General features: G+C 38.2%; 6 protein-coding genes across 12 annotated transcripts; 5 read left to right on the forward strand and 1 right to left on the reverse strand.

The window, feature by feature from the left end:
• The first annotated feature begins 7,092 nt into the window (after positions 1-7,092).
• Positions 7,093-17,749, forward strand: LOC121636713 (angiotensin II receptor-associated protein). Of its 2 annotated transcripts, XR_006009758.1 has the most exons (6): positions 7,093-7,569; positions 8,538-8,572; positions 8,764-8,872; positions 10,438-10,648; positions 15,032-15,174; positions 16,773-16,858. XR_006009758.1 is itself a non-coding variant. In XM_041980463.1 (5 exons), the coding sequence occupies exons 1-5, from the start codon at positions 7,543-7,545 to the stop codon at positions 16,895-16,897; spliced, it is 507 nt and encodes a 168-aa protein (XP_041836397.1). In that variant the 5' UTR covers positions 7,093-7,542; the 3' UTR covers positions 16,898-17,749. The 2 variants fall into 2 exon arrangements, 1 of the variants encoding a protein (XP_041836397.1); XM_041980463.1 differs by lacking the exon at positions 15,032-15,174 and having other exon boundaries at positions 16,773-17,749.
• A 4,848-nt stretch (positions 17,750-22,597) lies between these two features.
• On the reverse strand, positions 22,598-44,585 carry rnf207a (ring finger protein 207a). Its single transcript, XM_041980947.1, has 17 exons — positions 44,380-44,585; positions 39,697-39,829; positions 38,526-38,670; positions 38,112-38,193; positions 37,953-38,028; positions 37,640-37,765; positions 37,059-37,105; positions 35,816-35,888; positions 34,612-34,680; positions 33,934-34,002; positions 32,779-32,885; positions 29,323-29,500; positions 28,247-28,432; positions 27,993-28,044; positions 27,790-27,907; positions 26,991-27,083; positions 22,598-26,665 (listed from the first exon to the last, which is right to left on the reverse strand). Exons 1-17 carry the CDS (start codon positions 44,568-44,570, stop codon positions 26,515-26,517), a joined length of 1,896 nt encoding a protein of 631 aa, XP_041836881.1. The 5' UTR covers positions 44,571-44,585; the 3' UTR covers positions 22,598-26,514.
• Positions 40,968-42,715, forward strand: zpr1 (ZPR1 zinc finger). Its single transcript, XM_041980948.1, has one exon. The coding sequence runs from the start codon at positions 41,109-41,111 to the stop codon at positions 42,438-42,440; it is 1,332 nt and encodes a 443-aa protein (XP_041836882.1). The 5' UTR covers positions 40,968-41,108; the 3' UTR covers positions 42,441-42,715.
• A 1,081-nt stretch (positions 44,586-45,666) lies between the features above and the next one.
• rpl22 (ribosomal protein L22) lies at positions 45,667-50,792 on the forward strand. The gene is made up of 4 exons (XM_041981474.1): positions 45,667-45,762; positions 46,149-46,259; positions 47,288-47,412; positions 50,604-50,792. Exons 1-4 carry the CDS (start codon positions 45,751-45,753, stop codon positions 50,746-50,748), a joined length of 393 nt encoding a protein of 130 aa, XP_041837408.1. The 5' UTR covers positions 45,667-45,750; the 3' UTR covers positions 50,749-50,792.
• Positions 50,793-51,623: 831 nt separating this feature from the next.
• Positions 51,624-94,328, forward strand: chd5 (chromodomain helicase DNA binding protein 5). Of its 3 annotated transcripts, none has more exons than XM_041981209.1 (40): positions 51,624-51,963; positions 60,156-60,307; positions 65,085-65,303; positions 66,552-66,670; positions 67,238-67,479; positions 67,572-67,684; positions 67,867-67,993; positions 68,240-68,406; positions 72,196-72,414; positions 72,769-72,975; positions 73,289-73,500; positions 73,814-73,945; positions 74,147-74,255; positions 74,469-74,660; positions 74,865-75,065; positions 75,150-75,287; positions 75,409-75,530; positions 75,691-75,864; positions 76,026-76,167; positions 76,360-76,491; positions 76,631-76,748; positions 76,880-77,004; positions 77,132-77,378; positions 78,300-78,472; positions 79,123-79,297; positions 81,163-81,249; positions 81,409-81,497; positions 81,826-81,959; positions 83,045-83,189; positions 84,673-84,832; positions 84,961-85,040; positions 85,231-85,429; positions 85,524-85,613; positions 85,738-85,881; positions 86,261-86,369; positions 86,585-86,717; positions 86,859-87,054; positions 87,860-88,023; positions 91,128-91,254; positions 92,342-94,328. In XM_041981209.1, the coding sequence occupies exons 1-40, from the start codon at positions 51,897-51,899 to the stop codon at positions 92,467-92,469; spliced, it is 6,009 nt and encodes a 2,002-aa protein (XP_041837143.1). In that variant the 5' UTR covers positions 51,624-51,896; the 3' UTR covers positions 92,470-94,328. The 3 variants fall into 3 exon arrangements, with proteins under 3 accessions (XP_041837143.1, XP_041837145.1, XP_041837144.1); XM_041981211.1 differs by having other exon boundaries at positions 91,128-91,247; XM_041981210.1 differs by having other exon boundaries at positions 85,234-85,429.
• A 3,370-nt stretch (positions 94,329-97,698) lies between these two features.
• arhgef10la (Rho guanine nucleotide exchange factor (GEF) 10-like a) lies at positions 97,699-224,565 on the forward strand. Of its 4 annotated transcripts, none has more exons than XM_041980749.1 (27): positions 97,699-98,096; positions 112,727-113,023; positions 116,215-116,242; positions 122,780-122,940; positions 125,027-125,122; positions 125,217-125,347; positions 126,559-126,654; positions 127,369-127,477; positions 128,454-128,554; positions 130,193-130,270; positions 130,991-131,170; positions 133,507-133,623; positions 140,530-140,622; positions 142,773-142,943; positions 144,779-144,924; positions 145,741-145,913; positions 150,255-150,370; positions 153,235-153,362; positions 165,809-165,909; positions 180,493-180,614; positions 201,147-201,233; positions 205,249-205,463; positions 206,288-206,445; positions 209,601-209,743; positions 216,447-216,618; positions 222,870-222,992; positions 223,534-224,565. In XM_041980749.1, the coding sequence occupies exons 2-27, from the start codon at positions 112,732-112,734 to the stop codon at positions 224,082-224,084; spliced, it is 3,888 nt and encodes a 1,295-aa protein (XP_041836683.1). In that variant the 5' UTR covers positions 97,699-98,096; positions 112,727-112,731; the 3' UTR covers positions 224,085-224,565. The 4 variants fall into 4 exon arrangements, with proteins under 4 accessions (XP_041836683.1, XP_041836685.1, XP_041836684.1 ...); XM_041980751.1 differs by having other exon boundaries at positions 142,824-142,943; XM_041980750.1 differs by having other exon boundaries at positions 125,220-125,347.
• Positions 224,566-288,358: the final 63,793 nt, after the last annotated feature.

The raw sequence follows: 288,358 nt of genomic DNA on the forward strand, positions 1-288,358 counted from the left end.
ATTTAGTGTATAGTCTCTGGACACTGGATTTGGTGTGGAACCCTTCATGCATGGTGAACAGCTTCCATGTTTTAACATTTGTGGTCTGAGCTCCCTTTTTTGGCCAGCTTATTATCCCAGCAGGGTATCGGATCACTGGCAGGTTATAGCTGTTAATTGCCTAGATTTTGTTCTTGCCATTGAGTCTGACTTCTCAGGACTTGTCACACTCGTTGCAGATATTTGGCTGTGGTAGCCTTCCTTGTGGCTTCTTTGTGGTTGCCATTTGCTTGTGTTATCCTCAACATCTGCCCTCTGAGAGTGCAATGCCATCTGTATGGACTACCTTCCCTCTCTTTGTTACCATTTGGCCACATTTCTCCAGTCTGAATGACATTCCGATGTCCCTGCTGTAGATCCTGGTGGTGTGGATCAGTGAGTCAATGTCTTGCTCACTCTTAGCATACAGCTTGATGTCATCATGTAGAGGAGGTGAATGATGGTGGGCCTGAGTCGGTAGTTATAGCCAGTGTTGTTGATCTTGTATGGCTTCAGGCATTCCAGGATCCATGTATGTGGCATTGAGTCATAAGCTTTCTGGTAATCAATCCAGGCAGTGCACAGGTTTTGCAGGTCCAGGCGACTATCTATCAGCCAGCAGCTGGTGTTTTGCTCCTCTGGTACCTTTACCAATGCCTTTCTGTGTCTCTGTCATGTATTGATCCATGTGCCCACTTATCTTAGCTGCTATGATACACAACATGAGCTACCATATTGTGGAGAGACAACATGACCTCCCTTCGTCAGTCATTCAGGGTGGGTTAGGGTTAGGTAGTTGGTTCTTTTGTGCCACAAGGTGCTTATGGAGTGAAGTTAGCATCTTTAACCAGTAGGTGTGGATCATGTCTGGGCCAGGTGCTGACCAGTTCTTCACACCTGAGAGTCTTTGTTGGATATCTGCCACCGTGATGGTTACTGGACTTTGATCAGGGAAGGTGCTGTTTCCACTATTAGTTGTTTTAACCACTCTACTTAACTGTTATGTGATGCCTCCTTCTCCCATATGTTTTTTCCAGTATTGTTCAGTCTCCAGCCATAGTGGGTTAGCTTGTGTGGTATTACCCTGCCACTTTAGCTGGGTTAGTGGAGAGCAGCCATTTTGCTTTCCTGGCATCTATTTCTCATGTGTATTTCCTCAGTTGTGCAGCCAATGCTTGAGTCTTTGCTTGGCAGTTTCCAGAGCCTCAGGTATGGGCGTCTGGCTTTACCTCTTGGATACCCCTTTTGTGGTTGGACTGTTCTAGAGTTCTGACAGTTGACTAATTTCCGTCCGAGTTGCATTGATTTTGGCTTCCAACCTCCTCCTCCATGGTGCCTCTTTCTTGCCCTTAATATTGATGTTATGTTGGCCAAGCAACTCCAGGATCACTGCTGCCATGCTGTATATCAACTCACTGGTTTCAGTGATTGTCGCTGTAGGGACTGTTCTTAGTGCTGTGTTCACATCAGCTAGAAGACTTTCTGGTGGTACTTCACTCATTCTTGCTTGTCAGTGTCAGGGTTGACATGCTCTTATCTTAGCCATGATCTTATCCCTCAGGTCAGTTGCTCTCTAATTCATCTTATTCATCATCATTGGGGCTGGGTACCCAATCTCTGGGAGGGAGTTGATGTTAACTCCCCCTTCTGACCAATCATAATGGCTCCCCCATACCGTAACATTAGCTTGTTCCATCTCTTCAGTCTCTAACTGTAATAGGAGTTCCTGTTTGTGGACACACACACATACACACACATGTATATATATATATATGTGTGTGTGTGCGTGTGTGTGTGTACATATATATATATATATATATATATATAGATAGATATGTATGTGTGTGTATATATGTGTATATATATATATATGTGTGTGTGTGTGTGTAATACGGATGGGAACTTTGTGTGATTTTTGAAGTCAACTAGTTAGGCCTTTCAAAACTGATTAGTTATCATGACATCATCAACAATGAAATGAAAAAATACTTTGATATACTTTGACATTTTTTACACTTCGTAGGTATTCTATAAGATGCCAAAAGGCAAACAAACAGTGTATAGAATACACTTACCAATGGTGTCTGGGTGTGGGTCAAGTTTCTCCTTTGTCAAAGCAAGTGTGATTGCTGTGTCACAACAGAGACTGTCCCATATTGTGCAACAGGTAAGTTATGACAGTTCTGATTTTCCTGTTCTCCCAGTGAGAATACCCAGTTCTTTTATTTAGTATTTCTTCTTTCATTTTCAATAACGTTATTTGTATTTTCAGATATTTGCATGAATTCTTGAACATTAACTTTAGTGTTAAGCCATCAAACCAGATGTAGCCAGACTCAGTACAAGCGTGAATTATTTGTAATGTGTTATTGCTTGTTAAAATATGAATTGAAAAAAAAAAAAACAATGATTGCTGAACCAAAAATTATTTACAGATGACCTCATTATTTCATTAATTTGTTTGGGTTGACAAAGGTAAGGATTTTCACCCAAATGAAAAAACATCTCCCAACATTTGTGTTCTAAAGACTTGTCCAATGAGTACATTTCACACTTTGCCTAAATCACACTTGTTATTCTTCATAATTATTTATGCAATACCTAGGAAAAGTATGGGACACCTCACATGTTTCATACCAGCTCTAAAAACATTCAATATTCTATACAATGCATAGGCATCATATAAAATACCATGGGCATATAAATTAACAGCATGTCATACAGTGATTTAACTTACACAGTAAAAATCTGAAATGTGACACCAGCTATGGACCAGGCCTAAGAAGAAACACTAAATTGAAAAATTTATTTATTATAGCGTGGTACAAAAAGAGAGAAGGTACAATGACCTCAAAGTGCACAAACACGACATGTGTGGAGACTGAAAGAGAGTTGTTGTTTTAAATGGTGGGAAAAGGGTTTATGGCTTGTCTGATCTTCATTGTCAGCTTATTTCGGTGAAAGAGTTATTTAAAGAGAACATAAACAAACCAACAAAAAATTATGCTTGGTGGTGGTCGGAGGGGCCATTGACACACATTGGCTGCTACGTTTCCGTCAGTCTGCCCCAGAGCAGCTGTGGCTATGTAGCTAACCATCACCAAGTATCAATGTAGCACATCAACGTGATGTGAATAAATAATGAATTCAATGTGAAGTGCTTTGAGGGCATTGAAAAGGGCTATAAATATCTAATCCATTAATATTATTGAATCTTCTCTTAAAAGTCTTTTAAAACCTGAAGGTCCCCAATTGGGTAACTTTAAGAACAGATGGTGCCAAACTGTGCCAAAATGGCCATTTTGCAGACCTCGACTGAACAGTCTGTACCAAAACCTAACTAATTTTGTTATGTTTGTTTTATCAGAGTTGACCTTTGCAGATATAATGTTCCAATATTGTATTATGATTTTATAGTGGTTTAAATTGATAATTTCATTCTTGGTTTCTTTCTTAGTAACAAATACTAATATTTACACACCTTCAAAAATTTCTTTCTTTGCTTTATTAATTTATTTCGAATACAACTTAAAACAGACATAAAACAAAACAAAAGGGACAAGACACTGGACAAGAAGGAGTTGGAAGCAGAAATGATTCTAGGGTCTCTTAGGGCCGCAGGCAAAATTTCACAAGGGGCCCTACAACCAGCATTCTTTGCCCTTTTATAATGGTATTGTATACTTATAACAGTTAGAAAACATGTTAATATTATCTTTAAATGCCTTGTTGTTATAGCATTAACTTCCTCATATGCAACTTGTGGACATTCTTTGGCATAGCTTTCACTATTAATCTACTTAGATATACTTCATTAGTTACTATTGTCATTTAATTAAACAATACAATTTAGCATGGGTCTAATACAGAAGAAAAAACTATGTGCTGAAGCCTACATCATGACTTTTTAGGATTAAATTTACATCATAATACAACAAACAAATAAATATATAAAAAACAAATAAATACAGTTTTTACAAGCATATAGTACTGGATACAAATAGAAAAGAAAATATAAACACAACTTGTACATAATGCACAGTAACTTCCATCCATGCACCTTAGTAGTGCGTTATCAAATTTCTTGCATATAAATTCTATAACTAAACATTATTAGCTTGACAGTTAAGCTTAACTGAACACAGCTATCATTTGACATGCACCAAGTTAGCTGGTTTTATTTTCAGTCTCACGACATTCAGATACCCTTCGCAGAGTTCTGTGCCCATCGACTACTGTCATTTCAAACTCTTCACATTGTCACTGCTCTGTAGGAGTTCAAACTTGGTCAGCCCTCAGGAGCACCCTTCTGGATTGGGGGCCCTTTGCCTGGTATGCCTGTTAGCAGACATGTCCTCTGGGTGGAAGTAAAGAAACAAATTTTCCCTTCCTCTTTTAAACAATTACAATCAACTATGACCTCTCTTTACTACATTCTTATTTACAATTCTGATTGTACCATCTGTTGCAAAAGCACTTCATGACCTCTCACCTTCTGGGTTACTAGACACACACCTCTCTGCCACCCAACGGTTACCATTCCATGTGTACCCAAACAATTAGTTCTCCACCAGTATTTTCAAAACTTTTCTTTTTTGTATTGCTTTGTCAATTTATTTGTGCTTTGCTTTAATTCTTCATCCAATCCATTCTATGAATCCACCCCACAAATTGATAAACACACACTCTTATATGTGTTACGAACACAATGTTTTATTAAATTTTAGCTGACCTCTCAGAATCATAACCCCCTTGCCTGTCTTTAAACATTTTTTAATGTTTCTTGGTAGTAAATTGCTTTTTGCTTTGAAAGTCTTTTAAAAATCCTCAGTTTGTGTGCTCTCCAGGACCCACTTTGTATTCTGTTCTGAATGCTTTCTTATGTAGTACATATAATGGTTTCAGGTTGCTTTTGTTTGTTGCTCCCAGTCTTCCACATCAGAACTCAGATACAGTAATACTATAGATCGATACAAAAGTGTCACTCCAAGAAACTTTATTTCTCACAAATATTCCCTTTGATAACAAAAGTATTCACGTAGACCTTGTGGTTGCTGAGATATTTCATTATGCATATGCAATTTTTTAAACAAAGGCCTAAATAAGCACAGGGCTCAGGCTAAAAAATAATGATGTTTGAAGCAATATTAAGTGAACTGCCATCTATCTTCATAATGATCCTCTAACTACCCTGAACTGTCAAAACGTTTTAACACAAAGCTTACAACACATTACAGAAAGTGCAAGCAATAACATTCAGCACATCTCTGGCCTGAACACACAAGGCCTCTGAAAATCAATCTATATGAATATTTGATTAGACAGAGAAACTAAGACTCATTTTTTCTCTCCTAAGCAGCAGCAGCATAGTCAAACTAAGACTGTGCCATTTAGATTTACAGCCACAGAATAAAAGCAGTGCTGATATATTTTTAATATTTACCCCTGACAGAGCTGAACAGAGCAGAGTTGGAGCACCCTGATGAAACCTGGCCAACAGCCAGCAAAGTGATAGATTACACACAACTACATCCTGGCAAGGCTGCAGCCGCAACACTTATACCTTTCTTAAGGCTTTCTTAAAGAAATTAATTACCAAGCCACTGCTATCTTTGGCCAGTTTTTTCTTTCTATTCAGGGTGCTCTAAAAAGTGCACATGGGTAAAACGGTGTCAAGAACTTGTTCAAATAAACAAAAGAGCATAAATAAATAATTTTTTGGGAACATATGAAAAGCAAAAAAGGTTTGTTGCAGTTTTTTCCACCAGTTTCTTGAATTTAGGCTCTGTTACTTGTCTGTCACAGCAGGTCAGAATTTAGAAAGAGATATCCAAAAAAAATTCTCTTGCAATTGCTTTGTTTGTTGAGATGAAAGACATTACAACTCAAAATTAAATAACATGTCCTCCATTTGTTTCAATACCGTCGCATTAGTTTTCACATTACATGTCCAGCACAACCTTTTAAGATAGCTAAATTTAGTTGTTAGCATGAACACTGCAGTCAGAGAGGAAAATCTTGAGTCATGGGTTTTCACAGTCAGAAGGTCAGATGTGGTTTAGGGCTCAGGGTCACACTGTGGATAGTGAAGTGGCCATCTGCCATGCTTGAGGCATACAATGGGTCATCTCTGTCCAAAGGAAAATGGGCCAGGCACTGAGGATTGAGACAGACATAAGTGGACGTTACATTAGCATTTTAAAGGTTTGACTGCTGTACTCGTCCATATGATTTATGTCCAGGGTTAAAGGTTGGCCATTTCCAACAATCAGCTGGGAAAGATAAGCATTAGTGATAGAATACTGAGGGAACAAATGTTTCAGGATTTTAGTTATTTAGAAAGGTGAGACCTCAAAGAATGAAATGCATGTTTATTATTAGCATAACAATGTGCAACTTTTTAGTTCCAGATCACAGCAATGATAGTCACATAAATTCATTTTAAGCAACTACAAATATCGACATCTTCCATCTGATCATCCTTATCAGCAAAGAAGTTTGACTAGTTGTAGTGAAGACATGTCAGATGCTTTCGTTTTCTCAAATAACGTCTGACTTTGAACTTCATGTAAACATGGGAAATATGCTTATTGTCTGACAACCTTCTTCAAATTTGTGATCCATTTTTCTCAAATACCTTTGACTTTGAACTTGAAGTTCAAAGTCAGCAACTGGTACCATCTGAAATGTTTCATCATACCAGTGAAGAGCTATGTACTGACTTGTAGTGTCCCATCCTTCAAAGGTTACAGGTGAATTTAAACCAAATCATATCAAAGGAACCTTATCTCTTTATTTCTGGGCTCAGGGGTTCAGAGTTGTCTTTTTGTTTATTAAAATATTAAATTCGTAGACTCTTATTCTGTTGCTCCAGTTGTGGATTCTCATGATATGTCCTCTCTGGGTTTTATTCAATAGCATCATGGTGTTCATGAAAATGTCTCAACACCTACTGAATGTTAAATAAATAATAATAAAAATAATAAATATAAGTGCAACATATCTGACTGTTAGCATTGTTGTTGTGAAGCTGTCTAACAACAGAAGAACTGATTTTTTTTAAAAAGTCCACCAACATCTTTTCCACCTGTTACAGATGCTGGCACGTGTTGTGTGTTATTCTTTTTAATTCAGCTGACCAAAAAACACTTAACTAAATTATGCAAATACCAAATATAACTTATATTTTCTATTTACCAGCTTAACTGAGAAACAGGGCAGACATTTTTCAAACAGAAGCGCTACATTCCTGATCTTGCATGGTAAACCTCTGAGAGGGACAGCAAGTCAAGCTGTGACTGGTGCTGAGCCTCCTTAGGATTGTAGTGCGAGCAGTGAGGGGAGGAGAGGGAGGGAGTCACATGGGAAGTAGTCAGGCTGCTGTCACATGGCTTGTGTTTGCAGGGGTTGTGCACAGAAGTTTGTGTAAGAGGAACAACTGCGGCATTTTTTTCATGTGGGCCTTCAACAAGTTGAAACACTGAATTGGATCAAGGAGGAGCTGCTCTCATCAAACAACCTATTATGGAAATCCCTGCCATAAACTTAAAGGTAGGGTTGCAGCTTATTCTTAATGTTGTGTTTATGGTGTTTGTACGAGGTATAACACAAACTGACATTAAAATTACATGTTAATGTCACTGTAGTTCTTTGTATTCTCACTGGTTGTTCCGTTGTGTTGCACCTTCCTTCCTCTGATTGAGAGATAGATAACAGTGAGCAAGTATTTTTGTTAAGTAAGGGTAGTTGAAAGCGACTGAGGACATACAGAACATAAACTATATATATGTATGTATATGTATATATACATACATACATATATATATATATATATATATATATATATATATATATATATATATGGCTAGTAAATGTTATTAAATATTGTGGTATGTGGTATTTCTACTGGAAACATACCATAATTGTGCTTTACCTTCCATAACCACATGCCATAACCTTAATACCGGCCTTTGTTTTGTCTACAAAGACTGCCAGTCTTCAAAGATTAGAATTAAAAAAAAAAAAAAAAAAAAAAAAAAAAAACTTGTTGATGTGCTGAGTAAGATGCTGGCATTCACAGTCTTTTTTATTATTATTCCTTTTGTTGCTTTGAGTTGAAACATGTCATAGTGACGGTATCTGTGAGAGCATCTAGACAATGCTAATCACATGTTTCCTTTAAAGTCATGTAGTTTCTGGTTTGATGTTAGTTAGCTCACACTAAATGATATAAATCTGCATCTTATAATGGTTTCCATTAGTAATTACCTTAGTGAAGGTTTCTATAGCCAATTAATATTAGTTAGATTCCATAAAATGTTAAGAAATGATGGAATTGCCAAGTTTAAATTTGACACTGTTTGTCTGACCACCCCCCAAAACCACAGATTATTTAACATGAAATTAGATTAAAAAGAGATACTTAAGCGATTTTTTTTTTTTTTCTGTAAACAAACTGGAACCATTTTACAGATTTTTTTATATGTCATTGATTTCTTCTTTGTCTTCTCATCTCTTAGGCCATAGTATTGGTACATTGGCTGCTTACTGTATGGTGAGTGTGAGAAGTTTTTTTCTTTCACAAACCTGAGGAATTTCACTTGTCTTTTGGCACACTTACACAGACTCACACTCTGGAGTCAGGCTTACTCTTTCACCTGCACGTACCCTACTTTGTGAAATCAAACACCCACTCCTGTAGAGTGAGTGAGAATCTGTCTTTTGTAATTTTTGTCTTTCCTTTAGGGGTTGCATGGCATGGCTGCCTGTGTCCTTTGGATGGGGGAACTTCAGTGTTTTAGCAGTTGGAGTGTGGGCGATTGCACAGAGGGACTCGATAGATGCTGTTCTCATGGTGAGTCTTTGCCTTCATTCTCTTCCTCAAGCAGTTTCAACACTATGTTTCACATACCAGAGTTTAACAGGAGCAGCGCTGCATATCCAAGCTAACCTAATTGTCTGTTAAATCTAGGCCAATCTATGAGCATCCGTTTAATAAAGATACTCTCTCCCGAGAGTTCAGAAGCTTTGACTCTTAGTTTAAAACACTAGGACCTGATTTTCCAACCCCAGCTTTAAATGGTGTGAGACCATTTGAATTTAGCTTTTGAATTAATCTGTCAGTCTCTTTTTTTCTTTAAGTCTGACAGGTTTTCAAACCATTGCCCTGACCTCATGACTCATGTTCCTGCTGTAACAACTAGTGTCATCTGCTGCCTGATGTCAATAAGGATGTGACTCATGATTCGTTGTTTTCTAATACTGTTAGTGAGCCAGCAATGAGCAGGGAAAGAGAATTTGTTGAGTGTAATAATCAGATTTTAATGTATGGCAGTGAGGATATCATTAGTAGTTTACTTTTGTCAAACAAAACTCAATATATTGGCGAGTAGGCAGAAGCACTGTAGGCAATTTCTCATTTTTCTTGCAGTATTTAAAATATTTCAAAAAGAAAACTATAAAGAAAAGAAAATCCAGGATCCTGCTTTAAATAGTAAGGAAGTAGATTTCACTGTATGAATCTGAATAAAACCTTGAGGTCTTAAAACTTAGATTTTTCAAAGCTACAGCTGAAGTCTATTTATGGGAGCATTTAGGGTTTTAAGAAAAGAAATTCAACTCGGGTAAAAACTGTCACTGTACAGTTTCCTCCCCAGTGACAGTTCTGACAGTGAGGGACGGTTCCTGGATTGAACTTTTGCAAGTTGATAAGCCACTGGGACAAAACCACAGGGGAGTGTTTTACCTCGTGTGCATTCAAATCTGGTGTCACAGCCACTGAAGAGTGACTAAAGCAGGATTCTTGACCGTGACTTGATTCTCTGAAGTCAAACTAAGTGCTGACATTGAAGACTAACTGCCTAGCTCGTTGCTGGCTGGCTGGATACTTTATATGTTTTCAGCAGCATTTACTACTGGCATCATTTTCTTAAGCACCTACAATGAGTTGTGGGTTTTAAAGTACCAACTAATCACATTTTTAAATCATATTCCCCTGTTACTTTATCTTTTTGAGAAATATTTCTCTTTTCAAATTATGAATGTTGACTGCCTCAGCTGAAAAAGACAAATTAAAAAAGTTCTTAATTGGGTGTTTTCTCTGTTTATTTTTCTCCCTTGCTATTTGCATTTTTCATCATGGTGCATTTTTCATTTGTGTGTATTTACAGTTTTTACCATATTTCTCTTTTTTCATTCTTCTTAGCCGTAGAAATGCTTTTCTTTTCTTTTTTTAAACCACATATTGTATAATATAAGCAACCGTTCCCCGTGGCATTATTACAGGTGTGTATGTTGGCACATCTCAGCATAAAAAAAGAGAAACTTTCCATACTCATCCACACTCCATACTTTCCACAGTCTCAAAGCCTATCACAGTGTGCACCCATTAACATGCTATACTCTGTTTTGCCTCTGTAGTTTCTTGTGGGGATGGTTTTGACAATTTTGACTGACATCATCCATTTCGGGATCTATTACCCACTGAGTGACTTTGCAGCAGAAAGGGGACGTGATGTGTTTCGATTCAGTGCAGGAATGGCCATCCTCAACCTGCTGCTCAAACCTGTGTCCTGCTTTTTTGTCTACCAAATGTACCGAGAACGAGGAGGAGAGTACAACGTCAACTTTGGTAAGTGCTTCCGGATGAGTGACATGCAGTAACAACAGAAGTGGTCAGACCTTTGTTTATGTAATAAATTAAAGCAAGTTTTCAATGCATCCATCAAGAAAACACTCTTCCTGCAGGATACTAATTCCACTGGATTTCCAAAACTCAACCCCAGTTTGGCTGATCCCATTTTAACCAAGAGAAACATGGCATTATATGACATCATTCGCTTATAAAAAAACATGTTTGCGTCAATAATCAGCATCTGTCTCATCTGAGATTACCAGCAGAAATCATCTTCAGTCCTCAGTGTGAGCACAACTGTAGTGTGGTTCATGTGTCCAGGAGCACTCTTAGGGCTCATTTATGTTACATATGCATACAGTACATACACACACGGACATACACACATACATAAATGAGAAGAGCCTTTTTTGACTTCTATGCATTCACTTTTGTGCATATCTGTGTATTTACAGAGAGATTGCAGATGCATAGCCAAACACAAATAGAGCAGTATCTTCAGAAATAGTTTTACACTCACTTCACATACATAAGTCAGTACATCCATTTCAAATATTGTCAAACATCACTGTCCACTGTCATTAGACAATGCATCCGGAAGAGAGAAGTGCAGAGTTCAGAGTTCTTTCCAAGTTCTGATGTCTGTTTCAATAGCAATAAACAACAGCAAACATGACAATGGTGGAGGAGAACGTGATAAGGCACAAAAGACATACAAAGAAGCCGCACAGTAGACAATGATGGTTGTGGGGCCATGAAATACATTGCAACTTCTTCTTCTTCTTTTTTGGGACTACTCCATTTGCTTTGTTTGGCTAAGTATCTACAAGCTGTCCGAAACCTACTGAAATATGTACAAAGTGCAGAGGTGCAGAGTGGAGAGGAGGACAGAATGAGGAGAAGATGGACAGAATGCTATGCTCGTATGCAGACATATTATTTTTATATATTAACATTAAGCATAAATGAACCCTAGCTCCCTTATTAATTGTATTAATGCATTTGGCATGAAAAACTTACCAAATGAAGCACTAACTGGGTAGAATCTGTACTAAACTACTGGCAGATGATTCCACCGTCTCACTAATTAGTTTCAGTCACAAGATTTTTATGCAGTTGAATGTTTGAGCTGCAGTTTGGCTAAGCAAAGAAACCTTTTTTCTTCCACGAGTCTGTTCATACCGTTTGTAAGATATCCTAGTGACCAGATTATACTGCATGGAGGAACATGTTAAAGCCATGCAGACTGTAAAAATAATCTGCTTTGAAAAAGCAAAAATAGCTTTGAAGAAGTAAAAATAGCACAGGAAATATGTGGGGGAAAAAAGCAGAGAAGAAGCTACTGCTGAAGAACACAGGAAAAAAATGTTTGTCATTATTTATTATTGAGTCTCTAGCTTTCTTTTTATGAACAAACAACTGATTACTGCATGCAGGACACACTCAAGATCTTGACTTCCAATCAACCATGTTTGGCCATTCTTGCGGACTCAAGCTTGTTCAGCTAACAGTTTTTCTGTTCGAAAATCCCACTGAGCGGTGATGCCTGCTGGGCTCTCAAACCCTTAAACATGGCTTAATCTTAATGGATTCAACCATACGTTGTTGTATTAATCTTGTTTTGTGTGTAAGATTTGATGGTGAGAATAATTTCATTGAATGACATTGAGTTTTTTTTTCTTTGACCTGCTTGGTGTTTGCCTTTATGAAAAGAAGAATGAAGAAGAAATACAAGACTAAACCAAGAAGTTGGGCATGTGAAGTTGTTTTCTTACACCACTAAACCTAGTGTAATATCACCAGCCAAAATTGTAATTTATCCTACTCACTCTAAGAAATAATGAAATTGTATTGTATTGTATTATAAGCTAAAACTGCAGCTGACAAACTGTATCCTGTGAGTGGAGGATAATTGAATATTGATGAATCCACTCTCTTTATGGTTTTACGTTGCACAATAGGAACACCCATTAGACTGATGAAAGGAGCTAATGTGACTTTCAGGCTGTTTGTATTTTAATTGCAGTCTGATTGCGTTGCTGGCCCCACTGAGCACTCTGGGAAGCAGGCAATCAGGTACACACTACTGAACTGTTGATTCATATATTAAGCACTCCCTCAATTTTGATTGGCTGTCACATAGTGATTTAAGTTACAGTATAATATTTTAGAGCCATGCTCTTATATATTCATACTTTCTCTAGGCTAGTTTTTAATTTCCTGCTGAAGGTCTTCGTTTGTGATGTTACCTTGGATGGTGGCATTGCTGTTTTGCTCCTTGGCTTTGTTTAAATTTCCTGCCTGCTTTCCTCACACCTGTATTACTCAGTCAGTATCAGCCTTGAGTGGCCACATAGTCTTTGTGGTGTTAAGGTTTCTTATTGTATTAATATTTTGATTAGATTTTTATGCTTTTTGGTTGTTTCCTAGTAATTTTTTATCATTTTAGACTGTATTTAATTTTTGCCTACTGCTGCTCCCTGCTTAGCGTTAATGGCTTGTTTGCGTGTTGTGGATTTTTGAGTGGTTGAGTGCCTGGTGAGTGGTTAAGCTCATTCTACATCAGAAATCTTTTCATAGTTGATATAACTATTGATGGAAATGCCTTGTGTCTTGGTGTGCACCTCAGAAATGGAGAATGATCCTAGTGCATGCAGTCTTATACAAATGAACCATCCAACAGTGGACCTAGAGTTGAATAAGTCTATAAACAACTAAGAGATTCCAACCTGACCATCAACATCATTAAATTCCCATTGAAAGTGTTTTGTCTGAAAGCACTTTATAGTGTCCTGTGTTTGGGTATTTTTCTAATCACAGATAGTAGAATATGATGCTTGAAACTTGTATATTTCATTGATTATTAGTGATCCTGTCATATTTGGGCAAGTTACAGATGTGCTAATGCAGCTACTTTATCATAGATCGTGACTCTTGAACTAAGACCTGACAAAAGAAGCTGGATGATCTCTTCCACCTAATGGATATTCCATCCATCTTTTTCAAAATGAATCTCCATTTTGGATACATTAGATTAAAGGACAGTTTTTGACTTAATCTCAGAACATTAAAACACGAGAAATGAGCCAACCTGGAAATTCCAGGAGCATTTCAGGAACCTGTTTACATGCATTTTGAAAATGTGCAATTCTGCCTGGATGAAAGTTTATCGCTATATTTTTGAGAAAGAGATGAATGCTTCCCATCAATTATTTGGAAGTCTTTCTGAGATGATCTCTTTTTTTAACCAGCAGCAGTCTGTTACCAGCCTTATTTGATAGATCATTCATTTGGCATCTGTTTATTTGTATAGTGTTTTAACGATTAACATTATTGTGTTCCGCCATACTTAACTTTTTGTTCAGTGTGTTGCTGGCATCAATAAATGTGCATTTTAATGGGCTTAAATAGCTTGCAAATTAATATATGTTGTTTTAATTTGCATTTTGTTTATTTTAAATCATGTCATATACTATGATAGCAAAGCCGTATTATATCAAAATAGTGTTTTCAAGTGTTTCCTCATCATATAGTACTTATCATTCCATGAAATCCACATGTTCCAAAAATCACATGGTGAAGTGTCCTTGGACGAGAAGCTGAATGCCATATTATTTCCACTTCATTCATCTGTGTATGAATGCATGTATGTATATGTTAAAAAAAAAAAAAACACTGCATCCTTTGTTAAAATCATGGCTGCTATAGACACAGTGGTGTGAAAGTCTTTGTGTGAATTGTGAATGTAGTTTGAAGTGTAAAAACGCTTTAAGTGCTCAAAAAGGCAAGAAAGGGGCTTTATAAACCAGTTTATTTTACCACTTAGATCCTATACTGCCCTGATCTAAAAGCTTTTTAGGTCTTTCTGATTAATTAAAGTAATCAAAATAATTAAAGTTTTTAGTATGAAAAGATGTTAGCTTTAGATGTTGAAGTTTGCCTGAAGCTGGCTTACTTATTACTAGCTTATGGAATTAACTTTAGCAAGCTAGCTTATTTCAGCTGCTTAAAATACCCTCTTTTTTCTGTTGAGTTTGTTTGTTTGTTTTCAGTGATAAAAATCTGCCACAGCAATCATTATGCACTTTAACAGTTAGTTATCAGACAGGGCTTAGAAAATAGCTAATTGTTGTCAGCTAATCAACATGTGGAGATGCACTTTATTATGCACAAGTCTAAATGTAAATGAGCAGAATTTCTTTGCTTTGTTCTTGCATTTTGTCAGTTCTTCGTCTCGTGTCTCTGTCAACTTTCTTCTTTTTGAAACCTGTGTTGTCTGTCATTTCTGTCATGTTTTGATCATTTTCTCCTCTTCTCTTCTCTTCTCTTCACTTCTCTTCTCTTCTCTTCTTTTCTCAATGCTGATCTTTAAACTTTCAGACTTAGAGACATCTGTGGACAGTCGCTGCACTACGGACAGTGCTGACAGTGCCTTTTTTGGGCGCCGCTATTGATTCCTGGCTTCTTCCTTTTTACCATTTCTCTTCCCCAATCATCCTCTTCCATCCACTTCCACCCAGGAAGTAAGATTACTAATCAGATTGCAGGTCATAGCAAATAAATTGATTTTTCCTTCTTATATTATTGTGTCAATGTCATCTTCCATCCTTTAGATCTTAATCACGCTTATTTTTTGTGCTTTCCAACCTGATCCCACATAAAAATGAGAATAAATAAAACCACTTTACAGTAATACTATAATCGTGCTAGAGGGCATGCTAGCATCAGGAAAAATTGCCAATGAAAAGATAATAATTAGCTTTCTCTTGGTGGAGGGAGAAACCATTTCTGCCTTTACTTAATATATTCCCACATTTGTTTGCAGATAGTTGGATTCATTTTAGGTACATACTGTAACTCTCATTGTCACTTACAGTCAGTGTTGGTTAAACAATGATTTGAATGTGGTGCAAAGAAGCCATGTTTATTTAACACATTTCTATGGGGCCAGCCTATTTTTTCCCATCTTCAGCAGTCCTCATTACCTTCCCATTCTTGCCTGTATTCCTGTTTGTCTGCACAATGTGTTTTCGTGGCTAGTGTATTATTTGTGTTCATATGTCTTAGCAAGTTTGCCTATGCTGTATATTTTATTCAGATTCTGTCTCCAGACACCTCATTTGTTTTTGTGCACTCTATTTTTCATGTATTTAAAGCTAAGCTGCATGAGGGTGCAGATTCTAAAAATTGGCCTAATAAAATCTAACATAATGTTGACTCATAATTGAATATGAGGTTGCATGGACGCACTTTTAGTTTGTTTAGCATAAGGTGGTGCTATCATTTGGTTATTTGAATGTAATGTTCTCACAGTTGCATTTGTTAAATCATAGAGATATTTCTGTTTGGAAAACCCTTTGCGATGAAAGCAACTGCTTTGCTAGTTTGGTATTTATATCTACATTTGTGTCACAGTAGGAGAACTGTGGATCATGTTGGGGTAAGAGTGTGCTAAGATTTGATCTTCAAAAAGCATGTTATTGGTTTCCTGAGCATGAAAGAGTCAGTGTATGTTGCTGAGCATTACACAAAATCCTCACCTTCCTAGAATGTATTGTAAATCATGTTTACATCTAGTACAAAAGCACCCAGAAACTTGCTCACACTGGAAACTGGGTTATGTGTCTGACTGCTCAGAGACAGGCTGCTGAAGATTTTTCATGCCAAATCTCAGACATTTGCTAGTTCCAGTGGCCACTCTTAAAATAGCCACAGTACAAGGAGTTAATCAGACAGAAGTGGAAGTAAAAATCTCTGATGATGAAAGGGAAGGAATTTCTGCACCACTCAAAGAAGGATTCTGAATAAAATTATTTGGTTTAGTGTTCATCAGAGACAGGCTGTGCTCTACATGTTGGCAAAGACAGTCTCCAACAGTTTAATCTGTTTTATCCAGAGGCAGCAAGAGGCCTGAGTCAAGAGAAAGTATCAGTGCAAAGTGTGAGGAATCTGTTTAAGGGAGAAATGAGTGTGAAAAGCTATGGAAAGCTCTGAGCAAACAGCTTTAATAAGAAGACCAACACAAACCTAAGCCTCAAAGGGACATGATTAGAAGTGATTAAAAATTTTTACAAATGCATGGTGGGTGTTGGTTTTACATTGTTTTGACATGTTTCTACAGGTTTTCCGTCTGTTTCACGAAACAGAGATGCCTACCAGTCCATCGACCAGCAGGATGAGTCTTCCAGCCCAGCAAATCCCTTCAGTCAAGCCCAAGACAGCAAACCAGGAGTCCGTACATACTGAGAGAAGAAGGGGTTAAACAGTTCCTCTGACTTTATGCTGCAGACAAATGTTACACTCTCATTTTACATTTACTTCATTACTGTGCTGGATTTTTCTCTGCTAAACAATTTGTTTATGTTTTAGAGAGATGGGGCCAAATTGAAGCCCTTTTTAAATTTTTTTTTTTTTGTGTGTGTGTTCAGAGATGATGTTTTGTGACACTGCTGCGTATAACCAGAGGAAAATCTTTCAGCCCACTCTCATGCTGTGTGGATTTTGTAACCACCTGCTATGTTTAGTTGAAAGGTGTTGAATGGAGCCATTATGTTGGGTAATTTTTTCTTAAATGTGGCACTTACATATAATAAGAGTTGACTTTTCCCTTTTTTCTAAATTATGGTCTCTTTCTACAATATTTTATACATACATAGTATTTTCACATTTTCTTTGTGTTACAGCACAACAGTTTAGAAAACATTTGATTGACTGGAACACAAGAAAACTGAAATGACTGTTAATGCTGAGCCTCAGAAGTTACTTTTTCTTTTTTAGCTGAAAAAGCAAAAGTTTTTCAGAAGCTAATGCTGCTGCCACAGAGCCTGTGTAGACACACTACACTATAATGATACCTTTTGCTCAGTCCACCCCACATAAGTCACAAAACCAAATTTACCTTCAGGAATTTTGCTGTTATCATATTTGAAGTGAAGACTCTCATATGTGAAACCCATTCAAATGAAAAATGCTTGTCACGTCACAAATAATAAATAAGATGTTATAAAACTTGTAGTATTCGCTCAGTGAAAATGTGTAAAATCATGCTTGACTGTAAGAGCATTTTGTGTACTCTTTAAAAAGAAAAGCTGAAAAAAACTTTTAAAGTAAATCAAGTTGCTCCAAGGCTTTGTTTTGTTTTGTTATGAGTCATTTCAACTGATGGTCTGTGTATTGTGTTAGCTGACATTTAGATGGTTAGTCAATGTGTAATCTTACGTTTGTCAAACATAAAATTTTTCAGTCTATTTAGATTTACTCGTGGATTCCAGTAAAAGTATTTTATTAATGAGTTGGCTGGGTCAGCACAAATTCATCTATTAGTTTTTTTAAATCATAAATGTTCATGTTGCCAAGACTGGAAATCAAATCACTGATCTTTTGTTGCAAAAACAGTAGTATCACTATGCCAACTTATATAGTTTTATGTATACACATACAAATTTTTCAGAGACCAGACCATCAAATTGTACAGGATTATAATACATTATGTTCTACACACACAAGTTTGTGTTGCTTCTCTTGAAACACAAGCGAAGAGGTTTAAATCTGTTATTTATGATGAATTTCCAGGAACCTCTAAATAAACATTAAAGATCTTTTTTTTCCCTAATTATATTTAATTAAAACCATTTTAAGCATACATTATTTTTACTTAAATCCATGAGTAGAACTGAATTATATCCTAAATTTAACTAACTTCAGTCTACATAATGGCTGATACCCTAAATTGAGTTTACCCAAAATAACTTTGAAGATGGTTACCATACTTATCTTTCTTGTGTTTTTTTATTTGTTTGTTTGTTTTATGTGTGTGTGGTTGGGATGAGGAATAGCACTCAGTTTTAGTGTGCAGGTTGCACAACAGTAAGAAGTCTGAAGTTCCTGTTTTGAAATCACGATGATGATGTAAATAACTGCTGGGTCACATTATGAGTAAGTGTAATTATCCCTGCTGTAGAAACGTGACTTAAAAACTAACTTTGAGGCCTCTCACATGCTTAGTGTAATGTGTAATTCTTCATTTGAGGTCAAAATTCTACACTAACTTTGGTCCAAATTTTTCCAGATGGTCCCCTAAAGACTGATAAAACTGTATTTGCTACATTTTGTTTTTGGTTGTCCAACATGAGAATGTTTGCTGTTGAGTTTCCATTAAAGTTTTTCTTTTTTTTCTAAAAATAAAATTATAATATCGTAGGATTAAGCTTTGTATTTGCATTTATTGTGTGATTTACATCTGTAAACAGTAAAATTAACCATTTTCAAACCGCAGTCCTATTCATACAAGTGTTTCGATATTTATTTACATCCTTTTAGTCTTGTGATATAACATGAAATAGCTACAGTACATTGGTACACAGTAATAATCGTTGCAGTTTTGGAATAAAGTCTAAAAAGTTGTAAAAATAATAAATTTTCCTTATTCTGTTTCCAATACAAATGCAGCTTAAGTCACAGTTTGTTGGCTTGTTAACGTGCTACACATGCATCCTCTTAGAATTTCTTCTCCCATTTAATGTCAGACAGTTTCCAGACAGTTTCAGCCATTGACTTTGCAGAAAATTAGCTACTTAGTGTTTGGCCCATGCATGAAGCAGCCTGCCTTTCTTAGTTTACATCCACTTCCCTTGTCTTGCTAGAGTTGGCCTCAAAGGCTTATATGGAAGTGTAAGAGAACAGTGCTATGTGGTAAAAGTGTAGGTTACAGTTACGGTAAGGTCTTCATGTTAGAAAATGCATGGTTATACCATTACAAAATTGTGCATGGTTACAGTTTAAACTCTGATCATGGGCATGTTGAAATGTATGTCATGTCACATGAATGCTGTCATTACATTACCATGGTATTGGACATGTGGTCAAATGTATATACATTTTCTGGTAGAACCGGACTGATTCTTCTCTCATGTAATTCAAAATCTCCATCACATACCCCTGTTTACTCCTTGCTCCTCAAATATTTTGATCGCATCAGGCTTTTTTTTTACTGCCAAACAATGTACTTATCCCCTTGCTTTCCTTGCAAGACACTAAACATTATATATCTCTATTGTGCATTCTTCCAGAGCCATAGTACTTTCAGTTTCAAACCTACCTTCTATCACCAAGCTAGGTTGAAGCTCAGCTCAGCCTCTATATACAGTTACCCCAAAAATGTAGAAGTATTAAAATTATTTATGAGAATAAAAAATATATTTTCTACTCCTTGTCCTGTTGGAAATATAACAAGAGTAATGTGTTTTCATATTTATCCACACCTTTAGGGGAAGCAAGAGTTCCTCAGTAGATTGCATGATTTAGAACACAGATTGCATATTTGCATTCAAGGTTGTTTTATTTATTTATTTTTTTCCCCTCAGTGGCTTTTATTATCATGAGATCTTGTAACTCTGGTTTGTGTTTGAGATAAGAGCCTTGTCATCCATTTCTAAGTTGTGCTGCCTTGTAGTCCTCTTGAGAAAGCATCAGTGGAAGTTCTGTTACTGCAGCCGCAGTCTTCTACACTTTTATATGCATCACACACACACACACTAATGATCTCATCACAGCCACATTTTCAACAGTACATTGAGACTACAGCTCATGTTTAGTTACTTTGATATTTACAGTCAATGTTTTTTTTTTTTTAACTGTCAGCAGCTGAAAAACATACAGAATAATGTCACTACAAATGCTGGTGAGAGGTTATGACAGGATCTCTGGTGAACTGTCTGAAAGCAAAAGTGTTTCCACGTTCTCTCAAAAGCTGCTTTAAAGTGTGCAAGTAGTGATTTGAAACATTTTAATTTAATGTTATAAAAGTCATTATAATAATGCTTGCAATCTATTCATAAATCGCTTTTAATGGATAAGGACTGAAAATAATAATGAAAAAGGAAGATTATACATGTTAAGTTGCAGTGACTTGGATGTTAACAATTATAACATAAAACATAAATAAATACAGCTTTTTCATTCTGTTCTGTAAACGAAACACATATGATAATATTAAGTAGAAGGGACTGTTTCTGTTAACAGTGTATCGATGTAAAGATTTGTACATTTTATGTTTCTCACCATCTAGCTGCCTTTTCGCTTTTCATTATGTTCAATATTTTTCTAAATTTATGCATGCACACTATCTTTCTACACTCTACACTTACATTATGAATGCAATCATCTGACTTAGATAAAAAAAAAAAAAAAAACAATAAATATATTTAAGAAGATTTATTTCTGCATGGCAAAATCTTCTCAACCCATTCACAGAACCATTTCAGAAATGTGCAGATTCATGCACATTTTTTTTCATATTACTTATATTTATGTATTATTTATGCAACACTTAAATGTGGCAAAATGTCTCCTTGGACTCTTTGAATTAAATCAAAGAACTTTCCATTTCCATTCTAAAACCTGAATCCTATCCAGGAAACTGCTCCCTGAATTTAAATACTCTCCTGCATGAATCGTTTTATAAACATGTACTCTGAAGATGCATGAAAATGTCTTTGGATTCATAATATAGGACAGCTAAGCTAGCTACATCATTGTTTATCATTTTTAAAGAAACAAAGGAATCAGATTTCTATAAAAGTCATGATCTGTGAGTTTTTGTTCTTGTTCTGTTGTTGTCTATTCATTTAGTTTTCTGGTCGTTTGTCATTTTTTAATTCTGTCTGGTTTCAGGTTTTATTTTGCAACATTTGTAAAGTCTCTGAGTCCTTCTACCTTGTCTCCTGCATCCAGTCCATGACAATAAAGGAGTCAAACTCCCAAACAAACAAAGATGACGGCATAGTAAAATTGAACTGATGTCATATCATCCACAGATTGCTAGCCTACGTACTGTGTGCCAACCACAAGGATGTCAGAAAACAGCAGGTTGTATATCTGATGGCATGGTTCATATGTTGCAATGTGTTTATTCTAACCCAGCCAAAAGCAAATGAGAACAATCACCTGTCAAAATATTAACAATAATCATTGTATTATCTTTTAACCAGTACTGAGCATAGCTAGTGCGACATTTAATTAAAAGGTAACCTGTGTTAATAATTTATTTATGCTGAGCTGCTGCTCAGAGATGGATACTGTGGCTCTAAAAAAAAAATAAAGGGATGGAGGAGGAAGATGGGGGGATGAAGGTGAGCTGCACAGAAGGAGTTGGGGGAGGAGGGCATGGCCAGCAGCTCAACAAGCTGTTGATTAATAAGGAGCTGCTGGGCTGCCTCTCTGGAGTCTTGCATGCATGCAGCTTTGACACATCCTCAGGCTCACACCTGTGATTCCTCTGAGTCAAGGACACGCTTACTGGCTGCCACTGTGGCTCGATGCAGTAAAAGGAACTCAATTTGTCAGCTCTGTTATTGCATTAGTGACAACCCCCAGAGAGGTCTGAGAGAATAAATGCGTGGGCTTCAGATGTGCGTGCTTCCAAACACAATAAGAAATGTCTTATTTTCAGCGTAAAGCTTACCAATAAATCTGGAATTAAATTTATTTTTCCTTCAGTGAGTAATGTTGTCGACCAAATAGAAAAGTCTTTAGTCCTTTATCATTTTTATACAGAAAATCTGCTGTGCACTGAAAGACTTGGCTGTGGTGCTCACAATGAATAATTGTTCAAATAGCATCAAGACCTACAGCCTGCTGCAAGTTTCTTGTAGTACCCTATCTCTTTATCTTGTCAAACTTCAAAATGATCAGAACAAGAATCACAGTCCCACAGCCTTAATTCACAATTTATGGTCCCCACTCCCTCTTCCACAGTCTTCTATGTTGTCTTTCTTGATTTTCAAAGAGAAACAGCTCAGTAAAAAAAAAAACACAACCAACTTTCACATAAAACATGCCCCCAAGATATCTTTGCATATTTAAATACTATGAATTAATGATTATTAAGAAAAATGCAAATAGAATGCTTTCTTTTTTTTACTTATTTCCAAATACCAGAGAGGATGAGGGTAAAAACGTGACCTTCAGAGCGACTCCAGGGTCAATTATAAGCTTTGCGGCGTGGGTGAGACAGAATATTGACATTTTTCAGATTATATGTGTCTGAATGCACCTGGAGAATCATCTATGGCTCTGACCTCAAGATCTTGGACACGAAAGTGATGAATTGACACTCACTTTATTCTGAACAACTTTATTAACACTTAGTGACAAACACTGGGGAAACTACAGGAAGCAGATGTGCTTAGAAACAGAGATTAGAATAGTGTTTATGTAAGAAATTGATTTAGGAACAACATTTTTATGCCTCAAGCATCTTGAGTCCCTAGGGAGGACGCTCTCAATGCTTGACCTTTTCATACTGAGGCCTCATGCATCTGTCACCAGCGATAATGGCATCAAAATTGATTCCAACTGCCCTCAAGTCTGCATTGACCAGCAGAGATCAGGTCAACAAACCTCCTGCTCTTTGGGAAGGACTGGTTTTATCTGATGGAAAAATATCAAACAAAGTAAAACACCATTTTAAAAAAAGTAGATTTCTTGTCTCTTGAGTGTTCTCTTGAAAGAGTCAAAGCAAAGATAGACTGGGCCTCACAGTCACATTCATTCTGCAAAGCTATATTAGTTTGATTATGATAATTAGGAAACATTTGTGTGATTTGAGTTCAGAGACCTTGTTGTTAACGAAAGAGCTGATTCCGAAAACCAAAGAAAATAACTTAAATAATTACAAATAACAGCTGAAAGGAAATGGCGTGACATAATTAAATGCTGTGAAATTCTGATGTCAAACAGCCACAAGAGAAAGATAAAATGTAAATTATAAAATATGAGGTCCAGAAAATAAGGTGGAGACCTTATCTGAAATGTTTGTACTGATATCTCTCTAATTGAGGTTTGCTTCACTTTACAGAGTCAGAGCAACAGCTGCATCATTCCAAACGGGAATTCACATTCATCCTGAAAGTGTTTTTCCTTTTAGGTGGACTTTTTTCATTTAAGCTTTGTACTACCTTCATTACGTCTTCACCAGTAACACATACTGTATGCTGATATTTATACATCTTAATTAAACTCACAAATCTTTACCATGACTCCAAAAGTATTCAAATAGGCCTTGTGGTTGCAGAGATATACTTACTTCATTATGGGTGCAATTTTCAAGCCAAGACCAAAAACCAAAGAACAAACAAAAGAAAAAAAAAAAAACTAAAAAGTCCATTGAAACAAAAATTAACTTAAATAAATAAAAACAAAATAAACAAAACAGAGAACAGATAATAATCGGGAATAATAATGAAAGATTAGTACCACTTCATGGTTGCTATCATACTGTGATGTAGCACCACCTCAATGACAGGTTTTATCTGCTTATCTGGCACAACAACCACCCAAAAAAAGGTTATTAGGAAGGGCTTTGACTCTGTGGGGATGTGGTCTCCTTAAGCATGCAGAAAAAGTCAGAAATTTACAAACTGTCTTCTCATATTATAGAGCAAAACATATAGGGTCTTCTTGTGATCATGGTAGCATTGTGAATAAATATGTGTGTTCACAAGCCATAGTATAATTTTCAATTTGTCCTGGAACAAGTCACTGTAATCAAATCAACCTACTATGACAAGTGCATCAGTTACTAAACAGATTCAGAAGCAAAGTCATTCTTGCATTTTGCTTCAATATATTGAGTTTAATTGTTAAATTCTTTGTGGAATAAGAATGTTCTCCTATGATTTTATAGCCGACTTTTATTATTAAATATTAGCTATTTAGAACATTTAGTTTAACATGATTAACCTGGTAATGCATCTTTAGCCAGTCAATCTTCAAAGCGAATTGAATTTCTTTTGCTATAAAAGTGTAGTTTAGTATGCAGCATAATTAAGACTTAAGTGCATTTCTAGTCTTATTATATATTCCTTTGCAGTTTCATCATTAATGTGCTCTTATTTGCTTTAATTGCATTTATCCTAATGCCATATTTTTCTCAAGTGGCCTAATTTTTCTATTAGATCATTAAACTTTCATTCAGTTGTATCTTTGTCTTTCTTTTCCAGCTTTTTTTTCTTTTCTTTTTTCAGTTGCATGACAATTAGGCTTTGTTCCTCTTGCAGCCTATCAAGTGTCTCGCCTGCTACCTGCTGGAAAATGGATGGAGCAAAGGTGTTTCTGACTGTTAAAGAAATGGGAACCGTGTGTCATTAACGCTTAAAATAAATTTTTTCAAGAAGAGATATAGCTTTTACTGTTTTTATACCCCCTCCTGCACACAGTGGGTGAGGAAACACAGCAGATAGTCAGAAAAAAAGAGAATAATGAACACCAAGCAGTAGTTCGATGAGCGCAGATGATGAATGACCATGGGGAGGGGATACAGGACCCAGAGCACAGGCACAGCTATTTGTTACTCTGCTGTCACAAATGTATTTTTAATGAATCTACACCTCTGACTCCTCTGCAGAGTCAGAATGTTCCTTAAGGCCACTGTGACCCCAATATTTCCTGTGAAGTGGCGGCTCTGAAGAAACCCACTTTAACTCTGGTTGTGCAATGTAAATAACCTCCTCCTTCTGTTTGCCGAGGCCATCAGTCTACCTCTTCATTATTATTCGTACTTGTGCCAAGAATAGGGGCCACCCTCGTTTCTGCCCTGGTAGCAGGTGGGGAGGCTTCACCTTGATTCACTGTTCTGTACAAAGTTGTGTTGCACAGACATGCAGTTTTTCCCTGCAGAAGAAGAAGTCCTTTAAAAATTATTTTCACTCAGCAAGCACTTACTCTAATGATTTAAAATTCTATGTTTTCCTGATATTGTTTTACACACCTTTGTGGTAAAAAGTAAAGACCTTTATGTGCCACCTCCTGTCGGGTTAAAAAAACAAAAACTGTTTAAATGACTACCGTTTAACTAAGATGCATAGGAAGGAAACCAGGGAAAGGGGAGAGTGAAAGTAAGTTTCCTACCACTTTCTAACAGTGCAAACACCCAAAAGAAGACTAAAGAAGGCATCTAAAACTTCAGTATGAGAAAACAGAGAGCTAGACCAAGAGCTATATATTTCACACTGCAGGACATGGCGCCTTGTACAGCAGGAAGGATGAGAATTATGTCTAAAATGTACTAGCAGGAGCTCCAGGTTAAAGCAGCTGGGTGTGTTCAGGCTTTTACACACATCTGCAATCCTACCTTCTACATGTAGATGTAGAAACTGCAGGGAAAACTGACCACAGACACCCCACTGCCTTATTTAAAAAGGACACTGATGCATGAAATGATACACATAACAGGTATCAACATGCAATTTCTGCTGACACCAAGAAAGACACACACATCATTGCATTTGAGTGTTTCATACGTGCTGTCACACCGGTTCAACAATCTTCTGGGGAATCAAACATGGGCCATCATCCATCATCCACCCCCAGCATCCACAAATGTTTTATGCAAAGAATAGAATGTGCAAAAAGTAATTCTATGCACACTTAAAAAAGAAAGAATGATAATTCACACTAAGCAATGTAGTCATATTAACACAAAAAAGAAAATAAAGAAACAATCCAGTGAGGTCATAGTCTTCACCCTACTCTTTCATTAAGACCATCCTTGGTTCTTCAATAACACCAAAATAATTTGCCATGATTCTGTTATCCTAGCCCCCATTAAACAAGGAGGTTGTCAGCGTCATGCTTTGACAGCTGTGAGTCTTTGGCCTTCATGTACATCCAGTTAGTGTCAATCCAAGGGCTCACCTTGGAGCTGTTGACAGCTCCCAGCTGATGAGAAAATGTCATGTGTTGTATTGTATGAGGACAGCCGGGGAAGTCACATTCCACACTGGGATTGTTATGGCTGAATTAAGGCACAATGTTCCACTGCAGCAGAGAGTGGGGGAGTGGTCAGAAATCAAATGATGTGGTGTTTATGAAGCAATTTCATTATTGTTGGCCATCTCCACAGGGCCCCTCTGCCTGCCTGCACGATTATTCTTGACAGAACTCTCCCTGGACTCCAGCATCAGTGGGCGACTGTTCTTGTCTCTGTCTTGGTCTTTGATACAACCCTGGTTGTTGCTGTCAATGAAAATAAATGGGGAGCTTCACTCCAAAGCCCAACGCAAACAAACATCTAAAGAACATCGCCATTTTCATGCTTAAAACTAAAAAATCTTGACCATTTTGTACATCCAACAATTAGGGTAAATATAAAGAAATGTTCACTGGTTGGTTTTTATTATACTTATTATAATGGACCATTATATATTATCATATTATTGTTAATTTGCATAAATTACTTCTTCATGCTTACTAAATCAAATAAAGTAGAAAAACAAAGTTTTTTTGTCCTGTGGTGGTTCCTTAAAGTAACATGTCACTCGAAAAGAGCACACAATAATACCTGTCTCCATTCTCCTTTGTTATTGTGCTGTCTTCGTAGATTTTCAGCATTATTTCTGTGCGGTCATCTAGATGCTCTTTCGGCTCCTGAAACCTAAAAGGATTATCAATCATCATAAAAGCATTTTTTTTTCCTCTCTTCTTTTTTACATAGGTTATCAATGCACATTTCTATACAGTCGGAACCTTTATATTTTAGGAAAAATAAAGCTGCACTCTGCCTTCCAGCAAGAAGTGACAGTTTGTATCCAGACCGGGAATGATAACAGGATGACAGGTTAAAGTAGCCTCGTGTTGTTGTGAGAGGTTGTTAATCCCTTAAGTGGAGTATGTGAACTTCCTATATAAATGTAAAATGAAGGATAATGTTGAAATACATTTCCTGTATATGGCTGATCTGTCTTATTATTTACCTTGTTTGGCTCCTTGCATTATTTCAAAGAAAGTCACTGTGAACTCTGTCTGTCATGACTAGTTTCTGTGCCATGACTGAGTGAGCTTACTCATTTACCAATGCAGTAGTGATGTTATATTTTTGAATAAAAGTGACAAGTCATGCTATTCAGGGAGTATTTTTATTTTAGTTTTATGTTAAGCTGGTCTGTTGAATATGAACTGCAAAAGGAAAGTGTAGGCAGGTGTAAAGTAAAATAAAGACATTTACTGTGTCAACAGTCATGATAATGAACACCACAATATACAATATACACACCCTACCCTATGCTTCATGAAACTTTAGAATCAACAAATAGAGCTGAAGATGGACTGGATGGTGGTTATGGAGTTTGAGAATACCGCACCTGGGTTCAAGCCTCTCTTTGACTTTGGCAATGGACAGGATGTAGGGACTGATCTGTCTGGTGATAGTAGTTAGATACGAGTTCTCCTGCTTCAGCTGCATCAGGTCATGAAGCTGGGCTGGAGTCAGTGAGCAAAGACAATTATGTTACACAAAAACATGAGAAGCGAATGTGAATTTGTGCTGTTAGCGTTGAAAACAAACCTTCATAGATTTCCTGCTCATTAGTGACTCTCTGAAAAGTTTCATCCCAGATCTGTGAAGGAAATTTATAAAGTGAGCTGATGAAGCAAACCTACAAATCGGTTTACTGAGGACATTTTTCCACTTTTTGTTGTCCTTTTCTCTGTTTGTATCCAGTCTAAACTGGCTCATTAGAGATATCAGTAAATCCAATATAAATGACATAATATTTTGTTCTAAGGTTCAAAGTAAAGGTCAGGCACCAGCTGACACACCTCCTCAAACATGACTCTCATTGTTTCCACAGTGGAGTACTGAGTGGCTATCTGACTGTCAATGTGCAGCGATCTGTCCAAGATCTCTCCCATCTTGTCTGTGTTGATGATGGAATGGTGTTTGGTCAGATCTCTGTGCAGCTCCTGGACCTGGTCTTTCAGATTCTGAATCTCTGTCTGGAGACTCTGTAAACACACACACACACACACACAAAAAGACATTTCCTTTAAGATGATGGGTCGGCAGATGCCTGGTGAAATGCATCAGAGCACCAAAAAACTTGCTTCTCTCGATAGGTTAAAAGTGAGCTCCTGGAGGAATTTCTGTTGCTGCATTTTTACTGCTTTACTATTTATCTACTGCAGCAGATCACATGAAAAGAAGCAGCTGCTGCTGTTTAACCAACGCGCAGCCAAATTCAAGTTTATAAATAGTAAAACATTTAGAAAATACTTCCATAATTATGCAAAGTGTATCCCAATAGATGACAATCCCTCCCTTTAACAGACTTAACAGTCATAATCTTTAACATTTCTTTGTTCTTATTGGTTTGTTGAACAGGAATTTTAAATAGAAGTAAAAAAAATACTAAAATGCTAACACTGCTGTTTTAAATTTAAATGGTCTAGTCAAGACATGGGAAGCAGGAGGAGGTTTTCAACTCCTGTAACTTAAAAGGAAAAGAAAATGTTGCTGACAACATCTGCAAGGAGATTAGTAAAAGTCTAAATAAGCTTAGATGACAGTGATTAATACTTTCACACAAAATAAGTTAGTAGACTTTATTAAGTATGATTGTTTTGTTGTTTGGTTGCTCTGCATCTGTCTTATAGTTCTGACCTTTTTGTACGTCATCATGATATAAAACTCTCTGTTAGCCCCAAGACAAGAAGCTGCTGCAATAAAGAATATCTTACTAAACTAAAATAAGCTGTAGTTCTGTCTTCTGATCTTACAGGTTCACATTATTTTCCATCTCACAGATAAAGAAAATTAAAATTAGACTTGCTCCTTTATTTATTGGGAAAATTTTCTATTTTTTTTATTGTGGTTTTGGGTTACACCCTTCACTCACCCTGTAGGTGTTCTCATAGTTACGGCAGTGCTCAGTGAATGGTGTCTCCTTGCCTTCAGCCAAAAGGACCTTGGTGCAGATGTTACGGTGAGACGTGGGCCTTCGCCCAAATGCTGAACCCAGTGGCATCTCACTGAGACAAGGGGAGCGGCAAGTTACAGACAGAGGGGATTGGAGCCTGAACAGAAGGGACAATATTTATGACTTTATCTCTCCTCTCACTTAGACATCACTTTGAACATTTACATGCTCCTCCCTTTCTGCTTTGTGTTTGCTTTAGATACATTACTTCCTACAGATAACACGAACCAGTTCCATTTTTATTTTCTTTTTCTGAAACGAAAAAGGAAGCATGCTTAAGCCAAGAGTGACCGGGCTCGCAGTTTATCTCGTCATCTCGAGAAAGGTGGGGATGAGAGAGAGAGCTTAGCCATTATTTTCTTCTCTCCCAATACCTCAACTGGTGGATCAAAAGGGTATCCCAGTTCAGAGCTGTTCTGTACTGGGATGCCTCAGTACATCAATGGAGGCAAGCTGACGTCAGATTGAGCAACATCCATCACTGATCAGTACATCAGATTTTACTTCTATCAAGTCCTACAAAGGCTGAAATTGCCTCTTGTCTGACTGTTAAATTTTACCAATCACTCATTTACACAATTAAACATCTACACCATGACTGTAGCCCCTCCCATCAGCTGTCATGGGGTTTGTTTTGATCTGTTGTCTCACACTTTTGAGCACACTTCAATTTTCTTGTTATCTCGAGAAACTCAGTAAATTGACTCATTATCTCGAGATTAAACAAATAAATAAAGAATAGCCGATAATGGCCGCTCTTAGCTTCCGTAGAAGCTTGCTTTTAAGCTGGGTACAAAAAAAGTAATTTGTGTTAATTATGATAAATAATGTAATTCAAGCCACATTTTGTGATGCTGATAAAATACCACAATGGGATAAATATATATATATATATACACACGTATGCTAGTACAGCTGTATGTACTGTACTAGCATATATGATATATATAGTTCATATATTGGAAAATAATGTCAAGTCAAAAAGCAGACGTGAAATAAGCTGATAATCATCATGACTTCTTGCTATCATTAAGAATTCTAACATCACTTCAGAGAGTTTCTGAATCAGTTCAACAAGTAACAGATCAAATTTGGATTTAAGTAGGAATGTAGTCTTGGCTTCACGCCTTACACAGCAGTTTATAACTTGCAGAAAGCTGTTATTTAGTGGCTGAGGTGTGCTGCATCCATCTCACGTTTCCATACAAACATCCACTGAGCATCCACACTGTATCCCAACACAGCAAGCTAAAGACATTGACGGTGCTAAAGCGGCCTCATTTATACTAGAGACAATACAACTCCAGTCCTAAAAGTTTGACGCTGGCTTCCTGTTTTTCAAAGAATTGACTTCATGCCAAAATCATCCTGCTAATTTACAGAACACTGAATGGGTTAGGGCCAAAATACATTCAGGATCTTCTGGTTCGTTATAGACCAACCAGATCCTCATCAGGGTAAAGTCTATTTTCTGTTCCCAGAGTCTGAACTAAACATGGAGAGGCACTGTTCAGTTTTTATGCTCCTCACATGTGGAACAAACTCCTAGAAACTGCAGGTCTGCTGAAACTCTCATCAGTTTTAAATCAGGGTTAAAAACTTCTATTTGCTGCTTTTTATCAAAACAAATGTTCATCCCTCACACTTGTGTTTTATCTGATTCTATTTTAGCTTTTTTGTCCATATTTAATTTCTTTTCATTTATTTTTTTTATTTATTTTTGTTTTTAATGCAATTTTTAATCTTTCTTCTGCACCTTTGCAAAAATGCTTTTTATGTTTTATGTAAAGCTTTTTGAATTGTCTTGTACTTGAGACGTGCTACTCAAATAAACTTACCATGCCTAAAAAAAACATGTCTGTAGCTCCTCACTTATCTTCTCTTTTGTTAAATCATGATAAGAACAGGACAAGGCAGCTGGCTGTCCACTGATCTTAGCCTGATTTGCATCCTACATTAATGCCTGCAGGGACAATGCTTTCAGACACCCACTGAGGAAGCATCAGAGGAAAGCAATAAGCTGCAGGGTGGTACTCCTAACTATCAAGCACTAATGACAAACCATTTCCTTTTTTCATTTGTGAACTAAGTAGGAACAATTGTAGAGTCAAACACATGTTTACCACTGTCATCTCACAATGTTTGATGATTTAATAGAAATTTAAGGAAATGGAGTTGAAAGCCAGGATAACACTGTCTCTGATCCAATTCAGTCCACAAAACGCTGTTAAACAACTCAGTTTTCATCTAGCTGGATGTGATGAATGGAATTTTAGGTTACTTTTTTACCTTATTCTTTATTCTGAGGTTATAAAACACATTTCTGCTGCTCCTAATCAACAAAATTGCAGTTATCCAAACAATAGTAATGAAATAAACATAAATTTACCTCAGATCTGATAGACTTTTGCTCCTCCTGCCTTTCTGTCCAGAGTTGACACAACAGTAGACCCATCTAAAACATATATCCTTCTCACTCCATCATATGCGTCATCCTCCGCACAACTAGCGTCTGTCCTGACAGCAGTGATGCCAATTAAAGACTTTACCCCTGCTAACGCAGTGACATCAGTGGCCAGGAACAAAACAGCCCAACCACTCCCATGTGCCAACTTACAGCTGAATCCTGGAGAGTTCTATGAAATTACGATAAAAATAGTGCCAGGCGGCCCCCTTTGCATCTTGCACTGACAGGGTGTTAAACATGTTGGAAAGAAGAGTTGTCAGTACACTGGCATTAGTTTTCAGGCTTAAAGAAAAAATGTGGAAAAACATTAGTCTGGGCAGTTTGTTGAGAACTAAAACAAGGGTAGTGCAATGTTTTACTAAACAGCATGTATTTACTATAGATTTGATCAAATTTAACTCAAGAGACTAACAGTATATCCTGAAACTATTTCTGCTAATGCGACACATTAAATAAAACTGAAAATAATACAGAAAATGTGGCCACATGGAAGAACTCATCCATTTATCACTTAAACGTTATCTGGCTACACCAGCACCAGGGCTTTCTAAATCGGGATGGCCTGCATCCCCCCTCTTCACACCCCCTGCAACAAGGTGAATTACGTAAACATATCAGAGTACAAAGCTCCAGACAGACCAAATAACTGACATAGTGGGATTCAGCATGGCGCCTCCTTTCCTCTCCATCTGTACTCGCAAACCATTTGGGGATTTTATGTTTGGATGCTTAACAAGTGTGACATTTTCTGTCCAGACTTTTGGCTTTCTGTAATAAATCCAAAAGATGCCGCTGACATATTCAGGCAGCAAAACGTGCATTGGAAAACAAAACTCTGGTGGAAGAAATCACTTATTGACTGCACTCATTTGCAGCAGGGGCAGGGATGCAAAGGTAAATGATCTTACCTTGTTACGACATTTGTGGAACCAGTGACAGAAGGAGGGCGCCGCGGTCCTATCTGCAGCAGAGGCTCTAGACAGCGAGCAAACTCGCTTCTATACTCTGTGTTGATCTAACAGAGATAAAGTCATTTTAGTCGTACACCAAATCACAATGAATATCTCATCATTAAAAGTAAAAAGGACAAAGAAAATACTGAAAAATTACATAAAGTAATGTGAATTTCTAATGTTTGAATACTGCTTGGTGCAGGGCTTCTGGTGCAGATGCAAATTGCAAAATACACTAAGATCAAGTTATAACCATGGAGATGCACAAAGTTTTAAAAGGTCTAGGTTAGAGTGACAGAAAACTCTTTAATCCCTATATCTCAAGCCAAATGATCATGGAGAATTCTGGTGCAAAATGACAGATCAAAACCATCACACAGCAAATGTGTAAATATCTTTTGGTAGAGCTTGAAGAATTTGAAGACTCCATGTCAAGAAGCCCCAAAGCTGTCCTGGTGGCATGTGGTTGACAGTTTAGCCATGATATGTTATGATTTATACTCCATTTATCATCTAACTCCACGTTTCTCTCATTCATATGTATATGAATTCATATTCATATGTGGTGACAGTGTTGCCAAGAGCATTTGATTACCGTAACTGAAATTTACAAGTTAAGAACATTAGCCTACAAGAAAATTTAATTTCAAGACTACTATTTGTTCTGTTGGCTGCTAGGAATTTATTTTTTCTTCTCAAAAACACTAAGGTTATCCTAACATTAGGCCTGCTGACAAGACAAGAGATTTTGAGTCATTTGTTGTTGCTGCAAAATCATCACAGTGCTTTCACTAAAGGGTCAGTTTCAGAATTTCATGGAGCATTTTGAATAGTTTATTATAGGTTACAATAAGCTTATATTACAACATGCAAATACATCATTATTACCTTCCTTAGCTGTCTTTTTATTCGCTTACCTCTGTTAAAAAGCATCATGTCTGTCTTTTTATATTATATATAGAAAAGGGCTATATAATTCAAACTATGTTTGATGTATCCTGTAATCTTTAGTTTAATATGGATCCTGTGTTTTTATACAGAGAAAGGAAGTGAATGAAACTGCATTGAATGGGTTCTTGTTCAGCTCTGCATGAACGCTGCTCTGCTCACTTTGCTGCTCTGCACTGGCCGCAGTCGATGAGGGAGCTTTACAATCCTCTTCAGCCTCTCCATGAGTTGCTGTGTAAGCAAGAACATCCGGGTGTGATTTAGTGACCTCAGTGAGACATGATGGACAGCTTCCATTTAGAAACCAATTCACTTCAGCAAACAACAGTAACTTTTCTTTCAGCAAGGAAAAACTTCCCCAGAAAACAAAGAGCTCTCTGTGTACTCATGGTTGTTTGGAAAAGAATCAAAGTGTGTATACATCATGATATCTCATGGTATGTCATCTTCTGCTCAATCCATTCATTCTTGTTTGTCCAGCTAATCACTGGTTTTTTGGGTCTATTCTGTTCATTCATATTTCTCCTTACCCATTCATTTACTCCTAACTAGCACTGCCATGTTCCTACACTTTAGTATATCATAAAGCAGGGGTGGCCAGCTCTGGTCCTCATGGGCCACAATCCTGCAGGTTTTCAATGTGTCCCTGCTCCAAAACCACCTGACTCAAAGTGATGAGACATTGTGCAAAACTTAATAGGCTGTTGGATCTATTTCATTTGAGTCAGGTGTGTTGAAGCAGGAAACACTGGAAAATCTGCAGGACAGTGGCCCTCGAGGACCGGGTTTGGGCACCTCTGTCATAAAGATATCATTTATGCTTTATGTCGCTGTACTTACATAGCCCATATCCAAAAACTCATACTTGTTGGCAGAGCTCAGGAAGGCTGAACAAGTGACCAGGTGGACCTAAAAACATCAGGTTAAATGTTAGAGTTCAGACGTTTAATGTAAACCTCCTGGGCTAAAAATAAACAAATGAAGGCATCACTGAAGTGCAAAAAGTGCAACTACTTTGCATGTTTAAATGCCCACTTTTACAGTAGAAATACACTTAGATAAACATGACTTACCACCATTTTGTTTTCTTTATTTATTTATTTTTTTATTCTCTATAGGCTGCAAAAACCCTTTCTCTAGAACAGAAAAAACTGTGGTACATTCAGCAATTCTTTCCTGTTCCAAAGGATAGAACCACTTACATCCAGGACATGACACAGGACTTTAAAAACCACCCAGATAAACAAAAATGTTGTGACCACACTATTTATCAATCTAAAAGGCAATGCAGTGTTTAGTCTGCTTAATTAAAATAAACTGAGCTGGATATGAAACTGAAAGAGAAGAGGCAATTATAAACTAAGTCTTCCCCTGTTTTTTTCTTGCTGTTTGATGTTTTAGCATCACCAGCTGCAGCTGTGAATGCTACCCAATGCCTTGTATTGAGGGCCATTCAGAATCACCATGTGCAGCTGAATTTATAAAAAGTGTTTGCAGCTACAATAATTAATCTTGTCTTTTGTTTTAATAAAGTCAGCTGACGTTCAAAGATCCCCATGAAACAGCAAACTGGCCAGTTTCAGAAAGATCCTCAGTGACTGGAGGTGAGGAAATAATACATTAGTCATCAAAAGAGCTCTTTGTGATGAACTCAGATACATTAGTTCTGGGAAATCTAAATGCTTTTTATGAATCCAAAAGCTAATGAATATCTGAGGGTGAACCATTTATAAATTAAGTCTAGTCTTGATATGTCAAACAATAATGTGTTATCTTAGCTCAAATGTAGAGTGCATAAGGGAGGTAAACTAAAAAGTTGGAGCGAGTGTGGTTTCTATTTTCCAACAAGCTATATACCCACACTTTTTCACATCTGTTTAATCAGTATTGTAATACTTTTTATTAAACTGTGATGTATTTACATTGCTGTATCTATACTTTAACTTAAGGCTGAGCCCTGTCTCTCATGATAAAACAGTTCATGATATATCCGCAGCAAATGTGGTATTATAAATGGTGTGTTTTATCTGTTATCTGCTTTTACCTGGAGTGTTGGTAGGAGGGCGGTAAGGTGTGACAATTGTTCCTTTAGCGCTTTCTCCTTCTCCTCATGTTGACTGCACACACACACACACACACACACACACACACACACACACACACACACACACACACACACACACACACACACACACACACACACACACACACACACACACACACACACACACACACACACACACACACACACACACACAAACAAATAGGTAAGACAACACATTCATTCCATAATACACAGAGGATTCAGCTCAGGAAGTGCAACCATAAAGATACTCAGTATTTCCAGGAGCTAATCTATCTGTCTTCTCTTGTAACAAACACACAGACAGAGACTGGAGGGACAGACACACAAAGCATGACATAAATAGCCTTTAACATCCTTCTGGGAACCCAGCCACTGGATGCCTTCCAGGCAATGAAGAGACAGGCAGACAGAGATGGAGGACACTGGTCACAAAAAATCGCATAAAGATCTCAACCACACAAAATTGCTCTCATTCAGTTGCACACAGGCATGCATAAAGCAGACAATGAATGAGGAAAGTATAATTGTCTTAATTATCTTTAGATTATTTTATTGCACCAGTGGCTGGCTACTTACTGGATGCTTTTGCAACCTGGTTTGCCAGGTAACTTTTAAATGCTAAACACTATATCGCCGTATCTCTGCAAGAGCAAACCTCTACTGATTAGGTGAGATTTTGCAAGGTTGCTATGAAGAAGGAATTGTATTCTCAAGGCTGTGTACTGTTTGAAAAACATTTCATGGCTACATAAAGCTTTTACGTTTCCGTCCAACAGATGCGGTTGAGTAACTCTATAACTTGCATATGATACACAGCAGCACATTTCAATTAGCTTTAATTGATCCTTGCACATGCTGGAAAACATTGGTTTGGAAACTGTAATCCTTCTTTTGAGTGGAGTTCTTTTCTTTTTTTTTTTTTTTTTTTTTTTTTTGATCCAGCACAACACTTGGTAAAAAATAAAAATCCTTAATGTGTTCAGTGCAGATAGAGATTGTTCCACAGTGAACAGGGCACTATTCAGCACTATTCATCACCTCTGAACAGACTACAACACAATATGGTACAATGAAAAAAGGTTTCAAGTCAAATGGTGACAGCAGAATAATACCTCTGTGACCCAAACATTGTTACAAAAAAAAGGAAAAAAAAAGTATATTGTCATCTAGTAACTGTCAATCCTAATGGATTTCATTTTACCTCTGAGCTGCTTTCAGCAGAATCTTCTTCCTCTCTGCTAGTTTTTCCTGTTGAATAAAAAAAAGAAAGCACCCCGTTTTATTTCTCACGCTTTTGTAAAGATGGCCTTGAGCTCTTCTAATGCCTGATGAGTTTTCAAGATTGTGAAAAAGTGGGGTGTCTTCTGCTCTCTTGTTTATTGTGCCAAGGAAACGCACTCTTTTCTCACAATTAGATTAACAGAGACATCCAGTGGCCGAACAGCGCTAATGGTGCCAGATAGAGGGCACAGCAACTGTGTGCATGGCTGAGAACTGGGAACATTCAAATCTTACTTTGTTTGGTTAGACGAGTGAGATGTGCCATTCCGATTAAACACTCATGGAAAATGTTTTAACTTAATCTAAAACAGGTTTGGAGCAGAAAACATTTAAGTTACCCCAGATTATTAGACCAAAGACTAACATCCTAAGAAGTAGAGAAAACGTGAATATTAGCTTGTTGGTATGTCTGCAGATGTGTCTTGACTACTTAAGATTAAATTGCATTTATTGCAGAATATATTTCGGCCCATGATTATGGAAAAAGAATACCCATATAACCTGCAAACTGTTGAACAGACTACAAATCGCAGTCTCTTCTTCCTCCACATTGAGACCCACTTCTCCGATCATTGCCCTCAGCAGATGGATTGCTTCTCCAGTTGATGTCTGTAGCTCCTTCACCACCTACAGCACAGAGGCTTATTGCTAGTTACAGTTATATGTAATCTTAGCTGAAGCTACTTGCATATAACTGTACAAATAAACCCAGTAAAGCTCACCTAGATTGTGTCACTGGTACATTTTCAGTACTGTGCACCATTTTTGCCTTGTATGTCATAAAAATAGAGATAAACAGACAAGAGTGTCTTACCAGCACAGCCTGATCCAACATCTCACACCCTTGTGCGTAAGCTGTTTCAATATCAATGCAATGAGCCCGACTCTCTCTGTGGAAGGAAAAAAAAAAAAAAAAACGTATTTATTACAGAGGAAGAAGGATAATCTGACAATCATATTTTATGTTGCTTACACTTTCATGTCTCTGAAACATTTGATGCACAGCATAGACTTATTCTCCGTTGAGAAAAGAATGTAGGGCTCCTCGTGAAGAGCTGTGGAGATAAAGATGCTTTTTAACTTCAGCCCACAGATGTGTCAGGGTTAAAGCACCCTGTTATTCCAATTAGCATGCTTGAGACAAATAAAAAGCTCCAGACAAGTGGGAACACAGGTGGGAAGATAAAACTGGGAGCTTTCTCTCAGACAAAAGTTTAAAAACTACACTATGTCTGACTATTTTCAAAAAATACCAGTCACTTTGTAAATATGTTTAAGATAAAGCAAAGAAAATTTTAGTAGAGGAGGAGGAGGAACAAGAACTTCTCATAAGAACCATCCTTGTTAGCATATCATTCTTCTGGAGTAAATTGCAGGTGGTGCTCACAGCATTTCCTGTGTTTGGCTTTGGTGCGTTTGGCCAGCGATACGATCTCATGGTGGGAAAACATTCTGGCCTTGTGTGTCAGCTCTCTGCAGGTGGCACAGAGTGGTTGGCTGCAAGTGTTACAGTAGTACATCACCCCTGTGTCCTGAACACAAGCAGATAAAAAGAAAGTTGATGCTTTTGTATGCTTAAAACATACAAAAAACTGTATTTAATTCAAATATTACATGTCTGTGATGAATTTAAAAATTTGGACTTTGATCATTTAAAAACTGACACTTTCATCAATGTGGATTGAGAAGATTAAATTAAAATTCTTCATTTTCACTGGGATGACTTAACCCTATAATGCTGTATGTATCATATACACAGTTTCAGACAAGTTTTGCATCATTTTATGGTAAAAACTTGACTCAAAACCCTGTTGTACGAAATCTTATACTTGACTTCTGCCCCCTGGTGGATACAATAATGTACTACAATAATTTTAACATCTCACAAAGGTTAAATATTCAAAAAATGGCTGGACAGCTCACTTGGCAAAGCATCTGTCTCCCACGCGGGAGACCAGAGTTTGAGTCCCGCAGGGGACGGATATAAACACCTTCTAGCTGGGTCCTTATGCCCTTAGCAGTACTGTCTAACCACTTTTGAAAAAAATGTCTGCTAAATGACAGTCATGTAAATATTTGTTAGTTATTTTTTACATTTTTTTTAAAGTCCCAAATAAAGATTTCAGACATTAAAAATGTACTTGTTTTCCCCTCTTTTTTCTTGGGTCGAGCTTTAAAGGGTTCATTAGACAGATTAAATTTGTGCTCAGTATCAGATGAATTGTCACCTAATTACACTCATTTCCATTAACCAACTCATTGGACTAGACAGATTCTGAGGTTCATAAACCCTCCCTTTCAGAAATATTTAATGGTTCACAAAAATAGCTCCCCTGTTTAACCCTTTATTTCTCTTTTATGCCCCACACAGCAGCACAGGACTTATTTTATGGGGCAGTAGTTTGCTTTCCCTTCCTCCTTATTGGGAATCTGTTGTCATCAAGACTTCCAGCTAAGATTTAATATATATTATTTGACAGAAGTTGTTGAAATTGCCAAATAAATTTCTGGATGTCCTCTTCAGCAACAATTGAAATTTAATGCCTGTTAATTTGTACCTTTTTGTTACCTTCCTGGTCACAGTTCGCACATTGCACTTTCTCCTCAGCATCTGCATTATTGTCAACAAGGAACTTCAGCAGACGATCCTCAGGTGGGAGGGTGTGATTTCCTTTTACTACTGAATGGTAACTATGACAAAGAAAGACAATGAAACACTGAATAGGTTTAGCGAAACCATCAAATACATTATAAAAAGGTAGTTTAACTAGCAAATATCTTATCTTAATATGCTCATTCTAAGTCTGAAAGCTCTGAGTAATAATTTAAACTGTATGAATTTATAAACGAAAGTGACCTAAAAAACCTTTGTTCTGTACAAATGTCCTTTCTCTAGTTCCACACCTTTTATATTTGCAAATTATGTACTGAGTTTTGCACTAATGTTTATTTTACCTTTAAACTCCCACAGAAGACAAGTTTTGTGTTTTTTGTTCTAAAATTGAGATTATGATTTGCACATGTGCATAACTTACCACGAGCACAAACAGTTTAAAGAATAAGATGACATGTAAATTACACAAGTGTATAGGAAATTAAACCGACTAATATCTTAATTTTGAAGATAAATAAAAAATATAAAATTTTGTAGTTTGATTTTTTTTTTTTTTTTACTTTTTGTTTCTTTTAGTTCCTTTTCTTGTAGAGAAATGTGGTCAGAAGGGATCTGAGAGATTTTAGTTTATTGTTATGTATGGGCCTGTTTCACTGAATAAAAGATGAAGTCACATTAAAAATCATAACAGACTGCAAGATCGATATAGGGTTAAAAAAAATAGAAAGATAAAATCAGAGAACAATGTAGAAAAAAAATGTATAACTTTGTAAACCTAACAGCAATTATATACAATATATACCACTAATAAATATAATTAAAAATAAAAAAGATAAACAGGTCTGTGATCCAGTAGCTTTGAAAATGAATATTTCACTGGTAAAATGAGTAATGAAAACAAAAACTAAAAGTGAATTCCAAAATTTTTCTGAACTATGATTTGGGTGCAAAGAAAATAAAAAGAAAATAATTTGAAGATCACAGTATTAAAAAGGGTAACATATTTGACAGTATTTTTTATTTAAAAATATTATATTAAAAGAATTTTTAAAAAATGGGAAAACGTAAAAATTAAAAAATGTTTCTCATCAGATATTTCAGAACCAAAAATGCTAAATAATTTTGGTGTAGTGTTGCTACAAACCTGACGGGGGCAGCAGAGATCTTAATACCGCCTTCATCGAAGAAGAAGAAGACCCGGAAGCGTCTGTCAGACACGGTGAAACAAGCGTGTGGTGTCGGTAGAGCTTGGCAGTCTGTTATCTAGAAAGTTCTCGGAAGTGCTATATCTTCTCATTAAACAGGGCATGTAAGCTGACTTTTTCCTCATTTCAAGAGTAATATTATTCGCAAAAAATGTCCGTTATTTCTGAGGAAAATGTTCGGGGAGGCAACGTTTTCAAGGATATTAGTGCCGACGATGAAGACTGGCAGCCCAGTGAGATCGAGAGCCTGTGTATGAACTGCTACCAAAACGGTACGACACGTATGTTACTGACCAAGATACCATTCTTCAAAGAGATAATCGTCAGCTCTTTCAGTTGCGCTAACTGCGGCTGGTCAAATACTGAAATCCAGTCCGCGGGCCGGATTCAAGATCAGGGTGTTTGCTACACCCTGAAAGTCAAATCTAAACAGGACTTGAACCGAGAGGTTGTGAAAGCAGACAGTGCGACCACCAGAATCCCTGAGCTGGATTTTGAAATCCCTCCTTTTACTCAGAAAGGGTCACTTTCTACCATCGAGGGTCTTTTAGACCGGGCAGTTTCAGGACTGGAGCAGGACCAGGCTGTTAGGCGAGCAGCAGACCCTGAGGTGGCTGACAAAATAGATGAATTCATCTTGAAGCTGAAGAAGCTAAAAGAAGTTGAGAATGAATTCACACTGGTGATTGACGATCCATCTGGAAACAGTTTTGTGGAAAATCCAGTGGCCCCTCAAAAGGATGAGGCTCTCACCGTGTCCCAGTTCAAGAGGACGATCCAGCAGGATATGCAGCTTGGTTTACGAGCTGATGATGACCTGAATGAAGAATCGGCAGGTAATGACTTGGAGACCATGAGAAATGAGGTTTTGGTCTTCAACACAAACTGCCCCGAATGCAACGCGCCAGCTTCCACCAACATGAAACTTGTCCAGATCCCCCACTTTAAGGAGGTCGTCATCATGGCCACTAATTGTGACAGCTGTGGCCACCGGACCAATGAGGTGAAATCAGGTGGAGCCACCGAGGAGCTCGGCACCAAAATCACCCTGCATGTCACAGACCCTTCGGACATGACTCGAGACTTGCTCAAGTCTGAGACGTGTTCTGTCATCATCCCTGAGCTGGAGTTTGAGCTGGGGATGGCAGCTCTGGGTGGGAAGTTCACTACCTTGGAGGGCCTGCTGAAAGACATTAAAGACCTGACCGTCTCTAAAAATCCCTTTGTCTGCGGTGACAGCAGCGACACAGACCGGGTGCAGAAGCTGAACGAGTTTGGTGAAAAGATAGACAAGATTATCTCTGCAGGGATGAGTGTCCACGTCATTCTGGATGATCCAGCAGGAAACAGTTACTTGCAAAATGTATATGCCCCTGAACCAGATCCTGAGATGACTGTGGAGAAGTACACTCGCTCATTTGAACAGAATGACGAGCTTGGTCTGAATGATATGAAGACTGAAGGATACCAAGAGGAAAACTGAACAGAACAAAGCAACTAAAATGACTATATGAGTTCAAAATGAAAAATATCTTGGCATAAACCCAGTATAGTTGCAATGCTCCATATTTTGTGCCATTTTTAGAGTTTGTTTTTAAGTTAAAAACTGGGTAATTTTTTTACTTCCAAAGGGCCTCACATCTATAGCAGTGAGAGGAATTCTAAGTTGTCTAAACGCATAGTGAAAATAAGCATTGAATAAAAGTAGCTTAATTTGTGTATTAATGTGGATTCTGTGTTAAATAAAAATAAATTAAACTAAATTAATTGCATTTTTTGTGGTTTCCAGAAGATGGCGCTGTTATCACTGGTTAGAGAAGACCACACTGAAAATATTAAGCTTATAGTATCAAAATAGTGTTGCCTTTATTGACAGTATAGCTCTTATCTAAATTTGTCAGCTCTGGTTTTATATAATTGTCTTAATTTGTTTCTGATAACAAGCATTTACTGTATTCTGAACTTAATTTTGTTGATTCAATTAAAAAGTGTTGAAAATGACTACACAAGCATGTATCTGCTAAACTCTGCTGCGGTAGATTAAAATATTCCATAACAGACCTCATTTTGATTTGAGTTGCTGGGATGGTCTCTCCAGCAGCACTAGATGTATTATTTAGTATTCATAGCAGCTGGATTCTACTGTGTTCTACTAATAGCCGAGTAGTGAATTCCTAGATTAAATAGCTGTTGAGTGAGCAGCTGTTAGCAAGATGCAGATGAAAATAGAAGTTACAGTATCAGGCAGTGGCTTCCACTATTCTGAACCCATACAATAAAGCACAGAAACTCAGTGCCTCTGGTGTTATTTCCATAAAATGATATTTTCTAGGTTTTTCTGAATTGTTCCAGTACCATATTGTTTGGATAACAACCCTGCATTGCTATGACTTTGACATATACTGCTGGCTTTTAAACACAACTTACCACAAACCAGGTAAATATCAAATATCTGTGAATCAGATATAAATTGAAACTGTTTAAAGTTCAGCCATTTTTTTATATAAAGATTCACCACAACTTTAAAACATGTCAGTTAAAGTAAAAAACATATTTTCTTGTTAGAATGTGATGTTCTGCAGGGGCACTGTATATGTTGTTACACTGGCAGACCTAACAGCTATTCAGATGACATTTGCAACCTCACATCAAGTGCAAAAACTGCACAAGCAGAGTAGAGGAACACAAAGAGCCCAAGGTCAGCACAAACCCAATCCTTAGATCTTCCAAACCATCACTGCCAGATACTAGACCCCACAGGGTATACCAGAGGACCTAGTCCTAATAGTTCAAATGTAATAAAGACCTGCTCAACAAGGTGGTTTTAATGTTTTGGCTCATCAGTGTATGCAGTTATTATAGCTCTGATATAGCAGTCAGAATGATGTGGGTTTTAAAGTGCTTCATCATGTGGAACTTTAAAGAGGGTTATGGAAGGTAAGCTAACCTCTTCTATACATCCTGGCTTGAATGATGGAAAGTTGATATTGTAGACCTGAAGGTGACTGTGGATCTCAAGTTCTTCCTTAACAAGGGATGAAATGGATTGGTATTATGTGACTGCTTTTGATTACCCTAAGCTGCTGGCACTGCTACCAAATACCAGTATGCTTTGTTTGCTATATGACTGGGCTTAATGGAACTTGCAGCCCTCTTTCCGTGTTGATGCCAAATATTAAATAAAAGAGTGGGAGGACCCTGCAGCTGCTCTAGTCACTCAGACCTGCCCCACCCACACCTTGTTACCACTAAAACAACAACTGAAGAGCCTGATGGGGTTTTTATAAAATCTGATGTCCAAACTATATAAATCTAGAAATTAGCTTCAACAAATCCCGCTAAAGAGTGCTGTAGAAAAACACATAACCTATGTGAGCTTATCCTTAAATGAGTTTGACTAGCCACAAAATGCTATGTCTTACCCACAGAGGGGGCAGCTGAGACGGCTGTCATTGGTCCGACCTCGCAGGCAGCGGGCACAGAAGATGTGGTAGCAGTCCAATAAACATGGAGATTTGTACTGCTCGTGGCACAGGTGACACACCAGGGGGTGGACATTAGCACAATCCACATCACACAGATTACCCAAATTGGAGAAGATTCCTCCTGCCATCTGAGAACAGACAGTGTGAATGATGACAAATTGTGAATGTACTGCTGATAGTTTCTAAAGCCCACATCATCACATCACTTGACAAAAAAGAAGAATGAGTTGTGGTGTTGAATTACAGTCCAAATATTCCAGCCATTTTAAGAGAGGCTAAGCCGGCAGAGAAGAAGCACTTATATTAAAAGTGTGAGATATTGATTTAAATAAACAGAAGATTTTCTTATCTTACCTTGTCAGGTATTAAATAAGAACCTGTAGATTCAGTTACCACACACAGTCCACAGATCACAATACACAACATCAACTTCACTGTCAACGCTTTCACATTACATCTTGCTAAACTAAACTTACTTTAAATGTAGTAGGCCAGTCTGCAGAAAGGACAGGAAGCCACTGCCTTACCTTTCGGTGGTGCTATCAGCTACCCCCAGCAGGAATGACAGCAATGCAGAAACTCTTCAATACTAGGCCGATGGGTTCTGTCCACCAGGCAGCTGACAGCACACACTTCATGCCAGCCCCCAAGTGTTGCCAGAGTTCAAATGGGACATTTAATATTGCTGCTGCAAACAGACTAGAAATACTGTTGTCCTATCTCTAATGTCATGCTGTCATTAGACCTTGGACTCTACAGAAGAGAATATTAAATTAGCTGGAAATTATAGCTGTTCCCACCACTGGATCTGCAACAGGAGAAATAGGAAAACTTTTATTTTTATTTATGCTCTATGTGAAAATATTAACTAGCTTTTTATAATATTTGTTTTATTGTAATTTATATAAAGATTTACTAGAGTGTATATCTGGTATAAGAAATCGACAAGCAGCCCACTGTATATCTCTGAGTTATCTTATTCTTATAAAGGGGATATTCCTAGCCAAAACACTAAGAAGCTCATTGACATAAATTTGGCATGTTTATAAAAAGTAATAATCATTGTTCATTTCGGGGGGGGGGGGGTAATGTATAATGTGTTTGAACTCGTTTTACAGACCTCATACTTTCCCTTTTTGAGCACAGACGAGAAAACCAGTTAAACAACTACTAATAATTTAGGCGCATGTAAATATTAGGTCAGCCTGCTTAATCAACATCAGATAGCTCGATTCGATCGATTTAGCTGGCGGGTATTTGACTTCCTGCGCAGGCTTTGCCTCTTCCTTTTTGTTGAATGTGTCAGCCATGGCCCCGATTGTAAGTAGTGGAACGATCAAATAAAGTGCATTTTCACTACACATCTTTGCTTGTCTGTTTCTACCCACGGCTGTATATATAAGTGGGACACAGAAATAGTGGGATCACTCATGTTTTATTGTTTTTATTAGCCCCAGTTACTGTATCGGCAAAAACCCACGTTGGGCTAATAGGTGGTGCTAATCTGAGCTAAGAGTGGTGGGGACGTTTCTTAGCTAATATATTGTTAGTCCCTTTAAGCAGTGGTACATACAGTCAGGGACACATAACCTACTTAGAATAGTTTGACATTGTTGGCAAATCAGTACTTTCTTTGCTCTTTTAGTTACATGAACAGTTATGATTATTTGCACACGTTTGAGCAGCCTTCTTTACTTGTGTCTTAGAAGAAGCAGGTGTTCAGGAAACCTGGAGGGAAGAAGAAGAAGCAGCTCCTGAAGTTCACCTTGGATTGTACTCACCCTGTAGAAGATGGCATCATGGATGCTGCCAACTTTGTGAGTTGATCACTTCAAATGGCATACTGCCTGCAGCAGCTATTTGCTGCTTTTGAATCAGTGCGGTCCCCTTATGATGATCAGTCCCATTTTATATGAAATGAATGAATATTTTATTTAAATGTTATACACTTGCCTGCCCAGCCCACATAGGCTTATATGACACTGTTAACTTTCAAAACAAGAAGATGACCAACATACATGTACAAACTAATCCCAATAACAACTACAGAGATCAAGGTCCTTATAGTTCAGGATACAGAGACCTTTGTCTAAGTTTCCAAGTCTTTGGAAGTTTTGACTTTTGCCAAACTTTTTATGTCATATTTCAAATAACCAACTCAAAATATCCTCATCAGTCATCCAGAACAAATCCGGCTTTTTATATTGTATTTTCTCAAACATAACAGTTCTGACATCTTGATATAAAGGACAATGGATAAAAAAAAAAAACGCCATGCATCTTCAACAACCTGTCCTCTTCTGGGACACCTTATAGCACCCTACCTCCACCTGCAGAGGCAGAACCCCTGCGCTGAACTGGTCACACAGAAACCTCTGTGTTCTTTTTACATTACATAAATTATAACTCGTAAAGTAACTCCTTTTTTAACACCTGCCATTTCCATTGCTCTTCATAAGAGTCAAAAAGAGTCTGTCTGATCTGAGATATTTTACCCTGTAAAAATTTCATAAGAGAATATTTCCAGGACCTCCTTTGAACAGGGATATTCGTGAGCTTTATCACAATAAAAAAAATTACACAGCAAGTCTATCTTCTGGTAAACAAATTAGATGATTCCATAGTCTAATCACTTATAGAAGTTACATTCATTTGAGAAGTTTAAAAAACAATAAAGATTTGTTGTGCTTTTCGTTGGAGCCGTATATATATATATATATATATATATATATATATAAAACACAGCAGATCTCCTGTCTCCTGTGCTTTCAAGAAACACGTACATTTCTATTTCACAGTCTGTAGTGAGGGTTATGTGTACTAACCTTTTGTCTTGTACTTGCAGGAGCAGTACCTGCAGGAGCGCATCAAGGTGAATGGCAAAGCTGGAAACCTCGGCGGTGGTGTGGTGTCCATTGAAAGGAGCAAGAGTAAAATAGCGGTGAATTCAGAAGTTCCCTTCTCCAAGAGGTACTGCAATGTAACACTGACATTTTGTATAAAATTGTTAATGATAGTCCCTAGCACATCAGGGATTCTCAACAACCTCCTAATGAAGCTCTTCCTACCAGACGTACCAGATTCTATACGTCTCACTTTAGTTCTGCCTGTGGAATATGGTCGTAGTCCATCTGAAATGTTTGTCTGAATAATCTTCTGCATCCTCTCTGGCTGCAGAAAATATGTGGTTTACAGTTAGTTGGACCTCAAATTGTATACTCAGACTCTGTCACCACTACCAAGTTTTAAACTATGTTAAATCAGCAGTTTGCCAATATGGAGAAAACCGGTAACTGAGATGAAAGAGGGCAGATATCTTGCTCTTGGTTAAACAGTAAATGTGTTTCTTATTACATCTTCCCCACGTCTGTGATGTTATGTATACTCATCAAAGACGTGAGGAAGTAACCTTAAAATAAATTATGTCGTTTGCAGTTTTGTATTTATATATGAACAGGGAGGGGTGTACAATTCAGCTCGACGAGTTCAGCAGCCTTCAGCCAATGTTCTGTTTTTTTACAGAAAGTTTCTCTGATAAAACACAACTCAGCATGAGGTCAATGCCTTTTTTTTGCCAGTGTCCAGTGGGCTGTAGACAAAACAGCCTTTAGTTTGAGATAAATGGTCTTGTTTATTTATTTTTATTGTTGCAGTATTATTTACGATTTAAACTTATTTTGCTAAAGGACAACTGAAGGTCAAAGCTAGCTAGTGTTTTTAAATACTCAGTTTCAATATAAATGTTCAAAGACATTTTTATAATGTAGTTGACAGAAAGAAGCCTCCCGGGTCCAGGTAGAGGTCCTGTAGCCTTGTTTTATTTGTCCAAACAGGTCTCTCTTGTAAATGAGACTGTCTCTCTCAACGGAGCTACCTGTATAAATAAAAGTTAAATAGAAAAAAATAAATTAAAAAAAGGCTTTTTATCTGTTTTCTCTGCGAGAAATAGAGTTAATATGTGTTATTTATTTATTGTTTACAAAGCAGAGATGATTTTGTTGGAAGTGGACTTTGTGGTTAGTTTATGGTTACTTTACTTTGTTTCTATATTACTTTAAGTTGGAATCAAAATATAAGAAAAATAAATAAAACTTAAAAGGAGCATTCATGTGATTTTAAACATATATAGTCTTGTGAAATTAACACTTAAAAATCATGATAATAGTAAAATCAGGATTATTTCTTTGACAAGGAAAGGCTGTTTTAATTTATACCTTAAGTTTTAAATTGAATTCATACCTTGAAGTAATTTTATTTTAAGTTACTTTATTTATCGATAGATAGTTGCCTTGAAGAGAAAGTTTTCTTCAAAAACTGTCTTAATGTGACGCTTCACTGCACTGGCAAGTTTTTTTTGTTTGTCTTTTTTGTACCTGCAAGTCAACATTTCAGTTTGTTGCACTTCCAGAAAAGAAACCAATCAGTAGTTCATGTTAAGAGACCTGTGTTTTTGTCTTATTGTTCTTTAATAAGGTTTGTATAATTGTATAATCAATAACTGATTAGTGTTGCAGCCCTAAAGTCGTCCTCTTAAACACTGATGGTGTGTCCGTATCACTGCTGGTAGTGTTAGAATAATGTACTTCTTCATACACATCAGACGCCACCCACTTGACCACAAAAGTTTAACATGGGAAAATTACCTTTTTTTCTCGCATCTTCCTGTGTTTAAAATACCAATATTTGTTCTTTACAGATTGTTTGACACTAATTTAAAATTGACAGATAGCAAAACATTGTTGAAAATGACTCATTATTTAAAACTGAAATAATCTTCTTGCTTTTATGGTGAGTGTAAAGGCCAAAAAAAAAAAAAAAGCTACAGTTGTGTACCAGTGCAAATTCCAGGTATCTGTTCAGACATGGACTATACACAATCCCAGTTATCAGTTAATTTAGAACCTCTTTGAACCTTATTTCCCTATTTGCATCCAGCACTCACGTGACGTACTAGTGAACGAGTACATAGTACAAGTTCATAACTCCCCATTCTTTAGCTAGTACTAGTATTTTTATTAATCCAGTAATTCAACCATCAAGCACTTTTTTAAGATTTATTTTTGCCTGGGTTGTGAGCTTCTACAATTTATGTCCTGTACGTTAAAGAATAAGAAATAAGCCTTAAAGGTGCATGGTGGAAAAAATGTATACATCATTAGATTGACTAAAATAACTGTTGTCTTTATTCTCTTAGAATGAGCCATTTATATTTACTTGCTGTGGGTCCACATACATGGCAGCGGCCATGTTTGTTTTTACCATGGTGTCTCTGAATGGACAAAAAACTGTGTCCGAAGTGAAACTCCAGTACTGGCTTTGTTTGTTAGGTGCTAGAGCACCATTTATGATATGTAATGCTTTAAAAAGCTTATCACAGATGAAGATGACACTAAACACTATCAGTGTACAAGAAAAGTCAGAGCAGACTTTACCTGAGAAGACTGGGGTCTTGGAATACAGGAGGCACTTCTGAAGACTTTTCATGACACTAAGGGGGCATTAGCCATTTTATTAAGCTGTTTGCTGGAGCAACAGTGTATTAGTTGTGGACAGGAAGAAAATGGACCAGGATGACTCTTGGACCGAATTGAGGTCAGGGGAGATAAAATAATTATGGCAAAGTTGTTATCCATGTAGAAGAACAGCTTCCATCCCCCTCCACAGAACTGCAGAGCTCCTTCAGCAACCGACTCCTTCACCTGAAGTGTAAAGGAGCTCTATCACAGGTCCTTCTTTCCTCCAGTAAACCACACACATGCACATTAGAAAGGCAATATATTGTGGTTACACATAAATTATTGCAGCATTTATTAGTCATGAGTTTTCTAAAACCATCAAGAACAAATAACACCAGCAGAATGCTGCCACCAGGGGGCATCTGTATCATTTTAGGTTTCAATAAGAAGACTTAATATAGTCTCTTCCAGAAGTCACTTGAATGTTGTCACCAGCCATGATGCAAGCTACATGTCATCATCACTCAAACTGAATTTAATTAAATGAAAAGTGCATTTGCAACTCATGTTTGTTCCAGCATATTTAAAATAAATGATGAGTTCATTGGATGCTGGGTGAATCTTCACAATTCAAAGATCAGAAAGACTGAAACCAAACTGATGTGCACTGTCTCCCTCCCTCTCGTTCGTCTTTGTTTTTTTCAGGTATTTGAAATATCTTACAAAGAAGTATCTGAAAAAGAACAACCTCAGGGACTGGTTGAGGGTCGTAGCCAACACCAAGGAGAGCTATGAGCTGCGCTACTTCCAGATCAACCAGGATGAGGAGGAGGAAGAGGACGAGGATTAAACCTTATGCCTATCTTAATAAAACATCACAAGAGGAAACAAAAATGTTGTCCTTTCGTTCTTTGTTGGCCGGACATTTCATACAGTACAGTTTCATGCAATGTGTTAAAGAAAATAATGTTTCTTTTGCTATTTAGATCCATCATTTTAAAGATTTTTATATTTCACATGCTCCTTTATTAGAATTAAAATACAAAAACTTTGTTCTAGGAGATCCAACAAGGTGACAAGGAAAATGGTGAAAATCTGTTGCAGCAGTCACATTTGAAACACCTCCAGCTAATAAGTGAATTTTGATACCTGAAGTAAAGCTGAAATTTGTGCTCTCTATGGGGCATCCTGTCTTACAGCTTTGGTAACCTTGACAACAGATCACTGACAGTCAGGACTCCTCACCACATGCAGCATTCAAGCTGCAGCTACTGGGACCTGTTAGTTTTACGTGGGGTTTTGGTCATTTAAAAGTCTAATTTAGACCACAAATGTTTTATTACGTCAGTGTTTGCCTTTAAGGAGAATCGCCCCTCAGGTTACATTTTCCATTTAGAAGAAAAGGTGGATGGAATGTGCGGCAGCTGTGCCAGAAGTAAGAAGTTTCTGTCTCAATTCTTCCGACTTCCTAACAGAAATGTGCCGGGGACAGGCGCGAGAGTGTAGCCGCCTATTAGCTGCGCGAGGAGATGCCGCGCGACTCTCTTTTTTTCTTTTTTCTTTTAAAACACCACTAGTTAAAGTGGTAACTAGGAGAGTATGACTAACTAGTTGTGGAGAAATTATGGGATGCATCGTCATGGCAACAGACCAGACGTCACAATCTGGGCATGTGTGTTCCATTTTTGTCTTTCTTATTTTTCAGACTGGAAGACCTGGATAGAGATCAGTGGAACAATTATAAATGTAGTATTTTTAAATTTATTTTTCTAAAAAACAAACAAAAAACTAAACAAAAAACAAAGCAAAACCGGAATGAAAGCCCCAAATTCACAGCGAAAAATAAAAAAAATTAAAAAATTGAACAGAGCGACGAACAAAATTTTTTTTTTTTTTTTTTTTTTTTTTTTGTGAAGAAAGAGACTCGGCTGCGGCGTCTGGAGGGTTAACTTTCTGTATTCCCAGCCTAAAAAGAGGTTTGGGGGCTATGAGATAAAGATGCCGGGGTCGCTGAGTAATGAAGACGAGGGACAAGACGACATGGATTTTGAAGACGATATGCCAGGTGAGGGAAAGAGGGGGGAGGCGGGGTGTCCTTCAGATTATTTTGCGCCGCTACGCCTTGAATGCGGGGAAAAGGGCTTGTCCTGCGTTCCTGAGACCAAAGAGGAAGAGGAGGAGGAGGGGTGGGGTGCAATAAGCAGAGTCATGACATTTTTTTTCTCCCTCTGTACGACCTGGTGTCTTAAAGGTGGAAACGTGTTTTTGGATTTACCCCCGGCTCTCGTCACATTCAGCCTGCTTTAGGGACATGATGGAAACCCTGCCGCATGGTTTCTGTGGGCTGGTTTTTTTCACAGGCTGAATGCGTGTACAAGTGAAATGCCTTAGGCTACGCCAAGTAAAGAAAAAAAGCACAAGTTATCAATAGAAATGTTATAATTGTGGCAGTTTTGCGTTGCAGTAGCAGTATATGCATTGTTGTGGCGTTTATTTAAAAAAACAGGCTACATGAACAGCATCTCTGTTCATTTAGTAAAATATGCGCTTTGCCTGCTGTTGTTGTGATGAAGGATCTTCTCAAACTTTCATCTTTTTTTTCCCAACACTGTATGGCCGCAGAGGTGTGAAAGCCACGTGTGGGCTACAGTAAAAACTGAATTTTGTTTTATTCACTTGCGCACGAATAAAAGTCGTTAGAATTACCAGCATCCTTTCAGCTTTAGGTCGTGCATTAACCGAAATTTCATCCAACCCATATTCTTGACACGCAGCTCATTCCAGTCACATGATGGCTACATGCAAGCCAAAAATGTAAGGTAATTAGTGACTGCTAAAATCTAACTATTGGCCACTGCAGCACTGAAGCAACTGTGTTCTACATGTCATTGTCTCTTCTTAAAAGGGTCAGTATGTAATTAAGTCAGTTATATTTTGTAATTAACAGACTTATATAGAAAGCTAAATTTTGACCTTTGTGATTTCCTGAGATTTACATGTTTGTAATATTTGTGGTAGGTATTGATCACAAATCTCCTGATTAGTTCGGGAAATGCCTTTTCCAATTTTACTTCTATCCATGATCTGCATTATATGCAGCTACAAGCCTTATTACAACAAAATCATCATTGTCTGTCCAACCAAACACTAAACAACTAAATATCTTTCTTCTGGCATGGTGTGTTAGGGGATAAGGTGATGAAGTGACCTGTTGTTGCATCCTGCTGGGCAGCAGAACAGCCAGGCATCGTTTGTACAGATCAGCCAATGAACTCACTCCTGCAGCTTGTTCTGAAAATCAGATGGTTTGATGTCAGGGGCAAGACTTTAATAATGCAGCATCACAGTGTGCAGAAGTTCTGTCACTGTGGATTGAGACAGTAAGAGCCCAATGTGAAAAGTTTTTTTTATTTTTTATTGTTGAATGGTTAAATATTACTAGCTTAAGGGGTTTCTTGGTTGGGCTATACTAATATATAACACTGGTTTAACTGTCTAAATCTTACTAATGTTTGCATGGAGCGCTAGGATTAATAAATTTGATTAATTCCTGTATGTGAAGATGTACATTAGTGAGGGAAAAAGCCAGAGAGAAAGAAGGGGAGAAACAGAGGGATGCTGAAGCATCACCTGTGACTGCCAGGCATAGCCTGAGGGAGAACGCAGTCACTAATGTGTGTCCCAAATAACAAGTTGTTGGTTATTTGTGCATGCAAAAGGAAATATTATTGTTTATGGTAGGTGTTTAAAAGAGTAACATTTTCATTAGTCATTGAAAGTTCTTAAAAATTTAAAGATAAAACCAGTGACATTATAATCTATGTTGACCTAATATGGGATAAGCGAATGGAAAAATAGTGTTTGGTTTTTTTGTTTGTTCTGTTTTTTTCTTTTTGTCTCACTGAAGCTTCACACCATTGTATGTATATGGACATGTTATTCAGACATATAATTGGTTTTTAGCATGTTTATTCAATCTTACCACATATTTGATCATGGTATAATGTCAGAAATATCCTTATTGTAATGCTGGTACTGGAAATTGTTAATAGATAGTTAACTTCCATCAACAAATAGCAAAGTTACAGACAATATCAAGGATCCAGGTCAGAATTTTCCCAGCATCAAGAACCCTATATGGAGTTAAAACACAACAGTGTGAAAGTACAGCCCCTAGGACTTCAGACCCCTGAATGCTGTGTTTTCACAGCCTTTGATTTTTATGGTACATGGAGTGACCTAAGCTTACACTGTCAGATTTTCCGTTATGTTTTCTGTTTTAATTGCTTTGTTCTTCCCTAAAATTGAAAGATTATCATGGGCTTTTGTGTGCCTGCAAATGTTATCCCCAATTGGAAAAGGTTCTATTTTTGGATCCCTCACTGTGAAAGATGACACAATTTTTTTTTCTCCTGCGTGTGCACATAGCCTGAGCATCAACGATGCTTTCTTGTGTGTGTATTTCCAGATCATGTATTTTCTGGCCTTAACCAGATCCATCATGAACCAATAAGAGACATGATTCTAATTATTCGACTTTGGTCTTGACCTTTTATCCCTTTGATTATTTAATTTTCTGATAACATCTTGTGGCCGTCTCTGTCTCAAGGTATTTAAAGCCAGCACTTATTCATAAGGAAAGTATTTTCCTGCTTCTTGTGAGAGAAAGGGTTGACAACATTTAGTGTACATTTTTACTCAGGGGCCAACAGAGAAAGGATCAGTGTGCTTTCTGGTACACTTGAGCTTCCTCACATGGGAATTTCTTGAGAATCTCTCTTCGAATGGGTCAGTCTGTTGGCCAAGCCCCTGCAGGAAGGTCAGAAATATGCATGTCATCCCACCACATATTATAAATGACTTGTTTGCCAAGTGGGGCTTTTGTCATCTGGTGCCAGACCTCCCTTTGCCACATGACTGAGCTAGCTTCCCTCCTTCCAACACCTGGCACAGCCAGGTCCACTCACCAAGCAGAAATCACTTCCCAGATGGCTTTCCCTACTGAGACTTCACAGGCCATTTACTGTAAGCAGGGTTTATATTATACAAGTATCTAGGTGTTGAAGCATAATATCCCCCCAACCTATCTCCGCCCTAATGAACTGCATGCTTTAAAATGCTCCTAAAGCATTTGTTCACTATAGATTTTTTAAAATAACTACACCTCTGTGACTTCTAGAAATAGTAATTCTTTTAACCAGATCTTTCACAATTATTTTGCTATCTTAGCTAAGTGTTAGCATACCAAGTGCCGACATTTGTCAGTGAGCACAGAAGAAAATACAGTAGCTGTTCAGAATATTTCTACATTCTGTATAAAATTATTACAGAAAATTAAATACTTTACCAAATTACAGTACATGTACACACAGGGCACAGCTAATTCTTACAACTTTATTCATACTGTAATTAATAATAATAATCATGCAATTGCGACTATTTGAGCTGATTAATGTAATTTGCATAACTGACTTAATAAGTGGACAAAACCAAGAGATTTGGCAAGCAAATGTGATTTTTTTATTTATATTTTATGTTAATTGTAAATAACTCTCACTGCCAGTTGGACTTACACAGTGTCTGAACCATGAATGGAGCACTAAATGTTCTGATTCAATTCCAGCTTTCATCTAAACAGTCCTCTTCATCATCCTGTTCGCATTAGGACATCATCAGACCAAGACAACACCAAACACACGACAATGAGATGTTGACATTTTTATGATGTGGTATATCCACCACTGTTGTTAGTTTTTGTTTAAATAAATAGTCTGAAAAGAAGAAATAACTTCTACTTAGATCTTTTACATTCATGATAAAATTTCAGTGTAGCATCAACTTTTTACATTTTCTGTATATTCCACCTGAAAGTTGAATATCCTTAACTTTATGTGAGTAGTGTACTTGTATAACAATCAGTTGTAAACTAAGTTTCCTAATCATGGTAACCCTATATGCATTGTAAATGCACATAGCTTATTAAATCCTATAGCTGTCCTGCCAGTTGTATAAATTCCTTGAAAAATTGTGGCTCTTAAGTAAAAGACAGGAAATCCTCAGCAGGATTTATCATCTAGGGTTATTAATCTATATACAAAGTTTAATTGTAGTTTATTTAGTTAGCTTTTTATCTTGTATTTTTTAGTATAATCTCATGTATTTGAAATTTGCACAATCATGCACTTTATACAATTATTACTGCAACTGGTTTGCACTTTGTTTTTTATTGTCTGTACCTTGTTGCTGTGTATCGTTGTAACCTGCCCAGGGACAATCAGATACAAATTGGCTGCAAGGCTAACTGTCACACATTTACATTTGTGTGTTTGTGTGCAGTATTGTCCTTTGTTGAATAAATAAATAAGTTAATAGGTGTTTAATATTTTCATTCTGCACTGTAGAGGTTAAACAACTAATAACAAGTCAACCAAAATGACCATCCTTCGAGCCTCAGCACTGGTGTGCTTAAAAACAACTTTGTCTAATCAGCTCTGAATAATCAGGTGCTTTTAACTGAAACATTTAAACCTTACACCAGCAACACTGCGTCACCACTGCCAAGTATGAGTGATTTATTGTACAGGAAGCAGAACAAGGAACACACACTCAGGCATCATCTGGTGTATCTAATCAGTGATGTGTGGTCAGCCTGTCATTCATCATTCTCTCATAGAAAACAAAAATGGTCTGCAGAGCGATCGACTGGGTTTTCTGTGTAATCCAAAGCTGTCGTCTTGCTGCATCTGAGCCATGTCATCATCTGTGCATCTAAGAAAGATGTAAGGCATGCTGTGTTGCCATCATGTCTTGCCTGGCAGGCAGCGAACACACATCTGAGACATAAAAGAGCTCCTTGTTTGAGATACTGAATACATAAACTCCAGGCTTTATTTAGAGTGAGAAAAATAATAAGTGGATAGAACCATGTGGGTCTGTCAGAGGAAGAAAGAATGAGTATACAGGGTTTTAGACATACTAGGTAGGTCTGTAAGTAATTAATGCCATTTTTTTGTCCAGGAGCACTTTTAATCAGACTATATTGGTCACATAAAGTACAAGTCATCCCCAGTTAGCGCCATAGATGTAATGACACATTCCATCCAGTAGCCAGGGGTAACAAATGAGCTTGACACTGCCGCTGATTAAAGCTTTAAAATTACAGTACTGTATGTGTGTGCATTTAGTACCTCCTGCTAGCGCTGCTAAGTAGCAGATAAGTGGCTGGTGAGGTTTGTGTGTCTACTACAGGAATCCCTCCTCCCCAGTCTCTCACTCCAGCTTCCCAGGGGAGAGGTAGACTGCAGGGCTGGTGTTGGCTGATTGACTCTGATACATGTGCTGCATATTTCATGTCCTCCTGTCTGTCAGCATGAGACACAGAGAACAGAGAGACCGGAAGAGACAGAAAGACACATAGTGCAAATGAGACCAGATTACCCTTCGTGGGCCAGCTACATCACATGTGTCTCACTCAGTGGGTCTCCTGTGATGTGTTGTTTGGGGCTGTCTGTCCTCCTTACTTACTACTCTGTGACCCACTGTGGCATCAGTAAAGTCTGTGGCGCTCAGCAGTCAGCACGTTTGTTCACAGCAGCTGTGAGACTGTACAGCTGACAAGCAGCAGCCGGTCGCTTTAGTCCCAGCAAGCAGTAAAGGCAGAAGATATGCACTATGCACCTCTGTGGTCCTCCAGGGAGGTGCCATTTAACGGCAGGACAGGCACTTCATTTATTTGTGTTTTGACAATTAAAGTTGATCCACACTCAGTGAAGTGTGATTATGTGGTTTATTGCACCAAGTGCTCCTGCTGGTCTGATATTGATTTTTTTTTTCGTGGTTATTTCCAAAACAAGCTAACTGACATTTCACTGCACCATGTTTTCACAGTGTACAATTTTCTTCATTTAATAAAGGACTTAAATGAATTGTTTTCACTTTTTCTTTGTGGTTTGCTTCTGCACTTAATTGAAAAAAGTAAGAATAAAATTTATGTTGGAAAGAAGAATTTCTTAAAAAAAAAAAAAAAAACAACAAAAAAAAAAACATGGGTTAATTTTTAATTTGATGATCTAAATGTTTTTAAAATGTTTGGACAGGTATAGCAAAAGACAAAAATATTGTGTCATTATAGAAATGCTAAAAACAATCAACAAAAAAACCCCACCCTGACTTAACATTAGATTTATTAGAATCTAATTAGATTTATTAAAAACAAACCAGTAACATGATAAGGTATAAATAAAGAAAAAAATAATTAAATGCTGAATATCTCAGGAGTAAATTTGGGGAAGGGTACACTAAAAGACTGCAAAATGAGGAGAAATTCTGCTTTAGTAAGTGATTAAACAATTTGAGAACTATTCTAAACACATGACCTCAAGGCTAAAAACTAGCATTGGCTGCATTGTATTAAAACATGCAGGTTTAGAGAAGAAATCGCTGCATATAGGCCCAAGGACACTGAAAGCCTTCATGAATGAAGCTAGTTTGGTGCTGATTCCACACAAGTTAAAACTACCATACAAAGAAAACAGATAAGGTCCAGAAATGCACATTGCTCCTCTACAAGCATCTTGAGCTCATTTAAAATAAGATGAGTTGAAGTGGAAAACTGTCGTATTGTCTAACAAATCAAAAACTAAAATTATTTTTGACATCATGGACTCCTCATCCTTTATGCTAAAGAGACATGGGAACATCTGGCATGTCATTAATGTACAATTCAAAGGCCAGCATGTGATGCTACTCACACATCTGTCAGTGTACATTTTTAATACTAAACTATAAAGATTTTAGAGCAGCATGCTGACAGACAAATAAGTTACTTTACTGGGAAGGTTTTGCTTAATTAGAAACACAATACCAAACCATTTTCTCTATGTACTACAAACTATTGGAGCACAATATTTTCCTCACTCCTTACCCTTTCTACCTCAGTTTTACTCATGATTCCTCACTTTTCTACTTAAAACCCTGCAAAATTATGATTAGGAATCTAATATACATGTGTAGAGGTTAATGAATATACACTCACCAGACATGTAGGTACACCTTGGACCCATTTTTACCTTCAGAACTATATTAATCCTTGGTGACATAGATTCAACAAGGTGTTGAAAACATTCCTCAGACGTTTTGCTCCATATTGACTGGACAGCATCACACAGTTGCTGCAGATTTGTCTGCTTCACATCCACGATGAGAATCTCCCATTCCACCACACCCCAAAGATTTTCTGTTGGATTAAGATCTGTACAGGCCATTAGAGTACACAGAACCCATTGTCATGTTTAAAGAATCCAGTTTGAGATGATTTGAGTTTGGAGACACGGTACATTATCCTGCTGGAAGTAGCCATCAGAAGATGGTACACTGTGGTCATAAAGGGATGGACATGCTCAGCAATAATACTTAGATAGGCATGCTCTGTTGGTACAAAGGGGTCCAAAGTGAGCGGAGAAAATATCCCACACACTATTACACCACCAGCCTGAATTGTTGACAAAAGGCAGGCTGGATACATGCTTTTATGTTGTTTACTCCAACTTCATGTTGGAGACTCATCAGACCAGGCGATATTTTTTCCAATTTTCTGTTGTCTAGCTTTGAGTAGTCTGTGTGAATTGTAGCTTCAGTTTCATGTTCTTAGCTGATGGAAGTGGCACTCAGTGTGGTCTTCTGCTCCTTTAGCCCATCTGTTTAGGGTCCGATGTGTTATGTGTTTACCTGTCAGTGGTTTTAATGTTGGACAATTTGCAAATACATGAGTTCTGTATCTATTTGCTCTGTCAGCAGCCTTAAAAACCTTTTCCTTTCTTAACTAATGTCAGGGTTGAGTCACATAAAATTATCCTCGGAACCATAAAGAAAGATTCTGATATCCGTTTACCAGAGCCCCACGACATGTTGTCATTGCATGTTTTCTTTAACCAATAATAAAACCTGGCTAATTAACAGTTACGCAAAGGTCAGCAAAATATGCAAATTCTCTCATTTTACATGCTGTTACAATTACAATAAACGTGTATATTATTTAACAAAATAGAATCAAAATATCAAATAAAATTTTAGTTATGTCCATATGTGTGTTTCATTTGTGTTTCAGTATACCTATATTGTCTATAGAGTCTACAAATCCTTCATCTAAATATTCTTAATAATTTTGATCATTACTTGTTCAGTGTGTTCCACTCATGTGTTTATTACTATGTATATTCCTTTCCTAAGCAGATAAAGGGCTTCTTTTTGTGTCTCCAGATGAGGATGACGAAGGTGAGCGCCACACTGTTCCCCTCTCTTCACTCGCCAGCTTCTTCTCTGATGATGATTCCCTCAAACAGCAAAAGAAAAAGAAGCCCAAAAAGATAAAAGAGGGGAAAATACCCAAGGTTAAAAGGAGGAAAAAAGAGGTAAGCTGTAATTCATATTCAGACCCATCTGTCATGACCTGGGATTCTACAGCCTGGCAGGAATTTTGGCTCAAGCTGTACCCCGCATGCTCTGTTTCGTACACCGTTGCTCTTTTGATGTCTTTGCAATTGGATCAAAGGTGTGCTTTGGCTGCTGGACTGCCTCTGTAATCTAAATGAGAAGCAGTGGACTGTCTCAGGCCTAAGGGAGGCTGGCAGCGGAGTGTCTGTTACTGCCAGTATAAGCTGTGGGCACCAAATGCCAGTTTAGAGTGTGGATTTGTGCCTGTGGTGCTGGTGCTGATGGCAGGGACTGTGGGTCACAGGCACAGTGTTTTAGCCAAGCAAACAGTGGGAAGTTTGAACAGAGCAGAACTTCTCTGGTCTTTAGTCTTCAAAATTGGTTTTAGGTAAATTTGCTCTAGGCTGTAACATCAATGTCATGTTGATGTTTTTACTTTTAACTTTTAAAGTTAAAAAGATTTAAAATGACCTTTTAAACACCTAATTCTGAATGAAATGGCCATTCTGAATTAAACTTAAATATGAAGTAAGTGGCTGGTTTATTCTGATTTTACATCTGAATTGAATCATTCCTCTATCATGTATACGTTCATTCTGCTTTAGATGAATCCTGGTCCTTCTTCGTAAGCTCGTTCCCCGATAATAACGGTACTCTAGCTCCCTTCTCCTCCTCAGCTGACAAAAGTGAAGTAGTATGCTGGTGTTGAGCTGCTTCTTCAAAACCATAATCAAAATCAAAGTGAAAATGGTTCTTATTATGTGGTCTTCCATGTTGTAGCCAAAAAGAAAAGAAGCAGGACCTAGAGTTTTCAATCAGAAAATCATCTCAATCATCATTTCAATCATCTTAAGTTGAATTGAGTAATGGCAATTAAATGTGTTTTCCAAGTCTACATCAATTGGGAATTACTATTTCCATGTAAATGCAAAGGAGATTACTTCAATTCCGAGTCATTTTATTCTGAAAGATTAATTCCGAATTTAAAAACATCATGTAACCGTGGCCATTATTGGTTTGGATCTCACCTTACTGGTTACAGGTTATGTGACAAGGATGCATATGCATTGCATCTTAACAGCAGTGCCCTAAAGCTTCATGCTGGGACCACTTGTCTTTATGTAACTTCCTTGGACCTGGGTTCTTGTTTTACTGTTAAGCAGAGTAGACAACATCAGCTGCTCTTGTCATTCTTCCTAGTTGTCTCCATGGTTTCTGCATGAATTTCTGCCTAACTCTCTTGAATATTTACTTGGATAAAAGATTGCCACTTTCAGTTAAACCTTTCTCAGACTGATCTGCTGGTCATCCCAGCCAATCAGTCCACCCAACATAATATCACCATAAAAAAACTCTTCAACCATCTCCCAAAAATAAGCTTCAAAATTAATGTCTGAAAAATCTCTGACAGTATTATCTGTCTGTCAGTCTTTACACTTAAGAAAAAACAGTCAGTACAAATATAGGCCATGGTTATTGCCTACCTCGTTCACTCTTCTAGCAGGTGTCCCAGCAAAATTTCACTGGCTGCCCAAATCAATTACAAATTTCTAATTCTCTCCTTTAGAGTGACTGCTGGATTTTAACCAAGTTATCTGAATACAGGCCTTTGCTCCTTCCAGACCACTGTGTTTCTCCTAGTCATATCGAAGACACTGAGAGTCTCAATCCAGACAATGGTGGAATGAGCTATTTCTTGCTTTCTGAGCAGGAATGTCCCTCTTTATTGTCAATAATCTCTTTGAGACTCATTTCTCCTGAGATCCACCTCCTGTCTTTAGACCTCAACCACGTGAACAGGCCCAAATTTTTCACGCATTTGTAATTCTTCACTGTGTACTCTTTTATTTAGATGAATTTGGTGTTTGCTAATACATAATGTTTATTCCAGGACTTTTGAATGTGCTAAAGCTTGAATGTTGTTTGAAGACTCTGTTTGTCACTGAACACTGTGTGCATGCATGTGACCCGTCATTAATGGGGATAGAGTGCAGTATTTTTATTAAACATCATTTAAAAAGTCAGTCTTTCATAAAAGCATTTGATCTAACTTAATTTTCCCATCACACAAGCTTAGTAATTACAGGAATGTTGTGTATTGCCAGCAATTTCTCTTTCTGTGTTGGCAGTGGCTTTAACTGTGTCAGTGAAATGGCCAGAATGTTCCCCACTGCTGGTTGGAGCTGCCAGCAGTGCTGCGAGGAGCTTGACTGGTCAGGCTGCCACCCAGCCCTTCGGCTGCTTGTGGTAAACACTGAGCTCTGTTGGGTCTCTCTGAGCTAATGAGGTGGGGGGACTCCCTCCGATGCTCTTCTCTCCTCTCCGTCAAACAGTCTCTCTGTATTCTCCTTTTTCTTTTCTCTTGTTTTGTCTCTCACATGCATCATCTCATCACTTTCTGTGATCTTTTCTGTGATCTTTTCTTTTCTTTCTTTCTTTCTTTCTTTCTTTCTTTCTTTCTTTGCTCTAAGCTGCTTCTGTAATTCACTTCCAATCGCTCCCCAAAGGTTGCTGTCAGACAGGGTTCAAAAGTCAATTGGTGTCAGAAACTGTCAGCGGCACATCCCAGTCTGAGGTCAAAGCTGCTGGCAGGAAGATTGGTAGCCAAGGAAGATTGAATTATATTTTCTTTCCGTTTTCTCCTCTCATCAAAGAAAGCTACTACTAAAGAATAGAGGTTTATGGGAAAACAGTTGATTTTACTTGTAAAAAAAAGAAGATTCTGCAGTTTGGCCACAGTAAATCCTTCATCTATCTGAGAGAAAGCTGACTGTAAAGTGCTAACGTTTTACTCAGATACAGTCGGGTGAAGATGAGCCTCCTTCTTGTTTTTATAACTTCACTATTCTCCTTGGGATTGTGAGTCAACAGAGCTGTTTCTGATTCAGAGAAAAAGAAAGAACCGCTGTTTTACAGTAGCATTTTTTTCCCCCGTTGAGCTACATTTTATTGAAAATCCACTTCTTCATTCATTTGATATTTTCTGTGGCATCCACTGCAATCTCCCTAAGGCAGAGACATTATGGGGAAGCCTCTAATTTGATTACCTGATCAGTGCTTATCTGATTTTCTTCCCTCTGGAAAGTACAAGCATCATCTATGCTTCTGTGCTGCTGTATCCTCTTTTCTTCAATGATATGTGTTTAACATTGAACTCTGGGCCACCATGAGGTTGTTGCACAGTTCTACCTTGTCCTTGTGGCAGTTCTGCTTCTTTGCTTTTCCCTCCTCCATCTCCACCCCCATTCCACAATCTTCAATTTACTCTCTTTCTCTCTCTTCTTCTTCTTATGCATAAATGAGATTTGTCTAGACGGGCGCTGGAGCACCGACTCTGCAACCACAGGCCTCTGCATAACAAGCTCGTTATGCAAACGTGCCTGATTGGATGGCGCCGTTCCATTGGTTGCCACTGTGATAGAGTGTGTGTGTTGTGTGTGTGTGTGTGTGTGTGGGGGGGTGTGTGTGGCATGATAGAAAGAAAGAGTGAGAGAGGAAAAAGAAAGTGGGAGAAGTTTAGAGATAGACTGAGAGAAAATAATGTGTTGGAGGGGTGAGGGAGGGGAGCTATGAGATGTGAAGGAAAGAAAGTGAGAGGAGGATGAGGAGGGGGGATGAAAACTAGAAAGAGAGAAAGAGAGAGAGAGACAGAGAGAGAGCCAGACACTGCTCAGATTTGGTCACCATGGCAACACAGCCAGGCTGCTGGTAGGGTTGGCGGGCGCTGCGGCAACGTGAGCCTTTCCTCTGCGCTACAGAGCAAAACGCCTGCAAGTCTCTCCATGCAGCCACACAGGCCTTCCGAGCAACAGGCAGCGAGCTGAGCACAAAGCCACTGTGCACTCACTTCACCCCACTGCATGTGCACACACATGTATGGGCTTAATTACATACTATACACATACTTTAAAACATGTAAAAGGACACAAAAAGAGTATTAAAAACAAACATTAACAAAAGAATATTCACACATATACAGGCACATGCACCGACATGAACACATGAAATGTTACAACAGTGAACTTTAAGGGGAGCTGCACACCCATTCAGAAACACATCCACAAATTAAAAATGCCATGCACATGTGCATACACCTACTAGAAACTAAAGCACAAGCAATTAGCTGTGAGGTGGATGAGGAAAGAAACAGCTTTCACTTCTATGTTACTCGCACGCACAATATAAGCAACCTCCACTGAATTTGTTAATGTGTAGCACTCCTGATCACACAAACAACACCTGTTAGCTGTTAAATCCATACAATCCTCCAGATGTCCCATATTAAACAGGCAGAATGCAGCTCAATCTGTGATTGGCTGCTCTGACTGAGGTAGTCTGTTTCTTGGTTTTCGTTTATTGACAGCACATTAAAAGGCGCATCATCTATTCACCCTGACTCCACATTAGCTCACTGCTGACAGTCAACTGGAATTAATTCATTTAACACATGAAATGAAAAACATGAAAAATGATTATATTGGTAAAGCTTTAACACTTTGTCATGATGTTATTTAATTTATGTAAATTCCATCAAGTAAAGTACTTTCCACTGACAGCACCTGATTTTTTGTGTTGGTCCTCTGTAAAATATCTAATCCCCAACACTTACTAAAATTCCTGCTTATTTGGCTTATTTACTTCATATTTTAATCATACAGTTCTTTTTTTCTTTATGTTTTTATTTTTGGAAGTACTTGCTTGACATGGGAATCTTCGGGTCCTTTTTTTTTTATGTGTCCCTGTCAAATATCAAAGGGAGGACTCCAGGCAAGAGTGGACAGTGACCTGGAGGAGACATCAGAGGTGGAGGAGGAACAGGAATGTCCGGAAATAGGTTCTGAGAGTGAGAGCAGTGCATACGGGCCCACCAAAAAGAAGAAAAAGAAACCCAGGGAGAAGAAAGAAAAAAAGCCCAGAAAAAAAAAGAGAGATGAGGAGGAGGAGGATGATGACGATGATGATGGAAACATGAAAGTAAGTCTGTGGTCATGACGAAGACATTGATTATGTTGTTGTCTTCTTGGATTTTACATTTAGATTAAGAGTTTTTTTTTTAGGTGCGCATAAAACTACAGAATAAAGATCAGATTATAAAATATTTTTCAGTATCATTTTCCATTGTGTAACATCACTTATAAGCTAAGTGGGTAAAGATAATTTTAAAGTGTTTTATTCTTTTTACAACACTGAAGACAACTTAAACAAAGATCAAATGACAAAAAAATAAAAAAAACTTAAGCAGAACTTGGTAGACTTGAGAAAAAGTTGAAATTAGATAAAAATTTGAAAGAATACAACCTTTACCTCCCTCTCTGGCATTAAATCAAACTTACCAAGTTCTGTAATAATGAACAAATCTGAGCTTCTTTACAGTAAACGTATACTCACTTGACTGTAAGGAAGATTAGGTCTTTGCAATCAAATGTTTGATAAATTTGTACATGTATCCTAATTCTCTCTTCTCTGTTACATGCTGATGCTAACTTGTTCAAGCTGTCAGCACTTCAAAAACTTGTTTTGTAGAATGATCAAGAAGCTGTGTGTACAAAAACATGTCATTTTAACCTGATTGTCTCTTACCCAATCAATTTTGCAGTTCAGTAGAAGCCACAAAGCATTCCACTGTTTTTAGATGACATGCAGCTGTAGCAGAATTAGAGCCTCTTTCTCAGAATTGCTGTTCTGCTATGCCGACCTCTCTGTTAAACACATGCATTGATTTAGCTTTGTGACTGCTTCTGATTCATAGGACCTACAGCTTTACTCCAGTTCAGCATATGTACTTGACAAACAACACAGTAGTGCAAAATATTCAGGTGAAGCATCCCTTTAAATGTTAGAGTAGTGAATGCTTAAAATGAATACTGCACAATATTAAAATGGTATTGATATCACAATACAAATGTGCATGAAGACTCTTTGAACTGCTGTAAATGGGAGGCTATAGAGGTTTCTTGGTAGACATTTTGACTTAAAATACTGGAATAGTAAAAGTACATTTGCTGGACAAAGGCAGGTGTATTAATGAGAGGTGCATTGAATGAAGTACACCTGAGCTTAATACCATACACTGAAGTATTTTTTCCCATATAATGTCATCACAATATTCAACAACATTATTGAATTTAATATTTAGAGGTCCTGCAGAATTATGTTAAAATATTTATTTATAATCATCATGTAAAATATAGGTATTGTTCTCTCTTGTCTGTACACCCATAGGAACCCAAATCATCCAGTCAACTGATGCATGAATGGGGTCTTGAGGATGTTCAGTATGGCTTCACAGAGGATGACTATAAAACCATCACCAACTACAAGGCTTTCAGCCAGTTCCTCAGGCAAGCAGCTTATTTTGTTTGCATTATCTTTCTATGTTAAACAGCTTTGTTGTGTTTCAATTTCTGTGGACTGTTGGAGTTCCCAGCTGAGAGTCTTCCAGCAAGACTTCACAGTGAGACTAGAGTGTAGTGTGACAAGCAAACACTGCTCTTTTTGTTTGAGCTAGAAAGCTCGGCTGTTGGGATAAAGAGTCTGTCTCACCTGGGGCTGTCTGGATCGGCTAAGCCTCTGCTCTGACAAAGTGGAGCATGAGCTCCTGCAGTGCCCCCTGTGTGTAGTCAGCTGCTTGCTGGATGCCTGTGACAGCCGGGAGGCTCTGGGACTCAGTGCTCTGACCCACTATCTTTCACAGGCCAGTGTGCCAAACCTCAAGCTGCTGCCTGACAAATCACAAACATGACATACACAGAGCAAAGCGAGGAAAACAAAACTGAAGGGACAGTGGAGTGTCAGCAAATCAGGACCCAGTTCCCTCCAGTGCCGAGGGAAGTATGAATTACACAAACAGGAATGAAGTGTGACATAATAAAGCTGCTGTTGTCTCCCCTTCCACTGGTTTAACTCAGGCCTCTCATTGCCAAGAAGAACCCGAAGATTCCCATGTCAAAGATGATGACAGTGTTAGGGGCCAAGTGGCGTGAGTTCAGTGCCAACAACCCGTTCAAAGGCGCATCTGCCACTGCTGTGGCTGCTGCTGTGGCTGCCGCCGTGGAAACGGTTACTGTGGCTCAGCCAACGTCTGTCAGCAGCAGCCAGCTGGGCTCTCAGCTAGGGCCAATCAAAAAAGCCAAAACCAAAGAAGGAAAGGGTAAGGCCTGCTGAACTGTGACAGAACTCATGTTTTTTCAAGTAATATTAGCCAGAAATATCATGTGGTTAATACATCCGACCTTATCTCAGGACCAGGAGTTAGGAAGAAAAGCAAGTCTGTGAAAGAAGTGAAGAAGAAACCCAAACCGAAGAAGACCAAAACAAAGTCTGGCCAAAGTGGGAAGAAAAAGAAAGTATCCTCGGTATGTGTTGTTATTTTGCAGAACTCTTTGCCTTCAGCTTATTTATTTTCATAGCTTCTCAGACCCTTATTTTTAGTTAAATGAAGTTGACCAAACAGTTTACTGTGCTGACTGTTGGAGCCAGTTAATTCAAATCCTTTGTGTAGCTTGGAGCTCTTCAGCTTGTGTGTTTGCTTTTCCAGAGTGAGGAGGACTTCCTGGAGGAGTCAGACTTTGATGACATCAGTATCCACAGTGCCTCTGTGCTTTCTGATACCTTGGGGGCTGCCACCAAGAAAAAGTCCCGACGTGGGCGGAAAAAAAGGAAAAGTATGTTTATAGTTTAATCTATCCATGCTCTGTGGTTTGTTTGTTTTTCCCTCCAAAATCCCACTGAAATCCTTCAGAACCAGAATGTTTGATTATGAGTAATGAAGAGCTTCTTCTTTTTCTTTTCTTTTTTTTTAAATTGGGGGGGGGGTGCATATCATGTGTGAACTACTAAATACTGTACCATTAATGTGTTTCTGTGTGTTGGAACTACACTATGTTAATTTATTCTCTTACCCTCTCCAGAGGAGGATGGTGATGGTTATGAGACAGACCATCAGGACTATTGTGAGGTTTGCCAGCAGGGTGGAGAAATTATCCTGTGTGACACTTGTCCTAGAGCTTACCACCTGGTTTGTCTTGACCCTGAGCTGGAGAAGGCACCTGAAGGAAAATGGAGCTGTCCACACTGTGTAAGCTGATTTCTTTTAATCATAATTTTGACTTAAAAAGCTGAGGTTTCAATCAATCAATCGTAATGCTCCTAATTTTTGATGTAACAGGTTCTAACTTCACTATGGTAAAGCTTGATTCCAGCCCACTAGAATTCTTTAACATTGTTTGTGTGTCATTCAGTGGTGTTGAGTTGCTATCCAACTCATTTGAGCATCATTCATTCATTTTCTGTACCAGCTTAATCCAGATCTGGGTCGAAGGAAGGGAGGGGGTGGAGCATACCCTGGCTGCTATCAAGTGAGAAGCAGGATAGACCCTGGATGGGTTGCTAGTAGAGGTGTGCAATATGGTATTGTTTGCGATAATACTAGTAGATTTTTTGACACCAGTAGAAAATGTGATATTGTCATGTCATTTTAATATCATGACATTTAACTGCACCTCAACCCATGCAACACAGTGGAGCTCAGCTGAATGAGTGAACAAGAACTGTGACAGAGCATAGCAGAGTGCAGCTGTGCAATATTTAGAATGTTGATTTTGGCTTTAAACAATAAAAAAAACTGTGATATCAACAAAAAACTGCTTATTAAAGAAATGTTGCCGTAATATGCTCTGCTATGTGTTCCTAAAGACCGCCTCTTCCAAAGTTAAATCCAGGCAAATACCATAAGTAGACCCCCCACCTTTGCTACCTAAAGGTGTCAACTTAGCAATTCTGTTGCTATATTTAGCAATTATTCAGACGCATCTAGCGACCCTATTTTAAAAAATAAATAAAACAATTAGCAACAAATGACTTTTCAGCTCTTATTGCAGACTTATAAAGACTGACATATTGTTCTTACTCTTATTTGATGAGAAGCAGTGCTGGCCAAAGACATCAATGTTGTCTGCGGGATCTTTTTGAGATATTTTAGAAAAAGGATTGTGATGTAATGTTCTTTTGTCCTTTTCAGGCTCACCCCCCTGGTAGCCAGGCCATCACAGGGCCAATACAGAAAGAAGCAACCATTCATACTCTCTCTAAGTTCCATTTAGATTCATTAACTAACCTAACAGATATGTTTTTCAAGTGTGGGAAGAAGCTGTATATAGAGAACCCGTGCACGTATAGAGAGATCATACACTGCATAAATGGCCTAATCAAGTCTTCTAATTATATATCTAGTCAAAAAGTCTTTTTGAGCTTGTTTTTCAAGCAAGAGCAGAATGAGTAAAATTTTTTTCTTACATAGTTAATAAATCCTAAAATTGGTAATTCTACACACATTTTAAGTTCAAGAATCTTACCGAGACACTGTTTTAGATTACAATGTGTTTTTCACAGTGAATTTTAGCTGTGTAAACCTGTTTCAAGTAATGTGCACACAGTACCCTTAGTGGCAGTGGCTCTGGTTGTAGAGCAGGTATCCATTAACTGGAAGGTTGGTTGTACGTAGGATGAATCTTCCCAAGTCAAACGGTCTTTGTGTAGGAATTACTGCCATCTAACGTTGGAATCGTGTATTGCATTCTAACATATAGTGCCTTCTAGCGTCTCTCCAAACATGTATTGCACTGTATCTCAAGAAGCCTTGTCAACACCAATGAAAGCATGCCATCTGATAGTTAATAGAGCGTTTACTCTGTTACACACAAAAAACTCACTTGTGTTCACTCACTTCCGCTGCCATGTTCACAACAACGTAGTTCACCTACTTCCGTTTACTTCACAATACCAGCAACCAGACCTGAAGGTGTCGTGTCAAGAAGCAAGATGGAACAGCCTCCACCTTCCGGTTAGAGGGTTCAACACCTGCAGTTTTTCTGCACAAACATTTGTAACGCTCTAAACGCTTTCTGGACCTCTCTGTGTCTGCGAATTGTGGTTGTTGTGAATCTTTTTTTTTTTCTTAACTTGTCCTGTCCAGCATGGTGGCAAGGCAGAATGCTGGTCTGGCTGCTGTGTTTTGCCGAAAAAATTTGCTTTGCCAAGGGAAGCTTTATGGGTACAAGGCTCCTTTTGATAATAAGATTTTATTTTTAATCTTATTTGTTTATTTTGAATTATGGATGTTACATAATCTTGCTGGATTTGACTAGAATGGACAGAAATAAAGTAGAACAGTGAACAGACGTAAAAAGGAAAGTAGAAAAAAAGGAAGAGGAGACAAAGACACAACAGATAGAAGCAATGACCCTTTAATCCAAACTAACACCAGACAACCAACTGCTACACTTGTACAGAAACACAACAGAGAAATTCCTACAGCTTTACGGGAAAACTAAGCCAGTTATCAAGAGTTTCTAAAGAAAATAACCAAGACAGCAACAACATGTATCACAACAACAACGAAAGTACTAGAAACACACAAAAAGAAACCTAAACTAAAGTCGCTCTAAGTGTATAAACCCACTGGACAACCCAGTGACTGTGTCATACAGAGTATGAGGAATGAGGAGTGATCAGGGATGTGGAGTGGTGAGTGAGATCATGCAAATGCAACCATGCTTTTAAAGATTCTAGAGGCAGACTAGGGTGGCCCAGAAACACGGGCGATCAGCAGCAATCCTGGAGCACAAACCCAAGCCACCACGAAGACCACCCCCGATTCACCCAGAGGGCGGCAGAGGAAGGCCCCAACGAGAGCCCCTTGCAGCCATGGGCCAAAAGGCCTCGACAGGCCAAGATCGGCAGCTGCCGAACCCGCCAGGCACCAGCCATCCAAGGCAGCCAAAGTGCAGGGCCCAGGGCCCCAAGAGCCCGGAATTAAATTGACACAGAGACCACAGCGAAAGGGGGTGAAATTTAAGAACTTGAGTGGGCTGGCCCACTGTTAGTTAGGCCACTGATCTAGCTACTGAGTTTTATGGACCAACCAGACCAAAACTGTGTCTGCTCAAAAAACACATCGCCCCACTGGGGAAAATGCCTTGTATGCCAGATGACCAGTCCTTTTCTGATAAGATTGTCTTTTACTGGCTTGATAGAGCTCACAGAACAGGTAGAATGCAAGATGGATGCTGAATTAGCCATCGATAGGGACACATCACTGAGAAAATTGCAAAAGTTCTGTAGTGCATCTTTAAATTTAATTAAGCCTTTTAAGATTTGTACTTAATGCTTTATTTTACTTATATGTAAGCAACTGACCCAAAACAAACTTTGTTCTAGACCTGTCTAGGTCTAACTCAAATATTTTAAAAATATAAAATTATTATTATTATTATTATTATTATTATTATTATTATTATTATTATTATTATTATCATTATCTTATATAACTAATATATTATATAAAAAATTATATAAAAAAAGACAAAAGTCAACATTTCCTTGTTTGCCCACTTATCACTACCAGTCAGATTGTAAGGCATACAATGCATCATCTTGTGCATGTAGAGTATCTTTGGTGGGACGACTGGAGCTGACCAATCAGAGCAGACTGAGATTGTTTTTCCCCTAGCTTCTGTTTTTATAAGACGCATGCAGATATGCAGACGTAGAAAGTACTCCACTGGTAGTGTCATTGGATCTTTAACCCTTGACTAAAACTACTTTTCTGCTTCAGGGAAACCTTTTTGTGCAGCGTTCTTAAAGTCAGCTAAGATGGTGCTCAAGAATGTCTTGAATAATTTGTACAGAGCTACACTGCATGATTGATAAATAAGTTAAGATATCTGACAGCAAAGATGGGTTCATGCAGCATTTCTGTGTCTCTGTCTTCATAAGAAGATAAACAATATAAACCAGTCAGTTATTATCGGCAATAAGGTGGCTTATCTTTACTACCTAACATGCTCACACCAGCTGTGTTCCTCAGGAAAAAGAGGGAATCCAGTGGGAGGCCAAAGATGAGGAAGAAGATGAGGAGGATCCTGCAGGTGAGGAAGAGGATGACCACATGGAGTTTTGTCGAGTATGTAAAGACGGAGGAGAGCTTCTGTGTTGTGACACCTGCCCGTCGTCCTACCACATCCACTGCCTCAACCCACCTCTGCCTGAGATCCCAAACGGAGAGTGGCTATGTCCGCGCTGCATGGTGAGCTTTTCTCATGTCCAGTGGGATTCTACATTCATTTTTTACTGCTTTGCTCAGACAGTGATGCAATGTGGGTGCAAAAATGTGAAAATAGATATAATAACCATATGACAAGCATCCTTTACATATTCACCTTTTTCTAAGTGTGTGTTGAGTTTGAACCTTTTGTTACCTAATTCTATAGAAACATCATGCTTATAGTTAAAATACTAATAAGTGTAATTTAGTTCCTCAGTGGTACGTATAAATCTTGTTTATTTATTTATTTTATTGAAATGTACACTTAACTTGTAGAAATTAATCTAAAATGTATCTATGATAGCTTCTCTGTGTTTTTTTTTTTTTTTTCTGTAGTGCCCTCCTCTCAAAGGTAAAGTGCAAAAGATTCTGCACTGGACGTGGGGAGAACCCCCGCTGCCGGCTGAACTGCCTCCAGGCCCTGATGGAAAGCCAGCTGATCCACTGACCAAGCCACCACTCAAGGGCCACCCAGAGAGGGAGTTCTTTGTAAAGTGGGCTGGCCTTTCATACTGGCACTGCTCCTGGGCCAGCGAGCTGCAGGTGAGATGCCAGAAAAAGAGCCTATCACTGATCAGCATTTGCCCAGAATACCTAAGTGCTCATTTTGTTTCCTGCGGAACACACAAAGTTTGTCAGAAGACTATTTTAGTAGATTACTAACATCAGATTTAGTTGTAAACGATTCTTGATTTATTTTGCAGCAATTATCTCCATATTGAATTTATTCTGCAACTTGAGCAGTTATGCTCTAGATGAATCATGTGATTTGGAGGAAGAATATCTTTTACCAGAGCTGATTCTTGAGTTGAAACCAACCATACTTGCCTTTTGTGTTTGGCCTATGGTTGTGCAGTTGGAGCTGTATCACACAGTCATGTATCGGAACTACCAGCGGAAGAACGACATGGATGAACCTCCACCGTATGATTATGGTTCTGGAGAGGAGGAGCTCAACAATGAGAAAAGGAAGAGCAAAGACCCTCAGTATGCTGTGATGGAGGAGCGCTTTTACCGCTATGGCATTAAACCAGAGTGGATGGTTATCCATCGGATAGTCAATCACAGGTGGCTGTTTACTGTTGCACAAACTCTCACAACACTGATGTGATTAAAAAGCCAGATATATGCAACATAGCTGTGAAGCTACTAGCTGAGTTCATTCTTGCTGTCATCTTGCATTTACTTTCTCTTTATAATTTGATAGAAATGGAGGTTTTCCTGCATTGAACAGCACATGTGTGACATACTTGGTTTTTTTTTGTTGTTGTTTTTTGTTTGTTTTGTTTTTTTAATCACAAGAAATTTTTACTTAAATTAATATTATAAAATTATTTATGAATCAGTGTGAATATACCTTGGAAATGTTTATATATTGCAGTTTTGACAAGGATGGTGATGTGCATTACCTGATCAAGTGGAGAGACCTACCATATGACCAGTGCACCTGGGAGGTGGATGATTTCGACGTTCCAGAGTATGACAGTCATAAAGCTTCATACTGGGACCACAGGTTGGTTAAAAGCTTTTTGCCACCTTTTCATAATTGTGTGACGATATCAGTAAAAAAGAAACACACACACACTCACACACACACACACACACACACACACACACAATACAGGCCCATTCACAGACAAACAAAGACATACCTCTATGATGCCTCTGAGACATTTGTCAGTAACGGAAATTAACATGGCAATCTTTTTTTCAGGGAGCAAATTTTAGGAGAGGATCAGCGCCCCCTTGTGGTGAGGAAAGGAAAGAAGCCCAAAGAGGACCATCCAAAGAGAGAAGTCCCTCCTGATGCTCCTATCATTGATGTAAGCTGATATATGTTTTTAATGGGAAATAGAGAGCTGATATCATAAAAGTTAAAACTGTGATACCAACATGGTCTAAAATGATAAATGCCCCGTTCCTTTCTTAAAGACTGTGTTTATAAATCCACCTCACACTGGCCTAAATGCTACTAAGTATGTTGACTTTAACATCTGCATTCGCTACAAGTCATGACTGTATTTTCTCACTACTAGCCAACCATCAAATTTGAGCACCAGCCCTGGTACATCAATGCCACTGGAGGAACTCTGCACCCATATCAACTGGAAGGCCTGAATTGGTTGAGATTTTCCTGGGCACAGGGCACAGATACCATCCTGGCTGATGAAATGGGCCTAGGAAAGACTGTACAGACTATAGTTTTTCTCTACTCACTGTATAAAGAGGTAAGGCCGGATGAATTACTTCTTTTATCGTATTACAATCAAATGTAAAACGTATGCATATATGCAGCCCTATTGCATAAATGGTAATGTGGCTTCATATTAAATCGCTTTACACCCTCAGAAAAGGATATGATGAAAACAGTCTCTTTTTTTGTCTGTGATGTACTGCAGGAGTGGCTTAGTCATGTCTTCACTCTCTGTTAGGGTCATTCTAAGGGGCCTTTCTTGGTGAGTGCACCTCTGTCCACTATCATCAACTGGGAGAGAGAATTTGAGATGTGGGCTCCAGATTTCTATGTGGTCACTTACACTGGAGACAAAGACAGCAGAGCAATTATCAGGGAGAATGAGTTCACATTTGAAGACAGTGCGGTAAAATCTGGACGCAAAGTTTTTCGTATGAAGGTACTGCACCTCATCTTTATTTTGTGCTGACTATAAACTATTATAGTTGCTATTGTATGTAATATTTGATTTCTACCACTGTAGAAAGATACCCCTATCAAGTTCCATGTACTGCTGACATCTTATGAGCTGATTACTATTGATCAAGCCATCCTGGGCTCCATCACCTGGGCCTGTCTGGTTGTAGATGAGGCACACAGACTGAAGAACAACCAATCAAAGGTGAAGCAACATTTTTAATCCACCTGTTAGCAAATAGATGCCTTCTTTTACTTGTTCTAATAAAAGAAACTAAAAATAGCGTACAAAAATTTTGGTGGACAATAATATATGTCCTGCTCAGTTTTTCAGAATTCTCAATGGGTATAAGATCTACTACAAGCTGCTGCTCACTGGTACGCCTCTACAGAACAACCTAGAGGAGCTGTTCCATCTGCTTAACTTCCTCACCCCAGAGCGCTTCAAGTCAGTCCTGCCTCTTTTCAGTCATTTTAATTCCACCTCCCCAGTAGCTGTTAGCCGACACATGTTTGGTTTAAATGTTTAGCTTGAATTGGATATATTAGATCAATCAAGAAAAATCCAGTCTTACTTAATTCTTCTTGACCTGATTTATTCGTTACAGTAACCTGGAAGGCTTTTTGGAGGAATTTGCAGATATCTCTAAAGAAGACCAGATCAAGAAACTCCATGACCTGCTCGGACCTCACATGCTCAGGAGGCTCAAAGCTGATGTCTTTAAGAACATGCCTGCAAAGACAGAACTGATTGTCAGAGTAGAACTCAGTCCCATGCAAAAGTATGTCTGTTTGTAACAAGAATCTTATTTTCAGAGTAGGAATTTAACGCTACATTTCTAATGTCTAAATGAAACCAGATTATTTGACAAAAGTGAGAGGAATTTTGATTTTCACTTGAATCTCTTCTGCCCAAATCTTCATCATCCCTGATCTGCTGCAGGAAATATTACAAATTTATTTTGACACGAAACTTTGAGGCTCTGAACTCTAAAGGTGGAGGGAACCAAGTGTCTCTACTCAACATTATGATGGACCTGAAGAAGTGCTGCAACCACCCCTACCTGTTCCCTGTGGCTGCAGTGGTAAGCCATAAAAACACAAACAAAATAAAACAGATAAATGAAACACTGTGATTGCTGCAGGAGCAGTTGTTTAAAGAAGTGACACATCAGAGAATGTTGCCCTCATGTGCTACTTGGTTTCACACCAGCAATAAAAACTACTCCAGGAAGTACTTCTGTATTTGATGCCTGGAATTTATTGCTATCTTGAAGGAGGCTCCTGTTTTACCCAACGGCTCTTATGACGGCAACCTGCTGGTGAAGTCCTCAGGAAAATTGACGCTGCTTCAGAAAATGCTTAAGAAACTCAAAGATGAAGGCCACAGAGTTCTTATTTTCTCTCAGGTAATAGTCAGATTCATACTGTGTCCTAGCTGGAAACCATAGCCAATAAAAGTGACCATGAAATTATAGGTTGTAAATGATCTGATATTCTGAATCTTTTTTTATATGAAATTCTGAGTTTATACCATCTTGTTCACAGATGACAAAGATGCTGGATCTGCTTGAGGATTTTCTAGAGTTTGAGGGTTATAAATATGAACGTATTGATGGGGGGATTACTGGAGGCCTGAGGCAGGAGGCCATTGACCGTTTCAATGGTGAGTTTTTCTCAGACTCTTTTAGTGTAAGTTTAGATTGGTTTCACATTTTCCCCAGGCTTGCTGTCACTTTATCACATTCTCTCGCACACAAAGCAATACTCTTTGTTTTTTGTTGTTTTGTGTCACAGCTCCGGGCGCGCAGCAGTTCTGCTTCTTGCTTTCAACACGAGCTGGAGGTCTGGGCATCAATCTGGCTAGTGCAGACACTGTCATCATCTATGACTCTGACTGGAATCCACACAATGACATCCAAGTACTGATTTCTCACAGAAAGTATAATAAAGTCTTGCATGCATTTGCTACAGTTTGATACTTAAATACTGTAGGTTTCAGTTGTTTACTGTTCTCTGTTCTTACAATTCATCTCTCACTTCTCACAGGCTTTTAGCAGAGCCCACCGTATAGGTCAAAACAAGAAGGTGATGATCTACCGGTTTGTGACTCGAGGTTCTGTGGAGGAGAGAATTACTCAGGTGGCGAAGAGGAAAATGATGCTGACTCACTTGGTGGTACGACCTGGCCTCGGCTCCAAAACTGGCTCCATGTCCAAACAAGAACTGGATGACATCCTCAAATTTGGAACTGAGGAGCTTTTTAAAGATGAAATGGAGGCAGCACGAACCATGGGTATGTATCCATAACCTGCCTTAAGATGACTTTTTAAATGTAAATGACACTGAAGTAGAAGTTGAACGGATTTTAAATGTAAACTAGAATTTATTTATTAAAAAGTCAATTTGAATTCAAAATGATAATTTTTTACTTTTTTTTTTTAAATTGGATTTTCTGTTCAGATGTCATTATTGAAAAATTATAATAACAAAAAAACAAAACAAACAAGAAATTATTTAATTTATGTAATTTTCATTCCAAATAAAAAAAATAATAAAAATGAACTACAAAGCATTTTTTTACTGTTAAAATGAAATTTGCAAAAAAATGAAACGTTTTCAGAAAAAAAGTTTTCAGAACAAAAAATAAAATCACCAAAATACACACAAAAAAAACACACAAACACAAAACAAATTTTGCTGCACAACCAACAAAACAACAAACAACAACAAAATTAGGCACAGAGTGTTTTCAGCTGTGTTCAAATATGTCAGTTGTTGAGTCTGCAGTGACAGTTACCATGAAATTGTCAAAAATACAAGTTTTACTTGGCAAGAATGTAATAGTTTCTCATATAGTTTGTTTTCTAGTATGCATCATGCTCTACCAATATTAATAATTAAATAGTGCTATATGACTGATAAGGCACAATTATTATTAATTCATCCAATGATGTTTTGATACATTTTTATTTTTCCTGTCACTTTTAAATCCAAATCTAAGTATAATACCAACTAAATGCTCCCTTTTATAGGGCAGACAGCAAACCTGCAGATCAAAATGTATGCATAAATCAGCAACTACCACATTAAGACTCAGCGGATATTCCCTAACAAGTTTTCTTTTTATGCTCAAAACCTTTTATATCATCCAAAGTCTACATGCTTTTTGTCTACTTTAAAATGCTTCCTGTAACTAAGAGCGTCTCATCAACAGGGGATAACAAAGATGGTGAGGAGGGCAGCGTGATTCACTATGATGATGATGCCATTTCAAAGCTGCTCGATCGCAGCCAGGATGCCACTGAAGACACCGAGATACAGAACATGAACGAGTACCTGAGCTCCTTTAAGGTGGCTCAGTATGTGGTGAAAGAAGAAGATGGTGAGGTAAGAGTTTAACAAGATTCTTCAGCTTAACAATACATTCAAAAAGAGATCACAGGCTGGCTGTAAACACGGTTTGGTTATGTTTTTTCTTTATGCTTAATTATGCAAATTTAAAAACAGAGACGATTCAGTTCAAAACAGGATATTCTGTTACTTTTCCCTGCAAGTCAGCCGATAAAGCTTTTTTCCTTTCACTACAAAGACATTCCTCTATTGTTGCTGTGCAACATTTTTCAAACACATGCACAGGGCCACGCACATATGAACAAGTCATACATCCATTGATTGACTCAAGAGACTTTTGGCTCTGATGTTTTCATGCACTAAAAATAGTATCAACATTTTACAACAGAAAGGTCTAAATGGTGCTGAATTCTGTAGGAGAAGCTTTCAAAGTCCTCATACAGAAAAACAAAAAATGTGGAAACTCAGATAATATTTATGTCACAACTGATTCAGATTTTATATTAAGGAATCATGCAGCATGTACTGAAAGCCAGTTAACTTTTTATTCGTAGCAATATCAATATGAGAAATCTGAAAACATATTTACATAATTATATTGAGATTAAAATGTATATGAACTATTAGCATTAAGACTTCTTTTTTTCTCAATAACACGTACTTATGATGTTTGTTTTTGAATTTAGGAGGAGGTGGAGCGGGAGATAATCAAGCAAGAGGAGAACGTGGACCCCGACTACTGGGAAAAGCTTCTCCGTCATCACTATGAGCAGCAGCAGGAGGATCTGGCCAGAAACCTGGGCAAAGGCAAACGCATCCGGAAGCAGGTCAACTACAACGATACGACCCAGGAGGACCAAGGTACGCGGAAACACAGACCTGGTCAGTCAGGAGCTACATGTTTGGCTTTGTTCTGCTACCATAAACTTCCTCCAAGAAATGCTAATTGTTAAGACTGTCATAGAAAATATTCCATGGCAGCATTAGATAAAACAACTGCCATGTACAAGAGCTGGGATTTGGCATTTTTGCCATATTTGAAAAAAAGAATGAGCACCCTGGAAGAGGAAACAGAAAAAAATGGGTTTTCTGGCTTGTTAGCTACCAGCTTACCAGCTGGCTTGCACACATAAAGCAGAGGAAACAGTTTTGTAAATAAATGAGGGCTCATGTTTAGGATTTAAGTGAATGTGTTTCATATCTTCCTAGTAGATATTGAACAATGTCTTTTGAATTGACATACACTGTATGAAATAGATGGATATAGTCAATGATGGTTGGTTGAGCTCAGCAGGATGGCCCCACCACATGCATTCCCAACTTAAATGTCTATTTTACCTCATATGGGAAAGAAGATAACAAAATATCCATCATGCTCAGTTAAAACTTAATGACAGTAGACACTGAAAATCAAAAAATGGAGTTTACGTATCAAATAATAGCTCTGAAATAATTTGTTTCATCATTACATGTACAGTACAGGTCAACCTTATTTTTAATGGTTAACTGTAGAGTTAGCAGCACTTGACAGATACAGTACTGTTGATTTCTTTTGGTTGTCCTCCAGCTGAGGCTTCTAATGAGCTCTGCAGTGCTATACATTGAGTATGGAAGCACTGCAGAACACTGATTGATCAGAGTCATCACTTTTTTGGTACAGACAACAATGTCTCTGCAGCGGCGCACACCAGCACACTATCTGTTAGATGAAGTTGCTGTAAAGTCTACACAAGTGGCAAAATAATTATAGATGTCTCATGTTTTTTTTATGTAGATTTTATGTAGTGTCCATAACTTAAATTCACGTGAGTATGGATATACAGATCAAGCTTTTTTTTCTGATGGTGAGAATTGAGCTTTGTAGCCCTCAGTTTCTATCCATTCATTTTCTATATCCATTTAATCCAATGCAAGGGAGGCTAGAGCCTAGAAGCAGGAACAGCCTCACTCAGTTCAATAACCACTCTCTACACCTGTAGTCCTCACCTGCAAGTTGCTTTGGATAACAGCATGTTAGATTGGTGTAATGTAATAAACACACACTCAAGGAATTTCTCTTCATGTAGCCACGGCTTCAGTCATGTTGAGCTGAACCATACTGTACTGTAATGATTTCCATGCTATTTGACCCCTTTTCTTTCCTTTGCTCCCATTAAAATCGCCTCCTGCTGGCCATTACATAAAATACAGTTTAAATCACATCTGCATTGTCTTAATTTGTTTTAGACTGGAGGCTGCATCCATCTATTTTCATACAGTCTAATTATCTGGTAAACAGATCATCTTGAAGGTTAAGACGTGTATACGTTTGTGTTGTTATTCTTACCAAGAGCATTTGGCCTCTATGAGACTTACCAATGTGTGTGCGAGTATAAAAGCCTAAAGCTTTTGGACCATATGCATTTATTAAATGTACTCAACAGCATTCAGAGCACATCTTTTCAATAGTTCATCAACTTCTCTGTCTATTGCATTTGTCCTGTAGTTGATCTTTTAAGAGTAAAGTTTTCAAAGCCCATTGCAGCTTGGAGTACACTCTAAGTTAAAGTGAGTGTCTGCTGTAGTTGTCTGCTCTCACCTCACTTCCCGAGGACACAAGTGGTGCATAGTGTGCATGCCCAGCAGTTCTGTAGTGGTCTGTAGTAATCTGCAGTGCCATGGCGCCCTCAGGTGGCCACCAACAGAAGCGAATGCAATGTACTGTTTCTCTTTGATGTGTGGCTCAGAATGGCAGGATGATCTTTCAGACAATCAGTCGGAGTACTCTGTGGGGTCCGAGGATGAGGACGAAGATTTTGAAGAGAGGCCTGAAGGTACAATCATTTGATCTTTTTTTTTCTTATTGTATTTACGGCCCCCAGAAATACTAAATCACACAGATTTAGACAGACTGACAGAACTGTCAGTCAGGCTTGTATGTAAAAGTTGTATTTGCCATGTTTCTGTTTAAGGTTTGGTCTGCTCTTTGGCAGGTGGACGCAGACAGTCTCGCCGGCAGCTCAAGAGTGAGAAGGACAAACCCCTGCCACCCTTACTGGCACGTGTTGGAGGCAGCATTGAGGTGTGAATTCTAAGATATTTAAATGTATTTTTGTAAGATTTCTGTAAAAACAACAATCTGTTTGCAGCAATTAGAATATTGAGTATTTGTATGGTCCTAATAATTCTGTAAACTCTGCTTAAAAAGATAAAGAATTTGGATGCTCTGCATCCCACCTGCCTTGAGCTTCACTTCCTTGTATATCAGGCAAACAATGACACGATGAGGATCACAGTGTTTACAGTCTAGTTTTCATATGTATAAAAATATACTGTATTTGTTTCTGAGGCTGCTTTGTTTGCTCTCTTATTCAAATATGTTTACACTTTCTTCTCTTCTTCATCACAAGGTCCTGGGGTTCAATGCTCGACAGAGGAAAGCCTTTCTCAATGCCATCATGCGCTGGGGCATGCCTCCTCAGGATGCATTTAACTCACATTGGCTGGTTAGGGACCTGAGAGGGAAGAGCGAGCGAGAGTTCAGGTGATGCCCTACATCAGTTTTAGATTTTACTGTAATGCACCAAGTATGGTCTTTTACCTAAACCCTGACTTAGTTTTCAAGCAGCAGAGGACTCTAAATGATAATAATCAAAGGAAAGTTTGGGCATTTTTCTCAACTTTGACTTCATGTATGTTAGCTCAGTGCAAACCTCCAGAGGGCTCATATTTTGTTGTTGAGTTGTTGGTGTTGGCACAACCAATACAACTTGTGCTTTTGTTGTTATTACTGATATCTCTACTTATTATTATCTCTTATAGAGAGTAAAAGCTAAATGAAATGATAAGCAGAATATAATTACTTATTTGAGGACTGTTCTAATTTACCATTCTCACTTGTAGCTGCTGAATTATATCAGCTATCAGCTAAATGTTATTTTAAAGCCCTCTCCAAACCTTTAGAAACAGACATCTGAGTTACTGAATCCTTCTTAAATCCTATACTTTCTTTTCTCAAATATAAAAAATATAAATATATAAGCTTTTGGATAACTCATAATTTGTCAGTAGATAAAAAAAAACTAGAATGCAAACTCTCCCAAGTTTATAAAATCACCATGTTCCCTGACTATTAGAAGCTGCTGCTATTGCTCGTTCTGCTGATAATATCAAATAATTTCTCCAGCCACTATCGCAGCTATAGTTCAAAAAACACAGTAAAGATTACGATTTAACTATTTGAATGAACTTCTATTAATGTAGCTTCTCAAGCTTGATATAGAAGTCAGATAAGAACTTTTTTGGAAGTTATTGGTATATTATCAGATTTGTTTACTTATTTTTCTCACTATTTTTAACTGTTTGCCTTCCTTTTTTGATTTCTTGCATAAGTCTAGTTTATCTAACTAGGTGATATTAGATGTGGTTCATTCTCATCCTAACATGACTACAACTACTGCTACTTCTGCTCTGCTATGTCAGCTTTGCTAACCACTGCTGCTTCTGAACCTGCCTTTATCAGTATTACTGCCAGGTCATTGTTAACAATTTGAACATGTGACATAAGGGCAGTTCACCTCACAGGAAATTCTTTTGCTACTGTATGTCTAAACTATCCTTGTTTACCAGGGCCTATGTGTCTCTGTTCATGAGACATTTATGTGAGCCAGGGGCCGATGGAGCAGAGACCTTTGCTGATGGAGTCCCCCGTGAGGGCTTGTCTCGTCAGCATGTTCTCACCAGGATCGGAGTCATGTCACTTGTCAGGAAAAAGGTAGTGCTTATTCAACCAGAGACATCTTTTACACACAACACTAAGTCTTGAGCTAGAACACTGAGAGATTAGAAAAAGTAGGTCAGCATGTCTGGGCACAAGCAAACGCAGAGGGAAAGAAAGAGAAAGAAAAATGTTTACTGAGGTATAAACTCTTCTCTGCTTAAATATAAACTACCAAAAATTTCTTTTAAAGGTTTTGTGAGATTTGTTTGCTGTGTTTACGTGTATGTAAGTGTATGTAAACAGTCAGCCATCTTTCAGTCAGGTTGCATTATTACACTTCACAAATATCTGTGGTACCACCCAGTCATCATGAGTTAACTATGTTCATAATAAATCACTATATCATCATGTGTCTACCTGTCTGAGGCTGCAGAGGCTGTCTGGAACAATACAGCTCTTCATGCTTGAGATTTATGTTCTATAATAAGACTAATGCTTCCCAAACACATTTTAAGTTTCTTGTGCTGTACAAGATGTCTGGTATGTAAAAGCAATAAGTACAACATTAACATTTTAACTCAGCTGCCCAGTAAGTAATAATATCAATGCCTAGTTGAAATCTGGGTAATCTTTTATCTGAATGTCTGAGACATCTTTTTATTCTCTTTTCAACCAGCTAATGTGTATTTATAAGATCAGAAAAACATAATCTGTTTTGTTATCACGCTCATTTGATTAGTTATAAGTTAATAGATGATACTTGTTAGTTTGAGGGTATTACTTAAACAATATTGCATTTGCAAACAAATTGTAGTCAGTAGGAGGGTATAATTCTAAGACACTATATGCTTTATACTACATAACATTAATACGGAACACTTTACAACGTGTGCTTCGAGTGGTCCAGAAGCTGCCTGGATTTTGTAATCTAAGTAGCTGCATGCATGAATGTTAAATAAATTGTGGATATTGATGTAAAGCATATGTACAGCATATGTACAGCAAATGAAATATTACAGCTCTGACTGTTCTGAAAGCACAATGTGCCACTTGCCTTTCCAAATGAATTTGCGTTTGTAAATGAATATGAATGTACAGGTATGTGTGAGTATATGCACGTGTATATGAGTATGCAAAAATGCAAATGTATACGTAGGCGCATGTTTGAGTACATGCATTGGTCTATGTATATGTGCTAAAAATATATGTGCATATGCAGGTATGAGAGTATAAACATATAGATAGGTATATGGCTACTACATACACATCAATATTTATTTATTTAAAAAAAATTGTTGAAATCAAATCAAATATCAGCAATACAAGCTTAGTAAACATGTGAGTAAATATGTGCGTTATAAGCTCATCAGATAGAAACATGGATTTGAAATAGCAATCTTTTCACCAATAACAAAGGTTTTTTCAATGTCTTTCAGTTTGAACTTAGTTGGCCCATCTGGGTACAGGCAAATTTAAAACTATTGATTCAGTAGTTATTTGAATTGATTGACCGTTAAAGCAGTCTCTTTTCCTGCAGGTGCAAGAGTTTGAGCACGTAAACGGGAAACTGAGCTCTCCAGATCTTATTCCCATTGGCATGGAGCTGAAAAAACTCACTGAGAGTGTATCTTCTGAACCCAACACCCCTGTGCCAGCCAGTCCTGTTGCTACCCAGCCTGGCACCCCCATCCCACCAGGTCAGAACAGAGTATTTGCACTGGTCATATTTTATTTTTTTCTGAAAGTGAAAGTAATGTTCATGTTCAGAACCAAAACAATGAAAAAATAAAAAAGGAGGGCTAAGTTGTTGTTTTCTGGGCTGTAGAAAAGACTGAGTCTTTGGTTGGTTCTGCTGAGGACAAGGAGACCACAGAACAAGATGGAAAGAAACTGTCAGAGCAGGAAGTGAGCCTGTTTTTCTTCTACTACCCATCATTTTATCCTTTTCATTTTTATGCTCATGTCCATCTTCTCATGAGTCATCACATTGAAACATAACTCCTTTTTAAACCTTCAGGCTGCCAATCTCAGACACCTTTTAAGTTGTGCTTCTCCTTTTCCTCCTCCTGTTGCCCTGTCTATTTTTACGTCCCAGCAGGCTTCCAGTGCAGAAGCAGCACCTGGACCTGAGAAGGCCGCTGACAGTGAGGAGAGCAAGGCCAGCTCAGTGGAGAAAACTGGAGATGAGCGGAACAGAACCGAATCCCCCTCCACAAAGTCTGAGCTATCTGCTAACCCGAAAGAGTCTCCTTTCAAACAGACAGATATACCATTTAGTCATTCCTCACCTAAGAGTGAGTTGTGCATGAGTCATGTGCTGCAAAATTATTCACCTGCAAGCTTGTGCATTGTATATGTAACTTTTTTGTTTGTTTCTGTTATCCTCAGTGGACCCCTGCAAAGAAAACGAGAAGTTCTCAGAAAAAGGAGACGCTGGTTGTCCTCTAGAAAAAACTGAAGACAAAGAAAATAAGTCAGGTATGCAGTGCATGACATGAATAATGCAACACTAAGTGAAAATGGCAAAACAGCTGTGCACCTCTAGGAGACAACTTGTCAAAGGTAGTTTGAGAAATCATCCCGCTTTATGTACTTATTGCAGATGATGTGAAGAGTGAAGATGCATTAGAGGGTCGATTAAATGGAGACAAAGACACTTTGGATGAGATGGATGAGGGCAGAAAGGAAGACAAAAATGGATTCAAAGCCAAGTTCATGTTTAATATCGCTGATGGCGGCTTTACAGGTAAGAATACATCTTAATGGGACAAGCACAGATTAAAAAACTGCCTCATTCCTCCCGTACATAAATGTCCAAGTCTGTGAATATAATCTGATGTAGTGAATCAGACCATTAATTGAAATGTATTAATCAGTCATTTAAAACTCAAAGCCATTGTATTGTGCCATTGTATTGCTTCTGCATCTCTCAATTTTAGAGATGCAGAAGCAAGACTGAGTGTAGTGTGGCATGTTTGTCAGTAGAGTGCACTTATCATTACTCCAAAAGAAAAATTACATAGAATTTATATTTAAGGTTATTTGTGACTTCTCAACATTTGAACATGTAAATATTTGGAATATTTGTTTGGGTTTTTACAAACACTGTCTTGTTTCACTGTCAGAGTTGCACACCCTCTGGCAAACCGAGGAGCGAGCGGCACTGTCTTCTGGAAAAATGCATGACATCTGGCACCGTCGCCATGACTATTGGCTTCTGGCTGGCATTGTAACGTATCCTTTCCCATGTCAGAGCAAAAAGCTCAGCATTTCACACAGTGATGTAATTATTTATGACAGGAAGGAGCTGTAGAGGAATAGCTGATTTTTTCAAAATGTGAGGAGTGATTTACAACTATGCTTTCCACAAACCTATGCCTTCGTATTTGAAGGATTTTTACAGGCTACTTTGTTCCCATTTCTTTCCCTTGATTAGAAAACTATCTCAGACATGGCTATGCTCGCTGGCAAGACATTCAGAATGATCCCCGTTACGCAATTCTGAACGAGCCATTCAAAACTGAGATGCATAAAGGAAACTACCTAGAGATGAAGAACAAGTTCCTGGCTCGTCGCTTTAAGGCAGTTTGAAGTCTTTGTTTCTAAATAGAACAACTGAACAGAGAATTTTTAAGCTTTCGGTCCAAATGTAGCTAACTGCTATTGCCTCTGACTATGGTGCTTGTGTTACATTCATTTTATTTTTCATCTGTCTCTCTGTAGTTGCTAGAGCAGGCTCTGGTGATTGAGGAGCAGCTACGCAGGGCAGCTTACCTCAACATGACCCAGGATCCCAGTCACCCGGCCATGGCTCTCAACACCCGCTTTGCTGAGGTGGAATGTTTGGCCGAGTCTCATCAACACCTGTCCAAAGAGTCTCTGGCTGGGAACAAGCCTGCCAATGCCGTGCTGCACAAAGGTCTGTTATCCAGTTCCAAAACTAACAACATCTTAGTTGTTCTCACTCAACGGCCAAAACTGGTATAGAGGGAAAATAATCCCATCAAAATGGAATTTTTAATGAGGAAAATTGTGACTTTTTTGTGCTTGCTGTATGAGCACATTAGTGAGGTGTAATTTTGAGTTGTATCTCCTTAAAAGGATTCTAAGGATATTTTACCATGACTGGAGTTAAAAAACAAATTTTATCACCATTTTATTTATTTATTTATTCATTCATTCATTCATTCATTCATATAGTATATTGTTTATTCACACATCCAGGGTGGAGAGGAAGTGCACACAGATGTTTCCATATGAAGAGCCTCCAACAGACACTGAGTGAAGATCTTGTTTCATACAGTGGCCTCGTTTCATGTGAATTTGAGTCACTATCAAAAACAAACAAACAAACAAACAAAAAAAACCTTGCAGTAATTTGCGGGATGAAAGATTGGGAAGAGTCAAAGACTTAATGAAACTAAGGCACTAAAAACCATGCTGTCTCCAACCCTCGTGGATTTATCTGCCAGTGAAAAATGTTATGGCATTTAGTTCTTGGCAGTTTGTAAATTCAAATCCTAGTTCATGCAGTTAATTAGCTTTTTGAGTGATTTAGGAATTGAAGTATTTCTGAATTCAATTTTACAAAAGTTTTCAGGCACTTTCTTTGGGCTTTGCCTCACTTTTTATTCCTCTGGATGCTCAGGAATTGACTGCGTTTACAAAAGTGATACACAGTTGTCACTCTGATTGGCTTAGTGTGTGTTCTTGTGCTCCTACAGTGCTGAACCAGCTGGAGGAGCTTCTGAGTGACATGAAAGCAGATGTGACGCGACTACCCAACATGTTGTCCAGGATCCCACCGGTGTCGGCCCGCCTGCAGATGTCTGAGAGGAGCATCCTGAGCCGTCTCACCAGCCGAGGCAGCGAACCTCCACCACAGCAGGTAAAATTAGATGTGGCGTCAGGAAGGTTGGACGGCTTCAAACAAATCTCTTGACAAATATCTCATGTGTTGCAATGCAGGAAATTTTAGGACTTGGGAATGGGAATAGTTACTGTTAGTTCCTGTTCAATACCGAAATTTTCTAACCAAAGCCAATGCAAACTTTTTAGGGATTATATATGTTATGATACTTGTTCTTCTTTTCTGTTTAGATCACTTATAACAATCTCAGGAAGGTTTGATAATTAGTTTCCCAGTTGAGTTTAACCTGTTGGTACCAGATGTCCCATGGGTGGGACACAATAAATAAATATGTATTTTACTCAGTCTCCTCCCAAGTACCTACACATGTTCTACACCATTGAAAAGCTAAGATTCCTGAGACCTGAATGGTGTTTACCATTCAGGACTACAGTCACAACTGTAGATTCAGCAAACACTTATTTCTGGCCAGTCACAAATGGAATTTATCTTTGAAGCCATACTGTACTTAAGTAGCAGATGATGCTGCAACAAAAACTGTCCTGTTACATCAACAATGGTCCAGTAAAATAGTTGGTTCACAACAAGTCTTTTCTTACCCATAAAAATGAATTTTAGGCAAAAATTTAAGGAATTTAAGGGGCTTATTAAAGGGAAACAACATAGGGAGGTTGTTCCACATTAATAAGCAAGTCACAGTTTCCATGCAGTATGGGTAAAAAGAAGGATCGTTCTGCAAATGAAAAGCATGAGAAAGTGTAATACCTTGTGAAACAAATTAAAATAACTGGATATTTCACAAAAACTTAATGGTGCAGTGTGTAACAAAATCAAAGCTCAAATAAACAAAAGTAATATATCATTAAAATTTGTGTTTCTACATGTATTTAATCACTTAACTACAATCTTTTAGAATGAGCCGTTTATATCTTCTTGCCATTGGTCCGCATACATGGAGGCTGCCATATTTGTGCCACCTTTTTTTTATAATGTTTCTAAATAGGCAAACAACTGTGTGTGTGAAGTGAGAACCCTTTGAACTTTAAGACTGGAGTGCCGGCTTTTTTTGATATGTGCTAGAGCACCGTTTGGGATGAGTAACCCCTTAAAAAGGCACACAGAAGACATGCACACAGCTTTGAAGTAGTTACCTGTAGTGCAGTCATTGCTGCACATGAGGCCACTGGATCTACTCACAGATGAAAACGTGTTTATGTCTGGAAGAATTTTTGCCACTGACGGCCACCATGTGTTCAAAACTTAGCTTGGTGTTTGAAGTCATTTCTTTGCCCCTTTTTACCACTAGATGTCAGCAATTCTTACACACTCTACCTTTAAGCTACAACAATCATATTGTTGAAAAAATTGTGTGTCATTCAGAAATAAAACAGGTTCATTCAGATGAAGGCATAGCAAGGAAAGTCTCCAACAGACACACATTTTGTACTAATTGAGCAGCTTTTAAAAAGCCACTGATGAGCAGTGTGCCTGCATTTGAAGCTGCAATCCCAAGAACCCCTCCATGCAGGATACTCCAGAGGCTTGCAGTCGTGCATAAAGGTGTATTTGGGCCACCCTTAACCAATGCTCACAAAGATAAGCATTTGCAGTGGGCTCAGAAATACATTAAGACCAAATTTCTAACAGTTTTAGTCACTGAGGAATGCTGTGCTACACTGCGTTGTCCAAATAGATGCAGTTCTGGGCGGTTGTTGGTGGCCACCATGTTTAAACAACACTGCAACATCAGCGAGGTGGTGATGGACTGATGTTTTGCGCTGGAATAATGGGAACTGAGATGATAGCCCCCCCTTTAGGGTGCTTAAGGGATGACCTCTGCAAAATACTTGCAGTCTCCAGTTGATCTTATAATGGTATAAAAGGAAGGACTGTGCCTACTGCTGTAAAATTATTTTCATGCAAGACAATTCTCCATCCCATGCTGCAAAAAATACCATTGAGTCTTTGGAGAAAAGAAGAAAATTAACTATTTGACCACAATCATCCTATTGAGAACCTGTGGCACATCATTAAAAAGATCTATGCAGGTGTGGGGAGGGTGAGGAGGGAATACATTCATACAGCACACTTGAGAGGCAATTCTTGTATTCTCAGCTGAGATACATGCAAAAATGATCCATAAACTTACAAGTTCAAAAGATGAGAGACTTTTTTAGGTAATATTAAATACTGGCTCCTATGCTACATGGAACATTTTAAAATGATCTTCTACGTAATGCAAAAAATATGACAGGAACTTCTTATTTTGAGTGATTGGCACAAAAATACTGTTTTCTACATTGATAGTTTTTTTTTCAGTATAATCCAGATAATTTTAAACAAATAGAAAATTGCATTCACTGTCATTTTCATTGATTACTTTTGAGAATAAAACAAAAACAGCATATGTATAATAATTTGGAAAACAGTGAAGAGATATCACCCAGTAACTGCATTTAGAATATTAGTTATCTATAAAAAGGAAAATGATGGGGTCATTGCTTTTTAATTTGTACAGTGTGGTCTAAGCTGCTCATAACACGGAGCACACAAGGCTTGATAAAATAATCAATACTGGGAAGATATTTTTAAAATAAAAAGCTTTGGTCCAAAACCATTGAAGTTCATGGTAATCAAAACTGAAAAGCTTCATTATTCTGATAGAAAAAAAGTGGAAAATCAAACTTGCTATTCCCAATGGTAAAGTTTCCTCCAGCGATATGTACCAAAAAAAAACAAAAAAAACTTCTTTAAGCTGTTTACTTTCACTAGCGTGCTCCACATTTTGCTCCCAATGGATTAAACAAAAATTGAGTTGTTTAATTTTTTCTTCTCGTTTTATCTTTTATATATAGTATAATCTTAGTCAAGCCATGGCAGCTAATAAATAATTTGTGGTCTGTGTTTAAAATGTTCTCCTTTTTTGCTGTAAATAAAAACTTCATTGAAAAATCAACTCAAATCTGTTAATGTTGTTTAAAGACATAAATTCACATTGTACAGCAACTCTTTTGATAAAATTAAACAGAGAGGATTGCCATCACATTTTTTCTCCCTATAAATCAGTCATATGACCATATGCCATACGGAAGGATAATTCATCTTTCTTGCTTGTTTTACAGCCTTTTAGCCAGGGTGGCTTTAGCTGCTCCCAGATGTACAGCAGCAGTTTTGGAGGGGGATTCAGAGGACCAGGTGGACAGCCCATGGTCAACTACAGTCACATGCCCCTAGGACCTTACGTCAGCGGTAACAATCGACACTTGCGATAAATTGTGGGTGACATGAAACTAGTTGGAAGGTTGCAACAGAGAAAACTAATTTACATAAGCAAATATTGTCAACATGTTTTAAAAAGATAAGAAAATTCCATAAATGCACAATAAGCATTGTCAGTATTATTAATCAGTAACAATTTATTGTCATTTCCTGCATCAGTTCTTCGTATATACGTATATTAGTAATAATCTATACATCTACCATTATAATTGCATAGTGTAAGAGTAAAGCAGCAAAACCTAACATGCTGTCTGAAGGCAGTTCAGTCACTCATGTGACTGTTTATAAAATAACTGACGTTTGGCATCAGACACCGATCCCATGACTCATTATGCACACATTTCCACAATTTGATATTCATGATGAGAAACCACCCCCTGCTCCCCTCGGAGCCTACAGGGGGATGCATGGGTGGTGGAGGGGCAGAAAAGTGAGCAGCATACTGTTTGAGGAGCAGCAGTGATAAAATGACATGAAAAGCAGACAGTTTACCCTGTTTGAGATGGCAGCAAGTATTAGGCAGAAAACAAGACAGGAAGTGTGCAGCTAAAGTAGGCCACCAGATGGGGAGGGCATGTTTGATAGGTAGCATAGAGAATATGAGGTGGATCACATGAGAAACAGCAGAGGAGCTCATGGCTGCCAGAACTACCTCGAAAGTTGTCACTATATTACTCTGAGGCAACTTCATCAATAAAACAATCATACAGATCTTAAACAATTTCTCCCTTTAGCCAAACTTATTTGTTCCAGTAAAACAAAGGTCAGCAATGAACTTATTACCCACATGCTGTAAACATGCTCACTACTTGCAGACCTCTATTAAGAGATGCAGCTGAGCTTTGTAGCCTTTTTTCCTCAGCTGCACACATTTTGAACATGCTGACTTTCAGATTATAAATTAGGTTTAAGATGCAGTTTGCTGTGCTTGTATTGTTTTAAAACACATAACAGCGCAAAATACAACTAAATACTTTCACTGTACTCTGCTTGAACTATATCAGTGTTCACATCTACATTCTCATAGCTAAAAACTAAAAATCTCTCCCCTCCTTAGTTTCTTCTAACGGCCCCCCACCTCCCACAAGCCATCTGGACAAGAAATCACTGGACTCCTTGAGAGATGTGGCTACGCCTGACCTCAAGTCAGGCAAACCCAGTGATGTCATCTGTATTGAAGACTAGACCAGCTCTGTATCAATGACCTGAGGTCAGAAACTCCCAGGGATGGAATCTGTGTGGATGACTGCTGCCCTTCTTTTACGCTACATCCTCCTCTTTCTCCTGCTCCTTCCTTTCTCATAATCTACTAAATCAAGCTCTCTGCTGTGTGTGGATAAGGCAATTAACTTTTTTGATTCATGCAGATGTATCTATCTTAACAATTGCACTTTTAATCTTTCAAGGATCCTATAGAAGTATTTCAGTAGGTTTTTGTTTTGTTTATCTGTGATGGAGAACTGCAGATCAGGAGGGAAATGAAGCAACTTCCTTGGAAGAGGACTTTATGAGCCCTGCACTACATCATGAAACTCAAGCAAGTTGAGTTTCTGATGATCTTGATTGGGCCTCATTTTATTCATGGAATGTGAATTTTGTTTGTGCAAGTTGAAACTTTTCCATCCCGTGTGCGCCCTCTTGCTTTTATCCATTTGCCAATGCACTGTACACTGTGACTGTGCTGCTCTGGAGCTTTTCCCTATGGAGAGAAGAGTAGAGAAGAGAAGAGAAGAGAAGAGAAGAGAAGAGAAGAGAAGAGAAGAGAAGAGAAGAGAAGAGAAGAGACACTGAGGACATTTTCAGTCATAGTTTGATATGAGATTGTTTATGAAGGCCAATATCTTTAAAGTTACTTTACATATCATTAACCTCATAGCATAATTGCCTAAGTCATATTTTAAGGTTTTCAGTATTGATAATGCACAGTAAATCAGCAGTGTTCGGAGTGTAGAATTAGATGTCATAATTTGGGCAAACTATGACCTAGGCAATTATGCTCTGAAGCTAACAATATGTGTTTTTTATCATTCTTGTTGTAACCAGTGGGAAAAGATATTGATTTTAAAGCATCAAAAACTATAATGTATGCAGTAGCAGGACATTGGCTGAATCTTTTACAGACTGCCACCTGCTGGTAACTTGGAGAAAGTAGCTCCGGGTACAGCTGCAGATACACCTGACTGCAGCAGCTGTGAAGGCTGGCCTCTTGTACTGTATATATACTCACAGACAGCTGTTTATTTTTACCTCATGTAGGTCTAATAGTAGTAAAAATATGTACACCTATATGGATGAGGTAAGAGGCTTGGCTTGGCGTACATGAAAATCAAGCAGAGCAGAAAACTTTACCAAGAAGGCATTTTCATGCATTTTAGAGAAGACTCAGTTTTACTGTGTACGGTACTTTGTGATTCTTTCTTTACTCCAATGTTAGTATTAGCTGTGGAGCTTAATCCTGGGGCCATGAACGGGAGTGCATCTGGTCCACAAACAGGGCTTTAGTGTTCAGGCTAACTCAAATCCCTGAATGCAGGGTTGTATTTTTTCCTTCTCTTGTATCCCAGGAACTTTCTGGGTTCCATTTTAATTGTTATGATATATTAGGAGCATATGTGCTTATGATACAATGTCACATTCAGTTTAGTATAATAACCAAGATTTTGTTTCCCTCTTTATGTGGTAGAACGGGACATAGTTGGTCACCTGGTGCCGTTATAAATTCAGAATGATTTGTTCCTTGATGCAGTGTATTCCTCCACAGAGGCAGAGCCTGTGAATTGATGGTGCCACAGTTGGAGCATTCATCTGAAGGAATGTTCTCTATTTGTCAACCTTTACGGACCAATATTGCACAGCATTATTTTCAGATTATATGTTCGCCTACAGTTCTCTCAGTCAGTCTTTGTTTCTTTTCAAATCTGTTGAAAGCATGTTAGTATTACAGCTTTTACTATTTCTGTGCTAAACTGACTTCATTAAATGTAACAATGTTCTTTTTTTCTTTTTTATCAGTAAATTTCCAAAACTGTTGGGTCAATGTTAAAAAAAAGCTAAACAAACAGAAAAAAACTGAACGATTTGCAAATTGTTTTAATTCTAAATTTATTCAAAATAAAATAAAATGATATTCTAACTTATATTAACTTTGGGTTTGATGCCAGCAGTACATTTCAAAATGGGAAAAAATTTAACTGAATTGCATCACAACTTCTTTAACAACTAAAACTCTGTGAGCATTTGGAAACCAAAGATACCCAGAGTTTTTGTAACAGTTCCTGCTTGACCTAGTTACAGCCTAGGATCCCCTCACTCGTCTCTTACATATCTTAATTTTTTTTTATAATCCAAATATTAATCTTATATAAATTGCAGACAGGTCCATTTAACAGCTGAACTCTTTACTTCTAGAGTCGTTTTGTTATTATATATACTCAGTGTGGAATGACATCTTCTTGCTGAAAGAAACAAGATCTTGTAGACATCATGTAGATGTCAGCATGCTGCCCTAAAACAAAGTCAATTAGTGTTAATAGTGCCTTTTGCTGATATGCAAATTAACACAGCCCCATACTGCAAGATATGATAGCCTTTAAACTGTATACTGCCAACAAGCTGGGTGGTTCCTCTAATGTTAAGCCTGAAGACAAATCATCCACGTTTTCTCTAATGTGACCTTAGGCCCAGTGGATTTTCATAAATTTTGTGTGTATGACTTTTATTCTTTTAGAAGGTTGAGTTTGAAGTTTTGTGCTCGCTGTGAGGAAATGGATTCAGTGGTGAATCGAAGGTTTTCCAAACATTTTCCCACTAACATCTATCAGAGTCAAGTTTGTATTTTATACAGTGGCATCTAAGCTCCATTTTTTATTCATTTATTTATTTATGGTATAGTTGGCCGCAGAGATTTTTTAGACTTTCTAAATCATTTTTCTTCTTTTTCTTTTTTGCATGTTTTGAACATTGTTTTAATTTTTGTATTAAGAAATCCCAATCTGTTGATCCATTCCTCCAGTTTTATCTGGAATGCTGTTCATTTGGTATTTAAAATATGTCCACTATGTGGTTTTATGCATCATCACATAACTTCTGGAAACTTTTTTTTTACTGTCCAAGCATTTTGAAATGTGTTGTTGGCATCAAATTCAAAACAAAGGAGAAAAAATAATGTGCAGAGTTTTGATTATTTTAAACCGAATACAGGATTTCAGTGTTATGAAGTGCATTGCTTTCTGTTTATACAACTTCCCAGCTTTTTTTGGAAGAAGATCTGTGAATTCAACTGGTGATGGTGAAATATTTAGACACATATTGACACATATTTGACCCCCCCCTTCCTTTCAGTTTAATTCTCTGGTTTTATCATCATTCCTTACAAAAATCATTTATTTGACTTTCATTGAATGACAGTTGTGGTTGACTTTTTTAAAGTAAGAAGGCTGTGTTGTAAAAAAAAAAACAAAACAAACAAAAAAAAAGGTGTGTTTTCTACTATTTTTTTTTTTTTTTTTGCAGATTTAAATGATTGCCCTCAGGCTCTCGGTTACCATTCACAAAGATTGTGTCAGTTTAACCTCCTCACCTATGATCTATTAACATGTTTTGACATAAAACTCTAATTCAGTTTAAAAACACAACTATATGGACAAAACTATGAGATGAACCTTGAAGTGCATCATACCACTTTTTGTGCTATTCTTTGTTTGTAATGTGCTTAAAGTTGTTGGTTGTGTTTCAGTTGATGCCATCAAATACTTGATCATAACATGTATTAGGTTGCTTGACAGACTGGACCTCAGAAACATGTAAATACTTGAACGATTTTTCAGAGATAAGTTTGTGTCATATAGTTTTTGTTTTTTGTATTAAGCTGAAAAAAGATGAATGTCCACTGAGTGGTGTTACCATAGAACTGCTATGTGCACAATGTGTGCTCATCAATCAGAATCATGTCTTTTCCCTGTGGAGTGATAACATCACAAACACAGTACTCCAATAAAATGCAATCAAACTGAAGTCAGTATGAATGTAATGTCTGTTGAAAAGGCTTCAGTCTAATATAAATATGTTAACAATGTATGTACTTGCTTATTAACATGGCTTCAAAAGCTACTAAAAGACCCTGATTAAAGGCACCTTTGTTGCAGTGAATGCACAGCATGTGAAACGTTTGACGGTTCACTTACAGGAGGTGGAAGTGTATCTAGCATTTACAGACAATGAGCTCCAAGCAGTGTTATGGTTCAGATATCTGTGTTGTATGGCAATTGAATGAAAAAGTGAATTGTCATCTTTTTATTTGTATTCTGTGTATTTGTTCAACGTGTTTTAATAAATCTTCTGGACAACAGTGACAATATGTGGTAGTTTCTTGCCTTGTAATCATTTTGCCGGAAAAATTAAGATGCTCACATGAGAATTATTGAGCTAAGTGGAGGAGGACGTCTTATTCAATTAAAGCAAAATTCCTGACACATTTTGGCACGTTACTTTGTGCTCATGGTGCAGTGTTGGTACACTTTGCACAAACCCACAATTTTGCAAATGAAATTAACAACAAGAACAGACACAGTAAGAGAAAAAGGATCAGGCAGAAGCCATTTACAATAATAGCCGAGCTCAAAGACTATTAGATCACACAGTCTCACACAATCATAACTAACTGACATGTTTTTAATGTTAACTTGGGTAGTTTTAATGTTTTGTTGCTCTGCACATTCACTAAATTTCAGAGGCTGTTACTGTATTTTAATTATTTTTGATTTTTTCTAGTTATTTGACATGTAAAATAATTCCAAATTGTTTTGCTATGTCATTTTTTAAATTTATTTTGTTAAAATATACAATGGTTAATTAATGCTTTTACATGTTTATAAATGAAACCAACTGACCAACAGGAAAGTTTAAACAATGATAAAATGTTTCTTAAATGTTAATTAAGGAGTAGTAGCTTTGGTGTTCTGTATAGAATTATATCACTGAGCATATTTTGCAGATAATAACTATGATGGGTGCTTTTGCAATATTATCAAAGCCCACCACAGCTTTGTAGCAATTTAATATAATTAAATAATTGTCTATGTTCAATTTGAAATAATGAGTTCGCAATCTTTTTCATCTAAATAAATTCAAATAAAAACCCAGTCATGAGCAAGAAACTCCAAGCTGACCCGTGTGCTGTGCTTCAGCAGCCACCTTTATCCCACACAGGAAGTTCTGTGATGGCCCCTAATTCCTTTTGTCCCGCCCACTTGTCCAGAACATCTCCATTGATTGGTTAAAACGCCAGCCTCTAGGCTCATTGGCCCAAAGCTCGACTTTGTCAGTCTCCTATTGGCCGGTTGAGCCTGAAAACCCTTACCCTGCTTTCTGCCGCGGTGTGGACAGCAGCAGGGGTAGAGTGGGAGGAGGAAGAAAACTGAAGAAAGGACAGATTGAGAATGGATGGGCTGAGGGGTTGGGGTTGGGGGGCATCTAAAAACATAGAGGGACAGAGATATAGAGGGAGATAGAGGGAGGAACAGGAGCAGACAGGCGAGAGAGGTTGAGAGAGAAAGGGAGGGAGCAAAGAGGGTTACCTCATTTAGAGCTGCTAGTGCACACGGTGCCCGGGAGAAGTTGTGGGAAAGTAAACAGGACAGGAGATTTCCAGTCTGTGTTCAGCCACTTGCAGCCCTCACGGGGAACTATAAAGATGAGTGTGCTGGACCCGGCAGTGTGGTAAAACCTGAGAGTCTATGGGAGGTTACCAGGATTAAAGGGTCACCAGGGAGTGTCTGAATCTTCTTGGAGGACATACTATTAAGGACAAGAAGGTGAGATGTGTATATATTTATTGCCCTCAAATCACTCTTTCTTCCTTTATTCTATCCTTCCCCTTTCTCATACCCCTCTCTCAGCCTGTTTAGCATGTTGCAAAGACAGCAGCTTTGTCCAAAGGGGGGCATTGATGGAGTGCAGTTGGGGGTGGGTGTGCTGGTTTGTGCCTCTGTCTCAGTCTGACAGCTATAAGGGCAGCTGAGAGGACAAGAAAGTGTGGAGGAGGAGAGCAGAAGATGGGAATGACAGATAAACATGTGGCCCTTTGGTAGAGTAAACACCATCATGGACAATTAAACCTGAGCCTGCCTGTGAATGCAAGTAGGGATACAGAGGCCTTGTTATGACAGCAGCAGTTCCTGATCCAGACATCAGGAAGGATGAGTGAGGGATTGGTGGCTCATCCCAGGTCCACACCTTTGGCGTTTCAGCAGAAACTGCTACGGCTCTTCCAGTCCCTCAGGCTATAAAAAGAGATTCTCTGGCCTGGGCCTGGCCTCCACCATTCCAGTTTGACGGTTGCTTCCCAGGGTACAATAGCCCCTCCCAGGATGGATTTCACACTGCCTCTGTACTCTCAGCAGAACAGGGAGGGGACATGGGGAGGAGAGGGGTGAGAGAGGGGGAGCAAGGGGACCTCTGACACAGTCTATGCTCTGACTAAGTCATTTGCATTTTATGCTAGGGCACTGTTTCTGCCTCACTTGCCGGATGTCCAAGAGCTTTTCTTTTTTAAAGAAGCTCCATGGACTCAGTGTATCAGTTTTTTCCCCCTTAGTCACAGTCCAGCACTTCCAGCAGACATTCATAGTCTGTGCATGCAAACTACCACAAAGACTTTACTATACAAATGGGAGCCTTTGTCTGCAAGGACAAGAAACTTTGTACTCACGCCATCATTTGCACACTTGTAAGGCCTTAGTGCTCACTTTACAGCAAGTTATTTCATAGTAATGACACGCCTGCCAGATGCCCACTGGTATATTGTATGACACACTGACTACAGTCATGTGAGAATGTTAGATAATTAACTCGTAGAAGCAATTCAGGGTTGTTTGTAGGTTGACACTTATCTTTATTTTTTTGTAATGCTCGCATGCCCAAACATAACTTCTCTTATTTCCTGTAAATGCTTTCTGATAACAGTCACTAGGCATCACTTTATATCCTCTGCAGCCTTAATTTAAACTGAGTTGTAGGAAGAATTAATTGGCATAATATGAAAAAAAAAAAAACATTACATGCTCTTTCCTGAAGACCAACTAAACACTTTCACTATAGCATATTTTTATATGTAATATCTGATTTGACTGGCACATCAAAGGAGCAGCCACCCATGTTTTGCTCTGATAGCGGTAGTTTGTTACCTTAAGCTACACAATAGCAAGCATCAAATAAACATGGTGTCAGAACTGATGCCAGAGGCAGCAGCAGACTGTGGAAACCCAGAACTTTGTCACAGCAGATGGAATTGGGTTTAGTTTTAATTTGTCAGATGTACCGAACTTTAGTTTTTGTAATCACAGTTTTTTTTTTTGTTTTTTTTTTATAAACATGTTGCAGCTCTTATAGAAAACATCTTGGAGCAAGAGCAGGCTGGATTTGGTAGAAGAGGCTTACAGTGTAGTTGTACACACTATAACTATATTTTTTTTTCCTCTTTTCTTTTTTAAAAGCTTATTGATCTGGCTGCATACATAACCAACCTGCACAGATACAGTGTGGAGGAAATCTTTCATTATTACCATGTATAGCCTTAGTGAATGAGCCTCAAGTCAAACTGACTGGGTTTTATTATGAAACTGATCGATCAGAGGGCGTAATTAACAGAAAGAAGTATACAAGCTCAAAGAATTTTCCCTCTGTCACATCATTTATACCACAAGAAGTGAAGGTCTCATTTTCTCCTTTTTTTATAGCTTATTGATCTAGCTGCATACATAATCCGCATGCAGATACAGTTACACATTTTTTAGGCAGATAACAAACAGACCTTCTGCAGAGGCTATTTAAGGGTAAGCCAGTCACAGGCAGAGTAGAACAGATCAAGTCTCATTCAAGTCATGATAATTCAACAAAACATGCCGTTGTTATAATTTATTAAGTAAATGAATCAGAAAGTTTAACAGTCTAACCAACCAAACAATAAACTGTCTTTTAGAATAAAAACATGTTGCTTGCAGTTGCACACTCTTGTATACTGTTGGGCTGCCTTTGTCCTATTCATTGCAGGATCGACTTTTTTTAAAAAAATATTTTAACTTTTTTGCAAAGCAGTGAAAACAAAATAGCACAGGACAGTGCACAGAATACGAATATATATCATTTTTTTAAAAAATAAAAATAAATCCCAATAATAGCAGTAAGAAGAAAGACAAGACTAACAATACAAAAATAATAATACAAAAATCAATTCATAAATACAGTCTAGAAAGTCAGAGTCTGGGAGTTCCAGCCTCAATGATTGAAAAACTCTGTGTTTTTTTCTGCTTTTCTAGTTATCAAGCTGCCCAAGGCTAATTTCACCATTTCTAGATTTCTTCTAAGTTCATCTAAAGAAGATAATTTGAATGTCGTCTCAAGCTCATAAACTTGAATGCAGATCAAGCTTTCTTTGCTCAGCTCTACTTTTCTTTTTAAGCCCAGAGGTATACGATATTTTAAGGCCATGAACATAAGTTTTCATAGTATCCCACAATACACCTGGAGCAACATCAGGAGACTTATGTGTTTCAAAGACAAATGATAGTTGTGCATTTAATTTTCTTATTTGGGTGGCAATTCAAAAAGGTGTTATACCTCTTATTGTGGGATCATTCTGACAAGTGCATGAAATGCCTGAACATTTATTTTCAGAGATTCATTACTTCCTGTTAAAATTTTGTATTGATGATGGAGTTGATTCTCAGTGGGTTGAGGTGTGGTGGTCAAAATGATGTCTCATGCTCCTTGAGCCCCTCATTCACTGTTATTTACTGTACTCAGGAGGCCAGCTGCCCACAGTTTTTAGCACATACTGCTGCTGAACCTGGATTTGTGTGGACACTTATATTAGCCATTACTTGTGTGTTTATCACTCTTCAACAGAGTAAGAATTAACCACATTACTTCTTTCCATTACTCAAGAGTCAAATCCTTATGCTTCCTTGCTAATCACATTCTTCTTCTTCTTCTTTTTTTATTATTAGTCCCACTGATAACTCATTTTCTTAAGGCTACAAAATGTGTAGTTTCTGTAACTTGGGGTTTTTGCATTATGCTTGTGAAAATGCGCTAATAAATGTTTTCCTTTAACCAAACTTTACCAAACATTTAAGTTAGCTATGAACATAATTGAAAAAGTTCTTATGCCCACATTTATCCCTATATGGTAACTTGCAGGTTTTAATAATGCATTAGATAATTCTTAACTGAGTTGTAGTTATTTCAAAGATTTCCCATGTTTTGTTTACTTGATGCAAAGCAATCATTTAACCCTTCTGAATCAGAGAAAAAGTAATGACCACTGGCCGTCTTCCATCATGGATGATTAAAAAAATGAAAAGCTACTTACTCCATCAATTAGGGTTTAATGACTTTTTGCCAGCTGAAACATGCTAAATTACTGCAATAGTAGGTTCATCCCTATTTGGTTAAGTCCTGGTGGAGACTTTTCTTTGGCCAGAAAGTGTCCCTAAAGTTATTGCAGCCAATCAAACGGCACGATGAGAGAAGTACAGTTGTCCACTTTCCATGTGAGGATTGATTAAGAGAAAGGGACAGTCAAGAAGCACCATTCTGTAGCTTTAGTATGGCCAATTAAAAACAATAAAAAAAAAAGTTTTTTTTTTTTATATTTTTCTTCCCTACTGCTTACTTATTAAGTTAAATAAACATGTCCTGCTTAGAGCCCACTTTAAAAATAATCCTGGCAGAAATGAAGTGCGTATTAAATTTTCCTGGCACCTATACTACAGTTAAAAAGACCTCAGCACTGCTAGTTTAATCTGCAGCTCTGACTGGCAGTGGGAAATTATGTCCACTCAATTTGGATGCATCAGTCAGTCTTTACTAACACTTATGTGGACAAAGTAAAAAAAAAAATCACTGAAACAAATTGCCCTTTATTTTCTTACAAAACACTGTCTAACACTTTTTTATAAGTATTTGATCTGACTGAATTCCTAGTTACTAAGCCATGAGGACTCATTGATTGTCAGTGAAAGGAAATGTAATTGATTAAAGAGGAATTTACCCTTCATGTAGAAAAATAGCTGATGATCACATCTGTTGATTATTACGACATATAAAATTGGAATTACAGTATTTGACTAATGAAGAGGACCTTGTGTGTCACAGGGACTCCTCAGCCTTTGAAAGCAGCTGTATGAAGTCTTCTGTGGAAGCTAAACCTGCATGTTTATAGCAGACATGAAGTATTAGTTGCATGCAGGCGGAAACTTTTCAGCTTTGACACCACAGGCCCCCATTCAGACAAAGTCAAAACAACTCTATTTTCATGTTGAGTTAATTATAAGCACTCTTTAATTTTAATGCAGCCTTAGATTTACTTACTATAGATCTAATGTACTAGTTTCTATGATATAAAGAAAAACCTGCATTGAACAGTTTGATGATTTCTCATGCAGGTTCTAGGGTACAAGTTTTGTCTTTGCTCTATTTTGCAGACTTTATTTTCTGGACACTGGAAATGACATTACACTCACTGAATCTAAAATGCAATCTGCCTAATGTCTGTTTTCAGATTAGATTAAATTAACATTGTTTTTGGCTTGATCTTTAGCTGGTAAGGATGTTGAAGGACCTTTATAAGCTACGTATTAGAGCCATTTTAACATACATACAAGCTGTGTGGCTGGAAAAAATATTTATCCCCGGCTATCTGGTCTCAGTAGATTTTTGGATTTAGTGCAAAAAATGTACAAATATTTGTCCAAATTAGAGAAGGGAAATCACGACAAAAACAATAATAATATTAGTAATAATATTATAATGATAATACCTAATGAATTGCCTAAGTGTGGCGGTGATTTGTTGTTCTTCTTTGTGGTAAATGGTGATGTGCATGCATGAAATCATTTACAGAAGCAGGGTTGATGGTGACAGCCGTGTTTTATAACTTTAGATAAGGAACTCTTGGTTTCTGTTCACAGCATTCGGATCAGGGACAGAAATAGCAAATGTGCTATTTCTGTTGCACCTTGCTGTAAGACTTCTAATGTTTTATGTAAACCACTTCCACTGCCTGCTTTGCCTAACAACAACAACAATAATGATGATTGTAAAACATAAATAAACAAAAATTAGTGTGCGTTTGTGTTGACCAGTATTTGTCAGTCCCTGCTGATTAAAAACACCCCCACAGGAGGATGATGCCACCATGTTTGGGTAGATACAGCCCATTTTGTTAGAATGAGATTTTGGTAGACAGCCCTCTCTACGTGGGTGTGTTGTGGTGCCATATTCCTTCAATGTTGTGATGATGGATTTAATGGTGCTCTGTGGGACTTTCAGAGCTTTGGAATTTATTTTTAATAACTCAGTCCTGATTTGTATTCCTCTCTCTAACTTGTTTGGTTAGTTTGTGGTGTTGCTTGCTCGATGATGCCTCTTGGTTGGTGATATTGCACACTTCGAAGTTTTCCAGTACATGGGAGTCTTAGACTCATGTGATAGATGGGTAGCATAAGTATCGGTACTTATCAAACACAGTAAAGCGGCGACTACCCAGAGGAAAGGAAAATCAGAAAAGAGATCTCAAAAATGTTTAATTCATTTCTCCTAGATAAAAGTGAAACTAAAATGAGTCAATGGCTTATTTCCCCACTTATTTTTTTTCCTCCAAAAGTGAAAATAGTTTGAAAAGCTTAAATTAGTCTTGTTTTAAGTTCAAAAGAGATCTCATAAAATTCTCAGATTTCCTTGACTTTTGAAGCTTTTTTTTAATCTCATGCATAGAAATCAAAGAGTTTTCCATGTGAACTCAATTTATTCTCCTTTCTACCCTCTGTTAAACTTAATTCGTGAATCTTATGCAGAGCTCAGGCACAGCAAATAAAAAGTTCTCCACAAATACTCACTTTTTTCACATTTGTTTTTTTTTCTTTTTTAGTTTTACTTCAACAAATATTTATTTAAAGAAAATCCTGCATTGTAAATAAAAACAACATAATTTAATGATGACTGCGGTGGAATGAAGTTACTATTTGTAACTTTATTCCACTGCACACAAATTTTCCTTTGTGTACATACAAATACACAAATAAACACAATACGTTTTTAATTTTTATTTTCTCAGCCAATACTTTGCAGAGAAACAACTCCATATTTAGTAAAAGAAAAAATATATTACTTAAGACATGATATTTTCCAAGTGGTATAATCTCATATGTCTTTTTTGATTTTACTGACACATTGAAAGGAGCAGCCTCTTATGCTTTGCAGTTGATAACAAACACAAATGGCCACATTTACATGTAATTTTTAACTCCCCTTTAATTCAGAATAAAAATGAAATTATCTTTAAATCCAGATTTAAAATGACCATTCCGAATTAAACTTAAATCTGAAATAAGTGGCTTGCTTGTTCTGATTTTAAATCTGAATTGAATAATTCCCCCAATCATGTCATGTCATTCCGCTTTAAATTAATTCCGGTCGTTCTGTGCATGCTTGTTCCTTTGTCCTGTCGCGATAATGGTACGAAACTCTGTCTCTCTTCTCATCCTCTGCTGACCAAAGTGAAGTAGTATGCTAGTGTCGAGCTGCTGTGAAAATGGTCCTTAGTTCGTGGTCTTCCATGTTGTAGACAACAAGAAAAGAAGCGGGAATGTCTTCCCCGGTCCAATCAGGACCCTTCCCAACCCCCAGATCAAAAGGGGAATTGAATAAAAATTAAATGTGTTTCCCATGTATCATCTGAATGACTATTTCCATGTAAATGTATGTTATTTTTATTATGAATAATGAATTCTGAATAAAAATAAAAAAAACATCATGTAACTGTGGCCAATCCCTCAGCTGATGCCAAAAGCAGCAGCGGATTGTGGGAATCCAAGAACTTTGACACAGTGACTTTTGAAAAAGTAAACTTTTAGTTTTTATTTACAAGTGACATGTTATGGTAGATCAGCCAATCATAACATGTCACATGTTATCATGCAACTATGATTGTTCTCTGCTCTGTGGTCCCAGGTGCAGTTCCTGTAGTCATACTGGATTAAGATCATACAGGAGTTAGCAGAAGAGGCTACTTACCCCCTGAGGAAGGTGGGCATCACTCTGGCAGGTGTAGGGTCCATTGTTGCTGGACTGGACTGATAGGAGGAATGAACAGCTTAGACATCTCTACCTTTGTTGCATTTACAATTTCATATGTTTCAGTCTTTTTATACATCTTGTGCTGCAAAGAGTTTGCATCTTTGTGGCTGAAAAGTTGGTGAAGGACAAGACGGGAGGGATATTTAGTTAGCAAATTCCAAGACTGTAAATGTAAATATAGTTGGCATTCACTATCCAGGTCAAGCTGATATAATCACAGCAGTCTCTTTGTTTTATGTATTTTTATAGTTATTATTACCTTGTCACACTGACAAATTGTGCACATTCAAAAGCAAGCTTCTTTTTTGACCATCTAACCTTTGCATATTTTCTTTTTTTTGTCACTTTGAAAATTCAATATTTGTCTTGATAAATAAAGCCATTGTCTGGTCAACACACTCAGAGCTTTCATATCTCTGTTCAGTGATTGCACAGTACAGCACACACATGTCCACAGTGTGCTGTGAGCACAAACGGCAGATGGGAGGTGGAGGTTGCTCACTGTGTCCTTGATTAATGTGATTTCTCCACCATCTTGCTGCAGTTGTGGGCCGACATTACCGGATTGGCTCTCTACAGCAGAGGGCACATGAAGGCCAGAGTGGGTTCTGAATAAATACGGGATCCCTGCATGTTTTAAAAGTGTGAACACGATGGCAGATCTGAGGAAAAAGCTGCAAAGAAATATCTCAAATGTGCATAGGTAACCCTCTTATCATGTTGTGTATACACTTCATTATGACATTCAACATGGCCTTGGGTATCCAGTACTTAAATTCAGTTAAAATATTCATAACATATAATGAAATGGTCTTATCTTTTTCTGTGTGTTCAAAAATCTTTGCTAGGGCAATGCTGATTTAAAGCAAATCCATGAAATCTGCAAATGCCTGTGAACAGCCTCCCACTCAGATTGTTATGCCTTTTGACAGCCAAAGAAAGACATATTCCATCTGTTCTCAAAGAGCTGTTTGCAGTAAATTGGCCAAGTCATATTTGAATCTCTTGGTAGGAAGTCCACAGGGAGGCAGAAGATGGAAGTAGAGCCTGAAGCAGGATCGTCTCTGCCTGGTACAGTTTGCTGTTGTCAGCTGTCCGTCATTGTCTGTCGAGTGTTTGTGCGCCACTTTCTCCAAAGGAAAACCCTGAAGCAGCGTGCTCTCTGTGACTTTTGTTAAGTTTTCCCAATGCTGTTTATTCAGTCATCACCAGCCGCTGTTCAGTGCTTTGTCTATTGATACAATCACTGCTTGAGAGATTTGTTTGCAGTCGGCCAAACATTACTTTCTGTGAAATGATTGCTGGAACTAAACATGCAACCCAGCTGATCTGCAAAATTACAAAAGCTATAAATACTGCTTATAGGACCTTCATGAATTAGCAGTGAAGCTCCCACAAGATGCAACTCTGTTTTTAACTGAAGGGAAAGAAAGTGGAGAAGAACAAATTGGCATATTCAATAACTAAATATGGGAATCTGAAAATATTTAAAATAAGAAAAAAATGACTTTGTTCTAAAAATACATTGTAATGTGTGTCCTGATAGGTCTACAAATCATCCTTAAAAATGAACACATACCTCACTTCACCCCTGCACACATCCAACATCTCTCCACTCATTACATTTGGTGCATAGTGAGGGAGTTTTCATAGCTCTATGTAGGTCAGGGACAGGGTGTGTAGGAGTTGGTTTCATCTCTATTCTGTGATGTATCTTATTTTCCCCACAAGAATAGCTTTCACACAGCCTTACTCCTGGGGCTCTTTATTTTTCTAAGCTGCAGCCTGTTTGATGGCTTGTCCAAATACCTTCCCTTACAGAAAGTTGCTGAGGATACCTGTCATTTTAACACTCTAGAGGGGGGAAAAAACTTCAACTTTGCATCATTGAAACCAAGAGTTGTTTTCAAGATACTAGCTTTTCAGCTGATAGGTAATTACGTGAAAAAAATCTATAACATCTCTAAAATTGTGTTTTGCACAGTCCAGTTCACCCAGTGATTGCTCAGTCAGTGTGTCGAAGGGTAGTGACAGCAGCTTTCATTTAAACTTTGTTCCCTAGGTTGTTCAATCAATAAAAAAAGTGCTGCTTTATCCTGGCAAAATGTTCTGTATACTACAGGCATCATAGCCACACCCGTATGAGCTGTGAGCTAATCAGTGCTGCAGTGATGAATATAGAAACAATGCTTCAGGGGGCAGAACACACGTTTTCCCTCCACAAAAAGGGTCATTGTTGGTCTGACCAGTGAGTGGGCCAAATAGAGAGACTGTGTTTGTGGTACAGAGGAGGAGAAGTGATCCAAAGGCTACAGTGGCATGTTGTGGATGTAAACAAGCTTTTTTTTTTTTTCCTATAAAAGTGTTCTAATTTTCACTATAATGAAAACAATATAAAGTCTCCAGTGACAAGTTTAATCATCTGTCTCAAAACAAGTATCTCCAAATGAACGCTAGAACATGTTTTTTTTTTATCATACTTTTATTATTCATCCTGACTTTAAAAGTTACAGGCCAAAATTCATAGTCTAGAAGGTGTGTAAGAATATGTTAAAACCTAATCAAAAATCAGCTCAAGGCTTCAGTAGTTGTAGATAAACAAATTACAAGGCAATCTTCCTAAGTTGCTGCATTTTAAGTAGGGCTGTGCAATTAATCAAAATGTATTTTCAGTTATGACTTCTGCTTTCAGCAGTAATGAAAACAAGATAATTGATAAAATTATATTGCTTCCTTGTTTTTGTTGCAAAGCTAGCACAACTGAATTAGTAGCGTACCTTGACGTCTCTCTAAAACCAACTCTGACAGTCTGTGGCATGTTAGGTTCACACTGAACAAAGGTGACAGAAAGAAAAGTAATGGAAAGACATGGAAAAGGTAATAAATGAATGAGTTTCCTTCATGGGTTTATGATTCTTTTTTTTTTTGTTGTGATCAGGCATTTCCAATTTTTGGGCAGAGTTCCTGAGGTGTTTCCACAGGTGTAAGCCAACATTAGCCTTGGAATCACTTGATTTGTCTTTTAAATAAAATGACAATAAACTTAGTAATGCTTTTATACACTGAATAAGGACAGTTGATTCTTAGGTTTGATGCATTAGGAAACACAGCAAGTAGACAATAGAAAAAAGAAAAGCTGTTTTCAGTTTTCACATATCATGTTACTGTGTAAAGACAGCCTATTCTTAATTCAGGATTCAGAGCCACCATCGTTTTTTAAATGTAGGTCAACAACAACAAAAAACAAACATCAAGTGCAAATAAAGAAAGTCAGCAAATAACAAAAGACAAAAACAATAAGATAATCTTTTTATTCAGTCTGAACAAAAAGTGATTTTTTTTTCTTTATTTAAAGCCAGGAGTGACATGTTTCTGGGCAGTTTTCCTGTGCAGCCACCCCATGTCGAGCCGCCTCCGCACCATGCTGTCATTTTCCCAAAGAAACCTGACAAACGCCCTATCAGGCCCAACAATGTTTCAGCACTGAAAGCAGCGCAGGGCTTCTCAAAATGGAAAGCAGATGCTGGATTTTGGAGTGGAACACTAACACGAAGCAAAACAGAGCATATACGTCACTGACAATCCCCTTTATGTGAAATAATGAAAGAACTCTGTGCAGAAATGCTGTACCTTGAGGGGAAGTGTTTCATAGAGAATGTCCTTTTTATTTTTGAAAATATGAAATGACTGAATTAAATGCCACCGCAACTAACATTAATACAGTATATTGCCATGTGCTGAAGAATTACTGCGGTTTCAGAATTAAAGCAAATGTCTGCGATCAGCCTTTGCCAGTAATGGTCCATGCATGAATAACTCATATATAAAATGGCTCTTTACAGGTTAATGCCCTGTTTTATTGTCTTGCAGTAGTTACGTGAGTTGAAATGCTATGGGTAAGCTTGCTCTTCAATGGCTAATGCTGCAAAAATGTGTTTACATTTTGCCCATATTGTTGCGTTGAATGAAGTCATACTGACCAGTGAAAGTCGGTACATAAAAGTTAAACTGATCCACTATTTGTACGGTGAAAATTAAAGAAGGATGCTTGGAACCAGACAGCAAACCACAGAAATCCAAACACCATTTCCTGAAAAGTTGAGAAGTTATGCATCAAGAACCGGAATCTGCTGTAAAATACAACCATCTGTTACTTTTAAAGAACACTTTCCAGATTATTAATTGTGCTAAAATTCAATTTTGCCAAAATAGTAATACATTTAGAAGACATTAGTTATTAGCATTAGCAGGCAGGAAACTAGAACGAGACAAATAAATAAAACCTTCTGTAGGGACATTTAACATAAAACCACCCACAACTCATGCTTGGATTCTGTATTTTTTCTTAACCTTTAACCTCTATATGGAAAATTTCAAGGCCTCTTTGATGTAGGCTGTTCTGATAAGATGAAATCGACCTTACTGATAGTTGAGGTCTATAATGTTAGGGCACATGTTTTCTGTGTGTGTGTGCGGATATCTTAATTAATCTACAGCTAAGCCTCTTTACACTTTAATTCAACTAACAGTCTCTCTAATCACCATATGTCATATTTACAGTGCTGAGAATACAGTTTTTCTATTCCTGGAATATAAAGTAACATGCACATTTTTTCAATGTTCTTTCCAATATTCACAATAAATAAAGGTCTGTATATGTTTTCTTTTATACTGTAAGAATGTTCTGAAGAATATTTGATTGTAAACACACAGAGTTTAACAGTTCATTTCACTTCAGTGTTGTTTAGCACAACATCGATTTTTATCTTGGGTATTTTAAATGTGGCTGTTTTGTTAAGCAGCTTTGGCATGTTTGCAGAGATAAGGGAACATTCCTGCCTTCCTGTCTATTTACCTTTTTTGCCTTTGTCCATGTAATTCCTATTAAACTGAGAGTGGGAGCTAAAGCCACATATTTGATAGCTACATGTTGGTTCATATTAAGTGCACCTTATTTGTCACAAGATAAAGGATGATCACAATCTGTCTTTTATTTTGGATTTTTTTTGTAGTGCAAAATTTAAAGGGTTTTAAACCCTTGAGGAAAGATTACACATTTAGTTGAATTTGTTATTCCGTTTCTTTTAAAGGTCGGGTAAATCCTGTCATTTAAGGCCTTGACCTTATTGTTGTTATTGTCAATCTTTTCTAAGGAATCATTACAGGTACAATTGGAAATTTCATTAATAAGCTCTAAATTTTCAGACCATAGGCAGGGCCGGAAATTTATTTTTTGGAAAAGGGGGAAATCCTCTTACATTCTTCACATAGGGGGGATTTATACATTTTGGCGGGGGGTATGAGCAGTGAGCTCCACTACAGGTCTTGTCCTACTTGTATCCCAAGTCAATATGCAGCTTTCATTTGTCGTCTCTTTTTTCCTTTCTTTGTCGTCATCTCAGATAGCTCTCTTGTCTCATCTCCATCCTCTTAACCTGCTCACATATCAGTCTTTACTGACTTGGTATAATAACTATAATTATTGCTGTACTTTGTTGACTCTTTCAGCTGCATCAGTATAATAAGTCATTTCCCTCCATGCTCCATTGTATCCTCCGTCTCCTCTACTTAATCTCTTTCCATTTGATAAGAGTTCCTGTAAAGTCAAACTTGTCTTGGAGAAGGTCAAGCACTGAAATGAGCATCAGACTGGTGAGGTTTTATGTTATTCTGTAAATTAAATTATTTTTTTAATCCTCTGTTTTGCTGTATGTATGTTTACGTGGTTGTAGGAGTTCCTTAACAGTTTTTTAAAATTGATTATCATCTGTATCTTAATGACTTACTTGGTTTTACTGTTGGGTTCATCCATTATTAAGGAAAACACAGAACTTTTAGCACAGCTTTGTCAATATCTTTTTATAAGTGTACCTGTAATAGCTGAACTTCTGGCGGACCTTTTTCATTCATGTAGCTACCATAGCTTGGTGTTTCTAGAAGGACACTCCATCTCTTTCATGAGCTAAACCAGATGAGAAAAATTTCCCACATTATAAGAGTTAGGTTTGCAGGGACTGATTTTTCTATTTCTTTTTTTTCTTTTTTTTTTTGCATGATTCCCACAGTCCTGCAGTAAATCTCAGGCCTTAATGGGTATTTTAAGTTTTGAATTAATCGTGTTTTGTGCTCATATACTGATATATTTCATTTTTTATTTATCTGTGAAACCAACATTTTTTGGAGAAAATAATAAGTTGAATGAGACGTGCAATAATTTTGCAGGGGTAAACCTGAAAAGTACATTTTTTTTCAATGCATTTTCACATTTAATAAATTAATTTATTTATTTATCTATCCTGTCCAGCATCCTAACATACAGAACGGTGGTCTGTGTGCCATGGCTGCCCTTGATATTTTTATTATTTTTATTGTAATCTTTTTTTCTTTGGTCTGTATATGTCAGTGCGAAACCTGACAGGGAGATAGAGGAAGGTGGGGGGGGGCAGGATTAATATGTGTACATAACAGTTGTCTAGGCTGCCTAAAACACACCACAAAAAAAAACCAATATAAACTACCACAGTACTACATGATACATAAAGAAAATAGGATAATGATGATATGAAAAAGTACAGTAGTCATCAAACGTACCTGCAGAGAAACGTAACAACACACAAACATCAGCAACATCTAGTCAGAAGCAGATGGAGAGATGAGCACGTTTGTGAGCATACATGTGTGAGTGTGCGTGTGTGGCCATGCAACAATGAAGAACTGTGTGCTTGCAAGAGAGCCGCGATCACGCTGCACCCCGAAGCATCAGTGGGGGATGGGGGGAGCCCGAGGCCCCAAAGGCCCAGCAGGTCCACAGAGCGCCAAGCCCAGGACAGCCAAAGCAGACAGAGCAGCGGTCCACTCGGACCAGAGCAGAGGGGCCCCCAGACTGGAGCCCCCCCGCGAGACGGTGAGCAGGCCCAGCGGGTGCCGCGACAAGGGCCGCATGTAGGGCAGGCACCCCACAGGCCCAAGGGCCACCCATTCCCCCCAGCAGAGCCCCGCCCAGGAACCCGATGGGGCCCGACTGCCCCAGGCAAAACCACCACCGGCCACGCCATCCCAACACCAAGGCTAGGCACCCCAGGGACAAGAACATGTCTGCCCTCGGTCCCTGGGGCACCTCCCTCCTCTCAAATATGTGAACATTATCTCTGCAAAGACCAACTCCTGATAAAGTGAAGAAGAACAATATTAGAGGTTTTAGTACAGACGGTTCAGACGAGGTCTCCAAAACTGTGCTGATTTAACAGTTGCTTTTTGTTTGTTTTTTTTTACCCTGTATTCATGTTTTATGTTGACTGTTTTTCAGCAATCATGTCTACTACGATGTCTCACCAACCACCAAAAGATGATGAGGAGGAGGAGGATGAGCAGGGGGAAGAGTTTGTGTTTGAGGACAGCACAGATGAGGAGAAAACTCTGGAAGGCAGTAAAGACATCGTCTCAGATTGTGACAAACCTGTCCAGGTGTCAAACAAGGAGGACAGTGAGACACCAGCTGGTGTATCAGAGGAAGCCTCGGTCACTTCACAGCTTCCTAAATCTCCATCTCCTGTGTCATCAGAAAGGATTACCACCAATCAGGCAGCAGCAATATCCATCACAGGTAACTCATTTTTAGGAATAATACATCATTTAGACTGAGGCTGAATCAGTCTTGGTTGTTTATTAGTTGGGCAGTGGCTGATATATCCTACATGATATCTTGTATTGGAGAAGACAGTGTTATTTAGAGACCATAGAGCATTTTCCATTGAGTTATCTAGCAACGCTGTTAGCCTCAGTAACTGCATCCATTTGTTATTTGTCATAACCTCCACTTCTGAACAAAATCAAACATATAATTTAGGCAGTGGTTTGCTACCCATCCAAGATGACTTCATTTGCAAATCCACTAGCCTGTGATCATGCAAACGTCCTATTCAAGCATTAAGCTCTGAGCATCAAGCCAAACTAGTAGTTTTGGAACAGCCTCCATCATGAAGACAAGACAAAATCATTCGTATAGAGGTGCAAGGAAACAAGCTGTCAGTGGTGGAATTGCTATTTGAAGTTGAAGTAATTTTATGTGAGTTGTGCTTGTTTGTGCACCATGTTTGTAAAGGTCCTGCTAGCATCCAGGTGCCACAGAAGGACACCCCTCTTTCTAAAAATCCAGATAATGCATACTTTAAAACCAACTTAATGCCTCAGTTTGTTTTTCCTTTAACAAAATGCTAAACATATATGCCAGTTTTTAACAAATTACAATTTTTCAAATCTTTATTAAGTACATACAACAACAAAGACAGCCACTGAATACACAATAAATACGCATCTAAATGTATCTGTAAGTACTATAAACTATCGAAGTGGGCTGAAGAAAGGGGTCGGCTGTTAGAGGGAATTTGATTTCAGCACACTTAACTAGCAGATTTTACACACTGTCACTGCAGAGCTGTTTGTCAAAGTACATCCATGGAGTGTCAAGGTGAGACACTAAGTCAAACAGCAATGGTGGCAGGTGCAGATAAAAGCTGAGTATTCCTAATACAACACAGGCTCCATCCTAAAATGACTACCAGTGGGACCTCCACATTCTCTATTCACAATGCATCACTCTGATTGACCTACAGAAACCACCTTGTCACAATCACAGCTCTGCTGCTTTCATTGAAGTTGTTTTGTAAGAAGTATCCACGACCACCTGCTATAAAAAAAGATCCATCTAAAAATGTCAGTGTGCTTTACTTTCACAGATTTTTGTCATTACACTCCCTATGGGGAATGCTGGGTATATTTTAGCCAACAGGGTGTTTAACTGTATGTTGTACATCATGTTCAGAAGTGTGCAGCATGCCAAAATCTTTATATTCTCAGAATTGTGAAAGCCCCTTTTTCCCCCTCTAACTGGCTGTCACCCTTTGTTAGATGGGTTGGTCAGGATTGGCATGATGATGACAGATTAGAGTTAGGACAGTTTCAGTCTAAATATCACCATTTAAATGTTGTATAAAATGACTTTAATAGAATAACAGAGTAGTTTGTTTTCAGTATAGTAAAAGATTTTATAACCATACTTCTAGTATGTTGTCTTAAGAGACAGTTTTCTACTTATACTACTGGCCATTTGTAACATTTTTTATTATTTTGCTATTCGTTTTTTTTATTTTTTATTTTCATCGAGATTCTATGATAAGAACTACGTTCAGGGTAGAGAAGGTATTTGGCAAGTGATGATTTAATTTAGGCGTCATGTGGATTATGTGATTCTTTTAAACCTGTTGCATATTGGGAAAAGCTCAGAGCTTGAAAAACATTATTTTCTGTTATAAAAGTCACATATAATATTATCTTTTTATCCCTCACATAATACTCAAATAATACCTTTTATGTTGTTGTCGTTAATGAAGAAGAAAGCTAAATTTCCACAACACGTCTAGTTGACAATAAAATATATCGAGCTAATAAAGTAAAAGCTTTTAAACTGGTGGTTTAATTTAGTTTTGTTGTTTTGTAAACTAGGGCTCCTCATTTAACTGTCTTTTATCAGAAAGCAAGCAAGTAAACCACCCAGATGTAATAAATCTTAATTAACTTTATACAGAGAGATTTCTCTAAATGTGCTGTACCTTATAACTGACAAAAACAGCAAAGGTTTCAAGAGTAAGTTTATCACTGCACTGGTGCACTGGTACAACACTATTAATTGTGCATGACCTCATTCAGAGTGAGAAATATTTCATTCATTGATAATTTAAAATCAAAGCATGAGAAGAAACTGTTATCAGTTGCAGCCAAAGAATTAAAAGCATCTGATAGTGATCATTCCTAAATTAGAAATTTGAAAAAAGTGTTAGGCTAAGGACATTTTGCACATAGTGAGAACATGTGTGGGTGTAACGGAGCAAATATAATGCAATTTAATTGTTTACAAAGGTGGAAAATGGACTTAAATATTCGATGAACGTAGTCAGGACTTCTGCAGTTATTATGAAGTGATTATGATTGCTGTAATTACCAAAACATGCATTCTCTCATCATCTACATTGTCATCAAACTGCTTCAGGGCACAACAATTAACCACCACTTTCTTCACCATAAAATAATAACTTGTCTTGGATAAGCTGTAAATTCACTGTTTCTTCGCTCTGTGTAATCGTGTCAGTTTTCCATAGCCATGAGTGACTTTAGACAGTGGTATGTGGCGTTAATCTCTACTTAACAGGATCTGACTGTTACCAGAGGCAGACAGGCATTAGAGAGAAGAGTTAACTTTCCCTGTAATTGGATGAAGTTATGTATAAGTATGATATATTTACTACCTGGATCATGTTGCCAAACAGGCACCGGTAATTACACGCCCAGATAAAGCGAGAGATTTAGGTCTTGGAGAGGTTCTGTTGGACGAAGTGAAGCGATTAGTACTTAATTAAAAAGCTTTTCTACCACGTTTATGTGTGGTAATCCTTTAAGTGGGGTGTGAAGATGCGTAGGGGAATTCTGGGTGATGATGATAATGTGTTGTGGAGGTCGGTTATGTAATTTAGGGCTGAGAAGTGCTGGGGTTCAGATCCCTCCCTCACCAGATGACATGAATTTACTTGATGTAATCTAAAGGAAATCAATGAAAACATTTGTTTAACAATGCCTGTCTTATACATACTTTTGCTGTGAGAACTGGGAAAGTGAGAGTGGTAACAAAAAGACAGAGTTTTTTTTTTTTTCTAAAAAAAAAAAATAGCATTTAACTCAAACTGTGCCTTTTTTTCTTTGGAACAGTTTTACTTATGTTTGCCTTTTCCCTCATTTTGACAGATGTTCCAGTTACTGAGTCACCCAGCTGGTAAGTTTCCTCTGATTTCTATCACAGCATGGGGAAAATTACTTAAGGGCGGTGCATAAAGTAAACTCAACACCACAGCACATCAGTATTATGTCATTATGCCTGAGATAATGTCATGCTTACTCTCCATCCAAATTCACCACAGTGGGTATGAGATACTGCGATGTTGCGCTACATCTGTTTGTACAGTATTTAGATGCCAGATGGCATGTCATGCATAAAGCGAGGCTGCTGATGGAGTTCTACAGGGAAATTACAGGGCTGCGTAATTCATGATACATGCTGCATATAAGATCAGATTTATTTTCCATAAACCACTCAGGTGAATCTTGCTGTATTTGTATTTATGTTATTTGACATGGCAGCTGTTACCATGGATTTAATACCTTTTATATAGGTGTCATTCTTACTTCTCATTGGAAGAAAAGAAAATCACATTCAAGTCAAGCATGTCAGTGGGCAAATATTCACAATTTTAAGACAAATGAAAGTTTTTACATTCATGGAAACTCACCATATATACCAAACTCAGCTAAAGGAGCATAGAGTGTTTGTCAATGTGGCATATGTCCCCTTTATATATCCTGGCAATAACAACCCGTTATTACTGACCTCCAGTGGCTGTGAAGAAGGGCTGGTGAAGGGTCAAAGTGACGTTATGACACTGGAGACCTTGCAAGAAGAATGTGTTATACCTGTAACCATGATTATTTTTTTATTTATTACCCTAAACAAGTATTGTTATTGCTGAAAACCAATGAGGAGGAGACGGACTGTGTGAAAACCCAAAGTGAAGCAGTTGTCCTTGAACTTGGAGTCCAGTGGCAGAAGGTGCTGCATGTAATGGCCACCGATCCACACATCTTCCTGCCTCACCACGCTTGTTGAAGGAAAGGCTCAACAGTGATTTTCACTCTGATGAAGAAAGTCACATGGGTTGCACCTTTTCCCTAACACCTGCAGGGCTATAGAATTCAGAGAATGCCCTTTTACATGTATTTAACAGCATGAGAAAATATGGTCATTTTGGTTGGAGGATAGGAGAATGGATCATTTTAACAACTACACCTTAAAGAGCAGGTTGCAGGTTAGAGACTCACTGTCATGCTTTGAATCACATTAAAGGCCACAGAAATAACTCAGTTTCATTCCAGTAATTTTGCTAGTTAGAAATCTTCTCAGAACTGCATGTGTGAAAGTATGAATGGCAGCTCCCTCATGTTCCCATTAGCTTGGCTCCATTGTGTTTGCAGACTCCATCTACACACATTATTTCTAGTGCATGTCTGGCTACCTCCAAACTGGGGAATTGTCTGATCTGCCAGAACAGCTGAGAACACCTGCATATGTGTGCAGCACCATTAAGGGAGAGCTGTCCCAAAGCCTGGGTTCATAAATGAAAATTACCAACTTACTTCAATCACATTATATAGCAAATCTTGTTGTGATTCAGGTGAAATAAAATATGATCATTTTGGAATTTAGGAATCTGAGCTACTCCAGTTAAAACCGGTTGAAGAGTTAAAGCCTGTTACTGATAATGTGGAATTAATTCCAGCCAAAATGTACATGTAAGGCTGAGTGGGCGTATGCATAACCTCAGTGCTGATGCAGTTTGACATAATCTTTATACAATCAAGAAGCCAGTTTGCTTCAAGGCCTCAGAACAAGAAAGGATCATGTGATAGTTTATTGATTACTCTAAGGCAGCTGTCTTTTTTACCTCCCTTGCTTCAGAGGGGCGTCAGTAGTCAAAGTCACCTACAGAGCAGCAGCCCAGGAGCTAATCAGCAGAGTTGGACAGCCTTTCCAAATGATGTTTTAGCTTGCAGTGAACTCAGGCTGCTATCCTCTTTGATTGCTTCAAGCTAGCTGAATCATACCAGCCAATATAAAACTAAATTAAACAAACCCTGAAACATGTCTTCCAGCCATGTAGCTTCTCCCACTTTTATGCCATATTTTTTTTATTATCCGTGTTTGTTTATTCTCGGTACAACTAAAACACAGTGAGACAAAGTGAAAACTGTTCAGATCTTGTTAGAATGAGCTGCCTCTAGCCTCTTATGTCCGGTTGGATGAAGTCATGCTGGGACCCTGATGTTAATGATGCCCTCCACCTGTGATTCTCGGAAGTGTGCTCAGAAACCTCCACTCATAGTTAACTTCAGGGTTTGGATTCCTGTGGGCTTTCCTGTGCTGAAGCGAGTGACCTGTACTTTCTGCACAGGTGTTAGCCTGTGTGTGTGAATGCATTTTCACAGAATGTGTATGTGAGTCAGCAAATGGCTGTTTATGTGAGTGCTTGCATGGGCTTAGGTGTGTGTTGTGTGCGTATGTGTAGTAAAGTAACTGTGAAGTCTTGGCAATTTCCCATGCAGGGAGATTTCTGCTGAGTACACATTTCCACGTTGGTTTAGTCAATAGTCTGGCCTTTTAAAGAACAGCTATCAATAGCACTTTCCACAATCTAGGTGCTAAGACTGTCAGCACATCCCTCAGATATGTCAGCAGTTTTAGAATAATGTTACCAAAATTACTTTTTGATTGTTATTGCAGAAATATGGGTTTTTTCTTTGCAATGGCAGCACATCAGCCCATCAGCAATTTGTCTCAAGGCAGCATTCCTATCCTATGAGTTTTATGTATTTGCAAGGTTCTGATACCAGTGTTTACCTCTGCCTTGTTTTTTTTTTTTTTTTTAACCTTTGACAGATAGTTTTCATTGAACTGATCAGCACCTTAGCAACGAAACGAAAGATACCATGACAACATGGCACTAATGTGTCTTTTCAAAGCTCTAACCTTAGAGAGAATCAATTTTCTTTTTTTAAACATTTTTCCTAAGCTTTACACTTTTGTCCTCATGAAGAAATTCATTTAAAACACCTTAAAGAAAACTTTATTTTCTACAGCTACTTTATTTGAAGACCTCTCACATCAGCTGTTCATTGGGGAGAGCTTTTAAAGCAAAACACAAGGCTGAAGCTGCAAAAGCATTAAAAACCATCTTGTTTACAAATATAATGAGATGCCACAGACTAAATGTTTTAAGTGCTGACTAACATGAATACAGTGTTTACAACATCTTAAGCAGCAACACATTAGTGGGCATCGTGGGAATGGGTCAATATGAGGGGTGGGCAGATGTTTATAGAGCAGATTGATGACCTGAGGACAAACAGAACTCCCACACGGTCAGCACAATGCTTGTGCAGTTTTAAAGAACAGCTTCTCCCAGGAGAGATTAGAGGGCAAATCAGGTAGAGCCCTGACATACTTGCTGGAGGAAATAGAAACAGATGGAAATGTGAGATTTGCATTCAAGTAGCTCCCACTTTAGGCTGTGCTTTTACCCTATGCTATGTCATTTGCATTGAAAAATTATTCCTTTCTCTCTCCTTGAGCTGTATGACTCACTAGGGCTTATAGGCTCAGATAAGTTGTGAAGGGGTGTGCAAAGATATGCCTTGATCGATAGTTACACTGCTGAAATCACTCAAAGCTGACATGAATGCGTGCATTCAGCCAGACAAGCTGTGTATCGCCATTGTTCTGAAGCTGCTCTTTTTTTTTCCACTCAGGCAGTTTTAATGACAAGAGATCAGTTTATCATAAGAAGTGTGTTGACAAATAGTTCTTTTTTTATTTTTATGTGGGTGGAGATCACTTTTGTCCTTTAGATGGAGATAAATGATTGTACATCATAGAGAATGCATCAGCGTAATACTGCACAGTCTTTTGCAGCTCGATGCTCTAAATGACTGCTATCAGCAGGTCTAATGTGACTTGCTGGCATGGTGTTTTATCTTCTTCCAGATATGAAGACATGGCAAAAACACAATCAGAACTAGCAGTGCATTATTTTAGTGCTTTAAGCTGTTTAGAATGCTATACTCACATACGTTTTTATATGTTCACGTAACTTTATAATTAATTCTGGACCTGATTGAAGTTACCATTTGAACAGATACTACTCATGATTGACATATCCCAATTTATCTCAAGTATTGGATCTTACCTATCAGCATGTTGTATAATAAAAATGGCTCTATCTGCTATTATTTCTGAACTTTGTCAGTGTTGGGTCCATTCCCTTGTCTTTCTGATTTATAACACACTGTTAAGCTGGCGCTGTTTCCCACCCCAGAAGCCAAAGGCTGCAAGATGTTTGAACACAGATAGTTCATTTCCATTGTTTTATGTGAAGTCTGCACAGCCTCCTCCCTACTGTTCCAAATGATGGCATTTTGACTGCATATTTACCTTGCTTGTTGGCTCCCATTCCTCTGACTGGCTGTTGTGGGAAATGCAATTGTTGCTCTGCTGTTAAGAAGAGAGGCAGATTTAATTAGCAGAGATGGGACTATCCCACATGTTGGATCCTGTCATATTATCAGTCATGTGGGGAAAGACAAAAACTCACTGGCAGCGTCAGCACAAGTACAGTGATAGCTGTGTCAACAAGATTTCCTCCTGTAATGTTTTGGTGTGTGTTGTTTATAGCTGGTTCTGGGTATGTTTTCATTCAAAAAGCCAGTAGTAATTATAGCATGTTGCAGGCATGGAAGATAACGACTTGAAAGTGCTCAGGAATAAGTTAAAGCTAACATGAGGCACTGTGTGTGATAGTATTTTGTTCATAAATGTATCTGTGGTAATGTTCTTGTAACAATACAAGCATTAGGTTTATGTTTAAAAGGAAAACTATTGTCTTATCTCTTGCTTTGTCCCTCTCTCTCCTTTTGTCCCTCTCTTCCTCCAGTAATTTCCTTTTGTGTTTCTTTGCTGAATCAGCCACAGTGTGGTTCAAAATGGCCGGTGTGTTTATATCTGCTTGTGAGTGTGTGATATGCATACTGTAAAGCACAACTCAGCTGCAACGTCATGCAGCATCCTGGAAGAAAAAGTTGTACTGTGTGGTTCCTCAGTCTCGAGACGCTGTTTTGAATATATGGCTGATTCAGCAAAGAAATACAGGACATTATCAGATAAAGAGAGAAAAAGAAGGAGAGATAGTGAAAGAGCAATAAATAAGACAAGAGTCAATATGGGACTGACTTTTACTGGCTGGAGAGAGCTCAGAGAAGAGACGGGATGCAAGAGGGATGTTGAATTGGCCTTCTTTAGACAGTAATGTGGCTTTAACCTCTTCTTCACAAGAGCCCCCTGTAGAGGGGGCAGCAAGATATAATTGCAATACAGAATATCTCTGGACACACTAGGAAGCACCAACCTTTATATGTAGCATACCAAAATCATAGACTTTACCAAGCATTGGCATCCAAACATCCAAAAAAACATGAAACTGTCCATTTTGGAACTTGTGCTAATTTCTCCACTTTAAACAACCAACACAAAGCAGAGACTGTTGATTACAAAGATGTCTTTCTCACCATTGTGTGACAAAAACTTAAAGCGTAACTAAGAAAAAAAAATCATAATCATTTTGCTGTTTGAGGTCAAAGACTTTACTTCACCTTAAAAAACTGTTCTGCAATGACTCTGCTTTTGTTTGAAATGAACCATGAAGGTCCTCGTAGTTTCCATGAAGATGAAAGCAGTTTATAGTGAAGTGTTCACTCTTTCTGTGGTAGACTATCTTCGGTTCGCTTCTTTCTGGATCCTCACAATGTTTCTAAGGTGAATGTGGGGGCTATACATCAATTCTCCTGATTCTCACGAGTGATAGTGGTTTTAGTAATTCTCACACTTCTGTACTAATCTCACATGTCTCAGCTTTCTTTTGAGATCAAGATTATACATAAAGCCCTTGAAGTTGTGAAGATAGAGCCCATTCATTTTGGGTATGTCATTTCATGCAGGAGGCAGAAAAATAGACCTTGTGAAGAATAGTTGAAGAATTCAGAACATTTTCAAATTTTCAGTTAAACTGAAGTTCTTTGAGAATCCCACATTCACACAGCCTGTAAAAAAAACCAAAAAAACAACAAACTAATAATAAAAAAGAATGAAAGGAATTAAAAATGAACTAAAAAGACATAACTAAGTCATCCAAAGAAATGTTAATGTCCTATCTAATTTCAAAGCTGTATTGAAATATACACATGGGTAGGTAATTGCAGTATATTTTTTATTCTGTTACATATTCAACTCTGTGAACAGGCATTAAAAGCTATCTTACTGTTCCCAATCTTTATCCGCTACCATTTCTAAAATGAGTCAAATGTTTTATTAGATTTTCTTCCAAACTATCCAATACAGAAAAAGACAAAAGGCACAAAGAACAAGGACTTGGTGGAGCTAAAAATGTAGCTTCCCACATGTGGAAAGAAAATGTTCCTATTTGCAAAAGAAAAAAAAAAAACTTCAAAGACTTCTTAATAATTTGAGAGCAGCAATATGTGTTCTGTCAGACTTTAGGGAGTGTGTTTTTTATGCTTGCATTGCAAAGAACTATTTCGACCCCCACCGCCAGCCACTCAGCCTCCCCTTCCTCTTACTGAAATTAACTTGTAATGAGGCACACAGCACTCAGTGTTAGTTTAACTGTGCTAATGTTTGGGTACCTTCCAGGGCCACAGCAGCAGCCGAGCCCGCTTCTTCAGCTTGTTGTGTGGGAGAGGAGCTTCAGGGGCTTCCCGTGGCAGCACCGACTGTGGAAACGTTGGCTTATACAGAAGACCACAGCAAAGAAAGCGTCAAGGAAAGTTGCGACTCAACGGACATTTCTAAAGGTACAAAACTAAATTACACTGACAGTGAACTGATGCACCTTATATCATAGTTAAGGGTTTCAGTTTCAGGTCGGAGATTAAACCTACAGTAACCCTGCCCTGGGATTCGAGCTCATTCCACCTATGTATTATAGTGTTTGCACTGCAGACAGATCTGATAGAAAACCAATTGGGCCTCCAGAGTAGCGTAAACAATACTGTGACTACACCATATTGACACTGGCAGTATAAATTGTATACCAGTATTTTGTTAGTACTACACATTGCATGCCCTGACCTTGATCAAAGGCGGCACAAACACCATATTACAAATCTATGGTCATCGTACAGCTCATTGATTACAACTGTGAAAGGCTACACACCCCATAAAGACACGTCCAACAATCACACACATATACACGCCCATTCATAAACATTGCAACACACATTTATTTTCTCTCGTGATTTGATTTCCACACAGACATGACATGAATCCAATTAATTCAGGATGAGGATCAATAGAGATCCATTTCCATGGGGAAAATTGCTTTTGGATTTCGACTCAGTCAGCAGAGCTGCTATTATTTGAAGGTGGCTCAGAAATGAGAGATGTAAAGGAGCCCTGCAATACTGCAACATTTTTTTTAATGTCTCTCACCTCTAATGCATTTTCACACACAGGCCTCTGATTTTACTCCAGCTGCCTGCAATGTAGTTAAACTGATCGAATAACAAAAATATATTAAAACTCATTTCCCCGGTATCTGAAATAAAAAAAAAGAAAAGAAAAAGGCGAGCTAACTCTGCACAAGGTACCACTTACTCTGATGCTAATGAGAAACCCTGCTCCTCAGTAAATGTTTTTGCACTTGCTGCTTTATAATTTTAGTCTTCAAACATCCGACTGCAGGATGTATTTTGCATAACATTAACCTGGCAGGAAGGGCAAATTGTTTTTTTTTTATCCTGACAGACTGTTTCTCTTTGACCAAATATACTTCAAATGGTTCATTGTGAATAATGATGTATTTCCCATTTGTAAAAGCAACCATATGCCTTCAGTGTTTGACTGTGTCATGTTACAAGGTCTTGTGACTATCTGACATTGATTTAACAAATTTCCCTTTTTGGTTTTTCTTTTCTATATCCTATTAGTAACACATACCAGTTATGACAGCATGTGGCTATGGATTGTCTGCAGTGGAACTGAGACTTACGAATGACTGAGTTTACCACAGCATTACTTTGTTGCTGGAAAAAAGTTTGAATGAGAGTAAAGAATTCGTGCTTTGCTGCATTAGAAGGAACCAACTATACTCTCAAGAGGACAACCATTTCGCAGATGTGCTGATAGCCCAAATCCAGTTGTTTTCTTTTATATTCTGAATCTTTTCTGAATGAAGAACAAGTTAACAAAATGTGTGAAGCTAATCCTCTTTTCTTAAAAGAAGAAAAAAAAGTCAATTTTTCACATCTTCAAGCTTGTGTTCAAGGTCATTTGGAATTTCAGCTGCAATAATCTGACAGCATACACATCTCTAGCCAGATTAATTGAAAACAGTTATTGTTGCTGTTCAGGGTTTAGAAGAAAGTGTTGTAGACAAATCACAGTTTAAATCCAAATCAATAAAGCTCACTGAAGTAAATTAGGCTGAAACACTCTGAAAGCAGTTAATGACAAATCCTGCCAAGCGTGGAGATAGAACGGGTCAATAGCTCAAACAAGCTGGATACAATCATGCTACGTCAAATGGACAAAGCCATTAAAGCCACATAGACAAGAGATGTGCCAGATTTGCCACAAAAGGTAGACCCTTAGATGCAAATATGAGTGTAAATATAAAGGCTGCACGAGGCTGAGAGATCAAGCTAATTTGTTCTATTCTTCTTGTCGCCAAAGATTCAGGAAATAAAACATTGTGTCTGCATGTTTTTTGTGTGTGTGAGTGTGCTTTTTCTCTGGAGTACAGCAAGAGAATAATCCAACAGGAAGGGTGAGCATCAGACTGTAGGGAGATTAAAGATAAAACAGACACCCTGCTTTTCAATGTAGAACATGTACATGTACTTTGATGCCACTGCTTGTCTTTCTTTTTGTTTTTGCCAGCTTTGTATGTGTCTGAAGCTGAATCACAGGCGGCGCAGGCTTCAGAGGTCATCTATGATGATGTTCCAAGTGAGGAACCGCTCTCCCCCGATGAAGGTCAGTGGCTGGAGAATCATGTTCGCTTTGACTGTTTGTCCGGTCATGACTCTCGGTCTGCAGCCTCTGATGTATTATATGTTTGTGTGCTTAGCAGATATGATCTACGAAGATGTTCAGAGAGTCAGCGGTCCTCCGGAGGCAGACAATGGATGGAGCTCCAGCGAGTTTGAGAGCTACGATGAGCAATCCGATAATGAGGCCAAGCTTCCTTCAAGAAGCAAGGTAGACTATGTGGGGATGCATTCCTGATGTGCACAAATTGTCTTCTCTGTCTGTTTTCAGTGCTATCATGACAGACCAGGTTGTTTAGCTGGTTGGTTTGCAGCACTTAAAACAGAATGGAGGAGAATGTTTCATCTGCTGCCCCTCTTGTGCAGAGCTCTTTATTAATGTATAGAAGTGGAAGAAAACTGTAAAGAACATGAAAAATGTATAAAAGGCTGTCTAGTTTTATAGTATCATTGTGGGATGAAAGTAAACACGAGGCGTTTGGGTTTGAAAAAGCCTCAGATCTCCTTGCGTCTTTTCTGCCAAGGATGCTGGCAATCACTGATCTGCTCCAGGGTGTGCTTCTTCCACATGATGGCACTGTGTGCATTGTGCTGCCTTTTTTCTTTATGCTTCACCAGCTTTCAGTGTGCATCTCCCAATGCAGGCTTGAAGAAAATTTGTAGTTGAGTCATTATTAATGTATAGATTCCTACCTACCTTTACATACATTTACATGTGCAATGTGCTTTGCATGGATATAACTGTTTCAATCCAAGAGAGTCCAAAGGTAAATCAATTCATCGAGAAAAGGGAGACCAAGGGTTAAAAAGAAAAAAAAAAAAAAAGCATCTTGAGGTGGGATGGAAAATGAGTTTCATAAGTAATTACAGAGAGGTGTGGTGTGAAAGTCCCCCCACAGTTTTGCTCCTTTGGCAGGTTTGTCTCAAGCCACTGAACAAAAGGAAGAATTCAGCTGTACTGGCTTAAGAATTAATGAAAAAGAGAGACTATTGGCCCTGCAACATTTTTCAGCTTGCACAGCCTTCATCAGAAACAACTTTGTTTTTAATTAGTTTCGCCCAATTAATTTTTCACCAAGCATACCTGAAGTTCTCCTCTTGTTTGAGGAACCTGGGAGAGCTGCAGTAGAGTTTGCTTATTTAAAATTAACTACCCTGAACTACTTGCAACCACTCCAATCCCTGTATGAATCAGTGGCCATCAGTCTTACATGTCGTAACCCCTTTGACCAAAGCAGTGCTCCAAGCTTGTTCTCTCCGTGCTGGTGATTAATTCCCACTGTTGCACAGCTTCTTTTGCCTTGATCATTTTGCTTCAGTTTCCCTTTTCTATTTCCTTTTCCACGCTTCTCCTCCCCCTCCCCCCCTTTGGCTTTTGTGGCTAAATACAACCCCCATCTATGCCCTGCCCACCCCCTGTAGCTCTCTCCTGAAGTACGTCGGCTGAGGGAACGGTGTGCCAGGACCAAACGTGAACTGGCCATGAAGCTGTCTGGAAAGCACTACTATGACATCAAGGTATCTCTCTGGCAGCAAATAAACACAGATATGTCAAACTATTTCTCAGCAGATCTGGAATCACTCTGCCACATGTTTACCTGTAAGATTGATGATCATCTAAAGCTGATATACACCATCTGGTATGTTCAGCTGACACAATAGCTGCATGGTCTCTCTGTGCCATCCTTCTTAACTATTCCTTTGCATTCTGACTTTGCTTTGAGACTATCGATTTGTCTGTTGGCCCTTTTCCATCATTCCCTGCCTGGTTTAATATCAAGGCACATTATGAAACACATCAATTATTAAATAATAGTCTGCGCATTTACTTCCATAAACATTTATGACCTACTTTCCTGAAGTAACATCGTTTAAAAATACTACCACCCTGGATATATTCTGGGTCTGTGGAGTCTTGTTGCATGGCCTCTGTGATGTTCAGGGTGGAGTTTGTGGTCAGCTGAATTCTCCCACACTGAGCGAAGCAACTGATGTGGATCTCCCTCTCTTACCATAATCTTTCCATGATACGCTCACAGACTCTCTGATTAGAAGGCATACAGCGACCCACAGGGAGTCACAGATGGTGAGACTCATGATGAGCCTACTGAGTGCCACTTCTCTCCGTGTCGCTCTCCAGAGGAGCACCGTAGGTTATCAAGTCGCCACAGCATGGCACTTTCCTGCCGCTCTAATGCTCCTTTGTTGTTTCTGTGTGCTCCTCCCAACAAGGTTCAGCAGCTCATGAAGGCGGCAAGAAGCGGAACGAAGGATGGGCTTGAACGCACCAAAATAGCCGTCATGAAGAAAGTTCCCTTCCTGCAGAGAAAAGATCAAATGGGTAATTGAGGAAAATTCTGTAACCTCTGTCATTCTTTGTCAGTTTTCTTTTGTGAATAAAAGTTTGGCTATTTGTAGTAACTGATGTTTTGGAATTCCTCACAGTGGACACTTTGAATTACCGGCAGATGCTTGGGTATACGTATAGCCAAGCAACACTGTTTAAGATAGAGTTAAAAGTCTTACTTTTTCTTAATGCAAATCCCTCCAGGGAGGAATGAAAATGCTGATTAGATCCGTCTTCTGTCTGGCAATATGGCTGAGTAAAGTTTCTTATGTGTCAGAATGGATGGAGCACCCAACGTGGTATCAGATAGGTTGTGTTAAAGGAACCCTTTACTTAACAATAGAAAGGGATTAGCATCCATTAATGGAGAGTCAAGCAGCCTCATAAACCATAGATACCAGCCCAAGCCTCAAACAAATCTCTAAGCCATCACAAAGAGGTAAAGAGGACAGTGCAGCTATTTTTAGGTATTGATCGAGGGAAATGTGCACAGCATTGTATTTCTTTTCCTCTGTTATCATTCCAAAGTCTTTAATTGGAACAGTGGAAGCTTCTGGTATCAATGTCTTTACGGCTATGGGTGAAGTGGGTTTTTATTTATTTATTTTGGATCCGTCGATTGCCTTTGTGCCAATGCAGAGATGAGAGTGTTGGGTTGTGTTTGTGCTTCCTTTACTCCTACATAGATACAGTATTGTTTTGAATTTATTTCCAAAGGCTTCTCTGCCTCTGCCTGTTTCTCTCCCCCTCTGTCTTTCTCACACTTCCCTCTCCCTTGCTCTCTCCTTTTCTTCAGGGAGTTTGAAGTTTCTTCATTTTTTAGAGGTAATAAACTTAGTTTGTCACAGTGTGACTCCAGTTGCTCTGAGATCTGAAGGCTGCTTTTCTCATTCTATGTCCTTGGTGCACACACTTATTGAAACACACAAACATTTTGTATGTTTCTTTTTTTCATTTCTGAAATCTACAGAGGAGGAGGACGATGCCGGATACCTGGATGTGGCTGTTTCAGAGGTGAAGCATCCTCCCCCACAGCTGAGCCCCATGCCAGAGGGGCTGACCAGCCACCAGGTGTGTAAGACACCGCCTGAGTCTTGTGTGTAAATGTGAAATATCTGTAATGGTTCACATCTCAGAACCTTGGAATCTAACTAGAGAAACTAAAATTGGGAGATTTCAGTGTTTCTTTGTGCATGTTGTTGGAGGGAGACTCGCTGCAGTCTTAGCATCTAACTTTAATCAAAGTGATTGAATAAGAAGCAGACAATGACTGACAATGAACCTCCATTTAAAAACAAATGGGACACAAATCTCTGTCTCCTGTGTGCAAGTCCTATGAGTTATACTACAATCAGTTATCCAACCCAATCTAGAATAAGTTATTTAACTTTGTATGAGATGAATGCAGGTCAACAGGAAACAATAGGAAGAAGAAGCTGCATGTGGTCCACATTTTGTTTCCCATGAGAGCACCTTTGTTATATTTATTTATATGACTATTTCTTAGCGTAGCCTGCACGAGAGCTTTATTGATGTTATCTATTACCAGAAGAGCTGGGATGTGTGTCAAATTGAAAATATTGCAAAGGTAACAAGTTGCATCGTTTTCTGAAAATGACTTTAGTATCACATTCCAAAAAAAGTTAGGACAGGTCGACATGATCAAAGAGCTGCATCACAGAGCTGAAGCCCCGAAGAGCCCCGTTGTTGTGTGAATGTGTGTGAAAGTTGTGTGATATCTTATTCTTTCTAGATATAGGCTTCAACACTTTAACTGCTTTGAACCTCGTTTGTCATATTTTTGTTTTATAATGCAGTAAAATTTTTCATTGCACTGCAGGCAGGCAAGTTTATTGCCTGGAATCTTGAACTGCGGAGCCGTCACATTGCTACATGTGCAGAATGTAGTTTAGCATTGCTTTGGGGGAACATAAGCATCTATGGATGGCAGCACAAGTTAAACAGAAACCTCTACAGTTACCAGTCAAAAGTTTGAAAAGGCCTTCCCATCAAATGCAATGGGTAGGTGTGTCCAAACTTTTGACTGGTGCTGTGTATTGTTCAACATTAATGGTGCCTTCACAGATGTGCAAGTTACTCATCATATGTTCACTCATACACCCACATCACATCCTTGCTTTGAACTGTGTGGATAACAAGTCTGCAGTATGCATGGTTTCCAAAAAGATGTTTTCATGTGATTCATCAGATGCAGGATAGTCTTAACTTGGACTCAGTCCATCTTAAATTATCGTTTGTCCAGAAAAGAAGGAGATGTTTCTGGATTTTACTGTTTACTGTATGTTTTTTTTTCATAGTAAGGAGGTTTTTAACTCTTAATTTGAAGATGCATCAAACATTTAACTATTCTTTACACATTAGCCTTGGGATAAAAGTTATCTTTTGTTATTCTGTATTTTTACACTTCTGCATGCTTTAAACACCTAACTCTGTTTTGAAAAAAAGTTTGTTTTATACCAGCTAGAACAGCTGCTTTCATGTCACAGGACAAGCAGTGATTCAGCTCTCAGATGGAGTCCTCTTTCAAACTGATCTCCTCTTCTCGGAGTCTTTTTCTCCTGCGACTAACGCCTGATTATAGTGTAATCCATCAACCTGCACCATGCTTAACTGAAAGCACGCCACATACCACAGCCCAATCATGTCCTCTTAGAGCTAGATTTCCTGACTGATCTGTTGTCTGCGTAGGTTGTCAGACGCCATATCCTCAGCTCCATCATCCAGAGCGAGCGGAGCTACCTGGAGTCTCTGAGGAGAATCTTGCAGGTGAGCTGCTTAGTCCTCTTGCCCTCTTCTGCCATATGCAATATCTTCACAGTTTAGCAGTTATGAGTTAAACTGAAAAGAGAAGCAGAGATATCCATCAAATTATCAAGGTGTCTCTGCATAAATAATGCTGATAAAACATCTGTGCTGCTTCTTTTTTTTCTCTTCTTTTTGGCGTCATGCTGATGCTGAGAAAGAGAGACTGTCAGGCTTGCTCAGGATGGGGTGCTGCCTCTCCTCTTTAATCTTTCTTGTTTGAAAGAAAAGGGAGACTTCTTATCTCCTCATCACAGAAAAAATAAGATGAGCACCCACTGAAATGGAATTAACAGCGATCAATGGCTGCCTTGTGTGCTGCAAAATCTTTCATTGTCAAGATACAATGTGCTGCCTTTGTTATCAAGTGACATTAATGTGCATGATGCTTGGTGGGGTTCAGCTTTTTTAAAGTTTCTTTTGTTACAAGAGCAAGCCAAGTAGGAAATGCAGTGTTTCCAGACATAAAACAAGAACACTTGAAAAAGCTACACAACACAATTCAACACTGAAAGGTGATAACTGTCATTACTACTTCATAGTGACTGAGTTGCCATCCCTTTTCCTCAACATGATAGTTATTAGAAAATGATTAATGTGTATTGCTGAATCCCCTTAAGCGTTCACGTGTGTTCATATTCACAAAGAAATATCTAAGTTATATGTCTTTCACAATCTCACCAGGAGTACCACAGACCATTGATGGAGGCAGATCCACGCATCCTGAGTCCAAGGAAGATCCGACCCATCTTCCACCGAATCAGAGAGATTACACAGTGCCACTCCATGTTTCAGATTGCCCTGGCATCTCGTGTGGCTGAGTGGGACAGCAATGAAAAAATCGGAGACTTATTTGTCGCCTCAGTTAGTGTGATTTTTATTTCTCCATGAAATAGCATTGAAACTAGCCACTTACTGCCCATTTCATTCTTAAACACTGCATAGTATTTTATACTGGGTCATTACTTATTTAACAAATACTAAGCCAAAATGCAAAACTAGTGTGTGAAAAGCTAAATACACTCTGACTTCTTCTACAGACATTGAGAGAATATGTAAAGGCAAGGTGGCGGCAATCAAATGCGCTTGATTAATTGATCATTAATATGCGTGAGCAGGTCTATAAAAGCAGATGTTTTGGCAGTTTGCTGCCCTGGAGCATTGTGTTAACACAATGCCGTGGAGGACAGATCAGCAATGATCTTGGAGAAACAATAGTTATGAGGTCATTCCTAAATGATTTGAAGTTCATCATTCAACAGTGAGAGAGATTATTTACAACAAAACATTTAAGGTGGCTACCAGTTTTCTCAGGAGAGGATATCCCAGTAAGTTCACCCCCGGGGTTAGACCATGCATGTTCAAAAAAATTTCAGGAGACTGTTAGGATGTTAAATGTTGAAGTTCATGACAGTATAATTAGAAAAATATTGTACAAGCATGACTTGTTCTGAAGGGCTTCCAGGAGATAGCCTCTTACTTTTAGATAGAACATGGCAGCATCGCTTAGGTGCAAAGTTGCATCTGAATAAATAAGAAGGCTTAAGGGACATTTGGGGAAATTAGACAGAAGTGGAGATGTTTGGTCATTATGCACAGCAACATGTTTGGTGTAAACCAAATACAGCATATCAACACAAACATCTCATACCTACTGTCAAGCATGGTTGTGTAGGGGTGATGATTTTGAGCTGTATTGCAGCCACAAGACCTGGACACTCTGCAGTCATTGAGTGGACCAATAAATCCTTCATGTTAACAGTATGTTAAGCCATATTTCAGACACAAAAATCTTGTGTAAAACTTGCAACAGAGCAATAATACAAACCACAGCAGCAATTCTCCCAACAGAAAAACTGAAAAAGAAAAGAATCAAAGTCTTGTAAAGATGCAAAGTCCAGACCTCCGCCTGACTGAAATAGTGTGGTTGGACTTAAAAAGAGCTGTGCATAAGCAATTTATTGAAAATCTCCATAAACTTAAGTAACACTGTAAAAAGAAGAGAACACAAAATATCCACAATGATGCAAAAGACAGATAATGTCATACAGAAAATGATTACTTCAATGTTTAAAGCTAAAGTTGGTTCTACAAGCTACTGAATCATGGGGGTGTACTTGATTTTCCACTCACTACTTTTCTATTTATTGTTGAGTACATGATGACGCTGTAATATTTTATGTGTTCTTGTTAATGTTAGATGACATTTACTTATTTTAAAACCCAGTAAGTACCAGATTTTTTTTTATGCCTTGACTCATAAAATCTTTTAATTCACTGATGGTCTTTTTTTTAGATGACTGTGCACTTAATGTTTACTCTTTGTGTCTAAATGCCATCCACATTTCCACATTCTGGGAAGAAGTGGTATATTTTAATTGCATGTGGTCACAGAGCTCTGATGAGCAAACATGTATATTTCATGTATATGAAACCAAGTAGAACTGTAATGAATATCTTAACCGCATCCAGTGCTACATGTTAGATATGTGTTTGCAGTGTTTGGTGATTTTATGGCAGTGTTCAGTGTGAGGTTTCTTTAGTGAGCTTCTGCAGAGCACTCACTCATATGGTCCGCTCATTATTTGCCTATTAGAGGGGCTAGTTTGACTCTCTACTCTGCTGGCTATCAAAGTGCTGTTCCATTGATATGTGACCAATGAGGCCTCATTGGCCAAGGAAAATACTAGGACTGTGTTCAACCCTCATTTTGCAGCCCTTATTTTTTTATATGGTAGTGCATTTTGTACCTGCAGGGCTTGTGATAATATCTGAGAGGAAGGGTCCTGAGGGACACTCAGAGCAGAAGAGGGTAAATTCTTTTATGCAAATTGCAAGTTTCCTATTACTTTTCACATTGTGACTATCAGCTCATTGGTGAAGGTTTAATTGATGTCAGAAAATTAATATTTTTCACACATCCACCTGTCACCTACACCCATGCAATTTTTTTAACCTCATGCTTTTTTGTTAAACTTTATAGTGACTTGTGAAGGGTAGTTTGCAAATAATTAATAAGTAAATAAATATTTTTAAGCACCTAGGCATGATACTTGCACAATTCTCTTGTCTTTCCTTTTACACCAAAGTTACCCTTGTGTTATGTCAGGGATGATGATTGGGGATGATACTGTACTATGGAGACATGATACAGTATCTTATTGTGGACCTATAATGAATTGTGCTTTTTGTTCCCACAGTTTTCCAAGTCCATGGTGCTGGATGTGTACAGTGATTATGTGAACAACTTCACCAATGCTATGGCTCTCATTAAGAAGGCATGCATGTCCAAACCAGCTTTTCTTGAATTCCTAAAGGTGAGAAAACTAAAAAGTTTGAATAAAATCTTAAGTTTCTAAGGAGCCACACAGTTAAAACTACCTGGTTCACATTATTTAGGGCCCTGTTGTTTTTCAAAAACACTTGTGACCATTTATGTCACTAACAAATGACTAATGTGGCTAATCAGCAGTGGAAAAGTTTGACCCTCTTGACTAAAGGGCTGAACCTTTTGGTTTTGGCTTGCACATATCATCTCAAGGGGCTTTTACTCTGTAAGAATCTGTTCATTTTAATGGCATTGGTCTTTTTTTCTGACCATTCTTTGTAGGAATTCTGGGCCCATTGTCCTCCTGAGAAGGCCATTTCAGTCCTGATTAAAATTATTGGCAGCCTACATTGAAGCTGTAGAATTTTTTATATTTTCAGAAGTTCAGAAAAAACAATTTTGTAACAAAAGTTTTTTTTAAAGAAAAGATCAAAAATGGTTGGATTAAAAAGCAATAAAATGTGCCCTAAACTCAAATATTAATATTATTTTGATTAAATTAAATGAATTCCTCAAAGAAAAGGAAAAACCAAATGATTGTGTGGTTAATTATTAGTGTTCATGTGACTTTAGCCAGTAACAAAGAGAATTGTCTTTAAACTTTAGAGATGCTTTCAGGATTCTGTGCTTAAAATAAACTAAGTGAAATAGGTCTTTGAAGAATTAAACAAGTTTTATTAGGAAAAACAAAAGAAAACATTGCAGAAAAAGAGCTTAAAGAGCTTCAGGCTGACCTTGGAGCAATCTGGAAATATGATTTCAAGCCGTACTGTAACACATTTGGTGAAGGTCAAGGAACTGAACTACTTTTTCTTTTACCTTTAATTACCAGTTATTCATTAGCCGCAGTTGCAATGTGGCTGTAGCTCAGGAGGAAGATCTGATGTCGGCCAATTGGACAGTGGTGGTGGAAGTACTCAACTAAAAGTATAAATAAAGAGATAAAAATGTATGCTAGTATTGAATGTGCCATTCTAATTAACACTGATACAGATGATGCTACTGATAAGACTGGCAAAATCTCATAGCAATTATTTAAATGTTTTTATTGTGTTTACCCTCTGAGATACAGTTCACACTTGAACTTATGAGTCTGTGAATCAGATTTTTTTTGTTTGTTTGTTTTAGAGGTGACCTGCAGAATTAAATGCTGTTAACAACGTAATATAGAAGGCTGACTCAGGACAACAAAAATGGGCTGGGAGTCATATGAGGCCACCCCAACTCTTATACTGCACACATATGCTCACGTAGAAGTGCACACACACACACACACACACAGCCTAAGAGTTCACCAAAGCTCATTATTCTATGTAGACCAACATTTGAACAACTATAAGCCACCAGTCCAGAGCTTTTCTCTCTTCTACTCTCATTAAAAGACTCAATACAACAGTCTCAGCAGGACTCCATTATTCATATCATGATATTATGTTAATCTGAAACAACACAATTGTGTCATTTTGTCATCAAATAATTTAGATGTCAATTTACCATAAATATAATAAGTTAAAATCACTCTTTGCTTTAACGTTAAAAACAAGAAGTGGTCAACAGCAACTTCACCCGATGTGGTTCATCTAACATTACAAATGAAAAAGTCGCCTCGACTTAGATAAGAGACGTTCTAACCTTAATAGGGGTTCCCAAACTTTTTCAGGCAGCAATCTCCTGTGGATGTACAGTATGTTTGGCTCAGCAGGACCCACCACATATGTAATGCAGTACAATAAGCCATGGTGTCATTACCATGTAAACAGAAACACATCCACAAACACACACTACATATGGAGCTGTGAATAGAAACCTCAGACATCAAACACGTTGGACCAGCTTAAGCTGCAATCACATCATTTACAACCAGATAAATACACTGAAAATCTGATCAAGTCAAAAAAATTCCCGTCAACGGTATTTGACCTAATAATAAAATGTTCCTCTCTGGCATGGTTTACAGCTCTTTCTGAATTGGACAAGGACAGATGTGGATAGGATTACATGTGCAGACAAGCATAGCTGAGCAGTCTTAGTATGAAAATATGCACCTATCAGTTTAACAGCACATGATATTAACTAAAATCTTATCTTCAATACCAGGAACTCCCCTCCTGTATATTCAAAGTTGGAATATCCAGTAACTTCTCTGTTTGGGCTGATGGGAGATAAAACAGTAAAGCCACAAACCACAGCAATATTTACTATAAAATGAAGTTTTGACAGCAGTAGTACCAGGGTCAATATTACAGCTACATAAAAAGGGCCATGGAGAATCTCAACAAGTGATCATCATGTTATGTTCAAATAAAGCTTTACAGCTTGTAACACACCAGCCGTCTCTCCTCCATCACCCATTTATTAAAGGGTAAATTCAGGTGATGGTCCCTCTCTGCTCCCTCTTTCATGTTTTTGTTCTGATTCCATTTTGCCACCACGTTCTTCTGACTCAGAAGCTCTGCTCTGTCAACCATTCACTATTACATAAATGTATATATTAGAAGTGGGACTTTAACACGTTAATTACGATGAATTAATTTGAACAAAATTTAATCGCTGTTTGAATAACGAGCAATGCGGAACGTTTGTCAGTGCATAAGTTTCTGGTACACCGAGTATACTGGTGCACACCTCAGAGCTGAAAAACATAAGTAGAATAACAAAGTAGGCTACTTGCACTTTGTAATAGTCCACCACTGCAATTGGAAGGTTGATGGTGTGTTAGTGTGTGTGATAGAGTAAAAATAAATACACTGATAATTACTGCTGTATTAGTGAGAGTGTGTATGGGTAATTATGGTTTTCAGTGTAAAAAAAGCTTTGAGTGGCCAAAAAGACTAGAAAGTGCTACATAAGTACAGTCCATTTACCTGCAGTGACTGACTGTATCAAAGGAGTTATGAAATCATGGGATTTTAAGGCTATTTTCGAAGTGAAATGTCTGATGCAGTGACAGAACACCAGGTTTAAAACATACAGTAGGTCTTGAATCTTTTAGCAGGACAGTGACCTGTAGAACTTGTTCAGCAGCAAAAAAGAATAATTGAAAAGGCCAGCAACAAAACCCGAGCTGAAGTCTATTCAAGTCTTATAGAGAAAGCTGAAATCTGATACTTTAGAAATTCCATTTCCACTTTCTCTTATCATCACTGAGTAGTTTTGTCCAGCTACACACTTCTCACCCACTGTAGTCACTGCAGGCAATACTCTGCCTAACTTAGCATAGGGTCTAGTTGTAGCATGATGGTTAATGCAGAGGCTTTGTGCAATGCTGCTGATGTTGCTTGGCAACAAATGCACATTTACTCAGAAAGGTTAGTGACACTCCCAGAAACACAATTTACAATAGAGATTCAAAAGTTCCATGATTTGTACTGTAGATCTCAGCTATATGCAGGTCTGTCGCTAGTGGGTGGATAGCACGTCTATGGTCAAGTAAAACCTCTTTGTTTGGACTATAAATGACATGTGCTAAGTAAAAAAATCAACACCTTTGTAAGCTTTAAGTCAGTGTGCAGAAGTTTTAAAATAATTATTATAGAATATTAATTTACTGTAAATAGCCGAACAAGTGAGAGATTCAATTTTCATAAAGGTACAAAGTTAAAGATGTCACCTTATTGATTTTTTTAAGCAAAATATTACAGTTTAGTTGATGTCTTTCTCTTTTTTAGTATTAAAGGCGAAATAAGTAGCATTAACACCTAGTGTTTCAAATCAGATTCTCCAATGCTGATCCTCGTCTTATTTCGTGTGTGATGTTTTGATTTTTTTTTAGCAGGATGCCGAGGCTTTTTAGGTTTTTCTGAAACTATTTCTGGTCCTCTTTTTTTACTAGCTTCCATACCTGCACTGCTGCTCTTTTTGCTGACATAAAATACCAAACACTGGCTGTTGTTGTTTGGCAACCGTGAGAAGTCGCATATGATTGGTTAAGGAACCAGGAAGTAGGAAAGAGCTACACAGTGCACCGAAGTTATTCCGTCACGTAACTCTTACTTTGAAAAGAGAAAAACTTGACCAAACATTGTTGATGTAGACACAGATTGTTTATAGGGAAGCTTCCTTTTATTCCTGGAAACAAATTAAAACATTTTAAATTATTTTTACAGAAAAAAATTGTAATTATTTAGCCTTTAAAAAGAGGGGAATGCTTAGAGACAAATGTTTGGGCACCCTACGTAGCTACTACCACGCTGGTAGCCCTAATCTTGCATGTGGTGTTTTTTTAAGTTCATCCAGAGATTTTCAGTTCTGTCTTTGGGCACCTGAAAGGACCAAAGTAAAACCTACAGATTACATCTCTGTGGGAATTGCTTATTTTAATTTTCAGAGTGCTTAGAGGAGCCAAGTGTGCTGATTGTTGTGACAAGGTTACAGCAGTCTGAGTATTTATGAAGCCTTTGAATTTGAAGTACTTGATATTCTCTTGCTGTGATTGTATGGCTATAACTCTAACAAGCTGATTAAGGTATGAAAAAAGTTATTTGAAAACTCAAATAGCATGTGCTGTTTTCACTGTGAAAATGTACAAAACAAAGATAATATATAAAATTTGCTTCCGCTGGGGAAAAACAAATTTATACAGTCGATCCTCTAGTAGTTGTCCTATCAAAAGAAACAGATATTTTATATGAAGCCTTTTTTACACTGGCCAACAAAACACACCAAAACTAACACCCATCCACATCTGACACATGAATGCAATAGGTTTGTGTTTAAAAACCTACCAAACACAATTTTTGGCACATCTCACTTTTCTTTACTTTAACACATTTACTGACCATAAGGCTTCACACTGAGGCTTTTAAACTGACAACTTGCAGACAAAAAGAGAGGAGATAAATAGCTTTTACCTGACGATTGACAAGACAAGACAACTGGCAGCTCAATCTCGCTCTTGCTGTGTTGGGCTGACGTCTGTGGTCCAGTCGGAAATAATGAACTAGCCTATTTATCTCCAGAAAAAGCGATTATCAGAAACTGTGCTCCAGCACAGCCTGCAGCATTCAATATAATGGCATCCTTTTTTGTTGTTGTACTTACAGGCTTTTCCACTGGGAGGTAATGATAGTTACTGAACCAGATCTGAATGCACTGCAGCCCCAGAGAAATTGAGAGCAAACACGATGTCACTTGTGATAATAAATTATTTAACTTGGTTGTTTTAGAAGGTGAATGGTCATTTATTTTAAAAAAAATGTGTGTATAAAAGCAGCATAAAGGTGCCTATATTTTTGTATGTCACTTAGTTTGCAGCTTGTAGTTTCAAACATATTTAACTGAAAAAGTCCATCATGGACCACTTCCTCTATAGTGAGTCATTCTTCACCGCAGCTAGTTGTTCTGGTGATTATAACAGGCAATAACACTATGAACTGAGAAGCTTCCTATTATGCTCTGAATGAGGAGTGAACTTATGCTGCAGTCATGTCACGTGAGACATTGTTTTGTTTTGTTTTTTTTGTTGTTTTTTTTTATTTCATCTTTCTTATCAAGGTTTAACTATTGAGCACATGACTGCCTTCCGAAAGAGAAGATAAGGATTCTTCTCTAAATATAAAACTGCTCTCACCTGCAGCTGCTTCTGCTTGACACCACTCCAGCATTTCTTAGTGTGCGGAGCTAGAAAAAACCCATTTGCAGTGAAATCCAGACCTGTGAGGAGTGGTGGCACAGGTTTAGATCGGTGCACCTCGAATGATTATATGAGTCCACTCACAGCTCACCTTTGGTTAAAAAGGTTTCCTGTAGGAGCCAATTTGTATGTGCATTTGCCTAACAATGGATCAGAAAGAAAAAAAATCACTGAAAATGCTGCTTAGTCATTTTTCACTTCTTGGATTACCTTTCAGTGAAGTCATATTTCAATTCTTAGAACTGCACTTCCAATCTGAAAGATCATTTTTGAAATTTTTGAGTGTGCGTGGCACGTTTACGCCATCTACGTACATCCTGCCCTGCAATAACTGTAAGCCTCTGGAAAGAAAATGTTATCTTGATGGGCATGTTTGATGACAATACAATATTGGTATAATCACATATCACACTGCCTTTTAATCAAGTACTCTGGCTCTAATTGGTTTGGATTTTATGATACGCATGCAGTATATGACGATCAATGAGAGATGAGGTCTAACAATGTGAAAATGATGACCAAAAAGAAGAAGAGTTCATCAGCCATTTCAATCAGTTTGAAAGGTATAAGATAAGTTTAGATGTTTATGATTTTATCTGACTGCTTCATCAAAGACCAGAACGCATAAACTAATGACCCGTATTTCTAATTTAATAGCAGAATATAAATATCAACCCAAATAATCTTATAAACTATAACACAATAAATTCTACTCAGTTTGACAACATAAAAATGGGCTAACAGTACCTCAGTAAAATGCATATTTAAAATAATATAAAAGCAGTTTTTCTGTCAGCTGTTGCATTTGGTTTATCTTTGTGTCAACATGGAATATTTTAAAACGTATATATATATATATATATATATATATATATATATATGAATTTCTTTCCTCACAATTATTCTAAGCCAGCCTCTTCTGCCTTCCACACTTTTAAAGATATGTTTTATTATACCTCTTCATACTGTCATCATGGCACAGACTTAACCTTGCTTTGCAACGATATCTCTTCCTGACCTGCGCCCACAGTAATACATCAGACATAACTCACTCAAAAAAATTTCCTCTTTTATAATCTTGCATGACTAACACACCTTGATTTTCACGCCTTATCCACCCACTCACACGCCTACATGAGGTCTATAGAGACAAGCTCTCCTACTTAGGTTGGAGTAACATATTTTTCTTCCTGTGACTTCCTATGTAACTGACTATATGTTATGTTTCTTTTTTCCTTTTTCCTCTTTCTCCTGTGATTCCAGAAGAAACAGGCATCCAGCGTTGACAGAATCACTCTGTATGGCCTGATGGTTAAACCCATTCAACGATTTCCCCAGTTCATTTTGCTCTTGCAGGTATTAATGTCATTCATGTTACTGTCATTTCCACATGCTAAAACACTAAAGCCAGACACATAAACAAATAAACATATTAAACTGCACGGCTGCAGAAGTGATTACAGGTTTGAACTTATCCAAACAAACAGAAGTTGTACCTTAATATTTTTATACAAGGGTTAGAGCTTTAAAAGTAGTATCAGTCTTTCATATTATGGTTTTATAGCCTGACATCCACTTTCTATTTTGAGAAAAGATTTGGATTTTAGCTTGACTTGCTGGATCTGCAGTACCTCATTTCATCCCTCAGTAAGCATTGATTATCCATGAATTCAAAAGATAACTTATGAATGCGAATCAGGCCTTTTCCTCCAGCCTAAATTCAATACTCCAAAGAGGAAGTGTCTGTATTTAATCATACATTACAGGAGAATGAATCTGAGGGCAACAAGCTACATTTGAGATACTTATCAAGACAAGAGCAAGCATTAACTCATTATTTTTGTTACAAATGACCGTGTTGTAGAAAACAGAGGAAATCATTAAACCATTAACAGTTTGCTTCATGTTTTTAAATCAGTGCCTGCACTTAAACAGTTCCTGCAAAGAAAATTGGATTATTAACCTTGTTAACGCCCCCATATGGTGTTTATTTACTGTATGTGGTTGAAAATAGGAGTGTATTGGTCATTGTAATGATTTTATCTGAGGGCAGGAATCCTTGTTTTCATGCTCAGATATCGTACTGCCCTCACACTTCAAATCTCCCTGCTTGTGTGCAACTATCCTGTTTCACCTCAAAACTGTCTAATGCTTGTACAAATATCCAGAGCTCCAGCCTCAGCCCTTCGGTGCACTCAGGCTTTGTCTAACCTGACACATCAGGTGGTTTGTTTTCTAGAACCAGCTGGGAGTCCACCATTTGGAAAATGTTTGTACAAAAAAAATAATAAAAGCTAAACTTAGCAGATGATTGAATGAAGTGTTTGTCTGTAAAAGTCTGGACAAACTTCAAACAAGCATAACTACGCAGACAAAGTCATCCAGTGATGCAGAGAGGGGCAAAGCTGAGTTGCTCACATCTACAGAGCCAATATTTTTTAAGAGAATGTAATGCATCTCAATTCCCTTTCTGGCAGCTCATTTTCTCATTATATGAGCAACTAATGATTGAATAGTTTAATTTAATAGTAATTTCACTGTTACTGGAAAAGAGCAAATGCCTTTGAGAGAGATGTTTTCCATTATTAAATTGACTTTTTTTCACCATCCAGGATGATGAATTTGATATTAATCAATGTAAAGAAAAAACAAGAATAGAAACTGTGTTCATTAAAACTTTTGCTTTAGTTGGCGCTTCTGGAATAAGCAACTATCATGAGCTTTATATTTGTAAGCTGATTTTTAGGTGTAAACTGAAAACTTTTTTACACTCCATCTGTCACCTCACTTTTCTTTTGGACCATAAACTGTATACACTTCATAGGAGTCAACATTGCTGTTTGTCCTCTCACCTAAAACTAGCCAAAAGCTGCTGGTATAAGATGCCGATTGGTGCAAACTTTAGTGTTTTTAGCCACAAACACTTCTTAGAGCCTGACAAGTTGGATTATTTAATGTGTGTTGGCTTGTGAATCTCATAGGAAGCTGGAAAGGTGCTTGAAAAAGTATGTTGTCCCCCAAAGCTTCTTCTCCTTGATTCCAGCTTTTTGCTTTATGGAGGTGCTAGCCCTGTCAACGTTACTCCAAATAACAGAATGTCAGGTATGATGCACGATGAAATGGTCACCACCGGCTTGCAGGCATGCGGTTTCTGCTCAGTTATTTGAAAAAATCCCTTTAAAAATTTGGTTTCTAAAAATAGGTTGGCTTTCCAGTATATCAAACATTAGGAAGGAGTCCTGTAAACTTGCAGGGTTGGACTTGTTAGAGTCAGCCAACAGGAGTAATGTCTGCTCACAAGCTAAACGGTAAAGAGTGTTTGAGCAGTGGGGAAATTAAGTAGCTGTTTAAAGGCTAAAAAAGAAAAATAAATCAAGATTTGCACAATCATGTTACATTTGAGCCATTTCATGGCATGATGAGATTTTCCTGAAAAAAAAAATCTTAAATTGTAATTTTAATAAACAGGCAAGAGAGTTTAAAACTTTACTTGTGACTTTTTCTAGGACATGCTAAAAAATACACCAAAGGGCCACGTGGACCGTCTTCCCTTACAGCTTGCCCTGACAGAGCTGGAGATGCTGGCTGAGAAGCTGAATGAACAGAAACGAGTAGCTGACCAGATTGCAGAGACTCAACAACTGGCCCGCAGCGTCAGTGATCGACTGCTCAGTAAGGTGACTGAATGCACATGTGGTTGCTCATGCACCTGTACGTGCATGGGTACAAACACACACACACACGCATTTGCTTCAATCAAATCAGCAGCCAGCCAGAAGCTGAGCCCTGCAACTCCACTGCAGTGTTATCACTGTGAGCCAAACACCTACACATTAAACTAGTATAAAGCAATCACTTCTATCACTTTCCCAAACATTAATCTAGGGAGGCATTTTTATTTAGAGAAATTGTCTCATAGAAATGATGCCCATTATCATTGCTAAACAGTACCACATGCAATGGCAGAGACGTTGCTTCTCCATTACCACACTAAAATTACAGTCCTGCCGCTGCAAATCTGAACAAACGCTGCTCTGAATAAGAAGAATTAGGGGGTAAATGAGACATTTAATTGGAAACCGTAAGAGAGCTATCTCTTTCACCCTGTCGGTCTCCCTCTTCTTTGCTCTATCTCAGCTCTCCCCCACCCACCCAGTTCCCCTCTTGCACTCTCTTGCTTACTCTCTTACTCCACTTATACACTCTTCTTCTCTTTCTCTAGTGTGACTACATCTTCCTCAGTCCCCCCCCCAACTAAACACCACATACCCTCCCTTTTCATTTTTCTCTATCAGGTGTTGCTTTCCAGGACTCCGAGATGAGCTGATTCGGCCAATCTCCTACACTCACACACAATTCCATTTGCGACGGTGATACTGCAGAATTCCAATAGGAAAAAGTCTCCTCTATTGCTCCCATAACCATCCAATGAAATATTCATTCTTTGTCTCAAAGTATCTAAGTCACCAGAATAGGGCCGATAACAATGTAAGTGAGAATGGGTTTCACATGCACTCACATGCACACATACAGTGGTGCAGTGTTGTTTATCCCTACTGATGCTTAAAGACTTTGAGGATGTATTTTCAGCCCACCTCCTGAAAGAGCTGTGTGTTTCTTTGACCATTAAATAGCTGTCTCGAGTTGGACAAATGAGTTATTTTGTGAGCTATCTGAGCTCAAATCAACTGCATCTGGCAGACGGCACATCATCTTTTGTAAAACATCAAAGTATTACTTCCCTATTTGAATTCAGCCAGCTGCTTGCAGCACAGTGGCATTTAATTGTGATGAATCTTGTTTAGTTTGGTGTAGCACACAAGAAATACATGTACTGATTTAAGCAGTCAAAAAATAAGCAGGACCAAAGTGATAGGAAAAAAAATGTTGCTATCCATCCTTTGCCAGATATCTAGGTTTTTGGGAAACACAGCATGCGGCAATATACAATTGCTTAAATTGCATGTTATTAGATTCTTTAACTGTGTCTGTGTAGGCAGCTGCATATGAGGTGTGCATCTTTGTGTAGTAGTCCTATCATAGTGGAAAGGATTTTATGTCCCAGCACTTATAAACTAAGCCAGTTTGGACTTTGTGTGGACTGAATGGTAAAACACAAAATGACACAGAATGATAGGAGGCATGTTTTGGAAGAATGTGCACAGAAAATAATAAACATTTTTGGCAACTCATGGATCCCAAATGCAATAAAGGTTTCCCTTAGGTTCCTCTTTAATCACAGTGCAAAATGTGTGACGGCAAAGTCAGTGAGGGGCACGATGCTGGTTCTTTTTAACTGAGTTCACTGAATGAACAAGGCTAGAAATGTGTGGAAGCGTGTATACACACACATTAAACGACCTTCAGCAGAATAAATGTGTTGCTAATCCCCGATGAGGCATCTGTTCCTCCAAGCCTGACTTCTGTGCCCTCTAGGCACTGAACTCCAGAGGACTGTCCCTTTGTGATACTGTCTCCTCTGCCTCTGATCTGATTGCTGTGTCCCTTTTAGCAACTAAACTCGGAGCAGGGGTCACTGGTGCTTTGCGAGACGCTTATTGAGACTGTGTACGGCGAGCGGGGACAAGTCCTGAAATCGAAGGAGAGAAAGGTCTTCCTCTTTGATGATGTTCTCATCTGTGCCAACATAAATGTCAAGTAAGTCCCTCTTGTAGAAAAAAACTTGTACTACTCTTGCATTCAAGAAAACTTTTCTAATATGATCTTAATGAACATTTCTAGCATGAAGATGTGTGTACGGTTTTAAAGCAGAGCATGGTAAAATGCATAGTTTGAAGGAATAGCTATTTAGTCACACAGGGCTCTAATGTGATGCCTTGGGTTTTGTAAGGATATTTTGGCAAACTGCACAGTAAAGAGAAATGACTGCAAGGAGTTTTGAGCATTATCTGAATTTGCAGAAGCTTTATCAGCTTTAAACAAATGGTAGAATACCTAAAAGTAGCTTCAGGAGTCCTATGTTACTGACATTAAACATTCTTTTTTTATTTATCTTCTGTGACAGCACTTTTGATCGCATCTCTCTCTTTCCATTTCAAAACTAGTAAACAGGAGAGAATTTTTGTGTATTTAGCAAAGCCGCTGCTAAAGATGACTCTGTCCAACCCTCAAAGTAGTTACCACTCTACGTCTCATTCAAGTCAAGTGTCCGGAGGTTGATTTTGTCTGCCCTCCAGGATCTTGACAAATTGATCAACAAAATGTTGATTGTCGGCATAGTTACAGGAATACATGAATAGCAATGAAGTCCAGCTCACAGTCAGTACAATTTTGGCAGTGAACAATGGCTGATCATAAAAATTTGAATTTTGACTCCCAACTTTTGACATTTTAAAGACCATCTACTCCTTTGAAGTGGATTCTGTTTTCTGCTTGTGCAGGATTTGGATTGGGAGGAACTTCTTTTAATGGCTGCTTTGTTTTTATTTATTTATTTCTTCTTATCTTATCCAGAGGGCCTCCAGATATCAGCAGCCTTGTGCCTGTCGGCCCCAAGTACACCATGAAATGGAGCGCCCCCCTACAGCAAGTGCAAGTCGTAGAGGTTGGGCAGGAGGGCTCTCAAAGCAAAGACACCTTGTTCCAACAGAGTGCGGCTAGGAGACCAGGTGGTGCCTGCTCTTCAGGTAAAAACAAATATATATGAGCATGTAAACTTGCTTTATCTCAATATTTTATCATATGCATCATCCTTTAATGCCAACTGTAAGTCTCTGCTTCCCTCTGACCCAGCTAAGTTGATCAGTTCCTGTTCTCAAGTGTTACATAGAGGGGAGGATATGCAGCTGTGCTGCTTGTCAGTCTGATTGAGGATGTGTTTGCGAGAAGGATAGAGATGATGGTCACTTGTTCCCCATCTGCCTGGGGTGTTTTATCTCGGAGAGTGATGTCTGGGTAGTGAGCCCCGTGCCGCATCATCCTCACGGTCTCATTTCACTCTCTGATAGACCACAAACACGTCTAGAGAGGACTCATCAATCTGTGGAGATTATCCCCTCCCTTTCTAGGCCCAATTAGAGAGCCAGTAGCTGTAGATAGGAATCTGTAGTTGAAACACTAGTTCTCCCACCACCTCTCACAAAACTCTGGTGTATACAGAGCTTGAAGAGATTCCTGATAAATGTGCCATGGGAAAAGGGAGATACAAAGCCTTATCAGGATGTAATGCAACACACTTTTTACAGTTGCAGCTTCATGACTTAAATATTAATGATGCCTTCTTCAGTGCACCTTGTGTCATGCTCAGCAGGCCTCTACTGTTTTGAGAACTGGTTTGTATTCTCACTGGAGTTGGCTCTTTTTTTTCTCTCTCTTGTGCAGGTAGTTTATGCTTGCATCCTCACAACTTTGTGGCAAGGTTTTGCAATCATTTTGGGTTTGGCTTTCAGTGCAGCTCTCAGGTTTTCTACTTTTCTGCAAAAGTTATACCTGACAGATGGGCTGGATTCTGATTCTGACATGTTTGTTGGTCCTTTTTTCACCTTATAGGCCCATTGTGGTCATTTTAATTATGTCTATCCAGAAACGCTGATGCACTTTTGTAGAGCAGGTCCCGAATTTTCCTTTCAGACTGGCAGTGCCATCTATTTATGTGCCCTTGTGATGTCATTCAGTGGGGTTTCTAGACTAAATCCCTCTCTCCCTCAGCATGGCCTAAAATGGACTCATTTTTCATCTTGTGCAGACCCTCGTACCCATCTTTATAGAAGAAAGCTTACCTTTGGGAATGACCGTCTTTTTTTCTCAACGCTTTGCGCCTGCCCGTGTCTCTATAGGGCTGTCGGTTTTCTTGTTTGTTCCTGTTGCTTGTTTGTTCCTTGTAACTCACACACAGAAGGCCAAACAATGTTAATGTGTCTTCTTGAAAGCCAATTGTGTCAGGTGTTTACTCTCATGCTGTCTTTCCTCTTTTCACCCCCATTTTACCTCTTTTATTACAGTTTCCCTTATGACCTGCTGTCAGGTGCTCTTTTTTGCCTTTTTTTTCTCAGATGAGTAGCAGTAGGCTTTGGCTGGGGATCAGACAAGGGTTTTGATGCAAGCGTTAAAGCTGCATTGTCTTTAAAGCCACTAGCTAGCATCACTGGCACAACAGCTATGTGTGAGAATGGAAACCCTTTGGGCTTAGGCTTTCCACATTGGTGAATTATGTGCCTGGCGGCCAGTGTGGATGTCCATGTCTTGAGTGTATAAACGATATCCTGCCACACCAATGGGATTATGCTGGATTACAACTCCGCACATTCACCTCTTGGGCCGTAGACAACAGGAAGCCCAAGAGGACTTAACAAACCTGCACAGGGGTCCTAGCAATCTCTTTGGAAAGGACAGAAAAACATTGTTCTTTCTTTATTTTCAGATGTTGCACCTACTGTATTGATTTTTGCACACAAATGATATATGTCACTATCTGCCAGTGTCAAAGATCCATTTAAATTCCACAAGCTACAATGGAGCCCTTTAGATGAATAATACAAACCCATTCTTCTTTTTTTCTTATGGCTTTAGTCTCACTCCATTTATGCCTGACTTGGCACGCAAAACTGCTAAGTTCCTATGCTACTTTATTATGTGGTTGTGGTGACAGTGCAGGACAGATCTGGAGTAAAATCTACCTGCTGAATTTAATTAGACAATTCTCATGGAGCTTGCTGCTGGGGAAATGTGGGCCAGAGGAGCTAGGACAGAGGATGGCAAGCTGGAGGAGATACAGTTATTGATTCTTGGTACTAGGAGAGAAGGGGTTTGAAAGCAATGGACCTCAAATCGATGCTGACTTTTCCGTCTAATGAGACACCTGCATTCCTTTTGGCCAGCAAAGGGCATGATAGTTCCAAATAACAGTTTCTCCATCTAATTTTTTACTCATAAATTCAGTCGCTGTTGTTAAACAAACAATAAAGATCGATCCATCTAAACATCAAACTTATTTTTATTAGTGCCTACTGGAATTTAAGCAATAACAGCTTTTCTTTCGGCACTTCCAGTAGTTCTTTGAGACTTTGTCATTGTTTTCTCTCAGTATGTGGGACACTTTGACCTTGAACTTTTTCACACAGCATAATATCCACTTCCTGTTAGTTGGTTTATAGACTATGTCTGTTTTAGACTAAAGCTGGAAAATTGACTTATTTTGACTATTTTTATGCAAGCCACTCCAAACCTCTCCTTTCAAAACGATAAAACCATGTGAACCAGTTAAAGTCGCTCGTCTTTAAGGCAGTAAGGCGCAGTTCTAGGAACTCCCTGAGAACAAAGAACAGAGCAGCGTCACTGACAGACGAGGTATTGATTACGTCAGTTTGAAAAGGAAGAGCTGTGGTGGAGATGAGGTACAAGTGCACTGAAAGTGCAGAAGGAAAACAGCTGATTTCTGCTGGTGTTTAGACCAGTTGATTTTTACTAGTAGGCCTCTGTTCGAAAATTGCATTTCCATGATGAAATGAGTATATCTCTGCAACCACAAGGTTTATTTAAATACTTTTTGAGTCATTGTAAAGAGAGCTCTTGTAAGATTTAAGATGTGTAAATAGTAATTCCTAACATAAACTTTCTGCCTCATATTTTATTCCTTTCCTTCTACTTTTATCTTGATCTTCTTACAGTTCTTTATCTTTTTTATCTTGGTGAGAGAGACATAACATTTTGATTCTCCTTGTTCGGGGCATATAGTTAATAAATAATAAAAGTCTGAATCTTTGAATATTGAAAAAGTGACAAAAACTGTAGTAATTGAATGAAACCCACATGTCTGTGTGACACTGGCATAAGAATCATGGTGTTTGCGATGTGTGAAAATGGGATGTGTAAACTGTAACCACATATTTAAGTTTACTATCACTTACAATCATATTGCATGGGCACTGTGCCACAGAGCAATTATTGCATTTGAACCATAGATAAGCTTTAATTAATCAAATTTTATGTTAATCTTTGATTTATAATGATACCCTGCAATCTCTTGCAGGTAAGCACACTGCCATCATTAGTTAATGACATTTAATTTGCATCAATAAAAAAAATAAAAAATCACAGCTGGAAGCACAAACGATATGTTTGGGAAGGTTGTTTTTCATGCCGTTTAGTCTCATATTAAAAGTCCACAAAAAATTACAGTGTGACCAAAAACAGAAAAGAAAGGGAAGTGCATTCATTTCAAACTGGCATGTGGCCCTCTACGATGTGGATACCCTTCTTTGTTAAAGGTAATTTGGCAACTTTGGTGGTATTCAGATCACAGTTCCATATAAAGTACAGGGCTGCCATAGGTCAAGTTTTTTTATATAAAATACCTGATACTTTCTTTCAGAATGTACTTTTTTTCCTGCTGTTTATGATGACAAGGTTACTTAGATGTTCAAGGAGACAAACCTTGTCCACTGTCCTCTGCCCTGGAAAGTACTACAAATGTTCAGATTCATCAGGATGGCCTTTTGAAGGGTCCTAGTAAAAGCAAACTACACCCAGTTATCCAAAACATCAAGTCATAACAGTCAACAGTCAAGAAATGGTTAACAGAACAGAGTATCAACATTTTGGAACAGCCAGAGTCCAGATTTGAATCCCATCCAGGACGAGGGGGTGTGACTGCCACCCTTTCCAGCCCAGAAGAGCTTGAGCTCATTGCCAAAAAAGAATGGTTCAGATCTCTGTGGAGACATGCTAAAAGCTTGCAATAGTATTGATTGCTGTGATGGCAAATTACTAAAAAAATAAGAATAATTTTGAAAACTTCATTTTTGGTTAAAATGTGAGAATTGATAAAAAATAAATAAATAAATAAATAAATGACTAAACTGACTGTTACTGAATGGTGGTTGCCATGTGACCAGAAAATGACTCAAATGATGGAATTATATACAGGTTGTATTTATCTGTCTGTGTGGGTGTGTGGGTACGATGCATCTTGTACAGGTAGTGGTATCATAAACTCTTTGTGAAGACTTTGTATGTTGCCCATGTCTTAGGTAAAGCTCTCCTTGGCCCTCCAAGACTGTATCAGGAGCTGCAGGAACTGCAACATGATCTTTCAGTGGTGGAAGAAGTTACTCTGCTTGTGGGCACATTGCAGGGGACATACCAGGTATGTATCACCCAACGTTTCCTGAGCGTGTCACAAGGACAGTGTGTATGACTGAACATAAATAAATTAAGATCAGCCGAAAGAGAAAAAAGAGAAGATTTCAGGCATAGTATTGTTTGCCCAGCTTGCTACAGTATGCTGGCCAAACATCCCAAATTACAGCCTGTGATGCGTCACATCACTTCACATGCTGGATCCTTTAGGGTTTGTTTGAAAGCTGTGATGCCGTTGAGAAAGACTCACAGGGACACTCAAGCATTATTTTTTCTCTGCTCAGTGAGCTTCCAGTATTACAATTTACTTATATTTAAGTTATTTTGAGATATTGAATGGAAATATATAAAAAATGGAGAGGGACTGATGATTAATCACATTGTTATGCGCAAAATGTCTCTTTCCTTTAAAAGAAGGCCTACGGCTATATAAAGAAAATGCAGTAAATTTTGGTTTACAAACACTACAGGGGTGTTTAACCTGCGACTCTGGAGCTGCTAGTGGCTCTCTGGACCTTCCACAATGCCTCTAAATACGTGTCTAAAATATTTTTTTAAATCTGTCTTTCTTGTCATTTTGTTGGAAACCAGGGACTTTTTTTACATCATTTTCCACAAATATCTACGTCCCTTAGAAGAAAGTCTGTCTATTCTCTTTTTATAAAGGTTTTATGTTTTTCTTTATTTTAAAACCTAAAAATGGAAATAAAAATGTGGTTCTTCAAAAATAACAAATATCCTATGGTAGCTCTTTATTAAAAATATATATTAACTTGCCTTTTTGAAAAGACTCGTAACTTTTGCGTCTCTAAAGGAGTTTTATTTAGCTGGCTGAGGGATAAATGGCTCTTTGGATTGGAAAGGCTGCAGACCCCTGAACTAAACACATAAACAGACTTAGCAGCAGTTTTCTCATTAAACAGCAACAGTTAAAATGTTTCTTCATATATATTTTTAAAATCAAATATTTATGAGAAAGAAGGATGAAATGTTCAGGATTTACTAACTAAAAGGTAAAAAGTCAGCAGGACGAATTTAAAGCTGTGAAGCTGCTTCCTTCTAAACACAGAGGAAACAATATGTGATGAATATCAGCATCAGGTGAACAGACAGAAAGCAGGATGAGAATCTCACAGCTTCTAGATGGTGAGGAGAGAGAAATATTCGCTATATGCACAATAGCTTCCATCCATGCACCTTTACTGCTTCATTATCCAGATTTCTGGTGTATAATTTCTCTAAACTTTCATTCTTAGCTTGACTGTTTAACTTTACCTCTGCACCTGCACCCTCCGCTACCGGGAGTTAAGGGGTTAACATCTCGTTTCCAGGTGTAGCGTCAGGTCTGTAAATGTAACTATAAAATATGTGGTACCCACACAAAGTCCAGAATCTCAGCTACCAGCTCAGTAAAGCCATTTCTATCACCAACAAACACAGTTAAGACAACAAACAATTCAAAGACCAGGTACATAAAGGCCCAAAAATATGTAAACACATATGATGTCTCCTCACCAACTCTTCTACTGAAAGCTCACATCTCACAGATTCCACAGCTGGAAGTTTCATCTCGCTATGACCAAGATTCACCGAACCAGAGGCAGAAGAAGACCCGATTTATGCTTCACGTTTGTAAAAGTCAGAAAACATGTCTTACCTTTTCTGTCTTGCCTAAATTAAAAACTTCATTTATTAAAAAAATTATAATAAATAAAAAGTTTCTCATTGTCTTTTGGGAGCAGTTTCCCGTCCAAAAATCATGATGTTCTGTCCATCTGTATGAGTTTTGACAGACAAATATAATTGGCGCTTCTTCTACTTCTTTCTGAAGTTCCAGACAGAAAACGTCTCTTCTTATTACATCAGACGCACTGCTGCAGCAGGGAAGGGAGACATGTTTCTGTCATCAAAGCCAGCGGCCAGCAAAAAAAACAACAAAAAAACAAACAAAACCTTAACACGCGATTAAAAAAATTAACGGCGTTAACACGCGATTAACGTGCCCAGCACTAATATATATATATATATATATATATATATGTATATATATATATATATATGTATATATATGTATATATATATATATATATATGATAGAAAAGCCCCCTTATGTGCCTTTATTCATTAATGTTATGAAGTACAAAGTTTTCCATCAATCTCCTTTGCAACAGTTCCTCAGTGGTGGGGATGAGATGTTCCCTTTGATATACTGGATAGTAGTTTGAGATGTGTTGTGTTGCTGCAGAAATGGTCTGTGCCCCTCCTCCCAGTAGTCTGCCAGTAACACATTTACACCACTAAACACTACATAGGACTACGGTGCCACATCCAGGGAGGTATACTCCAGCAATCACCAAAGAGCCTCTCAGGCTAATGGTGACACATTTGGCTCCATGCACTTAATGAGCTCAATGTCCTCAGGAGGAATGATCCAGACCTAGCACTTAACGGATGATACTCAGTTTTTACCCAGTTATAATATTGTCTGCTAAAAACAATAAAGAAAATACTTCCACACAGCTCATTTTCTGCAGAAAACTGATTTGATTCTTTTTGACTAGAGGCTTTGAGTTTTCTATAAAATGGATGCCAATGCTGGAATAAGTCCAGTGATATATTTGAGAGAGTGAAAAAAAATCTTTAGTTCATTATTTGAAGATCATTGGTTCAAATAATATGCTGCACTTTTTTCTTTTTTCTTTTTTTTTTTTTTTTTGTAAAAGGATGTTTGTTAGTTTCTCTATAAGAATATTAAATAGATTTGTGGTATGTGCTTTCTCTGCAGTTAATGGGTTTTACCCCCTATGAGCCAGTGCATGCTACTGCAGAGAAACAAGTTGTTTTAACTGTGGGTCTTTTTTTCCATCAAAGAATCTGAACACCACTGTGGCACAGGACTGGTGTCTGGCTCTACAGAGGCTTATCCGCATCAAAGAAGAACAGATCCAGTGTGCTAACAAATGTCGCTTACGTCTGCAAGTGCCTGGCAGACCAGACAAGTGAGTAGTATTTGACATATAGGTGTGGATATAAATTAAATGTGTAACATTTTGAATGTTTGCAAATGAAAATAGTGACATTAGCATAAAAACTCAGACAGAATCTGATAATTATGTACGCTGCAAAATAAAGCCACCCACTGACAATCATTTTCATTTACACACAGCTAAGAATTATAATAAATAGTGGTGGGAATTATAAATTAATTATAATAAATAGAGAAGAATTATAATAAATAGAGAACATGTATGGTGTGCCACCTCTGAGCATTCCAGCTTTTTTTCTTCAATGCAGCTTCCTCCATGGAGCATTCTTGATAAAAGCCTCTTGACTCATCGAAATAAGGCCTCTGCTAACATAACTGTCTTTGTTGAACATTTTTCTCTTTGTTAAATCTCAACTATTTCATTTGACCTCCAAATGTTGGGACATTGGGCTGTTTATCTAGTTTTGCTGAACCACTGTGGTAGTAATAGTAATGGCTGTAATTGGATCTCCCATTAACGGATAGTTTTTTTTTCTGAATTTCTGATTCTCAATGCTTCTCAATGCCACTCCAGTCTATAATTTTTTGGAATTACCACCAAAGATGTTTCCATGATTCATTCAAATTAGACATCCTTTGTCTGGCCAGAACAGCATGGTATAATCAATTTATTCTGAATGAGATGGATTCTCCTGAAACTTTTGAAATAGCACGTTAGAGAGAAACAGAACTGTGTGTCCATCTGTCTTGGCTGCATTCTAAGGGATGCCCTGTACTGAACATCAATGAAGCATCTTCAAGATTTTCATCTCAAAAAATGTCTAAAAGAATATCAAACCTGTGATCATTTTTAATTTTTGTGTTATCTGTAAGCATCTGTTGTTAGTTCATTTGCATGTTATTGTTTTGTCTGTTTTTTTGTGGTGTTGTTTTTATTCTAGCTTTTTTCCTGCCTTGGGACCAAGGATGGAAATGAGAAGTTTTTGCTGTAATCTGCCATGTTTACATCATTATTTTTTGGTACTGATATTCTTTAACCTGCACTGTAATAATTAAATAGGTAAATATAATAAAAACAGAAAGATTCACAAGCAAATCCCACTACACTCAATTAGATAACATAAGATCACAGGAAACTATGGTAACATACATGGACCTGCTGCAGATCACTGGGCCAACCGAGCACTCAGGTTTTGCAAATAAGAATTGAAAACAGTCATCTGTGTGTAATCGTTTGACCTAAATAATTAATTTAATTCAGTTTAATTCTTTTTGGATGATTGAAATGAGACCAGTTTTTACTCTTCTTTTGTCTGACGCTTTACCTTAATGGAAACTTTCTTTTTATTGTTTTATTATTAAATTATATGGTATTGTTTAATATCAGTATGATTTTGTTTCAGAATAGTTTCTCTCAGCCAGATATTATGTGCTATAAGTGATCCATTTGCTGTGGGGAACACCACTCTAAATTAAATACACTTAAACTAAAAACTTGTTATAGATGACCTTTAGCTAAAAAATATCATTTGTATATATATATATATATATATATATATATATATAGACACATACAACCATATGCTGACAATAGGGTGTTTATCTTGCCATATAATGATTTTAAAATCTGGAGGAAGATTCTTGTGGGTAGCAGATAGCAAGAAGAGAGCATATGAGTATCTAAGAGTCCTGCACATGAGCTGGGAATAGCAAATAATGGCAGATTATAATGGATCCAATTTTGTGGTTTCTGTTGGGGATGGGATACGAAACTGGCAGGGGAGGACAAAAAGAGAAAGATTGCGATGAGAAGCTGGAGCCCTGCTGAGACAAAATAAGCAGGAACAAGAGAGGAAGAAAGAGAGTGAGAGTGATGAGCGACCTCCCCCATGACAGACTTGGCTCAGTGCCGGCAGGGCAGTGGCAGTCAGAATAGTGGGCCTAATGCTTCAGAGCCAGGGAGAATCTAACTGTGCCAAGCCAAGCTAAAGTGACAGCTTGAGCAGCGGAGCTCTGCAGATCACTTCTTCCACGTCTCCCAGCTTCCTCATCGGCTGTCACTCCAGGCCTGCAGGGCCAATCTGCTTACTCAGATGTTTGGTGGAGCCAGATGTCATGCTTACAAGACAGTCCCCGAATTCCTCTTTAAGAGGTGCCCTATTTGTTGAACTCCTGTGAGAACGTCATTAGAAACTGCACTGACAAGGAGATTCCCCACGTCTGTGGATGTTCCAGCTGCACTTTTGTGTTTAGGGTTCAAGTAATGTGGAGAACGACCCGTGTTTAAGTCATATTTGGAAGTTTTTGTTGTTGTGTAAAAGGTAACAAGGTCAGCTAAAAGAGAGAAATCTCCAGTCAGGAAAAAAGAGCCATTGTGGTTGTGTGATAGCAATCTAATTGAGGTTGGGCCTCAGCGTTGGGTGACTGCACTGATAGTAAGCTTCGGGGCATAAGAGGTGACAGGTGGCACAGCATTTGCTCAAACCATTCTGACACTACCCGAGGTGCTGTAGTGGCAGATTGCAAGCGAATGCAGTGTATGGTGTGTTTCTGTCTCTGTCTTCACACAAATGCACCCACACAATGATAAACATGTGCAAACAATGCTTTTGCCTTCCTTCATTTCCTTGCTAATCCATCTACTAGTCTATAATGTAGACCAATGCCACCAGAATCTGTGTTTGCATGTTTTTGTGCGTTCACATGCTTCTTGTTGACAAATGCAAATTCACACAAGAATGCATACATCTAAGTGAAAGAGGCAGAACATTAAGGGGGCAGAAACATAGATCTGCGCACTCACATGCAGGGTTGAGCCTTTGCTCTGCTGGTGAGAGAGTGGGACCGCAGCAGGGACCCCCTGTACTGAGTCGGTCCCCTCCTGTCTGGCCTCAAGCGACTCTCTGCAGTCAGGCAGCACATCACAGCCTCCACACTGCAAACAGACGAGTACGTGGAGAGAATCCTGACTGCTGCCTCAAAGGCACCAGCCTACATGTGACAGCAGTTCATTAACATCCTCTTTAAGTGCATATGCAGAAGCAACTACAGGCACAGATACAGGGCCCATACAGATGTTTAAATTTTGTAGTTCACATCAAATGGGCTTGCTACTTCATCTACTTTCAGCAAGTGTAGTGCATACATGAAGGGAGAATACAGTAACCTTTTGTTTTTATCCCCCTTTTTTCTTTTTTTTTAATGATGCTTTATCATGCAAATTACAGGCTATTTAGCCTCTATTCATTCTAACTGATATTCTTGTTTGAATAGACACACTCCCACAGAGACTTTTCACAGTCCCTACAGAAGTACTTCAGTATCTGGACAGCAGGAAATATGTTTCTCTTTTTTTCTCTCTCTTTTTTCTTTGTAGTGTTTTAGGAGAAGCTGTGGACAGAAACCAAATTCCAAAAGTTAGTTTGAAAGTCAAACAGCTAAAGGTTAATTTCTTCCTGCATTTAGTCTTGCCAGTGTTTTTTTTCTTCCATATATATATATATATATATATATATATATATATCTATATACATATATATATATATATATATACATATATATATAGGTATAGGTACAAAAAAAACCTTTTGTTTTTGCTTTAATTTCTTGGCTCTGCAGAAAATAATGAGGCTGGTGAGTAATGGGACACAGCTGGATTTGAGTTCCTGTCATCAGGAGCTGTTACCATGACACAGATTTCAGCACCATGGACAGTGTTTTTGGCTCATATTGGTCCCCTAATGTGCACTATTTAACATAATGTTGCTATAACATATGCAAGAATCTAGAAGCTTTATATGTGTTTTGATTGTGTGAATGGCACTCCACCTCTGCACCCGCAACACCTTTGCTCTGCTGTTTGCAGTCTTCTGTGTTCAGGAACAGCTTACTGTTTCCTCTTGTTTTCACATTCCACGTGTTGACACATAATCACCTGGGGGCGAGCAAGAATAACCACAGCTCTCCACTGTGGTTATACATTGTTTTTACTCAGCATGAGTCCAACATTTTATCTTACTGCTGCTTAAACAGTCAAAACAAATTTAGTAAATTTGCTCCTTTGCTCCTTTACTGAAGGCTTAATTTATCCAATCTTAATATATCACCATAGATACATGCCAAGATTACTACATGATTCATGTTATTGTGTGTTGAAAATGGTAACATTTTTACCACTAACTACTAACGACTAACAACACAAATTTTATTTCCTTAAAAAAACAAAAAAAAAAAACCAAAACAAACTAAAAAAAAGCAATTACTTGATGCCGAAACAGTTACGTTAAGCAGAGTGAAATATCTTTAGTGATTGACTATGACCTCATTGGTGGCGCCCGGTCATCGTATTTATCAGGTCTGCTCTTTTCAGTCTCAAAGATAAGACCACGGTGAGTTGCTGTAATAACTTTTTACAATTAGAACATAAAAAATGGAGCCAAGGAGAAGACTGTTAATCTTAAATAAATCTTAGAACTTATTGGATGGCACATAGATTCTTGCAGGATTCTTGAGACAAGGATTATGAAAAGAATCCATCTTACCAAGCTTCAAGTTAAGTGCTTATGACCAAGGCACTGTGGGTCAGACAAATGATCCTTCTACACCAGTAATAATATGTTGGTTTTAGTTGTGACACTAATCAGCAGTGCTGGGTCCTGAAGAGGTTTCCCAGTAAAAAATGCTATAAAGTCAAAGTTTATCAGCAGTTAAGGTTTAGGACTGTGATTTCTCAGTTGGAAGGATGTTTCTGGTGCTCTCCGGGCTAATTCACAAACCTACCTTCATCTAACTTGTTGAAGTTTGCTTGTGATTATATTGATAGACATGTTTTATTGCATTACATGCTAGATATCTCTATTACAAGTCACTTTCTTTATGACTATTTAACACATCCCTCTAGAGTATTTAAGTGAAAAAACATGTTCAGTCTAAAAGGGAATTGGAGAATGTAATATCATTTCCTGGAATCAATACCATAAAAAATGATGACATAATGACTTGTTTATAAGTCGGGCTTTACACCAGTAAAGCTTTACACCAGTTGTTAGGTGGGTGTTATGCATATGTGCAATATCTTGATCTTTATTTGGGCTCCCATGTTGGTTGTGTTGATTATTTCAATTAGTGGGTATATGTGTAGTTAATGTCAAGTGGACAGTCATCAACGTTATCTCATTTTGGCAGCAGTTCGCCTTTAAGTGTGATTTGAGTGTGAAGGCAATATGTTGGAAACACTGAAAATATATGCACTCATGTCCCATCATTATAATTTTCTTTTAATTGGGGAAATTGGATTTCATTAAAGATGACATTTCTGGCTATATAAATACATTAATTATGAAAAATGTGGGATATATTGATGTCAGATTCAGAGCTTCTTTAATTTTCCTTAAAAGGTGATTTAAATGACACGTGGCTGCTATCTGGTTACAACTGGTAGGCTTTTCAATCTTCACTTTCTGGATTATACCAGCTTAAACAACATTGTGTTTATTGATGCTCATTATCTGAGACAATATCACATGAAATTATTGACCAAACAGTAGTGGGTCAGCTCCAAATCAACAAAGTTGGTGTTTTAATTACATAGATGCAAATTTAACTGTGATGCAGCAACAGCTAAGTTAGAAAAAGGCTAAATATACCAACATTTTATGCCTCAAATAGACAAAATAACTGTGAGCCTGACAGTACTTACATTTAGACCTAATTCCTTTATTATTTGGTTTCCCATGCTACTATATAATAGAACAAACTGTTTATTTTTCTAACCTTTAACCAAGAAAATAAGTCTTATAGTAACACAAGGTCACTGCGCTCTGAAACCACTTTATCTGAAAACATTGCAGCAACCACTTGAAATGAATTTAGATGCAACCTTGACATGTACATAATACTCTTTTGTTTATCTGGGACATTTACACAACACAAGGTTGGAACCTGTGCATGTCAAAATGGTGACGATATTTACTCGAGATCAACTGAAAACCAAATAGAATACATGTCAACTATGTGCTGTATATATGGTAGTTTTGGTCAAAGGTGCGTTGTATAGATGAATTTAGAGTTTTGAAGTTAACAGATGACAGATCAAGTTGTGCTAGTTCAAACACTCTTTATACAACCTCATCACCAAGTTTATGTGTATTCATGTGAAAATAGCTGGGATGAATAGCAGTCCATCTCAAGCTTAGTTAGTTCCATAGTAATGCTTTTTTTCTCGTTAAGCCCATTCAGAAATAAATGAACAATCTCCCATAGCAACGCTGAAGTACGTCCACTCACTATTTGCAGAGTTAACTTTCTGTCTGACTGATTGATTCTCCTTTGGTTGGAGGTAAATGGAGGGATTGGAGCATGACAGGCTGCCACTCAGCACTCACTCCTACATCTGTCCCGTCCTTGTGCATTAGTGTCACATGTGCGCTTCAGCGCTGACCTGCTTCCATAAATCCAACGGGCCACTCGGCTCTTTGCTCCCTCACCCCCGCTCTGCCCTCGTTCCCCCCTTTTTGACTCGTATACTTCTCCTCTTTCTCTTTATTTTCCCCCTGCCAGCATGCAGGAGCTAGTTCTCCATGCTGGCAGTGCACTACACCTGCACTGCGACTGTCAATCAGCAGGCAGGTGGGAGGGACGGAGATTGTGCTCAGTTTAGCATGTTTTATGTTGTGTGGGCATGAAGTGTTACTTAAAGAATCCATCCGAGTGAGGAGTTGTATTCTTGTCACACCCTGTCTCTCCTTCTGTCTTCGGCAAATTGCCTCCACTATGTGTAAGCAGTGAGTGGTATGAATTACACCTCTTTGTATAAGTTCCACTTTTTCAGCATGTCAGGGAAGTTTGAGGCCTTATTAGCTTTATTCTTTTCTGTCTAAAACCTTTCCTTCCTTTCTATATGTGTGCATTTTCCCCTTCTCTACATCTCTTGTTTTTTTTTTCTTTTTTTATTCATCCTTTATAAAATGAAAATGAATTTTTAGCAGGGCAGCAGCAGGTATGACAGAAGCAGGGTTTCTGACTGCACACTGTTCTCCACTCAGTTACCTTGTGATAATGTCTGAGCATAAAATTGTCTCATTATGCGTGTCTAAGAACCAACCCCATCCCCACTCGTTTGACATGCTCTTTTGCACTTTTCTTCCTTACTTTTTTTTTTTTTATTTAGTTGTTTCCAGTCCCTCAGAATTGCTGTAGAATGCAAAGGTAGCTGAGAGAGGGTCATTATATTTAAAAGCTGCTCAGTGCTTTAAAAAGACAGCTCAACCTGGGTCAGACAGCTCAACCTGGGTCAGACAGCTCACTTATAGTTCCCATAAAGTCATATCAATCCTAACAACAGTGGCTGACTCATCACTAACTCTGAGTCTGTGCTACGTCTCACGTTAGATGGCTCAGCATTACTGTAGGAAGTTATTTTATTTGTACCTGGCAAAGGTAAGAGTCAAGTATTATATTATAAACAGAAAATAGAAAGAAACAAGGTATGTGTTTTTATATTTCCCCAAATGCCAAAACATTGCAGCTCATTGCTCTCCAGTAAATCTAAAACACAGAATCTAGTTTCCCAGTCAAGATTAATAAAGTAAACCTTCTTCTTCTTCTTCTTCTTCTTCTTCTTCTTCTTCTTATCATCATTATTATTATTTAAAGTGTTTTCTCATTGCATCAGGTTTGTATAGTTTTTGTTTACAGAGACAACCAAATTAACATGTAGTTAGCTTAAAAAATGACTCCTTCAGTGCCTCGTCCTCTAACCCAGTCATTCCCAACCCTGGTCCTCAAGGCAAACTATCCTGCAGTTCTTAGATGTCTCCCTGCTGCAACACACCCGATTCACATTAACCAGGCTTGAAGACCAGGCTTGGGAATCGCTGCTCTAACCGTAAGATCATTGTATTTGTAACAATAAATTACAGCTGGATCACTAAATAGTTCACACTTAATTAAACCCGCTTGGTTTTGTTTCTACTGGTTTACCATATTCTTCCTCTTCACCTATTCACACAAACACTCATGCATCACTTCTCAACTTCTCATTATCTGCACTATTTGTTTTTTTGTTTTTTTTTTGTCATCTCCAGCTACACGTTAGGGGTATTGTAGGTGTCTTGCCCAGCGACACTTGGACAGATGGAAGGGCTGTGACATCAGTGGATATCTAACTAGTCTTGCTGTTAGATTTTTTACTTATTTTTTATTTGTTTAGGAAAAGTTTACTCTTTGTCTTGCTGTAGTGTAACAATACCTGGTTAATATTATTATAATGTGCTCATAGCTAAGCTAAAGGATTAGGTGAGCTGATGAGATGAGATAAATCTCTTATTGTTTGTCCTCTTTGTGAAAATCAAAAAAAGCTTCTATTGCATTAGAACCTTAAGGAATGGTAATAACTCCTTTACGCAGCTATTAAGGAGACTGTCTGGACTTATGGAAAAAGAATTCAATTGAATTGTAAAACCCATGAAAATATACATATATAAATGTTTTATGGTATTAAGATATTGTAATAAGTAATCTTAGTGCAAGCACGATAATGCCCTTTGGGGTGTCCTTGTTATTGGAATCATGGTCAAGTCCTCTGCTGCAGATGTTTCCGGGCTTCCAATTTACCACTACTTTTTACTTGTGTCACGACATGGAAAATGATGTTTTACTGTTATTTCTTTGTTCGTTTTACATTGGTTGTATTTTGGAGTTGTTGGTAGACACGTTTTGTAGCTTTTTCAGCTCATGGAGGAAAACATATGTGACAATGAAGCAGAATTATGTGATAATTTGTGTGGAGTCTTGATCACTCCATTTCAGTCCATGTGTTCATAAACAGATTGCAAATACTCAATCCATAAAGGGATTTGTAAATTCCTAACCGAATCTGTAACTGCAGTGACAGATTTGCACATATACAAATATGAATTCACTTGCAGAGATTTGGAGTTTTTTTTTTTTCTTTGCACAATTTCAAACCTGATCACACACACAAATTCTGTATATACATTTATAAATTCCTTTACTCTATGACAAATATCTGCACAATTTTTAGGGATTCCTTTCCAATTTTTCCAAATCTGATTATGCATGCAAAGATTGAGATACAAATACACAACTCTCCACACACATTTGCAAACAATTCAGCTACAATTAGACCTAAAGATATGAAACAGACACACCACCCACTGGTTTTTGCAAGGGGTATAATCAGTGTTAATTCAAGTAAATTTAAGGCAGCTTTTTGTCGATTAGTGAACTGTAACAGTTGATCATTTTATGTCCTTGTCTTCACACATGTCTCAAGAATAGAAACCTTACACATCAAATTCTGATTCTATTTAATTTTAAATCACATTTGAAGAAGGTAAAAACTAATCTGATTTACTGTCGAAGCAGCTCTATTGAGCAACATTATTGAACTTTGTGGAGCAACTTTGGTGCTACAAAGATAACCACAAAAAATTATGTTTCAACTTTTAGGAAATCGGTTCACTGACAATACACAATATTTATCTCAACATTACCATGGAGGGATCGAAGCATAATGTATTAACATTAATGTCTGTGTTGTATCAGATTTTATCAAGTTACTGATGAACTCACAAATCACAAAATTATCTGCCAGTCAAATCTCTGCAAGCTGAAAGGTAGCTGTTTTAATGTTTGTTGTTTGAGAGTTGCAGTTGTGGGTTTGAGTTCATGGACTTAAATGGTGACCCAGACTCTAGGAAAAAATGTTCCTTCACTCCTGATAACACACCATGATATATTTATCCTCTTTCAGTTATATGTTCTTTCTTCATGTCCTTGTTACTCTTATGAAACCAGGTAAAACACATACTGAGATTAAAAACACTCTTTTCCAAGAACACTTGTAAACTGAGCAGAATAGCACAGGAACCCAGCTGAAGTAAACAGATGTGCTTGTGGATGTATAGACATGTGCTTTGTTGTGTTTGGTTTTATTCAAAGACTTAAGTTATTACTGGCTCTATTGTTCTGTTCTTCTTTAGTTCTGGCTTTTATTTGTTCTTTCACACATCTAAGATCTGGTCTCCAACTGTGGCAAAGCTTGATTTGGCTCCAAAAGGCTCTAACTGATCAGAGCTTATGCTGGCTGTGCCAGCAAAGCCCACACATTAGTTTTTTTTTTTTTTTTTTTTTGAGTGCTGGTGCCCACCTATAAGCAATTTAGTGTGACCAAGCTGTGTGATCATCAGAGCCTGCCCTGAATATTAATGTGCAGGCTGAAATCATAAAGCCCCAGCATACTGGACTGAACTGCTGTAAAGCTGCAACAAGGCAAGCAGCTTCTCTGACATAAAATCTTGCTGTATTAAACTTAAATTCCTGTAAAATGAAACATTTTATTGTCTTCTACTTTGTTCCTATCATCTATGACGATGTTCTTCTGTATTCTGCTTTGCTCTAATACACGTAGAGCATATCAAAATTCTCTTGAGCTTACTTTTCTAGTTTTGTTTTTTTTTAGGTCAGACCTCCATATCAAATCAAAGCTTGTGTTCATGATACACTCTGAGATCATGTCAAAGGCTTTTAACCTGCCATTTTTAGCCTTGAATTTTCTGTCATTAAGTAACCGCAAAATTTTAAATGGCGGACCCCAGATAGCTTCTTTTATCTTTTAGTTTTAAACTTGTGCCACATATCATACCAACATTTGTAGTGTTTATTTCAGGTTAGACTTAGACTTTATTGTAATTATACAACTGTGCAACACAAGTACAGCGAAATTATTATTGATTGAGGCTAGAGCTTGTGTTGTCTGCCTCAAGTCTTTCAGTGGTCTTACTGGTGACTCCAATCATCTGAATCTGGGTCAGTTTCCACCCAGTCGAGCCAACAACCTCTCCAAGTTGATGTCCACCCTGCGTACGAGCTCCGGAACCACAGCCAGCTTGCCATTCTGGGCTAGAATAGCATCCAGTTTACGATTGAGTGTCATAGTCTGATTGTTCACACTCGACACACCGGCACAGAAATCCGGCAGCTTGCCAGTGGCCGCCGACAGTGTCCGAATTTTGCGACACACCAGGAAACTGCCCGCTCTAAACAGCAGAAACCCAGTTATCATGAATCCAAATGTATAGATGTCCTCTGCATCCTCAAAAGAAAGAATCGACAGACACATGACCTTCCAGACCCCCCAAGAGTCCATCACGTATCCAGCCGCGAACGTTCCTCCAGGACAAGCGGGCTCCCCTACGCCCGTTTTGCGGTTTGAATAAATTTGATCAATTGCGTTGACAGACCAGCTGATCAGATCCATGGTTCAGATATATGATGGTAAAGCAGAATCACTGATTACACACACCAGCAACCTGCAACCTGCTGTTTTTTTCTATTGAAAATAGTTTTTATGACCTGGCTTTTATACTAATTTAAATTAAATTTAACTAAGCCTAACTGAATTGAACTGGAGCATCAATCTGTTTGCTTTATTTTTAAAATCCTCAAAGCTGAGTTTTGTTAGAAATTAACACTATATAAATAAAAATAAACAATATGTAAAGGAATTCAAAGGAAAACGACAAGAATGAATTGAACTGAACTAAAACTAAACTAAAATAAAAGTATCTGAATTTAACTTAACTTAACAAAACTGTTTCCATCTGCACAAAACTGAATTGAATTCAATTATAGTGAATTCAAGTGAATGTTACTGAAATTGAATTAGCCTGAAATGAACTGAAATTCAAGTCAGTTGAACAGAATTCAAACAACACAATCTAAACAGAACTCAACTGAATGAATTTAATGAACTTATTTGAATGTAATCAGATCTAATTAAGCTTAATGGAGCTGAACGGATCATTTTCTCTACAGCTACAGCTAAGTGAGTTGGGTTAAATTGAGTTGAACTGAAATCAAATTAATGAAATTAAATGAACTAATTTCAAATTAATTTAATTCAAATGAACATATCGCCATTGTACTGAACTAAACTTCACTGTAGTGAAACAAATTTAAATAAACTAACCTGATCTAAACTCTATTAACGTGAACTAAAGGAAATTAAGTGAAATTTGCTGTCCTTTCTGTTTCTGTATCCCCACCTTTTGAATAGTTATTTGCTTGTTTACTTTTTCCTGAGTGGGATTTATGCTCGATAAACCACCTGCACAATCTTTTCTAAGTTATTTTCTATGTCTGCTCTGTGCCCTTCACATTATTTCATCTATTTGTTTCAAGATTGAAGATTCTCCCAGAAAATTCTATTTCAGAGTTAAATTTTTGTAAGTGCCATGATGAAAATTTAGCTTCCGATCAATTATATATTAGGTTGTCTGATCTGATCAAGTTTCAAAGAAAGAAAGGAATTAAACTAAAGTTTAAAGTTTATATGTCATTTTGTGCAGCAAAACCTGAGTTTAGAAAACAGCATCAGTACATGTGTCAGTGCGTCTTGGACTGATCCTGTGTTTGTGTTTGTATGTTGTCCTCCAGGTCCGGGCGCCCTGTCAGCTTCATGGTGGTCTTCAACACTCCCAACCCTCTCAGTAAGATTTCCTGGGTCAACCGTATGCATTTGGCCAAGATTGCACTACGTAAGTACACACAGTCCTCCACACACACAGACAGGTTTACTTTATCAGTTTCTTTTCAACAGGGTGATGAAATTGAGTGAAATGCAATGACAATGTTTTCAGTCAGAGGCTCAGACACATCATTAGAGTTTATCACACACTTAAGTGGTTAAATGGAGAACTGGTGGTGTTACTTAGGTAACTTAGGTAACACAACATGTAAAAAAAACACAAAACAACTCAAACTGGGTCATTTAAATGTTATATGCTGAGGAAAGATAACCACATAAGCAGATTTACTCCTAAACCTTCTTTCTGGATGCCTTGTGTCTGTTGTTAAAACATTACTCTCTGCTGACATGTAAGGACAAAGAGTACTTAAAAAATATTACTTTTAGAAATTCATTAAGTTCTTTTCTTCCATCCTACTATTTGTGATCCTGTCTTTTTTTTTCTAATTTTGGAGTACTCATCATGGTGGTCAATATTCAGCACTGATACTAAAAAAAAAATGCTTGGGTCCTGCCCAGCAGCGAGCTGAACACTTTTTATTTTGCACTTTCCTAACCTTTGTGACCTAATGTGACCTCATAGTCACATAAGGTCTAGTTTTCTTTGCTTCATCAGCGGCTCATCAGTGTGTGCTGTTTTGCAGTTGTAAAAGCAGATGAGACTACACTGATATGCTGTTTTGGCTATAATGACATACATAATCAACCCACTCACTCTTTCTGTCCCCATTTCCCCTCCTTTCCTTTTTACGGTGCAGCCTTGAGCAATTCTCCTTGTCACAATGCTTTATTCTATGTTTGTTGTGCATGCAGCATGTCTCTCAACACTCAGGGCTTTTGTGCAGATAAAATTGAATTGAGCAGGCAGTAGGCTTCTCAGCACAGCTTTGGCTGTATTGCCATAGCTTCTTTCATCGAAGAGGCCACTGCAGTGAGTACAGAAGTAGTAGTACAAAAGAATTGGGGGGGGGTGGATTTGACTTAGAATTGAGGGTAGATGAAAGAACACTTAATGAAATGTCTTGCTTAGATGACTGGTAAAACATTTATTTTTTGGATGATTTAATACCAAAGCAATCTATGAGATTATCTTTAGGCTGGGTTCATGGATGGATGTGGAAAAAAAGACATAGCCGAGCTTGCCGAGCTTCACCTCTTATAGCTCATAATTATTTATTTATTTTTTTTTTAACTCTGGTTTTATTTAGCATAAAATAGATAATGAAGACTACTGCCCCATGGGCATTCAGTTTCCAGGCAGACCCACTTGTTTGTATTGTCAGCTTTAAAAATATAAAAAAAATGGTGGGGCACAGGTCACAAGGAATTCTTTTTGCTTCAAAGAAGCTTTTGGGAGACTTTGCTCACCTTGTAGCTACACTCTATCTTTGCATATTCCAATAAAGATACAACACACAACGCCTAATTCTTCCACAATACTGCTGGCCTACCTTTAATAGAAGTATAGAGGTGCAAGAAGCGTGCGGTGTATCTGCAGATCCCCCAGTAGCGCTTGCTGTTTGTGGTTTGTGTCGGAGTGACATCAAAGACGTCTGTCTGAAAGCAGAGGATGCAGTGGTTGCAGTGAAGCGCAGCATTCCCAGCCTTTCCCTGTTGCTCACACCTTTATCAGCAGCACAGCAGGCGTACTGATGAGGACAGCAGCGTAGTTATTGTATGCAGCACTCAGCTCTCCCCTATGACTGCTGTGTGGACAGGGAGGATATTCAAAGCAAGATCATGCAAATTATCTGTTGCTGTCACACTGATAAGAAACACGCATGTTGCAATATTTGTTTATTTGTGTTGAGCATTAAAATCAAGTATAAAATGCAAAAATGAGAAGAGGATCAGAAGTATGTCATACTTTAGTCTAAATTAATTCAGTAAACACAATTTATTTGGCATTCAATTGAAGAGACGTAAGCAAATAAAGATTGTTGAATTTTCTCTCTTTATTGCATTTTAAACCTTTGGAAAACACACGAGTGCTCGACACAGGGGATAAGATGCTATTAAAATGTATATAATGCACTTATTCTGAGAAACACTCTCAGCGTCCATCTGTAATTATTTTGCTGCTGTACTACCTTTAAGCTTCCAGTTTGTGTCATATGGTTCTTGCTGCGAGTTTTAGAAAACACTTGTAATCTTTATCCTTCTCTGACATAGACGAGTATTGCATCTTGGACACATCTGAGAATGCAGCATTGAAACTTTCAGTTTTTTTTTGTTTTCTTTAAATCTTTAGGAAAACAGACTGAATTTTTTGTTTTGTGAAAAAGACAGGATTTGAAGGTTCAGGGGGAAACAGCTTAGCAGTGGAGGGGCAGGAGAGATGCAGCCAGAAATCTCCAGTGAAATCAAAACAATCAGGAATTAATCACTTTAGTACAGTATCTTTAAAATCATACTAACTGTACTGCTGTTTGTTATCAGCTACATTTCTAATACAATGTCATATAAAACCATTATTTAAAGCTACCCTATGGAACTTGGCCATTTTCTCTTGACGACAACTAATTGAGCGACCATCTTGCATCCTACCTGTACTCTCTCCAGACAGTAAAAGTCAGCCCTATGGTGACTCTTGTCTCATCTTGTGCTCTATCTCTTTGTCTCTTTCTTTTCCTCTCTTCCAGCAATGTTCTCTTATGTTTTTATTTTCCTGAATTAGCCGGGGTGTGCGTTAAAAATGGCCGATGTGTTCATATCTGCTTGCTAGCGTGTGAAGTAAAGCAAAACTCAGGTGCAACATCCCGCAGTGTGCTGGAGGCAAAAGTGAAGTGCAGTTTCTCAGTCTCAGGTCCAGAAAATGAACATAACAAATGTCGCTGTGCCATCAAACAAGCCAAGAACACAAAGTTTTGAGGTGGGAAAGTTACACAGTGCAACTCTAAGGCTTGAATCAGTTGAGGACACTTTAACAGAGCTGAATGTTGTGTCTATTATAAGAAAATTGAGAAAAAATATCAAGTAACTCTTTTTATGTCATCACAGAAAAACGATCTTCATCACATACTGTGGTCACAATCACATATACACAGTAGCTTTATGACTCATCTGTACCTTAATAGTCTTTTTTTTAAGACAAATGTAAAGGAATGAGGATGGGGGGATTAATTTCGTTGACTCCCTTGGGGATCTAGATCACCACCAACCGGGTCAGGATGACAATTACATGTTAATTGTTTTACACCCACACTTTGCTTTCCCATTTCACCAAATGTAATTACAATAAGGGAGTTGTTGATTTAATTTCACGGATGGTGTACTGTCACTGATGCTCCCTTGTCATCGCAGTAGCAGGCAGGTCTGGCCTGCACTCAGGGGAGACCTACAGTTGAATCAGCATTTCAAACTCACTGAGCCATACCGCTGTTGCGTTTGGAATGGCTCTCTTGCTCTGAAATGTCCCTGGATGGTGGACAACACAAGCAGCTAATGTTCTCATGCATGATTTAGTGAGTGATTAGATATCGTGAAACTCATTTTCCCCGACCCATTTCCACACCAGTGTTTATCCAGTTACCTCCAATTAGAGGGAACACAGTGACATCGCTCTTGTGTACTTGGTAGAATTTCCTGCATCACATGTGTGAATATCAGTGGCTTTAATGACATTTATGCATGGTGCATTACAGTCCTGTTAATGAATTGCCCATTAATAACACCTTGTTAATTGACGCTTTGAGATTTTTTTTCTGGATCATTTAAAGTTAGATCATTTCTGTAACATTTTGCTGCTTGTTTTTGATGGTTGTTATTATAAAATCTAACTGGAGCCCAATATACTTTTGCAGGATGTTAAAGCTGCTCTGGTAGTCCAGCTTTACATGATAATATTGCAGAGTCAGGCTGATGTGGCAACCAGCTCAGATAAGTCACTTTTCCAGCAAACTGTATTTGTCACTTTGCAAGTGCATGTTGTGTAGTTATGAGGCCTTGAAATTGGAAGTGAGAATTACCCTGCAGTGCTTCTTTGCCAGGAGCCGCTGGGTCCATTAAGAACCTGGTGTGCTTCTGCATTCTTTATGCCTATCCTTTCTGAGTGGCCCTACTGTTTCTGAAGGGTCTTCATGAAATAGCCAGAAGCATTGCCTAATTAATGGGCTTTCACACTGCAGAATTAATTGCTTCCTACCATGCAGTCCCAGCCCTTTCAGACAGGGTTAAGGCAGCAGATTTTGATGGCCCTCACAAGAAGAACAAGATGCCGTCAGCTCATGAGAGATTGTTGCTGAGCTGTTGGACACTGAAGCAGAAGAATGGGTGCAGGCAAGTAGAGGGAGATATTGAGGGTGTGTGGAATTATGTGTTTTTGTGTGTTTGTGGGTGTCAGGGGGAGGGAGGGGTGGTTGAGTAGAAGTGAAAGGATGATTGAGACAAGCAATCAGTCCCGCTGCAGGGAACCGAGAGCAAGCAGGAGGCTGTTGCCTGCGGTTACACTGCTAAGTGTGCCGAGCTAATTTTTTTTTTTATTTTAGTTTTTCCTCCTCATATGCAGATCAGTATACGAGTGGATTGTGGCTTTGAGGATCTGGCACCCCTCTGACACACCTTTTTAATCCACTTTGTGAAAAACCATGCCATGCCAGTGTATACTGCACAGGAGACAAGAGAAGGAGAATATAAAGTCCATCCTGCTGCACGGGGGACTGAGAGAAGTTTATTTTCATTAGCAAAGGGATTCAGATTGCTTGGTTGCTATGGTGACTGGTATCTTTGCATCTGTTCAAACAGCATAAGCCACACCTTGTGTGAAGACGTTATCTTTTTATTTTGTGCTGGTAATGTAGGTCTATTCAATAAATTAGACAGTTCTCTTTTCAACACTTCACAACATTAAAGCAAAAAATGTCTCATTTGTTGGAAGCATTTTCAGTTAGCCCCGCAATTAATCTGTCAGACTGAAAAGATTATCGCCCTATCTCGCTGTGCTCAAACATGGGAAATGTTTATGATGAGTAAACATTATCATAGATTTAATTAACAAAGCCCACACTTGCATTGATCCATGGGAAATATCAATTGCACTGGTGTATTTAATTAGTCTATATCTTTGCCCTTTGTGTCGCTGAGGTTGATAGAGCACCATGCTCTGCAAATTAATCTTCATCAGCAAAAGACTTGAAACAAAAACCTGATTGGAATAATGAAAATGTGAAACTAAATCTCCCCACAAATGTTCCACCCAGCACCTTCATAAGTTTTTTTTGTTTTTATTTTTTTATTTTACATAGTTATAGAGCAGGAGCTGGGATTAAGCACACAGTAGATAAACTTGACCTTCACCTTTGGCTAGTGGAATCTCATCACACTTTAATTAATCCTGTAGTTGCATGAACAAATTGCATCTCAGTGGAGCACCCAGTAATTTCATAACAACAGTGGAATCATGTTGGTTTATTTGGAGTTAGCTGTGCTTGTTCATTAATGGCATTTAACTTTATATTTTTTAATAATTCAAGATAGTTACCAGGATAATTAGTATTGGTTGTGGCAGCACTTTTTCCAGTTATTTAATTTAGTTTAATAATTGGTTGTGCCTTATCTGTCACTACAAGTCCACTGAGTTAACTGTCAGTAGTCTTCCTTGCTGTGGACTCATGCATTACCTGTAGACCCAGAATAGACTTTATGTGCCAATCTTATTAGGCATTAGAAATAGAAATTAGATATGGATGTAACTCCATTTCTACGAGGAGTGGCAAAGCCCTGTGATTAACTTTGTCATGCTTTACCCTGAGATGATAAGTGAACAATGGGCCACCTGAACTTTTTGAATTAATCACATATTAATGGACGTTTTGCATGCAGCCATTTAATTTAATCAAGCATGTGCTTCTAAATGTATACTTTTGCAATTATTGCCATGCCTGTCCCATGTCAGCATTTTCCTCAATTTTCATATTTTTATTTTTTTTCTCTATTTTTATTGCTTTTCTTTCTCGTGTTACTTAAAATTACATTGTTTTTTTTTTTTAAGTTTTCTTTTGTTAGTTTGTTTTTTCCAATATTTGATTTGCACTTTTTTTTGCATATTTGTTGATGCAAATTTCATAAAGCATCTGTGAATGTCTTTGTGTCTTGTACTGTTCGTTTGTACAGGACATTATCGAATTCAGTATGTTTTTCAGCATGTGGACTTGGCATCGTGTCTGGCAGTAGGAGAGCTTACTCTGATTGGTGGTGTTGCTACAATAATGTCTTCTTTTTGGCAAACAAGCAACACTTTCACAGCAACACGTTCATGTGGAGTGAAAAACTGAAGGGCAATTTTGATCATGGCTCAAGAGAAAGTAACTGTTTGACCTCACAAAAACCCACAAGGCACACACTGCTATGTCTTAGTTACTACCGCCCTTTGTTGCCCTGTAGAGCTGGGTCTGCGAGCAAAGGGTTAGTTTGAACATCTTGATCAGTAGTTTTCTTATTTTGTTTGCTCAGATGCAGGTGATCCAATAAATAAGACCCATCCCCACTGGTTTTTCATGTTGGTTTGGTGTACAACTGTCAGGCGGATCCCAGGAAGAGCCAGACACAATCGCAGGTAATACTGAAACAAGCTTTAATAAAGCTTCCAGGTAACAGAGAAGATGTGAAGAATGCAGCCATAAAGCAGAATAACACACGAAGCAGTAGTCCAGGACTGGGGCTTATGTAGGGAGAAGACCAGGTGTACACTGATGATGATAGTGATTCACGGCAGGTGTGTCCAAGATGTCTGAAGCTGAGGGATTGTGGGTGTTGTAGTGTTGTGGCCAGTGATCAGAACTCAGGTGAAGAGGAGCGCACCCGTGAGGAGGGTGCAGGCATGACAACAACAGACATTAAACTGCTCAGACCTAAGCTACAGAAAGAATTGCTTATTTTTGCACATTATCAATTTGAGTAAATTTGGTTTATTCTAATTCTAATTCTGATTGTCCTTAGACATAGGTGTGATGACTGTTGTTTCATGTGGATACAAATGTGCTTTTTAAGTGTAGGCAAAGAGAAAAATGTATTATGTGTTCGCTGTACTGGGTGCATATCTCAACATTACTTTAACATGTGTTGGCAGGGTTTTCTTTTCTTTTTTTTTTTTTTCCCTCAAACTCTCAAAATGAGTTGATTAAATTTATTCTTGCTCTTTTAGAAACCTGAAACATGTTAATGGCATTTTTAGAAAAGCGTTTTTACAAATTATGTTCAGACACAAGTGGGTTTTGTAATTAATATGGTGTCACAACTTGCCGGGAAGGCCGTAACAGAATGAGGAAGGCCATGGCAAATAATGCAAAAAATATATTTTCTTACACAAATAACTATGCTAAGTGTATGCAGCGTAGACGTGGGCAGTCAGTAGTGAACAAACCTGTCCAAGTCTGCTTTGGGAGGAGAGAGAGAAAAATGGGAGGCTGCAGCTTTTATAGCCAGATGCACCAAGAACAGGTGCATCCTGCTAAAAGAAGCCACCCATTTGGCACACCTTTAAGCAAAGGACAAAATTAATGCTCAGGCTAAACCTATAGGGGCCCTCACAATGGGGAGCAACATTGCTGGCAGTTAGCACTATTTTAAATTATATTTATTTTATGTATGCGTGTGTGTGTGAATGCATTCATTGGTCATTTCATTTGTATTCTCTTAAAACAAAATTTTCCTTGTCCTTTTTGACTGTTAACTGACAAATTCAGAAAAAAGGTTTGGTACACTTAAATAGAAAATCGTGTAATTTAATGAAAAATGAGTATAGATAATGACTGGTTTAAAAGAGCCCATCTTTCCCACCGGAGTCTGTCCCCAAGTAAAATATGTGACCTCAAAATAGCCTATCCTTGCTATCAGAGAGTCAGCACACAGACCAACCATAGAAAAATCAATAATTAAAGAACAGTGACAAGATGACAGTAAATATAAATTACCGAATGATTTTAAACCTACTTCTTCACGGTAACCTTGTTCTCAGCATGACAGTCTTGTCAAAACACTGTTCAAGAAATTAGGTGACTGGATGGATCAATTGTATCGAATTGGTGCAAAATCTTTCTCTTGCAGAAAGCATCTCCACATATGATTCATAAAACATGACACAACTAAAAGACAACATTTTATTACTTAAAAAACTTTGTGTTCATAATTAACTGGTATGTTAAAAATGAAGGGGACGAACAAAAGAACTTGAAACAGACAGATATTACAAGAGTGATTAATTAAGCCAGTTACTCTTATTTTTGCTGATGTTTTGCAATATGCAAGATTCAGAATACCTTGTTTTCTGTACACTTTAATTATACTTTACACAGTTAGTCAGAGCTGAAATCTACCCATAGAGGTCAAGATGCTCTCTGAAGACCTCTAAAATCTGGCTAGGCGTAAAAAAAAGGACAATAAACAACTGCAAAGTCTGTACAGGAAAAATCCAGCTAAAATCCAAACAATTAAATAATCCAGGAAATAAAACAATGCTACCTGAGCAAATGATCCAAAGGTAGAGCAAATAACATGTCAAGGGCAGGGTGAGCAGAAGGTAATTTAATAACCAGCTGAACACAATGAAAAATAGCAAAGTCAGGACAAAAACAAAACATATTAAAAAAAGTCTCTTTAACAGGCCAAAACAACTGCTAACAGCCTAAAACTTCCAGCATTTGAGTGCAGTGAGAAAGTGTTTAGTATTCAGACCTGCTTCAAAAACTCTGTAGTAGTGGCAGGTTCTATGAAACCATCCAATGCAATGGCAGTGTCCCAGGTGCCTGGTCAGTTAAACAGTTTTCATACTGTTTTTTTACCACAGGTTTTTAAATTTAAAAAGTTAGTGGTAACACACTTCTGATTGTCAGTAGTAACACATTTGCTCCCTTGAGAGCCACAAAGTATATATAAAGTGTACTGAAGTGAATACTGGATAGGGTGACCAGACATTCTCCTTTACCTGGACATGTCCATTTTTTTAAGAGTTAAAAAATGTGTCCAACTTGAATTTCAAAAACCTCCCGGGTTTTGCTCTATCTCAGCTGTAAGTATGACTACATCAGATTTTATGTTGTGTTTCACTCACCACACTTATTATTGTTATCCACTCTTATAGACATGAGCAACAGGAGAGGGAAGGGGAGAGTAGGGAGCTGCAGCCAGAGAGGCTGGAGTAACTTGTTTGTGTTGTGCAAAACTGAGGAGAAAGTGTGTGTGACTCCCCTTCTTGTAAAGCTTCGGATGGGCTTTGCAGCCATGGGGCATGCAAAGCCACTGAAACTTTTCCAGTGAGAGGTTTCAATGCCCTCACTTTCTGTGCAGTCTTGCATGAACATTGAAATAAGATGAACTTAAGACAAGATGCATGTGGACACAGTAGCATTCCTTGGTAGATAAAAATCTCATCATGTGGACTTGACAGTGCTTGGAATGGATGAGATGCTTCATATTGAGTCACTGGTATTCATTCTCATTACTTCATGGCAAAGGCTTAACCTTAAAGTTCAAGTTCACAAACATAATGGGTAGGTGTTTCCAAACTTTTAACTGGTAGTGTATATTTATTATGTTATTGATTTATAAAGGGACAAACACCTAACATAAAGATGCTTGGTCAAAATTTATCTTCTTCACCCAAATGAAAGTGGACTAAATGCCACAGTATTTTTTTCCACACATTTTGGTCTACAGTTTATTTGATTTTTCGCCAAAGAGGGGGAAAAAAATTGTTTTACCTAGATATAAATTCAGTTAAAAAGGTTAAAAGATCAGTGCAAAGTAAGCCCACTGGGCACAATGTTCTTAGAGGTTAATATAAGCTTGAATGTGGACACCTTTGTATATATCCACATGGTCATAATGCAGCATATGATATACTACACTACACTCACACCCCCTCTACTAAAGTGTCCTCTTTTTCACCAACTCAAGTCTGGCCACCCTAATTTTGAAGCTTTGTTTGATATCTGTCAGTACACACATAGCACGCAAGCTCTGACTACATAACGGCATGGCATTACACTATATGCTGCAGGCTTCACTGGACCACAATTTTGTGAGAACTGTGACATTCTGAGATAATTAGGGTAGTTTATAATTTTTCTAGGCCAGCTCCCTCCATCTTGTCTATTTTTGTTGTTGTCAGATACAGACAGTTTTGGTCAGCAGCTCCGAGCATATGCACCTTGATGTGTGTTTTTTTATCTGTGCCAATTAATGTCACACTATAACTTTCCAACCTTAAAACCCTGGATTCCTGACTTATCTTGATGACACAAGGCCATTTATTATATGCATTTCTGGAGCTATTGCAGCCACACTTCACAATTTTTGCTTCCGGGACACCGCATTACGTTAAAGCAGTTTCACTTTATGCACCACATCAGCAACCGGATATAAACACGCTGGCTATTTTGAACACGCACCATGGTTGATTAAGCAAAGAGAGGTAAGAGTACATTATCAGAGAAAAAAAGGAAAATGCAGAGAGAAAGGAACAAGAGATAAGATAAGAAGAGATAAGACATGAGCCAACATCAGTCTGGCTTTTACTGTCTGGAAGGATTTTACACTACTGGTAGGATGCAGGACAGATGCTGAATTAACTGTCGTTAGGAGGCACAAAACTGACCAAAGATCCATATTGCGTCTTTAAAGCTGCTGCATCTCAGAGCTATTACACCAATCAAGTCCTCACAGTGTAAAGCAGCTACTTAAATGATGGCCACTAGTTTGAAAATGTTCAACCCGTCTTTTATGTAAAAGATTATCTGGAGAAACAAAACTGAGCTACTTAGAAAGAACCCCATTTACCATACCATATTACTAAGCCCTCAGTTAAACATGGTGATGGGAGTTTCATACTGTGGAGGGGCTTCTCAGTGGCAGGGATGGGGGGGTTGTTAAGAGCTAAAAATGGTGAAAACACAGTATAACAGCGTTCTTCAAAGGAAGAACTGTTCAGGAGTATTCATAACTTTGCTCAACAGTTCATCTGAAAAGAAAACCAAAGCACACAAACAAAACATTGTTAAAGTGGCTTCAGGAGAAGTTTCTGGCTATCCTTAAAAGCACCATATGCTTAGACATAAGCACTATAGAATTTCTGCAGACTACTGAAGATGACAGTTTGTAAATACACCCATCCAATCTGACAAGGGTTAATAGGGTTTTAAGGAAGAATGGGTTAAACTGCCTAAATCCTGACACTATATATATCTATATATATATTTATATATATATAGATATCTATATATAGATATCTATATATATATAGAATGGGCGGCAGTGGCTCAGGTCGTCCAATGATCGGAAGGTCGGCGGTTCGATTCCCGCAGTCATCTGTCATTGTGTCTTTGGGCAAGACACTTAACCCTCCTTGCCTCCAGTGTTGGCATCGCTGGTGTATGAATGTGTGGATGAATGTTCGGTGATGGTCGGAGAGGCCGTAGGCGCAGACTGGCAGCCACGTTTCCGTCAGCCTGCCCCAGGGCAGCTGTGGCTACACACGTAGCTTACCATCACCAGATATGAGTGAGGAGTGGATGAATAATGGATTCACAATGTAAAGCTCTTTGGGTGCCTTGAAAAGCGCTATATAAATCTAATCCATTATTATTATATATATATATATATATATATATATATATATATATATATATGTATATATATATCTATATATGACAGTCGTCTTCCAACCAGAAGGTAGGCGCACCCATTCCAGGCTTTCTCTGACTACATGTCAAAGTGTCCTTGGGCAAGACACTTCACGCCGCGTTGCCTCCCGATGTGCCTATCGGGGTGTGAATGTGTGTGTGAATGGGTGAATTTGATATGTAGTGTAAAGGACTTTGAGGGGTCAAACTTACTGAAAAAGCGCTATATAAGTACAAGTCTTTTTTTATTCAAATAATTTTTACTTTAAACATTATATATTAAACCATTATACTGTTAAAAAGATTGTTAAGAATACATTCATCTGTCCATGGATGGATGGACATTTCAGCAAAAGGCAACACACTTTTGGATTCTGTTTATTACTGTCCTTGAACATACTTGCAGATTCTTTTTTTGTTGTTTTTTTTTTTTTTTTGTATAATAATATTTTATCGTTTTGATCTACAAAAGCTTTGAAAGTGAAAAACATTTTTCTCCACAGTATCAGTATCTGCTTCAGTTACTTTGTGTTGATATTTTCTGTGGCAGGGTTACAAAGTAAGGTATTAATTTTAAGTCAAATAAATAAATGTGCTGCATTTACAAAGTTACTTTTTTAGTTTTATTGACCATTCAAAATAGTAAATTTGCCTTTACACACATTCATACGGCACTTTGTATACCAGACCTTGGACACATATCCCTGACATGCACACATTCAATATAACTTTATGGACACTTCAACAATTTGGCTTAGAAAACGCAGGATAGAGCCACCGGTCTTTCAATTGGTCAAAAGGCTGGTGGCCCTTTCTCTGCAAGCTCACAAAGGTATAAATAATGGTGTGCATCATCTATAGCCAGTGGCAGAGCGAGAATTTTATGCATTCGGTGACCAGATCATGGGCAAGGCTTTATCAGGGTGGCCATATGCTAAGAAAGGAAATAATTGTGTTATTGTCTCTAACACACACAATCACATACACTGCTGTGATAACTGTGGTCACATTAGGTAGACATGAAATGACGCAGGATCATAAAATGGAAATCATTTTCAACAAGTTGAAAGCTAACCAAATAATGGTTAATAGTTTGGGTCCTTTAGGGGTGCAGAGTGTGGCGCTTGATGTGCTGGTATTTCTTTCTGTTTTTGGTTGATCTGTCTGGTTTTGCAGTCTCAGGCGACTATCTATCAGCCAGCAGCTGGTGTTTTGCTCCTCTGGTACCTTTTCCAATGCCTTTCTGTGTCTCTGTCATGTATTGATCCATGTGCCCACTTATCTTAGCTATGATGCCTAACAGGAGCTTCCATGTTGTGGAGAGATGAGTTATCAGCCAATAGTTGGATAGGACTGTTCCTTCTGGGAATCTCAGTATTGGACTGTCCGTCCCTTGGTGAGGCCATTCAGGGTGGGTCCCATCCCTCAGCAGTTGGTTCAGTTTTGCTGTTTGGTGCTCATGGAGTGAAGTTAACATCATTAACCAGTGTGGATCATGTCCTGGCCAGGTGCTGAGTAGTTCTCCACACCTGAGAGTCTTTGTTGGATATCTGCAACCGTGATGGTAACTGGACTTTTTTCAGGGAGGATGCTGTTATCCACTCTTAGTTCTTTTAACAACTGTGCTTCACTGTTATGTGATGCCTCCTTCTCCCTAGTTTTTCCAGTTCAGTCTCCAGCCTTGGTAGGTTAGTGTGTGTGGTATTACCCTGCCACTGGGAGTACACTTTAGCTGGGTTAGTGGAGAACAGCCGGTTTATTTTCCTGGCCTCTGTTTCTCTTGTGTATCTCCTCAGTTGTGCAGCCAATGCTTGGAGTCTTTGCTTGGCAGTTTCTAGAGCCTCAGGTATGGACATCTGGTTGTACCACTTGGGTACCCCTTTTGTGGTTATACCCTTCTGGAGTTCTGGAGTCCCCCCGAGTTGCCTTGATTTTGGCTTCCAACCTCCTCCTTCATGGTTCCTCATTCTTGCCTTTCATATTGATGTTATGTTGTCCACGGATTTGCAGAATCACTGTTGCCGCACTGTATATCAACTCACTGGTTTAGTTTCAGTAACCATTGACCATGGAAACATCTGTGGACACTAGTTCCTGGAACAAAGATTGTAGCTTCTATGTTTTATGATCTGCAGCCAGGGGTTATTACCTTACTGTGAACAGCTGAGATAGATGAAATAGAATAAGGAGGGCTTTATAAAGGAAGCAGGACAAGCCCAAAAAAGCAACTACACTCAGAAAAACAAGCCCAAAAACTTGTGATTGATAGTATTTCCAAGCGCCTTTAGAGAAAAACAACAGAAAGTTGCTTATAAAAAGCAGACTTGGCAACACTGCTTGGGTGTACAGTCAAATTTCACAAGTGGCCAGTGCTACTGCAGTAACCCCTCTAGCCCTACCCTTGTCTTTAGACACTGTCACCTATCAAAAAAATTCTGTTCCCAGCTTTAGATACCATTGCATATTGAAATCAGGCATCCCCAATCACATGTAAAACACAAACTCCAAGTGAAGTGTAGACTATTGTGAGGTACTAAAATGTCAAATGCAATCAAATCAAACAGGCAGTTTACACAAGCTGTTAAATATCATGCACAATTTACTTACTATAAATTAAAATAGATGATTACATAGTTGCATAATGGGAGTACTTTGACAGATTTGCAACTTGTCAGTGGGACACCTGTTGTAAAGCTCAGAGCTACGACTGCAGAGAAGGCAAATCCAGTCTTATAACTCAAATCTAGCACTTGCATTTTTCCTGTATTGGCAGTACTAAGACTCACCTCCTACAACAAAGAATATGCCTCTTTCTGAATATTAGATTCACATGCTAATAACTCTATTCACATGACATAACCGAGGTTGTAAAATGTGTTTATGATTATCTTTAGTGGTTAGAGAGTACTACAAATTAAAAGTGTGGTATGCATGCTAATGCATTTTTTTTACTTTTTTGATTTGTTTGTTTGTTTCAGGAGAGGAGAATTCACCAGGCTGGTTATGTGGCGAGGATGAAGGGAAGACAATAGCTCCATTTTGGTGTCCACTACTTGCTTGTTACATGCCTGTTTTTGCTGCAAAATCCCTAGAGAGAAAGGTAAATATGCTGTTCTTAAAAATGAGTTCTTAAAGAGTTGGCTAAAGCTTTTAACTGAAAATGTTATCATCTTACTGTAAATCAGTTCTGTCCCTGTTATTGAATTTTTTGCACAACATTCAAAATCATAAATACTTGGTTTTACAACTTTTATCAGCAGCGATGAACTCTCTCAATTCTTGGGGCCATATAAAAGGCCACTCTAGTTTGCTGTGCCTTCAAGCTCTTCTGAATTTCCAGGACTCTTGTTGCAATGACAGATTTCAGGGCTTTTGAAACTGTTCAATAGGGTTCTGAACGGGGCTTTTTGTGCATCTTTTCCTTTTTAGCCATTTTTTTTTTGTTGATGGGTGTGCGCTTGAAGTTGTTTTCCTGCTGAAAGGCAAGAGCCTCAGACATAGTTTTCTGTCCCTAGGTGACAGCTTTTTCTAGGAAATGCGTTGGTAATCCTTGTGTTCATCATGCCTTTTAAACATTTAATTTATACCGCCCCAGAGTCACCAAAGAAACACTAGAACTTATTTCATCACCTTTCATCACTCCCTAAGATCTCAACTTTTATTTTGTATGTATGTAGGTAAACCATTATTCCAGAAAGACTTTGGCTCTTTGTGAACAAGTCCTTCTTTTCAGTGTTATGACATAAGAACACCACCTAAGTTGACTCTAGATCAGCTTGAATAATTTTAAATTCTACTTGTGATGATTTCCTCAATGTGCTTTAAAACTCTTCAAACTTTCCTCTTTGGGTTTGATGGAAGTGTGTTTAATCTTTTCTGATAAAAGCTGTTTTGATGATGTCACTAATAGCTAAAACAGAAAGACTTTTGAAGATTGTCAAAGATTTTATTTATAATATTTGCTTTCAGGTTGTCCTTCTGTCTATCATTTATTTACTGTAAAACTCCTAATAAGTAAGGCCATGTGACCAGGTAAAACTAAGCACGGAAAAGTGTTACTTCATTAAATAAACCGGTTGTCAGTAACTGTGCTCAGGGTTTAAATGGGTTCTTATTTTTAATTTCAGTAAATGAAAGCTATTTTTTTAAATTGCGACACTTGTTGTGAATCCCAGATGACATCAGTTTTATCCATCTTGTTAGTGGTGAGCTTAGTGTTTATACACCATCTGTCTGCAAACTCTAGTAAATTGTTTTTTGAGCTCAGAGTGATTTATACAGATACACACTTGGCAATCACAGTACATGATGCATTCATTTACATACAATTTCATATTGTAATAATGACATGTTGTATAAAGTTTCATATATCGCGATACATAAATTAATTTTTTAAACTGAACAGAAAAACATCAAATTTAATCAACTGGAATGAAATTAATGCCAAGGTTAAATAATACAATAATTTGAATGCCCAAATATGCTAGAATTAAGAATTAATTAAAGTAAGAATAGGAATGTGCAAGTCAGTGCAGCAAAGAGAAAATAATTAATGTTAATTTGTCAGAAATGTGAATGAACATTAATTGGGCAACACTGTTAATGATGTGCCAGATCTTCTGATTCTTTAGGAATTTAACGTCATGTGTTAGTCAGATTTACTCATGCTGTCTGGTCGCAGTATGGATGACTACTTTATGGTGCAACCCTAAAAAATTAATAGAGTATGAAGTATTTATGATGGAAAGCCAAATTAGATATTTTGGAGGCCAAAGAGATAAAAAGAATTAGTGAAATATGGATGAAATGAAACTTTTTTTTTGTTTTTTTTTGCCGGTGTTAATTTAATTGGAAGTGCAACAATAATAATAATACCACTGAGTAATGAGTGATGACGTATTTATGAATAAACAGTGGAACAAATGTCATTTTCAGCTCCATCATTCCTTAGAATTTTAAATTTACATTTCTCACTGAGCTTGCCAATTAAACACAGACTGAAGATATTTGGATGTGTTCAGTGTTTCTGAAGTGGCAGTGTTTATGTTCCTGAAGAAAAGTGCATCACTTTGGCTCAGCTTGTCAAAGCAATTTAACTTCCACTGACATTAATTCTGCTTTGAACCAGCCATTAGTCCATAGGCGTAGCAGAGTCTTGGCTTTAATAAATGATCATGTCAGAAGAGATCATAGTGTGTCACGTCCTGTTGAACGGAATCAAAGCCCACTCGCCTTGACCCGAGCAAATAAAAATGGACTATCTCTGTGATGATCCCACTCAAAAATACATAGACTACTGGTATTACAAAGTGACACAAGAACATCCTTTTAGGTTGCTTTCTGATCAATGCAAGCTGTTAAGACCTAGAAGCTTCCGTTAGAGCAAGTGGTCAGCACAGGTGAGAGATCGACTTAGAGGGCTTTTAAAGTCTGTGGAAGTGGTTTGAAATCAATTTGCAGGGGCTGAAAGATGATATTTCCGACCATATTTTCTATAGCTATAATGTGGTTATGGTCTTATTGAGCAGGTTGGGTGGTGGGGGGAGCCAAATTACCATGTCCACCAGGGGAGGATGTTATAAAGTGATCATGCAATTACCTTAATGGCAGTGGAATGCCCAGGCATAAATCAATGTTCTAGCATTAGATTAAAACCTGTACAGTAGCCTGTAGTCTACATGTGGATGAGAGAGGAAGGTGAGTTTAAATAGCAGCTTGAAGTGCAAAAAGTCTAGATTTGACATGGTAGTAGGGATTTCACTCAAGATCTTGAAGATGTGGTATATTCAGCAAAAGACTGTTACATCTCTGAGCTGAGCCAAGTCAATTAGTATATTTGAGCCAGAGGGACCCAGCAGTCTCTGAGGATCTGCTCATATTTCCTGCTTCATGCCCAAACAAATGAAGCACCTGAGCACGGCAGCGAAGGGCATGGCAGTCATGTCAGCCACAAATGTGGTTCACCATGAAATTTATTATATGGGGATATTTCGTTTTCTTTTTTTTCCCCCCAAATATGAAAAGTACACTTGTACATTTTTGAATGAGTATTGCATGCATTTGTCTCAGTTTATACTACAGCTTTGGAATTTTATACTTCTAGAGAATGTGTATGGAGTAGGAATAAGGGGGTGGAGAGCCAACGAGGTAGGCAGTATTTCTTTCCCTTTTTTGACTAAAAAGAAGGTAGCATTAAATGGAGTGACTTTAAGTCCTTCATGCAGAGCAGACTGTGATTAGGGGCTTAACTCAGCAGCAGTCCCCCTCTCCCTCTCTGTGTCTCCATCTTGGCTTCTTCAGCCTCTGAGACACACGCCTCTCTGTGCCAAAGCTCCATAGCTCTTGCAGCTTCTCTTGGCAGTCTGAATTACAGTGAGTAGAAAGGATGAAGAAAAGGAGGCAAAAAAAGAAAGCCCAGATTAAAAGAGATGTGGCCGAAGGGGCTGAAGCTATTTCCTGCAGAAATAAAGTTCGAAAGCAACATAGCATGAACAACAAGCACAGGTCACCTAAGGGAGCTCAGTCCACTGCTTGCTGTGTGCAGCTCTGTGCACCCCGGTCCACTCAGTTGGAGCTACAGAGGGCTACTGGGCGTACTCGTTAGGCGCCGGAGATAAACCTTATCACAAGTCTACTGAGTGAGAACAGCGGGGGTGGACTGACTCCTCTCAGTTTATCTCTCTCATTCTCTTCCTTTCTCTCTCTGATTTTTTGTCTCTCTCCCACACACACAAACACACAAGGAGAATCAGGTGCTATCTTGGTTAATAGACAAACCGCATTCTGATCCTTGTTGTTTAAAGAGTCACAGCACGCTCTGTTTAACTGCCCTTTCTGCCATTCTGAAAGATGAAACACAGCAGGTTTGGCAGTTTGCCCAAAGGGGGGGTGAGGTGCTTGGGTTAAGCGATTAATAGGAGATGCTAAAGCAGAGAGGGTAACAGAATTTTACACAAGAGAAATGACTATTAAATGGAACAATTAATGCCATTTTCTGCAGTAGCTTGTTGGTGTTTGATGTCAGTTTTATCAGAGTGAATGTTTTTGATTTATACAGAAGAAACAGCTCAGATCTGACAGACTTTTAAAGAGAAGTGTTGTACACTAATGTTTCATTGATCTTGTGGTCTTGTTTCTGAGTGTATTGTTGGGCATCCTAGCATACATCACCCTGTCAAAAATTAAGCTTTCTTAGTTTGAAGTCTATAGATAAGTAATGAATTTGTCAGTGAAACCCAATAATCTGACAGCCGAGCAAGTTGTAACCAACTGGCTTCACATTCAATCTCTTGAATTGGGAACTGAATGGATAAAGCTACATACCTGTCTCTATCTAGGACTCATACATGCTCTCATGGACAGCTTATTTAGAAAATCTTTGAAGCAGATCAGTGTTAGTTGCTGTCCTGACACAACCATTCTCAAAGAGGCGCATGTGCAATCTATATTTGCAGTACTATACAGGAATATCTTGACAACATAATGACTCAGAAGATCTCTTCTCTGCAGCTTTGAAAGGTCCTTTTTTAGATCCAAAGGCTGCAAAGACTTAAGGAATGGTAAAGGGACATGTTTCCAGACTCAGTTTATGAGGCATTAGGCTAGGAAAGGGTTGAAAATGGCTGCTATGCCGGGGCTCATATAATACCTTGGGGAATTTCATCATGTACGCTTTGAAGTGTGGAATGACAAACTGGAAAGAGGTTTGCGCTGCATCAGGGTTAGCTTTTTTTCTCTTTTTTTTCTGAGAGGATTAGATTCTGTGTCTCAGCTGAGAAAATAGGAAAGCCTGCTAACACCTCAACCCTAATGCACTCCACTAGTTTACATAGATCACACAGATCATCATCTTTATTTATTTATATAAGCATGTCTTGTTCCTCTTTTTTAATGGCTTGCAATTAGGCCGTGAAATCCATTAATCGTGTTATAGGTTGTTCCTTTACTTGCCATCTGTTGAAATTGCACTTTGCAGGGTCACTGGGGTCTGCACTTGTTTACTTGGTTAGCTGGTGTTTCAGGAGTATGTTGTGCATGTTCCTTTTACTCACTGTGTCGTCTATCTTCCCTGCTGATGGAGTGATAAGAGAACAGCACTGAGCATTCAGCCACCACATGAAAGTGACTGAATGTATGGAAAATGAGCTTGTTGAGTACCATCTTTGGCACTGGCAAATACACTGTGTTCATGGCTACATTTATAGAATTGTCTAGAGGATGACTGATTTACGCGCATAATGACTCAAAGCTCTTACATCCAAGTGGGAAGGCTGTGTCTGCATGCATGTGTCACACATCATAAATGAGAAAGTATCTCATGAAATATGGATTAAAAAGGAGGACAGTGTGAAAAAGGCGACTTTTCCCCAGAACAAAACCTTTCTGAAGATTTATTTCCCCTTTCCCTGCCTAACCTTTTTTTTATTATTCTATTTTTTTTTTGAAGCTAGAGTCATCAAGTTGACACTTTTCACAATTCTCCCTGTGTTTTCCTTGAAGGTTGTTTGCTACCTTCCAGAATGGCAGTTATCAGCCACCTCTCTGATTTGTTAAGAATAGATGCCACAGCATGGATTAAAAGCTCATTCTCACCACACATCCACCCAGGCGTAGCAGCTCCCTTTCTAACTCTGCAGTAATATCTTTCTGGCAAACAGAAAACACTAACAGCGGGATGCACATGTGCTCAAGACTGTTTCCAGACAGCACGTTGTTCCCTCTCAGACCTGATCCTCATCAAAATCAGTTTTCAGTGTTTATAAAATTCCACATTGTGCAGGCTTTTTCTGGCATAACAGGGTAAAATTTAAGGACAATCATGACCAATGAATTTTGGTGTCATGTGCTCTGTTTGGCTGTTTCAGTGTGACAGCAGTGTGTGACAACCTCAGCTTCTCAGTTTAGGAGACTACTGAAAAAAAACAAAACAAAAAAAGTGTTTCCTACTTCTTTATGATTTCGAATATATGTACAAATTATATATAAAATGAACGGTATGGTATGCATTTTAGGTTTTTTTTTGGTTTGCAGCAAATGCTTTTCAAACATTACGCTGTTATTTCCAGGAAATCAAGCAACAGATTTGGCCTCTATGTTTAGCGTGAACAAAAAATGCTTTCAAGATTCAATGCAAAGCCACTTGATCATTCAAATGTTTTGTACATCTGCTGTAGGGCTTTTTCCCCCACAGCTTTAATCTGCAGAGACATATTTACCAATGATTTCATATTTAACATATCTCCATGTGATTTGTTTTAAATTTTTTATGGAAAAAAATACCTAACTCCTATCCCATACCACTATCAAAAACATACCACCTCTGCTCAACCTCTACATTCAAAGGGTGCAGACAAGCTTTTGGCATGCAGAATATAAAGAAAGCAGGCGAAAGTGTCAGTCGAATTTCCCTCTGTGAAGCTGGATCAGAGCAGGCCTGTCGCTGGAACTGATACGACTTGGCCCTTCTGGCCACCGTGACTTGGCTCAACAAAACCAAACTCCAGACACACCAAACTTGTCACTGTCACATATACGGCAGACAGTGACAGCACACAATCTCAGGCTGCTTAAGATTTCCGATCAAAGAGGACCTCTCTGTGAGGTCAGGGCAGAAGTCAAACTTTGGCATTCACTAAGAACAACTCTGAGGGAGTTGTGACAGTTTGCAACATCTCGGCTAATGTACCAGGAGTGTACAGAGGTCAGTCTTTCTTTGTAGATCTAGATCTCCTCTCTTCCATAGCTAAGCAACCTTACCAACCAAGTTTATTGAACTCAAGTAATGATTTGAAGGTACTTTGAAGAATAAGCAGCAACTGCCGGCTGTGCACCTCCCTTTGCAATGATTTTAAGTCCTATGTCAGCAGCTAAAAGAGACTGAAGAACCACAAAGGCAAAATGGAAATGTGGTGAGTGAACACTCCTGACACAAATCCTGATGTGCAAAGTTACCAACAGGAGTTTTCTATGTTTCATAAGCTGCTGTGAAAACGAAGACCAAGCCAGAAAAGACTCAACTGGAAAATCAGTGTATTATTAAAAATCTTTCCAGATAGTTGTTGTTTTTATTCTTTAAGTCAACATGGGATTTTTCCCTTATTTTGTATTCAGAAATGTAAACTTGTTGAGATCAGAGAAAGGTTTTCTTAAATGGCTGCCATCTTCACCTTCTCTCCCACTTATCAGCCTACATAACAGTACTGTTTGTGGACCCAGTGTGGGCAGTCGGGGTGACTGATGTGTTTGCATTAAAATGAATAGATGTGTTTTAATATAAGTAATACAAACGCCCAAGAGACTGTATGAGCACCGGTACATTGATGGAATCTGCCATTATTACATCCAGCAAACCTAAGCTTCTGAGGCTAAACACATTCTGTAAATGGTGAAAAAGACTTGAATGTTTTTATTTTTGTTGTTAGCTCTGGTTGTCACAGTTAAGGTAGAATAAAAGTATTAATTTACTGTATATAACTTAAAAGTTTCATTTTGTCTTTTAATTAATATGATTTTTTTTCCCCTCTTTTTTTCTCTTCTTGCCCAAAGAGGGCAGCGTAGTGCCTGTTTATCTATGAAAAGGAATGGCACGCCCACTGATTGATAGAGAGGTCATTTGTAAAGGGCACGATCTGTTGCTGCGACAGTTAACATACTAATTAGAGGGACTCATAGACATTTAAGCCCTGTCTCAGAGTAGAGTTCTGCTTCTCAGGCACAGAGTTTCTGCTCACTCTGTACTTGTTAAGATAGCATGCGTGAACAAATTATGTACCCAGAAGGGAAATCCTGCAGATCTGCTAAATGTGCTAATTTGGCCTCATTCATCCTCTATGATTATGCATCAATGTGGGAAGAAGATATTCAAAAACTGCATCAGTTCAAACTGAAAGGGAAGAAAACTCTGCCTTTTATTTGATTTCTCACTGTGTCAGACCAGGCTTGTCTGTTGCAATGATCCTTAGTCTCTGCTCTGCTAATTAGTCTTACTTGCTTACTTGCTTTCAAGACATGCTTACCAACACCATAAATGCTGCTCAGTTTAACAATTGTTAGCCAGTGTCAAGAGACTTAAGGATAGATTAGTCTTACCTCTTCCTCTTTTCTGAATTTGGTGCCATTCCGAGCTTTTGGTCAGAATTTGATCTAATTTTATTTTTAAAAGTGTCTTCACTTATTGTAATTGATGTATAATAAAACTTTGGATGATCTTTGCTCATGAAAGTCTGTTATGGGTAAAAAATAAAAAAAAAGTTGTTTTGTAAGATCAAAATACGGCATTGAGACAATGGGATTGAAATGTAATACTCAAACAACCCATTGGCATTTTTTAAGCGGATATGATTTGTATTTGCCTTATGTAGTGCCAAACAGGCTGCCATAGAATTAGGATCCAAGGAGGGGTGATTCAAATTCAAGAGGTGCTCCTTGATGTGCAGAGCTTTCTTGGCAAAAGTTGCTACAATCACCACATGGCTAGGATAGAGCTGGCATCAGAGCTCCTTTTATTCTGCATTTCCTGCCATCTGATATTAAGGATTAAAGAAAGCCTTGTCCACTCTTATACCCAGGGTTTCATGTTGACAAAATATTGTGTCATTTTCTGTCTTTAAGGTTTGCAAAGAATGCTCACCCACGGCCTGTCTTGGTCTGCTGCAGATATGTCCTGCTTCTGGGAAAATAGAAGGGGAAGCTGATGGAAGCGATTGACTACATTGCAAAAGTTTTGGCCGGTAGTCCTCTTTTAAACCCATTAATGCAGGGGCAGGACACTGCTTTCATCCAGAGTTGGAAGTGCCATGGCCGCAGGAGTCATCGGTGGTGGTGTGAGGATCCGTGTGTGTGTGTGTGTGTGTGTGTGTGTGTGTGTGAGGTTCGGGCATAACCACTGAGTGAATTTGCATCACATTTGTTGAGCGTGCTGCAACGGTTCAGCGAGGAGCAGTGAAGGACATGAGGAGGAAAATCTCAGTCGAGTCATGAATATGAGTTTATAATGTCCTACCAATGTCAGGCTGGGGCTCTGAGCAGCAATATGCAAAACCACTCTCCAACTTCATTCCACTTATTCCTGATATGATCTGTGGCATAGCCGAGGGAGACAGGGAATCGTTACTGTACAGACAGTGGTTATTAAATTGAGGGAGATGTCCTGAGGGGGTTTTAATAATAAGCTGATAGCCATATGGTTTTGCTACATGTCCTAACCACCTCTAAAGAACCTGAAATAGACCTATAAAGAGTTAAAACTTAGGCTGTCTACTCAGCTTGCTCGTGCAAATAGTTTAATCTTATTGTCTTGAAATGACTTTGAATACTCTGAGTGTAATGCAGCCCTGCAACACAGCAGGTGGTTGGCCCTTTGATCTTTGCCTGTAGATGCTGGTGGAATTTAAATCACAGGGTGACATCTAGCACATAAAATCATAACATGAGCTGCAAGTTTCAGCTTTGATCCTTTTGTCCTTTTGTATTAGGCTAATCTGTGAGTATGATGTATTAGAAAGTAGTTAATTAGCAAGCAACAGTTTGCTGTCCCCATATGTTTGTGTCATGAGTGTGCATGGGTAGAGATAATCTAGATGTGATGTAAAGATTTAGGCTATAGCAAAGGTATTTAGTACACACTGACTGTGCCACATTACTGAATCCATGATGCTAAATTTGAGTAAGAATAAGAACCTGCTTGATGCTGTTCTTGGTTTATAGCTTCTTCAGGTTTTTTTTTATGATTTGATTTGAAAAGAAGTGATTGTGTAAATCAGCATGTGCTATTTTACCATGTCCATACTGACTCCTGAATTGAGTCGAATTTATATCCTATCACTTTGTGACATCGACAAACAATATCATATTATGGTCAAATGTGATTTACATCCCTACTCAAAATGTGTTGGATCTATGTTAATATTAAGTGATCCAGATCATGGTTAAACAGCCTAACCTTTTTACCCATCTCACCCAAGAGGCTGTTCATATTTAATGCCATCATTGTTTTGTGTGATCCAAACACAAGTAGGCAGGACTTGACTTCACAGATAGCTTAACATCCCCTCCCTACATGTGTGCTTAATGACTGTTTGTGATTGGATCACAGTCACCTCGCTTACATGTTGCCTGTCAGCTGAGTGACACCAAACAAACACCAGATGTTTCTTCAAAATCACAGTTACATTTTTTTTAACTAATTATATCTTTATTTAGACTTTAATTTATCTCAGATTCAGCTGCATTGCATTTATTAAGGAATTATTTACATAACTTTCAATAAGCTCACTTTTATAAGTTAACAGGCACGATTTGTGGGAAGTAAAGGAGCGTAAAATAAATTATTTGTGATGTCTCGGTGCGCCTCTGATTCACTTACTGAAACTTTTATCAGCTGAAATTCTTGACACCTTATCAGCGGGTCTTCAGATGTTTTCTACACAAATGGGGGGCATAGATGGTTGAACATACTGTACCACATACCTTTGAAAATTTTGATTCCTCTTTTTGGATGCATAGCATTTTACCTTACTATGACCACAATGGTTTCAGTTAATATCACAAATAAATATCAGGCAGTTTAGCCAGAGATAAAACCACTTCAGTGCTAACTCACTGATATATTTTTTTCAAAAACGGATAATTCAGGATAGTAAAATTCATAAAGCCAAAGGAATTGTTTTTCACTAAATTCCCACAGATCAGTGTTGCATCATTTCCAGTGAGCCAGCAGCTGTCCTTCACTACTGATGTATTCTTTTTGAAAAGTTCAGAAAGCATATGAACATTCTTATATATAGCAATATATATATATATATATATATATATATATATATGTATATAGCAATTTTAAAAAATAACTAGTATTGTTAGCTTTTTGCTGACAGCTCACTAGAGACCATAGGAGCTTCCATGTCATGCCCACAGGCTACAATAGCCAACTGCGCTGCAAGTAAAATGCATACCCTTCAAGCCAGCTGTAAATTAGCTTTTTTACCACTGTTGTATTCAGTTTCTGCAAAAATTAGCATCAAAGTTGAGTAGAAGGTTTTCTGTGAATAATTCATCCTGTAAGTTTTGACACTTTTTTTTTTTTTCAGGGAACCGATAGAGCTAGAACACATCATAGCTCAAATAGCGCAAAATGTGTTCTCAAAACAAAACTGTCCAGGACTGCTTTTCAAGAGATTGGCTCTAAATACGTAATCAGTCTGTCTTGGCATTGTTCTCATGCGATCAGACTATGCAGAGCAGATGTAAGCACCGATGTGAACTGCCTCCTAGAGGCTTCCTAGCTTAACTGGCTGTAGTTCTAGGCATTTAACCTTTTGTGGGGTCCTTAAGCACCTTGAAAGCTGTTGAGATCCCATTTGAGTTATTTTTTGTCCTGTGTTGGTCACCTGGGTAGTTTACCCACTTAACTATCATTGAGTACACATACATCAAAGTGCAAATGGTTATGAAACAATATGAGAAGACGATCTGAGAAGAGTGGTCAACAACATATGTGACCATAGTGATCTTGAAGGTACTGACCCAACATAAGTGAAACAAGGGAGTCCCCTCCGTTTATTTAAAACTGAAGAGGCTTCTTAGGTAAGAGATGGAACATATTCAAGAGTCAGGAGAAGAAATCCAGTTTCAGTCTGCATTGGTTCTTTGGCTCTTTGAGAACAGACTCAACATTTTGGGCACAGCTGAAAAGTATTTTGCATTGTTAAAGGCCAAAGTCTGCACTAAGGGGAGTTAATCTCTTTTACGAAGCACTGCTTGTGAGCTGCAGGAAACTTTGTCATCCAGACTTCTTGCATTACCTAACATTATCGCCATGGAATACATTTGCATAATGTCTGCCTTGTGGCAAGTTTGGCGCACCTCAAACAGAAAAAGTGTGTCTGTTTGGAACACTGCCATTTCTGACAAGTCATTTGATCAGTCAGAGCACAGTGGGTTGAGGGGGATGGAGGTGTCTTAAAGAGACAGGAGCAAACCAAGAAAAACATGAGATGTTTGTATAATGTGCAGTATAAAAAAGTTCCCCCCAACAGAGAAAGTTGTGTGCATGTTCATTCTAACAAAGGCCTCAATAACATCTCAACAAACTCACAGTCTTACCCTTGAAGACTTTCTTGATTCAGTCAGCTTTATTGGCATTATAAGGCAACTGTTTTAAAACAGTATGGTTTCTTCTGACGATGGAAAGCCCACTAAAATGTTCTTGTATGTACCATCAAAGATCTCAGGTAGTTTTTAATCAGCTCAAACTTAGAGAAGTTTTTACCCCCGATGAATTTAAGGTGGGAGTAACATTCAATTACGTCGAATCTAGCTATTTATTGATTATAAACAATGCTACTGTGATCCAAAGTAAGCTAGCACGTTAACACTGCTCCAACAGTAACTACGTTCCATAAACTTTCTATCTCATCATATTAATGTTACTGTACCTCTGTCCTTTGTTCCATTTTTTCTTCCTCCTCTTTCCTTCTTTTTCTTTCCTGGGTGCTGGACTGTTTTACCTTTTTACATATTTTAATCCCACTGAGTATCAATCAATGTGTTGGTGTTGGGGTGACATCCAGTCAGATTTGGACAACTCGTCTCTCGACCCGTCCCTCCCACACTCAGTGGACAGATAGATTGCAGCGAAGCTGCCAGGAACCCAGAAAAAAGGCCTCAATATTATTTAAAAGAGACTTTGCTATAACATTATGTTGCTCTGTGCTTATAAAATATTTCAAAATATCAGTAGAAAGAGCATTGGTTTAAAAAAAGTAGTCTATTTTTTTTCTCCCCCATTTGTAGCTTTGTCAATGTATACCACAATCTTTGTTCCACAGTAATGGTACAGTATGTAGCTAGTATATGCAGTTAGAAAAGAAATGTATTTATTGTGCAATGTCAATAATCAGTGTCTTATTCAGGGCAAACCTAATGAAATGTTTCAAGTTAAATGTGGAGGATGCATAATGTGGAAAGTAATTCAAAGTAAATGTTCATCATGAGATTTGCAATATCAAACTCACAGAAGAATTTCTATTGCTAGACTTTAAATTACATGTTTGTAGCTAAGGTGAGTTATATCAGACCAGTTAGCATCACATACTGGCAGCTATAGGTGGATTTTACCTCAGACGTAACAACTTAGGCTTAGAAAGAGGGAAGCATAGATGCTTATGCCATCAGTTTGATTGGAAGTGAGAGAATTTCTTCACTGAAAGAGGTGTTAAGAAGCACTCAGAAGAACAGATGTTTTGGCCCTTCTCCCAACTGGTGTTCAGCATGTGTTAAATTGTTTAGCAACAGGCTCCATTCTGTTGATCTGGCTGGTTGAAAGCTAAGGCTACATGGTGATAGACAGATGGTTCTTCCACTCACCTGCCAAATAATTTTTGAAAGTTCTTGCCCTTTTCCAAACAATTTCTAACAAAGGCTTTCCAGATGGTTCTGTGTAACAAACCATCTGTTACATTAGGTTACAGAAGACACATAGATGAGTGACAAATAAATGGAAAAACTTGAAAGCTTGACCCCAAGAGTAAAGAGGTTTTGTGGACCTCGGTATTGTGAGTGGCATTGCAGAACCACTGAATGGATTGACAGATATGAATAAAAGGTCTGTCATAATAAATGGCTTTAGCAGTATTCATATTCAATTCAACTGAACCATCATCATCATCATCGAAGGTAAATGATAAATCTTTTTGAAAGAATGATGTTCAATCCCTACAGCTGAGTTCCAATGAAGCATGTTGAAGCTTAATTGGTTGCACATAAGAGCCACATTCCTTAGAAAGATGTTTGAGTGGGTTTTATATCAACTTAATAATGTAAATTAATAAGACACATGTTTTGGTTTTTTATAATCTCATCATCTCATTAAGTTTTTAGCTGTGATGTAGCTCTTTATCAGAGCTTTAACTCTTGAAAACCTAAACAGCAACTTTGCAAACTATCTTCTGTTAGTAGCTTTGTTAAGTTTGCATTATCTGTATCAGAGGTCTGGATGTTAGTAATTTCAGGTTGACTGGTGATTCACTCTGCGGCCGTCCAGTCTATAGCCTCAGGCACTGGGTTTGCAGGGAGGAGGGAGAGCCTGCACCAGTCAATTACCAGTTAATAAACAGTGGAAGTTTTCTATTAGTGCTTGTTAGTGCGTGTAAAAGACTGTTGGTATGTGGAATTGGGGGAAGGCACTGTGACTATGGAATTAGAAAAAAAAAACAAAAAAAAACCTACAGGCATAATTTTGTTCTCCGGGTCTAATATACAGCATCCAGCTCCCTGAATGCTTGCCATTTATTGAGATAATATATTTTTTATTAGATTTTCAGCTGCCTATGCTGCACAATATAAAGCATTTGCGAACATATTTTCTTTGTCTTTTGAAGAGTCCAGAAATGTGTGGTCAGGAGTTTCATGTAAAGTACTATTTCATAAGTGACTGTGAAGCACTCTTTCCAATAAAGTAAATATATTACATGAGTGTTGTGGAGGCCAAACAATGCAGTTCTGGCTGCAGTGTCTCGTCATCACTTGCATTATAGGCCCCTGGTGAATATGATGCTTTTTGGTAAGCAGTTGTCACAAATCTCATGTGTGGTAAATCCTCCACATATCAAAAAGCTGATTTCACAGTGCTTACAAAGGAAAATGCTGTAAGGAAAAACAGTGCACCTTGGGAGCCTTGGGAAGTAAAACAACATTAATTGGATTTGGGGAAGCTATCTTTACCAAGGGGACATTTTTCTGACAGGTCTGACAGCCAAAAACATGAATCATTAAAACCCTTCCCTGTCATATCAGACCACTACCAATAACTATTACTGCATGTTGTTGCTGACATACTGAGCCAAGAGATATAGCAGTGTGTATTTAGGCAAGAAATCTTCACAGCACATATAGGGGAGTTATAATAAGGGCTCCCATCCTTTCAGTCCAACGGGAATGTAATTTATTTTTATGTTTAAAATTTATCTTCTTGAAATGCAGTAGATGTTTATGTGCTAACTACACCCACCTAGAACCAACATATGGACTGGCACCCTCTTGGGATGATGAGTGGGGCAGATTCTCTGTCGACCATTGGGTCATTGGTAACCAGCAGCTGGGAGGCCACCCTCTCATCACATCAACAAATCTCACCCTAATTAGTTCACCTGCCCATTTCCTCCCTTATTCTCCCCCTTTTCCCTGAAGTCCTCCATCAAACCCCACTCAACTAGCTTACAGGATCACCTTCCTCTGATCCTGTATCCACACGGGGCATCTTCAACCTCCCATTTTCACACCTACAGCTTTACATGTACACACACGGACTGTTCTATAGACGAGACTCACAATAGACTTTGAGAAAGCTTGGAGGTCATTGATTTTTAAATGGGGCTTCACTGACACCGTATTAGCATTGGGATTGTCAGTGATATGGATGTTGCTGTAGGCCCACATTTCCTTTGTTCCTGTCAATATAATTTGCACATTCACAGGTGGAAATAATCTCGCAGGCTTTGTTGTTTTGCTCACCCGTGCTCCTCCTTATTGGCTGTTTAAAGAAGTTCAATACGTGGACCAGTAGTTTATTGTATTGATCATAGGAACTGTTTGCCTTTTAATGGGGAACAGAATCTGTTCCTGCCTAAGTGTTCTTTGATATTTCATGCATTGTAAAGCTTTTTTTTTTTTTTTTTGTACAAAATGCAGCTTCATGTAACAATTGAAGGCTTTTAAGTTAAATTGATTATGTGTCTCTTGAAAATGATTACACAACTGGGTGCATTTAAATAATTGTTATATATGAAAAAAGGTTAATGAATTTTAAGCAAGACAGTATCATTAAGAAATAATTACTACGACAGTGTTCTGAAACTAGGTCTAGTCTTTTCTACGGTATCCATTTTTCAAAAGTAAGCATAAAAGCTTTCAAGTAGTGGACATCTCTTTAAGGAACAAGGCTATTTATTTACACAGCCACTCTTTATCTATCTGCCTTTAAATAGGGCTGCACAGTTTATAGGAATTCTTCCATTATTGCAGTATTAGCAGCTGCATTATCAATCTTGCAAAGACTATACCTTATAATAATTAAGTAGTAGTGGGACAAACACCAGTTTATCATGAGGTTTACATCCCTTTCGAATAAAGTTATGCTTTATTTATTTATTTATTTTTGCTTATTCTGCAACTAAGCAGCTACACAGGCATGTAAGTGGAATGTAGCCCTCATTCATTTATACTTCACAAGTCATATTGCTACAGTCAATATTGCATATCACCTTTTTTCACCCTAATGTCGTGCAGTGTTAATAGGAAATGGTGGTGAGATGTCTCTAACATAAATAGATCCTGCTAGAATTGTGAAATTGACACTGCAGTGCACAAGCATGCAAAGCTCTGCAGCTCTGAGAAGATTGGCCTACAATGCTTGCTAGTCTCAGGTGACTGATAAAATCTATCCACCAGCAAATTGTCAGCACAATGCCACATAGTGCTTCAGCCCCTCTGGTCCCACCACTACCCTCTTTCTTTTAACTGCAGGCCTTTTCCATATGGACGCCATTTATGACTGCTGGTTAATTACCTATCAAAAAAACATTTCACAGCTCTTGATGGGGGAAGAGGGGAAAGGGAGATGAAAAGCAATAATAGAAGAAAAAGAGCAGGCAATATAAAAAAAGCGTGAATGGTGGGGAAAAAAATGAGAACTGAGAGATTGATAGAAAGGAAGAGCCATGCATCTGTGGAATTAATTTGAATAGATGGGAACCGAAATAGAGGGGGTGAAGAAATACCTTTGCAGTGCAAATGAGGAGAGCAGGGATCTGGTCAGTGTCTTTTATTGTTTTTTTTTTTTTTTTTTTTTTTTTTTGTTGTTTACAAACACTTCCAACAAAATAGAAAAAGAGGGAGGGTTATTGTCAAGGGTGGCTGTAAATTACCCGTGATTGATGCTTGCCGCCACAGAGGACGACAGCTAAAGACATGATGCTCTCCTTACTCTCACTTACTCTTCACCTTCTCAAACACACCAATTCATCTGGATCTAACCTCCATTATCACAACAATACACAATTAGTACTTCTGTTGCCACATGGCCTGCCATATTTCCAAGTAATCATTATTCTCATTTTGTTGGTTTGAAAAGCTTGGCGCTCGATGTGGTATTATTCACAGGCTATACTGAAAATGTCGACCTCAGTCAATCTGTTTTATTTATTCATTTTACCTTTTAGTAAGATGTTGGCTTCATTTTATTTTTCCCAATAGTGATTATACAACTGTTGACCTCAACAAGCTATAGTGATCTCAGAATTACTTTTCAGTTCAAGTAAAAAATGTGTGGTCAGAGAAGATGTTCACACATATTTTCTTCCAAGTATGTATCATGTCATTAGCCACTTTCACTTGTTGTTTTCTGATAGCATGCTGGCCCTTTCTAATGTAGAACTGCATATCTCTCCAACTTTAAAACTCTCTGCTTCTGACTCATTTTGATAGCACACTGACATTTACTATGTACATTCCTGAAGCTGTTGTTGCCCTGCAGCACATCACTTTACAGCAGTATTTTGCTTTGTGGCGTGGAGTCACACGCCGTCAACTGGATATCAACACACAGGCCGTTTTGAACAAGCACCATGGCTGATTCTGCAAAGACACCTAAAAAAAACATTACAGAAGGACACGAGTAACAGAAAAACAGTGTAATAGATAAGACAAGAGTCAACATTGGACTCATTTGTACTCACTGGAGAGAGCTAAGAGAAGAGACAGTATGCAAGACGGAAGCTGATTTAACCATCATTAAGAGGTGGAAAGTCTGCTAAGATTTAGTAGTGCGAGACTTTAAATGGCCCCCTTATAACTTGATATTCAACCCCTGCACTCAGATTTAACATCACCATCTAATTCTACCCTCCAGTCCAAGTATGATCACTTCAGTCACATGTCTGGAACAAACTCCCAGAAAGCCTCAGATCAGCTGAAACACTCAGTTTATTTAGAACCAAATCAAAGACCCACCTGTTCTCTGCTGCATTTAAATGGTTTTTATTTAGAAGTCAAAATCTGCATGTTTCTTTTAAGCTTGAAATTTTTAACTTGATCATGTTTTAATACTGTTTTTATTCAGTTGTCTTTCTTTCTCTTTTTTCTTTGTTTTTAATGTTAACTTATGCTTCTCTGTAAAGAATCATCCTGTCATTAAATTGTGCTATACAGATCAACTTGCCTTCCCTTGCTTTCTGGCTCCCGAATGGCTAACGTGAAGATGGCAAAATATTGAAGCTGTGATTTGAAAACAGCAGTTCGCAAATGACTGAGAGATGACAGTGACAGCATCCATCTTTCATTATAAGAAATAAGAGGAAAAACTCAAAAGGAGTACGTAATCACTTCAAATATAAAATCAGAATAAAAAGCCTAGTTTTGATATATAAACTAGAGAAGACATAGTGAACCTGACTGTAATTTGAAATTTAAATAAATAAAGAAAGAAGAAAGAAAGAAAGAAAGAAAGAAAGAAAGAAAGAAAGAAAGAAAGAAAGAAAGATAGAAAGAATTGAGAGTGCATGACGTCAGAAACACCATCAATAAAAGTCATAAAATTGTAACTGTAAATGTGATTTTGTATTAAAAATACAAGAATACTTCTCATAACCTGTTTAAACTTGATGCTGTAAACTTGATGTAAAATATGCCTAACCTTTAATTTTCTACAAATTTTTGTAAACATTGTCTTATGAAATGATACCAAAGGTTACAGCTCACCATTTTTGACCGATTAACATACGTTTTGATGTAGTTTTGCATGTCTTTTGTCGAAGCTGTGGTACTATAAAAATAGTAATGTTTGCTCAATTCCCCTGCCCTGGCACCCACACTGGGGCAGCTAATATCTCATTTATAAGTACATGCATTTACAGCTCGTGTGTTGTGGGTGGGAGTCTGTTAACCTGATGCTGATTTTTATTTATTTATTTGGGTAAATGGAGATTGGTAATTAATAATTGTTTACATATGTTGTGTTTTAATAACAGAATAAAACCTCAGGGCACCACCTTTGATAGAAGGAACTAAAATATGTATTAAAATTATTCAGTCTCACACTGCTACTCGCAGAGTTCTTGTTTAATTGACCTTAGGGCCACACAAGAAAACCTAAGACAACAACCAGTTAAATTAATGATATATTCATTTAACTATTCTTCAAACTACATAAAATAAAAAACGAGCCCTGAACGCATCAACAGATGAGGTTCTATGAGATTCTCCCAAAGTTTATGCTGTGAAGATGTGTGAAGATGTAGGTAAAAATAAGCATGATTAAATTTATTGATGGTGCTAATTAATCTGATTCAGAGAGCCAACTGAGGCTGATCAATGACTAATTCAGTATCACCAATCTTTGTGACACCAATTGTGTTCACAGCAACTAATGAGAGGGAATCTGTCCTCGTCAGAGGATTTTGTGTTTGACTGAGAGGACACTCACGGCCGCTTTGGTTGGATTGTTCTTATATCCAAATGGAAGCGAAATCCGGTGGAGTGTTCCCCACAACGCTGTCAGGTCTCTTGCAGGTTCGTCCTTAACTCTTTGTGGGCCTTCAGCTCAATGTGTTAGGTCAGCTGTAGTTCTTCCTTTCTTTTACATCTTACCAAAGAATGTGATTCACAACTGATGTTACAAGATGGTGAGTAGCAAAAATAACAGAGTGATTTAAAAGTAAAAAAAAATCATTAATTGCATGGGCTGGAAAAATGAAAAGAAGCTCTCGTGAGTTGTTCTGATTACAAAGTAGCTGTTAAATATTAATAAACTTTCTCTGAATGGTTACTCTAGATTACAATATTGTGGAGTGTAGGTGTATTGCTTAGATTAACTTCTTAAAGAAACATAACAAATACACACAGAACAAAAAGATGGAGACAAAACACTTGAAAAGCTCTATATTTCTTTCTCTTCACTTCTTTTGAGTTCTCTGTGTTTTAACTCATGGGAGCAAGCCAGCAGGGAGGCGTGATTTACTGTCTTCAGCCAATGGGAGCAGATGGAGTCTTGCAGCTTTGGCAGAAGATCAGAGGCAACGGGGATTTTAATTTGAATATCAGTGTCCGCTTTAATATTACAAATGTCTGTTTCCTCATTCCCTTGTCTTGGAATATCTTAATTTAGACCTTAAGTGAACACATCTGTAAGTTATGTTACTGAAACCATTAGCAGCGATACACAAAAACAAGGATCAATTATTCATAGAGGTATGCACCCTCATTTTGTTTCATAAGTTTATTGATTTCTTGTGTGATAAGATGCATTTTGGTTTGAGCTGATCAGATCATGAAAGGCAGATTTGGGGGGAAAGGAGGGGGTCAGAGCCATTATCTCCTAAGTTGCCTCCAACCTCCCATCTTGAGAGTAATAATTTAACATCAGTAGAGTGTTCTCTTTAAGGAACAGTTAATCCTCTGGTTGTGACATCTGTGGATCAATACAATTCCACAACATGGCTTTTCTTATTTTTTGGGCCCTTGTCCGTTTTCGCTACACATGCAACTATAAAAATGCCAAGGCAATAATGTTTTTAAGAGTTATGCAGTATTGAAAATACACATTTAATGAGGATTTGCTTGTTTGTTTGTTTATCCCTTGAAGCTTGAAACTGCTCTCCACAATCCTGTTCACTGTGCACTGTTGGGCTTCTCTGCAGCAAGTACTTCCTTACCTCAAGGCTACCTCTGGGTAAGTTACATCACACAGCCGTGTAGATACAGTATGTCCATGCACCCACATTCAAGTAAATGTCAACCAAGACAAACCAAGGGAGAAGAATTCATCTCTTATGGTTAGTGATAATTATAGCCTTTAACACAATTAAAGTAACCATTTAAACGTCACGTTTTCTCCTCAAGAGAACCTAAAATGCATCTCAAAGCTAAGCTTAGGACAAATTGTCTCCTAGAAACTGAGAATTAATTCGGTACAAGTGTTGCTAACAAGTCATTGCTACACAGTGTTTTATGATGAGTGGAGCAAATTGTTCTGCCAGACTAACACATCACTAACCCTGGACTTGTGGGAATTTAGCTGGATCCAGAAAGAGGGAGAAATTTAGTGTAAAAGAGATGCAGAGAATCTCCTATTAATCAGAAAGTTTCAATTTTTGTTCGCTCTCCTCTTTGGAGAGGCCGGGTAATTTATCAGGTGCACCTTTTTCAACCTAAAAAGGTGATACAATCAAGTGCAGGGCCTCCAAGACAGAGAGTAAGGCCCAGTGTCTCAGACTTAATTGCATTTGTGGTGCTATTCTAAAGAAGACTGGATACTCACTCAGATGAAGAAAAAGAGATATGGTAGCTTTAGCATTTAGTTCTCTGTGATATCAGTGTTTCAAAGAACATAGGCAGCTCTAACTTTCAACTTTTGTTAAAGCAAACACCATTACAAGTATTTTAAGGGCACAGGGCCTTGTTACCGCATACCATTTGGAGGAAAAAGCTGGTGAGTAGTCCAGTGAAGTTAGGGAAGATTAGACTGAAGCATGAAGTGTTAAAAGGGTTTTTATTCCTTTACACTTGGTTGCTTTCACGAACAGCACCAACAGTTGCTTTAGCAGTTAATGTTGTTATGATATTATCTCATTTTTAGAGCATCTCAGCAATACATTCTAAAAAGCCTCATATATTTGGAGATCCCAAGCTGAGAACTACAGCATGTCACAAAAAGCTTGATTTGCACAACTCTAGCCTTCGCATCTACAGCTGCACATTAACTTGGGAGCATTCAGGTAGTGCAGCCTATTAGAAAGTGTTTTCAGGGGATGGATGGGTAGCTCTAAAGAAGTATTCAGGCATGGATGACTGCAGAAATAAACTTGATACATAAAGCGATGCTTTAGGTCGTGGTTGTGTGCATGTAGTGTGAGTTAAACCTATTGGAAATAAAGGCCAGCTGTTCTGTCAAAGCTACCTGGCAAACATAGTTTACATTAATATATCTGAACACACTTAAAATGGCATATTTTTTTTTTCACTGTAAGTAAAATTATAGTCTTACATAGGGTAAACTATTAGCTGAAAATGTGTGTTACCAATGCCTTATGAGCTGTTTTGACAATTTATCTGCACAAAGTTGATATTTTTCCTAGGTTTACATTTCCAAGTAAATATTTTACCAGCTCAAGCCTGGATTTTATAAAACGTGGGTCAAATTCAAGATTTTTGCAAATGAAAATATCAGATTTACTGAGATTAAGTTTTGATCGGTAGATAATGCAAGTGTTTGACTGAATTATAAATGTTTTTGAAGACAGATTGCTATTCTGTAACCTGAAGATGTCAGTGTGTACAAATCCAAAGGTCATCAATCTTTTATGTTCAAGGAGTCATATAAGAAAGTCTTCCAGATAGATAATCTAGGGGCTCATTATTACTTGAACTAAACTGGTTTACTTTGCAGTGCACTGGAATCTATGCAAACAATACAATACAACCAGCTTCTCAAGTACAAGACAAATCAGTCCTTTATCCAGCACAGTAATGGTTACATACCTTTCCTATAAATTACAATGTATAACCAAGTGAATACAATGTGCTATCCTCACAAAATAATAATAGTTAAGGCCTGTGGATCCAGTACGAATAATTAGTGGCTGAGTGTTCCCGCCCCCAGTTGGTTCTACCTCCCTGGCAGGCTTGTCAAATAAGGGATGACACTAATCATGTTAAAGTGAGATGGGCTGTAGGGATTTCTGCATGCTTTGATCAGACTAATGACATTGTGTCTAATCAGTCTGATACCGCAGTATTTTTTTTTTTTTTTTTTTTTTGGGGGGGGGTGGGCTTCACCTTCCGTGCCCCACTTTTCTTAACTTCCAACATCTAATTTTTGATAAAACTTCTCAAACTTTGTCTTCAAGCTTCTTTTTGTATGTACAGTTCTTGTGCATATATACGCATCTTGTATATAGAGTAAATAGACAATCTGGTGACCCAAGGATTTTGGACTTTGAATGCAGTGAGTGCATCTAAACACAGTGTGTTAACATTTTGCCACACTTTCTCACTGCATTCAGAGCGATCTAATTAGTGTTGGCAGAACACTTACTGTTGAGGAAGTTTTTGCTTCTCTCAGGCAAAGAGTCTGTCCAGGGCACAACTCCAGATATCTATTTCTTTAAGGAGATGGCCATGATTTAGTCAGGACACAGTATTTGCAATGGATTTATAGACTTGAGAGTATTTTGCTGGCAGAGACAGTGACCATTGTGGCATGTGGAAGGGTCTAGAAGAACAAATGGACATGTGAAGTGAATGTTTAAATTGTGCAGAAGCCTGGGTGAGTGGGGCCTGCCTCTGGCTCTCATTCCTCATTCACTTGCAGCTTTGCCTTTTTTGGGGGGCCTCCTTGCTGTAAGATAAGTCCTCCCTATCGTCCTCCTTGTGCAACAGACCATTATTTGTTTTGGCTCATTCTCAAGAGCCCAAAGGATCGCTCCTGTCCAGATTCTGTGTGCTGATACAAATCAAACAAATGATTGCATGCAAATAAGGGTGAGTATGTAGGAGAAGAGCTAAAGACTATATTTAGCTCTTGTCACATTCACACAATGTGAATCATACAGAGAATAAATCTTTGCTGTCTTACAGCAAGCAGCTGCACTTTCTTTTCCCAGGAAAGACATTGTAATTTTTTTCTGAACCTTCACGCAGGCCTCCTGCAGCTTTAATGAATGGAATTATATTGAAAACCTGCAGCGACATGTTAATTGTTTGGCAATGAAAGCAATGCCACCTTAATTGTAATTTCATCATGATAGGTTGGAGGCCTCCTGCTTTCTTATTTGTCTCTGTATTGGCATTGGAAGGCTTACACAAAGGCCAATATAACTGTGATACATGGGAAGTCAAGCCTCCATTGAGGCAGACACTCAGCATGTGGGGTGTGAATTGTCTAGGGAATCTATGATTAGTGAACCTTTTTTTTGTGAACATCTAAGATTATTTCACAGCCTGTTCTACTTTTAGAAAGGCAGAGACATCTCCAAGCATTGATTGGAAGAAACCCACTTCAAACTGAGCCACTGAAGCCCAACCCAGCTGTCAACAGCCCTGTTTTTTCATGTTTGTCTTTGCTTCTTCTTTGTTACTGAAGTGTTCAATGTGACCTTGGATGTGGTAATATTAGATGTTGGTTTAAATTAATTGAAAATGATTTCATTTTCATTTTCTCATTAACTAGTTGCAGCAGTAGATCAGACACTTGATCTCGAAGGCAACAGAAAAAAAATCGACGCTATAAGGCAACTCAAAGCCTTGGAGAAACCTACGGGAGCCTCTCTGTTCTTCAGTGATGAAAAGATCGCAGAAGTTTTAATAATTGTTTGATGTTCTAGAGATGACATTGTGAATCCATTACATAAAGTGTTCGAAAGTGATATTAAAAGAAAGTGTGTGCTGATAACAAATGACAAGCTCTGAAAGGATTACTGATCTAAACATTTTTCATACCTGCATTGCTTCTACATAGACAAAGTTGGAGCAAGTACACATTATTCTCTGTCCTTCATGTTTGATTAAGAGAGAGTGCACGCAATTCAAGGATGAACTGAGAAAGACTGGCCTGTCTCTACTTTCTGCTCATTCTCTTTTTCAGATTCTGCATAATAGTTCATTTCCCATGTCATTTGGATTCAGCCCACCGGTACACCTTGACATGGCAATTTCTTTTTTCAATCAGGGTTTTTTGTTCCTCGCAGGTGGCTGGTGGAGAAGAAGGTTCTAAAGGCCACATAGAGATATTTTCCCTCAACAGGCCCACACCAAGGGCTGTAAAAAGTCTGCAAGTAGGCTCTGCTGTCCGATGTCTGGAGTATGTGCTGCTACCTTCTCCGACTGAGGAGGGCGAGGCAGGAGTTCACAAGGCTGTCTCGGGAATCGGTACCAACATTTGTGTTGGATTAGATGATGGCCGGTGAGAGACTTTTATTTAAAGAACAAAACACCCCATAGTATACTCTACAATATACATCCTCAGTTGTAAAGTAAAACCTGCTTTACACTTTGTGGCACTGCTCTAAGATTTTCAGCTGTAAAGATTTGCTTGTCAATATTTTATCAAAACAAAAAGTCAGAGTTACTCTACCGACGCATTGGAGCGGCTACTTGTGCGAAGATCACTGAATCATTTTTAAATCCAATAAATCTTGTGATTCCCACACAGCAGGATCAGACGGTTTAGAGGATAAGTTTTATATCGTCTATCACAGTTAGTGTGAATTGTTAAGAATTTCAGACAGATAGCACTAGATATTGAATATAACACAAAAGATAACAATATGTTTCTGTTTTGTATAACTTTAATTAACATTGATGTTAGTTTTTATATAATAATCTGAATCGAATGTCAGCGGTTTCTTTATGCTGATGTATTATTTTTCTGTAAAAGTATCTTTTAAGGAAGAAAAGACAGAGGACCTATCATAAAATGACAAGAAATAAACAAAACAAAAAGAACAATTCAGCATTTTGGAATACTGACTCCTGTCAGCTCATATACTGTTTAACATTTCCCTCTCAAAACAAAGCATAGAGCCATATGCATTTGTCTTTCTGAAGAAGAAAATAAGATGCACCAAAGTTCAGATGGCATTTCTAACATGCAAAAGACAGAGTGCTTCCACATACGCAAATGCTTTGTGCACTGTTAAATCAAACTGCATGAAAACAAGGCACTCTGTCATTTCAAATGACACTCATTTATCATGTTGGCTTGTGCTGCTGTTGTATTTTTTCCAGCATTCTGGTCTATGGCAGCGTGGACACTGCAGCACAATGCCTGCTGACCCTCTACAACCCAGAGGGCTGCCCCGTGCTGTGCCTGAAGCATTCCCCTCACTTCCTGTTTGCGGGCCTGCGGAACGGGACCGTGATGGTTTATGGAAGAAACAATAGTGGTGAGGTGCTCCCCAGGTTGCTCTGTTTCCAGACTCATGACTGTGGTTTATAGACTGTCAGGGGTGGCTATTACTTGTTTCTAGTGTGGGGTCTATTGTGGGGGGAAAAAAAAGGAAGTGTGCATTGTTTGGAATTGTTTCTGTGCTTACTTTGTGAATGCTCACAAGGAATATTTGGTAGGGGAAAAAAAAGTTAACTGACATTTACACTGTCTTAATGCTGGTTTTTATACTATTGTTAATATATGTATGTACACATGATGTGTTACAAATTGGTTTGCAATGAAGGAGAGGATCCAATTGCAGGCTCACAGATGGAGGGATGCAGGTGAAGAAATAAATAAACTTGTAATGCAGAATGCAGGTGGTCCAGAAATCCAGAACGAGACCGGCATGAGAAACAAAAAGTACACACAATGACTAACAATGACCAGGATTTATAGCTGATCCAAGGGAACCAGGTAGTACATAAACAGAGAGAGGTGTTGACGCATACAATGCAGGTGTGTGGCAATCAGCAAGTGAAACCTGGTGCAACAAGGGCAGAAAGCAAAGCCCAGCAGAATGCACCATAGTTTAAAAATATAAGGGTAAATAATGCTAAAACATCAAATATGGAAATGTAAATATTAAAAACTAAAACAAAAAACAAAGCCATAGATCATTGAGTGAGTCTTATTGTATATAATGTTGTTTTTGCCAGCTAGTACAGCCACAGACAGGGATATATTAAGACAAATTACACTTATCATACCTATATTGGTTATTTACTAATATGAGGCCATTTAAAGTGTTTTTTTTTGTCCTTGTGGCATCTGTTGCTTATGTGGTTGTATGACAGATTCTTAATTAAAGCTTTTAATCAACATAGTATTTTTGCCACCTTGAAATAATTAATAGAAATGGGTTTTATGTTTTCTTGCTTTATAAATTACCAGAACATCAAATTGGTTCAAACTGAATTGTTTGCATTCATTTGACCTTCAAGTATAAGTGTCATGCACAATATCTTTTTTATTTTTTATTTTATTTTTTTTTTTTAAAAACACACCCATTTCAGGAATTATTACATTATTTCTGGCCTGCTTTTCAAACAATTGCCTTAGAATCACTTTCCCCATTTCACTTTTATTTTCCATTTCCTGTGATTTTCACACCTGCCGAACGTATGAAAATAACACTTTGCCATGTGGTAGATTGCATGCCATGTTTAGTCAGGCATTGCACTAGGCCAAGGGGGCTTAGCACCATCTCAGCAGAGGTTTGCAGTCTTCACAGCCAGCGGGAGCACAATAGCTCTATCAGTGGGTTCCTTTTACCTGGCCAAAGTATGTCAGCGTGCCTGCCTGCATCCTGTGCTCCTCTCTCCTCCCAAGCTGAGAGGATGATTAATTACACCAAGCTGCTGCATGCTGATTATATATTACTATTCATGCTTTATACATATATATATATATATATATATATATATATATATATATATAGACAGAAAAGCTCTTGAGGGCATCAAGGAAAGTTTTTTTAGATTTGGCACATCTGTTAAAGATTCATGCCCTTGATGAACGTGCTACAGAAGTAGCAGAAGTCAGAAAATACTGAGGCTTTAGCTGAGACTTGTATCAGAAAGCATTTTTATGCATGCATTACATTGTTGGTTGGTGGCTTGGTGATAAGTGTTCTCCACCTTTCTGCACAGATATATGAACATCAAAGCTTGTGGCAGCTTGCAGTAAAAATATTATACAAGATAAGGCAGAGGAATTTGGTTAGGTACGACAAGGTTAGCCCCTGTGTCAAAAGAGAGGGAGGCATAGCCATGGCCTCAGTTAGCACTTGGGGCTGGAGAGAACTTTTTTTAGAAGTGAATGTTAAAAAGTTGGAAAGGTAACCTTTAGAACATGCCAAACAATTAACCTGTGGAAGTCAGAAGGCAATATCAAGCTATTCTCCTATGAAAGGCAAAAATAAATAACTGAAAATGTTAATTAGAAGAGCAGATGCACCGCTTTTTCTAATTTTGCTCCATTTATGCATAGCAAAGGAATTGCTTCTGCAATTCACTTTATAATGTGATTTTGTGGAAGCTGCAACGTACGTCATTAAAATGAAAACAAAAAGGTTTGCTTCAATTCCACATCAATTAAGCGAAAGAATGACGAGACGAGACATTGGGAGTCAAGGTTTTTTTTTACAAAGGGAAAGGAAGTGGTGAGAGAACGCTGGAAAATGCATTTAAGTGTATAGCACACTTAGGAGGGTGAGGAGGGTGTAAACACTGCTGCACAGTGTGTGGTAGTTCAAACTGAGCCCTGCTTTTTTATTATTATTTAATAAGTCCTTTACTCTGAACCATCTCCACTTTAGCTAAAGAATATTAAATAGTTACATAAACATACAACAAGTATGGACATTTCAGGTTGCTTGCATATTTCTCCCTTGTTGTAATATCAGTTGGTGTTGTATATACATCATTTAAAAACCTATTTATTCAACTTGACATTGAGGTGTAACTTGTAATGGTTATGCTTTTGTGTGGCTAGTGCCCCCCAAAAAACGTTTTCTAAAATCCTGTGCAGTACTTTGTATTCACTCTTGTTTTAAAATTCAAGTCCTGTCACATGTGTGCCAATCACAACATATGTATGACAGGCATTTTACCTCCAGCCATTCTACCTGGAATGGCCTGCCATGACACCTTCACCCAATAGTACACTTGTGTGATCCACTTAGGCGTGCTGTATGACCAGCACAAGCATGCTAAATGACCCTCAACAACTCCTGGTTGAGGAATGGGATGCCATCCCACAGAAAGTTGTGACCAGCATGAGAAGGTGTCCAGCCGTTCTTGCTGTGTGTGGATCTTCCAAAAGCTTTTGAGGACCCTCACAGTTTTAAATGGCCAAAATGTGTTTTTGTTTTTGTTTTTTTTTCTTTATTACTGCGCAAGAGTGCAATTATTGAATTCACCAAACAAATCAAAACAAGACTGAATACCAACAGAAGAATATTGCAGGGGATTTAGGCTCTTTCTTTTTGTGTTAAGTCTATATATAACTGTGATAATAGCCTCTGATTTTTTATTTTTTTTATTTTTAGGTTTTTACTCATCTTACAGCTGAAGTAGTTTAGAGAAATGTATTTCTTTCTTCTTCCAGATGACCTTTGGGACCCTGCTTCCAGCAGGTGTGTAAGCTTGGGGTCAGAACCAGTGCGGACGTTGCTGGTACTGGATGAAACAGTTTGGGCAAGCTGTGGGAACTCTATCATTGTTCTGGAAATCTCCACCCTGACAACTCAGGTAAATTAATAAGTTGTTGCTGAGTGTAAAATGTTGAAGTTTACTAAAAGATCAAATGAAATAAAATAAAAAGGTGTGCTTTCAGTCTCAGCATATTCTCAGGTGTATGCATTATTGATATGAATAATCTCCCTTAAGGGCAGAGATACAGAACAAAAGTATTGAGAACAGAATGCTATATGACAGTCAGACAGACAGTTCTGATGAACATTGCACTCAGCAGCTCTGGAGCTGGTGGAGAGCTACAATAAAAAAAGCTGTAAAAGTAACACTGGTGTGCCAGTGTTTTTTTTTTTTTTTTTTTAGTTAGACAGGCTGCATGGTGGTGTGATGGTTAGCACCACAGCCTCACAGCAAGAAGGTTGCTGGTTCAAGCCTCGGCTGGGTGGAGGTTCGAACTGGGGGTGGCCTTTCTGTGTTAAGTTTGCATGTTCTTCCTAGGAGAACCTAAATTCTCCCTAGGAGTAAGTGTGTGTGAAAGGTGGATTGTCTCTATCTGTGTTGGCCCTGTGATGGACTGGTGACCTGTCCAGGGTGTACCCTGCCTCTCACCTGCTAAAATGCTGGGATAGGCTCCAGCTTCCCTGTAATGGACAAAGTGGTATAGATAATGAATGAATAATTAGACATATAATGTTCAAGCTTAGCTGAAAAAGCACCAACATTTTTGTTTTCACATTATAATCAAATTTACAGAATTCTGCCAAAATGAATGTTAAGGAATTCATGAACTTTTGAAAGGGTAAAAAGGAACGAGGTCATAAAATTATTTTACAGCTCTTTATTCAGGATTTGCCGGATCCACAATAGACGGCATCTTACCAAAGGTTAATGGAAAAAAAATGTGATGGTGTTTTTTTTTTTTGTGCTACATTTGAGGAATTTTTCTCCCTTCATTTCTGTAAAGATTTATGTACACCATAGAGAGCAGATATTCTAATCTGTGATGCCGTCAACATTTACTGCTTTGAGCTGCTGCATGGACAACGAATCAGACCCCCTTGTAGATTCACACAACGTGTGTTAGACCCTTCATACACAAATAAGCTACATTTTGTGAGCTCTGAATGATGATACAGGAGTGTGCACTATTATCCCCTGAAAATCATCCTGGCTCTTGTTTCTGTCATGCTTTCCATTTTTGTGGAGTCATCCCCCAAGGTGTTCTTCTATTTGGTATGTCATTAGAGGCGCAGAGCAGGGTGACTTTTGTGGCTGTGGTAGACAATAATGAATGACATAAAACAAACTCTTCTGGGTAAGGTAAATACGGTACTTAGTTGCCGAACTGCAGCTGCATTACCATTTAATTATAGCTCCCAGGTGTGAGTGTGCAAAGCTGTAGAAATGTGCCGTGCTTTAGCTGGAAAGAAGCATGAACATAAAGAAAAAAATCCTGGGTGAATAAAAGTTTTTTAAATCTAAAAATACAATACCAGATTTTACAAAATAAACAAAAACTCTGCAAATCAACTAAATATATTTTATTGCAAATCTGTATTTCATTTTCCATGACATTATATTTTCCGAAAAATAGACAAAAAAGAGCTGTATGTAATGTACCACCCTTACTTAACCATTTTAAGTTCATGCAGTCACTTAATCCGAATGGGAGTGGGTGCCTTTCTGTCCACTCCTCCTTGCCTTCAGCTTGTCCCACCCAATTAGCAACATTTATAAACAGGGAGGCATTCATTTCTCTGTCCACTCTATGCTCACCATGTGGCTCTTTCATCCGGCTATTTCAAATTTATCTTCCGCACCAGCCCAGCCTCCTCGTGCATCAGACAATTGGTTTTTCCTTCATCCTGCATGCACCCAAACGGTTTGTTCAGTTGTGTTGTATTGAGGCCTCTTCGGTAATGTATTTCCATGAATAATTGAAAGCTAAAGAGTAAATCTCAGTCTCTGATCTCAGGACAAGCCACACCACATTTGTGCATCTGGTCTAATACCACATATAACAACTTCAGATAGACACTATGCAGGAAAGTTTTATCTAAAAGTCCCTATTTCTTTGATGCTGAAACAAATTACAATAAGCAGTAGACAAATCTGCAAAAGCACTGCAGGGACAGCCACTTACTGAGTCTGCTTTGAGAGCCACATGATCGTGAGTGAGCTGAGCTTAGAATGTCTCCTTTTATTCGTTAGCACTTTCCTCCGGAGACATGTGCTTAAGTAGCTGAATGGCCATGCAGTGGAGGCACAGTTCTGGTTCAGGGTATCTCCCACAGAGCTTAACAGGTCAGCTCTGCTTACCTCTTTGCTAACCTTATCTTACTTACTAATATGGACCCAAGGGAGTGGACTTCACAGGATCCGCGGCGCATATCTAGGATACAGACAAGCAGTATTTGACACCTGTTGAAGAGATATGATTTGGTCTTGGACTAAGGTAATTCATTTTCCCTCATGCTTGCTCACTACTTTGTGAGATTTGCTGTATTTTTTAATCATTCGTCCATGACTTTGTTGAAGACTGTACCCTTCTCCATTTCATCCCACTGATCATGCAGCCTGCTGCTTTTGATGAGTCGTAAATTTGAAATCTTCACAGCCAGCACCTCAGCAAAACAGTGTTATTTAAAAATAACCTTTTCAGTTTCTGGAAAAACATGACTTTGCTTCCTATGGTGTTTAAATTGCCATCAGCAGAACCCCAAAGGATCATTATAGTACTTACAAATTTGTTTTGGCTTTCATCTTTGTATTATTTGATTACATTCATTCCATACCAGTGGGGTACATGCAAATTATAGCACTGACAAAACCTCAGCATTACAGCTTCTATGAGGTAAGAAGAAAACAATCACAAGTGAATAAGGGAATGTTATCAGATACTGCTTAAAGCCTTTTACAAGGCAAGAAGGTTCCTGGTTTGAACCTCAGCTGGAGCCTTTCTCTGTAGAGTTTGCATGTTCTTCCCATCCTGGGTTCTCTCTGGGTTCTCTGGCTTCCTCCAACATAATGTAACATGTACACAATGCATGTAATGCTGACTGGTGGTTCTATAAGGGTGAGCTTGTGTGGTTGTTTATCTTATTTGTCTCCGTTTTGGACTGCAATTGACTGGTGGTCAGTCTGGTATGTAGACTGCCTGTTGCCTGATAGCAACTGGGAGAGACTCCAGCACCCCGTCACAACCCTGAATTGGATTAAGTGGGTATGGAAAATGGATGGATGGGTTTCAGTGGTATAAGATTTAGAAGAAACAAAAAACAAAGGCCTTCTCAACACTTGGGAAGAGCAATTTTGGAAACACCTAAGGGGAGCTGTTTTGGATGAAAAAGGCCATTCCTATCCAAATGAATAGGGAACCATTATTGAAAATTCTTTGGTCGGTGTAGGTAAAAGTGCATGTTCAAAGAAACTAATTAAATCTACCAAAAATGGGGCAAAAATGTTCAGTGGCTTCATCAGAAAACAAGATTTAGATATCCTTTCCCCCATTGCCATTATACTGCTGCTGTACAGTACATTGTTTGTGGTTCCATCTACCAATCTGTGGCTTTAACTAAAGTGGTCAACATTATAAGGTGGTAACAACCAAACTCTTACCTTCTTGTGTATAAAATCTCTTTTAAGTTTATTTCAAGGCCCCCCTTTAAATGCACAATGGCATGAATTTCAACTCAGCAGTTACATGACTGCCTGTGATGTTTCCCAGTTTGGGAGACAATTGTCTTCTTTAGGTGAGGGCAGGCATAGTTAAATGACAATTGTGATTTAATTATGGCTGTAATTAGGTGTTATTATTACACTTGGTCATGGTTTGAATGTTGATTATGATTGGATGCTAGCTGTGCTGAACTGATTGCTGAGTGTCCCAGCTGATATCAGAGCTTGACTTGACAATACATTAACTGCAATGTGGTCACAAAGTTGTTGGCTGAGTATACGTATGATGATAATCACAAATATCCTAATGTAGTAATCTGTAATTTGGCAGTTAATGCATTAATAGTCTTTTTGACCTATCAACATGAAATGGCACACCAATATTTAGCAAAAACACATAAGCTGTCACCGCCCCCACAGCCTGTTTAGTATTTTAACATAAAAGATTATTCAGATAAATGCATAGATCTGTCACTGCGGAGATCAGCTTTAGTTCCTTCCCTGATTTGGCGTACAGATTTTTTACATAACATTCATCTCCAGTGACCAACTGAATTTAATTTAGTTCAGTTCAGGACAGGTTTATTTGTATAAAAGGTGCTGAGGGCCTCATGCCAGATTAAATAAATAATTGAAAGTTTCTTTTTTTATATGATTGGTTCTAGAAACATCCCTCTGTTGTTAGAGAATGATTGGAGGATACATGACTTTTGGAAAATGTATATCCATGCTCATGTTCTCTCTTCCCATTGGCGTGAACAGATTCAGGACTTGCCGGTTATTTTCTAAAGAGGTAGGTCAGCATTGAAAACCATATGACACAGATACAGTAAATGATGCCTCAGAGGACAATGCTGTTGAACAATCTCTTGCACAAGCCATTTATTTCCTTTGTTTTCATTCATCACCCTGGGACCTTTTCACAAAAATTACTTCAGCCATACTCTGAGCTGCCTTCACCACCTAGGGACCTTATTTAAGTCATTTGTACCACTTTAGTAAATATTTTCAAATGCTTTCACTTCTGCTACAAACCTGGGCATGTCAGTGAAATGGGAAATCTGAAAAAATGCAGTGTTTTGTTCCCATATGCTCACATTCATGATTTTGTTACATCCCGATCTCTGTAGTACAGAACTCCACAAACTTCAGCGGTCTAAAGAGATCTAAGTCGCTCCAATGTAGCAAGACCTTAACAAAGTAGGCCATAAAGGCTTTGATCAATACTGACTGCCAAGCCTTGTTCTTTCCTTTTCCTTTTGCCATTTCTTACTCTTCCTACTTTCGTCTATCACTCAGCTGTCCGGTCGACTCCCTCGCCCTCAGAGTGGAGATGTGGACTTAGCTCTCACTAAAGGACAAAGACACCTTGTCACCCGGTGTAATGAAGGACTAATGAGCTGTTCAGACCAGCTGTACTGTTTGTGACTCTGGCTCTGCTATTATTTCCCACTGCTGGGGGTAGACTGTAGGAGGGATGTTGCTGTTAGTGTGACAATGCCGAGCTGAGTGGAAAGAGCACATTACTACTGTCAAGCTTCACTGACTACCTCATCTTTGAAAGCAATGCCGGGTTCAGTAGACTAATACCAGATTGTTGGTAGGGGGCAACATTTGTGCCTGGTACTTATCCCTGTATATGACACAGCCCAACAGGCTTTCAGCACATTTAGTCCCTACTGTATGTCAAAAAATCTCCAGGGAATTCTACCCTACAGCACGAGCTATACTATGAGGTTAATCTAAATGTATTATTTTCTTAAAGATGTAAGATGAAGCTGGAATATTTCCAGGAACTTTCCTAGGCTCCTTTATTTCCTTTCATATTGTGATACTGATTGTGATATATTGTTCCAGAATGCCCTCCAAGTGGTTTCAAACATATGGTAGGCAAGATGGCATTTAGCACCAACAGTATGTCAGCCATTGATTAGTTTGAAGTCGCTTTTAGCACCAGCATACTTGCTAATGATTAATGTTATAATTATGCATTGTATAGAATACAGTCAAATTTGATTTTTCTCTGCAAATTCAAGAAATTATTTAATTTGAAGTTGGTTATTAAAGATTAAAGTAGACCTATTATCTATATTTCTTTTATATGGCTGCAAAAACAAAGAGATGCATTACTAATAGTTCTCCACGTATAGCAGACAACCACTGCTGAGGAGTCAATTAAAATAGAAAACACATCAAAGGCTTCTTCCCTTTCCCCTAATTTCAAACAAAGGAGGGCCCACTGGCAAGGGCACACAAACAGGTGGTAATCCCTGTCTGCCGGTGCTCCTGGGTTGTGGTGGGCGGCGCTTTCTCGTCCTCACTCAGTCACTCTCGCTGACTAATTGCCCAGCTTCATGCAACTTGTGCATTGACAGTGATATGAGTTCCAAGATTATGCCCAAACCAACTCTTGTCACGCCTTAGACCGCAGGGGCTGCATGTGTTGCCATGATAAGGCTCATTGCATTTATTTCAAGCAACTCATTAAGACTATGTGCCTGAAACTCTGACTACATTGTGCTCTTTAAAAGATAGAAGCCAGGGGAATGATGCAAAACCATGCTCCATGTGTCAGGGACTCTGTAAATCACAAAATTAACAGGGACATTAAGGCTTAGAGCAACAACTGAATGTAAAGTTCACTTGGGTCTCTATTGGCCCTTATAATGTCAAATTTAAAGCAGATAACTTGTAATTCTGTAAAAATATGAACAGTGAAGTATATCAGAGTTATAGAAAACCCTGTTGTTAATGGTGTCTGTTTTGCCCTTATGTTTCTTTATGACGCTAATGTATTTGTATATCTAATTCATGCACGAAATATTGGTATGATTGTATCTTTACTCTTTACAAATTAGAGGTTAAAGTAAAAAAAAAAATGCCTAATTCATTTTTGAAAAATTGCCAGCATCTACAGCTGAAGAAGCACTGTGAAGATAAAATGTTATATTTAAACTAATCACAAAATTGTGATAAGATTCCAGAAAAAGCTTTCAGTTTTACAAATGTTTGATTTACCAATGTAATATATCAGAAATGCGAGGTATCTCTTTTGCTAACAAAATATTCATTTCTGCTACAGAAATTTGAAGTCCATCCAGACCCGATGGTCAGTGTTGCACACATGGCATGTGCTGGTGGAGGGGTGTGGATGGCGTTCTCAGAGGGTTCCTCCATCCGTCTCTTTCATACTGAAACACTGGAGCTTCTGCAGGAAATCAACATCTCAACACGCTCTACGCTGCTGAACACCGGTACACACTCAGCACACAGCGTCATCTCTGTATGTGGAGGGTGACCTCCATGTAGGTTGGCCTCAGTCCTGCAGCAAAATGCACCAAATCCAAAAAATGTTTAGGAAATAAAAAAACAAACATAGGGTTTGTTTTCCTTCTGAAGTGTTAATCACTGATGATTCCACATAATATAAATATTGATTGTATTTTTATATTGGTCTAATTGTTTACTTGTACCTCATCTGTATGTTCCTTCGAAGTTAATACTTTTCTTCTTTTTGTCCCACTTTCCACACCTCACTCCTTGTTTCATCTCACCTGCTCTGCTTTAAAATCCTCTCACCCTCATTTCATTCCTCTCTGCAGTTTATATAGGATTTCACAGATAGCCCATTACTACCTGTGCACCTTCCTTTATAATAGATGAAATATTCAACAGCGAGTGTGGGTGTTTTCCTTTTTTTGGTTTTGAGGCAAAATCTCTCATAAATATGTAGCTCCTGAGCATACCACAAACTGTTGAATGGTGATACCTATAGCATGTGTGACTTATTATCAACATCCCTCAAATATGGAAATGCAACATCTGTTATATGAATTCATATATTCATAAGAAATTGTAAAGCAACTTATTTTTTACTCAAGACAAAGTATTTTCCTTTGAGAGTTGAAAAAAGAAAAAAAAATAATTACAGACGTGTCGTAAACACAAATCTACTCAGTTTTAAATTGAAGTTTTCCATTTTTGTTGAAGAGAAGACACTCATGAGGACAGACTTCTGCAGCCATGCTATCAGGAGAAAAACAAGTGACCCAGAGGTCATTTTAACCCAGCCCTGGTGCTCTCTTTTAAAATATGCAACAGATCGAGGTAGGGCAGCTGCCTTGAGGCTTGGCCCTGAGGGAAGTTTCAGGGTGTTAAAAAATAAAAAAATAAAAGAGTTTCTGGGTTCATGTCTTCAGGGTCCACAAAAAGAAGAGGATCTTTGACTTAAGTTGTGATTTGTTGAGGTCTCAAAGGAAGGTAGGCTCTCCTGACACTCTACAACCACAGATACTGCACATGGAATTTTGATAGTTTTCCTCTGTCACTGGGTCTCTGCTCCCTTAGGTTTCTCTTTGACTTTTACTATGACATACAATAACGATATGCTCCCTAATCCTCTCCCCTTAATGTGATTTATACTCAGTGGGGAATTCCAGTTGCAATAAACAACAAAGAACTTTCTATGTCAGAGGAAAAGGCTGTTCTCTCCTTCAATAATGCCTTCAACACTTCTATATTCCTTGAGTAAAAAACTAATATTCAAAAATCAAGTCTTGAGTTATCATAAGGAAACATTTATTTTTAGTTTTTTTTAAAGTAAATATCAGCTCCTTCTAAGTAACTGAACGCTGCAAAGTATAAACATTTCTGCAAAAATTGTTGGTTTAGGTTTGCTTGAGGGGTATCTGTACCTCCTTAATCTCAACTGCCTTTGTCATTATCCCTCTTCATCACTGTCCTAAAGACAAAGCTTGGTGCTCACATCCCCTGACTTAACTTCAGCTTTTATGGTAACCTGAAAGTAGGTGTTCACGAGCATCACTCTCTCACTTAAGCTCTCCAACCAAAGCACACATAGACTGTCAGGCAATGTGAGGAGGTGGCAGAAATAAAGGCCATTTTTGCCTGCACTTATCTTGTTGCTGCAAATGTTCTAGGTCTCCATCGAAATGCGTCTACTCTCTTTTAGCTGAATGTTCCAGAGCTCTGCTCTGGTTCTGCTTCCTGTTGTACTCAGCATCAGTTTCCTGCTTGGCATGATTCATCTCTACATAGCATAATGAATTAATTAATGACACTGTTGAGCCATTCATGCAAATCATCATAATCTGAGCATGACAGAGACCAAACATGTAAATACAGCTATACATGTAAATGAGTATTCTCTTGGTTGTGTTCAAATGAGTGTTGCTGTAATTCAATTATGGTTTCTGTGGATATTATGGTAAATGGCTCTATAGATAACTAGGCCACAGTAGAAGCCAAAAGCTGTGGGACCACAGAAGGAATGCAAAAATAAATCCATAGCAAACAATGCTTTTTTTTTTTTTTTTACCCCTTTGTTAACTGGAGACAAAGGATGCACATGTATAATAAGAGTCTGCAATTATCCTCTGCCGTCACTAATGCAAAGCAACAATAACAGGTCTGTGGTAAATAAGAAAAACTTCACAGCAGAAAATATAGCTTCTCTCTTGCCACACTCTATAACAGGATCGAAAAAGTTTACTTTAACCATAGAGAATCACTAGTTAATCTCATCCTAAGGATTATCAATGCATTCAAAGGGGAAAGAAAATCTCTCTTTAAATATTTCACTTGTCATTTAAACAGAGGACATCCAGTCCCAGCTGCCAATAACTAGCTGCTTGCTCACACAGAGCTGGAAAAATCCTGGGTTTGGCCTTACAAAAAAAAAAAAAAAAAAAAAAAAAAAATGATGGACAGAGCCTCCCATGTCATTTTAAACCAGTGTGGAAGAACCTTGAACAACCAAAGTGAGACTTCTGTGGTTGCAAGTTGAAGTCAGTTTGTTTAGTCTGTGGGGAAAAAACACTGCATGACTATCACTTTGGCATGCATAGAGATCACCTACTTGCATCACAGATCTACCAACATAATTTAAACAAGAACTAAAACACATCTGGAAAAAGCAGGACATTGCGTTTTAAAATATATAGAAACTCAACTGTCAAGAAAGAGAACTGCCATGTATAACTACCCTTAAATCCAGTCCTATTAGTAAGTTTAGCCATCACCGACATATTTTTAAGAGTCAGTTTGCAACTTTAGGGGTATTCTTCTACTACTACTACTACTACCTGAGTTGCAATATCATATTCCAAAATATGATTTTGTTAGTGTAGAGCTGCATGAAAACAAAAGTAGTTGTATTTTCATTACTTAAGAATGAACTATTTGCACTGGATCCTCACCATGTTTCTCTAGCCGATTGCTGCAATAACCCAGAGGTCACAAACCAAACAATGAATGTTTAATGTAGCTGCTCAGGTTTGGGGAAAGCTGAAGGTTATCATGTTGGTTATAATTTACAGTTTGTGCAGCTAGATGTCACCTCATACTATGTAGTGGACCCTCATTTATAATTAGACAGATGAAGCGACAACAGAGGATAAAAACAGATCTATCCATATGTACAGTACATTTGAGCTGAAAACTACAGACTCTACTAATAATAAAAACTAAAAATTAAAAATGATAAAAGTAGACTACTTGCTTAATATAGTTTAAATGTTTAATAAATTTTTGCATGTTATAAAACAACCATTGCAACTAGAAGAAGCTGAAATGCATGTTGGTAATAATAAATACGGCGTGAAATAAAATATGACACTGACCGCCATAAGACAGTTATTGCACATTAAAAAGCCTGACGGCAGCCGGCAGGCAAGACTTTCTGTGCTGTTCAGGCGTACACTACAGTAGGATCAACTCGCTCCCCAAGGTACAATGCCAAAATACTTCCAGGGCATAAATTGGGTGCATGTTGCTGATCTTTAAATAAATATTTTGCAACACCTTCACCTCAACCACATGATGAGCTTAGTCCTGATTAATGCCAGCAATGGAGCTTGGCTTTTTATCCAGTTTATTAAATCTGTTTCTATCACTTCACACCACACCATAAAACACATCACTGGTCATCATAGTAGGGTAAAAGGAACACAGAAGGGGTTTACAGATTTTAAAGGTTTGGAGCTTTCTTAAGAACTACCTTGATTTATAATCAGCCTCAATGTGCCTGGAACAGTCCAGTTTGTATGGAGACTGGATCAGGTTTAAGGCTTGTTTAATTAAAGTTTATGGTTATTTCTTTGGCCTTCAAGATGTTGAACTTTAAGTGGTTGTTGTTGTATCAGTTGTTATATTTTCCCTCATATCCTTTACACTCACCACAGCTGAATATTTCTGAATAAAAACAGGTGTCAAAGGTGAACAATGTGAACAGAAGAGGAGGCAGAGTTGTTCCCCTGTGAGGAATCCGTACTGCAGAAAACAGTACTGGAAACTCTTCTGTAGCTGCAACACCCAGGAAACAAGCTCTGACTCCGCCTTCATTCTCATCATCTTTTCATGCAGCAGCTCTGGATGAATTGTATTGAAGGCCATTGAGAAGTTGAAGAAAATTATCCTTACTGCTGAACAGATCCTCTGTTTAGCTCTAATTTGGAGAATTCATCCTTCTTCTTTGGTTGTTTTGCAGCATAGGCAGTTGTTTCCAAAGCTGGGATAGCAACTGTTTCTGCAGGATTTTCCATCATTGATTTAAGCTTTCTATCATCTAAAGGCATGTGCATGTGCATTTGCAGATCAGTCAATAGAGAAACTCTCTGAAAAACCCTGCGATTGATGTCCTGTCATTGACTCGATTTTGTAAAGCTTGAGCACTGAGCCGCAAGGAGGTGAGGGGGATTAGTTTCCTCTCAGACCATTTGTTTTTTTCGGGGATGTTTTTCCAATGATGACAAATTATTTCCTGCCCTAGCTTTGATGTGGACTTTTTCTTTTTTCGTTTGACAGCCTTCATATCAAAGCAGCCAACTTTGTAGAACATAGTTCTTACAAGACAAACTCGACAGTGTCCAAATGTAACAATAGAAGTTGTTCTGAAACAATGAAAACAAAATAATTAGGTGATATTAAATTATATTAACAGGACAGATAAGCTTTTGTGAAAAACAAACAAATTCTAACCCCGAGTACTTTTAATTCATCCAGATGATTAGATATTTTTCTTTTAAGTTGGGTTTCTTTAGAGTCTATTTAGGAAAATTTATGTCGTCATAATCAGAATTTTCTATATGATTTTGCTGCATGTCCACATGAGTCTAAAAGAGGCAAGAAGTTCATTGAGTTGCTTCAGGTATCAGTGTTTAGAGTTATAATATCCCTTTTATTTTATTAATTAAGCATCACTGTATTGTTGTAAACACGTTTTTATCAAACACATGCAAATCAATGGGCTTTGATATATAAACATTTATGAAAAAAAACTCTTTTAAAGCTGAGCCGGAAAAATAAAATTACATAGAATTATAAGCACCAGAAAATGTCCTCATAACCTGCATTTCCATCAATTCTGGGTTGACTGTTCCTCTGTTTAGCAGATGAAAATGTTGCAGATTGAAGGGTCAATGTGGTGGATTTCTATCTGAAATCCACCAGATTAGTCCTCCTGAATGAGTGAAGGAGGACTCATGATGGGACCTAAGATAGACGAAAATCTGTGGTGTAAACCACTTTTAAGCATTTTTTTCCCTTCCTTTTCACAAATAAAACATTTTTGTGATCAATTCTGAAAGACGTGAGGAGTCAGAGGCCGTTGGCTCTTGTTTCTGTAAGCAATCTAGCTACAGAATTACAGATGAGTTTCTGGCTCTCAATGGAGATTTTAGGAAGACGGGTAAAAAGCTCAGGACCGTTGGCAAGTCTATTTGATGTGGAAGCACAAATGAATTTTTCAGCATCTTAGTGACTGAGAAATAGCTGCATCTTGGCAATGTTTCTGAGATACAGAAGCCATCTTAGCTGTTTTGTTTAACACTGGTTATAAAACTAAAGTCTAGCCTACTACTACTTTGATTTCAGTTCTCTTTTTTTGTACTTCTGTTGGTCTTACTTCTAGAAAGTTTTATATGTCCATTTATTTACCGCCAAAAGGCAAAAAACAAACAAACAAACAAAAAAAAACTCTAGTCTGTCGATACACAGCATTGTACTTTGAGCTGTTATCACTTAGAAGCAGCATGAAGTGGTAACTAGTGCTTATGTCATTTTTTATTCCCATGACAAACATCTGTACAGTAGCAAGTCAAAACTTTGAAGGTCAGTATTTCAAAAGCACTCAAATCTCAGACAAAAATGTGTAATACCAAGATCACAGAGTCTTGTTTCCTATGCTCTGCCTCTATGAGTGTTCTCCTTCAACTGGGTCAGCAGCAAGTAGACAGATCAACTTATGATAATCTTAAAGGGACCTTAGCAGATTTTATGTAAGACCTGTTGTTGGTCAAAATTAAATCCATAGCAAATCTTGAGATTGTATTTCTTCTTTTTTTTGGGCTTACTTGCACATTATAAAAGGACTAAGACATAATTGTGTCAGCAGGGATTTTGCTGTTAGAGTTCTGAGCTGTGTTATGTACTGACAATAGCAGGTACAGAAAAACTAAATTTTCTGTTAATTTTTTCTGTATTGCAGGTCAAAAGAGCATGAGGGTCACAAGTCTTCTAATTTGTCAAGGGCTGTTATGGGTCGGCACCGCCCAGGGCTTAATTATCACTCTTCCAGTTCCTAAATTGGAGGGCATCCCCAAAATAACAGGTATGGCTGAACAGCATCTTGAGAAATGAAAAAAAGAAAAAGAAAATTACTTGGCATTGCCCCTTATTGAAGTTTCACTTCACATTTTTCATACGACTCTGGAAATCTTTGCAAACATTATCAGGCAGGCCACTCACAAATCATGTTGTGTATATATTCTTGCAGCATAATTTAAAAATGCCTGGCAGTGTGAAGCTTATCATGCCAAGTGAATAGGGTCATTAGTTTTCCACTTGCAACACCCTCACTTTGCGGCCATCTTATTGCAGGCTCGTTTATTGAATAAAATGTAAATGCCCCAGAAAATGTGGCAGCCATTATTGCTTTAGTAGTTGCAGAATTATGATAAATAAATACGGTTAGCTGTTGATGACATGTGATGCAAAGCAAGTCATTTTCACTTTATGCTTTTCAACTTGCAGCTTGCATAACATTCTTATTGAACTGAAGTGATTGACAGTCACTTGGTTGCCTGTACAGAAACACTGTCTGTTGTTTCTTTACATTATATTTAAATGTTATGTTTTCCTGCTTGTTACAGGAAAGGGAATGATCTCTTTAAATGCTCACTGTGGACCAGTGGACTTCCTTGTGGCAACCACCAGCACTCTATCTCCTGAGTTGTTTAAGAGGGATTCTGTTGTGGACGGCCCAGACTCTGCCTGTGGAGGCGAGGATCGCAGCGACACCTCATCTCAGGAGTCCCTTCAACAGTCCGGCTCTTGCAAGGGGGAGGAAAAAGGCAAAGGACATGGTGTTTTGCTCCAGTACAAGCTGCGCTCCACATCAGGACTACCTGGAAGACCATTAACAGCACAGGGCGACGAGATGTCAAACTCTTCCCTGGAGTCTTTGGAGCACAGCTTGGAGGATGGATCAATCTATGAACTTAGTGATGACCCAGATATGTGGGTTCGAGGACGGCCCTGCGAGAAGGACGGGGCACGCAGGGACAGGGTGATCTCTGCAGCAGTCATATCTGGAGGAAAGGGCTTTCGCAGACTAAAGGAAAGAACTGCTGCAGGCGTGAGGACAAGTGGAGACTGTTTAGAAAATATTCTAATGGTATGGCAGCTCCCACTGACAGTGTGATGTGGAAAATATATGGAAAGCCAATGTGTATTTATAGATGTCTGCCCAGTTTAGCCTTGAATCATCTGCTCCATAAATTCAAGAGATTTGATTACATGATGAGGTGCTGCCACTGCTGCAGAGCTTGATGTTGTACCATTTAGCCTGTGGAAAAAGGAAGCTAAGACCTGCTGTTTATGACAGGCAATGTCGGCCCAAATGGATGCCTTGAATATTCAAAATTGTGTGTCATCATCTCCCCGGCGGTGGCAGAGGTTGCCACAGATTAGTTCCATGTCATTATTCCAATCTGGTTCCTCTGCTTGCCTTAGTTAAGACTGATATGCCTCTATGTGCATTAGCACATTTTTTTTATGCTGAGGATTGTGAGCACCCATGGACAGCAGGCCTTTGAAAGGAAGCCTTTGTTAAATCCTCGATGATCTGCAGAATTTTAAAAAAATTAGCCTCTTCTATCTGATCCTGTGGGAGAGATCTAATCTGTTTAAAGCAAAAAAAAAAAAAAAATAAATAAATAAACTGGGGTCTACCCATTGCAACACAAAGTATATTAGCATCAATTTATTAGCTTACTCTGCCTTTTTTTCATCCCATAAAATGTGAAAACTTGATACCTTCCATTGTGTCTAAAAATTAGGTCTGTGTTCTCTTAAAGAATTAAGGAAAAAAAAGTACTGTTTTGTTTAAACACTTTTTTTTTTTTTACAAAAATAATGTTGCTTCAAAAACTTGTCACGTCTTTTTTATGTGGGTGCATGTTAATACGAACTGGCTGCAAAACCACTAAAAACAAATTGATTTTATTTGCACTTTAAAGTTTCTCTTATTATTCTAAATGTATTTGATCAAATAAGGCTCATCTGTGCCAGACTTCGGAGTCCCAGCTTTCCCAAGGACTGTAAATGTCAGATTTGTCCATCATTCTAAACTATCATCTGTCAGCCAGCTGTAACAAATGTGCACACAAGCTTGTTAAAACTCTACTCACATTAGCTGGAAAACTGAGTCACACATCAAAAGCCATATTCGAACGAATGATGAAATAAAGGAGCTGTAGCCATCTTGGCATGCTGTTCGCTCTGTAATAACAGTGGGGAACCTACTTAAGAAAGACAGCAATGAGCATGATTACCATTCATTTTCAAAACCATGGCAAATATTTCTGATTGAAGTGTTGTTTAATCAGCTGCAGTCATGGAAACAATGTCCCATCAACGAAATGAAAAATTACTTAACCTGTCTTAACTTGATAGACATTTGGAAACAAAAATGATGTAACATGAATTGTAATTATGATACTTTTTTTTTCTTTTTTTTAATTCGTAAAAGGATTTTGGATGCACCCAACAACTGCACATTTATTGCATCAAAGATGGCATGAGAGTCTCTCAGAGGTGCAGTGTGTCACTTTTGAAAGTTTTTCCTTCAACATGTCTTACTTGCAAGTTGTTGGCATTAAGAGATTTTTTACATGGACTGTTAACCCCAGCATCAGATTGAATATAAAGATACATACTGTACATGTTTCACAGTGTGTAGGCGCAGTAGGTGGAGACAGCGTTAAGTATTTAATGAACACAGCTTTGTGGATTTTTAATAAACACAGTTTCAAAGGTCAGGTATAATTTTTTGTTTTATAATAGGTTATTTTGACTTTTTGCTGTGAATATTGACAATGCAGACAGGAAATATGGAAGCATTCACAGCAGGACTTTGTAATTATTTGGCTCCTGCTGCAACCCCTCAGGCCAGCAAGGTACTCCAATTCCTTGATGAGTAGATGAGTGTATATTGTGCTTATGTTGCCTGATAAAGTATATGTACTTGATTCTTTTAACACTAATGGAAGATTTTTTAAACTACAGTACTAGCTTATCTGCTAGTAATGTTGATTAGTAAATAACCAAGTCTCATTGATTAGATGTCAGATATTGAATACGGATGACATGTGGACACATACATTTCTTTTGACTGTAATGAAAGCGTACAGGTTTAATCCGTACTAAAACAGAAGTTGCTGTACTACCAGTTCTTAATGTGCTAAATAAACTTATATCCTCTTTCATAGAAAGCACTGCAATTCCATCCATTATTATTATTATTGGACTAGAAGCCATCAGTTATTTTTAGATTTGTCCTTTATTTCCATCAGTTATTTCCAATAATTACACCACAGATTATCATATTTTCTGGACTATAAGTGGCACTGTGTTTCATATATATATATATATATATATATATAATTTAACATGTTTTGAAATGTTAATTTATGCTGAATGACATAAACCAAGGAGTTCATTTGCGGATGTTAACATGACATCTGCGAGAGGGTGCTCTAGGCTTGTGGTAACCACAGTGTTTGCTGCTCCTGTAACACTGAAAAAAATGACTTAAACATTAACTTACAGACAACTGAGAAAGACTGAACACAAATAAAATGCCCCCAAGAAGAAAATTGTATTCTACAGATTACAAACTGCAGGTAGTAAAATACGCAGCTGAAGACAGTAATCAAGCAGCAGTTGGTGGAGTTGTTTAGAAAGACATTGAGGATGAAAAATTCAATGGATTCACTGATGTCTAATGAGATCAGGAGCTTGGTAAAATTGCTTACTGGTAAATTGCTTTTTTGAGTCACTGGCTTATGTTAACTTAGCCTTTTCAACCTCCCAGGTATGTTCTTTATGCTATTATAAAGCTGAAAATGTTCAGGGATTCCACTAAATAAACGATCACCGTTAGGCAAAATAAAAGCCGCCATGCCAACAGAATCATGATTTTTTTTTTTCAGATGTTATAAATGTAAATTATATTGTATGAATGGATCCATATGAACATGAAGTCTCTATATGTGCACATTTACAAAATTATTCTCAAAGTGTGACACTGCTCTGCAAATAAGGTAATTTTGAAAAACAAACACTGGAGTCTCAACTTCCTGTCCAGTTCAAATAGATGACAGCAGAGTAAAGCCTGCCACATACTCCAAGAGAAGCAAGAACTTTTTTTGTTCTCTGGGCCATTTTAAAAAAATTTGGTCCAGGCAATTCATACTCTTCGAAGTTTCATCCGCAGTGGGTCAAGGATTACTGCAGGGAGGATGTCTGTACTTTAATAAACCATAATCCCGGTTACTTCATATTTAACGTGAAACTTTGTTTGTGGCTGGGCGGGCTTGTGCAAGCACCGGTGTCAGTGTCTGTAAATGACAAATGTAATGTATACATTATCGTACTTTCTCAACACCTCTATCAGCTGATCATTGAGGTGAAACATCCTGGAGGAAACCCTGGTGTTGTGTTAATATGCCCAACACATATATAGCCTGGTGTTCCATATGCTATTGTATAGTTGAATAACATGTCTTTCCAGATTAAATTCTGCTCTTCGTCTTGGATTTTGTATAATAAATGTCTAATTAAATGCGACTTAGCCCAGCACTATATTTTTTTCTTCTTCGTGACATATTTTATGACTGATGCGACTTATAGTCTGGAAAATACGGTAAACACTTTGATCTCCCTCAAAGTTTTCAGACCTTTTCCTACGTTACCTGTGCACTGAACCATTAATACCTGCATGAAAGATGCATTCACCTTTCAAGCTCTAACTCATTTATTTGCTTATATACAACCCATACATCTGGGTGTTCCAACATCTCTTTGTTTCTAAATTTTAAAAAGTGTCAAGTAAAATTTCATGGTGTCTGTCAGAAACGATGGTGAGACCTGCAAAAGAAAGGATAGAAAAGTGAAATAAAACCCAAATAAAAATGTAAGCACTGGTGTTACATTCTATTGTGTCAAAGATATGTGTAAGCTTAATGTTTCATTGTTGGTACAGTGTTGTAATGTGACATGTCTAAACATTGTCTTATGTGCATATACTAAATTAAAAACATCATTTAACATTATCTTTGTTAACAGTATCTTAGTTTCTTTGTATTTTGTAAGTTATATAACAAAAACTTGAATGAACAGAAAGTTGTCAAAGGTGTGGTAATTTAGGTTTTGAAGATGTATCGTCAACAATCTTATGCTAATTCTGTTACACTTGCTATTTCTCCATGTATCAGCAGGGGAATTTTGTCTTTGATCTTACCATTTGGGTTACTGTCTTACTCTTTTTTTTTTTTTAGTGCATGTTTGATTATTTAAAATACAATAAGCTTACCTTTACAGCTCTTGGAAGACAGGGCTTAAAAATCTATTTGTTGAGTCAATGCAGGCACAAAGAAAAAGATTAGGAAAACTAAAATCTTATGTAATTTTGTCCTCAGCGGCTTTGTGTCTTCAATAGTTTTATCCTCTAGGCTTTACATCACAGGCAAGTAGGATTTAATGGCCAAATAATAAACAGCATGCAGACATGAAAGAGTACCAATTATCCCCTTTGTTAAAGTTCCAAAAAAAAAGAAAGAAAGAAAAAAAAAAAAGAAATAAGCATTAAAGAAAAAAAAAAAAAAAAAACAATTCAAACTTTTTCAGATTGATTGTTTTGGTCAATTATAGTTAACATATACTTTACATCTTACCATTTGGGTTACTGCCTTACTCATTTTTTGTGCATGTTTGATTATCTAAAATACACTGTTTCATCTTTTAGTTAAATGATACCTGATGAGAAGTTTTTCTAACATCATTAATGCACAGACCTTCATCCTAGGCAGAGTGCCAGAGGGTTATGTCGCTGCTGGTCCTCTGCTCCTCAGTGAGACTGTCTAATTGTTATGAATGTGCTCAAACTGCAGGTGAAAACACACTGGGGAAGCCCATTCCATTTTCAATCCTCTTCTTTGGCCCATCTTTGTTCTGTCTTACTTCATCTGTAGTGTGTCTGTCGTTACACTTGAGGCAGAATGGTCTGTGTATACAAATCCGTCATACATTTTAGTAAATGAGGCGATGTGCAGTTTCCTCATGGCCAATCATCGGGTCAATGTGCACTGTTGCCTTTTGACCTCTAAGTATTATTAATAGTCTCCTCTTCCTACTAACTCCACATGGAGCAGTCAGGCCACATGAAGGCCCCCTTTGGTGGTGACATTGTCAGATAACGGGGGCAAAGAGTGGGGGGAATGGGGCTGGCACATCCACTGATGTGAGCCCCAGCAGTAGCCTACAGGAAATTAGCATGAAAGGTCAACGCTTAAATAAACCAGAACTGATGGGCTAAATGAGAGGAGTCAGATGGAGGTTCAGGTGCGTATGGCAACATTTCGATAATTACAGTACATGACTAAACTCATTGCAGCCAGCTGAGGCTTTAAAACATGTTGTAAAACAGCTGAGGGTGTACAGTATCTGAGACACGGTTGAAAAGAAAGCTTTTTTTTCATAAATTTACATAAAAAAAAAACAGCACAAGGAACTATTACCTTTCTTGACATTAGTATTTCTTATCTGTCTCTCTCTCTGTAGATGTTTATAACTACGATTTCTTTGAAAACTTTTTTCATTTTTGCCTCAAGCTCTGATTATCCCACTTTTTAGCTCCTAGATATTATCTTGGGAGGACCCAGTACACAGACATCCAGCAGCACAAAAAGCATTACACAACCCCAGTAAGAATTGACAGCGTAATGCTGATTTTTAAAATCGCTTCCTCGATTGCTCCATCTACCTAGATCAGAAATAGAGCACATCCTTGCCTGGAAGCAAAAAGACTAAATGAGAGGCCAGAACGCTGCACAAGCGTTCTACTATCAAGACTCAAAAAGTACAAAGTATAAATATGAGTGTTTTTTTTTTTTTTTCTCTCTCTCTCTCTTACCTGGTGGGACTTCACAACCTTCTTTTTCTAAACCTTTCTATAGATATTTTCTGCCAATTAACCCTGCTCCAGGAGAGATTCTCCTATCTCAAGCCCCAGCTTTGCGCCTGTGCAGCTTGCGGCGTCACTCTCCCCACGTCTCAGGTATAATTTGCATGCCTCGGTCAAGGCTAAACTGAATCGGATGAAGCGTTGCAGTTTGACGGTCCCCCTGCTTTATCTGCCAACTCCTAGAAGCCGGGCGTATTTGCATTGCTTTTCATTTCCGCAGGCTTGGCAGTACGAATGATAAAGGAAGACGAACACACTGTACAAACCTTTCTTTACAAAAGAGGCAGAAACTGCTTATTTGCATATGAAGAATACATGGATAAAGTCCACATAGGGCTGCCTCAGGTCTTATTATCACCCTCATCAATGCTCTGAGCTGATGCCTGTCAACACATATTGCAAACCTCCTGAAAGACAGGCTGACAGGTCATAATAAGATGCGACCCAGGCCGTCCTTGCAAAGTCAGTCTCAAAAGAATCATAAAATATTTATTTCAGTGGTGAACATTGTTTTGCGGTTTGGAAACGTGTCGGACCAGAGGTAAAATCCCATTATGTCCATTCAATCTCTCACTGCTTAAAGCACAGGTCTCTGTTGTAATGCACTCTCTGCTGCTCTCACTTATGTTTTATTTAAAACCTTTTAATCATGTAAAGATTAATAAAATTTTGTTGACAGTATATTATTCAACTCGTCCCCAAGAACATGCTCAATGACATGACTTCATTATTGTGTGTAATAGTTATCATCATCCACAACATGTCTATGGACTTCTAATTGTAAAGAGTTAATGATAAATAAATATTGTGCTCTGTAACTGTTGTCCTGTACCTTTGTTTAACAATGACATATTTTCTGTCTGTAATATTATAATAGGTGAAGTGCATGTGAAGATTTTGAAAGCAATTTTTCTCAAAATGCATTTAAATAATGCCTCAGAGTCAAAACTCCTCCCCTGAACTCCTTTGTGTGATTTTGTTTATATTTTTTGTAAAAAAAGGCACTTGTGTTCCACACATCCATTTGTCCTGCAGCGTTTTATTTCCTAAGACTGTGTAGAGCTTTGAGAGTGGACCTTCAATTTATATATCTATTGCTATAACTCTCTACTACTATCTCAGTGGGACCTCAGTGAAGAGGATAAAATATCTTTTTATGTTTTGCAGTGAATCAAGTCATTTTTGTGCCAACATTTCTCTGGCTATTCAAACATATGGGAGCGTTTGCGTTCAAGTCCAGCTTTTCTCCTTTTTATATCCGTATTGAATTTGGATACCAGCCATAGAACATTTCAGAGGTAAATAAAGTGTTAAATGTGACAGTAAGGTGGTTGCATTTCACCAGACGAACAAAATGTTTTGAATCAGTTTTGGTATCAAAATCAAACTTTTTTCTCTCTCTTTTTTTCACTGCCACACATGCATCTAACAAATCCCAGGTGACAGAATAATATTTGCTTTGAGCCAGTTAACTTTGATGAGCACCAGTGTTTTGGCTCACATTTGATTTTTCCAGTTTCGTGATTTTCTGCCCTCATTTTCATTCTCAGGTTTTCTGACCTGCTCTCAGTGTAACTTTTTTTTAAAAAAACATATCCTTATCCACCTTTCTATTTTCAGTTCTGCTGCAAATAAAGCATATTTTCATTGTATCGTGATAAATAAGACCGTCACATTTTGTTTAACATGTTCCCAGTACACTATTATGTTCAAAGAGAAAGTCATTTAATCATCTGTCCAACACAGTGGAGGTAGGCATGGTATTTATTCAGAATGAACTTCCTTTCCTGATGAAGAGAGAAAAGGTTTGGCTCTACAGGAAGCTTGTCAGTTTCTTAAGCTGTCTGTTTTATAAAATGGACATTCACAATAACCAAAAGTGACAGTTTCTATTTTTGTTCCCCTCCTTTCTTTGTGACAGATCCAACACTGTCTCAGCAGGTTGGTTGGTATGGGGAGAGCTCCCAATTAAAACCCCAGATCAGAAAAATGCTTGATTTGGAGGCCATTATACAGCATTGTTTCTAACTGGAAATGTTAGAAAATAAATGGTAATGTTGTTTGGGATAAAAATAAATGTCATTTAGTTTACAGTGTAAGTTCCAATAAAGGATATTTTGAACATTAATATGCTGCAGATGACTATTTGAAGACACATCAGATTATTGATGTAACAGATAAACAGACAGGAGAATTTATTTAAGAATTTATTGCGCTCATGTAGGTGTCCCTATCTGGTCCTTGGCAGCTGGCAAGGTACAAAAACTCCTGGGAGGTAGTGATGTTACGCTCAGCCAATCTCTTGGAGCATGTGTCGAGCATGTGACATGGAAGTGTAGCGATCATTGTTCCGATAAGTTGATTCAGCATGTCAAAACTCACATGACCACACCAACTGAGGCCTCGTTACGTCATCAGTGTGTGTCGAGCAGCACAGGGGAACTTTGAAGGGGCCGGGCTTGTCAAGCTCTCAGTGATTTGAAAGGGGTTCCACATGCTTAGGAAATCGTGGGTTTTTGAGAAGAGATTCTGTTGGCAATTGTGTGACATTACATTTTGAAAACATATTTACGGAAAGCATCACATCAACATTAGCTTATATTGGGTCACATTTAGCTGACATACATTTTTATAGACACACTTAGTGAAAAACACAAAGGAGTAATATTACAGTCACATACATACACACAGCGCACACACACCCTAACATAGAAATATAGATATACATATAGTTAGGTCTATATATAAATATATATATATATATGTATATATATATTATTGTAATAATAATTATTATTTTATGCAGACAGACACATCCACTTAAACTTGTGAGTGAATGCACACACATACACACACATGCACAAACACATTTTTATCCATTTTACATCTGTCCTATAGTCCTTTGTCATGATTAAGTCATTGATCATATGTACTTTTTTATGCATTGTCACTGTATATGTCTGTATTTGATTATCGCTTTAGCCTATTTTTTGTTTATTTGGGTGTTAATCCTTTGTCCTTCGTAGCAAAAAAAAAAAAAAAAGCAGAAAAAGAAATAAAGAAAGGCCTTGCAACCCACTCTGTTTCCTTGCACTCTTGTTGGTATGTGTTTCTTTTTTTCTCGCATTTCGTTCTTGGCAGCAGTGAAGTAGCTAAAGAAACTCCATCAATCAGTCAATATGAATTTGTCTCCCTGCTCCCTGACTGTCAAGTATGTATAGAAGGAATTGGAGAGGTGGTTTGCACAAGGTTGTAAGCAGAATCTGTGACAAAGGGACAAGAAGACATATTGTCTTCATCAGGCAAGAGGAGAGGGACAGGTTATATACGAGAATCAGACCCAAATGAACAGCTACACTTTTAAAACTAAAACACAGCTATCCACCACTGGTATTTTTCAGTGACTTTACTAGGCAGAGGTTTGCCTTTGAATGTTTGCTGAATAAAATGCCTCTTCTATCATAAGCTGGTTCAGAATGTGTTTTCATCAATCAATCACAGGATATTTACATTTATAGTGAATACACTGCTATTGCACTTCAGCCAAAAAAATAGAAGATCAGAGCACTGCGCACACATTTTTTTCTTATGTAGTTTTAACACTTTTAATAACAGGATCAAACCTTAAGCAAACCACCCTTGCTCAGAGGGAAATAAAATACATATTTAGATTATTCAGTCTTACAATGCTACTTAAGAGTTCTTGACTGAATTTACCTTAGAACCATACAAGGAAACCACCAACACACCAGTTAGAATAACATGATATAATTATTTAACTATTATTCTACAAACTACATAAAATACAATACCAACTTTAAAGCAATCCAAAATGTTGAAAGAAAATTATCACGAGCTGGCTTAACTGGGGTGTTGAATAATCATTATTCAAGAGAATGGAGATTTCTGAACTAGATTCGATTTGATGGCTCTGTTCAGGGTTGTTTCTAAGTTTGTGGGAGTCATATGCAAGATGGTATTTGGGGGAATCTAGTTTTCCAAACTACTATAGAGAGATTCATAATCTCTCTATAATAGTTTTCCAAACTATTATAGAGAGACTCCTTATCTCTCAATCCATTAACAGTCTACAATCTGTTACACTTCACAAGCTAAACAGGCTATGGTCATGACCCCTCGTATTAAAGGGACATTATGTAACATTTTCTGTTGTTTACTGGCCATAATTGACACTGCATATATGTGTTCTCATTGTTGTATTATGACTTCTGCTAATGATCTTATACACTCTCGTAAGTTAAGAATTTTAGAGTTGTTAATACATATGACGGTTAAGCTGGTAGGGCACTACCATGACAGTCTGCCATCTTGAAACTACAGCTGCCAGCAAGGGACAAATAGCACCAACTACGCATTTTCCCTGCCAGCACACAGTGAGACATGGGAAGAGAAAATGAACAAGTTCAGCTTACTACCCAGCAAGTTGGAAAAGTCAAATTGTTATTCACTAAAATGCAGGACAATGCATATGCAGGACCCTGGGAGCCTTTTTCACCTTCGCCAAGAAAACGAAAAGGGGACTTAAAAGGCAACATAACCAGATGGTACAAAAAGGACAAATACATAAAGGAAAAACATCGCACTAGCTTTCCCCAGGTAGAAGGAGCTCAAGAAGGAGAAAGATTTTAAAAGGGATGCTGAAGTTGACAACTTTCTCCTTGACAAGTAAGTCAATAGTACTGCCTAATTTAGCCTAAAGCTAACTTTTTTCATTTGGTTTTGTTAAGACAGTGTTGTTTGATACCATGGACAGTATGACAGTAGTTTCTGCTAAAATACAAGAACCTCGCTAGTACAGAAGAATATGTTTACGTGGTTTCACTTACTTTCAAAGTCATGGTAAATGCCAGCTTTTTACAGTTGTGGTAAAGCCGGATTAAAAGCCGGTGGGACGGCTTTATAAGCTGGCTTTTACTGTGACAAAATGCTGGTGCTGTGTCGAGGCCAATTTCCTCGATATCTGACAGTGAATTTCCATCCAGAAGATGTTTTCCCCCTGACTAATTATAATTCTGAGGAAACTTCTTCACCTGAGTGTGTTAAGTTTAAAATACAGCAACTGTGTTACTGGTTAACACATATTTCTGTATTTGTTTCATGGTGGTCACATGTGTATACCGTTATTGTGAAGAAGCAGAAGTCTAGTTGCTGGTATTGTGAAGTAAACAGTAAATTTCAGAACTGAGTTCTTTGTGTGTAACAGAGCGAAAACTCTAATACAAACAAACAACAACATAAAAAAAAAACAAAAAAAAAACAAGATAAAAACAAGGGCAAAAACATTGTGCAAAAACAATCCAATGAATGTGACGTATAATGTAAAGCGCTTTGGGTATGATTCCAGGTGCAGTAAAGCGATATGTAAATACAGACCATTTTCCATTTAGGTTTAACATTAACATAGATTATCTGACTCCAATAAAACTTTACCTATTCAGCACTCTTCGTTGAATCAGAAATGAGGAGGATGATGTTGAGGATCAAGTTAACAATTAAGCAATTCAATTTCAGAGTCTCTGGGTTCAGAGTACATAACCAAACAGAACGTGGGCCAGGTCAAGAAGTCTGAACCCCCGTTCATGCATTTTCTAAGGCTTTTATAGAATGTAGGTTGATCTTTTGGGGAGGACCTCCTTCTCATCATGCGCACACACACACAGCTGCGAACAACTGTGAGTCAGTTGGTCAGCTGAAGCGTCTTCAGTTTTGGAGGTCCAGTACATCTGTGAGTATAGATACAGAGTGTAGAAGGTAGAGCAGAAAATACAAAACTATGGACACAAACTGCCAGACCAACACATACATATGTTATCACCCATGCACACGTTTTGCAAAGCTGAGCATCTTTGCCATGCATGTAACATCCTGTGTTTACCCCACTTGTACTGAGAATCTGCTGTCCTATGCATTTCATGTCATCAATGAGCAAGTTTAATTAGAAGATATATTATAAAGTAAGATGAACATAAAATAACTCTTCAAAGTTCATGAGATAAAATTGAAATGTGAGAGCATTTACCAATATTTTGTATAATATTTTAAATACACTTTCAGCCTTCCTCGTGTTAAGGTTGTCACCAACCTATTTTTAGGGTTGAAATGAGTAAAAGAACCACATAAATATTTCTATTGCACTGAGGCTTTTTTCTTTTTACTTTGTCAGGAACCTCTATTTCATAAAACAAACAAACAAACAAAAAAACAAAAAACAAAAAGCAAGTAAGCAAATGAACAAATGAGTAAATGCTGAAATCATAAGTGTACTGTCATCAAACACATTGACTGTCTTGCTCCTCTGTCAATCATTGGAGTTTTAGAGGATTCTCTCCTGTATACCTGCACACAAACAAAACAAACAAAATTGGCCATGTCAGCGTGCTGTAAAGAACTGGTGAGTTGGAGAGTACACATCTCCAATTCACAGTATGCAAAAATGAGAACATTTTCAGTGAGTCAAGTTCAGGATATTTTTGGTGAAAATAAGTGAAAAAGCGATGGCTTTCTGAGGAGGAAGACATTGTGGAGTGTCAAGACACATTTGATGAGTGTGATGAGGAGGTTATTGTTAGTGAAGTTGCTACCGTTGAAAGATTCAAATCCATAAATGGTAAAATCTGTTGGGGGTCAGGACCTCATGATGTACACAGCAGGTCCGCAGCTGCAAATGTCATCAAAATGACCCCTGGAATCACAAGGTCTTGCTGTTACAGTGACATCAAGACATGTTTTGAGCTATTTGTCAACATCAATGTCAGTAAAAAGAGGCATCTTTGCTGTGAGAAAGTGAAGGGAAAAGAAGTGCTAAAAAAACACTTTTTGGTCTTCTTGAAAAAAATGTATATGGGTCAAAAAATGACCCGTTACACTATAGCTGATACTATAGTTGATAATATTAAAAAGACAAAATATATTAAACAAATGTATTTAAGAAATGTCTTATAATACCCTTCAGTAATAGTCAGATAACACAACAATCTTTTCTTAATTTATGATTCTCGTGAGGTTTAATTTACTATCTTTTTTTTTGTTTTTGGATCCGAGGGGCATACTGACAAAAACTATCCTGGATGCCGACACCAAAACCATTAAAATGAATCTTGTCATGAAGTAGGAAAACCCAACAAGTTAACCAAGAGATAAAAGAGAAATTAGATGACAGATAATTGTTTTTCTTTTGTGTGTGTATTTTACAGCTGACTTAAGACACGGGTCAATACCGACCCATAACAGATGGTAACAGAAAACTAACACAAGAGGAAGGTTAAAGTACGTCAGTTCAATGCAAAAACCTGATAAAGAGCCAAACACTGACTCTTAAGTTGTTGCTGTTGGAATTTCAGGTAAAAACAAAAAACAAAAAAAAAACGTGCAATTTTTATATATTTTGTTTTTGGAGGCACCACAGTCGAGGTTTGACCAGGACTCTATATTACCTTCGACTGACACTGCTTGTGGGACAGAGCTTGCAGGGAGACGTGGTTTACTGTTCTTTAACCAATGAGAACAGAAGAAGTCTTACAACTTTAGCAGAAGATTAGATGTGGAAAATATTTCAGTTTGTTCATTCCCTTGTCTTGGAACATCTTAATTTAAGGATTTGTGAGCACATCTGTATCATGTAAGTAATATGTTATTGAAACCATTAGCAGCGATATACAGGTGAAAACAATGGTCAAGTATTTGAAAGGAAGAAATAAGATAAACCCAAAGCAAAGCTATAAAGTATGATAAATGTATGTGCAAAACCAATTACAAATCAATTGCAGTATCAAGAAATTCATTTACATTGCATAAATCTTAAGGATTCTTACATTTTAATCCAAAAGAGGTTTCTAAAGTTGTATTGTAAATGACACACATTGTTTTGAAAACAAATAACACAGAAAAAAAATTGGTTTATAACAAATGGAAGTTTCTTTCTCTTCTTACAGTTAATCTGCAAATATTCACCAGGTCTAATCAATAGACTGTGGTGTAGTTTTATGAAAAATCATCCATTTTCTAATTTCATGGTCACTGATCCAGGAACTTTGAGTTAAATAAAAAAGAAAGCTCTGATTCAAGATATTAACATTACCCAAAGTTTCTAACAACACAATGTGTCTTTTTCAGCTTTAAAGCACATCTGAAATGAAAGAAGATAAGACAAGGAATGCATATAAGAGAGTCTGGTAACTGTCACTGTCATCAAAATGAGAGGAAAATGCCTGAAATGTGAGCAGGAAGTAATTTACTTGTTAGTTCTGGTGAGCAGGAAGTAAGTCTCACAGTACGCAGGAACCCCATCATAATTTAGAGGTTGTTAATTCTTTAAGTGATAGCATGCATTTTGATTTGAGATGATTGGATTGTGAATAGCTCCACTGTTGGATCAGTTGTGTTTCTCAGAGCCTTTTCCTCCTAAGTGGCCTCAAAACTCCCATTGTCGAACCAACAATTGAACTACAGCTGAGTGTTCTCCTCCAAGCACAGCTAATCCTCTGGTCACCTGTTTAATTTCCAATTGTGACATCTGTTGATCAACAAAATTCCAAGGCATGGCTTTTTAGGTGAGTCTCTTTTTAGTCACCCCTAGTCTCTTGTCACTACACATCTGAATTTCATTTCTTTTTATTTTTATTCATTATTTATTTAATTTTTTTTGTTTCCTCCTTCTATATCATGCTCTGAGAAAAAAACAAGTTGAGATTGAAGATGAATAATAGAGGCATTGATGGAGCATGGGGAGCATATGAAGATGTTCAGACAGGTCAGCGTAACAGCGTAATTCACTGTTTAATGGAGAAAACCATCAGTGCGTTTCCTAGCAACTTGTGCAATACTGTGTAATGTGTAACAACTGTACAGTTTTTTTTTTTTTTGCTCTGTTGGAGTGTGTTTTAGGAGCTGCAACTGCAGCTGCTGTGACATGGAAATGTCTTCCTGTTTTCTTCTTGCTTTTATCTGCTGCCCCAACAGAAATTAATGTTTGAATTTATGTGGCATTTTAGACATATTTATTGAAATTTGTCTTGCTTTGACCACTCAATTAAATTCGTGGAAAAGGTTTTGTAAAGTTAAAAAAAAAAAAAAAAAAAAGAAAAGAAAATATTAATGCCACCGCTATTTGCTCATATCATGCTTATGTCTACTTATTTTGTGAGTAATGGCCCCAAGACCCAGAAACAGTTCCAAACCAAAACTGGTTGGGTGACACATGGAGATCAAAACACAAACACACACACACACTTTTGTGTGGTTTGAAAAATAAACTAGCCGCTAACTTTTTGATTAAAAATCCAAATGATACAAGAAAAATTAGGCTTAACCATACTCATTTAAGACTCAAAAAAATTCTTGCACAGTAGCATGTTTTCTTTGTGCCCTACATCAAGTGGTGGTACTACAGATCCCAGCATTATGTTGTTGTCAGCTTGGTGTTTTGCTTTGGTAAAGTCCCATCAGCTAATACTGACTTGCCCTATCTGTCCACTTTGATTTATTCAAACTTACAAGCTTGCAAAACCCATTTAGAGAGTATATGACACATGGCAACAGCTGAAGCGCACAATAAGTGTGTAAAAAAATGTTGATCTAACAAGCTGAACCACTTATTTATGGTGATAGACAGAGCCAAACTCACATTTTAATTTAATTTAATTTTATTTTTATTTTAAAAATAAGGAAATTCTTGTCAGGACTGAGTCAGGATTTAAACAATCATGCAATATTAAATAATAGCTTACTACACAACACTTCCAGTGCTCTCTAGTGCTTGATTATTAAAACCTTGTTCCTGCAGTCCATCTGCCTCCTGCCTCTTCATCAGCCTGCATTTGGGTCCTCACCTCTGTCTCGCAACCTTGCCAGAAATCATCTCCAGAGACCTGGTAAGCCTGCTGCTGGGGCGTGACCCAGAAATAGACCACACTCCTGTGGAATTGCCATTCTGGGGGACTCATTTGGCAATATGGACGATGCTGTTTGGAAACTTCAGGTCTTACCGGTCTGCAGTGGCCAGAAGGAGACAAAGCTGTAACAAATCTTGCCTCGCACCACAACACCAGTTCCAGAACACACGTCTCCTGTGTCACCTTCAGCTCCACAGCCCACATCTCATGTGTCAAGTTCAGCTCCACAGCCCGCATCTCTTGTGTCACCTTCACCTCCACGGCCCATGTCTCCTGCGTCGTCTCCAGCTCCACAGTGCCCAGGTCCCATCCAGTGCTTCAGAATCCTGCGTCCTGCCCAGTGCTTTGGTGGTCCTCGCCACTGACACTGCCCATGCCAAGCCCTGCTTCTGTTTGTGACGGGGTCCCGGGGTGGAACACTTCTTTGTGTCCTGTGGTTCCTGTTTCCAACAGGGTCCCGGAAGCTCCTCATCCAGCTCAAGTTCCAGTCTCTGAGGCGGTCCTGGAATAGGACACTCCTCTGTCTCCATATTTCTGAGGGGGGTCTCGAGATGCGATGCTCCTCTGTCTTCTGTGGTTCCGCCTCCTAAGGGCTACCGGGTTGGGACCCTTCTCCATCTCCCGTGGTACCTGTCTCCGAGGAGGTCGCTCCTCCTTTGTCTCTGGTTCCTGCACCCAAAGCGGTTGCTCCTCTTCCACCTCTGGTTCCTGTGTCTGAGGACGTTGCGTTACCTCTGGTTTCTGTTTCAGAGAGGGTCAGTCTTCTATCCTTGGTTCCTGCTTATGTGCCTGAGGGGATTGCCACTCACTGGGTTTCCTGGGGCTTGCCAGAGCTGTTCCTGCTCCTCTGTCGCCTGTTCTCTGGCTGTCCAACAATGAGGACCTTGCATTGCTGGCTCCTGTGGTTAAGGCCGCCAAGCCACCCTCCTGAACCCAGTCCCATGTCATCGTGGCCTCCGCGCTATCTTCCTGAGATCTGTCTCCAGTTGTCACGGCCTCCAGGCCGTCCTTCTGAGCCCAGTGTCCTGTTGGCACAGCCTCCCAGCTGCCCCCTGATCCAAATCTAGTGTCAACACAGTCTCCTGGCAACCCCTCTGATCTCAGTCTTCTGTTGGTGTCGCCTCCCGGCCATCATCTGGGGTTCAGTCACCAGGACAGTTTTGTTTTGGCCTGCTCCCTTCTCCAGACCCCCTTCACCCGCCCGACTGGACTTTTTTTCTTCAGCCTTTTTGGGCCATCTGGTAGCCGCCCCTTGATTGGGGGTGGGGGATTATGATTTTTGTAGTCTTGTCATGATTAGTTCTGTTGTCTTATTTTGTAGGATTTCCCTTGTGTGTTCTGTTTTGCTTTCTGCTTGCTGTCATTAGTGCACCTGGTTTGATTTAGCAAACTGACTTCACCTGTTGTTGTCAGTTGTCTTCAATGTATTTAAGCACAATGGTTTCAGTTCCTTTCTAGCAGTTTATTATATTCCTTCATGTTGTGTTTCCTCCACCTCGCAACTTTGACAGGTGATGCGGATCACCATCTAGATCCAAGAAATTTTTCACAAGATTCTTTATTATTGGTAGATAGGGATAATTTATGCAATTAGAGCTTTTAACTTAACAAATGTAGCGTAATGCCTCGATATTAATATAAACCTCAGCGGTAGAAATTAATATCAAATCAATGAAAATTATGACTGTGATTTTCCTCAAATTGGGGCACCACTCTTCTGTGTAATAATTGAATAATCCACGGTCCAGAAGAGAAAACCGTGAGCAGGGTTGCAATAAAATTGATTTTAATTCAGTCTAACTCTCATATCTGAAGTGGCGAATTCAACGTCTGAAGGGACCTTGATTCCATCCAAAATTAACCACGGAAACGATTCTAACTTTCAAAATGTAACAATTTATTACCATCAATAATCAATTAACAGCAAGGATAAATCAATGTCGGAAATGATGAAATTATCAACATCGCTTTAGAGACACTGCCGGCCTTCTGTTGCGCCGGGAGGGTAAACCAGCTTAAAAGACAGTAGAAAGAAAGCAGCACAATGAAATAAACAAGGGTAAAAAGACAATCAAATTAAATCAGGGATTATAAAGAAATTGATATCTGCATCTTACGCAGTTTGGAATATGGGAAAATAAACTAATTAATGAGTAACCTTTAATTCTAGTCAGAACCTAGCGAAGTAGACGGGAATTTAGGAGGACAATTTAGAATAGTCAATTGAATTAAAGGAATGACTAAATGAATTTTGGAGTGGAGAGTGAATAAAACTCAACGTTTCAAAGACACCAGCTAGACCCAGTTGGAGGCTCGGTTCGGTCTTACTTGGAGCAGGCGGTAGGGCCTAGAAGAGGGGTTCGGGTACGGCGTCAAGGTGGAAGAATCCCTGATGTCGTCTGGTACCCGGCAGAAGACAGCCCGTCCGCAATGGTTTGGATCAGCTTCCAAGACGAACCGGGTTGATTCCCACGCTCCACTGGCACAGCGGTGGCAATTAGTTGGTGTGGTTCCAGAGGCTTGGAACCGTAATCAGAGCCTTGTTGTTGGAATTGTCCACAATTGAGCGTTATGGGTCAGAACGCTTCTGGCGGAGATGGCTCGGATAAACTGAACTTTGGACTGACTTCCCAAAGTTCTTCTCAAAAAGGGAAAACGATCAAAAATGCAACAAGTTAGAATATCTCTCGCGCTGGATACAAAAGTTGTATATCTTGCAACGGGTTTGGCTGCTTTGAGCAAAAATGATCAAAAACATTAACGAATAACACGAACAAAAGACAAAACGAAGTTGAACGTTCTAAGACTTATTCCATGGATTTGTTTCTCGTACAGATCTGTTTAATAGGTACCTATTATTTTCTCCTTCTTCTTAACTCATTCTCCTGTAAACTTTTCTTAACTCTTCTTCTTCTTCTTCTAAATTAAAATCTCTGAGTCTCTGGTAATATTCTCTGGCTAAGGCGGGGTTTGGCGTGGTTAGGCCAATCGCAGTGTAGAATATTGGCGCGGTTGAGCTTAATTTACATACAAAGGCCTAGACGCTTAATAACTGTGGATGTAAGAATAAACTTATTTTCCCATATGCCAGTTGAAACAGAAAGTACTCTTATAAAACACATTTCATAAAACAGATAAATATCCTGTTTGAAAGATAAACACACACAACTTCCAGTTATTACAGGCGGTTAATTATCCATGAGATATAAACAGATTTATACCATTTCATTAATAAGACGTAGATATACTTGGGCAATCCGTTACCTGTAAATGAAGTTCACATTTACAATCACACACTATCAGTTCTGTTATGGATATTTATGGATAAAAGTTTCTGTAAGCTGTTTTAAAGTTTGGTTTGGGATCCCGATAGCAAACCTTCAAACGGCCAACAGGAGGGGATGTTGATCCGTGGCAAGAATCCCTTGAGTTGTAACTTTGTGACCGTACATAGCAGAGAATCCATTCAAAGTTACCATTTGTACTTTCCTAGGATGTGGGATCAACTTAAACATTCATTATTACAAAAATTCAACCATTAAAGGCAGTTTTGAAGACTATAGGTTAAACAGTCCTGTAAGAAAAGGGTTGTTATTTCTGACACTTCTTGACAAAGTCCATTTGTGGAAAGAATGTGGTCTGGCGTCTTAAGGTCCATTTCAGGTTGATGTACATGTGCGAATGTGTGGGGAAGAGGGCCTTAAATGTTGTTAATCACCAAAAGGTTTGAGATGTTCCCTGGTACGGTTGACACTCGGCCCTGAATTAACTCAGCTTAGGAGTATTTCTTTTTGAAGTTAATGAGTTAGAGTTTTCAGGTCGGATGGCCAATTAAGTCTCCTCTGAATGCAAAGTTCCTGTAGACTGGGGAACTCAGTGTTAGGTCAACAATTGTCCATCTGGTGGTGGACAGGAATTTCCTCTGGGTCGTAAAACATGTAGATAGGAAGAGCAGACTCTGGGTGATACCAAAATCTTGGGGCCTAATGCTACACAAATAATGCCCAGATTCACTGGCAAACAAACAAACAAACAAACAAAACAACAACAACAACAAAAAAACAGCAACAAAAAACAAGAAAAAAAGCAAGCAAGATGACATCATGGTAGACTTTACATACACTAACAGCTAACCCAGATTGCAACCATTAGAGAAAATGCTAATTCATTCATAACTTCTAGACTGTTTCTTCTAGATATTTTACTTTATCTTGGTGTCTAAGGGTATGTTTCCAGGGTCAAGGATTCTAAATAAGAATGAAGCTTAAAGTATAGATAAGTGTTGGCATGGGGTTTATCTCAGGTGAGTGACCCTGTGGCTTGGGGGAGATCTACGCTCTAACATTATTAACATCATTAATAAAACATTAGTTATTATATAATAATATCTGCTAAATTTTTGGTGATGTTTTTGCCCCAAGAATAATAACTGATAATCAGGACAGACCAGTTCAAACAGAACTATCACAGTATCTTAGCTCACTTGCTAAGTATTCTGGAATTAAACGATTTATTATGGTTTTATAAACATTTAGGAAAAAATAAGCTAAAAGTGGAGTGTGTGTGGCGTCTTCTTTTTACCTAGCTTGATCTGTAGGGAGGCTTACTGTCTCTGACTTAGAAAACCTCTTCCAGAGATTTAATTACCACTGACATTTAACATATAACAGTCTGCAGGATTCTGTGAGCTGTGATGCCAGCGAAAGAAAGGATATAATACATATCTTGGAGGAATTTCAGCAAACCTGGACAGCCCTTTACTGCTGTGACATTACTGTGCTGTTTTCTAAGCCATGGGGGGGGGGGGGGGGGGGGGGGGGGGGGGGCATTGGTTCAGTGTTTCCTTTGTATTAATTGGCTGCAAACTTGATTAAGCGACAGTTTCAGATGATTTGGGTTACAATAAAAAAAGCTATATTGCTAATTGATCAGTGGGATCTGAAACACCTGTGGTTCCTTTGGTTTCTTCTAATCACCCCCTGATCTAATTTTCCAGTTTGCACACACATCTTCCAATTGTTTCACTCTCCTCCTCCATATCTTTCTTAGTTGCCAACACCAGAGAGGAATACAGAGGAGGTGAGCACAGACAGGAGTACAAAGGAGGTGAGGTGGCAGGTATTTAACAAAATGGATTATCCTTGTGTCAAATTCAGTATTTTTTAACAAAATATTATATGAGGGAACAATTTGAACAAACTTTCTCAGTCAGAAAGGCATTAAATCTGTTTTTGGCCAAGTAGATGATTTATTTTACCTTAGTTTAAATTGTAGGATTAATGTGCCATGCCCTCTTCAGACACTGGTGCCCCCCCAAAAAAGTAAAAGGATGTACTAGTATATCCTCACTTAAAGCTCCTCCACCAAGCCTCCTCTCGCCTCAATCCTCTCTCCTCTGGGTGCACTTTACGACTCAAGACATCCTTCAAAATATTTGCTGGGAACGATTTCTGCTGAAATTAGACACTTGAAATGTGCCTCCTTGCTCTGATGTTCTCCACCCTTAGTCTGCTGCCTTGCTTTGGTTTGTTATTTTTTTCCCCCCCCTATTGAGTTTAACTTGCATTATACAACACTTTATACATGCACAGGATAGAAGTGCATATATCCAGTATACAACATGGCTCTGACTGACTCCCACACAACAAAATGTAAATTTTTGACTCTTATTTTCTAATTTGACCTATTCTAATTTAATTAATATTTTTTTTTTCATATATATTTATATAGGATGTCTCCCCTTGCCTGTAGCTGTTCAGCATAATAAGGAGACCTGCTTTGACTGTGCTGCCCATTGTACTTTACACTTTGTTTTAACAAACTGATGCCATTATCTGAACTACCACCTCTATTTTAAAACCTCCCAAGCTATGTATGTAAATGCTAATGTTTCATAAACATGGATGTGGATTCAGAAATGTTGTGTGCTTTGTGTTTTACAATCCATGCTCACAGATTAGAAAATGTTGTGCTTCCGAATGACTTCCCACAGAAAACAAATGTGTTCAGTCTTGGCTCAGATTCTTTAAACCTCTGATGAGCTAGTATGATTTTTCTATCAAAGACCATAACATGATCGAGTTAAGTGATCTATTATTGACTGTTTTGATGGAGGGATGAGGGTCGAAAAAAGATAGATGTCAGTCAAAGGGAAAGTGATGATGGTCAAAGAGAAAAGAAGGAAGGTCTAAGAAGAAAGCCCTTTAGCTCCTTGACCTCCTGGTCCCTGTAATGGAAAGGAAAAATGGTGGGAAAGTAAGAGGGATTATGAGATTTTGGGGGGAGGATGTTGAAAACTGAGACAAACACGAGATATTATGTTTAGTCTCTATAGATGGGTAGGACATCAATGGTGTGAGGTGTAGTATTTGTTCTTGAATCCCTTTTTAAACTTGATAAAAACATAACAAAAACAAACAAATAATATAAAAAAAAAATATTTGTGCATTGCTACATCATGCAGTGGAAACCCTGCAACTTAAAAAATGGACATTTAACAGTTAAGCAGCTTATTAATAGCAACTTGCTTGAAAACAATTCCACTAAAAAACTGTGGGTGTATCATAACAAGCGTGGTGACCGAACTGTAGCATTTTACTTGTCTTGTTCAGTGATGAAGCATGGGTTGGACTTCTTATTTGACATTTTTGGGATTATTTTGGAATAAAAAGAAATTGTTGGATCACTGCTAAACATGTTAAAAATTGCAAAGGCATTTTTATATGTGGACAAGACCTTCAGAGAGTGGCAGTTTTTTTTGTAAGATTAAACCTGGAAAGGTAACCACTTTTCATGCATTTTGCTGCACTTAGAGGACATATTGTGTGTCGTGACTGAAAGGACCCATCAGCTGATCTTTAGACAAACAAAAAGGCTTATTTAACAAAATAGCAAAGGAAAAGTATAAAAATACAGGCAACAGAAGTGGGCTCAATACCACAGGAAGAGTATTTGTATTTTAGACTTTCCCTTTGCCAACACCACTCTATTATTAAATAAACGTTTTTGTTTGTCTGAAGATCAGCCTTCAGGCTCTTCCTCCATACAATCATCACAGAGCAGACTGAAGAATGACAGGAGAAACCAACACTGGACAAGAAGTACAAATATACGGAGCAATCCGATGCCGCTGTCCATAACTGTCACAAATACGGACAAGATACGGGAAAATCCCGCCGCATCCCTCACGAGAAATACTTGAACATGGATGGATGCCCGCCGGATATTTGTGGATTTTTCATTTATGCAATAGAACCCAATGTCTGATTTACTGGTTCTCTTAATTAATTATATAGTTTAGCCAGTAGCCTTCCATGTAAAAGTGGGCCTACTAACCTAGTTTTTATCTATTAAGTTCTTATCAGGCCTGTTAAAATCACCCAGCCAGTTTCCAACATCACAATCATAGTTATAATGTGACATATTTAATCTTGGTTTGTGTACCATCAGAGCCGGTTTTGCCACTAAGCAGACTAAGGCTAGGTTCACACTGCAGGCTGAAGGGACCCAAATCCAATTTTTTGGCCCCTATGCGACCTGTATCTGATCTTTTCATGACAGTCTGAACGACACAGATCCGATTTTTTCAAATGTGACCCAGGCCACTTGGATATGTGGTCCTAAATCCGATACGTATCTGATCTTTTGCCATGCGACTTCAGTCTGAACAGCCAGGTCGCATTAATCCGACCTACACGTCATACACGTCATTGTTTATAAACTCTTATCTGTAAAGGTGCTCACATCACTCTCCCATCACTCCTGACTGCGACTCCTTACCCACACGTTTCTCTGTACAAATGTTGCTGCCACTGCTCCACACGATGCCATGGCCAAAAATCTGGCTCTCTTCTTTTGCAATCTCCTCCTTAAAATGATGCCATCGAAAATGTGCTAGCTACAGTTGGATAATAACTTAAAAATTGCAACATAAGCTCCGCTGTTACCATCCATGTTTACTTCCGCAAACACTCATTGTCACACGCACACTCATTGTCACGTCGTCATGTCTTCTATGCATGCGGGACACTTTTGGTGCACATAAGGTTCATACAGGAGATCACATACAAGTCACATTTAATTGGAAATGTAAACAGACTCTCCAAAAAATCGGATTTCACAAAAAAATCAGAATTGAGCATTATGCCCTGCACTGTGAACGTAGCCTAAGCGACTGTTTAGGGCCCCACAACACTAGGGGGCCCCCTACGGAAGAAGGTTGTTTCAGTGAGTGGTTTATGGGCTTCGTTATAAAAGGGAAGAAAAAGAAGGCTGAAAAAAGAAGGTGTGCATCCAAATCTAACTGGATGCAGATTATTTGGTGCACACTTGCGTCATGCTGTTGGGACGGCAAACCCAAACATGAGTGTACAGATAAGAGCGAAGGACACAGCAGAGAAGCGACCAACTCCCAGCTCTCCCCCCTCATCAGACCCTCTTCTTCACACCACCAAGGTCTCCAAAGGATGTCTCTATCCAGGCCTGAACCCCAGCGGCCACCATCTACCAAGAAATACAGGGCTCCCCCTCCTCCTCCTCCTCCTCCTCCTATTAGATCATCTGTCCTGACTGAGCAGGGCACGGGAGGATGTGGAGGTTCCCAGAGCAGCAGAATTCACAACAAAGATAACATGCCATGATGCGTTCAGGGTCCTTGCTGTAGTTCTGCTACTACTGACAGCTGTTCTGAGATCAAGCCTGGACCCAGTAGGATTCCTGTGTTAGTTAGTAAAATAAGGAATCGAACATGGTCAGCTTGTGGGGTGAATCGATCTAATCTGTTAACTGTACCTTGTATAACTCAGAACACAACAGAGACCAGTGTAAACTTCATAAAGCTAGCTGTACTAAATGTTAAATCTCTGTCCAACAAGTCACTGTTAGTTAATGACTTCATCATTTCTCACAGTTTAGATTTTCTTTTTCTGACAGAAACATGGTTAACAGAAGACACAAGTGCTACAGTTCTTAATGAAACAGTACCCCCTCATTTTAGTTTTATGAATAAATGTCGAAACGGGAGGAAAGTGGGAGGAGAAGCTGCCTTATTTAAAGATTCATTCCAGTGTAAAGAAATTTCATTTGGTGATTTTACTTCCTTTGAATATCTTAGTTTTATTTTAAGGGGCATTCCTAAAATCCTATTTCTAATCATCTACAGACCTCAGGACACTGTGTAAATTTTATTGATGAATTTTCTGAATTATTGTCGGTTATCTCTACTGATTTTAACATTCACATAGATAACATGATGGATGGTAATGTCAAGGAATTTTGTTCCATATTGGACATGTTTGGTTTGTGGCAACATGTAAAACAACCGACCCACATTCGAGGTCACATTCTGGACCTGGTTATTTCAAAGGGTGTTGATATTTCTTCTGTTGCGTTCACTGACTTGGCCTTGTCTGACCATTTTTGTATTTTGTTTGATTTACTGATCACTCAGAATGTCCAACCAACCTGCTTCTCCATTAGGAAGAGGTACATTAATGAAAGAACAAGTGCTAAGTTTGTGAAGGCCATAGCTATGTTACCAACAACCAGTGCAGAGTCAGTTGATGGACTCCTGGATCATTTCAATCTGAAAGTCTTGAATGTAATGGATGCTGTTGCACCGATAAGAATCAAGAGCACTTTGATCAAACAGAAAACACCATGGAGAAAAACCACTGTGGTTACCAGCTTAAAAAGAGAATGCAGAAAAACTGAGCGGAAATGGTGGAAAAATAAACTTCAAATTCACTATGAGCTGTACAAACAAAGCCTGCGTAACTATAACAATGAGCTCTGCAAGGCCAGAGAGCTGCATTTATCTGAAATGCTTAACAGGAATGTCAACAATTCTCGCACTCTGTTTGCTATGATTGAAAAACTTACTAATCCTCCTATACAGATAAGCCCTGAGCTCCTTTCCACTGAGAAATGCAACCAATTTGCCAACTTTTTTAGCCAAAAAATTAAAACAATCAGACAAAATAATAATTCCACACAGTCAAACAAGAAAATTAGTCTGTGTCTAAAACCCGGAAATAATTCTGATGTCATGTCACAATTTAAAATGGTGAATTTAAAAGTCCTACAAGAAACAGTTTGGCATTTGAAATCAACAGCATGCACTCTGGACATGATACCATCTGACTTTTTAAAAACAGTTTTTACCTCAGTAGAAAGTGATCTCCTACTGATAGTTAACAGCTCACTGGCATCAGACATTTTTCCCAAGTCACTAAAGATAGCTGCTATTAAGCCACTCCTAAAGAAAAGGACTCTAGACGCCTCTATAATGAACAACTACAGACCTGTCTCTAACCTCTCTTTTATTTCCAAGATTATTAAGAAAGTTGTATTTCACCAGCTTAATGACTTTTTAAATGAAAGTGGAAATCTTGATAAATTTCAGTCCCTCTTCCGACCTCATCACAGCATTGAAACAGTTCTGGTCAAAGTGTTAAATGACATTAGGTTGAATACTGATTCTGGTTAAGTATCAGTCCTGGTTCTGTTGGATCTCAGTGCGGCGTTTGATACTGTAGATCACAGAATCCTGTTGCACAGGCTGGAAAACTAGGTTGGACTTTTTGGAGCGGTTCTTAAATGGTTCAGGTCCTATTTAGAAGGCCGGAGTAATTTTGTTGCGATCGGCAGCTATGAATCCGAGCGAGTGGCCATGACTTGTGGAGTCCCCCAGGGGTGAGTCCTTGGGCCTCTTCTGTTCAACTTGTATATGCTCCCTTTGGGTAAAATATTACAGAACCATAGCATTAATTATCAAAGTTATGCAGATGATACACAACTTTATGTGTCTCTGTCACCAGATGTCTGCAGTCCAATAGACTTAATGTGTCAGTGTCTGGAGCAAATAAACATCTGGATGAGGGAGAATTTCCTACAATTAAATGAAGACAAAACTGAGATTATTTTGTTTGGTAGCAAAGAGAAGAGGGTCAGCACTGGCAAACACCTGGAGACTCGGGCTCTTAAAATCACAGACCAAGTTCGTAACCTTGGAGTGTTGATAGACTCAGATCTGACTTTCAGCAGCCACATCAAAGCTGTCACTAAGACAGCTTTTCACCAGCTCAGAAACATCAACAGAATTAAAAGTCTAGTCTCCCAGAAAGACCAAGAGAAACTCATCCATGCATTCATCTCCAGTAGGCTGGATTACTGTAATGGTCTTTTAACAGGTCTTCCTAAAAAGAGCATTAAACATCTGCAGCTCACCCAGAACGCTGCTGCTAGAGTTTTAACCAGGACTAAGAGATCTGAACACATCACACCAGTTTTGAAATCTTTACACTGGCTTCCTGCAAAAGATGATGGCGCCTCCGTCCTGGTCGGTCGCCTGTTGCAGCAGCTCCAGTTCTGCGGGTGCTTTTACTGTTATTTAGTATTTATTTAGTATTTATTTTATCTTTCCTTTGGTTTTTCGCTGTGTTTATTATTTATTGCAACGGAACAGCAATGGTTTTTGTATGCTCCAAGTTCTTCTTTTCACTTTTATTGCTACTCTCATTACTCCTCGTAACCGAGAGCAACGCTCACAGTGGCAGGCCCATTGTTTACTCTCGCGACCAGCTGTTAGCGCTGAGTAAACCTGTACTGTCGCCGGGGGTCAGGCACGATATCCCGAAGGAGCTATGGAGGAGACGCCGGGGATGCAGAGCCGGAGTGAGGGTGAAGGCAAGGAAGTGGAGATACAAGCCTGCTGTTCCTGCCATCATAATGGGGAATGTGCGCTCTCTGGCGAACAAGATGGACGAGCTGGCGGCGCTGATTAAAACACAGAGGGAATACCGTGAGTGCAGTTTACTGAGTTTTACGGAGTCGTGGCTGCACTCACATATTCCGGACCACAGCGTTGGTGTACCCGGCTTTGTGACCGTGCGGGGGGACAGAGACGTGACAGACAGCGGTAAGAAGAAGGGAGGAGGGATTGTGCTTTATGTGAATGAACGTTGGTGCAATCCCGGACACGTCCGTGTCAAGGAACGTCTCTGCAACCCAAACGTGGAACTGCTGGCTGTTGGGCTACGGCCGTATTACTTGCCAAGAGAGTTTACATCAGCCATTGTGTTAACTGCTTACATTCCCCCATCAGCTGATGCGGAGGCCGCCGCTGACGTTATCAGCTCCGTCGTCTCCCAGTTGCAGACGCAGCAACCAAATGCCTTCATGGTAATCACAGGGGACTTTAATCATGCTAGCATGGACAGAACACTGACTGACTTCACTCAGTATGTGGACTGCTCCACTCGGGACAATAAAACTCTGGACCTACTGTATGCAAACGCCCAGGGAGCATATAGTGCAACCGCCCTTCCCCCCCTCGGCAGGTCAGATCACAACCTGGTTCTGCTTTCACCAAAGTATGTGCCTATTGTCCGGCGGCAGCCTGTGCCCTCAAAGAGAGTGAGGAGGTGGACACAGGAGGCTGAGGAGGCCCTGCAGGACTGCTTTGACTGCACAGACTGGGATGCACTCTGCCTGCCTCATGGGGAGGACATCAACAATATGACGGACAGCATCACGGAATACATCAAATTCTGTGAGGACACTGTCATGTCCTTCAGGATATGCTTCCCAAACAACAAGCCGTGGATCACTAGCGACCTGAAGGCCCTACTCAACAAGAAGAAGAGAGCCTTCAGGTCTGGAGACAGGGAGGAGCTGAGGAGGGTGCAGCACCAACTGAGGGACAAGTTGAGGGAGTGTAAGGACTCTTACAAGAGGAAGCTGGAGGCCAAACTCCAGAAGAACAACATGAGGGAGGTGTGGTCTGGAATGAAGGAGATCACAGGATGTGGGGGGAGAGGCAGACTGACTGATGGTAATAGGGAGAGAGCTAACGAGCTTAACACCCCCCCCCCCCCCCCCCCCCCCCCCCCCCCCGACAGTGAGCCCACTGGATCAGACTGGACTTCAACCCATAACACCTCCCCCCGCCCCAACCCCTTCCCCTAGCTTGACTGTAACAGCCTGGCAGGTGAGGAGACAGCTGGAGAGACTGAACAGACACAAGGCCCCTGGCCCGGACGGTATCAGCCCCAGGATACTGAGGACCTGTGCCAGCCAGCTGTTTGTAGTTCTCCAGCACCTCTTCAATCTGAGCCTCAGCCTGGAGAAGGTGCCACAACTTTGGAAGACCTCCTGCCTGGTTCCTGTTCCTAAGAAGTCATCTCCATCTGGCCTCAGTGATTACCGTCCAGTTGCCCTTACATCACATGTGATGAAGGTGCTGGAGAGGCTGGTGTTGGCCCACCTGAGGCCGCTGGTGAAACCTTCTCTCGACCCTCTGCAGTTTGCCTACCAGCCACGTGTGGGGGTGGATGATGCTGTCATCTATCTGCTGCAGCGAGCTCACTCGCACCTGGATGGTAGTGGAGGCATTGTGAGAGTCACATTCTTTGACTTCTCCAGTGCCTTCAACACCATCCAGCCTTCTTTACTGAGTGGGAAGCTGCGGCTGATGGGTGTCGGCGGGTCCTCTGTCTCCTGGATCGCTGATTACCTGACAGACAGGCCGCAGTTTGTCCGGCTGGGCGGTGTCCTGTCTGATGTGGTGATGAGTGATGTAGGAGCCCCGCAGGGCACTGTGCTCTCTCCATTCCTGTTCACCTTATACACCACAGACTTTCAGTACAACTCAGTCATGTCACCTTCAGAAATATTCTGACGACTCTGCAGTTGTTGGGTGTATAAGTGGTGGACGGGAGGAGGAGTACAGGGGGCTGGTGGACGGATTTGTGGAGTGGGCGGGTAAGAATCGCCTGCTGCTTAATGTGGACAAGACCAAAGAGATGGTGTTAGACTTCCGGAAGAAGGGATCAGCTCCACAGCCCCTCTGCATCCTGGGTAGTGATGTGGACACGGTTGAGGAATATAAATACCTGGGAGTGACTATCGATAACAGACTGAGTTGGAAGACCAACAGCACAGCTGTGTACAAGAAGGCCTGCAGCAGACTCTACTTCCTGAGGAAGCTGCGGTCGTTCAACGTGTGCAGCAAGATGCTGGAAATCTTTTACCAGTCTGTGGTGGCCGGTGCCCTGTTTTCATCTGTGGTATGCTGGGGGGGCAGCATTGCAGCCAGTGACACCAACAGACTTGAACAAACTGATCAGGAAGGCTGGCTCTGTCATTGGCTGCAGACAGGACACTTTAGAAGCAGTGGTGGAGAGGAGGACACTGAACAAACTGTTATCTATCTTGGATAACCCGGACCACCCTCTCCACCCTGTGCTGGACAGACAGCGGAGCTCCTTTTCCAAAAGGCTCAGACAGCTTCGCTGTCTCAAGGACCCCTTTAGGAAATCTTTCCTGCCACACACAATAAGACTGTTTAACTCATCATCATGGTCTCAGAGATAACAATATGAGTGACTGTTGTAACTGGTGAATTTTTGCACTGACTGGATCAACCTTGCACAGTTAAACTCCTCATCTTCACTACTAATCATTGCACTGGACTATATTATTTGCTGGCTATTCTCACTCTTACTGTGTATAGCTAAATATCTCCTTGTATAAGTCTTGTAAATATTGAAATTTTTATACTGTTTTCTATATTTTTGCTACCTTAAGAAGCACAACTGCTAAATGACTGTACCGCTGCAACACCTAAATTTCCCAGCTTGGGATGAATAAAGTACTTCTATCTATCTATCTATCTATCTATCTATCTATCTATCTATCTATCTATCTATCTATCTATCTATCTATCTATCTATCTATCTATCTATCTATCTATCTATCTATCTATCTATCTATCTATCTACCTACCTACCTACCTACCTACCTACCTACCTATCTGTCAGTCACAGAATAGATTTTAAAACCCTTCTGCTTGTTTACAAATCCCAGAATGGTTTAGGCCCAGAATACATCTGTGATATGATCAGAGAATATAAACCTAGCAGAGCTCTTAGATCCAAAGACTCTGGTCAACTAGTCCAGACCAGAGTCCAGACTAAACATGGAGAAGCAGCATTTAGCTGTTATGCTGCAAACAAATGGAACAAACTGCCAGTGGAGATTAAACTTTCACCAAATGTAGACATTTTTAAATCTAGGTTAAAAACATTTCTTTTCTCATGCGCCTATGCATGAAATCTGCACGGTAACTTTTTTAACTTATCTTGCTTTTAATCATTTTAATGTAATTTATTTTTTTATTGTGATTATGTGTTGATGCCTTTTACTATTCTAAATATCTGTAATGTCTTTGTTTTATGTAAAGCACTTTGAATTGTCCTGTACATGAAATGTGCTATACAAATAAACTGCCTTGCCTTGCCTTGCCTTGACAAACCATCGCCCAAAAAACGGAATTGTTTTTTATTTTACCATTAAACACCTCCTCCCGACATTTTATTGCTTCAGTATAGGCACGGTTCGTATTGAACTCAATTTGTTTGTGCGTGTGTTGTGGTCACGGTTGCCTAGAGACAGATGCCACATACCGGCGCTGCTCACAATACCTGAGCCTTTTTAAAATGTCCTCTGCACCCGATCCTCCACCACATCCTCAAATGCGAAAAAGCTTTCATCCTTAACTGGACAGCATCAGTGGAGATGTTTACAAGACAAATTGTGTCCGTGTGTGTTTTCAGTGGCGCGTGGTGGACTGTCTGACATCAGACATCATGCATCAGGAGAGCAACACTGGAGGCACGTAGAACACAGAAGACTACAGCGTCAGTGTCCCAGTTCTTCATCCCCTAATTTGATCCGGTGTGGGACATCATGTCATGATTGATCCATGAATTTAGAAGTTTTTTAAGTCGAATGATAATTTATTTAATATATAATTGTATTAGCCAGTATAAATAGTATATATATGTCCATTTAAAGAAAAAGCCAGACTAATGGATTAACAGTTAATAAATAAATGTTCATTAAGTTCTTAACATATTTATATTTATATTTTAAAAATTCTTTGTTGCACACTCCACACAAACAGATCTGCTTTAGTTACTGGTGCTTCTGCCGCATGGTAGATTATACAGTTTCTCTCTAAGTTAAGTGATTGTGCAATAACTAAGTTGCGTGCATATGGTATTTTGTTGTATATTTTCCTCTTGTATGTTGAATAGGGATGCATGTTATTACAGCTTTATGGAACCTAATTAACAGCACTTTATAAGCAATAATGTTGCACAATGCAGTGTCCTAGAGTGTTTTGAATAAGTTAGCATACACTATAACATGACTTAGGGTGTCACACCCAAAAACTTTGTTCAAGGGGTAGGGCCTCCAAAACCTATTCTGCTTAGGGCCCACTGAAGTCTAGAGCCGGCTCTGTGTACCATCATCATGTTGTACAAATCACTAGCTGGACCAAATCACACATTATTATTTCAGCAAGCATTTATGAAATGACTTATTGTCAGATTAAACTGTATAAAATATCAGCATTATTAACTGAACAGTGTGAACAGAACAGAATAAAGTAGTCTAATAAATCATGTGCATGTACATAACTGCACTGCTGAATGAAAATATGTCAGACATGAAGAACAGACCAATGTTTTTTTTTTTTTTTTTTTTCTTAATTAAAGCACACAGTTTTATTTCAGATAAATGGATTTGATCCCTCTTGGCGGCTGCCACTGGCTGTATACGCCACTGGGTACTCTCCAGTGCACCATCCTGAAGGACATCTTTTGTAGGTCAACAAGGTGGCGCTGACACCTTTTTAACATGTCCATGAGTCTTGTTGCACTCCATTCAGGTGGATACACTTTCCAAACGTCTTTGTCTTCAGTGTCCGTCTCCTTGTTGCTCATCATGCATGCAACCACCCGTTCCAGGTATCTGTACTCCTCATCAGTTCAGATGGAGCGAGCAGCAGATTTAAAAGCTTAAACTGCAGAGTTTGATGGGGTGATGAGGGAGAGGTGCACAACAATGCCGTTAAGCACAGCTGTAGGGATAGATGGCGGAGAAACCGAATAACACCAGGAAGTGCAGGGAATTCCAGAAAGACAGAACATGACATTCTGATGAATTAGCTTCAGAAATGTTGTTCATTAATGGTCAGGATGTAAAGATAATAATTTGAAAAGATGTGCCAAAAAGTCAGAATGAATTCACTTAAAACAAAATGCCATTGCTTGTCTTAGAGTTTTTTTTTTTCCAGTACCTATAGGTGGTCTAAATGTTATGGAGAAATGTAAACCATGTTTTCAGTTTGTTATATGTATTTAAATTGTTTGAATACAAAAGAAAAATCTAAATAATATTTTTTATTGGCAGTGTCATGATATTTCTGAATTAGCAGCATTGATTGCAAAAGCAATATTGAAGACTACTCCTATTTGGCTACCTCTTTAATGACAAGGGTTGTTGAGTGAGTGAAAAAATACTATCAAGGTCACCAAATAAGAAAATTAGTCTTTCCCATTGGTTGATGTGTGGCTTTTTCTGATGACATGCATCTTACTGTACTCCTGCTGCTGTTTGTCTTCAGGTGGGATTGCTGTCACATCTTCTCTTATCCTCTTCTTCTTATTCTCTCTAGATGGAAGACATCAACAGCATGCATTAATTAATTTATTTTCTATACCACTTAGTTCAATTGAGGGTCACTAATCCCAGCAATTAACAGGCGAGAGGCAGGGTACACTCTGGATAGGTCGCCAGTCCATCACAGATCAACATGATAGTGAGGGTGTTTCTTTCTTTTTTTAAAAGTAATGTTTCATAGTGTGTTAGAGCCATATTTCTTTCTTTTTCATAAAGAAACGCAAAAAATCCCCCCCACTTTCCATTATTCTTTTCTTTTCTGTTCAGAGTAGAAACAAACTTGTAAAGCTCTTGTGCACAGTAAAGGACACACTGCACTTCAAATATACTAGATGAGTTTCTTAGAGAAGTTCTTGAAATGCCAAAGAATTAATTTACTGCTAAAGTGAGAGTTGGTTCCTATAATGATAGTTCCAAATAGATCTTCGTTTCGGACACTTTGCATAATAAGATAGGAACTAAAAAAACATTAATATCAGTCCAGCTCTCAGCATAGTACATAGTGGCCAAAGCCTTATTTTATTTTCCTATGGAAAGATCATACAATAGGTGCAGTGAGCATATCTGAAGAACATTCTTTGAAAACCTTGTTTTGAAGCAGATGCTTCTTATTTTTTCTCATTTGAGGCAGCTGTCACAAATGACATCAAAATGACCATGCACACAAAACGATGCTTATGGAAGTGATTATATTGCTCTCACAGTTTGAAGTGTTCTTGTCTTAGCCAAAGTGTTTTTTTTTTTTTTTTTTTAGTTTGTTTTGTTTTATTCTCACTTCTAATCTAGGACTATATACACTGCTCAAAAAAACAAAATAAAACAAAATAAAGGGAACACTAAGACAGCACATATTAGCTCTTAAGAAATGAAATATTTCAGTTGAAAATCTTTATTTATTACATAGTGGATTGTGTTGAGAGCAAAATAACAAGACTGATCAGTGGAAATCAAAATCATTAACCCATGGAGGTCTGGATTCAGAAACATACTCAAAATAAAAGGTGAAAGATCAGATCACAGGCTGACTCAACTTCTGTGGAAATCTCTTAAGACAAATTCAGAATTAGGTTAAGTAGTGTGTGTGGCCTCCACCTGCTACAATGTCTGGGCATGCTCCTGATGAGATGACAGATGCTCTCCTGAGGGATCTCCTCCCAGACCTGGATCAGGACATCGGTCAAACCCTTGGCAGCCTGTGGTGCAATGTGGCAGTGGTGGATGGAACCAGACATGATGTCAGAGGTGCTTGATTGGATTCAGATTTGGTGAACGGGCAGGGCAGTCCATAGCGTCAATGCCTTTGTCGTGTAGGGACTGCTGACACACTCCAGCCGCATGAGGCCGAGCATTGTCATGCATCAGAAGGAACCCAGGTCCCACTGCAGCAGCATACGGTCTGACAAGTATCCCATCCCAGGTGCCCTGCCAGTCAGGGTACCTGGCTAGCACACAGATGTCCGTGCGGCCCTCGAAAGATATGCTTCTCCAGACCATCACTGACCCGCTGCCAAACCGGTCATGCTGGAGAATGTTACAGGCAGCAGAATGTTCTCCATGACGTTTCCAGACTCTCTCGTCCATTACATGTGCTCATTGCGAAGCTGCTCCACTACATGACGAGCACATGGCCCAATGGTGAATCTTCCAATCCTGGTGTTCCATGGCACATGCCAATTGAGCTGCATGGTGTTGGACTGTGAGCACAGATCCTACTTGTGAATGTTGAGTCCTCATACCACCCTCATGGACTCCTTTTCTGACTGCTTGAGCTGAAACATGCACATTAGTAGCCTACTGGAGGTCATTTTGTGGAGTTCTGGCTTTGCTCCTCCTGTTTCTCCTTGCTCAATGGAGCAGAGAGTGATCATGCTACTAGGTTGTTGTCCTCCTACGGCTTCCTCCACATCTCCTGGTATACTGGCCTGTCTCCTGTTTTCTCCTCCATGCTGTCGAAACTGCTGGGAGACACAGCAAACCTTCTTGCCACAGCATGCATTGGAGTGCCATCCTGGATTGGCTGTACTACCTGAGCAACTTCTGTGGGCTGCAGACACCACCTCATGTTACCTCTAGTGGTGAGGGTAGTGACTAAATGCAAAAGTGACCAAAATAAGCCAGAAAGGATGAAAACAGGCAAACTGTCTGTGGCCAGTATCTGCAGGACTATTCCTTTATAGGGGCTGTCTGGCTAATTGCCCCTCATTTCCCCCTGTTCTGTCCATCTGTACAACAGCAAGTAAAATTGATTCACAATCATTGTTAATTCCTAACTGAGCAAACTGAAATCCCAGAAGTGTTACTGATGGAGTTACATAGTAATGATTATGTGTTCACTTTATATTTTGAGTAGTGTATCTTAGACAACATGTTGAGAAAGTTTAAGTTAGGAATTTATTGTACCTGAGAATTACACATCTGTGATCCAAAATTGAAAAGTTTATGTAGCAAATAAAGGACAATGCATATCCCAAAACTCAAAAGAATTTATCAACAAAGTGGTGGCAGGAGGTAAGCATACAAAGTATAAATGCTAGAGGCAAAACATATAAACTTAAAGTAGGCTGGTGTGAATACAGTATGGTTTAATGCTCATACAATATTAAAAGCTCAGTCAGAGGGTGTCAGGGTCAGTCAAAGCCTCTCAAAAGCATTATTTAAGACTCACAATGGACAGGAAACCAATACCATTTATTGAGATACTTCTCATGCTGAGCAAGCTGTAGTGTAAACAATGTCTATACTGTTTTATCAACAGTCATTAGTTAAATTAAAGTGCAGTCTGGAGTATTCTGTGGTGGTAAGCTTAAGGTTATGAAAAAGAGCCTCTTTATCAATTTTTTGTCAAGAATTTTAAGAATTTTGTGGAACTGCACTCTCTAGCTCAGTGGTCATCACCCCTTTAGTATGGCATCTAAGATCTTAAAGTGTGTGTGAGAACAATGTCAAAATTTGATTAGTAAAAATACAAAAGCACATTTACTGGCTTATCAAAAGTCTGTGTGTGTCACAGCTTGTGCGGAATGTGGACTGAAATGCAGACCCATTTGTGCTATGTGCCGTTTTCATTTGTTTTTCACTAGAACATATACTCATATTTACACATCTTTAAAAAAAACCTTACAAGTACTGTCTTTATGACTCCAAAAGTTTTCAGTTAGGGTTTGTGATTACAGAAATGTACTAATTTCATTATGGGTTTGCAGTTTTCTAGCAGAGGCCTAAAACATAGGCCCACACTTAGAGGGTTAATATGTTCAATTCTGAATTTCTACGAAAGAACTGATGGTCTAGAAAGACACGTGGATGAACTGGAGCAATACACAAGAATGGAGAATGTCATTGTGATTGGGCTCAAAACCAGGCACCACTCTTATGCTTGAGTGACAGCTGAGAATGGTGATCAGGGTGGTGAGCATGAGACACAAGAAGAAGCATATATGCTATTGAGAAACAAGTACTAAAATTCTTTGACTCAAAAAGCATTGTTGTGGACTGTAAGATTATTTCAGCTTGTCACATCTTACCTAGAAAAGATAATAGAACAAAAGCAGAGATGTCATCAGGTTCAACAACAAAAAATCAAAAACTGATCTACTCTGACAAGCCAAAAAACGTAGAGGAACGGCTGTATTTGTTAATGAACCATTGACAAAGAACAATTCTGAAATAACAAGGCAAGCCAGGGCTCTCAGAAAGCAAGGAAAAATACAATTAACATGGACAAGGAATTGTAAGGTGTGGATACAACTGCTAGGTACACCAGAAGAAGCTAAGGTCTTTCTGATAAAAAATATTGTGGAGTTGGACAAATTTAAATGAAAGTCCTCATGCAAGATTAACAGCTCACTGAGCATTTTTTTCTCCCTTTCTTTTTGCTGTATATTTGTTTACGAACCTCATGCCCAGCATCTTAGATAAGGACAAAAATGTTAATGCATTAGGTCTAACAGAAATTGAAACATCTCTTATCACAGAGCAACAACAACAAGACACTTTAGATAATATAAATCCAGACAATAATTACTTCAGTCATGTCAGCAAGTGCTCTTATTATCATGAACAACAGTTAAATGGAATCAGAATTACAGATCAGACATTATCAATAATACATATCAATTGCAGGAGTCTCTATGGCAACTTTGAGAGTATTTAAGGATTTTGTAAATCAGTTTAAAACCCCATTTAGCCATAACAAAGACATGGGTTAATGATGGTAAAATTGCTGACTTTGACTTAGATGGATATGAGGTGTCCATTGAAAATATCCATCCATCCTTCCATTATCTATACCGCTTTGTCCAAGAGTCGTGTGGAAGCCTAACCCAGCATTGTAGCAGGTGAGAGGCAGGGTACATACAGAGAAACAAACAACCATTCACACTCACTCCTAGGGAGAATTTAGATTGATCAATTAACCTAACATGCATGTCCTTGGACACTGAAAACAGGAAAATAACGGAAAAATATTTGTAAAAAAATTGTAAAAATGGAAGAGACTCTGTATGTTGACAGATATTTCAGAAGCAAACTAATACTGTATGACAACAACTCTGGAAGAAGTGATGGAAGGTTTAACAATTGAGATTATAATGGAAAATAGGAAGGTTATATTGGTAAGCTGTTTATATGGAGCATCAGGATCAGATATGGATATTTTTAAAAACTGTATAGGGGAAAAACTGTATAGGGGAGATGTACTTAAAAACTAACCAAAAAGATATGTGAGGTATAGCTTAACCTTGTTTCCAAAAATCACAAGACCTATCACAAGAATCAATGATATTAGTGGCCACTTACCTGTATTTGTATATTTTTATGACAACAATAGGAAAACGTTCCAAAGAAAAGCAAGTAAAGTTATTTATAAGAGATTATAAACAGATGATACAATTACTGTACTAAAAATATTTGATGTCAGAAGATTGGGATATTGTCTATAATGAGGAGGATGTGGACATGGCATATAGTAAATTTATTGATATATTTAAATTGTTATATACCATACTATACTACCTTTATTAATCACTTTAAAATAACCACAGCTGAAGGAGAGTGCTGCACACAAATAAAATCAATAAAAACAGAAATAAAACAGCTAAACCCAACATAGTAAAAACCAATTAAACAAATACCAAATAAAACTAAGTCTTGCTGGGGCCATTATATGATAAAAATTGTATAATTATAGTAATTAAAAAAAATTATGCATATAAAACTTGTCTATTGTTAACCAAGGGATTACAAAATGCTTGCAAAAAGAAAAATGATCTTTTTAAAAAATTGGATTAATTTAAAAACTAGAGAATTGGAAAATAGATATGAAACCTATAAAAAAAAAGAAATTATAAGAATTAGTAAAAAAAATAAGAATATGTTAAATGAGAATAAGAATTATATAAAATATGTTTTGGAAATATTAAAAAAGCTAAGAAAAGGTGGGACAAAGAAAATGATGTACCCAGAATATTTGAGTGGTAACCATGGTGATAATTATGGTATGAATATGGTAGTTAATCAAGTGAATAACTTTTTTGTGAATGTGAGACCAGAGTTGGCAGCAAAGATTTATAATTAATATTAGAAATAATAATTAATAATTAATAATATTAATAATTACTATTATAAATAGTGAATTAAATCACTTAAAATATGGCTGGGTAGTAATAAATTATCATAATAATATTTGGTAATTATAAAAAGGAAGATAAATATATAAAAATTGATAATGCAGTTATTGAAAATGTAAAGGAAATTAAGGTCCTGTGTGTGATACTAGATGATAAAGTCATTTGGAAGCCCCACATCAGACACATACAAAACAAAGTAGCAAAAAACACTGCATCATGAATAAAATACAGCAGCTTTCAGATTATAGTTCACTAAATATTCACTAGATATACATTTAGTGAGAAGCACAAGGAAGAGTTTTTGTGTGTCTTTATATGGGGCCAAACTGTGGAATGTGTTGGGGGACAACACAAGCAATGTCCAAATAGACAGCTATTTAAACCATGTAAGAACATGGTTTATGGGGGCATTTCCCCATCTTTAGTCAACAGCGTAATTGTTTGATTTGAGAGCAAAATTTTTTATTGTTGTCACACTCAAATATCATATTTCTCTTTCTCAAAACTCTGCTCTCACACTCAAAAAGTCTCCTCTTGCTCTCAGATATGTCGTTCTTCCTTTCTAAACTCTGCTCCTCTTCTCAAGTTAAGTGTTGCAGGTTCAAATCTTCTACGCTCAGACTTGGTCTCTTTCCTTCACACTCAGATGCATTCTCTGCGGTCTAAAATCTTCTGCTCATGGATATTTTTTCCTCTCCTTTAGGTCGCTGAATGAGCTGTCTGTCAAACATCCTCCAGCCAATAGAATGCAAGATAAGTGCTGACTGAGTATACTGTCAGACCATTCTTCATGCTGTGCTTGTTTGACTTGGCACAATGCACTCAGAAAATCTGTATATGGGATCATCAGTAAATGCGTATGGATAACCCAAACCAACAATCTCTAGTAAGCATTACGTTTTTATTAAGCTTTTACACCTCTGGGTGTGATGAACCACTGTTGTCAACTCAGTAATAAAGGTAGCTGTTGGCTGTCCTAAAAGTTGATGAAAGTTGCTAAATGACATCATCATGTAATTTGCATAATCAGCCTGGTACATATAGTTGTAAGCGATTATGTCACAGGAGAGGCAAAAATTGACGAAACAACAACCTAAAAATGTTTAGACTAGACAAAATAGATTAATAATAATAATATTAATAATATTAATAATAATAATAATAAAATAAAACAAAAATAAAACATTTGGTCAATATTTTCTTTGTTAGTTTTATTAAGTGGAGTTTGTTTTTAATTAGTCTGCAACACATGTTGTTAAAAAAAAAAACTTAAGAAGCATTTAAAGTAAAAGAAAAAATTTTTTTTAATGTGTTTGTTCACACTGATCATTAATAGACATTACCATCTGATGGAGCCAGTGTGGCATCATCCAGCAGCAGGTTTGCACGTTTCATTTTTAGACTGGTCATGAAACAGAGGCGATCATCTCCTGCTCTGAATGCAGCTGGGAGTTGCTGTTGCTGCTGCTGCATGAGGATCAAGCCTCTTCTGAGTGCTTTTGGATGGGGGAGGGGCCCACGCAGCATTCTCTCCTCAATAAACTACATTAGTCCATGTCAGTCTCCAAAAGTCTCCATTAATACCAAAAAGAGTTCCTAGGTTTGTCACTTGTCGCTTTTTTGAAAAAAAAGTCACTAGAGGGGTCTGAAAACTCGCTAAATATAGCAACAAAGTCGCAAAGTTGGCAACACTGTGACGAACTGACTGTTACGCCCACAGTCTCTGCATATGCTAAACTGACTATGTGATCCCTCCTAGCAGATAAGATGGCTGTCTGGATCCACCCCTACGATTCGCTGTGTTGACTGGCTGTGACATACCCAAACCTGGATTTGCTTCTTTCTCTTCCCCCCCAGCTGGTCCTGGCTCATCAGCCCTATCTAAAGTGTAACTACACACCCTACTTTTTGCACAACTCCACCCACTACCAAATTTTGAAAAATGCCAGACATTACAAGGGTTGGGGTGGGAGGTGTGGGGTGATCAAATTTGAGCTACTGTCTGTCACTAGGTGAGGATCAGCAGGTAAAGAATAAAGTCCGGTGTTACTTTTACAACCCTCAAAAGCTCAAATCGTTCCATTGGGGGAATATTTAATCAGAAACTCTGTGAAAGAACACATCTACACCACATAAGATGACATTCATATGTGTTAGTGGCCGTGGTTTTCTATGCCTGCAAGATGAGGACCCGCCTATCTGCATCTGGAGGGAAGGGCTGTGAGGTTTTTAAAATATTCTCGTGACATAGGGAAGCACCAAGTACAGCTCAAGTAAGGTTCTACATCACAAAAAAACAAAACCTGGTTTTACCTTTTAGGGGGTGTTATGAGCTATTTTTAAATCCTGTTTAAAAAAATACAAGTTCTATCAACAGTTTAGATGGTTTTCATCACAACTAAGTAATACTATGTTGTTTCATAAAACACATTTTAGAGTGCACTACCCCTTTAAGGACCAATGCTGAGTTTAGGGTAATACACTTTAAAAACAAATGTTGTTGGACTGCTAACGGCCATATCAAATTATTGAAAAAATTTATAATATGGGACTTTAAAAAAAAGTATTTTATTTAATGTGGTGGATGCCTTCATTTATGCTTTTATTTATTTATTAACTTTTCATCCATCCATCCATCCATCCATCCATCCATCCATCCATCCATCCATCCATCCATCCATTTTGTGTACCTCCAGCATGTCACCCATGTCACTCAGATAGTACTCAGTACTTGAATAGCTGAGTGGTTTTACTTGAGTATTTATTTGGATGACTACTTTTTACTTGTACTTGAGTCATGTTTTTCTCAAGTAATAGAAAGGACTTCTTCCACCTTTTTTACATTTACAATGTTGAGGGATAAAGCTTTGAGACATTTAGAAAAATATGTGTAAAATAAAGTCACAGTTTTAATTTTTTGTGATTTACTGCACTTTTTTTCTTTTTTAGGAATTTATTTAGTTTGTTTAATTCATTCATATAATCAAAATATTGAAGGGCTGTATTGATGTATAGCAAAATAAAATGCTCCAAATGGCACTACAGCCTGCATGGCACTGACAGACTTGTTCTATGTTGTAAAGGGTTAAGCTACCCTTTTTAAGTTTTCTCATATTTTGTAAAGCATTTCAAGTTGCACTTCTGCTTTAAAAAGGTTAAACAAATAAAGTTATGCACTTACTTTGCATGTGAACATATCTTTGGAGGAAACTAAGGCTTATTTTAATTATACTGTCACATGCTTCTCAAAAGAATCATGAGTGTTGAACACCAATATTTCCAACCTCAAATACAGTGAATACCTCAACTGTGATGACAACAATATACCTTTAAGCTGATTTTGTGTTATTTTCTGTTTAGTTAAAGACAAATTTAACTAAACAGTTAGGATTGTCAAAGAACATGCTGCTGCATCCAGACTGGCTAAGCGTGCAGTATCAGGTTATTCTACCACTGTATTTGATTTTGTAGATGACATCTGTTTCAATCTTCACAGCATCCAGTCAGTGTGAGCTAGCTATTTGCTAATTTTTGCCTGGCTAGAATTTATTAGACTGGTTGACATTTGTCGTTTAAAGCAAACTTTTTACACTACTATTAAGTGGGTTATCAAGAAAGCCTATATTAGTTATATCCTTATCTTTTTTAGGGTTTTATATTTTATAAAGAAATGGGATACAAATGAAAATTTCTTTAATAATGCACATTGTGATTGAAACAAGCATTACCAGCTGGTGAAAAATACAAACCTTCCACCTGGTAAACATGAAATTATAAGTCTGGTGTGAGTTTGTATGTGAACTTTATGAGGATTAACAGTCAACTACTGAACCAAAAATGTCCATGATGTGTCCTTTTCAGTGGCTGGTTTATGTTCATTAAATAACAGATGAGGTTTTGGTTGAAGCATTTCTTCATTTTAAGTGCCACTGAATAAATGATATATCTTTAAGACTATTTAACCTAACATTATCACCAGGTCAGTGTAATTCTGCTCTGAGCTCTCAGAGTGGAATCCACAGATTATTAAGTAGGAGTACAGTTACCACACTCATGAGGAAAAGTAAATGGGCTATTACCCTCCAGGCTGTTCTGAATTAAAGACCTATGATTTTACAGGTGTCTAATCATATTAGTCATTGTAATACAAGTGCAAGCTGTGGACCTCTAACATTAAAAGCCCAAAAACTGTGAATTCGCCATTAAGGTGGAGTCTTTCAATTTTTTTGTCCTTTTGTCTTGAAACTAAAACCCCAAAATGTCGTCTGACTCATGTTTAAATGGGAGTTTCTCTTGATCAGCTTTGATAAAATGATCCATTATCTGTTATAGGGCACATGTATGAGAATAATACATTCATAATACTCATTCTAGCAGCCATCATTACACAAATATGTTTGACCTTTTGTCATCTCATTTAAAAAGAAATCAAAACTCCCATCTGCCATTAGCCATAGTGTAAGAAAATAAGAGAAAGCTCTATTTAGAAATTAGTTTTACATGATTGTGTCTGTTATTATTAGGATTGTATTGATAAATACTGTTGTAATTTTATTTTTCTCACATCTTAAATATACTCATATACATGTACCTGCAGTACACAGATTCCTCCCCCAAAATAAGCTCCTCATAAAACTTCTATCTGCTTTGCAAATCCTCTATTTTCCCAATAGAACAACCTCATGCAGTAATTTATTCATTGTGATCGCACAGAAAACCTACACAAACTCGAAACTCCTGCTCACCACCCATAGAGCTGCCTGCAGACCTGAATTCTTATAACCATGATATTTATTATTGCAGAAATGTTATTGTGAGCTTGCACTTATCTTAGACTGTCTGTCAGCTCAGCTTTATGCACGTTATCACACTTTCCAGAACCAAGAATTAGGTCTATGCTTTACAATCTTCTCCATCACTTCAGCATTTTGCTCAATATAACCCCATCATGACAAACTGTCTGCTTGATTACACACTACCCATACCTTCCTCTATGACTGTGATTGCTCTATATCTGAACGTCTTAGAATTTCCAAAAGTGACTGAATGTTTGGAGGATTATCTATATAGTTACGCCAACGCTATCTGCTTTACATTGTTTCTCTCATTGCAAAACAACATATTGTCCATGTGCTGTAATAGCAAGTCAATTTATTTACAGCACATGTTCCTGCACCCGTGGTACCAAGGTAATATCATGTATATGTTTGCACAGGACAGATAAAGAGAATTTAGGGCTGGAAAAACCGGTGGGCAACAGGGTGCATTGTAATAACCAGAATAAAGTAAAATGACAGCTAAATACAGTGGACACAGCTATATTTAATGCAATCTCTAAGACTTGTGAAACTGTTACCTCTATCTTTTTTCCTTCTTTTTAAGTTTTATTCTTTTAAACAGTGGGCCATTGGCCCTGTCTCTGTATCTTTCTGCTCATATAATAATATATAAATGTACTTATTCACAGCATATAAAACTTTTTAAACATAAACTTGAATTTATCATATTTGTCTAACTTGATGTAACTGAGCTCAGTGAGACTATATAAAATGGATCCTCATGGCACTCTTTAGTTTTTTTTTAATTAAGTAAATGAAAGGCAGTAGAACTCCTTTTTGTTTATATGTAGTCATTTATTGTCTAAATAGGTACAGTAGATATAGCATATGCTAGTGTACTGTATGCTATATGGCTCACCATTATTTGCTCTGTACCAGTAGACCTTTGACTGTGATGACTTTCTGATTGGTAGAAATACCATTTCTGCCACTATCATCTGATTTCCGTGCAGGTTCCTAATGGCTGCTCAGATTTTTTAAAATTCCCTAAACAACATAAACTGTTATATTCCCCAAAGGACCATAAATGACAATTTCCTTAATACTTCTCATGAATTTGCAAACCTATTGATGTGTCAGCCATTAACCTATTAAACGAGGGCATCCAAAATCTATTAAAGTACCAGATTGCACGGTTAACAGACTCACTGTATTCAGATTTCACTACTTTAAACATTTTTATTACTTCTAAAAAGTTAATCCACATCAGTACAAACTAAAAGGATTTCTATATATCTTTTTTTAAAAAAAAATCCATGTCTGTGCCTTCTTTATATTTGTCTTTAATCATGTTTTTTCAGTCTATTGCACAATACATTACCTTTATCTATGCATTTTCTAAAGCTCTTGAGGGAAAATCAGTCAAGATTGACAGATTAATCTATTATCTTAATTTCTCTCTCTCTTAAATTTTCAAGCATAGTACTTGACTGACTTCAACATGCATTATGTTTCCTGATATTTTTATTTTGATTTCTATCACTTAAAGATATCTGTATACACATGGAGAATTGATTTTCATGTTTTGTCACGACCACATTAAATTAAAAAACATGTCCTTGGTCCATTATGCCAGCATCATTTTCAGACTTATATCTTTCACAGAAATTAAGGGTGGGTTTAGTGATAGAATACATGGCAAGTACATTAGTAGTAACCAGTGATGCCACAGATTACTTGAAAAAGTAATCTGACCACTAATTACTGATTACTTCTTTAAAAAGTAATCTAGTTACTTTACTGATTACTAAGGTTTAGAAGTAACTAAGTTAGATTACTAGTTACTTTATTAGTTAAAACCCCCCAAACAAAAAAATGACAATCGATTTTTTTTTCGCATATACTTTACTGAAAGTGCATTAGTTACGAATGGTGACTTTACAATGTTTTGCAACTTGTAACTTTTAATTGTTTTTCACCTTCTATGAACATAGTCAGTCTCTTATTAACTTTGTAAATCATTCAGTGCTTCTTCCCTACCATCATATACATTAATTCAAATGAATAACAATAAAATAAAGCAACATCTCTCGTTAAGCATAAGACAAATCTGCATTATGTTTTACGTTTACACATGAGAAAATAATGAAATAGTAACGGACTTATTAAAAAAAAAAAATCAATTCGGTTTGGAATAGGTTCTGATGAGGGAAGTGGAGAGGCGAACCTCCCATCATGCACCAGGGTAATAAGTTTCTATATCATATTTTTTTCTAAAGTCATGTGCAGTGAATGATTTGTGTTTGTCGATTTAAAAAAGGTCAAGTTTCAGCGAAGAAAGGTAGCTGCATGCTTACGAGTACATAAAATTTCTGTACCACCGTTAATGAGAAGGTGTGTTGAGTTAGATAAATACACTTTCGTCCACGGCACTTGATTTCAAATCATATGTGAAAGGAGTGGGGAGTGCCGAAGTAACGCAGGACGAATATGAAGAGTAACGGTAATTTGATTACATTGTAGGACATCTTAACGCGTTAGATTATATTTTGTTAAAATATGTAGTCAGATTACTTGGCATCTCTGGTAGTAACATACATGTCTCATAAATGTATACAAGAATTAAGGAGCCGTACTCCATCACTACATCACAGCGGGTACAAAAATAGTGAGGTTATGTGCTTTGAAAAAAAAAGAAGAAATAGAAGAAGAAAAAAAAATATAGGAGGTTTAAACCACAAGGAATGAAGGGGGATTGAAAAGGAGGCATAATGAGCATGGATTACCGAAGGCAGAAAGGACATTGGTTTTGTCAGGTTTAGGGAGCAGAATTTGAATGCAGTCCTGGATTTGGACAAGACTTTCTATTTAGACAACATAGGTCACCTCCAATTTCAGCTCCCATTTCAGCTTTTACAAGCATATTGATGCTGGTAAAAAAGAAAAAAAAGTACCTTTCTTTTCTCTCCAAGCTCACCTGTGGTTTACCTCTGTGGTCTTTCAGTATGACACTTATATCAATGAGAAATTGCTGTGGATGTGGAAACCTCTAATTTCATAGTGACAAATCCCTAAAATGTAGTGGTAATAAAATGCACACTGAAATCCACAAGCACATTGTGAAATACTTAATCAAATAATAAATAAATAGCATAAGAATAGTCATTCTTTTTTCTGGTTGAATCTATAAGAACAACACTCGACACTGCTGAGATTTCCTCTTATTTTCTTCTATTTTCCCTGCAAAGTTAGAAAAAGCAGGTGTAACTCAGAATCATATTGGCACATTAGACAATAAAAAGCATTTTAGTTTCAAGGCAGAATGTGAACTCTTTTGACTGCACTTTTTCTGAAACTCTGTGCGCAATCAAAGCACATTCAAATCCGTTTGATATATGGGGTGGCTGCGAGGATGTGGGAGCTAGTTCCCACGGGCAGAGTGAGGCCCCTTTGAGCCCTAATGATGTAAACTTGTGGAAAAGAGTACAGTAGGCAAGGGCATCGAGGCTTAATTGCTCTTTCAATGAGACTGCACGCAAAGCTGTTCTCCTGCTCTAGGACATAATGAGAAACCAATGTGCTGCAGTCAACTCACCTCTTCATGTGTTACAGTGATGATGATGAGAAATCACTTGGGTGTATATTGGTTTGGAGTAGGATGAATCAAATCAACAAAACCACTTCTGCGCAGGCGTAGTCTGTAGTTGTACTGGCTCAGGCACTGAAGCATAAAGAAAGTAGGGCCTGTTTGGCACAATATCAGTTATATGTGCTAACATGCACCTGTGCATCGGCAATGGTTTTTCTTTAGTCCCGTTTCTTATATGCACAAAGCATTATATGGCGATATTTCTACACATTTTATTGCACATTTTTGTTTATTTTTAAGTTTTACTCCAGCATGCAGCTATATTTCTATGTCCTCCTATTTTTGTCAAAAAATGATCAATAAATGACAGCTCTTTTGGTGAAGACATATATACCAGAAGCACCACAATGTATAAGAAATGAGGAGCTAAGCTCTTGGGTATAATCTGTTCTATCTTTTCCTCCAGACTTTGCTCTTTTCACAACCCAACCTTGAACTAAATGGTAACTACACTCATAAAAAAAATCCATACTGAGGATGCTAAGACTAATAACAAGATTACACCACTTGCTGGAGCACCTTAAATACTTAGGTGTTCTCCCAAAATGTTCCTTTCAGTGTTGCTGTTAACCCAGTTAGACTTTGCCCTTCAAGCTTGTATGTATTATTTCAAATTGAATTTGCTGAGCAGAGTATGAAGGATAAACATATGTAACTTTCCTTAGAGTAAAGAGAGATATAACATAGCTATTTAAATTTGTCTTCCATTGCTGTTGAATTTCTAGATTTTGGTCTACAGTTTCTGTCAATGTTGAAAGTGTAGCTGTTTAATAATAATAATAAAAAAAAAGTTAAGCATGTAATCAACATTTAAAATGAATCTACAGCTACTCATGAGCTAAAGCCAACTAGCGGCAATATGCCTCCACTCTACAAACGACTATTATCAACTTCTACAGAAGGTCGCCATACTGGAAACAAGATTCAGCAGCTAGAAGTGAAAGTGGAAGTGAATGGATTGTATGGAAATTATACAACTTTGCCAATTCTAAAACAATACAGCAGAAAAGATTTTGCAAACACAATCTATATCTGATGACCTGAATGAAATCTCCCTACACAACAGCGTAAGACCAAAGAACAACTCAGAAAGTAAAAGGCAACAAGGAAAGCAACAGGCTGGGCCTCGGATTCTGATTGTTAGTGACTTTGGTGTGAAAGACATGAGAAAGTTATGTGGCAAACGTTCAAAAGTACTGTGCTTTCCCAAGGATATGGTATCAGGTGTGAGACAGAATTACACCCAACTGTGAAAAACCTCAAAAAACAGTGTTGTGAAACAACAATCTAAGATGCTGAAACTGGACTTTACTAAACTGTTGGATACGATCAGCTGTCTGTGCACCCTTCAGTCAGAGGAAGAGTGGAGAGATTCAGGAGACTGTTTAGTGTGAATACATGGCTGTCAGTTGCATGGACAATTTCAGCTTCTTTTTCGATTGCAGGCACTTTTTAGACAGATAGATTCGGCATAAACTGGTCACGAGTGATGCTATTCTCTCTCCTCCAACCTGTTTTTCTTTTGTGAATAGAAACTCTGTTCCCTCGAACAAGGATGACAGACAAGAGAAACAAACAAACAAACAAACAAAAAAAACAACAACAAAGGATGATAAGACAGAACCTAGCCAAAACCTTTAAAGTAAATCACCTAAACCTCCGCCCCTTCCTTAAGACAGCCTTAACCATGAGATACAGGAAACCCCAAAAGCTTCCAGCAAGGACCCACTACCTTTATCTCATCAAACTCCATCCAGGTCACCTTCCTCTCTAGTCACCCTCTCCCCATCTCCCCACCCCTTCTGGACTTCACTACCCAGATCAAGGAGCTGATCAGTATTGTGACCATACTGATCCCATGCCCGAGTCCCATTTCCTCCCCCTGAAACACTCCCCGACTGTGTAGTTATTGGTGGTGATTTCAACATTAATGCTGATAACCCCCAGGACAGAAGGACCAAAAATTGTGTTGTCTTCTTAATAACTTTGGTCTAACTTAGCATATGAAAGAAAAACACAAAACAGAGGACACTGTCTGGATCTAGTCATCTCTAAATTCCACATATTTCCAAGTTTGTGGTGATGAATGTTGCTCTGTCTGATAATTCCTGTGTTTTCTGTTCTGGTAATGTCAACAAGAACGTCCAAGCTGAGGGAAGCAAAAAATGGTACATTGGTGAAAATACCACAGAAATGTTTATAAAAGCTTTCTCTTCCTCAATCTGTCTCTCCTGGCCTTCAGCTGATGAGCTTGTGGATCATTTTAATGGTAAAATTACAAGCATTATTGATGTCATTGTTCCCACCAAGGTGAAAGTGATCAATGCCAAATAGAGAGCTCCATGGAAAAATGCCATGCTGGTAAAAGCTGAAAAACGAGAATGTCAAAAAGCTGAACGCAAGTAGTGGAAAATAAAGTTGCAGGTTCACTATGAGATCTATAAAGAGAGACTGAGGATTTATAATCTGGATCTGAGAAATGCAAGACGATCTTTCTTTTCTGACAACATTGCTAAGAACAGCAATAATGCTCATGCCTTGTTTGTTACTGTTGACAGGCTAACTAATCCTCCTTTGTCAGTAACCCAAGAACTTCTATCCAACCGGGACTGTAATGAGTTTGCTTCTTTCTTTAATGGCAAAATTAAAAAAAATCAGGCAGTCAGTCAGTGCTTCCATGCCAAGGGCAGGACATGTGTCATCACTGTGTTCACTCAGAGAAAACAGAAACACCATGACACACTTTTCTTCAATCAGTCCTCAAAACCTGGATGAGATCATTTGCCTTTTGAAGTTCAGCACTTGCTGTCCTGATACCCTATAAAACTTTTTTTTAAGGATGTTTTAGCATGCCTTGGTGTCTGTTTGCCACCCCATGTCCCAGGGTATGGCCCGGGGGTCAGGAAGGGTGTAGGGGTTTGAGTGGGGTTCGGGGGATCATAGGGAAAGGTGCTGGGGTGTGTTTAGGGGTGAGACTGGGATATTTGTGTGTGTGTGTGTGTGTATGTGTGCCAGGATGGACGAGGGGCACAAATCTGGGCTCTTGGGACCCTGGGCCCTTCGCTCAGGCCGTCCTGGATGGCAGGTGCCTGGCAAGGTCTCCGGCTGCAGATCTTGGCCTGCTGGGGCCTGTGCCCCATGACTGCACACTGTGGATCAGGTGTTGTCTTCGCGGTGGGATGGCTTGGGTTTATACTACAGGACTGCTGCTGATCGCCCAGGTAAATAAATAAGATAAAAAAAAACAAAACAAAAAAAAAAAAAACTCTTATTATCAGTAGGATCGTTATACACTTAAAGCTACCCTTGGTAAAGCAAATTTGTTCGGCACAACACGGCAGCCACACCATCATTTTGTCTACTACCATGCTGGACAGGACAAGTTAAGAAAAAAGAAGAAGAAGAAGAAGAAGAAGAAAAAGAAAAAGAAGAAGAAAGAGGTTTCAGGATGCATGGCCTCAGATATTTTACAAATTGTAAACATGTCTCTGCTTTCAGGTGTCTTCCCTCAGACCCTAAAAACAGCTGTCATCAGGCCACTACTGAAAAATTACAACTTAGACTTTTCATTCATGAGCAGCTACAGGCTGATATGAAACCTCCCCTTTCTTAGTAAGATTATGGAAAAAAAAAGCTGTATTTCAATAGTTACATAACTTCCTGACACTAAATAACTGTTTGAGGTCTACCAGTCACGTTTTTGGTCATACCACTGCACTGAAACTGCTAGTTAAGGTCTTACATCTGCTAGAGCATAGAGAGCAGAAACATTTCAGTCCTGGTAATACTGGATCTCAACTGCATGGTTGACCATAATATCTTCCTAGACCAGCTGAAAAACTGGGTTAGTATTTTCTGGCACTGCATTTAATTAGTTTGACTCCTAAAAGAGAGGGACTACTTTGTGCCTTTAGGTAACTATAAATTTGAGCAAACTAATATAACCTGTGGAGTTCCCCAAGGCTCCATCCCGGGGCCACTGATGTTCAACATCTACATGTTCCCACTTGCTCTAATTATGAAAAACAACTAAATATGTTACCATAGTTATGCTAATGACAAACAAATTCACATATTCATCACACAAGGAAACTATAGTCCAATCCAAACACTCATCAAATGCATTGATCAAATTAAAGATTGGATGTGTCAGAATTTCCTTTAGGTAAATAAAGACAAAACTGAAATAATAGTTTCTGGAGCCAAGGAAGAGAGATTAAAAGTCAGCACCCAGACCACATAGCTAATTTAAAAACCAACAAATAAGCCACAAGCTATGGACTCAAAACTGAATTTGAGCTGTTATGTTAACAGTTGTAAGCTCAGCCTATTTTCACTTAAAGAACATATTGAGGATAAAATGGCTGATTTAGAAAAACTTGTCCATGCATTTATTTTTAGTAGACTAGGTTACTGTAATGCTGTCCTTACAGGTCTCCCTAAAATGTCAATCAGACAGCTTCAGTTAATCCAGAATGCTGCTTCTTGAGTTCTCAGCAGGACCAAGAAAGTAGATCATATAAGTCCAGGCTTCTTGATTGTCAAGGAACTGATTTCAAAATCCTTCCATTGGTTTACAAAGCACTTTTTGGTTTAGGCCAAAATACATTCAGGATCTTCTGGTTCATTATGAACCAACCAGATCCCTCAGCTTATCAGGGTCAACTCTAGTTTCTGTTTCCAGAGTCAGAACTAAACATGGAGAGGCAGAGTTCAGCTTTTATGCTCCTCACATGTGGAACAAACTCCCCAAAAAACTGCAGATTTGCCTAAACTCTCAGCAGTTTTAAGTCAGGGTTAAAAACTTTTCTATTTGCCACCTTTTATCAAAGCAACTGTTAATTCCTCACACTGGAACATTTATTTCTTGCATTTTATCTTCTTTTACTTTAGCTTTTTGTTTTTACGTAAATTTTTTTTTAAATTTCTTGTTAAAGTTCATTTTAATGTCTTAAAGCTTCTTCTGCCACAACTGACATCTGGACCATATGTGACCCACAGGATACTTGGGCAGTAATCCAAGCCAGGCTGAGAACTGACATCTAGTCCACTTTGGCCCACACAGCACTTGCAGTGCTGTAACTGAGCAATAAGTGCATAAACCATCTGATGATCTCAAGACGAGCCTGACCTGTGTGAAAGTTGCAAAATTCATTTGCACAAAGCACAGTGATGACATGTCCCTTGTGTGCTGTGTAGATATATATACACATGCCCATTGTTATTGTACACCTATTAATTTGTATATATTTCTGGTTCCACCTGTTGCATTAACTATCACAACATGATGTCACTTGTGTGCCGTGGGGACTCACAGACATGTACCTTGTTCATATAGCTAATCATATATTGCTTATCTTTTGTTTTGTTTTGATTTTTGTTAGTTGCTGTTCCAGATAAACAAACATAACAGGAAGGTTAGTTATCAACCAATTATCAATGATGACATATACTGGATGTTATCTTTTAATTTTGTGTATACTTTTCATGAGCCTGTCATTACCTGAACGACTGCCAGGAGCTCATGTTTGAGGATAGCAGCTGAAATAATTGGTTCCCACTGTATCTGGTGATAGTTAATGTTCCAAAGTCACTGGTGTAATTGTCCCCTGTCTTTTGGAACACAGTAAAAGTGACAGCAATTTCATTATGTTTTGATCTTATCATGTACAGAGGGTTGAAATTAGAAACATTGCATTCTTGATCATGTACCCATCAGAATGCCAAGCCGTTACAGTGCCCATTAACACTGAAGTGTTTCCTGTGTCAGCTCTCTCCAGACTGGTATGAACCCACTCCATCTGACGATGTAGTGTCAAAATACAGTCACTTCACTGATGTGCTCTGTGGATTTACACTTGAGAATTTATCACCTGACTTGCTAGCTTTGCATTATTCATTGAGCAGGGAGAGTGAGACTGCAATCTTAATGCAGACAGTGCTGTATTCACACTCACGACACTGCTATATAGCAGCATTGCAATCACAATGCCTTTGTTAAAACTCTGCACTGGGTATAAACATGCAGAGACAACTTATATCCTCATTTCAGTCTTTCCTGTATGTGTTAAACACTAACAGTGTAAAGATATGAACCATGATGTCAATGGTTTCCAACAATTTCTTATTCATTTACAGCAATTACAGTCAATCACATAAAACTTAAGCATTGAGTTAAATAAAAAATGTTTTACTGCAGTAAATATGACTACCAAAATTGGTGAATCCAAAGATAAAACGATGGCAGACGTGAAAAAGGAATTGAAAAACTTTGGTGGATATGAAAAGTTTTTATTTAAACAAATTGCGCTACACAATTATTGAAAGTAAAAACCATAAAACTGCGACTGGGTAAGAAGAAAAACCAGTTGGACAGAAAGTTGCTATGAATACAACACAAATGCAAATGTAACCATGGGAACGGTGCAACAACTTCATGTGAGTCACTGATGTCTATTCCAGACTTATATTTATACCATGACAACAATAATAATAATAATAATACATTTTATTTAAAGCGCCTTTCAGGGCACCCAAGAACGCTGTACAAACAAATAATAAAACATTAAAAGTACAGGAGAGGCAGACATATACAACACAATCTAAAAATCTAAACATAAAGGGCAGAGTGGCGAGGATGTGATTGAAAATAATGTTACAGAGAGTATGCTGTTCTGAAAAGATGAGTTTTGAGTTTGGAAATGAAGATGAGGAGAGAGTCGGTATTGCGGAGGTCAGCAGGAAGTGCGTTCCAGAGCTATGGTGCTGAGACGGGCAGGAGGGACAGAGAGATGGATAGAAGAGGAGGAGCGAAGACATCTGGAAGGGGTGACTATGTGGAGAAGATCTGAGAGGTAAGGGGGTGAGAGTTTATGTATGGATTTGTATGTATGGAGGAGGATCTTGTATTCTATCCTGTACTTGATGGGAAGCCAGTGGAGTTCTTGCAGGATGGGAGTGATGTGATGAAAGGAAGGAGTTCGGGTGATGATGCGGGCAGCAGAATTCTGAACCATTTGGAGTTTCTGAAGGGATTTTTGTGAGAGGCCAAAGAGGAGAGAGTTGCAGTAATCCAGGCGGGAGGTGACAAGGCTGTGCACTAGGATAGAGGTGGTGTGGGGGGTGAGGGAGGGGCGAAGACGGCTGATATTGCGCAGATGGAAATAGGCTGAGCGGGTGATGTTATTGATGTGTGAGGTGAATGATAAGGTGCTGTCGAGGATGACACCCAGACTCTTGACCTGAGGGGAGGGGGAAACTGAGGCGCTGTTGATGGTGAGGGAGAAACTATTAACTTTGGAAAGGGTGGATTTGGTGCCAATGAGGAGAATTTCAGTTTTATTACTGTTCAGTTTTAGGAAGTTGGTGGTGAACCAGGATTTTATTTCCAGGAGACAGGCAGAGAGGGAGGTAGGTGGGAGCGTGGAATTTGGTTTACAGGACAGGTAGAGCTGGGTGTCATCCGCGTTAACAGTGGAAATAGATATTGAATTTACGGAAGATGAGACCAAGGGGGAGGAGATAGGTGATGAATAGAAGAGGCCCCAGGACAGAACCTTGGGGCACACCTGTGGAGACTGGGGAGGGATCGGAAGTGAAAGATTTGAGTTTGATGAACTGAGAGCGGCCACTGAGATAAGACTGAAACCAGAGAAGGGGAGTAGAGGTGACACCAAGTGAGGAGAGTCTGCTGAGGAGGATGGACCCAACACCTGCATTACCAGTGATGGACGACCAGGAAAAAACAAGACCAATGAACTGAGAGGCTTCCTGTCTGAAATTGTACAGAACCAGCAACCTCTTGATAGTAAACCTGATGATGACCATATGCATAGCACAGATTAATGAAATACTCAGTACACATAGTAGGGTAATTATGCCAAACAGCAAGAAATATATCTAATTTTTAAATATAATCCCTTGTACCTATTTTTGAATAATAATAATAATAATAATAATAATTGTTATTATTATCTCAAATGTTATTTGAGTTTATATTGAGAATATGCTATTTTTTCCCAGTGGAAAAGAATTTGAAAAACAAACAAGATGCAAACCAAAGAGAATGTGTTCTCTCCATTCCTGTGACAAGAAATCTGTGCTGTACCTCTCAGCAGATACCCCAAAACATAACTGTCCCTAAGAAATTAACCAAAGAATTTGGTTGGGTTAGAACTGAGAGCTCTGATGCAGAAAATAAACACTAATGAGATAACGCTGATTAATCATCATGATGGAAAATATGAAAAGTAAAATTAAACTTTCTTTTTTAATTTAGAAATTCATGGGTGTGCTTCAATACCTACATTTAAAATGAACATTTTCTGTCACACTGTTTTTATTTTCTACATAATACAATGAAATAGAAAGCAATCAAAACCAACAATACCTTCCATATTTCAATGCTGCTTATCTAACTGAAGTGCTGCATTGTGAAAGCATCTCTGAGCGCAAGTCGTTTTTGGTCATTGCCTGCCTTACATATGCTAACCTTATAACTGAAAGAAGCAGGTAAAGCTTCTCTGCAAGCTTCTTCAGAGCTAGTATCTCTGTTCAGGCAGAGAAATTAGCTAGGAAGCATTTCCTTTATGTGTACAAAAGCATTCTTGAAAAGTAATTTCCTCAAAATAACCCATTGAATTATTCCTGTCTGCAAACAGTCTTGTGGCAGGCCTTTGGTTCACACTGGTCTTCTTTTAAATAAACCATATAGTCCATGCTCCCCAGCAAACATTTCTAATTCACTTAGTCTTGACTTTAATCATCCCTCTTGTAACTGGTTAAGGTTAATTCAGAACAAGCTAAAACTGGGACTTATATAAGCCAAGGCTCTGCAAAGTACAACAGCTACAGCAGACATTTTCATCTGGGACTAACCTCAAACCCAATCTGTGAAACCAGGTGCATCCAGATGCTTGCAAATGCACATCTTGTGTCTATTTCATAGTACTCTAACCTTTGAAGGACTTCTATTTTCTTTGTGCACCATATATGATCAATTTTATGCTCTTTTACTAGTTTATTTTTATGGCTGACAAATGGCAAAATGGGTCAAATTCATTCTGAACAGTATGTAAGGGTTAATTAACCCTTTCAGTCTAGTGCGCATGTTTTAGGCTTTTGCTAAATGCATGCACACAATGAAATGCGTATCTCTGCAACCACAAGGTCTATTTGAATGCTTTTGTAGTTATAAAAGGAATATGGTGAGATTTGTCAACATGTGTATATATCAGTATATGAATTACTGGTGAAGAAAAAATAAGGATGACACATTGCACATATGGAAAAAAAATCAGGCTCGCCTATAAAACAAAACAAGACAAAACTTTTAGTAATAATAATAATAATAATAATAATAATAATAATAATGAGGATTACATTTATATAGCACTTTATCAAGGCACCCAAAGAGCTTTACATTGTGTATTCATTATTCATTCACACACGCATTCACACACTGATGACGGAAGCTGCCATGCAAGGCGTTCAACCACGACCCATCAGGAGCAATTAGGGTTTCGGAGTCTTGCTCAGGGAGACCTCGGCATTAGCTGTTTGGCTGGGGATCGAACCAGCAACCCTTGGGCTGCAGGCTGACCACTCTACCCACTGAGCCATGCCGCCTCCAAATTAATAATAAATAGTGTAGAATAATTAACAAAATAACCACATACATGCAATTTTTGAATAACAGTAAAATGATAAAATGCGCACCAATAAAATTGCACATTCAATAAAAATCAATTAAAAGAAAGAATCTGGAATTTAGAATTGAACATATTATCTGGTACAAAATTGCAAAGTCATAATGAAATTAGTATATTTCTGTAACCACAAACTCTATTTGACAAAACTGAGATTATTCTCTTTGGTATCAAAGAGAAGAGGGTCCGCAATAACAAACACCTGGAGACTCAGGCTCTTAAAATCATGGACCAAGTTTGCAACCTTGGAGAGTTGATAGACTCAGATCTGACTTTCAGCAGCCACATCAAAGCTGTCACTGAGACAGCTTTTTACCAGCTCAGAAACATCAAGAGAATTAAAAGTTTAGTCTCCCAGAAAGACCAAGAGAAACTCATCCATGCATTCATCTCCAGTAGGCTGGATTACTGTAGTGGTCTTTTAACAGGACTTTGTAAAAAGAGCATTAAACATCTGCAGCTCATCCAGAACGCTGCTGCTAGAGTTTTAACCAGGACTAAGAGATCTGAACACATGAAATCTTTACACTGGCTTCCAGCCAGTCACAGAATAGATTTTAAAACCCTTCTGATTGTTTACAAATCCCAGAGTCTTTGGATCCCTAGATCCAAAGATTCTGGTCAACTAGTCCAGACCAGAGTCCAGACTAAACATGGAGAAGCAGCATTTAGCTGTTATGCTGCAAACAAGTGGAACAAACTGCCAGTGGAGATTAAACTTTCACCAAATGTAGACATTTTTAAATCCAGGTTAAAAACATTTCTTTTCTTATGCGCCTATGCATGAAATCTGCATGTTAACTTTTTAACTTATCTTGCTTTTGTCGTGGTATTTTATTGTCAAAGATCACACACTGAGTGAGAATCAAACAAAGTATTTAATTAAGAGCTGTACAGCAATGAGAGTCCCACAGTCAAAGAAGCTTTGGCTGCGCGAGTCTGAAAAGATGCATTTGGGTTTGGTTTATATAAACTAGCATGAGCTGATCACATCAAGGTAAATCATTAGTACTCTGTTTCAAAGGAATGCTAGGAGATTGGAATTGGAAGTAAATGGAACTCACTCAGTTCTTATCTGGGTACAAGTCATCCTCCTTCCTCAGTAAAACACAAGACAAGGTTTTGTAACAATACAAAGTGCATGTGTATAAAATTTTCCATTACACTTTTAATCATTTTAATGTAATTTATTATTTTATTGTAACTATGTGTTGATGCCTTTTATATTTCTAAATATCTGTAATGCCTTTGTTTTATGTAAAGCACTTTGAATTATCCTGTACATGAAATGTGCTATACAAATAAACTGCCTTGCGTTGCTTTGCCTTAACCAGAAAAGCGTTCACTTACTTTCAACTTGTCACATCCTGTTTTTCTGTAGCACTGTAACACTTGATTCAGCTCAGCTCATACATGACCTGGGTTTTTGCTACTTCCACTTCCACTGCAGACTGTCTACTCACTGTTGCTGAGATCACCTGTTTATTATCACCACAGAGTGTGAAGCTGTGCAGTGGCCCAGAGATATAAAATTGACCTGTGTTGTAGTGCAACAATTGTACCTTGCGAGTGTGCCACAATGTACCCACTAGAATCTAGTCATACAAAATGTAATAGAAAAATACAGTAACGCTACTTTTTCTGGGTCATGGTTAAAACAGAATTTTTTTTTCCAAACTGCAACCTTCTTTTTTTTTTTTCTAAACCGAACCTAACAACAAGAAAATAAAACAAAGCTCTCCAGAAAAAGGCCCAGTAGGGGTCCTTGGAAGGGTCCATTGCTAAAGTTTTTTACCTTCCTAATGCCGTTTTTGTTGCTGATTTGCTGACTTATTGTTCAGACTTTTTCAAGTCTTAAGTGTGATTTTGGTTCTTGGCCTTTAACGTGTAATTACAACAACCTACTTTTTGTGTAACTCCACCCACTGCCAAATTTTGAAGAAATGCCAGAAACTACAAGTGTTGGGGTGCGAGGTCTGGGGGTGGTCAGAAGGCGGAGAGTGGGCGGGTCATAAATACATAGGCAGAAATAATAGAATGACAGACAGAAGCTCAGCAGCCACTAGAAAGATGGAACAGATTCATAAAACACCTACACCACAGAGCCTTCTTTGAGGTGGAAGAATTTTCTCAGCTACACAGCACAGTGGTGGACGAACAAGGTGGTCCTAAACCGTATCAGTCTGAGCCCTTCAGTAGCTCTGGCAGGCTCTGGCAAGCTTTGGCTATTCCCGGCAGGATGTGGCAGCTGTCAGATGTGTCACTGCAAGTTGCTGCTACCACGATTTGAGCTGCTGTCTGTCACCAGATGAGGATCAACAGTTAAAAAATGAAGTCTGGTTTTACTTTTACACCCCTCAAAAGCACAAATCTGTCCTACTGCAGCAATATTTTCTCAAAAGCTCTGTAAAAGTCCAAAAGTCTGAAACTAGTGATACTACATCAAATAACAAGTTCACATTCGTGCATATTTATTTATTAATTTAAAATATTTATCCCATTCTTAACTGAAACAAAACAATCAATACAACAAAACTTTCAAACACTTGAATAAAAAGGAGCAGAAAGAAGAAAATCTTAATCTACTCCTCTCACACAAAACAATGAAAACAATAATAAGTCACATTTATTTAAGTAATAAAATTTAACCAAAAAAAACTGCAGGCCAACATGCCACTGTTTCTAATAGATCATCACATTTTACACTTAATTTATTAACTACAAAATACCATAGAACAAAACAGAACACAGTAAATTAACCTCAGTCAATATAGTTTCATTTCATAGAGTCTCTAACAATGTTTTTAAAACACAATAGTTGATTTTGTTTCTTAGTTTCTTTATTCAGATCGTTTCATAAACTGACTCTGTACACTGAAAAACTTTGCTCCAACACTTTATTTCTGAGTCTTTATCTTTTAAGTATCACATATCTTTTTGAATTATAATGACATTTTTTCATTTAGTTTGTATATTGCTCAGCAAACATTTACTATGAGCTTTATACATTAGCTTCACAATGCTGTAGTCAACTAGATCACTTAATTTCAGTAGTTGTAATTTAGGAGGACTGGATTGATCTCTATATCTGTTTCAACTAATTAATCTTATTGCTCTTTTCTGTAGAATGAAAACTGGATTAGTGCATAGTTTACATGCAGTTCCCTATATTTCAATGCAACAAGTCAGATATAGAAACAATCAAAAAATTATATACTAATGTATAATAATGATATAAAATTATATATATATATATATTAATAATGCATTATTGTTCAATGAGTCCTTTACTTTATGTAACATAGCAACTGCTTCTGCTATTTTTGCTGTTTATACCATTGATATGTGACTTCCATGAAATATTTTTTATCAATAACACCCAAAAACTTAACTTCCCTTACTCCGTCAATACTTCTACTTTCTACATCTAATGTAATTTCTATATTTGTACCTCTATTACTAAATACCATGAAAGGTGTTTTATCCAGATTTAGCAATAATTTATTTAAATTAAACCAGTGTTTCATTTTTGTCAGTTCTTTTCAGACCACCTCTTTCATATGCTTTATTTTGTTAACTGTGTAAAAAATGTCATCTTTGAATAATATACATTTTAACAGTCTAGATACATTAACAGTTTCATTAATATACATATTTGTCAGTAGGCATGGTTTATATGCCTGCAAGGCAAAGAGCTGCCTTTTTGTGTCATCTGAAGGGAGAGTTTTTAAAATTTTTTTGTGGCATAAAGGAACACCAAGTTTACCTGGTTTCTAAAGTAATAACACTTTAGGTGGTTTTCATCACAATTAAGTAATCAATTTACAGCTAAAAAAACAAAAACAAACACATTTTATTGATCAAGAATGTATTCATTTTCCTAGACTGGTAAAATGTAATACATTCGGCAATGACTAAAAGAAATGAGGTAAAAAGAAATTTGCAACTCAAGAAAACAAACACACAAACAAACAAACAAAAAAGGGTACACAGACACACAACTTTTTGTAAATTTACCTTTGTCTTTTCAATTTTTCCTTTTTTAAATGAGAAAAAATGCATATGTGGGAGAAGTGAGAAGGCTTTTAGAATTCAAACAGTACATGCAATGAACTTTAGTATCGGCTAAATATTGCCAATAATAGTTAAGAGAAATTAATTATCATTCAAGGCTAGTTTTATCAGAAGTACAGAGTAATCATTGGCTGAAAGAATAATTCCTTTGTAAAGAACTGCCTCGTTATACCTTTTCAGTGTCCCAGGGGGTTCATGGCTATAGACATGAATACATCAATGAAGTATCAACATACTGGTTAAATATAATTGGATATTCTTGTAAGCTTTATTTATATGCTCTTGTAGCAGTTAAATACCAACCACCCTCCCAGAATGCCTTGCACGGTAACCTTTTTATAGTTGTCTCTAAATGGCAAAAGACCATAAAAGGGGAAGAAGTCACTAAGCAATCTACCTCTGGCCCTAATTTTAAATATTTTACCAGAGTGATGCCTGTAGTCAAAAGATCTCTTTTAGGCAATGATGTATTTAGAACAGTTAAGACCCAGGGGTAATATCTGTCTGAAAAAATAGCACCAAATGTTTAATTTAATAACAAGCAAACTACAATCACTGCAAATAAAGTTGATTAGACCCAAAGGACCAGCACTATTTGTAATAAATAACTGTGAAGGACATACCTCAGGGAAAATGTTGGTGTTCAGTGGTTTGAGCAGTGCTCTCATATTAATTACAACAAACAGCGTCTGATGTGTTTGTTTGACAGCACTTAAAAAACACTAAAAAATGTGCTATTAAAGGAATCAGAGAAATATGTTTGTATTCAGGTAAATTCCAAAAAATGAGGCTGAAAGCGCAAAATAATTGTCAGGGTTTTGTAGCTAAAACGACTTTGTTTGCTGTGTTACATTAATCAATATAATGAATACAGTCAAAATGAGGATAAATTAGTGTTAATAGTAGTCATACAGGTAATGGAAGCCAAACTTGGTATCTAGGCTATATTATTTGAAATAAACTAAAAATATAATAATAAAAAAGAAAACTAGTGGTGACTGAAGAGAGCCGACAGTTTCAGAGAGAATCAGCAGATTGTTCTTTTCTATTGTTGGATCATTGTGACAGCTGTGGTCCCAGGCTGTTCGCACCAAGGCTGACTGACAGGCTGAGAGCTGGGGAGCTGACAGGCATAGCAGGTCCATTGGCAGATACAGATGTCACATGCACTACAGGTCCATCTTGCAGCTGCAAATAGAGAACATGGTGGTCATCAACTGAAGGCTGGGGGAGACACAGGAAAATATCACAAAGACAGTTGAACATTAGAGATGGAACATTTTTAAAGTTGCAAAGTGGCTCATAATCAAATTAAAACATTCAAAGTTGTAACTTTTGTTGTACTTGTGTGCTAACCAAGTGGAAACCTTGGCCGGTAAAATGTGAAGCCTATGTGGAAGTTCAAAAAGTGCAGTTCACCCCTCATCCGCTAGGGGCTGGCTCCAAAACAGAGCAAATCCCCATAGTCTCCCACGTTAAAAAGACCAACTTCACAGCAGAAATAAACATTTTTAAAGCCTGGTACAAACAACCATTTTAAGATAAATAGATTAAGTTTACCTTATTTATTCTTGAAATTTGGCATAATTAGAGGGTGTGTCCTTTTGTTTGACAGGTATCCAATATCCGTGGCAAGAAAAGAGAGTGCAGTATAACCGTTTTTAGCCGGCTAACAGCATGCCTTAGCTTTAGCCCACCTTAGCTGGTTAACTACCATTAGCTCTAGGTTAGCTTGGTTAGCTCTTAGCTACAGGCAGCTCAGAATTTGATGGGTGTCAATCATCCACCTCCACCTTCACAGTCCCCGTCTCAGCTACACCTCTTTGCCCATTTTTTGATTTTCCGGAAATGACAACACACGTGACGCTACCAAGATAGTGACAGTTCAATTGAATTCAGCTCTTCAGAAACCTACGGGTGATGTCACGAAGGCTCCTTCCATACAGTCTATGGTGCTAACCTTGCCAACCTGTAGGCTACACATTGTAACATCTTTTCACTCCAACCTTATGCCAGTGCTAGAAATGTATGGATACGGTTAAATGCAGGAACGGGCCACCAATTATCAAGCATGTAATGAAGAAGTTGTAAAAGCTGCCTCAGAGTAGCTGACTTGTGTGACCTAATTAGATGTGACAAAGTTCAGCATCTCTTGGGGATTGGATTAAGAACACATTGTGGAATTCAGACTGCTGAGAGAAAATCGAATATGACACTAATCCTTGATGAATAATGAATATGGTCATTTACCAAGAAGGTTGTAGGAGGGATACCATTACATCATGAAAAAATCATGCTTGGAGAGAAAAGCTAAAATGGACCATTTACTAATACATGGTGGTAATGATAAAGGTTTTCTCTGTGGGGATAATGTGCTGTGCCCTGGGGCTCCATCTTTAAACCTTTTCAACCCCTGGGTGAACAGGAGAATTGGAAAGGGCCATTTAACTAATACAGTTAAATCTGTTTGAAATACCTGATGCAAAATATTCAGTGACACAGGTAACTTGTCTGTTCCTCAGGGAGGATATAAACTCACTTCCCTAAAGCTGTGGTGCTTAAATAATTTAACACATAAAAGACTACGTGAGGGATGTGTTGACTGAAAATCAATTGGATGTCCACAGCCTCATATGTCTTTTTCACAGTGTTGGCATCAGTACTTCTTTAAAATGGTGCAATAGGCTTTCCCTGCAGGGTCTCTGGTCAGAAGGCACTTCAGGAATCCAGTATATACCAACATTTCAAAGACACAGGATCAATCAGGCTCTATCTTTCAGTTTTGCCAATCATTAGTGTTTCATCATTCACTATAAAAAAGAGGAAATAAAGAAAGTGCTGTGAGTGGAACCATAATCCTGAATGTTTCTTACAACAAAATAACATAGTGAACCTCAAACTTTTTATGAAACTGCTCATTCTATACTCCACATTCAGGGAAAAAAAAGGTGGGTTGTTGTATAACAAGTACATAAAAGCAAATGCCCTGATTTTCAATTCCTGGAATCTAGCACGTTTGTCTTTTGTGTGACATTAGAAATGCAAAAATGTAGTTAAATTCAAAACTAAATTAAAACAAATATTGTTTTATATTGCTGATCAACTTGAATATTGATTGCAATTGAGTGCAGTTCATTCCTGCATCTACACCATGCACGTCTAAATGAAAAGAGATC

The sequence above is a fragment of the Melanotaenia boesemani genome, chromosome 3 (genome assembly GCF_017639745.1).
Source record: "Melanotaenia boesemani isolate fMelBoe1 chromosome 3, fMelBoe1.pri, whole genome shotgun sequence".
NCBI classification, from domain to species: Eukaryota; Metazoa; Chordata; class Actinopteri; order Atheriniformes; family Melanotaeniidae; genus Melanotaenia; species Melanotaenia boesemani.

What these genes read in the sequence shown, in the direction of transcription:
- LOC121636713 (XM_041980463.1), top strand. Translation starts at nt 7,543, where the DNA reads ATGGAAATCCCTGCCATAAACTTAAAG. An exon ending in CATTGGCTGCTTACTGTATG is followed by an intron (nt 8,573 to 8,763) that starts GTGAGTGTGAGA and finishes TCTTTCCTTTAG; the next exon opens with GGGTTGCATGGCATGGCTGC. An exon ending in CGATAGATGCTGTTCTCATG is followed by an intron (nt 8,873 to 10,437) that starts GTGAGTCTTTGC and finishes TTGCCTCTGTAG; the next exon opens with TTTCTTGTGGGGATGGTTTT.
- zpr1 (XM_041980948.1), top strand. Translation starts at nt 41,109, where the DNA reads ATGTCCGTTATTTCTGAGGAAAATGTTCGGGGAGGCAACGTTTTCAAG.
- rnf207a (XM_041980947.1), bottom strand. Translation starts at nt 44,570, where the DNA reads ATGGCAGGAGGAATCTTCTCCAATTTGGGTAATCTGTGTGATGTGGAT. An exon ending in ACCAGGAAGGTAACAAAAAG is followed by an intron (nt 38,671 to 39,696) that starts GTACAAATTAAC and finishes GCTTGTGTTCAG; the next exon opens with GACACAGGGGTGATGTACTA. An exon ending in AGCCAAACACAGGAAATGCT is followed by an intron (nt 38,194 to 38,525) that starts GTGAGCACCACC and finishes TTATCTCCACAG; the next exon opens with CTCTTCACGAGGAGCCCTAC.
- rpl22 (XM_041981474.1), top strand. An exon ending in TCATGGATGCTGCCAACTTT is followed by an intron (nt 46,260 to 47,287) that starts GTGAGTTGATCA and finishes TTGTACTTGCAG; the next exon opens with GAGCAGTACCTGCAGGAGCG. An exon ending in GAAGTTCCCTTCTCCAAGAG is followed by an intron (nt 47,413 to 50,603) that starts GTACTGCAATGT and finishes TGTTTTTTTCAG; the next exon opens with GTATTTGAAATATCTTACAA.
- chd5 (XM_041981209.1), top strand. Translation starts at nt 51,897, where the DNA reads ATGCCGGGGTCGCTGAGTAATGAAGACGAGGGACAAGACGACATGGAT. An exon ending in TTAAAAGGAGGAAAAAAGAG is followed by an intron (nt 60,308 to 65,084) that starts GTAAGCTGTAAT and finishes CAAATATCAAAG; the next exon opens with GGAGGACTCCAGGCAAGAGT. An exon ending in GAGTTCTTATTTTCTCTCAG is followed by an intron (nt 76,492 to 76,630) that starts GTAATAGTCAGA and finishes TCTTGTTCACAG; the next exon opens with ATGACAAAGATGCTGGATCT.
- arhgef10la (XM_041980749.1), top strand. Translation starts at nt 112,732, where the DNA reads ATGTCTACTACGATGTCTCACCAACCACCAAAAGATGATGAGGAGGAG. An exon ending in AGTTCATTTTGCTCTTGCAG is followed by an intron (nt 140,623 to 142,772) that starts GTATTAATGTCA and finishes GACTTTTTCTAG; the next exon opens with GACATGCTAAAAAATACACC. An exon ending in GTTGGATTAGATGATGGCCG is followed by an intron (nt 205,464 to 206,287) that starts GTGAGAGACTTT and finishes TATTTTTTCCAG; the next exon opens with CATTCTGGTCTATGGCAGCG.